Source organism: Pseudophryne corroboree, chromosome 4 (genome assembly GCF_028390025.1).
Source record: "Pseudophryne corroboree isolate aPseCor3 chromosome 4, aPseCor3.hap2, whole genome shotgun sequence".
NCBI classification, from domain to species: domain Eukaryota; kingdom Metazoa; phylum Chordata; class Amphibia; order Anura; family Myobatrachidae; genus Pseudophryne; species Pseudophryne corroboree.
In genome coordinates this window covers 364,435,812-364,724,169 of record NC_086447.1, presented here as the reverse complement: position 1 = coordinate 364,724,169, position 288,358 = coordinate 364,435,812, and the positions used below count along the sequence as shown (strand labels likewise).

At 45.4% G+C, this 288,358-nt stretch overlaps 1 protein-coding gene across 1 annotated transcript; it reads right to left on the bottom strand.

Moving 5' to 3' along the window:
- Positions 1-125,315: 125,315 nt before the first annotated feature.
- Positions 125,316-264,734, bottom strand: NMUR1 (neuromedin U receptor 1). Its single transcript, XM_063916550.1, has 4 exons — positions 264,635-264,734; positions 211,072-211,177; positions 206,562-207,497; positions 125,316-128,747 (listed from the first exon to the last, which is right to left on the bottom strand). Exons 3-4 carry the CDS (start codon positions 207,472-207,474, stop codon positions 128,350-128,352), a joined length of 1,311 nt encoding a protein of 436 aa, XP_063772620.1. The 5' UTR covers positions 207,475-207,497; positions 211,072-211,177; positions 264,635-264,734; the 3' UTR covers positions 125,316-128,349.
- Between the last annotated feature and the right edge of the window lie 23,624 nt (positions 264,735-288,358).

Sequence of the window (288,358 nt, the reverse complement as noted above, 5' to 3'; positions counted from 1 at the left end):
ATGTCACAAATCCCCAGGAGAGTCCAATTGGGGTAAGCCATTCTGCAATGATCTTCCTCAGTTGCCGTAAGAGGTTTTCAGCTGTGTGCGTATTCTGGAAAGCGGTGATACAAAGTGTAGCCTGCCTAGGAACGAGTTGGCGTTTGCGAGATGCTGCTACTGGTGCCGCCGCTGCTGTTCTTGCTGCGGGAGGCAATACATCTACCCAGTGGGCTGTCACAGTCATATAGTCCTGAGTCTGCCCTGCTCCACTTGTCCACATGTCCGTGGTTAAGTGGACATTGGGTACAACTGCATTTTTTAGGACACTGGTGAGTCTTTTTCTGAGGTCTGTGTACATTTTCGGTATCGCCTGCCTAGAGAAATGGAACCTAGATGGTATTTGGTACCGGGGACACAGTACCTCAATCAAGTCTCTAGTTGGCTCTGAATTAACGATGGATACCGGAACCACGTTTCTCACCGCCCAGGCTGCCAAGGCCTCAGTTATCCGCTTTGCAGCAGGATGACTGCTGTGATATTTCATCTTCCTCGCAAAGGACTGTTGGACAGTCAATTGCTTACTGGAAGTAGTACAAGTGGTCTTCCGACTTCCCCTCTGGGATGACGATCGACTCCCAGCAGCAACAACAGCAGCGCCAGCAGCAGTAGGCGTTACACTCAAGGATGCATCGGAGGAATCCCAGGCAGGAGAGGACTCGTCAGACTTGCCAGTGACATGGCCTGCAGGACTATTGGCTTTCCTGGGTAAGGAGGAAATTGACACTGAGGGAGTTGGTGGTGTGGTTTGCAGGAGCTTGGTTACAAGAGGAAGGGATTTAGTGGTCAGTGGACTGCTTCCGATGTCACCCAAAGTTTTTGAACTTGTCACTTACTTATGATGAATGCGCTGCAGGTGACGTATAAGGGAGGATGTTCCGAGGTGGTTAACATCCTTACCCTTACTTATTACAGCTTGACAAAGGCAACACACGGCTTGACACCTGTTGTCCGCATTTGTGTTTAAATAATTCCACACCGAAGAGCTGATTTTTTTTGTATTTTGACCAGGCATGTCAATGGCCATATTCCTCCCACGGACAACAGGTGTCTCCCCGGGTGCCTGACTTAAACAAACCACCTCACCATCAGAATCCTCCTTGTCAATTTCCTCCCCAGCGCCAGCAACACCCATATCCTCATCCTGGTGTACTTCAACAGTGACATTGTCAATTTGACTTTCAGGAACTGGACAGCGGGTGCTCCTTCCAGCACTTGCAGGGGGCGTGCAAATGGTGGAAGGTGCAATCTCTTCCCGTCCAGTGTCGGGAAGGTCAGGCATCGCAACCGACACAATTGGACTCTCCTTGGGGATTTGTGATTTTGAAGAACGCACAGTTCTTTGCTGTGCTTTTGCCAGCTTAAGTCTTTTCTTTTTTCTAGCGAGAGGATGAGTGCTTCCATCCTCATGTGAAGCTGAACCACTAGCCATGAACATAGGCCATGGCCTCAGCCGTTCCTTGCCACTCCGTGTCATAAATGGCATATTGGCAAGTTTACGCTTCTCCTCAGACGCTTTTAATTTTGATTTTTGAGGCATTTTACAGATCTTTTGTGTTTTGGATTTTACATGCTCTGTACTATGACATTGGGCATCGGCCTTGGCAGACGACGTTGATGGCATTTCATCATCTCGGCCATGACTAGTGGCAGCAGCTTCAGCACGAGGTGGAAGTGGATCTTGATCTTTCCCTATTTTTTTAACCTCCACATTTTTGTTCTCCATATTTTAATGCGCACAACTAAAAGCCACCACAGGTATACAATGTAGATGGATGGATAGTATACTTTATGGATGACGAGTGACGACACAGAGGTAGGTACAGCAGTGGCCTACCGTACTGCTATATACAGTATAATGGACCTGGTGGACACTGTCAGCAGACTGCTAAACTACTAGTATAAAAAAAAAGCCACCACAGGTATACAATGTAGATCGATGGATAGTATACTATTACTTTATGGATGACGAGTGACGACACAGAGGTAGGTACAGCAGTGGCCTACCGTACTGCTATATACAGTATAATGGACCTGGTGGACACTGTCAGCAGACTGCTAAAATACTAGTATAAAAAAAAAGCCACCACAGGTATACAATGTAGATGGATGGATAGTATACTTTATGGATGACGAGTGACGACACAGAGGTAGGTACAGCAGTGGCCTACCGTACTGCTATATACAGTATAATGGACCTGGTGGACACTGTCAGCAGACTGCTAAACTACTAGTATAAAAAAAAAGCCACCACAGGTATACAATGTAGATGGATGGATAGTATACTTTATGGATGACGAGTGACGACACAGAGGTAGGTACAGCAGTGGCCTACCGTACTGCTATATACAGTATAATGGACCTGGTGGACACTGTCAGCAGACTGCTAAACTACTAGTATAAAAAAAAGCCACCACAGGTATACAATGTAGATGGATGGATAGTATACTATTACTTTATGGATGACGAGTGACGACACAGAGGTAGGTACAGCAGTGGCCTACCGTACTGCTATATACAGTATAATGGACCTGGTGGACACTGTCAGCAGACTGCTAAACTACTAGTATAAAAAAAAAGCCACCACAGGTATACAATGTAGATGGATGGATAGTATACTATTACTTTATGGATGATGAGTGACGACACAGAGGTAGGTACAGCAGTGGCCTACCGTACTGCTATATACAGTATAATGGACCTGGTGGACACTGTCAGCAGACTGCTAAAATACTAGTATAAAAAAAAGCCACCACAGGTATACAATGTAGATGGATGGATAGTATACTTTATGGATGACGAGTGACGACACAGAGGTAGGTACAGCAGTGGCCTACCGTACTGCTATATACAGTATAATGGACCTGGTGGACACTGTCAGCAGACTGCTAAACTACTAGTATAAAAAAAAGCCACCACAGGTATACAATGTAGATGGATGGATAGTATACTTTATGGATGACGAGTGACGACACAGAGGTAGGTACAGCAGTGGCCTACCGTACTGCTATATACAGTATAATGGACCTGGTGGACACTGTCAGCAGACTGCTAAACTACTAGTATAAAAAAAAAAAGCCACCACAGGTATACAATGTAGATGGATGGATAGTATACTATTACTTTATGGATGACGAGTGACGACACAGAGGTAGGTACAGCAGTGGCCTACCGTACTGCTATATACAGTATAATGGACCTGGTGGACACTGTCAGCAGACTGCTAAACTACTAGTATAAAAAAAAGCCACCACAGGTATACAATGTAGATATTGGATTGTATACTTTATGGATGACGAGTGACGACACAGAGGTAGGTACAGCAGTGGCCTACCGTACTGCTATATACAGTATAATGGACCTGGTGGACACTGTCAGCAGACTGCTAAACTACTAGTATAAAAAAAAGCCACCACAGGTATACAATGTAGATGGATAGTATACTTTATGGATGACGAGTGACGACACAGAGGTAGGTACAGCAGTGGCCTACCGTACTGCTATATACAGTATAATGGACCTGGTGGACACTGTCAGCAGACTGCTAAACTACTAGTATAAAAAAAAAGCCACCACATGTATACAATGTAGATGGATGGATAGTATACTTTATGGATGACGAGTGACGACACAGAGGTAGGTACAGCAGTGGCCTACCGTACTGCTATATACAGTATAATGGACCTGGTGGACACTGTCAGCAGACTGCTAAACTACTAGTATAAAAAAAAAAGCCACCACAGGTATACAATGTAGATGGATGGATAGTATACTTTATGGATGACGAGTGACGACACAGAGGTAGGTACAGCAGTGGCCTACCGTACTGCTATATACAGTATAATGGACCTGGTGGACACTGTCAGCAGACTGCTAAACTACTAGTATAAAAAAAAAAGCCACCACAGGTTGACAATGTAGATGGATGGATAGTATACTTTATGGATGACGAGTGACGACACAGAGATAGGTACAGCAGTGGCCTACCGTACTGCTATAAACAGTATAATGGACCTGGTGGACACTGTCAGCAGACTGCTAAACTACTAGTATAAAAAAAAAGCCACCACAGGTATACAATGTAGATGGATGGATAGTATACTATTACTTTATGGATGACGAGTAACGACACAGAGGTAGGTACAGCAGTGGCCTACCGTACTGCTATATACAGTATAATGGACCTGGTGGACACTGTCAGCAGACTGCTAAACTACTAGTATAAAAAAAAAAGCCACCACAGGTATACAATGTAGATGGATGGATAGTATACTTTATGGATGACGAGTGACGACACAGAGGTAGGTACAGCAGTGGCCTACCGTACTGCTATATACAGTATAATGGACCTGGTGGACACTGTCAGCAAACTGCTAAACTACTAGTATAAAAAGAAAGCCACAGGAGTGTTTTTCAGGCAGACAAACGTATACTGGTGGTCACTGTCAGCAAAACTCTGCACTGTACTCCTGCTATAGCTGCTCCCCAGTCCCCACAATTAAGCAGTGTGAGCACTCAGCACAGATATATCATGCAGCACACTGAGCACAGATATGGTATGGAGCGTTTTTTTCAGGCAGAGAAGAGAACGGATAAAAAACTGGTGGTCACTATCAGCAAAACTCTGCACTGTACTCCTTCTAACAGCTGCTCCCCAATCCTCCCCACAATAGTAAAATAAACAAGCAAAGCAATCAGATCAACTGTAGTGTCTCGTATAAACGGAGAGGACGCCAGCCACGTCCTCTCCCTATCAATCTCAATGCACGTGTGAAAATGGCGGCGACGCGCGGCTGCTTATAGAATCCGAATCTCGCGAGAATCCGATAGCGGGATGATGACGTTCGGGCGCGCTCGGGTTAGCCGAGCAAGGCGGGAGGATCCGAGCCTGCTCAGACCCGTGTAAAAAAAGGTAAAGCTCGGGTGGGTTCGGTTTCTCGGAAACCGAACCCGCTCATCACTAATTAGTAGTGTACTGCAAAGGATAGCTTTCCCGATAAGAGCTGTCCTTTGCGATCAGCAATGGCCACTGGACTTCTGGGTTTATGACCATCTGCGCAGAAGGACACAGCAGCCATGGGGGTTGCTGGGAGGAATTACTTTGGATCCCTTTGACATTGCAATGCGGACATTAGGCCATAGGTTTTTGCTGGAGTTGCCCTCCGTTCCAAAGCCCCAGCGTCCATATGGAAATGCAGTAAAAACCCAGAAAACGGGGGTTTTACAGCATTTTTCCTTAAGTGCATCCCGCCCTCTGTCAGTGGATCTCAGTTTTCATTTTAGTGTATTTTTAGTCCTCAAATAAACTGTAGTCGACTAAGGGGTATATTGAATTGGCGTCTGATCCATTCCGACATACATTTGTCAGAATAGATCCGACAACCCCTATTCTATCCCATCTCAATTCGACTTTTTCAAGTAGAATTGAGATGAGGGACCCAGAGGAGGAGAGGGGGGGGAGCCACGGGGAGACCAGCGGGGACAGCCGCCGCAGACGGAGGAGATCAGCGCTACAGTAGCGCCGCAAAAGGATATCACACAGCCGCATGACCTCACTGCAATGTCCACCCGGCTCCAGCAAGTGTGACCTCACTTGCTGGAGCCGGGTGGACGCTGCTGTGAGCGGCGCGGCTGTGTGACATCCTGCCCAGCGCTGTGCTGTAGCGCTGATCTCCCCTGGCTGCCCGCGGCTGTCCCCCGTCTTCCTGCGGCTCTCCCCCCTCTCCTCCTCTGGGTCCACATCTCAGTCCGACATTTTTTTATGTCGGACTGAGATGGTCGAAAAGGGGGCCAAAACCTGTCAGTTTTGGCCCCGTTTTCGACACAAGCACGTGTATCTGCAGCTATTCCGCCGATCCACGTGCTTTTCGAATTTCTCAACTTGTCGAAAATATTGAAAAGGTCGGAACCCCTTCCGACCTAAAAAAAGTCGAAAACTGCCGTCTTTTCGACAGATGGCAGCTTTCGACGTCAATTGAATATATACTTTTACTCAAAATATTTGTTGACAACATATTAACACTGAAATAAATATATCTTTACAAAGAACTTAGGGGGACATTTACTAAGCAGTGATAAGAGCGGAGAAGTGAGCCAGTGGAGAAGTTGCCCATCACCCAATCAACAGCTCTGTATAATTTAATAGTATGCAAATTATAGATGTTACTTCAGTGCTGATTGGTTGCCATGGGTAACTTCTCAACTGGCTCACTTCTCCGCTCTTATCACTGCTTAGTAAATGTCCCCCTAAAGATCAAATAGGGTTGAGGTTACCAAAAGAAAACAAAAGGGCAGACTACAGTAGATGGGCCAAGTGGTTCTTATCTGCCATCAGATTCTGTTTCTATTTAAGACAGTGGGCCACATGTAATAGCATATGGTTGTTAGTCGTGTCTGAAGTCTTTGGCCTTAATGTCATTGGATGTAATAGGCAGTGATTATCACACGCAGCCGCTCTGAGAAAAAAGATGGAGACGGGCAACCTGCCAGTGTAGCCAGGCTGCACAGGCTGGGGTCATCCTCTTTTCGATGCGTTCACAATTAATTGTGAAATCATCGTGGGGCAGCACAACATGCTGGATGGCTTTGCCCTGTGCTGGGCGGCACCCAGCATGTGAGTAGATAGACACAGGTCATTCTGAGTTGATCGTACGCTGCCGATTTTCGCAGTGCAGCGATCAGGTTACTACTGCGCATGCGTATGCACCGCAATGCACACACGTGTTGTACGGGTACAAACAGCATCGTTGCTGTGCAAGGCTTCTAGCGGCGAATCCATTCACACGACCGATCGCAAGGAGATTGACAGGAAGAGGGCGTTTATGGGTGTCAACTGACCGTTTTCTGGGAGTGATAGGGAAAACGCAGGCGTGTCCAAGCATTTGCAGGGCGGGTGTCTGACGTCAATTCCGGGACCGGACAGGCTGAAGTGATCGCAAGGGCTGAGTAAGTTCAGACCTACTCAGAAACTGCAAAAAACGTTTTTGTCCCGCTCGGCTGCACAAGCGTTTGCACATTTGCAAAGCGAAAATACACTCCCCTAGAGGCGGCGACTATCTGATCGCTGCTCTGCAAAAAATAGCTAGCGAGCGATAAACTCAGAATGACCCCCACTGTACCATCAACCATACAGTACGGTTGGTGGTGCACTGTCTTCTGTTTAGAATAAGAAGTCCGACAAGTGCTGCCTCTCTCTCTCTTTGTATACTGAATCTTCTGTGGAATGCACTGCGGCCATTGCATCCCGTATTGTGAGTGCCAGGCTCTGGAATATATATGCTATATATCTGTATATATCTATCTACAGTATATATATATATATATATATATGCAATTATTTATATCTATTATAGGTAGATATATACATATATATATATATATATATATATATAAACATTTAATAAAGAACAGAACAACAGCCTCCCCCACACACACTCAGGCACACAGGTTGTATGCCATACTTTATACATGTATTTTTCCACACATACAGCCACAATGTATGCCGCACTGACACATATCTTCACGCACACACATGTAATATGCCACACTTATACGTGTATTTTTCCACACACTCACATACAGACACAGTACACACATCCAAACGTATCCTACACTGACACATTTTTACAAATAACCTTTATCCAACAACCCCCCACACTCACACACACACACCCACACCCACGCAGTTGTATGCTCACTTACACATGTATTTTTCCACACATACTGACATGCAGACGTACTTAGTACAAACACACCCAAATGTATGGCACACTGTTATATTTTTACGCATACAGTAACATCAGTCCCCAACACCACCCAATAATTTTTTACCTGGTGGGTGTAGAAGGCAGGGAGCAGGATGGCTGCTACCTTGGGTGAGAGAACTGCGTCAGAAGAGAGGAGGTCTGGGGGCAGGCGAGGAGGGGCCAGCCAGATAGGATCTCAGTTCAATGATGGCTTGGCCCAGGGGGAGGGGCCCCAACAATCCCGTACTGCAGCTGTATAGGTAATGATGCCTGCGCTGTGACCCTGACTAAACTGCTTCAGGCCTAAAACGCTGCATTTGAGGACACCCTAATTGAGTGTCAGAATTCAGAGTGTCTAGGAGCACATACTGCAATGCCTCCCGGCCGCAAGCTATGTACAAGCACAGCGCGGCTGCAGCCCAAGGAGAACAGGCTGCTGAACATATTGCATGATGCTCTCTTCCTATGAGGTCCTTGACCTCCCTGGCATTGGGGGTGCATATATTTCCTTCCTTGTGGGCGGGGCCTTTTTTCATTATAGCAGCCGTACTAGTAGCTCTGATTGGTGTGGGGGCTTTCTGTCATTTGTTGCCCCGCCCCCTCATCCAGTCATGGCTTTTGTGCATAACAGGCAGCCAAGGGGGTCGGGGCAACAGATGACAGGTGGCCGCACACACCTATCGGCCCACTGTGTATCTCCCCACATGTTAGTGATGGCCAATCCGGGCCTGTGACAGTGTATTCCTGACAAACACTGTACCATAAGCATAAGCCATATTTGGTCAAATGTTCCCACTAAATTCTTTCTTTCTTGTTTTAATTCCAAATTCCCTTAATGTAACCCTTAAATAGTGCATGTACTTAAACATGCAATTAAAAAACACTAGCCCTAAATAAAACACTAGCCCTAAATAAAGCTTTGAAATCAACTTATGTTTTATAAACAAACCACAAACACATTTTGGGGGAAACCACTTTGCTTAAACACATAAAAAATGACAAAAAAATTCCAACAAAATAATCAGTGGAAACAATTAAAAAAATGGGCAGAATTTTTTTTTTTATCCGGAGGAGGAAGGCCCTCAACCTCTTGCTGCCCCCCCCCCCCCCCCCCCCCCACTCTCCCCCTTTGCATACAGACACTATGCATTGGGAGGGTCACTGTGTGCTGGAGTGGAGGGAGCTGGCCGTTGAGGTTGTTGGCCCTTCACTCCCAACTCCCTCTGCAGGGCCACAATCACCTGGGTTTGTTTCCAGATGGCCTGCGTGTACTCCCACAATGCCTGCAATTGCTCCTGGACCACCTGTGACCACTACCATGTCATGTGGGTCAATTCATGCAGGTGAATATTTATCTCACTGGCTATGCAGGTGCCCCATGCCACCGCCGCTGTCCTGTTCTGCCACCGCATTAGCTACCTATTATAGTCCAGCTGGCTGGTCTGCCGAACCATGAAGGCCAGCTGGTGCAAATGGTGAAGAGTCATGGAGAGTTCCTCCATACTGGCAACACTGGCCTGTGTGGTGGGTTGTGGTGGTTGTGGCTGCTGTGGTGGTTGTGGCACATGTGGTGAAGTCTCCATGAGAGTGAGGATGATGGCGGTGTCATCCTCCTCCTCCTTTTCTCCTAATGAGAAACTGCTTCCCCAATCACCAGCCCTGGAAGTGGCAGGGCCAGAGGCACTGGTGATTGGGGAAGCAGCGGTGCTGACAGCACATGAGAAGGTCCTGCAAAGGAAAGAAAAAGATACAAATAAACACTTGTAATTGAGAATAAATACAACCTACACTAATTTGGAACACCTACCAATGCACGTGCTTAAAATTCCATGCTAGCTAACACAATAAAAACTACTTTACAAATACACAATGTTAACTCTTATCAGGGGCCCTTTTATTTTATTTTTAAACTACTTCATATATCAGTTTAATGTAGGCCGCAGGCACTTATATGGTTGTGACCAAATTAATTAATGTTATGGGTGCAGGCAGAGCTCAAAGTGAGCTGGAATGGGGCGGAACTGCGTTCCGTCAGTTCCATTTGGAGACAGAACCAGTCCCGCCTCCTCCGGCTCAACTAACCCGGAATGTGACGTCTCTCCCATAGTTCGGAGGAGCGGGCGGCCAGGCGGAGGGCAGCGGTCTGGAAGCAGGAGTGGGGCTGGTAAGTATTGTGGTTTTTGTGTGTGTGTGTGTGTGTGTGTGTGTGTGTGTGTGTGTGTGTGTGTGTGTGTGTGTGTAAGTGGCGCTACTAGAGGGGGCATATCCAGTGGTGGGATTCAGATGGTTCGCGCTGGTTCCGCAGAACCGATATTTAATGTTAGGTATGGTTCTGCAAACCGTTTGCTAATGAGCACCACCAGGGCTATATTTGCACCGGAACACCGTTCCGAATGGCGTTCCGGAACCAGTGGCGGAGCCATCTGTCAGCCTGAGCCAGCACAGACCGGCGACCGCAACAGGGCCGAGCATCTCTGTTTGTGTACCACTGCAGAGTTCCTCTGCGCCCGGTCCTGGCCTGCTGACTCCATCTCTCCCTAGTGTCCTGAGTCCTGACATGCGCAGTAAGCATGTCAAGACGCTGAGAGAGGGTGGGCCGGGTGCAGAGGAAGTCTGCAGTGCTACACAGAGATGCTCAGCACTGTTGCGGTCTGTGCTGGCGGGCGGGTGTGTGGGCAGCAGCTAAGGCTAAGCAGGGGTGACAGTGGGCTCCGCTAATGGTTCCAGAATGCCCGTTCCTATCAGGTGCCATTTTTGGGAGCAGAGCGGTCACTCACCCACCACCAGCATGCAGCTGCATCGAGGAGTCAAGTGCAGGCCCTGTCCTGGGGCAGGCCAACTGTCTGGGGGTATGTATGTATTCCCTCTTTTCATCTAGTTTTGTATACCTCTTTTATTGTTCTTATTTGAGTATTAAAAGCATGAATTATTAAACTACCTTTCGGTATATCTTTTGGTACACTTAAAATGGTCATTAGGACATAGAACCTGTTGTTAATTTATTTGATTCCCACCACTTGGCATATCTACTGGGGCATATCTACTGGGACATATCTACAGGGGGCTTACCTACTGGGGGCATATCTACTGGGGCATTTCTATAGGGGGCATATCTACTGGGGCATATCTACAGGGGGCATATCTACTGGGGCATAGCTATATGGGGAATATCTACTGGGGCATATCTACATGGGGCATATCTACTGGGGCATATCTACATGGTGCATATCTACTGGGTCATATTTACAAAGGGCATATCTACTGGGGCATATCTACAGGGGGCATATCTACAGGAGGCATATCTACAGGGGGCATATCTATGGTGGTATATCTACTGGGGCATATCTGCAAGTGGCATAAATACAGGGGGCATATCTTCTGGGGGCATATCTACAGGGGGCATATCTACTGGGGGCATAACTACTGACTGGGGGCATAACAGGAACAAGATAAAATTTGATAAAATACAGTGCGCCAATGCTGGCTGCCTTTGAGTTCAAAATGGATGGAAATGTGTTACCCAACACTTCAATTACCGAGATAGTGAAGAAATACCATTTGAATCCATGGGCGCTCAAAAAAAACAAATGAAATAAACGCTCATAGTGTATTATGCATAAACATATAAAACCAAGTACTGTGACAATCTTTTGGTGAGTCTTGTACCTAATATGCTGGTCTACTGTTTTTAAGAGTAGACAATCACGCTTTTTGTGGGGGCTGGATTTCCACCAGTATCCGATATCAGAACCTTAAGCTCCTCCTCCAGAAGTGATACCCAAAAAGAGAGAAATATAGCCTCCGATAGTGTAACACTTTTTAATCATGGCACAAAACATATAACAAATGACAAAAGCGGGGAATGGATGGTCTCTCACCCTTTGAAGTGGTCTACAAGTAACAGTAGACAAAACAGCAGGTTAAAAGATGGTGTGCTTGGGCGTCCCCAGACCAGCTGTCCAACTCCGCGGGTGATGTCCCAAACGTCTTCCCCACCGCAAGTAAGTCCTCCTGCCGACGTGTTTCGACACACACGGTGTCTTCATCAAGGCATAAGGAGGATATGCACTTCTAATCTATTTATACCCTACCCACTTAAACCATAAGACCAGCCTATTTCCAGACATGGAGCAACTGTCATCTAAAATTCCCATTCTAGCATTGTAAAACAATCCCATTTGAAATCCAGTCCTTATTTTTACATTTATCACATTTTCCCGCCTTCACAGAGAGCCTATCATCTCTGTACGCCGTTTGCCGTTGGCCGGAAGTTGTCATCACGGCCGCGACCGGAAATACATCATTGGTGACGTTGCGGCCGGAAATACGTCACCCGCATCTCCGATCTCCAACTACACCCGGATAAAGCGAGTCCAAAGCTTCACATGTACTCCCGGAAGTGCGGCGTCCTTACAGTCCACTTCCTCCTCCAGTGGATTAGCTGTTCCTATTCACCGGCGGCCATTTTAAAGTTTTTTTTGTCCATTGTAAATTCAGTGATAAATCATTTATCAGAAGTGAGACTCCTCAGGAGAAGGGGGGGGGGAAACGGAACCACATTAAGTTTAATGAGGACATGTAAAACATACTAAAGCATATTAAAACATCCCACAGTTAATTACAATCAAATAATAAATATTTAAACAGCCGGTAATTCCTAAAATCCAAAGATTCATAAAAATCACTTCAATTCGAAGTCTTTGTTAAGACCCTTTGGGGCAAGAGTACCACAGTTAAAAATCATACTCATTTCAGTTTCAGCTAGTATGGACCCCAAATCCTTTCCCCTAATATTGCCCTTGATGTGTTTCAAACCATAAAAATTCTTGATCTGAGTTATATTGCAATCATGGACATTTTTAACATGTAAAGAAAGGGCATGAGTCTCTATACGCTTTGCAATGTTCCTCAAATGCTCCCCTAATCTTACTTTTAGGGGTCGCTCGTCCGCCCAATATAAAATTTGCCACAAGTACACTCAATACAGTAGACCACATTTGAGGTATGACACGTAATCAATTCCTTTATCTTAATTTTCTTATTATTTATCTTGACCTCTGTCATTTTCATACCGAAAGTGTTTTTCACTTTCTTGCAGCTTATACATATTCCACACCTAAAAAAAACCAGTAGATGTGATTCTTGGGCCTTTAGGGGATGTGGGGCACAAACGCCGTACTAATTTTGATTTAAGGTTAGGGGCCCTCCTGAATATACACATCGGGTTTGTTGGTAACTCCTCCCCTATTACTGGATCTTTCCTTAACACTGGCCAATGTTTTCTAAAAATTCGTTGAACCTTGGTGTGTTGTGAGGAGAAATTGGTGATAAAGGCCCACTTAAACCTTTCATCTTGATTATCTTTCGTTTTACTCTCTGATTTTGTCCCTATCCGATTCTAAAGCGTCTTTAAAAGCCCATTCAGTTTTCTCTTTATTATATCCACATTCATTAAAACATTGAGCCATTTCTGTAGCTTGTTCCTGAAACACTTCTTTTTCAGAACAATTTTTCCTTAGTCTCCTAAATTGTCCTGATGGTATAGACTCTAGCCATCTTTCATGATGACAGCTATCCCTGGCAATAAAAGATCTAGAATCAGTAGGTTTAATAAAATTCTTTGTCTTCAAGGTGCCATTCTCCACATATATCGTTAGATCAAGAAAGTTCACACTTGTTTGACTTATATCAAAAGTTAAAACTATATTCCGGTCATTAGTGTTCAGAAATGAGCAGAAAAGATCAAGCTCTTCCTTCCCTCCCTTCCAAATAAAAAATATATCATCAATATATCTGCCCCAGGACACTAGGTTCGCCCCAAAGGGGTTATTATCCCAAATTGAGGTGTCCTCCCAATCCCCCATGAAAATATTGGCGTAACTTGGGGCGAACCTAGTGCCCATGGCGGTACCTCTCCTTTGGATATAAAAATCATCTTTAAAAACAAAATAATTATTTGATAAAATAAAATTGATCCCATCCACTATAAAATCCCTTAAATTGGAATCCATATCAGAATGTCTCAATCTCTTTGTCACTGATTCTACCCTTTGTTTATGTTCAATAATGGTGTACAGTGAACTAACGTCAGATGTCACTAAAAAGAAACCATCTTCCCATTCTGCCGCTGGCACCAAGTTCAATATATCTCCTGTATCCTTCAAATGGGACCTATTCGTTAAAACTAATGGCTGTAAATAAAAATCGATGAAAAGGGATAAATTAGCCATGAGTGAGTCCACTCCGGACACTATAGGGCGTCCGGGTGGATCAATAACACTCTTGTGCATTTTGGGTAAAATATATATAGTGGGTATAATGGGATTCTCTATTAGAAGAAATTTTGATTCCATTTCTGAGATAGTCCCCTTTTTTAAATAAGTTTCAACCAAAGTCCTTAATTGTAAACTCATTTTTTTTAGTAGGGTCCCCTCTGATTTTCTTGTATGTAACTCTGTCACATAACTGTCGGGAAACCTCCATTTCATACTTAATCTTGTCCATTAGGACTACTGCCCCGCCTTTATTGGCTGGCTTAATAATTAGGCTCCTGTCTTTTGACAGAGTGTCGAGGGCCCGTCGTTCCTTAAATGTTAGGTTGTATTTTATTTTCTCCGAATCTAGTTTTTCTAGATCCCCCAATACCAATGCACTAAAAGACTCTAAAAAAACACCCTTTAAGGTGTGAAGGGAAAAAGTTAGATTTGGGTCTAAATGGAAGGCTCTCAATGGTTTCATTCACTGAATTTTCATTTGACTTTAATTTAAAAAAAAAAAATTAAGGTTAGTTTCCTTATAAACTTTTGAATATCAATGAAAGTGTTAAATTGATCTATTCTTGTTGATGGGGAAAATTTCAGTCCCTTTTCCAAGAGAGTCCGTTTTTCCTTCATTAAAATGTGTGAACTTAAATTGAAAATCTTAACACTATGGTTGTCTCTTAAAGATTCCTGTGGGTCATTCGCATCAGGGCCAAGGGACTCTTTCTTTTTCCTATTCATCTTTTTCCGTTTATTTCTCACTTTAACCTGATTCTTATTTTTCCCACCCCTTTTCCCTCTGTGTGTTTGCTTCATCTCCATATGGGGGTCCTCCTCCCTCTGTCTAAAAAAGGGGATGGATTTGGTGAGGCCCCACCCTCTAAGGGAGAAAACCGATTGGGATGTATGAAATTGGGTAACCTACCATAACAACTGACTGGAGGCATATCTACTGGGGGCATATCTACTGAGGGAATATCTACTGGGGGCATATCTACTGGGGCATAACTACTGACTGGGGGCATATCTACTGGGACATAACAACTGGGGGCATAACTACTAGGGGCATATCTACCGGAGGCTTATCTACTGGGGGCATAACTGCAGGAGCATTACTACTTATTGGGGGCAATACTATATGGGGCATTACTACTGGGGACACTACTAATGAGGGCATTGCATAAGAGACACTTAATAAGAGGCATCACTCCTGGGGACATAAAGTGCTCTGTATAAGGGGCACCAATACTATGAGCTCTACATAAGGGGCACCACAACTGTGGGCACTACCACTACAGTGGGCATTGCATAAGGGGCACTATTACTGAGGGCACTGTATAAGGGTACTCCTGCTATGGGCATTATTATTTGGGGCATGGCCGGTTCTAGACCTTGTGGCACCCAGGGCAAACGTTTCCTGTGGCGCCCCCTCCCAGGTAAAATAGAGTTGGTGCGCAAGGGGCGTGGCTTCTTCATATGGAAGGGGCTTGGTCACAGTTATCCCCCTGTACTTGTGCCCCCCTGTAGCTGTGCCCCCAGTAGTTGTGCCCCCATTAAATTTGCCCCCAGTAGTTGTGCCCCCGTAGTTGTGCCCCCAGTAGCTGTGCCCCCAGCAGCTGTACCCCCTGTAGCTGTGCTCCTTGTAGCTGTGCCCCCAGTAGCTGTACCCCCTGTAGTATTTCCCCCTATAGTTGTGACCCCAGTAGCTGTGCCCCCAGTAGTTGTGACCCCTGTAGCTGTGCCCCCAGTAGTTGTGGCCCCAGTAGATTTGCCCCCAGCAGCTGTGCTCTCAGCAGCTGTGCCCCCTGTAGCTGTGCTCCCTAGCTGTGTCCCCAGTAGTTGTGCCCACAGTAGATTTGCCCCCTGTAGCAGTGCCTCCAGTAGCTGTGACCCCTGTAGTTGTGCCCCCTGTAGCTGTGCCCCAGTAGCTGTGCCCCCAGTTGATTTGCCCCTGTATCTGTGCCTCCTATAGCTGTGCCCCTAGTAGTTGTGACCCCAGTAGCTGTACCCCCAGTAGTTGTGACCCCTGTAGCTGTGCCCCCAGTAGTTGTGTCCCCAGTAGATTTGCCCCAGTAGCTGTGCCCCTTGTAGCAGCGCTCCAGTAGATTTGCTCCCTGTAGCAGTGCCCCCAGTAGTTGTGACCCCAGTAGCTGTGCCCCCAGTAGTTGTGACCCCTGTAGCTGTTCCCCAGTAGCTGTGCTCCCTGTAGCTGTGCCCCCAGTAGATTTTCCCCCAGTAGCTGTGCCCCCAGTAGTTGTGACCCCTGTAGCTGTTCCCCAGTAGTTGTGCTCCCTGTAGCTGTGCCCCCAGTAGATTTGCCCCCAGTGGCTGTGCCCCTTGTAGCTGTGCCCCCAGTTAATATGCCCCCAGTAGCTGTACCCCCTGTAGCAGTGCCCCAAGTAGATTTGCCCCTAGTAGCTGTGCCCCCTGTAGTAGTGTCCCCAGGAGCTGTGACCCCAGTAGCTGTAACCCCAGTAGTTGTGCCCCCTGTAGCTGTGCCCCCTCTAGATTTGCCCCCAGTAGTTCTGCCCCCTGTAGTAGTGCCCCCATTAGTACTGCCCCCAGCAGTTGTGCCCCCTGTAGCTGTGCCCCCAGTAATAGTGCCCCCAGTAGTTGTGACCCCAGTAGCTGTGCTCCCTGTAGCTGTGCCCCTAGTAGATTTGCCCCCAGTAGCTGTGCCCCTTGTAGCTGTGCCCCCAGTTGATATGCCCCCAGTAGTTGTGCCCCCTGTAGCAGTGCCCCAAGTAGATTTGCCCCTAGTAGCTGTGCCCCCCAGTAGATTTGCCCCCAGTTGATCTGCCCCCGGTAGCTGTGCCCCCAGTAGATTTGCCCCCAGTTGATCCACCCCCGGTAGCTGTGCCCCCTGTAACAGTGCCCCTTGTAGCTGTGCCCCCAGTAGTTGTGCCCCCAGTAGATTTGCCCCTAGTAGCTGTGCACCCTGTAGTAGTGCCCCCAGTAGCTGTGACCCCAGTAGTTGTGCCCCCTGTAGTAGTACCCCCAGTAGCTGTGCCTCCAGTAGTAGTGCCCCCAGCAGTTGTGCCCCCTGTAGCTGTGCCCCCTGTAGCTTTGACCCCAGTAGCTGTGCCCCCTGTAGCTGTGCCCTTAGTAGATTTGCCCCAGTAGTTCTGCCCCCTGTAGTTGTGACCCCAGTAGCTGTGACCCCAGTAGTTGTACCCCCTGTAGCTGTGCCCCTAGTATATTTGCCCCCAGTAGTTGTGCCCCTGTAGTAGCGCCCCCAGTAGTTGTGCCCCCTGTAGTAGTGCCCCCAGTAGTAGTGCCCCCAGCAGTTCTGCCCCTGTAGCTGTGCCCCCTGTAGCTTTGACCCCAGTAGCTGTACCCCCTGTAGCTGTGCCCCCTGTAGATTTGCCCCAGTAGTTGTGCCCCCTGTAGTTGTGACCCCAGTAGCTGTGACCCCAGTAGTTGTGCCCCCTGTAGCTGTGCCCCCAGTATATTTGCCCCCAGTAGTTGTGCCCTCTGTAGTTTTGCCCCTGTAGTAGTTCCCCCAGTAGTTGTGCCCCAAGCAGTTGTGACCCCTGTAGCTGTGCCCCAGTAGCGCCGCTTACAAACACACAAAAAACAAAACAAAAAAACACAATACTTACCAGCCCCGTTCCTGATTCCCGACCACTGCTGCGCTGCCCTCCGTCTCTCTGGCCGCCGGCTCCTCTCTATGGGAGAGAAATCATGACGTCTCTCCCATAGCAGCGCAGCACAGACAATAGAGGTCAATTATGACCTCTATTGTCTGTCACTGCAGCCGGGGAGTGGGGGTCAGTAGTGGCTCTTACCATGGCGGCGGCGCCCTCGGGACAGTGGCGCCCCATGCAAAAAGCATGCTTGCCTGTGGCAAGAGCCGCTACTGATTTGGGGTGCTACTACTGCGGGCTTTGTGCATAAAGGGCACTAATGTGTGTTATAACATGAATAAGGGACACTACTATGTGGTTTAATGAGAATAAGATTGTGCTACTGTGCGGCATAATTTCAGTTGGAGATACTATTGGGTGAACACGGCTTTCTTTTTGAGGCCACACCCCCTTTTTGCAACACGTACCTGTAGCGCGTGCAATCCCTTTATTGCACAGGCATGTGTGGGGGCGGAGGCATGAGTTCCACCACCTATCTAGGACCACTTTAAGCACTGGTTGCAGGCATTAATATAAGTGTAATGTGTGTGTGTGTGTGTGTGTGTGTGTGTGTGTGTGTGTGTGTGTGTGTGTGTGTGTGTGTGTGTGTGTGTGTGTGTGTGTGTGTGTGTGTGTGTGTGTGTTATTTGAAACCACTTTTCCCAGCCTCCTCTGTTTCTGTTTCTTTCTGCCGTCTCTTCGGTGGAGCTATACACTGGCACACAGCAGCTGTGGTGAAAAACAAACACATTTAGTCATGTGGCAAAAGTATTAGTATTAAAAAAAATATATATTTTTCATGATGCATTCTAAAGTAAACATGAATCCTTACATAATGTACAAATGGCCTTCCCAACACAAAAAGACTAATTGGTGTGTTTGAATCCACACATAGCACACATTACTAAATGACCCGTACATACTCTGCTCAGGATGGCAGTCATACAGTACTTTAAGAAACATAACATTTAAACTAATTACATACTGTACACAAATTCTTAACCAAATCAGGGATAGTTACTAAATGCAGAATATTTATGCGTACTTTATATGACAAAAAAAGTTTGTAATATTTAATTTAAACCCCAATTATTTGAAATATATAAATGTATCTGTAATGAGGCCAAAAAAATCATACTTGCCACTGATTTAGGTTTTTACAGCTAAAAGGGAAACAAATTTTCATTTACTCACCAGGACAAGGTGGGGATGCTGGTCGATCTGTGTCCATTACATGCAGTCCTGGGAGCACCACCCGGAGGAATTTTCTTTTTCAGCTCCTCCTCAAACTCTGTGTGGTGGACCGAAGCAGCTCGTCCTCCTACTGTCCTGCAACCCTCGCAGCACTTTTCAGCCATCTTCACCTTCAGGACTCGTTTGATGTCATCGTACCTCTTAACGTTACTGAGTTCCCTACAGCAGGAGCTGACGGTGTTTACTGCATCCAGGACCGTCTACCACATGGCCTTCTTCCGGGGCGCAGGTGTCCTGTATGCCTGGACACCCAGCAGGCATGAGAACACCTGCAGCATGGCATGGATCAGGATGCAGTTTTCTTAAAAAGGAAACCTTACATTGCGCCCTGACCTTGTCTTGCCAAGTGCAGATGCAGCAGCCTACTCATCACTGTCCTCCACACCACTCTCCAGTTGCTACTCCTTCTTACACTCTTTTGGCTCTTTGTCAGACACAAGCTACTGCTGGGATATGGCTTTCTCTTCCTCCTCCTCCATCAACCTCCTCCTCTCTCTGCCCAGGATGCCATGTCTGCTCCAACTCCCTGGTTCACCTCTCCAAACAATACATCAACCTCACTCTCTCCCTCTCTATCTCAAACCATCACCTCCTCCTCTCAAAAACGGCTACTACCTTTCAAAGGACAATGTGTTAAACTGGGGTTTATTTTGGGTGTGTGATGCTTCAATCCTGGGTTGCCAATTGGTGACTTTCTTTCACACTCTACAACTGTTATACTTAAAGTCACATTCCGCTTTGAAAAATCAGACACTTCCTGGTCTAAATCTCGTGAGAAGTCGGATACGATTTGCATTTGGAGCATCTGGATTTGCAACTTTTTTCCAGACATTTGGATTTGCAACTTTTTTCCAGACACTAAGCTCAGATCTCATTACATCCTGACCTATAGCTATTTATGTGGGTAATAAGGATATAATGTGCCAAATGTAATAGGGTGCAGGTTTGAAAAAGATCAGATATTGCTGTGATTTTACAGTGTGATTTAAATAATCACGAGCAAGGCCCTCTACCCTTGTGCTTTTCCTTCCCTAACTTATGCTATCACCTTCTCCCCACTGCTTACAACAGTACTAAACATTTAGGTTCTACCACCCTGCTGCTTATTTGAGTACTGTGACTGCTGATGCAGCAATGTATATAAACCTTGTCCATGTTCTACAATATTCTGTAGTTTCCACACTAGTCACTATTTCCATATTTTGCTCATACTGTTTCTGTTTCTATACCGCGTAAGGCGCTGCGGATGCCATAGCAATGTCGACAAATAAAATCAGCACTTTTTCAAACTCGGACCCTATTACATTTGGCTTGATGAGGAAAAGGCATTTGATTTGTATTTGTTTTCTACACAAATAGAGAAGCATTGAATTTAGAAGTTCCTTTATAGAAGGAAAACATTTTCTTATGTATAGTTACATAGATTGTGAAGATCCTCTTCACTCCACACACAGGGGAAGTTTTGCTTTAACACCAGGATTTAATATTAAAATCTTAGGATGATTAAGTTTGCATTATTAATTTTCAAACAGGATATAGACTGAGAGAACATCGTAATATTTTAATTTGTGACAATGATGGATAGCTTTCATGCATTCATTTAAAGCTTGTATGCAAAACAACACCTTTATTGGTTTATCAATGTGATTTACATTGACAAATATTCTACATTATATTCCATATAGTTATATTAACAAAATAATAGCTATGTCTGGTGGTTGTTACTTCAAAAAAGACTTCTGAGCTAAGATTGCTCTGCAAGTGTTTCCCAACGTATGTTCTGAGAGCACCTCTAGAGCAATGTGATCAGTATCCTGGTAGCTGAAATCCCAGTGGTCAGAATCCCAACGGATCCCGATGGTAAGTATCTATCTTCCAGATTTGGAGACCTTTAAAGTAGATGAAAGAAAGTACCATAGAAGTAGACTTTACACCCCCAAGTGGTTTCTCTGTATAACAAACACAGTAATATAATTTAAAGAAATTATTTATAGTTTTCTAAATAAACAATTGTGCCATTATATATTACATCTTGAGCATCTTCCTGTTTTATTGTTTTATGTTGCTATTTTGATCCAGTGCTGCCAAGGATCTAACTGGAGGCGCAGCCTTTTTTTTACAATAATCCGTCTAATATTTATTCAGATTGTATTAATTAGCGCATTGAGAGTATGTTGTTTTATATATAGGCTGTGTTTGAAAAATGACAGGAGCTGGTTGATTGCTGATTTATCTCTCTCTGCTTTAGCACTCTCTAAGGCTTAGTACATATCCCCTATAGATGATACCCTGCCAAGCAAGATATCTTCATTAAAAAGCCCCATTGGTATAAAAATACAGATGTGACTTTGAAAGAGAACCCTGGATATGCTCCTTTGAACTGTATATATAATTAGTATGCTCAGGCACCGTCTGTATGAGAGGATCATAGTTGTTACCTTGCTGTTTTTAATGTTTTTCTAATGCATATATATAGTATTCACTATTTTATGCACCAAGTGACATAATTGTACTTTTGCTATAGTATATTGCCGGATCCATACCCTTCGGGACTCAGGGTGATTAACGTACAGCGGCTATGTGCTTTCATCATTCTGCTGCCTGTGTATTCCTTTGTTTATTAGTTTCCCTGTTAACTTATCATAAATGCATTGCAGGCCCCTGGCGCTGGAATGTGATGCAAGCACCCCTGACTCGTGGGGAAGGGGAAAGGGGGCATAGCGGTAACACACACAGGAACACTGTTCTGTTATTAGTCAGCACATCTATTACAGATGTGCTGCTACATATGCACTTTATTATATGTTTGATATCCTATCAAAAAGCCCTGCGAAGGCTTCAAACATTGATGTAATGGTTTCGGCTTGCACCATTTGTCCGTGAAGTGCTGCCTCATTCTTGCCTCTGTGCAGGAATTAGAATATATATTTATATACAGATATATATTTATTTATATTTATGTATACTATAGATAAAGATAAATGTAAATCCATGCCACTCCAATAATACAGATATATTTACTGGGTGCCCTCAAGGGAGTCAAGTATACAACATGCAGTGTGCGGCACTCAGGTTTCAATAAGCACAATTGACAGCAATCATATTTCAGTCTGAGGTTATGATTTTTCAGCGGGAGGTGAGGGGGGTTGTGGGTGTTCAGAACTCTCTCCCCCCCTGCGTGCACCACTGGCTAAAGGGTAACAAACACTGAAGGTAAATTGATCAGCCTGCACACTCATGTGCACGCTCCCTACGTCAGCTACAACACCAGCTGTGCACATAGCGAAGTGAGTTATTATACTGACAGCTTAAGGAATAGCCTCCACAAGGACAGGTTGAGTAAAGGGGGTACACACAGAGCCGGCCATAGGCATAGGCAAACTAGGCAATTGCCTAGGGCATTTGATATGCCATGGGGCATCAGCAGCTTCTGCTGATTAAAATGATATGCGGCATGCCTATATTCTGTATGTAGCATTTCATATGCAGATACAGCCACAGTCTCACATAGTATATAGGCATGCTGCATATTAGTTTAATCAGCAGAAGCTGCTTGTGCATCCTAGCCACATAGCAATGCAAATAAGTGCATTTTCATTAAAAAAAAAAGGTGCCCGACGTTAGCATTGATGCAAGATTTGTGAGGACACCTCTGTATCCAAGCAGAGGCAGAGGTACAGTGTTAGTGGCAGTGTGAGTGCTGTGTGCATGTGAGTGGGTTGGTTGTGCAGTAGTGTTCGGAATATGTTTAAGGAGCATTATGTGTGTCATGTAAAAATGCATTAATAATGTGCAACATATGTGTAAAGGGCCACTATGTGTGTCATATGTGTATAAGGGCATTAATAATGTGCGGCATATGTGTAACAGGGTACTACTGTATGTGTGTCATTATGTGTATAGGGGCACTAATAATGTGCAGCAAATGTGTAGGGGGCACTATGTGTGTCATTGTGTGTATAAGGGCATTAATAATGTGCGCCATATGTGTAAGGGACATTATGTGTAAAAGGGCATTAATAAAGGTTGTCATAATGTGTAAGGCACATTATGTTTATAAGGACATTAATGTGTCTCATATGTGTAAGGGGCATTACTCTGTGGAATTTAAATGTGTAAATGCATTACTAATGTGTGGCATTATGTGTATAAGGTGCTCTACTATGTGGCGTTGCATATAGAAGGGGCACTACTGTGTCGTCTAATGTGAATAAAGAGCAATAAGGTGTGGTGTAATGTGAATAAGGAGCAATTCAGTGTGATGTAATGTGAATAAGGGGCTCTACTGTGAGGAGTAACGTTTATAAGGTAAAGTGATACTACTGTGGGATGTAATATGAATTATGGACACTATCGCAAGATAAAATGTGAATAAAGTTCCAGTACTGTGTGGCGTAATTGGAATTGGGGTTACTATTGTGTGGCCATGCCCCTTCCCAGCAAGAAGATGCCCCTTTTTGGGCTGTGCGTCAAATGTGCGAACTGTTCCTATTTAAAATATAGGGGGTACAAGGATTGCTATGGGTGAGGGGTGATGGTGCTGGGAAAGAGGTGCAAGGTCAGAGGCAGAACCAGCGGTGGTGCTAGGGGGCACCAGCCAAAATCTTGCCTAGGGCATCATATTGGTTACGGCCGGCTCTGGGTACACACTAGGCGATTTTAGCCTATAAAAGAAATAACAACTTACTGTAAATGTCATTATCATTTATTTTTAGGCTTTTATCGTCCATTGCATATGGGGGCAATATTGGTGACCAATGAATGATGCGCACTCCCACACGCCGTTCAGCGATCACCAATATTGAGCTGACCGTCAGTGTCGGGCTGAGCTGCATGTCCAGGAATGCCGGTGGTGATATTGAACAATAACATTTAGTGTGTAAGCACTATATTGTTGAACGCTATATTGTTCAGCGATATAGTCGTCTATCGCCAGCAATTCCCTGTTGCCTAGTGTATGCCCGCCTTTACACACAGGTGCTGGGCATTGCTGTATAATAGTGGATAGACCAAAAGGATTAAATGAAGCTGTGTATCCCTCATCACATGTAAATAGTTTATTAGCATTAAATTAAGCAGAAATATCCAGTATTGCACAGACATCAGATGTGACCACACCAGGCAGGGCTTTCCCTGGTGCGACCAGTCAGAAAGATCACTGTGCGGGTGCAGCGTTGATGGAAGAGAATCTTTCAGCAGCTGCCACTATCAGAGGGACCTCACGGTCCCTCCGCTTCCTGAATCCTTCCCCCCCTAATCACTGCTGATCGGTCAGCCTGACAGCACCCCCGACCACGCCAGGGGCGGATCTACACCTTTCTTTTAGGGAGGGCGGCTTAACAATTATTAATTTCCCCTCTCCCTATCTTGTCCTGACTCCTCCTATTTTCAGTCCTGACTCCTCCCCTTTCTAGTCCCATCTGGTATATGCCCTGCTCACAACAACACAATGTATTAGGAGAAGTGGCACCACTTGGGTTGGTGTCACTGGCTTCTACAACATTAGCCCATATGTGGGGTGGTAGTCATGTGACCGCCGGTCGGCTGACCGACAGTCACATGACCTCCTCCGTGAGCCCGACGGCTCACTATCCCGATGGTTGGCATGCCGACCAACAGGGACTATTTCCACTCGTGGGTGTCCACGACACCCATAGAGTGGGAACCGAGCCCGCAGCGTGGCGAGCGCAGCGAGCCCGCAATGGGCTTGCTGCACTCGCCCCTCCCCGCCGGGATCCCGGCGTCGGTATGCTGCCGGGATCCCGGCGTCGGTAAGGTGACCGGCGGTCAGGAGACCGCCGGTCACCCGTACTACACCCCATATTTGACATGCTATAAGTGATACGAGGGTCCCTGGGGATCTACAGTGAGGCTACTAAATCACAGCTATATGCTACAGAGACCAAGAGAGGGGTATAACAGCAGGGTAAGGAAGTTTTTTCTCTTTGGTATCTCACCCCTTGCAGTAGCTGTTCCGCCCCCCATGATATCCTAAGCCAATCAGGGATGCAGACACCGTGCCTGATTGCATGCATCACCAGGGTGCAGAAAGGGTTTATGTCCTTGGCTGTATTCCACCTGTAGTCCCATTCTTCTTCGAAAGCAGGGGAACAGGTATCTTAGGACGGGTCCCTCCTCTGACTGTCACTTATATGCCTAATCTTCTTGAGACCTATCGTCTGACAAGTCCAATGTATTAGTAGTATATAGAATAGTATATAGAATGACAGAACATGCAAATACGCAAATACCTAGCGTCCCTGGAATCCCAGGATATGTCGTCTTTGGAAAGTCACAGAGGTCAATGTCGGGCATGGTGCTACCACTGTTGTGGAACTACAAGTCCCAGCAAACATGCACAGGATGACATGCAGTTTATTACTGCATACATGTATATAGATATGCACATATACATGCATGTACAGTTTGTGCAAAGTGAAAGCAGGAAGGCAGCAACAGCAGGCACCTCCTCCCCCGGCCCCCTCCCCCAGCCAGCCAGCAGTCTCACCAGGTAGAGGGGCTCATAGATCTTCAGGGACTTCTCCATGGCGCTCTAATGATCAGCAGGTAGAAGGTGAAGCAGGATGGGTTCCAGGTGTGCCCGATCTCAAAGCAGCTGTGCGGGATGAACTTGCTGAGGGCCACCATGATGCTGCTCAGGCTGCTGGAGAGGGAGGGAGGAAAGAGGGTAGAGGTCTTCCCCGCTGCTGGGAGTGCGGCTCTGGGTTTCTCCCGTACAAAGCCTGTCTTAGGCTGACTGAACATGGGCCCTCATTCCGAGTTGTTCGCTCGCAAGCTGCTTTTAGCAGCTTTACACACGCTAAGCCGCCGCCTACTGGGAGTGAATCTTAGCTTCTTAAAATTGCGAACGAAAGATTCTCAAAATTGCGATTACACACCTCTAAGCAGTTTCTGAGTAGCTTCAAACTTACTCGGCATCTGCGATCAGTTCAGTGCTTGTCGTTCCTGGTTTGACGTCACAAACACACCCAGCGTTCGCCCAGAAACTCCTCCGTTTCTTCAGCCACTCCCGTGTTTTTCCCAGAAACTGTAGCGTTTTTTCGCACACACACATAAAACGTCCAGTTTCCGCCCAGAAACACCCACTTCCTGTCAATCACATTACGATCACCAGAACGAAGAAAAACCCGTGAGTAAAATTCCTAACTGCATAGCAAATTTACTTGGCGCAGTCGCACTGCGGACATTGCGCATGCGCATTCGCGACTAATCGCTCCGTTGCGAAAAAAAAATAACGAGCGAACAACTCGGAATGACCCCCATGGCCCGCATTTCCCCCCGACTTCTGATGCAATTGGGCGGTGCTGGGTGTTATGGTGGGCAGTCGCCATTATCGCCCCCCGCTAAATCCGCCACTGCCCGCAGCTGCAGATATTAGCAGCTCCTCGCCTTCTGTGTGGCCACCCAACCCTGCAAAGAGCAGCAGTTTCTGGGGGGGGGGGGGATTGCGATTAACTGAAATTAATGGTCCAATATGTAGGTCATCGATGTTTGTACTGATTTAAAATTTAAAAAAAATGTATATTATTTTAAATAAAATCATATTGGACATATTTCAAATACATGTCCTTAACCTAGCAATTTTTGAAAAAATATTAGCCAGTTAAGTGGTCAAAGAGGATATTTATGAAGGGGGCTTAAAAGCAGCCAGAGTAACTCTGCAGATTTTTGAACTTGCATTTGAAATATAGACTCACACACCAAAGAGGAGTAGCCACAGGAATACATTGTTACATATTGGCTAAATGCCTGGATTTTGTAGTTTGATAGCTAAACAGTTACTCTATTGCAACAATAAAACTATTTAACAGTTTCAGAAATTCAGTTAAAACAATCTCTCACCAGCCTATGTGACTAGTTTCTCCCTCCTTCCTGAGGACAGTGTTTCAGTGCCCCTATTAGGAAGATTGAAAGCACCTCTGTAATAAATCAGGATTATTCTACACTTCATATAGTTTATTGAAGATTTGTAATATGGCATCAATACAAATTTGTCTTGGTCTGGTACATTGTGTTTATTCTGATTCCAGCAATTGGATCGTCAGAAAAAAATAGGTATAAACTGTCTGAAGAAGCAGGCAGCAGTCCTATGAAATGCGTAACAAAGTTTTTGCAGTTTATCACATGCTGATCAGATGACCAAGACACGTTTGTATTGATGCCATAATACGAATCTTCAATAAATTGTTTATTTCGAAAAAGTGATACTGACTATTCAATTGCGGGAACCTGCGCCAGAAAGGACATTGTTTGCCTATGTATTCTGTTGGAGAATTTCTGGAATCTTTTCCTCCTTCAAGGCAACAAAAAACACCAATTGTTTGGACCTCATTCCCCAAGTAGTATAAAATATGAACTGCAGAAATTGATGAAAATAGATTTATTAATGTAGAATCCAGTAATGTGTACGATTATTAATGTAAGTTGTGTTTCTCATTCTGATCTTGGTATTTTAAACCTTGACTTAGTATACAGTATTTTCTTTTTATAATAGAGGTTTGTTAGGAAATTGAATATAAAAAGTAAATTTATCTAGTTCTGCAAAACAGTATACTTTTATTGTTTACTATAAAGGGTAATGAATTGTTTAATATGAAATTACCTGTTCTACTTGGGAAAAGATCTGGAAGGAGATCCTGTTGAAGTGTTCATATAAAAGATAAAATTATCATCCTTTTTGGTGTCCTTGAAGTATATCAGTGGTTAGCACACATTGGGGGGAATTCAATTGTTATTGTCTCTCAATCTCCCATCTAAAGGGAGATAAACATACATGTATAGAAGGAAGATAGGGAAACTTGTCTTTCTGTAGTGGGTAGAAACATTGGTAAGAGAAGAGAGAAAACAAAAGAAATTATATCCTCCACACCCATCGCATTCCAGCATTTTGAACCTGTGAGTATCCTCTATACCTCTAAGACAGGGGTCTTAGACCTTTTTTTTACCAAGGGCCATTTGAATATTTATAAAATCCTTGGGGGCCATACAAAAATTATCAACTTAAAAATTAGCCTGCTCCCCAGTACTTATGCCCCCAGTAGTTAGTCCCCCAGTAGTTATGCCCCTTAGTGTGGGCGCCAAAAATGGGTGTGGCCAATTAAAAGGGCCATTGCAGTGCCAGATACACATATGCTACCACAGTGCCAGATACACAAATGCCCCACATTGCGAGATACATAAATGCCCCACAGTGCCAGATACACATTGCCCCACAGTGCCAGATACACAAATGCCCCACAGTGCCAAATACACATTGCCCCACAGTGCCAGATATGCAAATGCCCCACAGTGCCAGATACACATTGCCCCACACATGCCCACCCACCCCACTGTGCTGCTCACCGCTGCTGCTGTGTGTCAGGGGAGGAGAGAACAGCTTGTGCCTCTCCAGCCCCTTAGTGCTCAGTCCGGCGGCGTGTGCCATCTGTCAGGGACCAGGCAGGGAGGAGCGCGTAGCTATGTTGGGTGGTGGCAGTGTGTAGGACGTCAAACCAGCCGCCGATTCGTGAGCCAATCAGAGCTCATGGACCGGCAGCGGCGGCTCCTGATTGGCTTCTGGTCTGTTAGCTCTAATTGGCTCATGAACCGGCGGCTGGTTTGAGAGCCTACCTGCCGATGCCGCCGGACATAGCTGCACTCTCCTCCCTGCCCTGACAGCTGAGACACGCCGCCGCTGGACTGAGGGGCGGCGTGTCTCAATGACACACAGCAGTGGGCCAGAAGAAACAGCTTTGCGGGAATTATACAGCCCGTGGGCCAGAGGTTCCCCACCCCTGCTCTAAGAGATAGATATGTACAAGTGGCGACATGAACAGGGTACTAAAGGGAACATTTACTAAGCAGTGATAAGAGCGGAGAAGTGAGCCAGTGGAGAAATTTACCCATCAACCAATCAGCAGCTCTGTATCATTTTATATTATGCAAATTATAAATGTTACTTCAGTGCTGATTGGTTGCATGGGTAACTTCTCCACTGGCTCACTTCTCCGCTCTTATCACTGCTTAGTAAATGTACCCCTAAGAGTCCAAAGCAAATTGTAGCCATATCTAGGACAAATTGTTTCAGTGGAATTAACGAGTTAGACAAGGGGAGATCCTTTGTAGAGGAAGCTCCATTATGAATGCCACTTCACCTATTGCCATGCCTTATTATTTTGGGGAACCATGGCTTCCTAGTTACTCAGGAGATATGCATGCTGCATGCATGGATGAGTGAATTTGCTGAATTCAAGACAAAAATACAAGCCTTGTTCTGGCTTTATCTGCTCAGCAAACAACATAAGGTTGAGATACTAATTGGGCGACTGAAGAGGTCTGCCCTCCATGAAGCAAACTCTTGGCCCTATAGTAAGAAAAGAACTGAGGAGGACATGTTTGAAAAGTTAGGTAATTTCTTTGATTCCAGAATGTTGTCAGAGGCTAAAGATGCATTACTATGGGGTCATTCCGACCCGTTTGCACACAGCGGTTCTTCGCTGTGGTGCAAACGGGTTGGAAATGTGCATGCGCGGCACCAGCAGTGCGCACGCGCGTCGTTGCCCAGCGACAGCTGTCGCCGGGCAATGACCAAAAGAAAGTGATTGCTAGAGCGATCACAAGAAGATTGACAGCGGGGAGGCGTTCCGGGGCAGATACTCACCATTTTCCAGGCATGGAGATCCGAACGTAGGCATGTCCAGGCGTTTGGAGGGCGGTTGTCTGACATCAATTCCGGGACCTTCATAGCTGGATCCATCACACAGGGTAAGTAACTGCAGGGCTGGTCTTGTTCTGCACAAAACTTTTTTAGCATAGCAGGGCTGCACAAGCGATCGCAGCCCTGCTATGCTAAAATGCACTCCCCCATAGGCGGCGTCTAGTTGATCGCATGAGCAGCAAAAAGTTGCTAAGTGCGATCAACTCGGAATGACCCCCTATGTTTGGAAGCTGCAGTCTAGTGAAACTTTACATGAATTTGCTCTTGGCTCACAGAAGCATTGCAAGCAATTGAAATCTGCAAAGTGGGGGAAATACCACAGGGAGATGATGCAATGGTTAGACAGTATATTTAAGGAGGTTGTGGGGACCATATGAAACTCAGTTTATTATTATTATTATTATTATTACTACTATTATTATTATTATTATCCTTTATTTATATGGTGCCACAAGGGTTCCACAGCACCCAATTACAGATTACATAAACAAGTAATCAAAGCAGGAAAACAGCAACTTACAGTTGAAGACAATATAGGGAAAGTACAGGGTAAATAAACATAGCTACATCAGCAGATGACACTGGAATAAGTATCAGGTGGCAGAAGACTGCTGGATTTGGTGCAGTTGAAGATTATTAAAGTAAGAAAAGGGATAAGCACATGAGGGAAGAGGGCCCTACTCGCGAGAGTTTATATTCTAAAGGGGAGGGGTAGACAGACAGGGGTGACACAGACGGGGTACATAGAGAGCGTGGAACAGAGGGTTAGGATGAGATCTGGCTGGGTTTGGGGAAGAAGTGGGTCTTGAGAGCCCGTTTGAAGTTTTGTAGAGAGGTGGAGAGTCTGAGGAGGACAGGTAGGGAATTCCAGAGAAATTGAGCAGCACGTGAAAAATCTTGGAGGTAGGAGTGGGAGGAAGTAATCAGTAGGCAGGAGAGTCGGTGTGCATTAGCAGAGCGAAGAGGACGGGTGGGAGTGTAAAGGGAGATAAGGTCAGAGATGTAAATGGGAGAGGAGTGGGTGAGGGCTTTTTAAGGGAGTGTGAGAAGCTTGAAATGGATTCTGAAAGGGAAGGGGAGCCATTGAAGGTCTTGTAAGAGAGAAGAGGTGGACATAGTGTGTTTGGTGAAGAAAATGAGCCAGGCAGCAGCATTGACGATAGATTGTAGTGGAGAGCGGTATTTGTCAGGAATACCAGTCAGGAGGAGATTACAGTAGTCCAGTCTGGAGATGACCAGTGAGTGAATAAGGGTCTTAGTAGCATCCTGGGTCTGATCCTGGAAATATTTTTTAGATGAAAATGGCAGGTTTGTGAGAGGTAATGAATGTGTGGTTTGAAGGAGAGGGAGGAGTCAAGGATTACTCCAAGACAGGGAGGAGTCAAGGATTACTCCAAGACAGCGCACTGGTGGTCTAAAGGAGATAGTCGTGCCATCAATAGATAATGAGATTGTGGGAGGTGAGGTTATGCGGGAGGGAGGGAAGATTATCAGCTCGGTCTTAGACATGTTAAGTTTAAGAAAGTGCTGAGACATCCAAACAGAGATAGCAGAGAGACAGTTGGAGATAAGAGTGAGGAAAGCAGGGGGGAGGTCCAGAGAGGAAAGATAGATTTGTGTGTCATCAGCATAGAGATGATATTGGAAATCAAAAGAACTAATGAGCTTACCTAGTGAGAACATATAGAGAGAGAATAGAAGAGGACCAAGGACAGAACCTTACAGTTAGTGAAAGTGAGTGGGAGGTGGAGTCATGAGAGAAGACAGAGAATGAACAGTCAGAGAGGTAGGAAGACAGCCAAGAGAGGGCAGTATCACGCAGACCAATGGAGTGAAGGATTTGCAGTAGGAGAGGGTGGTCCACAGTGTCAAAATCAGCAGAGAGATCAAGAAGAATAAGTAGAGAGTAGTGGCCCTTAGATTTAGCAGCATGGAGGTCATTGCAGACTTTTGTAAGGGCAGTTTCAGAGGAGTAAAGAGGAGGGAAGCCATACTGGAATGGGTCAAGCAGTGAGTGTGAGGAAAGAAAGGAAGTAAGGCAGTTGTAGACAATAAACTCAAGGAACCTGGAGGCAAAAGGGAGAAGAGAGATGGGTTATTAGTTGGAGAGAGTGTTTGTATCAAGGGTAGGTTTTTTAAGAATAGGAGAGATGAGTGCATTCTTGAAGGCAGAGGGGACAGTGCCTGATTAAAGTTTAGAATGATAAGACTCCAAATCCACCTAACAGCTTCATAGTGGAGACTGCAATCAGAATTTTGGGAACCAATTCCAGTCAAGTGCAAGTAACCACAACTCTGTAACTGGTAACCCAACATATACAATCAACTACACCAGTGGATCCATTTGTTGCATTGACAGAACAAGTGTTGACCTTGCTCAAGGGATGAAGGATATGTGTGAGGAGCTAAAGAATTTAATTGATAGACCCAGAATGGAAGAGGGGGAATGGTGACCTGAAAAGAGGCTCTGATATGACAGCAGATGGAAAACATCTCAGGGGTTTCCGACGATGAGCTACTGACAAGTTTGGTGAACAGGGCCTGCCGATATGTAGGCGTTGCCGGAAAAGCGGTCATGTCTACTGCAATTGTCTTTAAACTCAGAAGCCCTGAGGTCAAGAACCAGCGCTTAGGAAGCCCAAGCTTGCTGCAGTCTCCTTAGAGGGGGGAAGCTCCTGCCTCTCTGCCAGTCTACAGCCTGTCACTACTGTTACTGTGTCCAGGTGCACTTCCCCTGAACGGTACTGCAACACCTTATCCCTGGCCACAGCAAGCTTGGTATCAGTCCTAAGTTGACTCATGCTGACTCCCTTTTTATAGCTACTGGTTTAGGCTGACTCCTACAGCAGGTACCCAGCGATAAACCAGCAACTAACCAGCTCCTGACATTTTTCAAACAGCCTTTAACATGGCAGTTAGGAGCTGATTGGTTGGTACTTTATCACTCTGTGCAACAACTCCACTTCTAAAAAACTCACACCTTAGTAAATATACCCCTTAGAGCAGGCATGTCCAAACTGCGGCCCTCCAGCTGTTGTGAAACTACATATCCCAGCATGCCCTAACACCGTTTTGCTGTCAGTGAATGCTAAAGCTGTGTCGGGGCATGCTGGGATGTGTAGTTTCTCAACAACTGGAGGGCCGCAGTTTGGACATGCCTGCTTTAGAGATAGAATTACTAAAGCTTCTAAAAATAAAAAATTGAGGTGTTGCCCATAGAAATCGTTCAGATTTTAGCTATCATCTCTCTATTCCATACTAGAAAATAATAGAATCAGAATGATTGCTATGGGCGACTTACTATATCTGTTTTACAGGCTTCAGTAAATCTACCCCCTATGTCATATGGTTCTGGACTACTGAATATTTGTGGAATTAGAATATGGCTGAGGAACCATGCTTCTGTTACTTTGCCCCCAGGCATTGACACAGTTTATCATAGGACTTACCTTTACCTGTTCTATTGCGGGTACGTGATTACTGTACAGTATGTTTAATTTTTTTTTTATTTTTACAAGTATTATTAATGTTGTTATGTTATATATTTTTGTAACTCACATTGTGCAACAGATTTATGTATGAAATATGTTATAGAAATAAAGACTGATTGATTGATTGATTGATTGATTGATTGATTTTGATGGGACTGAATGAAACTTTAGCATTATTGTCTATGATTTTGAGCATACCCAGGTAACAAACTATTGTTCTCTTAGGTAGGCTTTGTGAATCATACTGGATTATGAAGACTTTGCCTTATACAGTAAATGAATAGAGAGACCTGCAGTAGCAGAATAGGAGACTGTAACAGAGAATGCATCTTTCAGAAGTTTTAGCAGCTTTGCTGAAAACTTGTGATACTGCTCAGTCAGATCTGAAGAATTGCTAGATCCCCCCATTTTTAAGGAAAATTTTTTCATTTGTACAGTATCATATCATATTGTTCATACTTGTTTCTTCCATTGGTCATGCTTCTGTTGGACACAGTTTAGAACGCTTATTTTGCTGAATCAGCCTGTCTGCTTCTGTTGCTTTGATTGCCATCATCCAGAGTTGCTCGATGTTTGTGATATAGCAGTCTTCCTTCACTTGCCCTGGTTTCTTGCAGTATAAACAGATGTTGCATTCTGCTTTTGCCTTCATAATTTCTGCCGTTTTATGAGCTGTTTCTGCATTCTCCGTCTCTTTTCCTGTTGTAATTTCTTTCCAGCAAATGCATTTATCAATTAATTATCATCTGACAGATTCAGCTCTAGCTAAAATATCAGTAAAATAAAGCTGTACATGATTCGGAAACACTGCTCAGCATATTTCTTGGTCTTCTCTTAAAGTGATCGAGGAGATCCTGGATAAAAGGTCAGCGGTGCAGGAGTCAATGTCTGTCTATAGCACCCACAGGCATCGGAGAGTATCATTCCTGGCTTACATGGGAAGATACTACAGGAAGTAATGATTGCCAAGACTTGTTGATGCACCTGGACAAGGGATAACTCTTTGAACCTGCAAAGGGGACAAAATAGGAGGTAGTCCAACCACACTAACCTACTGTAGCTAAACAACAATGAGAACTTGAACTTCAAAGATGTCAAATCGTCACCAAGTATTAAATCTTGTCAGAGCTACCTAATGTAAATATCCACTCTACAATATGCAGTGACAGAAATTTGCAGCAATGCAAAATCACAATATAAGATCATTTCAGTATTCTGATACAGTTTTTCCATATAATACAGTAATCAATGACAATAATGGAATAAAATGATAGGGAACAAAACTTACTTTGATGGTTAGAACCAATCTTTTGCCAGTCAGAGAGCAGGGTAATTCTAACACTCTGATTGGCAAGTGTCCAGTACTATCCAAAAGTTAAATTGATGGTAACCATGAAATATGTATAACAACTCCTTGGCACTTTTTGTTCAGCTCAGCAGCAGAGAGTGAAATAGTCTGTATTACAAAAGGGTCTGTTTCATATTTGCTGTTTCTGTGGGTGAGGTATGGGGTCAGGGAGTGATGGTAAGTGAAGGGTATGTTTGTGGGTTAGATATGTTGAAGACTACAGTCTTCCTGTTTTTGAGGGAGGCTTCATGCCCTATCCCATTGTTTACTGTGGTTATTATTATTATTAACCTTTATTTATATGGTGCCACAAGGGATCCACAGTGCCAGGTGTTAAAGTGTGCGTGTGTGTGTGTGTGTGTGTGTGTGTGTGTGTGTGTGTGTGTGTGTGTGTGTGTGTGTGTGTGTGTTTGTGTGTGTGTGTGTGTGTGTTTGGGGGAGGGGGATAGGGTCGAACTGAGTTCCATCACATGTAATCGTAGATGGAACTAATTCCACCTCCTCCACGGCCCTGCACAATAATTCCAACAGAAAAGCGAGCCCCACCCCCCCATGTCAACAGATGACGCAAGCGGCGCTAGTTTCACTGAAGAGATGGAGGCATCTCCCCCTTCCTCAGGACCTGGTGGCCCCATGGTACTTTCACCCCTCCAGGTACTCACACACGATGTGTCTAACGGACAGAGTTAATCTCCTCAGGTCCAAGGGGCTTCCTTTTCTGGCACAGCATATGTGATGTCATGCCATCACCCACGCTGAAGTGAAGAAGAGCCACGAAAAGGAGCAGGCTCTATGTATGCTGAAGACAAGATGAAAGGTAGCTGGAGGGACCCAGAGAGTCAGGAAAGTTGCTGGATGGACACATGGCATGGAACTGCTGGAGGGACACAGACAGTGAGCTGCTGGAGTGACAGAGATGTATATAAAGGGGACTATTGTGGGCATTATGTGAATAAGGGGCACTACTGTGGGCATTATGTATAAGTGGCACTACTCCTGTCAGTCACTATGTGATCGCACCTTGCTGGACTTGTAATCACATTGCGGCTCTGATGCATCCGTTAATCGTCCAATTTGACATTTTGTCTGGGATTCCTGGGTGAGTGGGGACACCCTAATAAAGGGGTACCCCCATCAAGGGCACCCAAGGCCAGAACTGATGCCCAAGTCTATCATCAGCATCCCTTAGCGGTGGATGCTAAGTTGATTGCTTTTAAGTGTAAAAAAATAAAAATAAATTACAGGTGGAAATACAGGTCCCAGCAAGCCTCCCTAACTCGCTTGTACTTGTAGATCCACAAGTTCCAGCATGCAGAGCAATAAACGGGCCCGCTGGTACCTGTAAAATAAATATTAAAATAAAAACAGTATACACACACACACACACACACACACACACACACACACACACACACACACCGTGAAAGAAAAGTTTATTAAAACATACATGCACACTCACATACATACACTCACACATACTTACCTATATCCCCTGTAGCCATTTAAGTCCACCTGTCCAATAGAATCTACTGTAACCTGTAAAAAAAAGAAATAAAATACTCACCAGGGGTTAGAAAAACAGATCTCACTGATCTGTGCATGCTTCTGTCAAACTTGCCAGCCAGAAGTGATTTGTTTTGTTTGCATTTTTTTGGCAATGTTTTATGTGCGAGTTTACCACTCGCATCCTATTAACATTGACCAAGTTTTATGTGTGCAATGAATAAACATCTGGATGCAAGTTTTGCCATTCCGAATTACAGGATTGCAGGAAACATGCGAGTTTGTAAAACTCAGACCCTATTACATCTCGCCAATGGTCTGAATTCATGAATGTCCACACAATACAGAATATCGGGACCTTTTGTTCAACATCTTTTGGAAAGTTTAAACAAACTGATTATCAAGGCTGAGCATTTCCAAATGTTTTTGGACTATTGTATCATTGTCTGCCCAAAAACTGAATGACTGCACACTACAGTATATTAGCCAGATTATTGATGAATCAGCCCGATAATTGTACAGGATAATGGCCCTCATTCCGAGTTGATCGCAGCAGTTCATCGCATCGCAAACGGCAAAAAAACGTGAACTGCGCATGCGCGAAAGCAGAAATGCGCGTGCGCAAAAGGAATGATACGACGCTGGTGCAAAAGTACAACTGAAAATCAGCTCGTACAACATCACCGAAAACAGGGAGTGACGGAGGCGTGACAGAGGCTCGGCTTCGCTACCTAACGAAATGGGCGTGAAAGTGGGCGGCAAGTGTGGGAGTAGGGAACTGGCAGTGGTCGTATTTTGTGCAGAAATGCGTAGCCGATGGTAAAAATAACACAACAAATGTTTGCTATGTCGTCGCAGCCGAGGAGTAAGTCTGCAGCTACTCAGCACTTGCGAAGTACTGTTACAAGTGTGTCTGGCCTAATTAGCAATTAATTGGCCAATGCATTCACCTGTTCACAAATTACTTGCCAAACACTGCAGTTACAAAAGACTCCAAATAGCAATTGTATGCCCACATTAAAAAATTAGATTTACCAGGTATAAATCTGACACACTCACAAATAATACACTGTATTTTATTTATTGTGTAAAATACTTTGATGTTAGCTGCATGTTTAAATTATGTGCTATCAAATTTAATCAAGTGTGAATAAACCAACTTATAAAATACATCAGCTAAATCTTCTCGACATAGACATATTCCTTTGTACATACCAAATAACATAAGCAACATAATGCAGGCTACACTTAATGTTACTTAATATCTAATACTATACCATGTTACCCCTAGTAACCCAAGTTCCTTTTTTTTTTTATGTTTGGCTTGTGCATCTGTTTACATTAAAAATGACATAATCTTATCCTAAATGTCATAAACTATGTGACTTTGTGCAGCTGATTGTTCATGCAAAATGTGGTGAGTACACAGATTGTAACAATTACTTTTCAATAAGTGTGTGTGTGTGTGTGTGTGTGTGTGTGTGTGAATGTTTTTTTTTTTTTTTTATCCTTTCGCGGGTGCGAATGTCCGCTAAGGCGAACTGTCCCCACTGTCCTTCACAGTAATGCACACATCAATAAAGTTTATTACAGATGACACCATAAATTTACAACCAATCACATGCCACCACACATTATAAATATAAGCCCATATATGGAAAACGCCATTGGCACCATGCGCGCAGCTGCATTTACCCAACGTGAGCTGCGCTTGTTGGTTGCGGTAATGGACCGACGCGTAGGCCCTTTATCCCCAATAGGGTAAAGTGCGAGGCCTACGCGGAGGTCCGCCGCATACTCCGCACACGCACCTGGACCAGACGGACAATTATCCAACTGGAAAAGCGCTGGAGCGACCTCCGCCGTCGCACGCCGGACTTGTTGGCGGAACTCCGCCAACAAATCCGCAATAGACGTAGGCGCAGTAAGTTTCACATTACATTAAATAACACTGAGATTATTAGCAGAAACTTTTAATGTAAAGACTGCATATTTTCACTAAGTTATATAGTGTGAAAATTAGCAGACTGTCAATATACTATTGTAGAACAAACATGACACAGTGGGGTAAATTTACGAAGATGGGAGTTCTATTTAAGATGGGATGTTGCCTACAGCAACCAATCAGATTCCAGGTATTATCTTCTAGAACAGGGGTGGAGAACCTCTGGCCCGCGGGCCGTATAAGGCCCGCGAAGCCGTTTGGTCCAGCCCACCTGCTCCTCTCAGTGAGTCACACTGCCGCACAGTCCGGCGGCAGCGTGTCTCAGCTGTCACCACACGGAGGAGAGCGCGGCTATTGTCGGGCGGCGGCGGCGTGTAGGACTTGAAACCAGCCGCCGGTACGTGAGCCAATCAGAGCTCACGGACCGGCAGCCAATCAGGAGCCACGGCTGCCGGTCCGCGAACTCTGATTGGCTCTCGAACCGGCGGCTGGTTTCAAGTCTTACACGCCGCCGCCCAACATAGCCGCGCTCTCCTCCATGTACCAGCCGAAAGGAGCGGTAAGCAGGACGGGGGGGATGGGGGGGGGGGCCATCTGTATACCTGGCACTGTGGGGGTCATCTGTATACCTGGCACTGTGGGGGCATCTGTATACCTGGCACTGTGGGGACATCTGTATACCTGGCACTGTGGGGACATCTGTATACCTGGCACTGTGGGGACATCTGTATACCTGGCACTGTGAGGGGCATTTGTATACCTGGCACTGTGGGGGCATCTGTATACCTGGTACTGTGAGGACATCTGTATACCTGGCGCTGTGAGGGGCATTTGTATACCTGGCACTGTGGGGGCATCTGTATACCTGGCACTTTGAGGGGTATTTGTATACCTGGCACTGTGGGGACATCTGTATACCTGGCACTGAGGGGCATTTGTATACCTGGCACTGTGGGGGCATCTGTATACCTGGCACTGTGGAGACATCTGTATACCTGGCACTGTGGGGGCATCTGTATACCTGGCACTGTGAGGGGCATCTGTATACCTGGCACTGTGGGGACATCTGTATACCTGGCACTGTGAGGGGCATTTGTATACCTGGCACTGTGGGGGCATCTGTATACCTGGCACTGTGGGGGCATCTGTATACCTGGCACTCTGAGGGGCATTTGTATACCTGGCACTGTGAAGGGCATTTGTATGCGTGGTACTGTGGGGGCATTTGTATGCCTGGCACTGTGGGGGCATTTGTATACCTGGCACTGTGGGGGCATCTGTATACCTGGCACTGTGAGGGGCATTTGTATACCTGGCACTGTGGGGGCAATTGTGGATCTGGCACTGCACTATTGGGGGCATATGTGTATCACGTCCCATTTTAACTGGCCACACCCATTTTTTGGCACGCACTGGGGCAGACTTGTATGGCCCCCGAAGGATTTTATAAATATCCAAATGGCCCTTGGTAGAAAAAAGGTTCTCCACCCCTGTTCTAGAAGGTGCTAGATAAATGAGAAGTAAAAGCTGATTGGTTGCTATGGGCAACATCCCATCTTAAATAGAACTGCCATCTTAGTAAATTTACCCCAGTGTGTGTGGTTATGGCAAGCAGTACTCACTGTGTAGCAAAGTGCTTATGAAAAAGTGAATGTTGTTGTACTGAGTTGCTACACAGGCTGTCGACAGAACCCAATAACTTGCTCTGTAGTTGAAAATTTCTAAGGTGGGAGTTTTTTTGAACTGGTGATGTTGCCTTTAGCAACCAATCACATTCTATCTATTATCTTCTAGAAGCAGCTTGATAAATGTTAAGTAGAATCAGATTGTTTGCTATGGGCAACATCACCAGTTCTTAAAAAAAAAAAAAGCCTTAGTAAATTTACCCGTGTCTTTAACATGGGACAGAACAGTGTAATTGTAAAATGCTGTTGGTAAAATTTTTAAATCCACAAACTAAATATTACGTGTGTCATTCTAGGGCAAGCACAATGGCAAGCTGCGGATCGAAGCCCTGACCAATCCCCTTCTCAGCCCCCCTCCCCTTCTGTGGCCCCAAGCCCCTCTCCGCCCCCCTCCCCCTCTCTTTCCTAATCCCCTTCTCAGCCCCCCTCCCCTTCTGTGGCCCCAAGCCCCTCTCCGGGTGAGGGTGCTGCGCATGTGCCAGATGAGAGTAAGATTTTACACATTTTACATGTATTTGTTACCTACTTTAACTTCAAATTCCAATACATGCAGTGTTGTACTGTGGCCAATCTTTGGCCTAGGAAAAATGTTTGTGTTCTTCATCACGGTATGGATGTTGCATTTACATTTGTGTGAGTATCATTAGATGTACAGTGTCTATGTCTGCAATGTTTAGGGTGTCCACTCTAGGTCGACACTCATTAGGTCGACAGGGTTGCCAGGGTTTATATGTGCTAGGTTGTCAGTGAAACAGACTTGAGTGGAGTTTAGTATGTTGTTGGTCTTTTACACTTGTGCCTGGGTATTCTGAATATTAGCACATTCAACTCGCATGCTTCACATTGTTAGCCAGGCTAAGGACACAGTGTTTTGTGTTGTGAAAGTTACACTCAAAAAATTATTAATTTTTAATAAAATAACCTGTTTCACCTTATGTAGTAAGGCAGGCTTTCAGGGAGTGTGGGCATGCTAGGATATGTTGTCCTTCTGAAGATGTTGATATGCAGTGTGATAATGCAGGGCCAACAACAAAAAAGAAAAGTCTGCTTCACTCCAGATGTGAATGAATCCCAGCATGGTGTACATTTACTAAGATGGGAGTTCTATTGAAGATGGGATGTTGCCCATAGCAACCCAGCAGATTATACTTTATTTTGCACCTTCTAGAAGATAATAAGTGGAATCTGATTGGTTGCTATGGCCAACATCCCATCTTAAATAGAACTCCCATCTTAGTAAATGTATGCCATGGTGTGGCACACTTTTACAATGAAAAATATGACATTAAAAAACATTGCTGAACATGCTTGTGTGTTGGTGTGCTACTGTTTTAACATTCAAACATACATGATGTAGTCACTTAGGCATTAAAGTGTGCTTTGTGCCTTGCTTGTATAATAGGTAATGTGAGTAAGTTAGTAATGTTTTCTTTGACTCTTCTTTTCAGATGCTGCAGTTGGAGATCCCACCAGTTTGCCTGCACTTTTACAACGCCTAAAAGGCAATTTTAGGGCAGTAATTGCCAATAAAGAGGCAATTGAGACATTTTTTTAAGTTTATAATTTTTATTTTGTTCACATTTTAATTTCTGAAAAACAAAACAAAAAAAACAAATAAATACAAAAATTGTTGAAGTTAAGCGGGTGTTGTGTTTATTTATGCTATAAAGGAACAGCACATTGGCGTGCAGAAATTGGTGACCTAAAACAGTTCACACATCTTACTTAAGAATAATTTCATAAAAATACACCAACAATAATAAAATAAAAAAAAACCGTTAGGAGGTTATGGATTATAAATACATGTAAACACATTTATTCACACACTACACATCTACACAATACTTCAAACATTTGCATTAGACCAGGCACATTTCCCATATCTATATTTGTAATTTTTCCTGTTCAATGCTTATAGCCAATTATGCCTACAAAGTGTTCTTCTGGTATTCTTTGAAGACTTAATTGGTCAGGACCATTGTCATTCATTACACTAATTGGATTCGTAATTGAGGAAGGCTTGTGGAGCCTTTTTTAACTTAAAATTTGAAAAAAAAAACAATGATGTGCGTTTTTTCGCAAAAGCTTGTGCAAATTTAAGAGGAATGTGTAAATATACGATGAGTTAGGATTTTAACTATGAGGTTTGTGCTTATGCGATGGGTTCGCATTAATGCGTTGTCATTTGGCATACGCCTACTTTGTGTACTACTGCGTACGAAATAGCAAAAAAACGTTGGGGGCGGATATTCGCTATTGTACAACGTAATCGCAATTTTGCGAATATGTTGTGCGAACGAAAAAAATAGCGAACAACTCGGAATGACCACCAATGTACCTAGCTTTAGGGACAGATTTAAAAATGAGTGATATTCTTGTTACAGATGATTAAGGGTGGTCCAGCCAGGGCTATATTAACAGCACAGTAGCCCATAGGCAAACCAATGCACAGGGGTACCTACCCACTCATTCACAGGAATAAATTAAAACGCTTCTGTACAGAGAATGCTGTCTGGATGCTCTGATTGGGTGTAATTCCCAATTATAGCTGCTAGGCAGGATTTGTTACCTGCTTCCCAAGAAGCTTGAAGATGCCCTCTAGCCTAATCCTTCCCAGTTGAAGGCCACTAGAATTGTGGGCCCCTGGGCATGTGCCCATTGTGCCTATACATTTAAATGGCCCTGGCCCAGCCAATCAGATCCTAACTGCATGTGTTTGATAAATGACAAAAGCTGATTTGCCCTGAATTGCACCATTGATCATTTGTAACAAGTGATAACAGGAACATCACTCATTGTTAAATCTGCCACTTACTCTGAAATTTGTTCAGCCAGATGTAAAGTCCTTGTTAGTAAGCATATTTTCTTTTACATATTTTCTTTTGTAACCATAAAATGCTACCATAGGCAAAAATACTATTATTGGCTGCTTTATAATATTGCAAACTGTCAACATAAACAATTTATCTTTAAACTACCACAGTATATGATCTAATGGTGACTATTTATCTGGTCGAAAAATGTAAAAAAAAGATGTCACAAATTATTTTTTATGCAGCTGAATGATTGACATTAATAAAATATAACAGGATATCTGCTTGTGTTTTTGTCAGTTGAGGAAATGTAATTTTTATTTTTAATATACTTTCTGCATACTGTTATCTTTGTTGAGACATTTTGGAATAAAACTGTATGTTCCAACAAAGGTATTGGTTTATTAAAACAAGACATGGAGTACTGCAATATGACATGTTTTATTAAAAAAAAAAAAAATGTAACTTACATTATAGTCTGCTTACTGTAAATGCCTAGCTGCTTGTACTGTACCAGACCTGATCTACCCACTAGCCCTGCAAACCTACTACAAACCTTGGAATTTGTCGGACATTGCCATAATATAATTATATATAGTAATATTGTAAAAATATATTTGATCAAATGTTCAAAATATTGATAGGGGCTTATATTTGCATTTTCATGTCAGTAAAGAAACCCCCCATCATGACACATAGAACCTGTAGACAAATGCTTCCTCTGCCTCCTGGAGTTATGTCCTATGGTGATATTTGTGCTCTAGTACTACTATTATTATTATTATTATTATTATTATTATTATTATTATTATTATTATTATCATCCTTTATTTATATGGCGCCACAAGGGTTTCGCAGCGCCCAATTACAGAGTACATATGCACATAATCAAGACAGGAAAACAGTGACTTACAGTTGAAGACAACATAGGACAAGTACAGGGTAACTAGACATAACTACATCAGTAGACGACACTGAAATACGTATCAAGGTGGCCGAAAACTGCAGGGTTTGGGCAGTTTAGGATTATTAAAGTAAGAAAAAGATAAGCACATGAGGGAAGAGGGCCCTACCCGTGAGAGCTTACATTCTAAATGGGAGGGGTAGACAGACAGGGGTTACACAGACGGGGTACATAGAGAGCGTGGAACAGAGGGTTAGGGTGAGATTTGGCTGAGTTTGGTGAAGAAGTGTGTCTTGAGAGCCCGTTTGAAGTTTTGTAGAGAGGTGGAGAGTCTGAGGGGGAAAGGTAGGGAATTCCAGAGAAATGGAGCAGCACGTGAAAAATCTTGGAGGTAGGAGTGGGAGGAAGTAATTAGTAGACAGGAGAGTTGGCGTGCATTAGCAGAGCGAAGAGGACAGGTGGCGAATAAAGGGAGATAAGGTCAGAGATGTAAGTGGGAGGAGTGCGCAAGTGCTTTGTAAGTGAGTGTGAAAAGTTTGAATTGGATTCTGAAAGGGAAGGGAAGCCAGTGAAGGACTTGTAGGAGAAGGGAGGTGGACGTAGTGCATTTGGTGAGGAAGATGAGCCGGGCTGCAGCATTGAGGATAGATTGGAGTGGAGAGAGGTAATTGTCAGGAAGGACAGTTAGGAGGAGATTACAGTAATCAAGTCTGGTAATAATAAGTGAGTGGCAAGGGCCACTCCAAAGCAGCAATATCCGAGGCATTAGCAGGGATAGGATATTTCTCAAAGCTGGAAGGGGCTGAGGACCCCACAAAGTCCATTTTGTTATCAAAAGCGCTGAAGGGTTGGGCAAGGGAGCAAGCATCACCGGGTGACACTCGGAGGCCCATCGACCGTTCCCTGCTAAAAGCTTTTTATAGGGGTGGTCGAGCCACTGCGGCCACTGGCCTTGCGGGCGTCTTTGCTCGTACAAGCTTGCTAGCGCCACCGCGCACATGGAATCATCTTCTTGCCTTTCTACTGTTACCCAGCGCCCGCGGCCCATCTGATCTGTCTTTGACCTGTGTATTTTGCAGAGCACCCTATCTTTTCACACCGCAACATTACCTGAAAGGAGGCCAGAATCTTTTGAACTCTTGGCGCCCGCCACTAGCTCCCCTACTCTGAACGCCCCAAAGAATGCGAGGGAGAAAGCAAACTGGAAGAGCCCTGTTTTGTACTATTACTACTACTACTACTACTGTTACTACTATTATTACCACCACTACCACTACTACTACTACTACTACTACTACTATTGCTGCTACTACTTCTACTGCTATTACTACTACTACTACTACTACTACTGCTACTACTACTACTACTACTGCTGCTGCTGCTGCTGCTGCTACTACTACTACTACTACTAATGCTGCTGCTGCTATTACTACTAATACTACTGCTGCTGCTGCTACTACTATTACTACTAATGCTGCTGCTGCTGCTATTACTACTACTACTACCACTACTACTGCTGCTGCTACTACTACTACTACTACTACTGCTACTACTCCTACTACTGCTGCTGCTGCTCCAACTATTACTACTACTACCACTAGTACTATGGCTGCTGCTACTACTATCACTACTACTACTACTATTATTACTACTACTACTACTACTACTGCTGTTACTACTATTACTACTACTGCTGCTGCTACCACTACTATTACTACTACTACTGCTGCTGCTGCTGCTGCTACTACTACTACTACTACTACTACTACCACCACTACGGCTGCTGCTACTACTATTACTACTAATGCTGCTGCTGCTATTACTACTACCACTACCACTACTACTACTACTGCTGCTGCTGCTGCTGCTGCTACTACTACTACTACTACTACTACTACTGCTGCTGCTACAACTATTATTACTACTACTACTACTACTACTACTACTACTACTACCACTAGTACTATGACTGCTGCTACTACTATTACTACTACTACTACTACTACTACTACTACTACTACTACTACTGCCACTACTACTACTACTGCTGCTGCTACTACTACTACTACTACTACTACTACTACTGCTGCTGATACCACTACTATTACTACCACTGCTGCTGCTGCTGCTGCTACTACTACTACTACTACTACTACTACTACTACTACGGCTGCTGCTACTACTACTATTACTACTACTACTACTATTATTATTATTACTACTACTACTGCTGCTGCTGCTGCTAATACTACAACTACTAGTATATAGTGAATGGTGTATTATGTTATATGTTAGTAAGTAAAACATGTTCCTGGTGCCTTGTTCACCTGAGAGAGGGCATTTTATTCAACAAACTAGCCTCTTTACAATCTGGGGTTTCTTCATCTGCAACTGGAGAGCTTTAATGAAAGCTGGCTTTGGAACAAATATATAGCAGTTTGAAAGCTCAACTTGAAGTTAAGTCATACTTGCCTACTCTCCCGGAATGGCCGGGAGGCTCCCGAAAATCGGGTGACCCTCCCGGCCCCCCGGAAGAGCAGGCAAGTCTCCTGATTCGCGGGGTCCCCCTGCCCGTCCGCCCACTTAGTGTGTAAAGTGGGCGGTCCGGGCAGTTGATGACGCGATTCTTGCTGAATCGCGTCATCATAGCCACGCCCCCTGCAGTGTAATGCCGGTGATCGCGGCATTACAGTGCGGGGGCGTGGCTTAAAGGCAGTGTCATCGTGACTCCGCCCCCGCACCGCCTCCGGTCCACCCCTTCATCCACGCCACAGCCTCCCCTGCCCGCCCTCTGAGACGACCTGGCTGCTCTCTCCCGCAGAGAGCAGCCAGAATGTAGGTAAGTAAAAGTGCAGTTGACCCAAGAGCTTGCCTCCAGGCTGGCATCCTCTTTAGAAAAAGACACTACAGGAGCACACAGCCAATCAGGAGGGTGCCACGTCGTGGCGCTCCCTGATTGGCTGAAGGAACCCTCTTAGACAGGAGTCTGGGGGGGGGGGGGGTCCTGGCAGTCGGGGAAAGGGGTCCCATGTGAAAACATGGGGCCCCTTTCAGTGTGTGGTCGGGTTTGCGTTTTTTTTTTTTTTTACAAGTAGAACAGAAGAGGACCGATCTACACTGGATTATGTGAGTATAATTTTTTCCACAGGTACCCCATGGATTCTACATGAAGAAGAGGACCGACCCTCGTGTGAACATAGGTAAGTATGTATGTTTGGAGGTGTGCTTGTATGTAATAAACTTATACTTTCAAGGGGTGTGTCTCCTGTTTTTATTGGGGTATTTTTTTAGTAGTAGTACTACAGGTGCCAGCGGGCCCGGTTTTTCACCGCATGCTGGTACTTGTGGTTCTCCAAGTACCAGCTTGCGGGGGAGGCTTGCTGGGACTTGTAGTACTGCTACTAAAAACAATATTCACATTTTTTCAAAAAGGCTATCAGCCCCCCATCCGCCGCCCTTGGATGGGGGGACAGCCTCGGGCTTCACCCCTGGCCCTTGGGTGGCTGGAGGGGGGGGACCCCTTGATTGAAGGAGTCCGCACTCCTCCAGGGTACCCCGGCCAGGGGTGACTAGTTGGGGTTTTAATGGCACGGCCGCAGGGACCGATATCAAAGTGTCCCCCGGCTGTGGCATTATCTCCCCAGCTAGTGGAGCCTGGTGCTGGTTTCAGAAATACGGGGGACCCCTACGCTTTTTGTCCCCCGTATTTTTGGAACCAGGACCAGGCGCAGAGCCCAGTGCTGGTTGATTAAATATGGGCGGAACCCCTGTCATTTTCCCCCCCATATTTTTTCAACCAGGATCGGCTCAAAGAGCCCGAGGCTGGTTATGATTAGGTGGGGGGACCCCATGCAATTTTTTCCAGGATTTTAAAGACTTTAATGAACTTTTGAAGGTACACAGTGAAGCCCTGCACGAATCTCATAGATCCGGCCGGGTTTCCTTGTGTTTTGTCAGGCAGTGTTTTACTCATCACTCCCGTAAAACACTGCCTGATATTACGAATCACATCGACATCGGAAAAAACGATTGTGCAAAACTCGGCAGCTTAGTGAATGACCGTATCAGGATTCAAAAAGTTGCAGTAAAATGCACCCGATACCATTCGAGTTCAAACACCCTTCAAAACGGACAAAACACGAATATTAGTAAATAAACCCCCTTGTTGGACCAGTTCCAATTGTGGGGGACAATCGTGCACTGTCATGACTTTGTTCTAACTGCAAGGACAAGCTGGAGATAAATCCCATTCTGATCATGAAGGAGGAGCCCATACACCTAACAAGGGTTCATCATGCAGCATGTACATGCATGACACCATCTCTTGCTGATATCACTTTGCATACCAAAAGCTTACTTTTGTATACAACATGAGGTACCTGTCAAATTATTTTGTAGAGCCAGTCCAAATTTTTCTTTGGTTAGTACACTGGTTGCAATTCTTTGAGGGCTAGTTTAATGCTCCTCATTCCTAAACCTTTGAAATATGTGTTTGAAGCTCAAAAAAAAAAAAATTCTGTTTGCCGTACATGAGCTGAAATTCTGATTCAAATTTGTTTGCCTCATACTAGGTGTCAAAGTCAGAAAAATATCCCCATGCACGTTGCCATATTTGCACCGCACACTGGTCCGTGCTGCGCATGCGTACGCTCTCCCGTGAAGGCGCATACCCGCAATAGCGGGCACTCGCAGGCGCGGTATGCGTATTTACGGTAGAGTTTATGTAGTCGTAGCGTGCGACTCATTCGTTACATATTTTCACAATTAATGTAGTTTATAGATCATGGTCCCTTTGATAGTTTCTGAAAGTTTGGTTAATATAGAAGGTCCCTGTTTAAAGTAATCCCTCTTTGTATTGTACGAAGGGTCTAACAGGAATCATACAGCAGTGTTTGGTACCCATCGGAAGAGTATTTAATTAGCAATATTCCGGTGTTGGTTTGGAGCGTATTAATCGCTCGTGCGAATAGTTATGGACATAAGAAGTTTATGTCCATTTCTACTATTTACTCATACTCAGGTATGCGGCGGGAAACCTAGTTCCCCACCCACCTGAGCTGTTTGAAATCGTCACAGCCCACCTGTATGAATCAACCTATGACCTTTTGTTGTGATACAGGGTCGAATTCCTTCATCCAATGGACAATGGGATTGTAGGGACTATGAGATTGCATTGTGTGTGGGGCATAAATAGGCAGGCCGACCACATCCAGCTCTCACTCTTCAACGGTTCTCATTGCTGAAAATCGGGTGCTGGATGTCCAGGCGCATGCGATCGTTTACCCTTGTGCGTAAGTTTCTCTCCGTAATCATTGTCTTTCAGTGAGCCAATCTCTCTCATCTCTCTCCGTCTCTCTCTCTCTCTCTCTTTCCCTTCTCTTTCTCTCGTATCTCCCCTAGACTAGTATTGTATTGTATTAGATAGTATTGTATTTTGGTTAGGAAGTCTTTGTTATATTGTAGTGTATCATTTGTACTGTTATCCCCTTTTTACAAGTATACTAGATATAATACAGTTAATAGGCTTTGGACCCTAAACCAGTATCTGTGTATTTCCTATAGTGTTAAGTGTTCACTTGAGCGTCGGTGACGCTCAAGCAGCTTTGTAGTTAGTCAGGTTACACAAGGTTGCACTTACACCCTGTATTCACATTAAGGTATTCCGTGTATTTCATTGGTATAAGGTTTAGACATAAAGGTATAGCGTTGTGAGCGTCTGCGCCGCTGGTGATCTCCTCGTGGTCTCGAGCGTCCGCTACGCCATAGCGAATCATTACTCTAGTCATAGCCAATAACGTGTCCTGTGATCGCTGGGCCGTGAGCGAACGTGACGCTTGAGCGTCTCGCCTATGGCTGAGCGATCGTTACGCAACTAGCGTACCATTACGGTACTTCTTAAGTAAACAGCGTACAGTGTTCTTAGACTTCATAAAAGGTTGTTTATACGACAAGGGAATTTAGCATTGTCAATTGGGGGCTCGTCCTATCCTTCTCATATCTGCACTAGGTAGATCAGCAGACATTATCCCCCCAGCAAAGGGTGGGAGGTTGTCTCGCAGTGCTGACGGGATAAGCGTCTGCTTCGCTTAGATAAAGAGTGCTGAAGGAATCCGGGAACCGGAAGTAAGAACAAAACGCTTGTGTCTTTTAAAACTGTTTTATTTCTCTTCTGTCTTGCGTATACACGCACGCATACATTTATCTGCATTTCTTTTTCAAATTTCGTATATCACTATTCCTGTTTGCCAAGTTTTATAGTTGATAGAAAGTGCAAAAAGAGATTTGCTGTTATTTCATAGTAGAGGTAATAGTTAAAGTATAGACCAACACACGGCTTGTCTGGGAGATAAGACAGTCAGTGTGGTGTGCGGTAGATGATCAGGGATCACCTACATTGATAAAGGTAGAAATTGTGTTACGGTGGATCTTTGTTTTGCGTACACGTGTCCCTAACAAAAGACTTGCGTACGCAAACCAAACGGCAGACGCACGCAGCGTACATTACGCAACGTAGCGTCTGGTTACGCAACGTAGCTCAAGTCACGAAAAGTTGAATTAGCGCAAAGCGATAATTAGCGCAAAGGCGATAAGTAACGCACAGCGGTAAATAACGCGACGCGGTAAATAACGCAAATCTATTTTTGGAAAATCTGAAATTTAGTTTAACAGATCCTGCTCCTAATTGGTAACACAGTTGGACTGAAGACAATTTCTGCGCAGAAATAGATATAGAAACAAAGTGTACATGTGTTGAGTGAGTGTGTTTTTATTACATAAGTTTATATAACTTAAGAGGTTGAACCAAAAGGAAAGTCGGGTACTCGTCAAGGGACACACGTGTAAGTGACATATACGGTGGCTAGGGAGGCATCCTTGGTTAAATAATATTTGAGCATTAGAGTATAGCGGACCATAAGGTAACAGACCAGGAGGTCATAAGGTAACAGACCAGGAGGTCATAAGGTAACAGACCAGGAGGTCATTAACAGACGGTAACAGACCAGGAGGTCATAAGGTAACAGGTAAAATAGACAAAGAGGTCCGCTATAAAAGTCCAGTGGCACAACGCCTGGGGTGTTGGTGCAGAACCCATATAGGCCATAAGCTCTTGCTGAAGGAATCGCGGCCGGAAACATCGATTCCATTGATCTTTCAGTACATGACAAGTAGTGCTTATGTACTGAACGATTGGACCGCACGTAATTGTGTGCAGTAGTTAGTAATCTGACCTGATACCATTAGAGTAAAGTGGTCACAAACGCTATCTGTACATTCTGACGTGATTTGTGTAATTTTTTATTTTTGGAAGGGAAGTTCGCTGGTCACTCAGGAACTATCTAACAACCCCAACTTTACTGGAAAGAGTAAGTGTCCTTCGGGTAACCCTCATATGTTCCAGTAAACAGAAGGTTCACAGGGGCCCTGGGTTGGGTACAGCAGCTCTGGTTACAGTTATTGCAGTACTGGCCAACGTGGGCGAGAAGTAAGTGGGGTACTTGGTAAACCGCCACCGCCGGCCTGCCCAGGACATCTTGGTTTGTTTGTAAGGGTTCGCTGAAAACCTTGAGATAAAGATCCAAGGAGGAATAAGCAACACCTGCAGAATTATGGGGGCCAGTTGTTCAGGTAGGGGGCGATCAACCTCGGTTCGGGTTGATTCAGAGAACCGACCCGTTGGGTCGGCAAGGTACATCATGTGTGAAAAATACGGAAGTCACACAGAATCTTTATGTGATGAATGGGAGAGAATGACTGTACAAGACAGGGACAAATTCCCAAGAATAGGTAGCTTCAGTCCAGACGTGTTACAAAATTTAAGGAGGAGGATATGTCTCATTGAACCAACAAAGAGACGAAGTAAACATTATGATTATGTGCAGTTAGGGCAACAGGAAGGTGAATTACAAAGAGATTCAATTGACTTTTCTGAATCTTATCTTGAGAGGAGAGACATGGCATCGGGGAGGATTATGGTTGCGGAGAAAAGCACAAGGTTGAACAATAAAAACGCTCTTAGCAACTGTAGTATAGATTATAAGAATAAGTGTAATAACTGTAACAATGATTATTGTAATACTGTTGAATGTACAACTATTAACCTATGCAAGTTGCACCCCATGTCAAACTTCCCTCAGGAATACAAACAAGAAAGTGAGCCCAGAACGATGTCAGCACCTCTTCCAGCAACCATCACAAAAGCCATCCAGGTGGACGCGACCAAATTGGTAAAGACAATAATCGAACCCCCTAACGGAGGGTCAGGTGAGGTCGTGTCCACAGGTACGTACAATGTTTTATATCACGCACAAACAGATGTACCCCAAAATATAAGACCAACACAAGATGATGTAACTGAGCTCGATCTGGCCAGGGTGATCTCAGTCCCCAATGGGAAGACTGACGATCAGGGAATCATTCCCGTCAAGGACAGTGCAATGCGCTGTCTCTGGTCCCGGACCGAATTGAGATCAATTGTGTCTGAATTTCCTGATCCTAGGAAAAATCTAGTCAAATGTCAAAAGTTTATTAAAGAACTAGGAAACGCCACAGAACCCACCAACAAAGAATGGCGGACAGTGCTGAGGGCATGTTTGCCCTCCAGTGTTGACCCTGAAAAATTCATTGCTGATTGTAAATTAAACACGGAGGTACCTTGTATGGAAGAACACAATCAGGAATGTATTAGGCAGATTAACCGACAGTTAGGAATATATTTCCCAGCTGCTGTCAAGTGGAATGACATTCTCTCCATAAGGCAAAACGAAAGGGAAAATGTTTCTAATTATTTCAATCGAGCACTGCAAATAATGGCTAGAAACACTGGGATCGCAGACATCAAGACAAATGCACAACATAAAGGAATAGCGGTTAAGGTATTAATGAATGGTTTAAAAGATGAATTAAAAACAAGGGTACAGACCACCAACCCAAACTGGAGAGATATCTCGGTGACCGCACTAAGAGAGGCCGTCATTAATCATGATCAGAATATCACCAGATACAGAGAGTCACAAAGAGATGAGTTAATGGCAGCAAATATACAGGCCCAAAACACAAGACCACCCCAACAAAAGCCCCACACCCCTGTGAGAAATCCAGATATGGAAGTCTGTTACAATTGTCATAAAAAGGGACACTTTGCAAGAGATTGTAGATCAAGAGAAAGACAACACCATAATCATAAAACCCAAGGAATCAGGGAAGTACAGGGGAAACGATTGATGATGATGAGCATCCGAGCGTTTGAGGAGGCATCAAATCAACCAAAACCTCAGGTCATTGACACGTGGAGGAAGCCCAGGATTTGTTATCATTGTAGGAGAGAAGGGCATTATGCTAGCAACTGTAATAACCCACATAAAGTTAGACCCCCTAGACCAAGAAATGAGCAAAATTACAATACACACCATTATAATCAGGGATCACATAGGCAGGAAAGGTGATTATTAGGAATGGAGGCAAGCCTGAGGTAACGGTTAATGAAGTGGGAGGTCATTCACTGAAGACACAGGAATGACCAGGTGAAAAGTTGTAAATGTATTTGTGAAAAATGTTTTTTTTTTTTTTCTTTTCTCTCTCTCTCTATCCCCATCTCTGACTAGTATTGGTAAGAATTCACACATTGCATATCCACTTGGTCCTTGCAGAAGTCTACCAAACCCCAGCATGACCTCCGCCACAATGTATTTCTGGCCAGATACAGACAGTGGAGTAATGCAGGTGCTGGTGGGGAGGGACTGCTCAAGGAGACCATTAGACACATAGATATGACAGCCTAATAAGTCTGACAATGTTTTTTCTAATGCTAACAATGTTTTCTTAATGTTGACAATGTTTAAAAATGTTTTGTTTCTCTTTTCTCATTGGTGGTTATTGTCGAGTTATGTAATGTATATATGCACATGAATTGTTCTCTACCTCTTTTGTTTTTTTTTTGTTATCTCTCTCTTCCCACTCATGTTTCCATGGTTTAAAGATGGTATGTCACCCCTCAGTTGGACCAATGGTAATGCCAGATTTTTTTCTCCTTACAGAAAGATCGCCGGTTAGTAAGGAATATTGCATCACCAGAATGTTCGTTTGGAAGACTGAGAGACAGCACCTTTGAGAGGACAGCAGAACAAGAAGAACAACAAGACGAGAGAACTTATTATCGTAACAAGTTCTCTCCCCCTCAAACTGTTTTCTTATACCCCCTTTACAAATTTCTTCTTTTCTCCTCCTGTAAGATGGACTTGCCCCAAGAGACTGTGATATGGATTTTCCCGTTAACCAGGATGTTGACCAGAGCAGTCTGTTTCGGTGAGAGTACCAGTGAGGTCGAGAAAGGATCCAGAAAGGTCCTGATGACTGAGACGGAGGTGTAAATTTCCAATAGCAACCCAATCACCAAGCAAAGGCGAGTACCGGGCACGATCTAACAACCATGTTATTTGTAAACAATTGTGAAGGATTGTTAGTTCAAAAAGAAAATTGTATCTGTAGGCTCTGTGATAATCTGGTTGAAGATGGATGCATAGGGAAATGCCAATCTAGTTTTGATGTCCATGTGGACCGGCATCCATTGAGTGACTGTCACTCCTTAGTGGGTAGCGTGTTAAACCAAACAGATTGTTGGGTATGCTCTCAGGTACCTCAGGGTCATAGCAAATCAGGGCTAGTACCATTTCCTTTAACGTTAGGGGAGGTACTTGAGCTAAGTGGTGGGAGACCGGTGGACCGGAGGTTTAATATCTCCAGCCCTCCTAGTTTGAAGCTCCACCAATACCATGTGGATAGGTCCCTCTTATGTTTCAATATCTCCAATCCCAGAAAACCGGGAAATTGGGAAGTGTCATGGAGCAACCTTACCATGACCTTTTCACACAGAGCAGATAGAATGCCTACAGATACAGAGCTTGTACGCCACATAGCCAGTAGAGGAAAATCTTTCCGGTATCGATATACCTTAGGAAATAGGATTACTAGAGTTGGAGAGGTATCACCAGGATACTGTGCACATATCGTACAAACTGATACGTGCATTAGGCAGATGGAAGAATTAGGGTCAGGAGATTTCACCTGGAAGGTTTGTAACATGGTCATGTCCTTCTCCGTCCCATATGTTCTCCCCGATGACGCATATTTCATATGCGGGAGAAAGGCGTACAAGTGGCTTGCCCCAAACTCTGAAGGATTGTGTTATATTGGAAAGGTATTGCCTGAAGTGATGACTGTTACACATGACAAAATGAAGGACATACACCGTGGTGCCCAAGCTCCTTATACTCACACTCATTACGAGCACCGAGTTAAAAGACAACTGTCAGAAAGGTTAGAGCATCCGGCCTCTGATCTTATCCATGAATCCACCGGGATTCAGGTTCTGGTAGCGTTAGATTTCACTCGCACCGCTCGAGGAGTGATGAATTATAGATACATTTCCGCACTCGCCAATTTGTTAGATAATATCACTGAAATGTATGATGACACGTTTAGATACACTGGAAGAGAACTTCAAGCTTACAAAACAGAACTAGTTCAGCATAGGATGGTTCTTAATTATCTTACAGCAGTAACAGGCGGATATTGTGTTACATTGGCAACACAGTACGGCATAAAGTGTTGCACTTATATCACGAATAGCACCGAGGATCCGGTAGAGGTCATAGACCAAAAGATGGATGATATTCTGCAATTAAAGTGGGAATTTCGTCGGAAACACAATCTCACCCTTGCTGCTGTAGGAAATGAGCTGACTGGTTGGGTGTCATGGTTGAACCCGCGAAATTGGTTCTCCGGTTTGGGAGACTGGGCTCAAGGAGTCATAATGGATGTTGGAAAGTTTCTACTATGTATCTTGGGTGTCGTTATATCGATTGGATTGATATTTAGATGCGGGCAGGCTTTAATGAGGTGCAAACAAAGTACAAAAGTGATGAGCGTGAGGAGTGAGGAAACTGTAATTAACCTGGATTTGATTTATGACCCAATGATAGAAACCAGAATGTGATGAAAATGCGATTATACGGTCCGTTTCTTTCACCTGTTTTTCTGCTTTTCTCCAAGATACAAAGACCCCCTTGGACGAGGAAGTTGACGAGACGCTATACAGACAACAGACAAGCACCAAAGATGAAGTTTTGACCACTTGAGAAATGGACACTTGATGAACTTTGCCATGGATCCCCAGTTTCCCTAGTACATTTAAACTCACGCTAGCCCAACATTTTTTTGTAAATCCGATGGCTCTGACAAAGCTATTTGCTCATGCCCAAGGAGCAATACAGCGCAAAGAAGACGACTCTCAACAGATACCGAACACAACTTCGACGACAGATGTACATTTCCCTGACATAGAATATCATTGCATTTTCCATAAGTGTTCTTTATCTTCATCTCTACAACCCTCAGGTAATGACACACATAGACGATAGGGAATACAGGCACAGATATCAGCAACCACATACCTCCCCCATTCATGTATCATCAACTAAAATGTGCTCCCCATTTTGTTCAAAATCCGAAAAGAGCTCGGTAAAGTTTGACAGCCCATCCACAGACCTGTACCACAGGATAAGAAGGAATTCAAATGTATACTTCGCAATACCTCGAAGCTTGATTTACAACACGTACGGCACGATGATACATGACCCTCCAAACATGGACTCATACACACATGCTTCTGCTATCACACTAGGTCATACCCTCTTCACACCTACTCCTCTCTCCTCCCTCACCCAACCATGGAAATGAATTAACCCCTGACATATATTTTTCTCCTTTTGAAATGTTTTAGAAGGTGGCAGTTATTATTGACTGCCAAAGGGTGGACTGTCAAAGTCAGAAAAATATCCCCATGCACGTTGCCATATTTGCACCGCACACTGGTCCGTGCTGCGCATGCGTACGCTCTCCCGTGAAGGCGCATACCCGCAATAGCGGGCACTCGCAGGCGCGGTATGCGTATTTACGGTAGAGTTTATGTAGTCGTAGCGTGCGACTCATTCGTTACATATTTTCACAATTAATGTAGTTTATAGATCATGGTCCCTTTGATAGTTTCTGAAAGTTTGGTTAATATAGAAGGTCCCTGTTTAAAGTAATCCCTCTTTGTATTGTACGAAGGGTCTAACAGGAATCATACAGCAGTGTTTGGTACCCATCGGAAGAGTATTTAATTAGCAATATTCCGGTGTTGGTTTGGAGCGTATTAATCGCTCGTGCGAATAGTTATGGACATAAGAAGTTTATGTCCATTTCTACTATTTACTCATACTCAGGTATGCGGCGGGAAACCTAGTTCCCCACCCACCTGAGCTGTTTGAAATCGTCACAGCCCACCTGTATGAATCAACCTATGACCTTTTGTTGTGATACAGGGTCGAATTCCTTCATCCAATGGACAATGGGATTGTAGGGACTATGAGATTGCATTGTGTGTGGGGCATAAATAGGCAGGCCGACCACATCCAGCTCTCACTCTTCAACGGTTCTCATTGCTGAAAATCGGGTGCTGGATGTCCAGGCGCATGCGATCGTTTACCCTTGTGCGTAAGTTTCTCTCCGTAATCATTGTCTTTCAGTGAGCCAATCTCTCTCATCTCTCTCCGTCTCTCTCTCTCTCTCTCTCTTTCCCTTCTCTTTCTCTCGTATCTCCCCTAGACTAGTATTGTATTGTATTAGATAGTATTGTATTTTGGTTAGGAAGTCTTTGTTATATTGTAGTGTATCATTTGTACTGTTATCCCCTTTTTACAAGTATACTAGATATAATACAGTTAATAGGCTTTGGACCCTAAACCAGTATCTGTGTATTTCCTATAGTGTTAAGTGTTCACTTGAGCGTCGGTGACGCTCAAGCAGCTTTGTAGTTAGTCAGGTTACACAAGGTTGCACTTACACCCTGTATTCACATTAAGGTATTCCGTGTATTTCATTGGTATAAGGTTTAGACATAAAGGTATAGCGTTGTGAGCGTCTGCGCCGCTGGTGATCTCCTCGTGGTCTCGAGCGTCCGCTACGCCATAGCGAATCATTACTCTAGTCATAGCCAATAACGTGTCCTGTGATCGCTGGGCCGTGAGCGAACGTGACGCTTGAGCGTCTCGCCTACGACTGAGCGATCGTTACGCAACTAGCGTACCATTACGGTACTTCTTAAGTAAACAGCGTACAGTGTTCTTAGACTTCATAAAAGGTTGTTTATACGACAAGGGAATTTAGCATTGTCATAGGGGAACTATGTCTAAAACATACATGGATATATTAATACTATGACACATTGTTTAAAAAAAAAAAAAAAAAACTGACCGGATTCATTTGGTTAAAATGAGTGTGCTTAAAAGTAAAAACAATGTGGGTCTTTTTGTTTGTTTTGGTGGATAAAACGGATTCGGCTTTGTTTGCAAAATATTAGCGACTAGGTATTTGCCATCTCAGTACTGCACAAGCTATAAAATACTGAAATTATTCTGATTCAACTAATTTGCGAGGTTAAGTTTTAAAGCTACCATTTTTGTTATGTGTATATTTTTCATAGTTACATAGTGAGGTTGAAAAAAGGCAAAATGCCCATCAGGTTAAACCTGTTTTGAGAGAATACTTTACAATGTGTCCTGCTGTAATCCCCCGTCCCATCTAATGCTTTCAGCACTGATATTTGGCAACTTTATTGATTGATTGATTGATTGATTGATTGATTGATTTAAGAGCTATATTCATCAATATGCATAATTAGCCTACATTCATGTGCCATATTTACATGTGATGAATATGTGAATGAGTAAATGTACATATTTAAAGCTATATGCACATCCATTTAGTCCAGAAGGCAAGTGCTTAAATCCTACTTGTATAGGGAGTTCAAAAACCTACATTTTACTGTGCATTCCATTGTCATGTATAGTGCATCCGGAAAGTATTCACAGCGCTTCACTTTTTCCACATTTAGTTATTTTACCGTCTTATTTCAAAATGGAATAAATTAATTTTTTCCCTTTAAAATTCTACACACAATACCGCATAATGACATTGTGAAAAAGTTTTTTTGCAATTTTTGCAAATTTATTAAAAATAAAAACTAAGAAATCACATGTACATAAGTATTCACAGTCCTTGCTCAATACTTTGTTGATGCACCTTTGGCAGCAATTACAGCCTCAAGTCTTTTTGAATATGATGCCACAAGCTTGGCACACCTATCTTTGGGCAGTTTCACCCATTCCTCTTTGCAGCACCTCTCAAGCTCCATCAGGTTGGATGGGAAGCATCGGTCAGTTAGATTGAAGTCTGGGCTCTGGCTGGGCCACTCAAAGGCATTTACAGAGTTTTCCTGAAGCCACTCCTTTGATATCTTGGCTGTGTGCTTAGTCTTGTTGTCCTGTTGAAAGATGAATTGTCGCCCCAATCTGAGGTCAAGAGCGCTCTGGAGCAGGTTTTCATCCAGGATGTCTCTGTACATTGCTGCATTCATCTTTGGCTCTATCCTGACTAGTCTCTCAGTTCCAGCCACTTAAAAACATCCCCACAGCATGGTGCTGCCACCACCATGCTTCACTGTAGGGATGGCATTGGCTTGGTGATGATCGGTGTCTGGTTTCCTCCAAACATGACGCCTGGCATTCACGCTAAAGAGTTCAATCTTTGTCTCATTAGACCAAGAATTTTGTTTCTCATGGCCCTGAGAGTCCTTCAGGCGCATTTTGGCAAACTCTAGGCAGGCTGCTGTGTGCTTTTTACTAAGGAGTAGCTTCCATCTGGCCACTCTACCATACAGGCCTGATTGGTGGATTGCTGCAGAGATGGTTGTCCTTCTGGATGGTTCTCCTCTCTCTACAGAGGAATGCTGTAGCTCTGACAGAGTGACCACCGTGTTCTTGGTCACCTCCCTGACTAGGGCCTTTCTCCCCCAATGGCTCAGTTAAGACGGCCGGTCAGCTCTAAGAAGAGTCCTGGTGGTTCCGAACTTCTTCCATTCACGGGTGATGGAGGCCACTGTGCTCATTGGGGCCTTCAAAATGGCAGATATTTTTCTGTACCCTTCCCCATATTTGTGCCTCGAGACAATACTGTCTTGGAGCTCTATAGACAATTCCTTTGACTTCATGCTTGGTTTGTGCTCAGGCATGCACTGTCAAGTGTGGGACCTTATACAGACACGTGTGTTCCTTTCCAAATGATGTCCAGTCCACTGAATTTACCACAGGTGGACTCCAATTAAGCTGTAGGAGCATCTCAAGGATGATCAGTGGAAACCTGAGCTCAATTTTGAGCATCATGGCAAAGGCTGTGAATACTTACGTACATGTGATTTCTTGGTATTTTATTTTTAAGAAAATAGCAAAAATCTAAATAAAAACTTTTTTCATGTTGTCATTATGGGGTATTGTGTGTAGACTTTTGAGGGGAAAAATTTGTTTATTCTATTTGGAATAAGGCTGTAACATAACAAAATGTGTAAAAAGTGAAGCGCTGTGAATACTTTCCGGATGCACTGTATAAAGCCATATATACAAATTATATCAAACATGCATGGTTAGCAATAGGCCATGTCTGACAATTCTCTATATGACTATGGGGAGATGTATCAAACCTACTAAAGCAGGGGTGGGGAACCCTTTTTCTGCCAAGGGCCACTTGGATTTTTTTTTAACATCATTTGCGGCCCAGTTTTTACACCCCTTCCCTCCCCCCCCCCCCACCCCCCACCCCAAAGCGTGTGCTGCGCTCCTGGGAAATTAGGTGTGGCCTCACACATAATGCCCACATTAATAGCTGCTTACACATACAGGTATCCCTTATCCAAAATTCTAAATCACACATTTTTGGTTCCCCTACTGAGATAATGACACACGTATATATATGTGTATATATATATATATATATATGTATATATATAAAATATATTATATACTTTTGAAAAACTGCCAGGAGTAGCGAAATGCATAAGGCTAACATAGACATCACTTGGGATCATACTCAGCACTTTTCCGGACCAACCTCCTACAATTGGACGCCTACCTTTTTTTGGATTATAAATTACCAGTTCCCTGGATTGTATTGAATATTGTCACAGCTATTGTGAGGACTCCGGACTAATTATTCCAGCGCAAGTAGCCCTCCAGTGACTCAGGCACATGCATCCTCGGCTATGTATACTAAACCGGGACTTTATACCTTGGCGGACAAGAAGGTACTAAACTAGGAACGGATACCTGCATATGTGCTGTTCAAATACCCTTCATGTGAGGTCTTATTTTATTTTAAATATGTCATGTGAGAATTTTATGTGAGTTGATTTTTACCCAGTTAAAATTGTTATCATTTGGTTATTAATATTGTGCATAGGATGATTCATCAATAAGCGCTGCTACTTTTCTATTGTATATATCTAATATTCTATATATACACATAATAGATAATATATATGTCATTATCTTAGTAGGGGACCAAAAAATTTGGGATTTTCAATTTTAGATAAGGATACTCAACCTGTACTGCCCCAGTAATGCCCACAGTAGTGCCAGATACACATAATTCCCCAGTACAGTGCCAGTTACACATAATGTCCAATAGGCAGTACGGATGGTGTAATGGTTAGCATTACTGCTTCACAGCACTGAGGTCATGGGTTCGATTCCCACCATGGTCCAAATTGTGCAGAGTTTATATTCTCCCCGTACTTGCAAGGGTTTCCTCCGGGTACTCCGGTTTCCTCCCACATTCCAAAAATATACTGATAGGTTAATTGGCTCCTAACAAAATTAACCCTAGTGTGATTGTGTATGTGGTAGGGAATATAGGCCCTCATTCCGAGTTGATCGGTCGCAAGGCGAATTTAGCAGAGTTACACACGCTAAGCCGCCGCCTACTGGGAGTGAATCTTAGCTTCTTAAAATTGCGACCGATGTAATAGCAATATTGCGATTACTAACTACTTAGCAGTTTCAGAGTAGCTCCAGACTTACTCTGCCTGTGCGATCAGTTCAGTGCTTGTCGTTCCTGGTTGACGTCACAAACACACCCAGCGTTCGCCCAGGCACTCCCACCGTTTCTCCGGCCACTCCTGCGTTTTTTCCGGAAACGGTAGCGTTTTCAGCCACACGCCCCTGAAACGCCGTGTTTCCGCCCAGTAACACCCATTTCCTGTCAATCACATTACGATCGCCGGAGCGAAGAAAAAGCCGTGAGTAAAAATACTTTCTTCATAGTAAAGTTACTTGGCGCAGTCGCAGTGCGAACATTGCGCATGCGTACTAAGCGTATTTTCACTGCGATGCGATGAAAAATACCGAGCGAACAACTCGGAATGAGGGCCATAGATTGTAAGCTCCACTGGGGCAGGGACTGATGTGAATGGTCAAATATTCTCTGTAAAGCGCTGCGGAATATGTGTGCACTATATAAATAACTGGTAATAAATAAATAAATAAATAAAATAAATGTCCCCAATACAGTGCCAGTTACATATAATACCCCAGTATAGTGCCACTTACAAATAATACCCCCAGCAGGGCACTCACAACCACTGCAGGAGAGGTCCCATCCAGACTCATGCACTTCACCGATCCAGGTCCACACTATCCCACCACCACCTCCTCTGATCAACAGCAGCCTCCAGTGAACAGGTGTGCAAGAAACCAGGCACAGGTGTCTCAAAACAGCAGGAGCTCGGTAGACACGCGGGGGACACAATCATACAGACAACGCACCGAGCACCACATAACGCACACAATCCACATTCTCTTATTCCTAATCCTACTCCCGCCCACGGTTGCCTTGGCCAGGGTAACCCATGCCCCCCTCCATCGGATGCCGTCTTCCTCCTAGTCCCACCTGCTGCCATCCTGCTAACCCACGTCCCGCTCCGTCTGTAAGGAGAAATGACATTGCATGCCTTATACGGCCCGCAGTCTGGACGTTCCCCACCCCTGTTCTAGATAAATTACCAAATTTAATTGGTTACTATTAGTGATGTGCACCGGACATTTTTCGGGTTTTGTGTTTTGGTTTTGGATTCGGTTCCGCGGCCGTGTTTTGGATTCGGACGCGTTTTGGCAAAACCTCACCGAAAATTTTTTGTCGGATTCGGGTGTGTTTTGGATTCGGGCGTTTTTTTCAAAAAACCCTAAAAAACAGCTTAAATCATAGAATTTGGGGGTCATTTTGATCCCATAGTATTATTAACCTCAATTACCATAATTTCCATTCATTTCCAGTCTATTCTGAACACCTCACACCTCACAATATTATTTTTAGTCCTACAATTTGCACCGAGGTCGCTGGATGGCTAAGCTAAGCGACCCAAGTCGCAGTGGCCCATCTAGGAGTGGCACTGCAGTGTCAGGCAGGATGACACTTCAACAAAATTGTCCCCAAACAGCACATGATGCAAAGAAAAAAAGAGGCGCACCAAGGTCGCTGTGTGACTAAGCTAAGCGACACAAGTGGCCGACACAAACACCTGGCCCATCTAGGAGTGGCACTGCAGTATCAGGCAGGATGGCACTTCAACAAAATTGTCCCCAAACAGCACATGATGCAAAGAAAAAAAGAGGCGCACCAAGGTCGCTGTGTGACAGAGCTAAGCGACACAAGTGGCCGACACAAACACCTGGCCCATCTAGGAGTGGCACTGCAGTGTCAGGCAGGATGGCACTTCAAAAAAATTGTCCGCAAACAGCACATGATGCAAAGAAAAATGAAAGAAAAAAGAGGTGCAAGATGGAATTGTCCTTCGGCCCTCCCACCCACCCTTATGTTGTATAAACAGGACATGCACACTTTAACGAACCCATCATTTCAGCGACAGGGTCTGCCACACGACCGTGACTGAAATGACTGGTTGGTTTGGGCCTCCACCAAAAAAGAAGCAATCAATCTCTCCTTGTACAAACTGGCTCTACAGAGGCAAGATGTCCACCTCATCATCATCCTCCGATTCCTCACCCCTTTCACTGTGTACATCCCCCTCCTCACAGATTATTAATTCGTCCCCACTGGAATCCACCATCTCAGGTCCGCGTGTACTTTCTGGAGGCAACTGCTGCTGGTGAATGTCTCCACGGAGGAATTGATTATAATTCATTTTGATGAACATCATCTTCTCCACATTTTCTGGAAGTAACCTCGTACGCCGATTGCTGACAAGGTAAGCGGCTGCACTATACACTCTTTCGGAGTACACACTGGAGGGAGGGCAACTTAGGTAGAATAAAGCCAGTTTGTGCAAGGGCCTCCAAATTGCCTCTTTTTCCTGCCAGTATACGTACGGACTGTCTGACGTGCCTACTTGGATGCGGTCACTCATATTATCCTCCACCATTCTTTCAATGGTGAGAGAATCATATGCAGTGACAGTAGACGACATGTCAGTAATCGTTGGCAGGTCCTTCAGTCCGGACCAGATGTCAGCACTCGCTCCAGACTGCCCTGCATCACCGCCAGCGGGTGGGCTCGGAATTCTTAGCCTTTTCCTCGCACCCCCAGTTGCGGGAGAATGTGAAGGAGGAGCTGTTGACGGGTCACGTTCCGCTTGACTTGACAATTTTCTCACCAGCAGGTCTTTGAACCTCTGCAGACTTGTGTCTGCCGGAAAGAGAGATACAACAGAGGTTTTAAATCTAGGATCGAGCACGGTGGCCAAAATGTAGTGCTCTGATTTCAACAGATTGACCACCCGTGAATCCTGGTTAAGCGAATTAAGGGCTCCATCCACAATTCCCACATGCCTAGCGGAATCGCTCTGTTTTAGCTCCTCCTTCAATGTCTCCAGCTTCTTCTGCAAAAGCCTGATGAGGGGAATGACCTGACTCAGGCTGGCAGTGTTTGAACTGACTTCACGTGTGGCAAGTTCAAAGGGTTGCAGAACCTTGCACAACGTTGAAATCATTCTCCACTGTGCTTGAGTCAGGTGCATTCCCCCTCCTTTGCCTATATCGTGGGCAGATGTATAGGCTTGAATGGCCTTTTGCTGCTCCTCCATCCTCTGAAGCATATAGAGGGTTGAATTCCACCTCGTTACCACCTCTTGCTTCAGATGATGGCAGGGCAGGTTCAGGAATGTTTGGTGGTGCTCCAGTCTTCTGTACGCGGTGCCTGAATGCCGAAAGTGGCCCGCAATTCTTCGGGCCACCGACAGCATCTCTTGCACGCCCCTGTCGTTTTTTAAATAATTCTGCACCACCAAATTCAATGTATGTGCAAAACATGGGACGTGCTGGAATTTGCCCAGATGTAATGCACGCACAATATTGCTGGCGTTGTCCGATGTCACAAATCCCCAGGAGAGTCCAATTGGGGTAAGCCATTCTGTGATGATCTTCCTCAGTTCCCGTAAGAGGTTAACAGCTGTGTGCCTCTTATGGAAAGCGGTGATACAAAGCGTAGCCTGCCTAGGAACGAGTTGGCGTTTGCGAGATGCTGCTACTGGTGCCGCCGCTGCTGTTCTTGCTGCGGGAGGCAATACATCTACCCAGTGGGCTGTCACAGTCATATAGTCCTGAGTCTGCCCTGCTCCACTTGTCCACATGTCCGTGGTTAAGTGGACATTGGGTACAACTGCATTTTTTAGGACACTGGTGACTCTTTTTCTGAGGTCTGTATACATTTTCGGTATCGCCTGCCTAGAGAAATGGAACCTAGATGGTATTTGGTACCGGGGACACAGTACCTCAATCAAGTCTATAGTTGCCTCTGAATTAACGATGGATACCGGAACCACGTTTCTCACCGTCCAGGCTGCCAAGGCCTGAGTTATCTGCTTTGCAGCAGGATGACTGCTGTGATATTTCATCTTCCTCGCAAAGGACTGTTGGACAGTCAATTGCTTACTCGAAGTAGTACAAGTGGTCTTCCGACTTCCCCTCTGGGATAACGATCGACTCCCAACAGCAACAACAGCAGCAGTAGGCGTTACACTCAAGGATGCATCAGAGGAATCCCAGGCAGGAGAGGACTCGTCAGATTTGACAGTGACATGGCCTGCAGGACTATTGGCTTTCCTGGGTTGGAGGAAATTGACACTGAGGGAGTTGGTGGTGTGGTTTGCAGGAGCTTGGTTACAAGAGGAAGGGATTTAGTGGTCAGTGGACTGCTTCTGCTGTCACCCAAAGTTTTTGAACTTGTCACTGACTTATGATGAATGCGCTGCAGGTGACGTATAAGGGAGGATGTTCCGAGGTGGTTAACGTCCTTACCCCTACTTATTACAGCTTGACAAAGGCAACACACGGCTTGACACTTGTTGTCCGCATTTGTGTTGAAATAATTCCACACCGAAGAGGTGATTTTTTTTTGTATTTTGACCAGGCATGTCAATGGCTATATTCGTCCCACGGACAACAGGTGTCTCCCCGGGTGCCTGACTTAAACAAACCACCTCACCATCAGAATCCTCCTTGTCAATTTCCTCCCCAGCGCCAGCAACACCCATATCCTCATCCTGGTGTACTTCAACAGTGACATCTTCAATTTGACTATCAGGAACTGGACTGCGGGTGCTCCTTCCAGCACTTGCAGGGGGCGTGCAAATGGTGGAAGGGGCAAGCTCTTCCCGTCCAGTGTTGGGAAGTCTCAGGCATCGCAACCGACACAATTGGACTCTCCTTGGGTATTTGTGATTTAGAAGAACGCACAGTTCTTTGCTGTGCTTTTGCCAGCTTAAGTCTTTTCATTTTTCTAGCGAGAGGATGAGTGCTTCCATCCTCATGTGAAGCTGAACCACTAGCCATGAACATAGGCCAGGGCCTTAGCCGTTCCTTGCCACTCCGTGTCGTAAATGACATATTGGCAAGTTTACGCTTCTCCTCGGACGATTTTAATTTTGATTTTTGGGTCATTTTACTGAACTTTTGTTTTTTGGATTTTACATGCTCTTTACTATGACATTGGGCATCTGCCTTGGCAGACGACGTTGATGGCATTTCATCGTCTCGGCCATGACTAGTGGCAGCAGCTTCAGCACGAGGTGGAAGTGGATCTTGATCTTTCCCTATTTTAACCTCCACATTTTTGTTCTCCATTTTTTAATGTGTGGAATTATATGCCAGTATCAATAGCAATGGCCTACTACTATATTTACTGCGCACAACTGAAATGCACTACAGGTATGGATGGATAGTATACTTGACGACACAGAGGTAGGTACAGCAGTAGCCTTCTGTACTGCTATATATAGTATACTGGTGGTCACTGTGTCAGCAAACTGCAAAACTAAAATGCACCACAGGTATAGAATGTAGATGGATAGTATACTTAATGAATGACGACACAGAGGTAGGTACAGCAGAGGCCTACCGTACTGCTATATATAGTATACTGGTGGTCACTGTGTCAGCAAACTGCAAAACTAAAATGCACCACAGGTATAGAATGTAGATGGATAGTATACTTAATGAATGACGACACAGAGGTAGGTACAGCAGTGGCCTTCCGTACTGCTATATATAGTATACTGGTGGTCACTGTGTCAGCAAACTGCAAAACTAAAATGCACCACAGGTATAGAATGTAGATGGATAGTATACTTAATGAATGACGACACAGAGGTAGGTACAGCAGTGGCCTACCATACTGCTATATATAGTATACTGGTGGTCACTGTGTCAGCAAACTGGAAAACTAAAATGCACCACAGGTATAGAATGTAGATGGATAGTATACTTAATGGATGACGACACAGAGGTAGGTACAGCAGTGGCCTACCGTACTGCTATATATAGTATACTGGTGGTCACTGTGTCAGCAAACTGCAAAACTAAAATGCACCACAGGTATAGAATGTAGATGGATAGTATACTTAATGAATGACGACATAGAGGTAGGTACAGCAGTGGCCTTCCGTACTGCTATATATAGTATACTGGTGGTCACTGTGTCAGCAAACTGCAAAACTAAAATGCACCACAGGTATAGAATGTAGATGGATAGTATACTTAATGAATGACGACACAGAGGTAGGTACAGCAGTGGCCTACCGTACTGCTATATATAGTATACTGGTGGTCACTGTGTCAGCAAACTGCAAAACTAAAATGCACCACAGGTATAGAATGTAGATGGATAGTATACTTAATGAATGACGACACAGAGGTAGGTACAGCAGTGGCCTACCGTACTGCTATATATAGTATACTGGTGGTCACTGTGTCAGCAAACTACAAAACTAAAATGCACCACAGGTATAGAATGTAGATGGATGGTATACTTAATGGATGACGACACAGAGGTAGGTACAGCAGTGGCCTACCGTACTGCTATATATAGTATACTGGTGGTCACTGTGTCAGCAAACTGCAAAACTAAAATGCACCACAGGTATAGAATGTAGATGGATAGTATACTTAATGAATGACGACACAGAGGTAGGTACAGCAGTGGCCTTCCGTACTGCTATATATAGTATACTGGTGGTCACTGTGTCAGCAAACTGCAAAACTAAAATGCACCACAGGTATAGAATGTAGATGGGTAGTATACTTAATGAATGACGACACAGAGGTAGGTACAGCAGTGGCCTACCGTACTGCTATATATAGTACACTGGTGGTCACTGTGTCAGCAAACTGCAAAACTAAAATGCACCACAGGTATAGAATGTAGATGGATAGTATACTTAATGAAGACGACACAGAGGTAGGTACAGCAGTGGCCTACCGTACTGCTATATATAGTATACTGGTGGTCACTGTGTCAGCAAACTACAAAACTAAAATGCACCACAGGTATAGAATGTAGATGGATAGTATACTTAATGGATGACGACACAGATAGGTACAGCAGTGGCCTACCGTACTGCTATATATAGTATACTGGTGGTCACTGTGTCAGCAAACTGGAAAACTAAAATGCACCACAGGTATAGAATGTAGATGGATAGTATACTTAATGGATGATGACACAGAGGTAGGTACAGCAGTGGCCTACCGTACTGCTATATATAGTATACTGGTGGTCACTGTGTCCGCAAACTGCAAAACTAAAATGCACCACAGGTATAGAATGTAGATGGATAGTATACTTAATGAATGACGACACAGAGGTAGGTACAGCAGTGGCCTTCCGTACTGCTATATATAGTATACTGGTGGTCACTGTGTCAGCAAACTGCAAAACTAAAATGCACCACAGGTATAGAATGTAGATGGATAGTATACTTAATGAATGACGACCCAGAGGTAGGTACAGCAGTGGCCTTCCGTACTGCTATATATAGTATACTGGTGGTCACTGTGTCAGCAAACTGCAAAATTAAAATGCACCACAGGTATAGAATGTAGATGGATAGTATACTTAATGAATGACGACACAGAGGTAGGTACAGCAGTGGCCTTCCGTACCGTACTGCTATATATAGTATACTGGTGGTCACTGGTCAGCAAAACTCTGCACTGTACTCCTCCTATATAATATTAATTATACTGGTGGTCCCCAGTCCCCACAATAAAGCAGCACACTGAGCACAGATATGCAGTGTTTTTCAGGCAGACAACGTATACTGGTGGTCACTGTCAGCAAAACTCTGCACTGTACTCCTGCTATATAATACAGCTGCTCCCCAGTCCCCACAATTAAGCAGTGTGAGCACAGATATATTATGCAGCACACTGAGCACAGATATGGTATGGAGCGTTTTTTTTTCAGGCAGAGAACGGATAAAACTGGTGGTCACTTATCAGCAAAACTCTGCACTGTACTCCTCCTAACAGCTGCTCCCCAGTCCTCCCCATAATTAAGCAATAAAGCAATCAAGTTCAACAATAAACGGAGAGGACGCCAGCCACGTCCTCTCCCTATCATCTCCAATGCACGAGTGAAAATGGCGGCGACGCGCGACTGCTTATATAGAATCCGAATCTCGCGAGAATCCGACAGCGGGATGATGATGTTCGGGCGCGCTCGGGTTAGCCGAGCAAGGCGGGAAGGTTCGTACCTGCCTCGGACCCGTGTAAAATGGGTGAAGTTCGGAGGGGTTCGGTTTCCGAGAAACCGAACCCGCTCATCTCTAGTTACTATAGGCAACTTTTGCACTAGTTCTCTTTAGAAGATTTTATACATCTCCTCTCAGGACTGAGAGCTTACAATTCTTCATCTAAGCTAAAGAAAGAAAAATGCTGATGCATACTCTAAGCATTAGCAACACTGATAGTAAAAATAATTTTGATAAACCCTCACAATTAACATGGATTATTCGTAAAGTTCTTAGCACACATTTGCGCAAATATGTGGGCCCATGTACTGTGACCAAGTGACTTCATTACATGGGTCCCTAACATTTCTAATACTAACACATTGTATAATTTTATCTAGGTCTTACCTTCAAATAGAGCCCATATAAATGTGTGGTCAGCAATGTATGAACCTGTGGTAATTAAAACACCTGAGGGTAAATCGGAGGGATGCCAATGCCAGTGTGAAGGACTCTCACCTTCAAGTGTACAATATATACTCAAACATAGAGGAAAAGGGTATGTGTGTGTGTGTGTGTGTGTGTGTGTGTGTGTGTGTGTGGGGGGGGGGTGTTGCAGGATTGCACACCCTATTTCAAAGCATATTAAGAGATGCTAAGGCTTCTAGTACTATGCTGGCAGAACAGAAATAATGATGTACACTTTAAGCTCTAAGAACACTGGGGCTGATGTATTAACCTAGAGAAGGCATAAGGAAGTGATAAACCAGTGATAAGTACAAGGTGATAAACACACCAGCCAAAAGGCTCCTAACTGTTAATTTACATATTGGAGGTGATTGGTTGGTTAATAAATCTGCCCCACTGATACTAAAAATAATTTTGAGCAACCCTCACAAATAACACGGAGTATAAGTGAAGTTCTTAGCACACATTTGCGCAAATATGTGGGCCCAAGTACCACAACCAGGTGCCTTCATTACATGGGTCCCTAACATTTCTAATACTATCTTCAAATACAGCCCATATAAATGTGTGGTCAGCAATGTAGTAGCACCTCTTAATATGCTTAGAAATAGGGTGTGCAATCCAGTCGTCGTTCCCCCCCGCAACCAATTCTTCATCTCAACATCCACAGAAAGGAAATGACGCCTTTCCATATTATGACACCTTGCAGAAAGGCTGGGCCATGTTGGATCAGCATTATTTCCCAACCTTCGTTCAACATTCAAGCATTCCAAACTGACAATTTTTGGCTTGTAGGGGGGGCTGCCTTTATCATTATGTATGGCTTTTATTTCATTTTCCATTGTTTTATTGTTTAAGTCTGCAAAAAATGACACTCTCCTTTACAATTTATTATTGGAGAGTGGCATGGGGTAAGTTGTGCTTCTCAGATGCAGGTAGCGGGCAGGCAGTGGTTTTTTACACCTATCTTGGGACTGCTGAATGGATGCTGCATTTAGTTTTTCCACAACTTCGGACGCAGTTTCCTAAGATAGCTTATTTAATGGCATTTCATTTTGTGAGGCTATGCCATCAGAATCCATACACACAGATTGATTTCCACAACTGACAAATATTTGACACTTGTCACTTCTTTTTTGTTCTAAATATAGCTTTTGTATATAGTATATATTTTTGAGCTTGATCATGAACAGTAAATATTTATCCTCACCAATCCTCCGAGGATGATTATCACATTGCAGTAATACTGTGTTATCATGGTCATACTCAAACTGCTGCAGTAATTTTGTCCTGACCCTGAGTTTCCAATTCATAAGTGCTTTGTTTTCACCACTGTAAGGACCTGACTCGAGATATTTGAAAATCTGAACCATTTTGAAAGTCAATTTAATTAAATCAGTGTATGAGTCTCTCAGACATGTTTGTCCTACAATTATTTGTAGACACCATTTAGATTCTACACTGCAAAGTTTGCTGCTCATTTTATGGTTTGCTGATAATGTTTTAGGTTAACATTTGTCATATGAATTTCAGCATTTTTTTTTGTCATCTACAATTTACAGTATGTTCACTTTTCACATTTAAAATGTTAAAACTTTTGAAAAGAACTATTACATATTTTCAGTTTAATCTTAAGTGGCTACTTTACACAGTGTTTTAATATTTTTGTTCATATATACACTAAACATTACTGTGTTTGAAGTTGAACACTCTCATTCAAAGTTCACCATTCACAAAAAATAGTAAAATATATTATAGTAAGCTCAAACATATTTGAGCATTTTTGACCATGTGCAAACCATCTGAATCATATTCAAACAGAATCACCCATGGCCAAGGCAGCCATTATATAGTCCATGAATACTGTACTAACATTTTGAGAATTTTTGCCACATTTTTGAAAGTTGATTCATCAAACCATTTTTACAAAATGCAAGTATCTCTAGACCTGAGATACAGTATTGTCCTCAAAGTACGCAAAGGTGCAATAACAAAACAAAACAAAGATTTATGTACAAATTTGACATTGTCCAAGATGGCGCCAAGGATGGCTGCCTTGGTACTGCACAGCCAAATAATCCCCCTTTTTTTGCTTTTATATATATGAATGCCGCCCGTCGGTGCTATAACCAAGCACAGCAGAAAAGACCTTATGATATACTCAGCTCTTACCCCCGGGCCGAACGCGATGGGACTCCTGGCTAGCTCAGTGGCTCTCGCTGCCCTCTCAGCCCTGTGCATGGACAATAGAAGCAGGACGGCGGCCCGGTACAGCTGCCCCCATAGTGGAAATGCATCTGTAGGAGTGCCTGTGCCCTCGGCGGTAGAAGCAGTAGTGATGCCCCCGGTGGTGGAAACAGTGACCCCCGGCCTGGCAGTGCCCCTGCTGCGACCTCTGGAAGTGGCGGATCGACCAGCGGCATATCTGCGGGAAGCGAGACCCTCTAGAGACCCCTAGAGAACCTGCAGCGGCCCTTGGAGGGGAGCCCATGCGGTGAAAGATGTGATGACTCCCAGTCCGGTGGCTCCCCAGCCACATCCTCCAGAGGCAGGGGAACCAGCGGCCGCAGTTACTCAGCTACAGGAAGCTCCAGCGGCAGCCCCCTTGGGATGGTCAGCAAGCCAGGTGAGGAGGCATCAGTCCCGGGGGAATGCGGTAATGGGCCCCAGACCTGTGATAGCATTGCTCTTGGCCCTCCTGGCTCACCCCCCCACGCTGGCTCTCCCCCCAGCTGCTGCTCCCTGCACAGCCCTTAGCCACGACCCATTGTGAACAAGATGGATGAGCTATCCATACTCATGAGCGATGCTAGATCGGGCATCGCTGGGTCGTCTATCCTAGGCTTCACTGAGACGTGTCTGGATGACCAAATTGCTGACTCATCAGTGTCCCTGCCAAGCTTTAGCCTATTCAGGGTGGATCGTGACAAGAAGCTCACCAGCAAATCCAAAGGTGGAGGTATCTGCTTCTACATAAATGAAGGGTGGTGCACCAACGTCACTACCCTATTCAAATCATGCAGCCCGCAACTGGAGACGTTTATCATCAACTGTAAGCCATTCTACTTGCCCCGGGAATTTGACGCAATAGTCTTGGTAGGAGTGTATATTCCCCCCCAAGCAAGAGCAGATGAAGCCCTACACCAGCTGGCCATCAGGATAACAGATGCAGAACTCAAATATCCAGACTCACCGCTTATAGTGCTGGGTGACTTCAACAACACAAACCTGAGCCAGGAGCAACCGAAATTCAAGCAACAAGTCAAATGCCGACACTAGGGAAGGGCGCACCCTGGACCACTGTTACACCACCATCAAGGCTGCCTACCGGTCTATCCCCCGTGCAGCCCTGGGCCTTTCCGAACACTGCCTTGTTCACCTCCCTCCAACCTACACCCAGTAGCTGAGACTGGCGAAGCCTGTGGTCAGGTCCATAAAAAGCTGGACAAGGGAAGCAGAGCTAGAGCGCCAGGCCTGTTTCGACTGCACAGATTGGAGGGTCTTTGAAACTTCTACTACTGACCTAGACGAACTGGCTGACGTAGTGACATCCTACATCAGCTTTTGCGAGGACATGTGTGTGCCAACTAAAACATCTCGCACATATAACAACAACAAGCTGTGGTTTAGCGCCCAGCTCAGGAAGCTCCGTCGGGCGATAGAAGAGGCCCACTGGAGCGGAGACAGGGATCTGTACAAACTGACCAGAAACTCCCTGACACGTGAAATTAAGCCGGCAAAAAGGCAGTTAGCAAATAAACTGACAAACAACCTCTCAACCATCGACCACGCGTCAGTGTGGAGAAGCATGCAGGCCGTGACTAGCTACAAGAAACCCCTAAATCCCACTGTCATACAGTAAAATCTGGTAGATGAGCTGAACATCTTCTATTGTAGATTCGAGAAGGAAGCCCCCAGTCTCAGACCTACCCCTGATCTGGGCACAGTACCCCCCTGTGCGGCCCTGCGGGTAAACACAGATGTAGAAGTAATATTCAAAAAAGACAAACCCAGGAAAGCCTCAGGTCCAGACGGTGTGTTGCCATCTGCCCTGAAGACCTGCACTGTCCAGCTTGCCCCCATCTTTACCAGGATATTTCCAAGAACTCTACCGTAAAAGTAGAGATGAGCGGGTTCGGTTTCTCTGAATCCGAACCCGCCCGAACTTCATGTTTTTTTACACGGGTCCGAGCGACTCGGATCTTCCCGCCTTGCTCGGTTAACCCGAGCGCGCCCGAACGTCATCATCACGCTGTCGGATTCTCGCGAGGCTCGGATTCTATCGCGAGACTCGGATTCTATATAAGGAGCCGCGCGTCGCGGCCATTTTCACACGTGCATTGAGATTGATAGGGAGAGGACGTGGCTGGCGTCCTCTCCGTTTAGAAATTAAAATAGATAGGAGAGTGAGAGTGAGACACTTCATTTACTTACTGGAGCTTAGGAGGAGTTATACTAGTGACTGATGACCAGTGACCTGACCACCAGTGCAGTTTTATAATTTATTATTATTTAATAATCCGTTCTGTTCTTGTTCTCTGCCTGAAAAAAACGATACACAGTGACTCAGTCACACTCACATACCATATCTGTGCTCAGCCCAGTGTGCTGCATCATCTATGTATAATATCTGACTGTGCTCACACAGCTTAATTGTGGGGGAGACTGGGGAGCAGTTATAGGTTATAGCAGGAGCCAGGAGTACATATTAAACAGTGCACACTTTTGCTGCCAGAGTGCCACTGCCAGTGTGACTGACCACTGACCACTGTGACCAGTGACCTGACCACACTGACCACCAGTATAGTATATTGTGATTGAATGTCTGCCTGAAAAAGTACACTCGTCGTGTGACTTGTGTGGTGTTTTTTTTATTCTATAAAAATTAAAAAACTCATTCTGCTGACAGACAGTGTCCAGCAGGTCCGTCATTATATAATATATACCTGTCCGGCTGCAGTAGTGATATATATATATTTTTTATATCATTATTTATCATCCAGTCTATACTAGCAGCAGACACAGTACGGTAGTTCACGGCTGTAGCTACCTCTGTGTCGGCACTCGGCAGTCCATCCATAATTGTATACCACCTACCCGTGGTTTTTTTTTTCTTTCTTCTTTATACATACTACATCTCATTATCATCCAGTCTATATTAGCAGCAGACACAGTACAGTACGGTAGTCCACGGCTGTAGCTACCTCTGTGTCGGCACTCGGCAGTCCATCCATAATTGTATACCACCTACCCGTGGTTTTTTTTTTCTTTCTTCTTTATACATACTACATCTCATTATCATCCAGTCTATATTAGCAGCAAACACAGTACAGTACGGTAGTCCACGGCTGTAGCTACCTCTGTGTCGGCACTCGGCAGTCCATCCATAATTGTATACCACCTACCCGTGTTTTTTTTTTTCTTTCTTCTTTATACATACTACATCTCATTATCATCCAGTCTATATTAGCAGCAGACACAGTACAGTACGGTAGTCCACGGCTGTAGCTACCTCTGTGTCGGCACTCGGCAGTCCATCCATAATTGTATACCACCTACCCGTGGTTTTTTTTTTCTTTCTTCTTTATACATACTACATCTCATTATCAACCAGTCTATATTAGCAGCAGACACAGTACAGTACGGTAGTCCATGGCTGTAGCTACCTCTGTGTCGGCACTCGGCAGTCCATCCATAATTGTATACCACCTACCCGTGGTTTTTTTTTCTTTCTTCTTTATACATACTACATCTCATTATCATCCAGTCTATATTAGCATCAGACACAGTACAGTACGGTAGTCCGCGGCTGTAGCTACCTCTGTGTCGGCACTCGGCAGTCCATCCATAATTGTATACCACCTACCCGTAGTAGTTTTTTTCTTTCTTCTTTATACATACTACATCTCATTATCATCCAGTCTATATTAGCAGCAGACACAGTACAGTACGGTAGTCCGCGGCTGTAGCTACCTCTGTGTCGGCACTCGGCAGTCCATCCATAATTGTATACCACCTACCCGTGGTTTTTTTTTTCTTTCTTCTTTATACATACTACATCTCATTATCAACCAGTCTATATTAGCAGCAGACACAGTACAGTACGGTAGTCCACGGCTGTAGCTACCTCTGTGTCGGCACTCGGCAGTCCATCCATAATTGTATACCACCTACCCGTGGTTTTTTTTTTCTTTCTTCTTTATACATACTACATCTCATTATCAACCAGTCTATATTAGCAGCAGACACAGTACGGTAGTTCACGGCTGTAGCTACCTCTGTGTCGGCACTCGGCAGTCCATCCATAATTGTATACCACCTACCCGTGGTTTTTTTTTTCTTTCTTCTTTATACATACTACATCTCATTATCAACCAGTCTATATTAGCAGCAGACACAGTACAGTACGGTAGTCCACGGCTGTAGCTACCTCTGTGTCGGCACTCGGCAGTCCATCCATAATTGTATACCACCTACCCGTGTTTTTTTTTTCTTTCTTCTTTATACATACTACATCTCATTATCATCCAGTCTATATTAGCAGCAGACACAGTACAGTACGGTAGTCCACGGCTGTAGCTACCTCTGTGTCGGCACTCGGCAGTCCATCCATAATTGTATACCACCTACCCGTGTTTTTTTTTTCTTTCTTCTTTATACATACTACATCTCATTATCAACCAGTCTATATTAGCAGCAGACACAGTACAGTACGGTAGTCCACGGCTGTAGCTACCTCTGTATCGGCACTCGGCAGTCCATCCATAATTGTATACCACCTACCCGTTGTTGTTTTTTTCTTTCTTCTTTATACATACTACATCTCATTATCATCCAGTCTATATTAGCAGCAGACACAGTACAGTATGGTAGTCCACGGCTGTAGCTACCTCTGTGTCGGCACTCGGCAGTCCATCCATAATTGTATACCACCTACCCGTGGTTTTTTTTTTCTTTCTTCTTTATACATACTACATCTCATTATCATCCAGTCTATATTAGCAGCAGACACAGTACAGTACGGTAGTCCACGGCTGTAGCTACCTCTGTGTCGGCACTCGGCAGTCCATCCATAATTGTATACCACCTACCCGTGGTTTTTTTTTCTTTCTTCTTTATACATACTACATCTCATTATCAACCAGTCTATATTAGCAGCAGACACAGTACAGTACGGTAGTCCGCGGCTGTAGCTACCTCTGTGTCGGCACTCGGCAGTCCATCCATAATTGTATACCACCTACCCGTGTTTTTTTTTTCTTTCTTCTTTATACATACTACATCTCATTATCAACCAGTCTATATTAGCAGCAGACACAGTACGGTAGTTCACGGCTGTAGCTACCTCTGTGTCGGCACTCGGCAGTCCATCCATAATTGTATACCACCTACCCGTGGTTTTTTTTTCTTTCTTCTTTATACATACTACATCTCATTATCATCCAGTCTATATTAGCAGCAGACACAGTACAGTACGGTAGTCCACGGCTGTAGCTACCTCTGTGTCGGCACTCGGCAGTCCATCCATAATTGTATACCACCTACCCGTGGTTTTTTTTTCTTTCTTCTTTATACATACTACATCTCATTATCATCCAGTCTATATTAGCAGCAGACACAGTACAGTACGGTAGTCCACGGTTGTAGCTACCTCTGTGTCGGCACTCGGCAGTCCATCCATAATTGTATACCACCTACCCGTGTTTTTTTTTTTCTTTCTTCTTTATACATACTACATCTCATTATCAACCAGTCTATATTAGCAGCAGACACAGTACAGTACGGTAGTCCACGGCTGTAGCTACCGCTGTGTCGGCACTCGGCAGTCCATCCATAATTGTATACCACCTACCCGTGGTTTTTTTTTCTTTCTTCTTTATACATACTACATCTCATTATCATCCAGTCTATATTAGCAGCAGACACAGTACAGTACGGTAGTCCACGGCTGTAGCTACCTCTGTGTCGGCACTCGGCAGTCCATCCATAATTGTATACCACCTACCCGTGGTTTTTTTTTCTTTCTTCTTTATACATACTACATCTCATTATCATCCAGTCTATATTAGCAGCAGACACAGTACAGTACGGTAGTCCACGGCTGTAGCTACCTCTGTGTCGGCACTCGGCAGTCCATCCATAATTGTATACCACCTACCCGTGGTTTTTTTTTTCTTTCTTCTTTATACATACTACATCTCATTATCAACCAGTCTATATTAGCAGCAGACACAGTACAGTACGGTAGTCCACGGCTGTAGCTACCTCTGTGTCGGCACTCGGCAGTCCATCCATAATTGTATACCACCTAGTCCTACCCGTGGTTTTTTTTTCCTTTCTTCTTTATACATACTACATCTCATTATCATCCAGTCTATATTAGCAGCAGACACAGTACAGTACGGTAGTCCACGGCTGTAGCTACCTCTGTGTCGGCACTCGGCAGTCCATCCATAATTGTATACCACCTACCCGTGGGTTTTTTTTTCTTTCTTCTTTATACATACTACATCTCATTATCAACCAGTCTATATTAGCAGCAGACACAGTACAGTACGGTAGTCCACGGCTGTAGCTACCTCTGTGTCGGCACTCGGCAGTCCATCCATAATTGTATACCACCTACCCGTGGTTTTTTTTTTCTTTCTTCTTTATACATACTACATCTCATTATCAACCAGTCTATATTAGCAGCAGACACAGTACAGTACGGTAGTCCACGGCTGTAGCTACCTCTGTGTCGGCACTCGGCAGTCCATCCATAATTGTATACCACCTACCCGTGGTTTTTTTTTCTTTCTTCTTTATACATACTACATCTCATTATCATCCAGTCTATATTAGCAGCAGACACAGTACAGTACGGTAGTCCACGGCTGTAGCTACCTCTGTGTCGGCACTCGGCAGTCCATCCATAATTGTATACCACCTACCCGTGGTTTTTTTTTCTTTCTTCTTTATACATACTACATCTCATTATCATCCAGTCTATATTAGCAGCAGACACAGTACAGTACGGTAGTCCACGGCTGTAGCTACCTCTCTGTCGGCACTCGGCAGTCCATCCATAATTGTATACCACCTACCCGTGGTTTTTTTTTTCTTTCTTCTTTATACATACTACATCTCATTATCATCCAGTCTATATTAGCAGCAGACACAGTACAGTACGGTAGTCCACGGCTGTAGCTACCTCTGTGTCGGCACTCGGCAGTTCATCCATAATTGTATACCACCTACCCGTGGTTTTTTTTTCTTTCTTCTTTATACATACTACATCTCATTATCATCCAGTCTATATTAGCAGCAGACACAGTACAGTACGGTAGTCCACGGCTGTAGCTACCTCTGTGTCGGCACTCGGCAGTCCATCCATAATTGTATACCACCTACCCGTGGTTTTTTTTTTCTTTCTTCTTTATACATACTACATCTCATTATCAACCAGTCTATATTAGCAGCAGACACAGTACAGTACGGTAGTCCACGGCTGTAGCTACCTCTGTGTCGGCACTCGGTAGTCCATCCATAATTGTATACCACCTACCCGTGGGTTTTTTTTTCTTTCTTCTTTATACATACTACATCTCATTATCATCCAGTCTATATTAGCAGCAGACACAGTACAGTACGGTAGTCCACGGCTGTAGCTACCTCTGTGTCGGCACTCGGCAGTCCATCCATAATTGTATACCACCTACCAGTAGTTTTTTTTTCTTTCTTCTTTATACATACTACATCTCATTATCATCCAGTCTATATGAGCAGCAGACACAGTACAGTACGGTAGTCCGCGGCTGTAGCTACCTCTGTGTCGGCACTCGGCAGTCCATCCATAATTGTATACCACCTACCCGTGGTTTTTTTTTCTTTCTTCTTTATACATACTACATCTCATTATCAACCAGTCTATATTAGCAGCAGGCACAGTACAGTACGGTAGTCCACGGCTGTAGCTACCTCTGTGTCGGCACTCGGCAGTCCATCCATAATTGTATACCACATACCCGTGGTTTTTTTTTTCTTTCTTCTTTATACATACTACATCTCATTATCAACCAGTCTATATTAGCAGCAGACACAGTACGGTAGTTCACGGCTGTAGCTACCTCTGTGTCGGCACTCGGCAGTCCATCCATAATTGTATACCACCTACCCGTGGTTTTTTTTCTTCTTTCTTCTTTATACATACTACATCTCATTATCATCCAGTCTATATTAGCAGCAGACACAGTACAGTACGGTAGTCCACGGCTGTAGCTACCTCTGTGTCGGCACTCGGCAGTCCATCCATAATTGTATACCACCTACCCGTGGTTTTTTTTTCTTTCTTCTTTATACATACTACATCTCATTATCATCCAGTCTATATTAGCAGCAGACACAGTACAGTACGGTAGTCCACGGCTGTAGCTACCTCTGTGTCGGCACTCGGCAGTCCATCCATAATTGTATACCACCTACCCGTGTTTTTTTTTTCCTTTCTTCTTTATACATACTACATCTCATTATCAACCAGTCTATATTAGCAGCAGACACAGTACAGTACGGTAGTCCACGGCTGTAGCTACCTCTGTGTCGGCACTCGGCAGTCCATCCATAATTGTATACCACCTACCCGTGGTTTTTTTTTCTTTCTTCTTTATACATACTACATCTCATTATCATCCAGTCTATATTAGCAGCAGACACAGTACAGTACGGTAGTCCACGGCTGTAGCTACCTCTGTGTCGGCACTCGGCAGTCCATCCATAATTGTATACCACCTACCCGTGGTTTTTTTTTTCTTTCTTCTTTATACATACTACATCTCATTATCATCCAGTCTATATTAGCAGCAGACACAGTACAGTACGGTAGTCCACGGCTGTAGCTACCTCTGTGTCGGCACTCGGCAGTCCATCCATAATTGTATACCACCTACCCGTGGTTTTTTTTTTCTTTCTTCTTTATACATACTACATCTCATTATCAACCAGTCTATATTAGCAGCAGACACAGTACAGTACGGTAGTCCACGGCTGTAGCTACCTCTGTGTCGGCACTCGGCAGTCCATCCATAATTGTATACCACCTACCCGTGGTTTTTTTTTTCTTTCTTCTTTATACATACTACATCTCATTATCAACCAGTCTATATTACCAGCAGACACAGTACGGTAGTTCACGGCTGTAGCTACCTCTGTGTCGGCACTCGGCAGTCCATCCATAATTGTATACCACCTACCCGTGTTTTTTTTTTCTTTCTTCTTTATACATACTACATCTCATTATCATCCAGTCTATATTAGCAGCAGACACAGTACAGTACGGTAGTCCATGGCTGTAGCTACCTCTGTGTCGGCACTCGGCAGTCCATCCATAATTGTATACCACCTACCCGTGGTTTTTTTTTTCTTTCTTCTTTATACATACTACATCTCATTATCATCCAGTCTATATTAGCAGCAGACACAGTACAGTACGGTAGTCCACGGCTGTAGCTACCTCTGTGTCGGCACTCGGCAGTCCATCCATAATTGTATACCACCTACCCGTGGTTTTTTTTTTCTTTCTTCTTTATACATACTACATCTCATTATCAACCAGTCTATATTAGCAGCAGACACAGTACAGTACGTTAGTCCACGGCTGTAGCTACCTCTGTGTCGGCACTCGGCAGTCCATCCATAATTGTATACCACCTACCCGTGGTTTTTTTTTCTTTCTTCTTTATACATACTACATCTCATTATCATCCAGTCTATATTAGCAGCAGACACAGTACAGTACGGTAGTCCACGGCTGTAGCTACCTCTGTGTCGGCACTCGGCAGTCCATCCATAATTGTATACCACCTACCCGTGGTTTTTTTTTTCTTTCTTCTTTATACATACTACATCTCATTATCATCCAGTCTATATTAGCAGCAGACACAGTACAGTACGGTAGTCCACGGCTGTAGCTACCTCTGTGTCGGCACTCGGCAGTCCATCCATAATTGTATACCACCTACCCGTGGTTTTTTTTTTCTTTCTTCTTTATACATACTACATCTCATTATCAACCAGTCTATATTAGCAGCAGACACAGTACAGTACGGTAGTCCATGGCTGTAGCTACCTCTGTGTCGGCACTCGGCAGTCCATCCATAATTGTATACCACCTAGTCCTACCCGTGGTTTTTTTTTCTTTCTTCTTTATACATACTACATCTCATTATCATCCAGTCTATATTAGCAGCAGACACAGTACAGTACGGTAGTCCACGGCTGTAGCTACCTCTGTGTCGGCACTCGGCAGTCCATCCATAATTGTATACCACCTTCCCGTGTTTTTTTTTTTCTTTCTTCTTTATACATACTACATCTCATTATCAACCAGTCTATATTAGCAGCAGACACAGTACAGTACGGTAGTCCACGGCTGTAGCTACCTCTGTGTCGGCACTCGGCAGTCCATCCATAATTGTATACCACCTACCCGTGGTTTTTTTTTCTTTCTTCTTTATACATACTACATCTCATTATCAACCAGTCTATATTAGCAGCAGACACAGTACGGTAGTTCACGGCTGTAGCTACCTCTGTGTCGGCACTCGGCAGTCCATCCATAATTGTATACCACCTACCCGTGTTTTTTTTTTTCTTTCTTCTTTATACATACTACATCTCATTATCATCCAGTCTATATTAGCAGCAGACACAGTACAGTACGGTAGTCCACGGCTGTAGCTACCTCTGTGTCGGCACTCGGCAGTCCATCCATAATTGTATACCACCTACCCGTGTTTTTTTTTTCTTTCTTCTTTATACATACTACATCTCATTATCATCCAGTCTATATTAGCAGCAGACACAGTACAGTACGGTAGTCCACGGCTGTAGCTACCTCTGTGTCGGCACTCGGCAGTCCATCCATAATTGTATACCACCTACCCGTGGTTTTTTTTTTCTTTCTTCTTTATACATACTACATCTCATTATCAACCAGTCTATATTAGCAGCAGACACAGTACAGTACGGTAATCCACGGCTGTAGCTACCTCTGTGTCGGCACTCGGCAGTCCATCCATAATTGTATACCACCTACCCGTGGTTTTTCTTTTCTTTCTTCTTTATACATACTACATCTCATTATCATCCAGTCTATATTAGCAGCAGACACAGTACAGTACAGTAGTCCACGGCTGTAGCTACCTCTGTGTCGGCACTCGGCAGTCCATCCATAATTGTATACCACCTACCCGTGGTTTTTTTTTCTTTCTTCTTTATACATACTACATCTCATTATCATCCAGTCTATATTAGCAGCAGACACAGTACAGTACGGTAGTCCGCGGCTGTAGCTACCTCTGTGTCGGCACTCGGCAGTCCATCCATAATTGTATACCACCTACCCGTGGTTTTTTCTTTTCTTTCTTCTTGATACATACTACATCTCATTATCAACCAGTCTATATTAGCAGCAGACACAGTACAGTACGGTAGTCCACGGCTGTAGCTACCTCTGTGTCGGCACTCGGCAGTCCATCCATAATTGTATACCACCTACCCGTGGTTTTTTTTTCTTTCTTCTTTATACATACTACATCTCATTATCATCCAGTCTATATTAGCAGCAGACACAGTACAGTACGGTAGTCCACGGCTGTAGCTACCTCTGTGTCGGCACTCGGCAGACCATCCATAATTGTATACCACCTACCCGTGGTTTTTTTTTTCTTTCTTCTTTATACATACTACATCTCATTATCAACCAGTCTATATTAGCAGCAGACACAGTACAGTACGGTAGTCCACGGCTGTAGCTACCTCTGTGTCGGCACTCGGCAGTCCATCCATAATTGTATACTAGTATCCATCCATCTCCATTGTTTACCTGAGGTGCCTTTTAGTTGTGCCTATTAAAATATGGAGAACAAAAATGTTGAGGTTCCAAAATTAGGGAAAGATCAAGATCCACTTCCACCTCGTGCTGAAGCTGCTGCCACTAGTCATGGCTGAGACGATGAAATGCCAGCAACGTCGTCTGCCAAGGCCGATGCCCAATGTCATAGTACAGAGCATGTCAAATCCAGAACACCAAATATCAGTAAAAAAAGGACTCCAAAACCTAAAATAAAATTGTCGGAGGAGAAGCGTAAACTTGCCAATATGCCATTTACCACACGGAGTGGCAAGGAACGGCTGAGGCCCTGGCCTATGTTCATGGCTAGTGGTTCAGCTTCACATGAGGATGGAAGCACTCAGCCTCCTGCTAGAAAACTGAAAAGACTCAAGCTGGCAAAAGCACCGCAAAGAACTGTGCGTTCTTCGAAATTCCAAATCCACAAGGAGAGTCCAATTGTGTCGGTTGCAAAACCTGACCTTCCCAACACTGGACGTGAAGAGCATGCGCCTTCCACCATTTGCACGCCCCCTGCAAGTGCTGGAAGGAGCACCCGCAGTCCAGTTCCTGATAGTCAGATTGAAGATGTCAGTGTTGAAGTACACCAGGATGAGGAGGATATGGGTGTTGCTGGCGCTGGGGAGGAAATTGACCAGGAGGATTCTGATGGTGAGGTGGTTTGTTTAAGTCAGGCACCCGGGGAGACACCTGTTGTCCGTGGGAGGAATATGGCCACTGACATGCCTGGTGAAAATACCAAAAAAATCAGCTCTTCGGTGTGGAAGTATTTCAACAGAAATGCGGACAACAGGTGTCAAGCCGTGTGTTGCCTTTGTCAAGCTGTAATAAGTAGGGGTAAGGACGTTAACCACCTCGGAACATCCTCCCTTATACGTCACCTGCAGCGCATTCATAATAAGTCAGTGACAAGTTCAAAAACTTTGGGCGACAGCGGAAGCAGTCCACTGACCAGTAAATCCCTTCCTCTTGTAACCAAGCTCACGCAAACCACCCCACCAACTCCCTCAGTGTCAATTTCCTCCTTCCCCAGGAATGCCAATAGTCCTGCAGGCCATGTCACAGGCAATTCTGACGAGTCCTCTCCTGCCTGGGATTCCTCCGATGCATCCTTGCGTGTAACGCCTACTGCTGCTGGCGCTGCTGTTGTTGCTGCTGGGAGTCGATGGTCATCCCAGAGGGGAAGTCGTAAGCCCACTTGTACTACTTCCAGTAAGCAATTGACTGTTCAACAGTCCTTTGCGAGGAAGATGAAATATCACAGCAGTCATCCTGCTGCAAAGCGGATAACTGAGGCCTTGACAACTATGTTGGTGTTAGACGTGCGTCCGGTATCCGCCGTTAGTTCACAGGGAACTAGACAATTTATTGAGGCAGTGTGCCCCCGTTACCAAATACCATCTAGGTTCCACTTCTCTAGGCAGGCGATACCGAGAATGTACACGGACGTCAGAAAAAGACTCACCAGTGTCCTAAAAAATGCAGTTGTACCCAATGTCCACTTAACCACGGACATGTGGACAAGTGGAGCAGGGCAGGGTCAGGACTATATGACTGTGACAGCCCACTGGGTAGATGTATGGACTCCCGCCGCAAGAACAGCAGCGGCGGCACCAGTAGCAGCATCTTGCAAACGCCAACTCTTTCCTAGGCAGGCTACGCTTTGTATCACCGGTTTCCAGAATACGCACACAGCTGAAAACCTCTTACGGCAACTGAGGAAGATCATCGCGGAATGGCTTACCCCAATTGGACTCTCCTGTGGATTTGTGGCATCGGACAACGCCAGCAATATTGTGTGTGCATTAAATATGGGCAAATTCCAGCACGTCCCATGTTTTGCACATACCTTGAATTTGGTGGTGCAGAATTTTTTAAAAAAACGACAGGGGCGTGCAAGAGATGCTGTCGGTGGCCAGAAGAATTGCGGGACACTTTCGGCGTACAGGCACCACGTACAGAAGACTGGAGCACCACCAAAAACTACTGAACCTGCCCTGCCATCATCTGAAGCAAGAAGTGGTAACGAGGTGGAATTCAACCCTCTATATGCTTCAGAGGTTGGAGGAGCAGCAAAAGGCCATTCAAGCCTATACAATTGAGCACGATATAGGAGGTGGAATGCACCTGTCTCAAGCGCAGTGGAGAATGATTTCAACGTTGTGCAAGGTTCTGATGCCCTTTGAACTTGCCACACGTGAAGTCAGTTCAGACACTGCCAGCCTGAGTCAGGTCATTCCCCTCATCAGGCTTTTGCAGAAGAAGCTGGAGACATTGAAGGAGGAGCTAACACGGAGCGATTCCGCTAGGCATGTGGGACTTGTGGATGGAGCCCTTAATTCGCTTAACAAGGATTCACGGGTGGTCAATCTGTTGAAATCAGAGCACTACATTTTGGCCACCGTGCTCGATCCAAGATTTAAAGCCTACCTTGGATCTCTCTTTCCGGCAGACACAAGTCTGCTGGGGTTGAAAGACCTGCTGGTGAGAAAATTGTCAAGTCAAGCGGAACGTGACCTGTCAACATCTCCTCCTTCACATTCTCCCGCAACTGGGGGTGCGAGGAAAAGGCTCAGAATTCCGAGCCCACCCGCTGGCGGTGATGCAGGGCAGTCTGGAGCGACTGCTGATGCTGACATCTGGTCCGGACTGAAGGACCTGACAACGATTACGGACATGTCGTCTACTGTCACTGCATATGATTCTCTCAACATTGAAAGAATGGTGGAGGATTATATGAGTGACCGCATCCAAGTAGGCACGTCACACAGTCCGTACTTATACTGGCAGGAAAAAGAGGCAATTTGGAGGCCCTTGCACAAACTGGCTTTATTCTACCTAAGTTGCCCTCCCACAAGTGTGTACTCCGAAAGAGTGTTTAGTGCCGCCGCTCACCTTGTCAGCAATCGGCGTACGAGGTTACATCCAGAAAATGTGGAGAAGATGATGTTCATTAAAATGAATTATAATCAATTCCTCCGCGGAGACATTGACCAGCAGCAATTGCCTCCACAAAGTACACAGGGAGCTGAGATGGTGGATTCCAGTGGGGACGAATTGATAATCTGTGAGGAGGGGGATGTACACGGTGATATATCGGAGGATGATGATGAGGTGGACATCTTGCCTCTGTAGAGCCAGTTTGTGCAAGGAGAGATTAATTGCTTCTTTTTTGGTGGGGGTCCAAACCAACCCGTCATATCAGTCACAGTCGGGTGGCAGACCCTGTCACTGAAATGATGGGTTGGTTAAAGTGTGCATGTCCTGTTTATACAACATAAGGGTGGGTGGGAGGGCCCAAGGACAATTCCATCTTGCACCTCTTTTTTCTTTAATTTTTCTTTGCGTCATGTGCTGTTTGGGGAGGGTTTTTTGGAAGGGACATCCTGCGTGACACTGCAGTGACACTCCTAGATGGGCCCGGTGTTTGTGTCGGCCACTAGGGTCGCTTATCTTACTCACACAGCTACCTCATTGCGCCTCTTTTTTTCTTTGCGTCATGTGCTGTTTGGGGAGGGTTTTTTGGAAGGGACATCCTGCGTGACACTGCAGTGACACTCCTAGATGGGCCCGGTGTTTGTGTCGGCCACTAGGGTCGCTTATCTTACTCACACAGCTACCTCATTGCGCCTCTTTTTTTCTTTGCGTCATGTGCTGTTTGGGGAGGGTTTTTTGGAAGGGACATCCTGCGTGACACTGCAGTGCCACTCCTAGATGGGCCAGGTGTTTGTGTCGGCCACTAGGGTCGCTTAGCTTAGTCATCCAGCGACCTCGGTGCAAATTTTAGGACTAAAAATAATATTGTGAGGTGTGAGGTATTCAGAATAGACTGAAAATGAGTGGAAATGATGGTTTTTGAGGTTAATAATACTTTGGAATCAAAATGACCCCCAAATTCTATGATTTAAGCTGTTTTTTAGGTTTTTTGGAAAAAAACACCCGAATCCAAAACACACCCGAATCCGACAAAAAAAATTCGGTTAGGTTTTGCCAAAACGCGGTCGAACCCAAAACACGGCCGCGGAACCGAACCCAAAACCAAAACACAAAACCCGAAAAATTTCCGGCGCTCATCTCTACGTAAAAGATCTGAATGACTACAGGCCAATTGCACTTACATCTGTGGTCATGAAAGCATTCGAGCAGCTGGTGCTGAACCACCTGAGAGAAGTGACTAACTTTCAAATGGACCCCCTGCAGTTCACCTACCGTGCTAATATGAGCGTCGAGGATGCAGTCAAGTTGGGGCTACACTACATCCTACCACACCTTGACCGTCCAGGCACCTATGCGAGGGTCCTATTTGTGGACTTCAGCTCAGCATTCAACACAATCTTCCCATGTATCCTGCAGCTGAAACTTCTCTCCTTGGGGGTTCCTGCATCAACATGCTCCTGGATCGTAGATTTCCTGACAGCACGGAAACAAGTGGTGAAAGCAGGGAAGCTCTCGTCTAACGTGCGCTTGATCAGCACAGGGGCCCCCCAAGGATGTGTCCTTTCCCCCCTGCTCTTCTTTTTATACACCAATGACTGTACCTCGGCCGAGCAATCGGTAAAAATCATAAAATTTGCGGGCACCACCATCATTGGTCTAATTGAGGATGGGGATGAGTCTGCATACAGACATGAGGTTGACCGGCTAACTCAGTGGTGCGGCAGGAATAACCTCAACCTCAAAACGGTTGAGATGGTAGTGGACTTCACAAGGAAACCTGCTGCCATGACCCCACTCGTGATTGCCGTCCGCGTGGTGTCGTGGGTCGACTCCTTTAAATTCCTAGGGTCAAAAATATCCTGTGACCTTAAATGGGGACCAAACATAGGCACCATCATCAGGAAGGCACAACAGCGAATGTTCTTTCTAAGGCAACTCAAGAAATTCAATATCCCGCAGAATCTGCCGCACATCTTCTACACAGCCATTGTAGAGTCTGTCCTATGCTCATCGATCACAGTCTGGTATGAAGCTGCCAAAAAGTGTGAAAGATGAAGGCTACAGAGGGTGAGGAGGACAGCATAAAAGATTGTCGAGACTGATCTCCCCACTGTTCAAGATCTATACCTGTCCAGAGTCAAGAAGCGTGCAGGGAAATTTGTGGCAGACAAGCAACACTCAGGCCATGACCTGTTTGAAATGCTCCCATTAGGCAGGCGTAACAAGTCCATTCCCGCCAGGAAGGCTCGAACCACTAAAAGCTTCTTCCCACTAGCTGTCCATCTACTAAACAATGTCTTTATGTCTGGTGCTATGTACTGAGATACAATTCTACACAGTATTCCCATAGTTAAGCAAGTTATGTATGTATGTTTGTATACATGTACAGTATGTCACGTATCACGTTTGTATCTCCCCTTCTGTTGTTATTTGGCGTTGCATTGTACCGCAAACAATTCCTAGTATACGCGAGTATACCTGGCCAATAAAGCTGATTCTGATTTAATAAAGGAGAAAATAGAGATTCACGTGTTTCAGTTTAATCTGACACTGAGCTCAAAATAACATGGCTTAAGCAAATGTTTCAAAATGGTTTTTTTTTTCATAATTGTCTCTCCATGATGTCACTAACTGTCAATACAATAAACTTTCATACGAGGGCTTACCAATACAATAAGAACTTCAGTTTGAGTAGCTGGACATTGTATCACTAAATGAACTTTTCCAATCCACTTCTTTATATTACATGGCCTGATATTCCAGGGGCGTCAATTACTAGGCAAACTTAGGGTGTACCTGGACCAATTAACAAATTCATTTTCTGCCCAGAACTATTCTTGAATACTATATAGCATATAATACATACTTTATTTTGTTGCTGCCTCAAAGATTTGGGTAAGCATATTGCCTAGTCCAGGGGCATATCTAGAGAGGAGGAGCCCTGTGTGCAGGCTCCGTCTGGGCCTCCTCCTCTCTAGCCGGGAGCACCGTAGAGCTCTGGGGGACTTAAGTGCTGTCCCAGAGCCTAGAGCGCATGCGCAGATCTATGATAAATGGCGCAGTGGCCATTTTCCCAGTGATATTTCTACTGCGTATGCACGAAACACTGGGAAAATGGCCCAGTGCTTCTTTCCTGCTGCTCTGCTCGACTCTGGAGGGTGAATATTAAAAATAATGTGTGTATGGTGTGGGCCCCCGGGGGCCCGTGTGCACTGCATACACTGCAGCCATTATAAATACTGTATGCCAGTGGCCTACTCTGTTGGCTACTTCCACCTTCCTAATGACTTGATCTCAGTTGCACAGCGTTGAGTCATTGGGTTGGGTCAATATGCTGGCGCATGGGATGCTGACAGTCAAAATCCCGACAGGGAAAAGGTAAGTATACTTACCTTCCCCCAATGCCCATCTAACCTTCCCATAGCCTAAACTTATGTTCTCCCCTTCCCCCGCAGCCTAACCCTTCCCATTGGTGCCTAAAACTAACCCCCACTCCCTGCGGCCTAAACCTAACCCCCCCTGCAACCTTACCTTAAGCCTTGCCCTGCAGCCTTGACCTAACAACCCCCCCCCCCCCTACCCCCCTCTCGTCCGTGTGGCTTACCGGTCCAGCTTCCTGACAAAACTCAATCAGGATTCCAGCAGTCAGGATTCTGGTGCTGGGATTGTCTCCCTAGTTGGGATGCTGGCGCCGGCATTCTGAGCTTTGTCAGGATTGTGGTGTCGGTACAGTATTTCAACTGCTGGGATCCCAAATGCTAAAATCCTAACTTGATCCCCTCCAAAATACGTTTGTGCACTCCTTGAAATTTACACTGCAAAATAGTTCTCAAATTACTATTTCCATAAGATTATTTCTAAGTAAAACAACTATAACATACATTTCTTCTAAGGGATCTCTTTTGGTCCCATTATGATGGTTACTCTTAAAGGTCCTAAAAATTTGGTCATAATCATCACACCTCATTGGTATAAGCCAACATTTAGCAGTCATTTTCTTTTCAGCACTCGGAAATGTAGAAGTCAGGCGGGGAAGAGAGCTTCATAGAGTCGGAGCCACAAAGTTGGTCATGTAGGGCTTTGAAAGTCAGCAAGCCAGTCTTGAAAATGATTCGCCATCTTACAGGTAGCCAGTGAAGGGAGTAAAGAATGGGTGTTATATGGCTGGAAAGGGGCTGGTTGGTTAATAGTCTGGCAGCTGCATTTTGTACCATCTGCATTAGATAGTTTTGCTATAAATATTTTACCAAATTTTTCATTTTCATTTAGTTTTTAAAGTGTTTTTATTGTTTTCTTAAATGTTGAGTAATGATGTTCAAATATATGCTCTAGCATTGGGGGTCATTCCGAGTTGTTCGCTCGGTATTTTTTGCTCGCAACGGAGCGATTAGTCGCTAATGCGCATGCGCAATGTCCGCATTGCGACTGCATCAAGTAAATTTGCTATGCAGTTAGGTATTTTACTCACGGCATTACGAGGGTTTTTCTTCGTTCTGGTGATCGTAATGTGATTGACAGGAAGTGGGTGTTTCTGGGCGGAAACAGGCCGTTTTATGGGTGTGTGCGAAAAAACGCTACCGTTTCTGGGAAAAACGCGGGAGTGGATGGAAAAATGGAGGAGTGTCTGGGCGAACGCTGGGTGTGTTTGTGACGTCAAACCAGGAACGACAAGCACTGAACTGATCGCAGATGCCGAGTAAGTCTGGAGCTACTCAGAAACTGCTAAGAGGTGTCTATTCGCTATTTTGCTAATCTTTCGTTCGCAATTTTGATAAGCTAAGATTCACTCCCAGTAGGCGGCGGCTTAGCGTGTGCAAAGCTGCTAAAAGCAGCTTGCGAGCGAACAACTCGGAATGACCCCCATAGTGTATCATAACTAGTTCTTACAACTTTTATTGTTGTTGCGTTTAGTTGTTTTAGTGGCCAGATTTATGGAAATGGGTCCTTCTACTCTATAGAAAATGTTTTTGGGCCAATAATGAAAATAGACTTTGGTAAACTGTGTATTACGTTTAATTATGAAATGCATAGAGTTAATGGACTGCTATGCTGGAAACACAAGTTGTGATACATAAATAAGCTTATTTTTTATATATTATATTTAAATTTGTCACTCTACTAAGAACAAGCTGTTGTTCTGTTCCATAGCAGGATGAGGGGAAGCTGACTGGGATTAGTGACATAAAATCTGCATTGTTTAGCATATCACATCACCCTCCACTTTACATTCAATTTAGTTTTATCACAATGGGCAGAAAAACAAAACATACTGATTTTATATGGATGTGCGGTGAGGTAGATGGCTGAGGAGGCACTGGCTAGTACCAGAGACAGATTTACACACAAAATATGAGCCAAAGGGTGCATGTGGACATTATACACAGGTGCAGTGTCGGACTGGGGTATGAAGGCCCACCGGGGGAATGCAGTGATAGGGGCTCATACTTATGGGTGTGGCAGGATTGCACACCCTATTTCAAAGCATATTAAGAGGTGCTAAGGCTTCTAGTACTATGCTGGAAGAAGAGATATAATGATGTACACTTTAAGCCCTAAGAACACTGGGGCTGATGTATTAACCTGGAGAAGGCATAAGGAAGTGATAAACCAGTGATAAGTGCAAGGTGATAAACGCACCAGCCAGTCAGCTCCTAACTATTAATTTTCATATTGGAGTTGATTGGTTGGTTTGCTTATCACCTTGCACATATCACTGGTTTATTACTTCCTTATGCCTTCTCCAGGTTAATACATCTGCCCCACTGATAGTAAAAATAATTTTGATAAACCCTCACAATTACCATGGCGTATAAGTGAAAATTACCATGGCGTATAAGTGAAGTTAGCACACATTTGTGCAAATATGTGGGCCCATGTACCACAACCAGGTGCCTTCATTACATGGGTCCCTAACATTTCTAATACTATCACATTATATAAATGTATCTAGGTCTTACCTTCAAATAGAGCCCATATAAATGTGTGGTCAGCAATGTACAGTAGTAGCACCTCTTAATATGCTTAGAAATAGGGTGTGCAATCCAGTCGTCATGTGTCTCCCCCCCCCCCTCCCCCCCAATTCTTCATCTCAACATCCACAGAAAGGAATCATACACACAGATTGATTTCCACAACTGACAAATATTTGACACTTGTCACTTTTGTTTTGTTCTAAATATAGCTTTTGTATATAGTATATATTTTTGAGCTTGATCATGAACAGTAAATATTTATACTCATCAATCCTCCTAGGATGATTATCACATTGCAGTAATACTGTGTTATCATGGTCGTACTCAAACTGCTGCAGTAATTTTGTCCTGACCCTGAGTTTCCAATTCATAAGTGCTTTGTTTTCACCACTGTAAGGACCTGACTCGAGATATCTGAAAATCTGAACCATTTCGAAAGTCAATTTAATTAAATCAGTGTATGAGTCTCTCAGACATGTTTGCCCTACAATTATTTGTAGACACCATTTAGATTCTACACTGCAAAGTTTGCTGCTCATTTTATGGTTTGCTGATAATGTTTGAGGTTTACATTTGTCATATGAATTTCAGCATTTTCATTTGTCATCTACAATTTACAGTATGTTCACTTATCACATTAAAACTTTTGAAAAGAACTATTACATATTTTCAGTTTAATCTTAAGTGGTTACTTTACACAGTGTTTTAATATTTTTGTACATATATACAGTAAACATTACTGTGTTTGAAGTTGAACACTGTCATTCAAAGTTCACCATTCACAAAAAATAGTAAAATATATTATAGTAAGCTCAAACATATTTGAGCATTTTTGACCATGTGCAAACCATCTGAATCATATTCAAACAGAATCACCCATGGCCAAGGCAGCCATTACATAGTCCTTGAATACTGTACTAACATTTTGAGAATTTTTGCCACATTTCGGAAAGTTGATTCATCAAACCATTTTTACAAAATGCAAGTATCTCTAGACCTGAGATACAGTATTGTACGCAAAGGTGCAATAACAAAACAAAACAAAGATTTATGTACAAATTTGACATTGTCCAAGATGGCGCCAAGGACAGCTGCCTCGGTACTGTACAGCCAAATAATAAACTTTTTTGTTTTTATATAAATGTATGCCCCCTGTCTGTGCTATAACCAAGCACAGCAGAAAAGACCTTATGATATACTCAGCTCTTACCCCTGGGCCGAACGCGATGGGACTCCTAGCCAGCTCAGCGGCTCTTGCTGCCCTCTCAGACCTGTGCGTGGACAATAGAAGCAGGATGGCGGCCCGGTACAGCTGCCCCCGGAGTGGAAGCGATTCAGTGGAGTGCGTGCGCCAGTGGCGTGCGGTGAGGTCAGTGGCTGGTGAGGCACTGCAGCCATAATCTCTGTGGAGTCCCAACGATGTCATCATCTGCCGCTGTGACAATGCCCACTACTGCTGCCACTAATGGGCGCTAACCCTGCCAATGGCCTACAAGAATTGCTGCCATCAACTGCCTGACCCCCAGCCGCTAACCTGCATCTCAGTCTGATGCTGCCAGTGCCTGCAGCCTTCCTGTTCATCAAACTTGTTATGAGCAGGCGGCTAATATATTGTCAATTTTTATAAATTTATGGGAGACAGAGATGTGGAATATGGGGAGAAGGGAGAGAGAAGAGAAATATGGGGAGATGGGAGAGAAAGTTGAAATATGGAGACAGGAGGAATAGGGATAGACGAGAGAGTAGGAATAGGGTTACCCTACCATCAGCTGTGGTAACTATTCATGCTGCTGATTTTGTGCTCATCAATAGACTGCCTATCACCCCCCAGGGACTATACTAGGAAGAGGTACACTGAAATGTATTCTGTATTATTGGAACAGGGGCATAAACTGTTACATATTGCTTCATGTACTTTTTAAACATATGTGATTTTAGTGCTAATTGCAAGCTGATTGTCACTTTACTATTTCTGTGACATACATGGGATATTTGCCATATTAAAGTGTTTTAATATATTAACCATGCCATCTCTTTTATATTATTATATCATTATATGCTATTCTTTAATTCTATTGAGCGCTCTTTCATCATGTATTTTTTTGTACAGGGGAGAGAGAGAGAGAGAGACAGAGACAGAGACAGAGACTAACATATGGAGGGAGAGAGGCATGGAGAGACAGACACAGGGAGAGAGAGACAGAAACAGGGAGAAACAGACATGAAGAGAGTAATATGGGGAGGGAGAGGTAGACTGGTATGGGAAGGGACTCAGAGACTGGTTTGGGAAGGGACTCAGAGTGAGGGACACAGAGAGAGAGAGAGAGAGAGAGAGAGAGAGAGAGAGAGAGAGAGAGAGAAAGAGAGAGAGAAACACACACACAGCTAGACATATGGAGAGAGAGAAAAACAGGCATGGGGGGAGAAGACAGTGACTACTTACCCGATTAGCTGGCCAGCCAGCCAGCCTCCCTCCAGCATGCGAGTCACAAAACTGCTGCAGAATCACTTCCTCACCCGACCTCTGAACTCTCAAAGGCCAATGGGAACTGCCTGAGAGGAGCTGGCCAGGTGAGGAAGTGACTCTGCAGCTCCCCCTACGTACAGCGAGCCCAGCCTCCACATAAGTATAATCAGCCAGTGCTGCAGCTGCACATTACAGATAGAGCCTGCCCTGCTGCCCTGAAGTCCCCTGTCTACAGGATAACATCAGTAAACATGGGGGGGTCACAATCAGCAGCCACTGGTGTGAGCTCGGGTGGGGGGGGGCATTGTTCGCGGCAGTCAGTACAGGAAGGGGGGTGGCTTGGTATCCTGCCAGTACTATCCACCCCTGCCACCGAGCACAGCTTTGCTCTTCCCACTGCCCAATCATTCAGTGACAGGGGCATGCTCTCATATCTGAAAGCACGCCCCTTGTCAAAGTGGCACTTCTAGAGGTGCCGCTTGCAGGGCTTTTTGTAATGGTCTTTTACTGCCCAATGCCTGGCCCCGCCTCCCACTTCCGGCCCTTTCACATAGCCAGCGGGAGGCACCAAGAGCGGTGCCTCCGATTCACACGTAAAACTGTTTTTTTTACATAAAAAAGATGTTTAAAATAATATAAAGGCTAAGTACATACTTATGACACATCATATGTGTCATAAGTGTCTTCTTTCTATTATTTTTATCATTTATGACAGGGGAGGCACTGCCTCCCCTGACTGCACGTCCCTGGTCTGCCTGGGGCACATGCCCCATTACATACTTTCCTACCCTCACTCATTCTGCAGGAGACTCCCTGAAAGAGGAGAAATCTCCCTCACTCCCTGAATAGACCAGCAATCTCCATGATTGCACCTTAACCCCATTATGCAGCTGTTACATTATTGGGGGGGGGGGGGGGGGGGGGATAAATCAGAGATACATACATTCATATGGGCTCCCCAGTGCTATTTACCTGCATTGGTTATACGGCACTATGATCCCTGTGACTACATGCATTTTAAATAAGGTTTCTCATGGTCACTTACAGTATATGGAAGCTCTTGTAAAGCACGATACACAAACAAATCCTGCAAAATATCAGTGTGTTTTCTTGAACAAGTAGATCTTACTAACTTTGGGGCTCGTTTACATTTGGAGGTAAGTCATGTTTATGACACGCCTCTCCGATGTAGCAATACACACCCGCGCTGATAGGTGTTACTTTCACATCTCTCTGAAATGCTTTTTCAAAAGTAGGCAAGTATGCCCCATTACCTCCGCCTAGTTGCGGCCCTGGTTCAGCGCTGTGGTGGCTACCAGTCACTAATAGACTGGGACTTAGTTATACATCTTTATTAGGTATGTGGCTATGAAATGTGATACATGTATGCCTGTTTGGGGGTGTGGGTATGAGTTGTCAGGTGCTTATGGTTAAGATTTGGTGTTTGTCACAAATTATTAAACACAGTTTGCACATTGCACAATTTGTCAGCTTCTTCCAGTAGAAAGAATCTGCTGTATATATGAGATGCACAGTGAAAGCTGAGTGGTATTTATGTAAACACACAGCACAGATTTATAAATGCGATCCATCTCTGAAATTGGATGTTTTCAGAGTGAGTTTATTACTAAATCTCCATAATTAACTGTATGTGACTTTAATGTCTCCTCTGTCAGTAAATGCTGTTGATCGAATACACATTGCAGCTATTTGTCATCACAACAATAGGACATAATAATAAGCTGATAACATATGTTCATTACTGTTAAGTTGGAAAAGTCTATGAGGTAGGAACACAGAGAAAAATTCAGCATTTATTATTATTGTTATGATTAATATTTTATTAAAATAGAAATGTCTCTTTTAGTTCTTAAACACTATCATGAAGGGGGGGGAGCAAGTACTATTCTTGCACATAGGATCACTAATTCTGTAAAACACCTCTGTATGGCCTGTACAATGGCGCCACAAAATAGGGGGTGCACCTTGTGGCTAACCAACTCCCAAGCACTTAGAAGTTTATGGTTGCTGATTCTCAGACACAGTGGCAAAGCTAGTGGGCAGGTCCCATGTCCAATCTCATGCGCCAGACATATTGGGGGCAGTATAGACAGTGTTGGACCCTATACCAATCACAGATGGGCTCCAGCTAACAAAGATCTTCTTCTCAGTATTGAGAAGTATGACTATTTATTTACATGCACTTTATCTTTATCACTTATCCTGTTATACTTGGCCAACCCATTGCTGAAGAAGAGGTCTAAGGGGGAAACTCAATTGTTTTCTCGCAGCCGTTGCTAGATGGCAGCCAACAGCAGCAATTTAATTGTTCTGCCATTCGGAGCACTCTGCAGACTCGGAGGACATATTTTTTCTTGCAGCCTCCTGAGGTTTGGAAAAAAAAAATGTGTGCGAACTCAGCACTTGGGCATCCAAACAGTAGTTTGGCCGCCCAAAGCAGTTAAAAATGACTAAAGCCGGTCTGTTTGGGCGTGATATGCTTATGCGTCCAAACAAAAATTAAATACTGACAATTGTTTGGGCATCTACAAAGTCCCGTTTAGATGGGAAAACTAGCGTGGATGACAGATCTGACACCCAGGAGGAACTCAGAAGTTGTTAATTTCGCAGTATCATGGCATATGTTCCAGTTTGAAGAGATCGTATTATGTAGTGTTGAAATTAAAGCATTAGGGGTCCATTTATCATACAATATTTGCGGCTATGTCCCTCAAAACACCCATTTTCAGGGGGCTAGCAGCAAATATTATGTATCGCTGCAATGTAAGGCGGAGGGACTGCTGCGATCCCTCCATTGCCGCCCACAGCTACATCCCCCACAGGTCTCAAAGCATTCCCAATATTGGCTCCCGTAGCTACCGTAATTTTTTCATTGTGATAGCCTGTTCTACAGTTTACGGGATGTAGTTGCAGCAGAGTACCCCAGGAACCCTCTGCCGAAAATGACCGCAGTGCATGGAGGTCACCCTGACAGCACATGTGCAGCAGCCCCGCACCACACTCAGCACATCGCTGGGACAGACTCCTTTCGGAGCCCCTGTCCCTGCCTTTGCTGGGTGATACATACTCTCTATATAATTGCATTTTGCAATGTGACACTAATATCGCGCCAGGTTGTACCTCTAATGTGATCATTGATAATTGGGCCCCTTAATCATTTATATGTCTGTGATATTGTTGAATACAAGGAGGAAAAGGAATAAATAATGTTGGGTGTATGCAGTGTCGGACTGGGGCATGAAGGGCCCACTGGGAAATGCAGTGGTAGGGGCCCATGTTTAGGGGTGTGGTCAGTCATCAGAGGGGGTGTGGCCAGCTGTTACATTGGATTGCCTAACCATTAATGAGTAAATGGGCTGAGCCCCTTGACAAATATATAAATACTTCTAGTGTGTGCATGATAATGTACCAGATAAATATTGGCAATGCACTGTAGAGAATACATTATAGTCCTGTGCAGTATAAGGTAACATATGTATAATGTATAATTCATGTGCCGAGTCTGGAACCTGATCACTAGAGGAGGAGGAGGGCCCCCAGGCAGTGGGGCCCACCGGTGGTTTCCCCTGTACCCCTGAGGGCCAGTCCGACCCTGGGTATATGTATAGGGTAAATAACTGGTGGTATGTATGAACTGGTTTTGCCCACCTCTACACCCTCCTGAGCCACCTCTGTCACTTCCTCAATTACTTAATTCCTCCTCAACAATCTCTGTCTTTCCATAGTTCCTCTAATACAAAACACACATGCTACATTACCACACACTCAACGCAAATATTAATATAACATACAGGTCTTAAGGTAAAACGGTATACAGAAATAATAACAAGACAACTAAAAGCATCTCAGAAAAATAATATTTAACTATTATCTTCTCTGGCCCCAATCAAAATAATGAGGTAGTGGCAAGGTTTTATAGATTTTTTAAGATTACAATCACACATGTTTGAGAGTCTATTATACATACAGTCATGACTTACTGAATTATATAGATACAGTAGCACTCTCAGCTGGTCTACGGGGATTACAATCACACATGTTTGAGAGTCTATTATACACACAGTCATGACTTACTGAATTATATAGATACAGTAGCACTCTCAGCTGGTCTACAGGGACCGGAGCCTGAAGTGAATTGGAAGGGCTCCAGCTATGCTGTGTGACAGGGTCAAACTCACAAGATTCAGCCATCTGCAGCATGCAGAATCAGCTTTTACTGGTTGGTCCCTTCTTACCAGGGCCGGATTAAGGTCTGTGGGGGCCTCGGGGCAACAAACTTGTGGGGCCCCGGCCCCCAAGAATAAAATTACACACATACATACAAAATCCCAAAACCCGGCACTCGTGGAAGCCTCCTGTTTGCTTTAACGGGTGCCCTTCGATGTGAGCCACTACGTGCTGACAACATATAAGGATCCTCTGCGGCGGCACTCCGTCTAATAATAAAAGGACTCAAGACATAGCTTCATCCGGCTATGTCTTGAGTCCTTTTATTATGAGACGGTGTGTATGTGTGTATATATATATATATATATATATATATATAGTATGTTTTTGCTTCAGTCCAGCACTCCACTGGATGTGTGATATGCTCCGGTGCCCTCCAAGAATAAATGCAGAATACTTTTTCCAATCCCTCTGAGGGAAAAGAACAGCGGCACAGAGGCTTGGTTTAAAAATTGTATTAGAGTACAAACAATGGGGTATATTTACTAATATTCGTGTTTTTGACGTTTTTAAGGGTGTTTGAACTCGAATGGTATCGGGTGCATTTTACTGCAACTTTTTGAATCCTGATACGGTCATTTACTAATATGCCGTAAACTAATACTAATTTGCAACATTCGTCTTTTCCAATGTTGATGTGATTCGTAATGTCAGGCAGTGTTTTACGGGAGTGATGAGTAAAACACTGCCTGACAAAACACAAGGAATTCCGGACGGATCTGTGAGATCCGTGCAGGGCTTCATTGTGCACCTTTAAAAAAAAAATGAAAGTGTTAAAATTCAAAAAAAAAAATTGCGTGGGGTCCCCCCTCCTAAGCAAAACCAGCCTCGGGCTCTTTGAGCCAGTCCTGGTTGCAAAAATATGGGGGGAAAATTGACAGGGGTTCCCCCATATTTGAACAACCAGCACCGGGCTGTGCGCCTGGTCCTGGTGCCAAAAATACGGGGGACAAAAAGCGTAGGGGTCCCCCGTATTTTTTGAACCAGCATCGGGCTCCACTAGTCAGAGAGATAATGCCACAGCCGGGGGACACTTTTATATAGGTCCCTGCGGCCCTGGCATTAAATCACTAACTAGTCACCCCTGGCCGGGGTACCCTGAAGGAGTGGGGACCTCTTAAATCAAGGGGTCCCCCCCCTCCAGCCACCCAAGGGCCAGGGGTGAAGCCCGAGGCTGTCCCCCCCATCCAAGGGCTGCGGATGGGGGGCTGATAGCCATGTGTAAACAAAAGAATATTGTTTTTTGTAGCAGTACTACAAGTCCCAGCAAGCCTCCCCCGCAAGCTGGTGCTTGGAGAACCACAAGTACCAGCATGCGTGGGGGAAACGGGCCCGCTGGTACCTGTAGTACTACTACAAAAAAATACCCAAATAAAAACAGAACTCACACACCTTGAAAGTAAAACTTTATTACATACATGCACACCTACATTCATACATACTTACCTATGTTCACACGAGGGTCGGTCCACTTCTCCAAGTAGAATCCATGGGGTACCTGTGAATAAAATTATACTCACAAAAATCCAGTGGGAACTTTGCGGTCAGCGGTTGACCGCGAGTAACCTCACCGCTGACCGCAAAGTTCCCACCATTGGATACAATGTAGCGCCTATGCACTACATTGTATCTCTGCCGTGCGCAGCCTGACTGACAGCTCAGGAGCACACAGCCAATCGGAGAGTGCCACGATGTGGCGCTCCCCGATTGGCTGAAGGGACCCTCTGTGACAGGAGTCACGGGGGGTCTCGGCAGTCGGGGAAAGGGGTCCCATGTGTAAACATGGGACCCCTTTCAGTGCGTGGTTCGGGTTTTTCGGTTTGTTTTTTTTGCCAAGTACGTGGATTACAACCTCAGAAGAGGACCGATCTACACTGGATTTTTGTGAGTATAATTTTATTCACAGGTACCCTATGAGTTCTACTTGGAGAAGTGGATCGACCCTCGTGTGAACATACAGTTGTGTCCTGATATATCGTTGCTGCGTACCGCATAGCGGGCGCCATGCAACTCGCGCCAGCTCCTTGCGCTATAGCTCCCGTTATAAGTTGCGTTGTAAATGTGATGTCACGTTATAATTGTAACATTCATTCTACTTTCTGTCCACCAGATGTCGCTTTTCCTAAATTCTACAGCGCATGCCTCAAATAGCCAATGGACCCTTTATAGCGCCGCCTGCTGATTGGCTGACATTTATTGTGACAATGACGAACCATTAATCACTTCCCTTTATATGGGAATTATTTCGGACTAGCTTTGTGTTTCAGTCACTACCAGATGGTCTCCAGCCACACTGCCGCCAAAATTGCAGGATCACATTAGCGTAAGCAGCTACCTTTTTTTTTTTTTTAAAGCACCAAGATACAACACATGACATATAAACCCGGAGGGCCCACCTCTACCATGGTCGGCTGTGGCCTAACTAGAACAGCGGCCGCCTGCAATGCTTGAAGACCCGGGTTAGATACAGAGTTTGGCACCCATTTATTATTTTATTTTATTTTTTTTATTCTTTTTAATACAATAAAGTTATTTAGTGTTTTAAGTTTCTACTTCTCGTTATATAAAAAAAGCAACACTGCCCCCCCGAGACCCATCTAAACCTAGACGCCGCCACCATCCCCCCTAGTCACCCCGCCGCCTGTCTAAATGTAGACACGTAGCTATACACCCCAGTTAAGAGCGGTCTGCCGCCGGTATTCTATTTTTCACCGTGGCACTAGAAGTAACACAATGCCCTTGCACTGCTCCCCGCTCTGGTAGCACTGGAACCCCCTTCGTGTCCCCTCCCATGTCTGTCAGCAGTGCACCCTCGGGCGCCCTCCTTCACACCTGCAACACTGCCCCCCCGAGACCCATCTAAACCTAGACGCCGCCACCATCCCCCCCTAGTCACCCCGCCGCCTGTCTAAATGTAGACGCGTAGCTATACACCCCAGTTAAGAGCGGTCTGCCGCCGGTATTCTATTTTTCACCGTGGCACTAGTTTTTCGATTTGTTTTTTTGCCAAGTACGTGGATTACAAGCTCAGAAGAGGACCGATCTACACTGGATTTTTGTGAGTATAATTTTATTTTCAGGTACCCCATGGATTCTACTTGGAGAAGTAGACCGACCCTCGTGTGAACATAGGTAAGTATGTGTGAATGTAGGTGTGCATGTATGTAATAAAGTTTTACTTTCAAGGTGTGTGAGTTCTGTTTTTATTTGGGTATTTTTTTTGTAGTAGTACTACAGGTACCAGCGGGCCCGTTTCCCCCGCATGCTGGTACTTGTGGTTCTCCAAGTACCAGCTTGCTGGGGAGGCTTGCTGGGACTTGTAGTACTGCTACAAAAAACAATATTCTTTTTTTTACACATGGCTATCAGCCCCCCATCCGCAGCCCCAGGATGGGGGGACAGCCTCGGGCTTCAACCCTGGCCCTTGGGTGGCTGGAGGGGGGGACCCCTTGATTTAAGAGGTCCCCACTCCTTCAGGGTACCCCGGCCAGGGGTGACTAGTTAGTGATTTAATGCCAGGGCCGCAGGGACCTATATAAAAGTGTCCCCCGGCTGTGGGATTATCTCTCTGACTAGTGGAGCCCGGTGCTGGTTCAAAAAATACGGGGGACCCATACGCTTTTTGTCCCCCGTATTTTTGGCACCAGGACCAGGCGCAGAGCCCGGTGCTGGTTCAAATATGGGGGAACCCCTGTCAATTTTTTCCCCATATTTTTTCAACCAGGACCGGCTCAAAGAGCCCGAGGCTGGTTTGGCTTAGGAGGGGGGACCCCACGCAATTTTATTTTCACGTTTTTACAGTAAACAGACCGGATCTCACTGATCCGTGCATGATTATCCAAACTCGCCTGGAAAAAGCAGGTCTATTTTTTTGCTGCTTTTTTTAACGAATTGCAAAAAAATACACCCGCACTTGAGCACTCAGAGACTAACACCCAAATACGAATGAATAGTGAATACCCGTGTTGTATGAAATAACAGCCGTGTTTGACCGATGGTCTATTCATTCGTATTTCTGGATTTTGCCGTTCAAACCATTACGAATGGCCCAAACACTGCCGAGATTTGTGCTTAGTGAATTCCCGTGTTGGGACTTAGAAAAAAAAACCACAATTCGGGCAAACTCGGATTATTAGTAAATATTGGCCAATGTATCCAACATTTCGGGGCTATATAATTCAGCATTTCAATGCTATAGCCCTTTTATCAAGACCTTGATAAATGGGTATTGCTAAAAGGGTCTTGATAAAAGGGTTACTACTCTGAAACTTTGAACTACACTGCTGGTGTCAATTTATTCTATTCCTAAATTGGGTCCTGGAGTGGCATTACCATTGTATAATACAATTTATAATAGGATTTTAATTACCTACTGGTAAATCCTTTTCTCGTAGTCCGTAGAGGATGCTGGGGTCCACATTAGTACCATGTGGTATAGACGGAACCACTGGCACTTTAAGAGTTTGAGAGTGTTGGCTGGCTCCTCCCTCTATGTCCCTCCTACCAGACTCAGTCTAGAAACTGCGCCATAGGAGACGGACATCTTCGAGAGAAGGAAATACACAGATAATAGTGAGATTCACACCAGCTCACACAACAAGGCAAACCAAGCTAACTAGCTTGAAACTCAGCAACAGCTGAAACATTACTAAACCAAGTAACAAGTAACAAGGCAGTACATAACTAAGAACAAAGCTGTACTGAATCAGATAACCACTGCAGGATAACGAAGCGCTGGGCGGGCGCCCAGTATCCTCTATGGATTACGAGAAAAGGATTTACCGGTAGGTAATTAAAATCCTATTTTCTCTTACGTCCTTGAGGATGCTGGGGTCCACATTAGTACCATGGGCAAGGGCGTAGCTACCATAGGTGCAGGGGATGCGGCTGCTATGGGGCACCTAGTTGCTGAGCCCTGGCGCTGGCAGTTTTTACTTTGCAAGTGTGCTGCTGCACTGCAGCCACACCCGCTCATCCGGACAGCTCCGACTCCCCTGAATACTATCTAATACTGGGAGGAAGCGTGGCTGATTATGCAGGGACATTTCTGGACCGCGGCCATGCCTCCTCCCAGCGTCTGTGAGAAGACAGGAGATGGAGCCAGGACAGCCAGGAGAGTGGATGTGGTGAGTGCTGCTGATAGGCCACTGGAGAAGCGCATGTTTAAATAGTCAGGGAAGGGGGGTTTGAGTATCATGCGCATGTTTAAATAGTCGGGGAAGGGGGGTGTGAGTATCTTTGAATAATCCCCAGGGTGCATGGGACATGGAATTCTGCTATGGGGCCCCAAATGGCATAGCTACGCCCCTGACCATGGGGATGTACCAAAGCTCCCAGAACGGGAGGGAGAGCGCGGAGGTTCCTGCAGAACTGATTGACCAAACTTTAGGTCCTCAGAGGCCAAAGTATCGAACTTGTAGAACTTATCAAACGTGTTCGACCCTGACCAAGTAGCCGCTCGGCAAAGCTGTAAAGCCGAGACACCCCGGGCAGCCGCCCAGGAAGAACCCACTTTACGAGTAGAGTGGGCCTTAACAGGTTTTGGACACAGCAATCCTGCTGTAGAATATGCATGCTGGATAGTTAACCTGATCCAGCGAGAGATCGTCTGCTTAGAAGCAGGACACCCAAGTTTCTTGGGATCATACAGGACAAACAGTCCGATTTTCTGTGACGAGCAGTCCTCTTCACATAGATTTTCAGAGCCTTTACAACATCCAAGGATGAATTTGATGAAATTGAGGAGTCAGTAGCAACTGGCACCACAATAGGTTGGTTGATGTGAAATGCCGACACAACCTTCAGAAGAAACTGCTGACGTGTCCGGAGCTCAGCCCTATCTTCATGGAAGATCAAGTAGGGGCTCTTACAAGACAAAGCCCCCAACTCCGACACACGTCTAGCAGAAGCTAAGGCCAACAAAGTGACAGCCTTCCACATGAGAAACTTAACCTTGACCTCCGGTAGAGGTTCGAACCAATCCGATTGGAGGAACTGTCGAAGTCGAAAATATTACACACACACTTCATGTGCAAACACCACACAGAGTGGCCTCTGTGCGTGTGCGTGTGCATTTTCGGCGTGCGTACGCATACATGCATGCTACGTGCATTGGTTCACAAGCCTTGCGCATTGGTGCGTGGTATGAGTATATAGGGCAGCATACGCATACGCACAGAAAAGCTACAAAGACATATTTAATACTCAATTCATATAGTGCACAATTTACACATTGGGGGTCATTCCGACCAGATCGCTCGCTGCAGTTTGTCGCAGCGCAGCGATCGGGTCGGAACTGTGCATGCGCCAGCGCCGCATTGCACCGGCGCATGGCAGCTTTTGTTACCTAGCAATCGCCTCTGAGACAGAGGCGGTCGCTAGGCGGGAGGGGGCTGAACGGCGGCGTTAAGCCGCCGTTTAGGGGGAGCGGTCCGGCCAAAGCAGGTGTGGCCGGACCGTTGGGGGGGGGCGGGCCGCAGCGGCTGCGTGACATCTCACTGGCATCTGGCCGGGAGTTACTCCTCAAATACAAAGGCATTGCCACTGTGCGATGCGTTTGTATTTGTGTCAGGGAACATGATCGTAGCTGTGCTAAATTTAGCACAGCTACGATCAGAGGCGGATTGTCCATAGGGTTCACAGGGAAGATTCCCGGTGGGCCGACGCATCCGTGGGGCCTGTTTTGTTTGAGGACATGTGGTCCTTTTTATAGACATAAAGGGGTATATTTACTAAAATTCGTATTTTCCCGTTTGAGGTCATAGTTCAATCACGAATGACATCGAAAGTGTAAATATGCAACTTTTTGAATTTAGTACGACTAATTTACTAAGCTGCCGTATTCTGCATTTTCGGTTTTACCGATGTCGATGTCATTCGTTTTTTTAGGCAGTGTTTTACGTGAGTGACTTGTAAAACACTGCCGACTTTAATACAATGAATCTCGGCCGGATCTGAGAGATCCGTGCTGGGCTTCATTGTGCACCTTTATTAAAAAAAAAAACAGTGTTAAAATCTAAAAAAAAATTGCGTGGGGTCCCCCCTCCTAAGCAAAACCAGCCTCGGGCTCTTTGAGCCGATCCTGGTTGCAAAAATATGGGGGAAAAATGATAGAGGTTCCCCCATATTTAAACAACCAGCACCGGGCTCTACGCCTGGTCCTGGTTCCAAAAATACGGGGGACAAAAAGCGTAGGGGTCCCCCCGTATTTCTGAAACCAGCACCGGGCTCCACTAGCCATATACATAATGCCACAGCCGGGGGACACTTTTATATAGCTCCCGGCGGCCCTGGCATTACATAACCAACTAGTCACCCCTGGCCAGGGTACCCTGGAGGAGTGGGGACCCCGTCAATCAAGGGGTCCCCCCCCTCCAGCCACCCAAGGACCATGGGTGAAGCCCGAGGCTGTCCCCCCCATCCAAGGGCTGCGGATGGGAGGCTGATAGCCGTTGTGAAAAAAAATGAATATTGTTTTCAGTAGCAGTACTACAAGTCCCAGCAAACCTCCCCCGCAAGCTGGTACTTGGAGAACCACAAGTACCAGCATGCGGAGGAAAACCGGGCCCGCTGGTACCTGTAGTACTACTACAAAAAAAATACCCCAATAAAAACATAAGACACACACCTTGAAAGTATAACTTTAATGCATACATACACACCTCCATATACACATACTTACCTTATGTTCACACGAGGGTCGGTCCTCTTCTCCATGTAGAATCCATGGTGTACCTGTGGAAAAAATTATACTCACATACTCCAGTGTAGAAGCCTCTTCTTCTTGTAATCCATTTGTAATCCACGTACTTGTCAAAATAAAAAAAACGGACACCCGACCTCGCACTGAAAGGGGCCCCATGTTTTCACATGGGACCCCTTTCCCCGAATGCCAGAAACCCCCTCTGACTTATGTCTAAGAGGGTTCCATCAGCCAATCAGGGAACGCCACGTTGTGGCATCCTCCTGATCGGCTGTGTGCTCCTGTACTGTATGACAGGCGGCACATGGCAGTGTTACAATGTAGCGCCTATGCGCTCCATTATAACCAATGGTGGGAACTTTGTGGTCAGCGGTGAGGTTACTTTCAGTCAACCGCTGACCACAAAGTTCCCACCATTGGTTATAATGGAGCGCATAGGCGCTACATTGTAACACTGCCGTGTGCCGCCTGTCATACAGTACAGGAGCACACAGCCAATCAGGAGGGTGCCACAGTGTGGCGCTCCCTGATTGGCTGATGGAACCCTCTTAGACATAAGTCAGAGGGGGTTTCTGGCATTCGGGGAAAGGGGTCCCATGTGAAAACATGGGGCCCCTTTCAGTGCGAGGTCGGGTGTCCGTTTTTTTATTTTGACAAGTACGTGGATTACAAATGGATTACAAGAAGAAGAGGCTTCTACACTGGAGTATGTGAGTATAATTTTTTCCACAGGTACACCATGGATTCTACATGGAGAAGAGGACCGACCCTCGTGTGAACATAAGGTAAGTATGTGTATATGGAGGTGTGTATGTATGCATTAAAGTTATACTTTCAAGGTGTGTGTCTTATGTTTTTATTGGGGTATTTTTTTAGTAGTAGTACTACAGGTACCAGCGGGCCCGGTTTTCCTCCGCATGCTGGTACTTGTGGTTCTCCAAGTACCAGCTTGCGGGGGAGGCTTGCTGGGACTTGTAGTACTGCTACTAAAAACAATATTAATTTTTTTACACAACGGCTATCAGCCTCCCATCCGCAGCCCTTGGATGGGGGGGACAGCCTCGGGCTTCACCCCTGGTCCTTGGGTGGCTGGAGGGGGGGGACCCCTTGATTGAAGGGGTCCCCACTCCTCCAGGGTACCCCGGCCAGGGGTGACTAGTTGGTTATGTAATGCCAGGGCCGCCGGGAGCTATATAAAAGTGTCCCCCGGCTGTGGCATTATGTATCTGACTAGTGGAGCCCGGTGCTGGTTTCAGAAATACGGGGGACCCCTACGCTTTTTGTCCCCCGTATTTTTGGAACCAGGACCAGGCGCAGAGCCCGGTGCTGGTTGTTTAAATATGGGGGAACCTCTTTAATTTTTCCCCCCATATTTTTGCAACCAGGATCGGCTCAAAGAGCCCGAGGCTGGTTTTGCTTAGGAGGGGGGACCCCACGCAATTTTTTTTCAAAAAATTAACACTTTCCCATCCCCTTCCCACTGATAAACATGCACGGATCTCATGGATCCCTGCATGCCTATCCAAACACGGGATAAAAAAGCAGGTCTGTTTTTTTTTAGCACTTTTTTACGAATTGTATTTCTGCACGGCAGTGTTTGGCTATTGTCGGCAGTGTTTGTGATTTGCACTTTTTAGTAAATTCCCGATTTCTACCAAATTGCAGGCGTATTTGACCGATGGTGTATTGATTCGTGATTTTTTCCAAGGACTTCCAAAATATTACGAATGCCCTCATCACTGCCGAGATTTTTGCTTAGTAAATTACCGAAATGACACTTTGAAGAAAAAACGGCATCTCGGTCAAAATCGGGACCTTAGTAAATAAATATACCCCAATGAATAAGATGCAAAATAATTTGCATATATGAAAATTACTTTGCCACTTAGCCTGTGATTGCAGATGAACTAGTGTATGCTCTGTCTGCCTGCTTGGCTGACAAACTGTATAAGATTGAGTGAATAGTGATTGAGATACGGTTGGTGTAATAAGCAAGAAAATATATCTTTCTAAAGAATTATATAGTTTCCTAAATTCTGAAGGTGTATCATAAAATGTGCTCATAATATTTAATTTTATTTATTTTTAACTTCCCCCTTGATGCTGGACATGCCCACTATCTGGAAAGTCTTGGGGGGAGGGTGCTGCTGCCATGGCCCATGGCTAGACCTTACACCTCTGGTGCTGCCCATGTGGGGCCACTAGTACAAATTTTTCCAGGGCCGCTTTTTGTTTCCAATCCACCCCTGGCTACGATCAACTCGGAATGACCCCCATAGTCTCCACACACATTGCCAGCAAGTTACATTTACTCAAAGGGCAGAACAATATAGATATCCAGCTTTACAGGATGTGAGGGGACAGAACCAGGTTAGGGCTTAGTGTTTGGTATCCAGATGTGCAGTATTTTGTGATCTATGTCCCGGTTGTTATGTGCCGTTAATCGCATGTTTCTGTGTATATATATATATATATGTGCAGAATTGTAATATTCATAAATACTGTAGATACTGTACTCTTGATATGCGGCGGGAACCCGGTGATAGAGATCTGCAAGCACACCTGGACCAAGTATCACCCATTCATTCAAACCAACCTATGACCCCTCATGTACTGTAAATAACCTGCCCCTTGACCTATGGAAGAAGAGCTTACATTTCCTTTGTATTGTATTTTGGACCCATTGTATAAAAGAGAGGCTCCCTGACCAGGCATCAGTCTATTCTCATCTTGCTAAGACTGACTGAGACCTGGATCCAGGAGCGCTGGCGAACAAACGTATGTACTATTGGTTGTAGCTCTTCTCTGTAATATTGTTGTATTTTCTACTTGTATCTTTTTGAGTAAATATTGTTGATGCGTTGGACCACAACGTCGCATTCCATTTTTGTTTGGGGAATAAGGTGTATTCAGCCACACGTGTCGCTGCATTGTGCGCACAGTGTGTCGGCGCGTATAAAAAACGTGCATACACATCTTAGGGGTTATTGTTTACGTAAGCGGCCGCAGTGGTCTGAACCACAGTGTGATTAGGTATTGCATTTCTTTGTAAGTTAATCGACCTTAACAGAACTGTAACACCAGGTTAAGATCCCAGGTGGCACAAGGGGAGGCTGGATGTGCAGAACCCCTTTCAAGAAAGTCTGAACCTCAGGGAGGGCAGCCAATTGTTTCTAGAAGAAAATGGATAGGGACGAAATCTGGACCTTTACGGATTCCAACCTCAGGCCCATATCCACACCTGCTTGCAGGAAGAGGAGAAACCGTCCCAGTTGAAACTCCACCGTAAGAAACTTCTTGGACTCATACCAAGATACATACTTTTTCCAAATGCGATGGTAATGTTTAGACGTTACTCCTTTCCTAGCCTGTGTCAGGATAGGAATAACTTTGTTTGGAATGCCCCTCCGAGCTAAGATCTGGCGTTCAACCTCCATGCCGTCAAACATAGCCACGGTAAGTCTTGATAAGCGAACGGCCCCTGCTGCAGCTGGTCCTCCCAAAGAGGAAGAGGCCTCGGCTCTTCCAGCAGTAGATCCAGAAGATCCACGTACCAAGCCCTTCTTGGCCAGTCTGGAGCAATGAGGATTGTTCTCCTTATGAGTTTTAGAACTCTTGGTATGAGTGGAAGTGTAGGAAAACACGTACACCGACTGGAACACCCACGGAGTCACTAGAGCGTCCACCGCCACGGCTTGCAGGTCCCATGACCTGGAACAATACCTCTGAAGCTTCTTGTTGAGATGAGAGGCCATCATGTCTATTTGAGGTAGACCCCAAAGATCTGGTACCTCCGTGAATACCTCCGGATGGAGTCCCCACTCTCCTGGACGGAGATCGTGTCTGCTGAGGAAGTCCACTTCCCAGTTGTCTACTCCCGGAATGAAGATTGCTGACAGCACCAACGCGTGCTTTTCTGCCCAGAGAATGATTCTTGTTACCTCTGACATTGCAGCTCTGCTCTTCATTCTGCCCTGTCAGTTTATATAGGCCACTGTCGTTACATTGTCTGACTACACTTGAATGGCTCGATCTCGCAGAAGAAGGACCGATTGGAGAAGACCGTTGTAAACGGCTCTTAGTTCCAGAATGTTTATTGGAAGGCTGAATTCCAGGCTTGACCACCTTCTTTGGAAGGTTTCCCACTGAGTGACTGCGCCCCAGCCCCGGAGACTTGCATCCGTTGTTTGAAGGATCCAGTCCTGAATCCCAAACCTGCGGCCCTCCAGAAGTTGAGGTAGTTGCAGCCACCAGAGGAGTGAAATCCTGGCTATTGGCGACAGACGTATTCTCTGGTGCATGTGTAGATGAGATCCCGACCACTTGTCCAGGAGATCCAGTTGGAAGGACCGAGCATGAAACCTTCCATACTGTAGAGCCTCGTAAGAGGCCACCATCTTCCCCAGAAGGCGAATGCACTGATGAACCGATACCCGGGCTGGCTTCAGGACGTCCCGGACCATTGTTTGAATCACCAATGCTTTCTCCTCTGGCAGAAACACCCTCTGCACTTCCATGGTGAGGATAATTCCCAGAAAAGACAACCTCCTTGTCGGCTCCAAATTGTGAGAACAATGGACTGCAACAATGTCTCCCTTAACGATGCCTTTATCAGCAGATCGTCCAGATATGGGATTATGTTCACCCCGTTTCTGCGGAGGAAAACCATCATCTGTGCCATCACCTTGGTGACCACCCTCGGTGCTGTGGAGAGGCCGAATGGCAGTGCCTGAAATTGATAGTGACTGTCTAACAGTGCAAATCTGAGATAAGCCTGGTGCGGCAGTCAAATCGGAATGTGGGGGTACGCATCCTTGATATCCAGGGATACCAGAAACTCTCCCTCCTCCAGACCTGAAATCACTGCTCTGCGAGACTCCATTTTGAATTTGAACACCCTTAGGTAAGGGTTCAACGATTTCAAGTTCAAAATTGGTCTGACCGAACCATTCCGGTTTTGGTACCACGAAAAGGTTTGAATAATAACCCTTGTTTTGCATATGAGGTAGAACTGGGACAATGACCTGTGACATTTCCAATTTTAGGATGGCTTCCTGTAGGATAGAAGGAAAACTAACCTCACTTGAAAAGTGGGTTACCACACGCTTGATTAGAGTGGGCTCTCTAAGCAGCTGTAAAACTTTGAATAGTCCAATGTAGGATAGCCCTGTCTGTCGGCAAAGCTGGCAAGCCTGATTTGAAGAATCGGTGAGGCGTGAGTTCTTGAAACTCTAGTCTGTACCCCTGGGACACAATGGGGGTCATTCCGAGTTGTTCGCTCGTTGCCGATTTTCGCAACTGAGCGATTAAGGCGAAAATGCGCATGCACATGGTACGCAATGCGCATGCGCTAAGTATTTTAGCTCAAAACTTAGTAGATTTACTCACGTCCGACCGAAGAATTTCCATCGTTAAAGTGATCGGAGTGTGATTGACAGGAAGTGGGTGTTTCTGGGCGGAAACTGCCCATTTTCTGGGAGTGTGCGGAAAAATGCAGGCGTGCCAGGATAAAATGCGGGAGTGTCTGGAGAAATGGGGGAGTGGCTGGCCGAACGCAGTGGGCTGAGCTGATCGCAGTGTAGGAGTAAGTCTCGAGCTACTCAGAAACTGCTAAGAATTTTCTATTCGCAATTCTGCTAATATTTCGTTTGCAATTCTGCTAAGCTAAGATACACTCCCAGAGGGCGGCGGCCTAGCGTGTGCACTGCTGCTAAAATCTGCTAGAGAGCGAACAACTCGGAAAGACCCCCAATATCCTGTACCCAAGGATCCAGGTTGGACGACACCCTGACGTGTCTGAAATGCCTGAGTCTCGCACCCACCAGCTTGTCCTCCAGGCTTTGCGGTCCACATTCATGCTGAGGATTTTGAGGAATCAGAAGCAGGTCTCTGGTCCTGGGATCCTGCGAGTGCAGGCTTTTTGGATTTTGCATGACCACCTCTAAAGGAAGTGGTAGGAGGCTTGGGCTTTTTTGCCTTAGCGGTCCGAAAGGACTGTGGCACGGCTAAAGAAAATGGTTTGTTCATAGAAGGTGTAGCCGAGGGAAGGAAATGTGACTTACCCGCAGTTGACGTGGAAATCCACGCATCCAACGCTTCCCCAAATACAGCCTGACCTGTGTAGGGTAGGTTCTCCACACTTCTCCTGGATTCCGCGTCTGCAGACCATTGGCGTAGCCAAAGACCCCTGCGGGCTGAGACCGACATGGAAGATATCCGTGCAGTCAGCGTACCCAGGTCCTTCATGGATTCCACCATGAACCCCGCAGAATCCTGTATGTTACGTAAAAACAATTTAATGTCACTTCTATCCATTGTATCCAAATCCTCTAGTAATGTGCCTGACCACTTTACTATGGCTTTAGAAATCCATGCACAGGCAATAGTGGGCCTTAACGTTAAGCGCAACGGAATTTGCTGCACTATATAAGAAACTGTTAATAAATAAAATAAATAATTAACGCCACTCCTGAAGCAGTGTAAATGGATTCGAGCGTAGTGTCAATCTTACGATCAGCTGGTTCTTTTAACGCGGTAGATCCAGGGACAGGTAAAACCACCTTTTTAGACAGTCTGGAGACAGATGCGTCAACAATAGGTGGGTTTTCCCATTTTTTCCTATCCTCCTCAGGCAAGGGAAAAGCAAGCAGAACCCTTTTTGGGATCTGGAATTTTTTCTCTGGGTTTTCCCAGGATTTTTCAAATATAGCGTTTAATTCTTTAGATGCAGGGAAGGTTAGCGAGGTTTTCTTATTGTCAGTGAAGTAAGCATACTCAACCTGCTCAGGTGTTGTGTCAGTAATATTTAACACATCTCTAATGGCCTCAATCATGAGCTGCACGCCCTTAGCAAGGGATACCGCCCCCCTCAGCATATCCCCATCACCGTCTGCAGTATCAGAATCGGTATTCGTGTCATCTTGCATAATTTGGGCAAGTGCACGTTACTGTGGGAACATGCTAGGAGATTTTGCGGGAATAGGAACAGAGCCTGAGCAAACTGCCATAGACTTTTTCAACACCTGAGTTTCAGTCTTAGTATTAGCTACCCTAAGAGAGATCCGAGAGTTCATTCCTTTGATAGAAGTTAACCACTCAGGCTCAACAATAGGGATCTGAGACAAAGCATTACAATCCTGTGTACATGGAATGGATCCCTCCTGAGAGGAAACATCTTCTGCGGCATATGATACACAGTTCCTAGACATGGCTATGGGAGATATTAAACAAACACACACACACACGGAAATGTCAGACACTGTTTCCCCCCAAGTATGCCACAGAGAGACACAGAAATTGGAGCCAAACCACACACAGCGCTTTCTGAGGTAGAACCAATAAAACTACCAGCGCTATCTGTGTAACTTAATAGACTAAACAGACTTTACACAGCCACACACCCCCCCCCCTCCCCTTCTACAACCCCCTGGTACCGCACAGGATAGCTGAAATTGCTTGGAGGGACAGTTCTCCCTGTCAGCATCTGTTGTACAGGAACTACAGGCAGGAAAATGGTGCTGAACGCTGCTGGGTTCGCTCTGAGGAGAAGCTACGCCCTCGAACATGGCGCTGCTTCCCGCTCTTCATTTTATTATACTGGCCTGAGGATGTTTGCTGGCAGTGATCTGAGGACCCTGACAGGCTTGCTGGCCAGTGTAGGGTATAGGCGCTGGCTCAGGGCGCCCCTCAGCACGCCGCACTATGTACCGTTGAGCCTACCCTGTTGCCACCATCTTCACACCAGCTCCCCGCTTGCCAGGGGGGCCAGTGACTCACTCGCCACCAAAGTCTTCTGCCTTTGTAAGGGGGTGGCGGCATGCTGCGGGAGTGAGTGGTCGCCTGGAGCGGCTAACGATCAGCACCCTCAGGAGCTCAGTGTCCTGTCAGCGGAGATAGTGGCTCAGACCCCTCAGGGCAGAAACTACTCCCCCCCTTAGTCCCATGAAGCAGGGAGGCTGTTGCCAGCAGTATCCCTGTGGCTAAACTAACTCTTAGAAAAAAATAAAACTAAAGAAGCTCTAGGAGCTCCCCTAGCTGTGACCAGCTCCTCCGGGCACATTTTCTAAACTGAGACTGGTAGGAGGAGCATAGAGGGAGGAGCCAGCCCACACGCTCAAACTCTTAAAGTGCCAGTGGCTCCTAGTGGACCCATCTATACCCCATGGTACTAATGTGGACCCCAGCATCCTCTAGGACGATATATATATACATACATATATATATATATATATATACACATATATACATGCATACTTTCACTGCTGCTCACCTCTGCAGCTCTTCACACTGCCAGGGTCCCCAGCACCAATGATCTGCTCCAAAACAGGCAAGGGGGGTAGAGACATGAGGTGACACGGGAGACCCTGACCAATCCAACCGCTGAGTTCCGCTGGATGCCTTGGCAGCAGCCGGCCACGCTCATACCTTCTGGTTGCTAGGGCCGCGCTCTAGCAGTCAGTGTCTCGCGAGATTTTACGTCATAATCCTGCGAGACTCTGACTGCAGTAAAGCTCCTCAGCGGCCGCTGCCAGGGAATAGCTGCGCCGCCGAAGAGGGAAAAACCGGAGACAGCTAAATACTGTACTCCGGTTTTATTTTAGTAGCAGTGAGGAGTCTGAGAGACAATGTGTGGGGGGCCCTAATGTGTGGGAGCCCCGGGACGACCGCCCTTGTCGCCCATGCTATAATCCGGCCCTGCTTCTTGCAGTCCAGCAGCAGCAGTGGGATGCACTGTTTCTTGCTGCAGCACAGGCTGAGCGGTACAAGACAGGAGTCATTCTGTCCCCTTATTGCAGGTGTTAGCAGGGCTCCTGGGACAGAGCCATTTAACTCTGCTGCAGAGCTTTATTGGAAGAACAGCAGCAGGGCTGCCATCATAAATTGTGGGGCCTAAGGCTGATAAAATAGGCAGGGCTGAGGTGGCAGAGCTGTGGATAATGTAGGAATAGCTACAGCAGGGGTGGGGCATCAACAGATGTGTAGACTAGAGATGAGCGGGTTCAGTTCGTCGAGATCCGAAACCCCCTCCCCGAACTTCACCTATTTTACACGGTTCCGAGGCAGCCTAGGATCTTCCCACCTTGCTCGGTTAACCCGAACGCAGCCGAACGTCATCATCCCGCTGTCGGATTCTCGCGAGATTCGTATTCTATATAAAGAGCCGCGCGTCGCCGCCATTTTCACTCGTGCATTGGAGATTAAACGGAGAGGACGTGGCTATGTTCTCTGCCTGAAAAGCTCCGTAATCTGTGCTCAGTGTGCTGCAAATATCTGTGCTCAGTGTGCTGCAAATATCTGTGCTCAGTGTGCTGCAAATATCTACGTTCTCTGCCTGAAAAGCTCCATATCTGTGCTCAGTGTCTTGTAAATATCTGTGCTCAGTGTGCTGCATTTTGGTGACCAACAGTATATAGTAGTACAGTACAGTAGGCCATTGCTGTATCTTGCAGCTCTGTGTCACTGCAAGTATCCATTCCATATCTGTGCTGCATTTTTGTGAGCGGTATATATAGTAGTACAGTGCAGCATTTTGGTGACCAACAGTATATAGTTGTACAGTACAGTAGGCCATTGCTGTGTCTTGCAGCTCTGTGTGACTGCGAGTATCCATTCCATATCCGTGCTGCATTATATATAGTAGTACAGTGCAGCATTTTGGTGACCAACAGTATATAGTTGTACAGTACAGTAGGCCATTGCTGTATCTTGAAGCTCCATATCTGTGCTGCATTGTTGTGAGCAGTATATAGTAGTACAGTGCAGCATTGTGGTGACCAGTATACTACAGTACAATAGTCCAGTGCGGTTCTCGCTGCTCAGTGCTCAGTAAAATCAGTGCTCAGTATAATCAGTGATTGATCAGTATAATCAGTTCTCAGTATAATCAGTGCGCTGTTAGACGTGCACCCGTTTTCCGCCATTAGTGCATTGGGATTAAGACAATTGATGAAGTTATTGTGTCCCCGGTACAAAATCCCATCTAGATTCCACTTCACTAGGCAGGCGATAGCGAGATTTTACCAATTAATATCAGTGATTTCTAATTAATTATTAATTACAGTGATATTGCCAAATGATTCCAGTGATTTTGTCATTTTCTTCCAGTGATTTGGACCAATAATACCATTGATTATAACGAATAATTCCTGTGATTTTGTCATTTTCTTCCAGTGATTTGGACCAATAATACCATTGATTGGAACGAATAATTCCTGTGATTTTGTCATTTTCTTCCAGTGATTTGGACCAATAATACCATTGATTAGAACGAATAATTCCTGTGATTTTGTCATTTTCTTCCAGTGATTTGGACCAATAATACCATTGATTAGAACGTATAATTCCTGTGATATTGAGGTGTTTGTGTCGCTTAGCTTAGCCGTCCAGCGACCACAGTGCACCTCTTTTTCTCTTTTCTTTGCATCATGTGCTGTTTGGGGCCAATTTTTTTAAGTGCCATCCTGTCTGACACTGCAGTGCCACTCCTAGATGGGCCAGGTGTTTGTGCCACCCTCTTGGGTCGCTTAGCTTAGTCATCCAGCGACCTCAGTGCAAATTTAAGGACTAAAAATAGTAGTGTGAGGTGTTCAGAATAGACTGGAAATGAGTGGAAATTATGGTTATTGAGGTTAATAATACTATAGGATCAAAATTGCCCCCAAATTCTATGATTTAAGCTGTTTTTGATGGTTTAAAAAAAAAAAAAAAACACCTGAATCCGACAAAAAATTTTAAGGGAGGATTTGCCAAAACACGGTCGCAGAACCGAATCCAAAACCAAAACACAAAACCCGAAAAAGTTCCCGTGCACATCTCTAGTGTAGACCAGTTTAAAATAAATAAATAAAAGTTATCATAGTAGTAAGCCGTGCCTTGCACCCCTGAGTGTAGCATTAGTGTGTGGGCAGCAACCGCTGCCCCTGTGCAGAGTGATGCTCATCACTACGCTGCCTATGGCTGAGGTGCCAAGCTAAGAGGCGCCAGGGAAGAGCAGGAAGATGACGGAGCCTGCGATCAGGGCACTAGGGCAGCGGCAAAGAGCAGCTTCAAGTTTCTCTGCAGCAGCCGCAGCATGATTGTTTTGTCTCCTCCATGGTGGCAGACATTTTATTGAGGACATTTCTATACAATTATTATACCCTCAGCCACAGCTGCAGTGGAGGGCCCCCTCTCTTTACGAGCCCGAGACTCCAGTCCCGGTAGTCCCCCACCTGATGTTGGCCACACTTGGATCTCGCTGTGAACCACACCGGTGCTGCTGTACATGGAGGTGCCCCATAAGGGCTTGGAGGCTCTGGGAGTTATGGCCTTGCTGTAAACTATATGTGAAAACGCAATCCAAATTCATCCAGTAGTTTTTGTGTGATGCCGGAAGGAACAGACAAACATCTCAATAGTTGATAAACACTCCCTAGAAGTGTATTTCTTAAAAAAATGGCTATGTACAGACACAACCCTTACAGTTTTATTATTATGTATAGATTATTATTTCTTTAAATCCAAAACTGCTATTTTCAAAAGTGCCGCGTAGTAATATTACCCCTAAGGGCCAAATGTAATGCGGTATTCTGAAAGTCTTGAGATTTTGGCAAGTTAGCAGATACATTTAAAGCCGCAATGTTCAGTAAGGCAAAGCCAAATGATGCACGCAAAACAAGCCTATTCTGTGTATATTACTATTGCCTTTTCAAAAGGAGCCCTCAAAGCCTCCGAGAATCAGCAGCTTTGAAAAACATATCTTTAGTAAATATACCCCTTAGATCTTGAAGAGAAGAGGCTGAAAGAGTGCTGCACAAAAAACTAGATGGTGTAACAAAGTATAACAATATGTAGAAACAAAGTTCGTAGTGTTTGACCTTTATTCACACGATATCCTCTTTTGGGAAATCTTAGCTTTTCTTTATCAACACAAATTAAATAATCACACATAAATATATATATATATATATATATATATATATATAAAATCTGCACACAGGACTTTACATACATGTTAACATTATATACATACATTATACACAAATACATACATTATAAAGATACTTGTATTACACTCTGTAGTATGGCAGGATATTGCAGTGTTATTCTTCCATCATGATGAATCGCTGTATAATATACACAGAATCAAATGCGGTTGGCTAGAAATCTACTTTTTTTTGTCACCATGCTTTGATAAAAGTGTCTCTGATAATTATGAGAGAGCATACACTAGTTGTGAAATATGTCCTGTACTACATCACTCGTTTGACACTGTTGCTCAGATCTATTTGGCAATATCTCCACATGTCATGCACAAAGACCTGGAAATCCATCTTTCCTTTGTCCAATGAACTGAGTACCGTCTTGCAGTTGCAGAAGAGAAAACAGAGCCTTGTTTACAATCATAGATGCCAATTAGTGGTTTTAAAAAGCTACTTTTTAGTGCACAATGAATACAATTTCCATTTATGTACATAAAATGAGAAAGTAATCGCAGACAGAAAAGGATTAACATACAGACATGTTGTGTGTGTCTTACATCTGCTCCTTAGAGGGCAGGGATGTCTGTAATTGCCATTGCAGCTTAGAGAGCTGTCAGCATTGGGATATCACTAGAATTTTAGGCTTATGTTGTATGAGCATTGAGGATCACTTTAGTGTAGATTATTGTGAGCTATTTAATTTTCATGCTTCCTTTCTTACATCCTAGGTAAACGTGGTGTAGAAAACATGCCGACTTTAGGCATTGTAGCAATACAGAAATAGAAATACAGTATAAGAAGTCCTTGATACCAGTAGGGACAATAAACTAAAAGCATTGGGCCTTAATCAGAGTCAGACAGAAAATAGGATTTTAATACAGTACCTACCGGTAAATCCTTTTCTCCTAGTCCGTAGAGGATGCTGGGGACTCCACAAGGACCATGGGGTATAGACGGATCCGCAGGAGACATGGGCACACTAAAAATACTTTTACTGGGTGTGAACTGGCTCCTCCCTCTATGCCCCTTCCCCAGACCTCAGTTATAGGAACTGTGCCCAGGAGAGATGGACATTTCGAGGAAAGGATTTTTGTTAACTAAGGCCGAGAAAACTACCAGCCCACACCACAAACACACCGTACAACTGGAGCAACAGCAAACCAGATAACAGTATGAACCAACAACAGCAACAAGCTGAATACACTGATACACAAACCTTGTGTAACCAAAAGTAACCAGAATCAAAACAACTGCAAAGAACAGTCCGCACTGGGATGGGCGCCCAGCATCCTCTACGGACTCTGAGAAAAGGATTTACCGGTAGGACCATGGGCTCTATACCAAAGCTCCAGACCGGGCGGGAGAGTGCGGACGACTCTGCAGCACCGATTGAGCAAACATAAGGTCCTCATCAGCCAGGGTATCAAACTTGTAGAATCTAGCAAAAGTGTTTGAACCCGACCATGTAGCTGCTCGACAAAGTTGAAGCGCCGAGACCCCTCGGGCAGCCGCCCAAGATGAGCCCACCTTCCTGGTAGAATGGGCCTTTACTGACTTCGGCAACGGAAGCTAAGCCGAAGAATGAGCGTGCTGAATTGTATTACAAATCCAGTGTGCAATAGTCTGCTAAGAAAAAGGATTTCCAATCTTGTTGGAAGCATACAGAACAAACAGAGCCTCTGTTTTTCTAGTAAGAGCCGTTCTGGCGACATACATTTTCAAAGCTCTTACAACATCAAGAGATTTTGGGACTGCCACAGCATCCGTAGCCACAGGTACCACAATAGGTTGATTTATGTGAAACGAACACACCACCTTCGGCAGAAATTGTTGACGAGTCCGCAATTCCGCTCTATCCACATGAAAAATCAAATATGGGCTCTTGTGAGACAAAGCCGCCAACTCGGACACTCGTCTGGCAGACGCCAAAGCCAAAAGCATGACCACTTTCCAAGTGAGAAACTTCAAATCAACCTTACACAAAGGTTCAAACCAGTGAGACATAAGAAACTGCAACACCACTTCAAGATCCTACGGTGCCACGGGTGGCACAAATGGAGGATGGATATGCAGCACTCCCTTCACGAAAGTCTGAACCTCAGGAAGGATGGCCAATTCCTTTTGAAAAAAGATAGATAAAGCCGAAACCTGCACTTTGATGGAACCCAATTTCAGGCCTGCGTCCACGCCTGCCTGTAAAAAATTGAGGAAACGACCCAAGTGAAACTCCTCTGCAGGCGCTGCTTTGGTTTCACACCACGACACATACCTTCTCCAAATACGGTGATAATGTTTCGCCGTGACCTCCTTCCCAGCCTTAAGGAGAGTGGGGATGACCTCCCCAGGAATACCCTTCTGGGCTAGGATCTGACGTTCAACTTTCACGCCGTCAAACGCAGCCGCGGTAAGTCCAGGAACACGCATGGCCCAGGCAGTAACAGGTCCTCTCTTAGAGGAAGCGCCCAGGGATCTTCCACTAGTAATTCCTGAAGATCCGGATACCAGGCCCTCCGAGGCCAATCTGGAGCGATGAGTATAGCCTGAACCCTTGTTCGTCTTATGATCCTCAACACCTTGGGGATGAGAGGAAGCGGAGGGAACACATACACCGACCGAAACACCCACAGAGTTACCAGGGCGTCCACCGCACAGGCTTGGGGATCCCTCAACCTGGAACAATAATTCTGAAGCTTCTTGTTGAGACAAGACGCCATCATGTCTATCAGAGGAATGCCCCAACGCCTTATCACTTCTGCAAATACCTCTTGATGAATAGCCCACTCTCCTGGATGGAGATCGTGTCTGCTGAGGAAGTCTGCTTCCCAGTTGTCCACGCCCGGGAGGAAGACTGCTGACAGAGCGCTCACGTGCTGTTCCACCCAGCTGAGAATTCTTGTGGCTTCCGCCATTGCCGCCCTGCTCCTTGTTCCGCCTTGGCGGTTTACGTATGCCACCGCTGTTATGTTGTCCGACTGGATCAGGACAGGAAGACCCTGAAGAAGGTTCCTCGCTTGCAGGAGGCCGTTGTAAACGGCTCTTAACTCAAGAACGTTTATGTGGAGACAAGACTCCTGGCTTGACCATTTTCCCTGGAAACTTCTTCCTTGCGTGACTGCCCCCAGCCTCGGAGACTTGCATCTGTGGTCAGCAGAACCCAGTCCTGGATTCCGAATCGGCATCCCTCTAGAAGGTGAGAGCCTTGCAGCCACCACAGGAGAGAGATCCTGGCCCTGGAAGATAGACTTATTTTCCGGTGCATGTGCAGGTGAGACCCGGACCATTTGTTCAGCAAATCCCACTGAAACACCCGAGCATGAAACCTGCCAAACGGAATGGCTTAGAAAGCCGCAACCATCTTCCCCAGCACTCGAGTGCATTGATGAATCGACACTCTTGCCGGTCTCAGAAGTTCCTTGACCATGGTCTGGATTTCCAGAGCTTTGTCCGCCAGAAAAAACACTCTCTGTAGTTCCGTGTCTAGGATCATGCCCAAGAAGGGCAGCCGATTTGTCGGGATCAACTGAGACTTTGGTAAATTTAGAATCCAACCGTGATGTCGCAGAACCGACAGGGAAAGCTCCACATTTCTTAGCAACTTTTCCTTTGATCTCGCCTTTATCAGGAGATCGTCCAAGTACGGGATAATTGTGAACCCTTGCTTGCGAAGGAGCACCATCATTTCCGCCATAACCTTGGTGAAAACCCTCGGGGCCGTGGAAAGTCCGGTACCGCAAATCTCAGGAAGGCCTGATGAGGAGGATAGATCGGGATGTGTAAGTAGGCATCCTTTATGTTGACTGACGCCATAAAATCCCCCCCTTCTACGCTGGAGATAACAGCTTGAAGAGATTCCATCTTGAACTTGAAAGTTTTCAAGTATGGATTGAGGGATTTTAGGTTCAGAATCGGTCTGACCGAGCCGCCCAGCTTTGGCACAACAAAGAGGCTTGAATAGAACCCTTCCCTCCGTTGGGACGGGGGAACCGGCACCACGACCCTCTGTTGACACAGCTTTTGAATCGCAGCATTTACTACTGCTCTTTTTGAAAGAGAAACTGGAAGGGGCGACTTGAAAAAGCGGCGGGGGGGGGGGCATCTCCTGAAACTCCAGTTTGTACCCTTGGGACACTACGTCTAAAACCTAAGGATCCAGGTCCGATTGAAACCAGGCCTGACTGAAGACTCGGAGACGGCCCCCCACCGGCACGGACTCCCGCAGGGGAGCCCCAGCGCCATGCGGTGGACTTGGTAGAGGCGGGAGAGGACTTTTGGTCCTGGGCGCCTGACACTGCAGGCGATCTCTTTCCCCTTCCTCTACCCTTTGAAGCGAGGAAGGACGAACCCCTACCTCTTTTGTATTTATTAGGCCGAAAGGACTGCATCTGCTGATGGGGCACCTTTTTCTGTTGTGTGGGAACATAAGGAAGAAAAGATGACTTACCCGCAGTAGTGGTAGACACCAGGTCAGCAAGGCCGTCACCAAACAAGACACTACCTTTAAAGGGGAGAGCTTCCATATTTTTCTTGGAGTCGGCATCAGCATTCCATTGATGAGTCCACAGAGCCCTCCTGGTCGAGACCGCCATAGCATTAGCTCTTGATCCCAAGAGGCCAACATCCCTCGCCGCATCCTTTAGGTAATCAGCAGCGTCCTTGATATAACCAAGAGTCAAAAGAATGTTATCCTTATCAAGGGTATCCATATCAAAAGCCAAATTGTCAGCCCATTTAGCAATAGCACTGCTCACCAATACCGACGCCACAGCAGGTCTGAGCAATGCACCAGTATTAATGAAAATGGCCTTCAATGTCGTCACCAGCTTGCGATCCACCGGATCCTTGAGCGCAGCCATGTCAGGAGATGGCAGCGCCACCTTCTTGGACAATCAGGATAGAGCCTTGTCGACATTGGGAGACGACTCCCATTTCTCCCTGTCATCAGAGGGAAAAGGATACGCCATAAATATTCTCTTGGGAATCTGCCACCTCTTATCCGGCGACTCCCAAGCCTTTTCACAAAGAGTGTTCATTTCATGAGAGGGGGGATACTTCACCTCAGGTTTTTCCCCTTTAAATAAGCAAATCCTCGTGTCTGGAACAGCAGGGTCCTCAGAGATATGTAAAACATCTTTAATGGCCACAATCATGTACTGAATACTCCTAACTACCCTTGGGTGTAAAGTAGCTTAATTGAAATCGACATCGGAATCAGAGTCCGTGTCGGCATCTGTATCTGCCATCTGGGTAAATGAATGTTTCTGTGACCCCGAGGGGGTCTGTACCTGAGACAAAGCGTCCTCCATGGATTTCTTCCATGTTTGTGCCTTAGAATCCGATTTATCCAGCCTCTTAGACAATAAAGCCACATTTGCATTCAGTATACTCAGCATATTCACCCAATCAGCAGTCGGCTGTGCCGACAGAGTAATTCCCAAATCCTTTTCTGCGCCCCCAGTAACTTCCTCCGGGGAGGAACACTCAGCCTCAGACATGTCGACACGTAGTACCGACACACCCACACTCTCAAACAAGGGGACAGACCCACAGGGAAGCCAACAGGGAGAAACACAGAGGGAATATGCCAGCTCACACCCCAGTGCCCATATACTACCAGCAATAATATATGTGGATAGCGCTGTATTTAACAACTAAAAAGCACCAAATTGTATGTGCCCCCCCCCCCCCCCACCCCCGTTTTGCTCCCTTGTTACTTGAAGGAGCTTGGAGGACCGGGCCAGCATCTCTGCAGCGGCTGTGAAGAGAGAGAAAATGGTGCTGGTGAGCTGTGCGGCTAAGCCCCGCCTCTTCCCGGCGCGCTGTAGTCCCGCTAAAATTTGAAATATTTATACTGGCGGGGGTATGGTATATACTCTTTGCCAGTCAGAACTGACCCCAGTAACTGCTGCCCAGGGCGCTCCCCCCCAGCGCCCTGCACCCTGCAAGTGCCGTTGGTGATGTGTGTGTGGGAGCATGGAGCGCAGCGTGACCGCTGCGCTGTACCTCCGTTACTGAAGTCTTCTGCCGTCTGATGCCTTCTGATCTTCTAATACTCACCCGGCTTCTTTCTTCTGGCTTCTTTGAGGGGGGTGACGACGCAGCTCTGGGAACAAGCAGCTAGGCGAACCAAGTGATCGAACCCTCTGGAGCTAATGGTGTCCAGTAGCCTAAGAAGCAGAGCCCTTGAACTAAGCAGAAGTAGGTCTGACTTCTCTCCCCTCAGTCCCACGATGCAGGGAGCCTGTAGCCAGCAGGTCTCCCTGAAAATAAAAAAGCCTAACATAAGTCTTTTCCAAAGAAACTCAGGAGAGCTCCCCTAGTGTGTGTCCAGTCACTACTGGGCACAAAGTCTAACTGAGGTCTGGGGGAGGGGCATAAAGGGAGGAGCCGGTTCACACCCAGTAAAAGTCTTTTTAGTGTGCCCATGTCTCCTGCGGATCTGTCTTTACCCCATGGTCCTTTTGGAGTCCCCAGCATCCTCTAGGACGTAAGAGAAAAGCAATTTGCATCTTTTTAGGTCTAAAATTGCATTGTTTTTTATTTTATCAAAATGTCACAATTCACAGCTTTTTTTCAGTTGTGACATGACTTGCGATGGTGCACATCTAGGTGGCCGAGACCAGCGCTGGAATGGGAGCGCAGGCGTGGGTAGTGGGGCTGCAGTTGCAGCTAAAGTACGTTAGGGCAAACCTGTTCTGCTTTCAGCGGGACAGTCCAGCTTTTTGGCTGCAGTTCTCCACAGTGTGAAGGAGGAGGAGGCTGGGTGAGCATTCATCACCACAGAGCAGTGGGTAATAGATGCCACATGCAAGCGTATGGCTTCTAAAAAGTTTACGGTGAGCCCGGGGAAAGACCAGCAGCTCAGGGAGTGCTTGGCATGCCCACAGAGTGCTGTAAATGGGGCAGTGAAGTAAAGCCACACATCTTCATGTCCCACCTTCATACTCCCAGTGGTTGGGAGGTATGCTAAGGACAGGGTGGGAAGGTGTAGTCATATAAAATGGCTTCTGAGAAGTCTCAAGTGCAACTTCTTGGAGGGGTCTGAGTTGTGGGTGCTCTAACCCTAGTTTAAGTGTACCGTTTAAAATTTTGATTACGTATGATTGAAAAACAGGGTAAGATGTAATAAAGCTGGACATGTGGGCACAATTTCAAAAAGCCATTTTCTGAGTTTAGTTATAACATATATATATATATATATATATATATATATATATATATATTTCCCCTATAAATATCCTGGCCTCATCAGCATGCTGTGCCACCCACCTGCCAAGTGCCGCCCCTAGGCATGTGCCTCACATGCCTAGTGGGAAATCCACCACTTCCAAGCTCCTTAATGCAATACATTGTAGAGTTTGGATCCAGTAAGGGACGCCATCTGTAGATGGCAGTGCATTATAGTTTCCTATGGGCTTCTTTTCATGTTCTACTCTGAGAATGATCCAATTAGATCCCTCCCAGTGTCCCCTGCAGTGCCTGTGTCATTCTGTGCATGCACAGGACTCCCGGATAAAAAAAACTTGGAAGTCCTTCTATCCCAAAGGAAAGCTGTCCACTGCGATTTTAATTGCATTTCTAGTTTCATACCAGTGTTATTAACGCTGGCATCTACACAATAAGTGGTGGGATGTATTGCATCCGCCAAGCGATGCATAGTACATCCTGTCCACACAGTGAAAACACTCATTTATGCAAAATCCTTAAACTTGAAAGTCACTTTGTACTAAAGCACAATTGTTTTGATCAAATAATGCATACATTCAGTAAGGGAAGGGGAAGCCTGCACATACATTTTTAAATGCTGTCACTAAATAAAATGTCCCATTTGTGTCTGCTACTCTTTGCATTATACATGTTCCAATCCACTTGGGTACTTATTATCTGCACTATCCACTTGAATACTTATTAACTGCAATGCGTTCCATTGTGTACTAGCAATTTCAGAATTAACAGTGAAACCCCACCCAGGGGTGTTTTAAGAGAGGAGGAGGTTTGTGCGCTGCCACCTCCGTCCGGGCCTCCTCCTCTCTGCCAGGTGCTGGCAGCAGAGCAGCGCTGTAGAGAGTCTGAGTACTAGAGTGCTTACATCCTAATACGCATATGCAGATCTCCTGGAGAATGGCATGGTGACTATTTTCCCAGTGATTTCTGCAGCGCTGTTGCCATCGGCGTGGGACTCTGGAGGGATAAGTATTAAAAAAAATGGGTGCAGTGTGTGTCCCCCTGGACTCAGGGACCTGTGTGCACCGCTCACACTGCACCCATTATAAATATGCCAATGCCCACGCTGCCGTTGTGATCCAGCTGCATCAAGCAAGTGGAGGGAGCCATAGACAATGGAAGGGAACTGTAGCCTGAGACTTGCATATGTGACTGACTCTGAATAGGCAGCAAAGACGCAAATATGTTTACGTACACATTTTGCAATTCCGTATAATTCCACATAGGGCCCATAGTGAATATAGGGCCTAATTCAGAGTGAGATGCAACTGCGATGCGGTTGCATACTGAAGCACCTGTGCAGTGTGTGCATGCACAGTAGCTGCACTTTGCGTGCGCACACATTGAGATGCGACGGCATCTCACTTATGCGAGCGCCTCTGCCTGATTGACAGGTAGAGGAGTTTGCAGGGCAGGCGGGGGCGTCAATGTAGTGTTTTGGAGGCGTCGATGCAGCGTTGGGGGGGGGGGGCACGGTCCGGACAGAGGAGGCATGTCCGGACCGGTTACGGAGCGGCCTTGCCCTGTGCTGTGCTAACCCCCGCATGCTAGTGGAATGAGTTGCAGTTTTGCGAATTTTCACAAAACTACAACTCATGCTGAATTAGGCCCTTAGAGCGTAGATTACACTTTGAGAGTCCTATTAGTTGAAATGAGATAAAAGCATTGTTTTAGTTAATGATAACTCTGACAACCTACAGTATGTATACGGTGCAAACAAAGGAAATTGTAATTTATTCTACATATCCCGAATAATCAGCAGTGGCCTCTCTTAAATTATTGGCTGCACAGATTACTAACCACTCTGGCTTCTGTTTCTGGAATGTACAATATGATCCAGACTTTTCTAATTCTACTGACATTTTACAATGAGAAGACGTGCACAGATGAGACCTTCCAGAGAAAGCAGTTTGGAAGAATTGTTAATAAATCTAACCTCTCACACTCTTCCATTGCTGTATATAACAGCACCAATCCCATATAAGTGTCTTGTGATCCTAAGAGGACAATATGGGTTGGTGTGGACAGCTCTGTTGTCAGAGAAAAAACATTTAATCTGTATAGGTGCTTTTGGAAAAGTGTAGCTACTATTGACTCATTCATCACTGGGGTATTGAAAGGAAAAGAGTCAAAAAAAATGTTATTCTGCAGATCCCATTGAATTAGAGAATGTTGTGTAAGCACAGTTTGTCTATATCAGCGTATAGTCTGTATCTTAATCCAAGGGCCATTGCAATAATACACCCTGGCTATAGAAAAGAAAGGTGATCAAGAAAAAGATGATTCATTTTTGGCCACATTATCACACTCTACATAGACCTCAAATTCATCCACATCGGAGAAAGGATGTCCATTTCCCGGTACATGCTCACACATCGTGCTTCGTGTAGTAACCCGTGTGACACTTGGTGAAGACCTTCGAGAACCTAGCCTTTTTTTCCTCCCATGACACATGACCTCCTTGAACATCTCACGAAAACGTGTAGACAGTAGGTTATACAGGATTGGATTAACTACCGAACTGAGGTAAAATAAGACACCAGAGATAATATGGACAAAACCAAATATCTCGTGCAACTCTTCTGTCCAGTTGTTAATGAAACTCCACAGCAGACGTTCAGTATGGAAGGGAGCCCAGCAAAGACCAAACACCACCACAAGGATAACTGTAGGAACAAAAAAAAGATAATATATGAAACTAGTAGTGGTTTCATATTATTAATTACAGTCACACCTTATGAAAAAATAAAATAAAATAAGAACACAACACTCTGAATCTCTATTTTAATACGTTTTACACAACAGCGCTTGCTGTTCTTAATGCAGTCTACTAGTAGATAATGATGAAGGGGTTATTATTTTGTTGCTACAAAGCTCAGCGTAATTATTTCTTCTTTTCTTCATTCTATAAGATTGAACATTTTGTAAAACAAAAACTTCTGGAAGACAAAGAATAACATTATTTTAGTCTGATTTAGTCTCTTTAAGGATGCCAAAAGTATGAGCAGGCTGCACACATAAAAATACATTTTGTCTGCAAAAATATCCTGCTCCTCCAAGTGAAAAGATAAATATTATTTCCACTTGTTCTCTCTGCAGAATAGTGTTCCAATAACTAAAATTTCTAGTCATTGTTTATTTCATAAACTACTTAATACCTGCCGGCCAGTGAGGAAAAAGCTTTATGTTCCCCAGGTATGTGCCCATACATTACTGGGTGGCTGTCCTGTTGGGGTGTACAAACAAATCCCATAGCAAAAAGCACACTTCCTAATAAGGACATGATCAGACAAAAACACCTACAGTAAAAAGGGGAGATCTGCCATAAGCTGTCATCCTGAGACAGCGCAGAGCTCCATCCAGCTGCATTCAGACATCACCTGGACATGCTGCAGGGTCACATAATCCCTGGAACTTCCAATCAATCAGGTACAGTGACAGCGCACTGCTTTGTGTGTGATGATCTATCAGAAATAGATGATCCCACTGTTAGCTAACAGATATCAGTGTCTCTGAAGAGGTATAATGTATGGAGCAAAATACAGCACATCATTTTAGGAATTCCACTTTCATTCCATAATCCATTAGGTTATTCAGTAGTAGAAGGACAATATAGCACTATAAAGTGAAGATAAATATGGTAGAAAAATAAATGTTTAATGTCAGTATAGTAGCAGATTCAATTAGCTGCAAGGTTCACAATGAACCTCAGTGTTAATACTATGAGCAAAAAACAAGCAATAGCACTATATATTTACAGCTACATGTTGAGCAAGGTCCCAACATAACATCACAGGGTTCCATTCCATACGCTATACAGCTCTTGGGGGGCATTCAATTGTGCGCGATGTACTAACAGGGTGACATATATGGGTTTGAGGGAAAACATGTGATGCTGATGGACGGTATTTAATTCACTCCTGCAATATATGCCTTATAGTAAATGTAGTTCATTGATTTTGAAGTACTCCACTCTATTCATTATGATAAATTTAGCAGCAGTGATATTTAGTTGCCACGAGTTATCATTATCTTCATACTAAACTATCATTTCTGAAAAGCTGCTCTTTATATGGAGACAGCTTTTGAAAGTGTCAAATAATTCTCCTGCTTCTCCCCTTCTCCCTACCCGAATCTTCCCCCTTTGCGTCCTCTCCCCTTCCCCTCATCCTGTCATCCATACTAAGGGAGTGATTCAGACCTGATCGCTCAGCTGCTAACTTTGCTGTCCTGCGTGCAGATAGTCGCCGCCCCCAGGGGGAGTGTAAATTTGTTGTGCAAATGTTGCATCCCATGTGTACGCCGAGCTGCAAGAATCCACCGTGTGCCGTCTCTGCACAGCCCAGGACTTACTCCTGCAGTGTGATGAGAACAGGCTGATCGGGCCTGGAGCTAACGTCACACACCCTCCCTGAAAATGCTTGGGCATGCCTGCGTTTTTCCGGACACTTCCAGTAAATGGTCAGTTACCACAAACGGCCTCCTCCTGTCAATCACCTTGCAAACTCCCATGCGATTGCATTTTTCACACCATCCTGTCTCTGACTGGTGATGCCCTTTGTAGTTGTCTGGTGCACGTGCGCATTGCGGTGCATATGCATGCGCAGTTAGGACCTTATCGCCCGCTGTGCGAAAACGCACAACAGCGATCAGGAATGAATCAGGCCCTATGTCCTCTCTCACCCCTCTCTGCATACTCTAACCCATGCTGTACACTCTCCACCTTCCTTCCTGCATCCTCTGATCTGAGGTGCCCCCCCCACCCTGCATCCTGCCACCTGTGCTATGTCCTCTCCCCTCCTCCCCTTCCCTGTTTCCTCTGATCCATGCTGTGTAACTTCCCCCATCCACCCTGCGCATCCTTTTTGCCTCTCTTCCCGCATCCCCGAATCTTAGGTGTCTAGCAGGGATCAGTATATCCCGGCTGTCGGGATCCCAGCGGTCAGGAGACCGACGCCGGTATCCCGATAACCGAAATACCTGCTGCGAGCGTTGCCTTGCGGGCTTGCTGCGTTCGCCACCCTTCGGGCCTGGTGGCGATCGGTATTATTCTCCCTTGGGTGGTGGCATGGACCACCACCTGAGTGGATATTTTGGCCGATGGTAGGGATTCCGACCGCCGGTATTTCACCGGGTGTCGGGATTCCAGTGTCGGTCTCCTGACAGCCAGGATCTCAACAACTGGTAAATTGACTGCCTCCCGTTTAGACCCCCTCCCATCCTGCTACCTGTGCTATTTCCTCTCTCCCACCACTTCCCTGCATCCTCTGATCCCTGCTGTGTCCTCCCCCTCACATCCTTTCACTTCTCCTCTCCCTACGCACATTGGCGCCGTGGAGCCTGGATGGAACCTAGGGGGTTATTCAGATCTGATCGTAACAGCAAATTTGTTAGCTAATGGGCAAAACCATGTGCACTGCAGGGAGGGGGGACGGGGACATATATAACATGTGCAGAGAGAGTTAGATTTGGGTGGGTAATTTTGTTTCCTTGCAGGGTAAATACTGGCTACTTTATTTTTACACTGCAATTTACACTGTAGATTTCAGTTTGAACACACCCCACCTAACTCTCTCTGCACATGTTATATCTGCCCCCCCCCCCCTGCAGTGCACATGATTTTGCCCATTAGCTAACAAATTTGCTGCTTTGATCAGATCTGAATTAGGCCCCTAAACTGGAGGAGTACTGAAGTGAGCAGGTGGGCCGGAGGACACAGGGCTGCAGGGTAGGAGTGAGGTAGCCTGAGCTGAGATCCGCCAGTGATAGTTGGGAGACAGCACAGAGGGATTTGAATAGATTCCACTGCTGTACAGGCTGCCATGACGGCAGCCTGAGGTGCTGTACGCCATGCTCTTTTGGAACTTGATGAATTACATAATTTCTGTGGAAATTATTAGGGGAAGAAATGTAATCAGAATGTGATATCTCCTGTGTTACATGAATGATGAATGGCTCTGTACCTTTATTTCTACAAAAGTAGGTGAAAATGTTAATTCTGTAGAAATTTTTGAAGAAATTAAAGGATGATGAATAGACCCATAAAAATTAATATATAACGAGCTGTTATTTGTATAGGCCGTGCTCTTTTATTAAGGTTTGTTCTGGTAATTTCTCTTGATACATCACAAAAGAGGAATGAAACATGAGATCATTTCTTGGGATATATAGTAGTATAGACAGTCATTAACTCCTGAGCCATGAGCTGCTGATGTATGATGCACAAATGGCAGGTAAGAGACAGAGGGTCTATTCATAAAGTAAAGGCCCGCTTTGCGGAAAACAGGGCTTTTATCTGCTTTTTGCTATTCACGGAGCAGGTTAACGTGGAGAAGTTGCTGACTTCCCTAGTGGCGCCACTGATCCGCGGCTGAATTGCATCACAATACTTTTGTATGGTGAGTGCAATTCATGAAGGAACGGAAAGCTCAACCTGTGGTGCTGTAACTGCAGGGAAGCTTAATGCTTCCTTGTTCTCTGTCCGGCACCCAGCACTGGCTCTACCCCCCTGATCTCAGAGCAGCCTCTCGGGAGGTCAGCCAGTGGCACATGAGCAGAGGGACCCGCTGATTGACTCCGTGCACCGCAGAGGAGACTGCCTGGAGAAGACCTCATCACTGAACCCCAGGATACCAGATCGCATCTATATGAGTTCACCATACACTTCCCGAGATGGGCATAGTGTGAAGCTGCTGGACGTGGCTGTATAGGGCTCACAAGTCCCGTTGAGACCAGTCGCCGAACACCGGGAACATCAGACCGCTCGACCTGTCTCTGTGACGCTCAGCTCACTCTGTCAATCCCCACAGTAATCATTTTCAACCGCCGCCACCCACCTGTTACCGTTCACACCCACCTCACTCCCAGTGATCCGGGCATTGCTACGGGGCCAGCACATGAGGCATGGTAAGTCCCTCACTCGCACTGGCTCCCGCAGCTTGCACACTGCGAACAATTAAATACACAGCAGCCTGCAGCAGATCAGCCAATAGATATACACATATACATCTAGGGATACTAACACATATACATCTAGGGGTACTACATGCCACCTTACTAGAATGATGTGTGACCCCACTCATTTTACCATAGGAGTCAGATAACTGCAATGAACACTAAACGCTAACAATATCTTAACCAACAATTTTACATGCATTAGTACCATAGATTCTACTATATTATGACCTAACTATGGGTAGGATATCATTGTTACCGTATAGTAACTTGGAGTTTTAGGGTTGGTATCTTAGAGGTAGTCTCCCTCTAGTACTCCTGGACGATCGCCTCAGGGGTGAAGAAAGTAAGTTAATTGGAGTAGGGCATTATAGTGTTCTCTCACCTCCCCTGTCCTGGATATAGACTGCTCACCTGGACGGCCCAGGTAAGCAGAGGTGTATCTAGGGGACCGGGCGCCCCTGGCAAAGTAAGGGACTGCTCCCCCATGTTTGAAAATAGGGAAGGTGCATAGGCAAAAAAGGTGCATGATCTTGTGGGAACGGGGCATGACCACACAATAGTACTCCCAATTCAAATTACATTACACAGTAGTACCCCTTATACACATTATGTCACACCATAGTGTCCCTTACACATCATACCCACACAGTAATCCTTGTCACACTGTGGAGAAATTAGCAGTGCCTAGCCAAGGAGGGGCGCTGCTCAGCAATGTTTCCTGCAGTCAGGGGGTATAATCAAATATTAATGGCAATGAAAAGGTATCTCTGCGCACTACCTAGTAGTAGTGATGTAATGATATATAAAGAATAGCATTCTAGTAGTTTATTTTGAGTCTCTTCACTGTGGTGCATTGTTGTGCTGAACACCGGTGCCAGCTCTTGGCTGCTGTGCAAACCACCAGCCCAGGCACTGCCACTACTAAGTGATTCCACCCCCTGACCAAGGGTGGCAACACCAGGCAGCGCCCCCTCTTCAGCCAGTGCACTTGGTGAGTGCCACCCTGGCCAATGGGTAGATAACCTCCTGTCCCCAGCACATAGCCGTAGTCCCCACCCCCTCCCAGCACATAGAAGTACTCCCCATCCTGCTCCCAGCACATAGCCGTAGTCCACACTCCCTCCCAGTACATAGGCGTAGTCCCCACCCCCTCCCAGGACATAGCCATAGTCTCCATCCCCCTCCCAACACATAGCCGTAGTCTCCATCCCCCTTCCAGGACATAGCCATAAGCTCCCCCAGCACATAGCCATAGTCCCCATCCCAGCACACAGGCACAGTCCCTATCCCACTCCCATCAAATAGAAGTAGTCCCCATCACGCTCCCAGCACATAGACATAGTCTCCATCCCGCTCCCAGCACATAGACGTAGTCTCCATCCCGCTCCCAGCACATAGACGTAGTCCACCTCCTCCTCCCAGCACACAGCCGTAATCTCCTTTCCCCTCCTAGCACATAGCCGTAGCCCCCATCTTCCTCCAAGCACATAGCCATGGTCTCCCCCCTCCCAACACATAGCCATAGCCCCCATGGCTCCTTGCATATAGTCCTCTCCCCTCCCAGCACAGGGTCTCCCCCCTCCCTGTGTATAGTCTTCTCCCCTCCCAGCACAGAGTCTCCCCTCTCCCTGCATATAGTCTTCTCCCCTCCCAATACATAGTCTCCCCTCTCCCTGCATATAAGCCTCTCCCCTCCCAGCACATAGTCTTCCCCTACCATGCATATAGTCCTCTCCCCTCCCAGTACATAGTCTCACCTCTCCCTGCATATAAGCCTCTCCCCTCCCAGCACATAGTCTCCCCCTACCATGCATATAGTCCTCTCCCCTCCCAGTACATAGTCTCACCTCTCCCTGCATATAAGCCTCTCCCCTCCCAGCACATAGTCTCCCCCCTCCATGCATATAGTCCTTTCCCCTCCCTGCTCATAGTCCTCCCCCCTCAAAGCACATATCAATTAATATGTTGCAGTACCTAATGTGATGAGCTGGGCATCGCCTGGGCTGGAGGATTGCACAGTAGGCAGGAACACCACACTTTGGCACCACACCACACTTCGTGAAGAAAGTGAAAGTAAACTACAGCTCCCAGCAACCCTTGCTGCCAGGAGCTCCTGACAGCAAGGGCTGCTGGGAACTGTAGTTTACTTTGATGTTCTTCACTAGTGCATTGCGGTGCTAACACCGGCGCCTGTTTCTGCCTACTGTGAGATCCTCCAGCCCAGGCGATGCCACTACTAAGTGATTCCACTCATTGGTCGAGGGTGGCACTTTCGGGCGGCGCCCCCTCCTCGACTGGCGCCCCTGGCGAGTGCCATCCTGGCCAATGGGTAGATACACCCCTGCAGGTAAGCAGTCTATATCCAGGACAGGGGAGGTGAGAGAACACGATAATGCCGTGGAGGGGGGGAAGTCCGGAGCGGCACCCGCCTGTCAGTGTCTGCGCACGCCTATGGAGTAGGGTAAGAGATTTCATTTACGGAAGTCTTTGTAATTTCTTTCTGCTTGCGGAACCTGGCCTGGGGAGCTTTGCCTCATCCCAGTCTGTTCTGTACTACAATGCTCTGGCCAGTGCATACTCAGCATGAGGTCCATACAATTGGCAGGGATTTCTTCCTGTGGGTTTTCAGCACTACAATTTGGGGTGTGACACATCTTTAGCTGGTCTCTGTGAACTAGACTTCTGCGGTTCCCATCCTCTCGATCAATGCGATATAGTGCTATACTTTCTCTGGGTATGTCTACAACCACATATGGAATGGTTTCCCATTGGTGGTCTAATTTACTTGTACGTTGGTTCTTCTTCTTCCAGATGTGACAACCAATGGCCAATGGTTCAGCGTGGGCGTTGACATTGTACCCCTGTTCCTGCCGCTCTTGAGTTATTTCCATCTGTCGACTAACCAGAGCAAGGGCGATCTGTAAGCGGTGTTGGTGTTCAATCACTCATTGATTCTGGGGATTAGAATCTTGCGACCTTTCTAAAGATACATTTAGTCGGACAGCTGCCGGCAGCTTGCCCTGTAATCCAAACATTAGAAAGTACGGGGTATATCCAGTGGTTTGGTGGATGGTATTATTGTAGATATACATCAGTTCGGCCAGCAGAGTGGGCAACTCTGACGCTGTGGTAATGGGATCACCCTTAACATGTTAATTATAGTGTGACTGATCCTCTCACATGTTCCATTTCCTTGGGGGTGATAGGCAGTTGTCCGGTCTGTTTTGCAGCCATATAAAGTGCACAGATCTTTAAACAGGTAAGATTCGAAGGTTGGCCCTTGGTCAGTCAGAATTCTGTCTGGATAGCCATATGGGTGTACGAAGGACTTCCAGAAAATCTGTGCTGTGGCTTTCGCAGCTATATTGCGAATGAGCAGGACCACTGCCACTTTAGTGTAATGATCTACTATGTTGATCGCATATTGCTATCCCGATTGTCTGTACAACCCAATGTCAAGAAGCTTTCGATCAACTGAAAGAACTACTCACAGATGCACCGTAATTGGCATACCCGGATTACAAAGAAGTATTCCATCTTCATACAGAGGCAAGTAAACACGGGTTGGGGGCAGTCCTTGCTCAAGTTCAAGACGGGAAAGAGCGCGTCATAGCATATGCCAGTAGGAGTCTATGAAAGATGGCGCGTAATGATGCAAATTATAGCGCATTTAAATTGGAGCTCCTGGCACCTGTCTGAGCTGTCACAGAAAAGATTAAGAACTATCTTATTGCTACCCCATTCATTGCGTTTACTGATTGCAATCCACTTGCACATCTACCTAACGCTCAACTGGGAGCATTGGAGCAGCGGTGGGCGTCCAGACTTGCTAACTTTTAGAATGTTATCCAGTATCGGAGTGGAAAAATTAATGGCAATGTTGATGCCCTTTCAAGACTACCCTCACCGGAGTGGCAGGAAGAGGGAGAGGAAGAAAGGGAAGAGATTGAGCTACCTGACTTCCAGAGCTTCAAAAAGCCAGTGACACAGAATGTAATTGCATTCGACGATACAGCGGTAGACTCATCTGAAGTTGGGGAAGCCATTGAATTAGCGAATCAGTGGCAAGAAGATAGCCCAGTGCTACAACAATTGAAGGTTCTACTGCAAAAAGACATTCATCTAGTCAAACAAGAATGGCAGGCAGTCGCACCAGAACTTTTAAAATTGTGGAGACAGCAGGACCGGTTGACTATGCGACATGATCTCCTAGTACAGAACAGCGTTGATCCTAAAACACATTTTCAAATTACACAAATTGTTGTACCTAGTTTGAAATCCAGTTTTGTATTACGTACATACCATAACTGTTCCAAGCACTTTCTATACCAAAAAACCGAAGCTAATATAAGAGATTCTACTGGATAGATATGCATCAGGATATCGAAAAATGGTGCAAGGAGTGCGCTGCTTGCATATGAGACGACGCACCCCAGCTTCCCAAAGTGCTCCCTTGCATCCTATAATTACTAGATGTCCATTAGAGATAGTGGCTATCGATCACATTAAATTAGAAACAAGCCGTATTCCCATAATGGAAGCTCTCTGCAATGTCCACACTGCTGTGTCAGGCAATAACTGCTTTCAACTGTGGCACTTGGTACTGACTTGTCGTTAAACACAGTATACAATAAGCAGCTTAGTGGGTCTTTGTCCCTGTTATAAGCACTCTCTCTCTCTCTCTCTCTCTCTCTCTCTCTCTATCACTGGAAGGGCTTGTGATGTGTAGTTTGTGAAACAGGGCTACTGACCTGTCCAAAAAGGTTGCTGTGCTCAATGGTTACATTTACTCTACAATATCCGCTGCAGGTCCCTGTGATATGGAGGCCTGAATCCTTTTATGCTTTCTATGTAAACTGCAGCATATGATAGCGAACTGTCTATTTCTGCACAGAGGTGCCTCCTGCTATTTGACGGCTGTTATCAGTGCTGGTAACATAGAAGCTGGCTAATTTTATGTATAAAACTGTGTTCTTTCACATACCAGGGTATTTCAGGAGAGAGTCTGTGACAGTCAACAGGATGATTCAAGAATTGCTGGGACTCCTACAATTTGAAGTGTGAGAATGTACAGTCTGCAATGGGGCTCCCCGATCTCACTAGAAATGGCTATTTTGCCTCAGGGCTGACATAAGCTGCTCACATAGAAAGGTATTGCAGCAACACACCCTGTCACCACTCACTGATGCAATTTAGCACAGATTAATAGAGAGACTGGCCAAATAGAGTGTGGGGTGTCACAACAGCATTCATAGGATAAGCAGCATATGAAGGAGATATAAATTCCCAGTGAAACAGAACTGTGATACTTAATTGCTAACACTTGAACTTACTATAAATTATCAGGTTATTTTGACCCACTAAGGAGTGGTAACAGATTCTAAAGGCCCATATTCATGGGCAGATTGGGCCAAAGATGTGAGCTGAGCAAACCGCTTAGCACACATCTCCCCCCCCCCCCCCCCCCGTCAGCACAGCGTGATGTGTGCTGAGCGTGAGGGGGGGAACAGGTGGGCTGCTCATTTCAACCAGCGGGTGAAATGAGCAACCTGCTAGATTGAACCTGCATGCAGGCCAATCCAGCACCAGCGATAGCGACACGCGGGGCCGCGCATCGCTATCGCTGTGGGGGGTACACACAGACAGATCATGCTTAAAATCTAAGTAATCTAGTCAGATTGCTTAGATTATTGCTCCGTGAGTACCCCCTTTTAGAAAGGAACTCAACTAGCACTTACCACAGATTGAATGTATTGAAACCTCCAGGCACTTTATCCCTGACTTTATTGAAACAAAATAACTTCTTTAATCAGATGCAACCCAGCAGGAAGTTTAATGTGCAAGACAGGTTGCACTCAAAGTCTCGGCTACTGTAGAAAAACACTTCTTTACAGCTAATTTATTCCAAGCAACGTTTTCTAAATTTGTGATAACCTGCATTCTCATATTACTACTTGCTAAACTAGCAAGTAATCCATCAGTGCACCAACGAGAGTAATTCAGCTGAACTTTTATGGGGCCCCAAGATTAAACTCATTTATATGTGATTACATTGTGTTTTATAGGATATTGATGAAACTAACATTTCATAATATTTTGCATTGAACTCCTCATAAAGTATAAGTAATTAGTTTTGATGCAGAATTGCATTGCATTAATTTTAAGGAAAGTACAACTGTTTAAGTGTATCATTATAACAAGTGAATATATTGTGTAATACCACTTAATTAAAAGTTACTACAGGTACTGTACATCAGTCCATTCTACAGAGTTCCAGTTGAATATATAGAAATGCGATAGTATTGGGTAAACATTATTGTCAAAACTTGTAACATGTATATTCTGCACTGAAAACTGTTGTGATTAGATATAAAAGTTTGATGTACCTTTTAGGAGTTTTTCTCAGCATAATTTAAGAGTAAACATAAGACAATAAACTATACCATCACTTCAGTGCTACCGTGGAAATAGTTTCTGAGTGAGAGTAGACCTATTTATCTCTCTGTGGAACCATAGTGAAACATGTGTCAGATGGGTGACCTCCTTCACTCAGATCATCTATTCACCAAGTTCTGGTAAAAAGTATAACAAAGGTCATGTCTCTATTTACCTGAAACCATACACAATACTTTATGAGTGTTACATTTTGCGTCACAAACAGGCAGTTCCTTCAACGTTTAGCAAATACAATTACATTTACACTTCTGCAAAGATTAGAAGTGAATATAGATAGTACCAATTTAGTCAGTTATGAAATATAGAAACCTCACACATTTGCTCGTTAATAATCTAACCCAATATCTATGCACTAGGGACCCCGAACTAGTGAGAACTAAGTATATATAGTAATACCAGTTAATTTTCCCATACTCTTCCTTAGACTTATATGTCAGGAACAATGGATTTCTAAGAAAACAATATACTATATGAAAGTGGTTGTACCTTTAGACAATTAAGGGTTAATAAGCAAACACAGTTACAATTAGTAAACATAGAACAGAACATTAGTAATAGCGTTAGCTATAAGTTCCGCACTTTGGGTACAATTATAATCCTGCTTAAAGTCACCAGGAACGCTAGCAGGCGGTGTCAGTCTATAGCCAATAGTCCCAGGTGAGCTAACACCTGCAATGCCCCTGGAAGTGTCTCTGCTGTGGCCGGGTAATATGCAGGTTAGTGCGGATGTAAGCAACAGGCTTTATTAACGTGGAGATTATCCCTTGCAATTGGGACCTTTATAGAAGATCTCAACGGACCGTGCAAGGAATGGAGTTCCAATTAACAAATCTGAGCATTGCTGCCTGACCTCGGCAGTAAGAAAAGGGCACAAGTCACTGAGTGTTTACCTCTGAGTGCAGTTCCCTTCAGTGGCTGTTTTAGCCCCACTGGGGAGAAAGTCTATTCAACAGGTAAGATTTAAACAGTCTTAACAGAGGTCGTTCACTGACTAATGTCTATATGAGTTGACCATACACTGCCTAAGGCAGAACACTGCAATCAGGCAGACACTGCAATTACACACTTTTCTAAGTGTGCAGAGATGTAACTCAAGTTTATAATGGAGTGGCAAAGCTGCTGGTAAGCTGTGGTGTGTCACTTTAAGAGGCGGAGCTACTAGCAATGGTTCCGCCCTCTGATGCCAAACACTGCCTAGTCCTTGCGGAGGGGAGGCTTTACCTCACCATATCCCGGCATATGGCACCACCCCCTGTCCACCTACTGGGTGGACACGGCCACCGCCTCCATCTGTCACAGCTCAGTGGGGCACTCGAATACTGAAGGGACGATGGAGACGGGCAACGTGTGAAACTGAGGGACCCGACTGTATAGGGCTCACCAAGTCCCACTGAGACCGATCGCCGGACACCGGAAGGTCACTGGAGATGGGTGCAGTTTGAATCTGCTGGACATGGCTGTATAGGGCTCACTGAGTCCCGCTGAGACCAATCGCTGGACACCGGGAACATCAGACTGCTCGACCTGTCTCTCTGACGTTCTGCTCACTCTGCCCACCCCCACAGTAGCCATTCTCAACCGCCGCCACCTGCCTGTTACCGTTGTCACCCCCCTTGCTCCCAGTGATCCGGGCACTGCTCCAGAGTCAGCACGCATGGCATGGTAAGTCCCTCACTCGCGCTGGCTACCGCTGCTTGCACACTTCCACCAATTAAATACACAGCAGCCTGCAGCAGCTCAGCCAATACACATATACATCTAGGGGTACTAACACATATACAGCTACGGGTACTATATATTGTAGATGTTTGTTCAAAATGCAATACAGATGTTGTAAATAACTTAAACCCAACGCACTTCGTCCTGGAGGACTTCTTCAGGGGTGTAGACTCTAGGTGGCAAAATGAAACAACTAAGTATTTATACGTCGCCCAAGACTAGTTTGGTAGGAATCCTGTACCTCAAAATATCGGAATTCATAATGGTGGAAAAAGGCAGAGTGGGTGCGTGGCAGTACTGCTGCTGAGTTTTATTTATTTCTAATTTATTTAAATCTCTTTGATATATGATATCTCTTTTCCTCTTTAAGTCTACAAAATAAAATTGAGGAGTCAATGACTGGCTAACTATTTGTTGGTTATAGCTATATTACATCAGGTTACTATAATTCTTTTTTAGCTGAATAGTAACAAGATTTTCATTTGTCTTATGTTTTACTTTTTGATATTTTGAACAATGTGGACAGTTATGTAGATATATTGCCTCAGTCTTAATAAAATATTTTGCAACACATATCAACAAATGAATAAAGCTTTAACGTGGCCTGTGTTATTTTATTGTCCTTTATCTATAAACTCTAGAGATCTTAGCATAAATTCATTTTATGCAATATAATCCAGCCCTTAGACATTATCAAATGAAACACGTCAGAGATACATTGACATGCATTTATAAAATCCTCCTAACATACTTTAGTAATGAGCTGTAAATTTAATGTAATATAACATGGAGGCTACAGTGGATTTTATTTGAAAACAACTTGAGAAACAAGGACATTGAATGCACAGTGCTCAGAGAATTCGTATTCTTGTATATGGGTCTATCAGTTGGCATAATGCACCGATGACTACACCTCAAACAGCTCCCTATTCTATGGCCATACAGTAGATCAGACAGAACAGGAAGGCCACCGCTGATATATTGATGCTTCCATTAGTAAGTCAGTTCTGTCCTGAAATTACTTGCTGTAACCCAGGAATCATTCATTAAGAAATGGATTTTCCATGTAGACACATTAGAAATCTAAGTGCACGTGCCATATGTCAGACTGGTCTAAGAGCATAATACTGTATAGGCTATTGTATTGTGTCTCATTATATGTAGCGCTGACCTAGCTCAGAACTCTTAACATTATTATGCTCAGGTTTCCTAACACTCATTCTACTCAGTGCTTACAGTTATCCATCCATTAGTATCGAATGTAAACTCACCCTTAATTTCCGTGGTTAACCCGTCTATTCAACCGTAGCTTAGCATACACCCTTCCAATGTTTAGCACATTGTTTTATGCACTATTAGTTACTGTAGCAACGTAATAGCTATTGCCCTTCTACACTGGGGAGAATGTAATATGATGTGAGAATCAGAAAGTGACAGATTTTGGAAGATTTCTCCTGTTTTTTTTTAAAGTAGCAATCATTTACATGGCAAAACCAGGTTGATTTTAATGGCTAGCTAAGTTTCTGCTCACCCTGTCACTCTATGACACATATTCGTGGCTTCACGCTGACAGTGAGTCCCGGCCTGCAATGTGTGGCAGTGTTTGAGGGGACAGTTGGTGTAGCTCCCCTATTTCAAATTTAGTCTATCACTATTTCGCCACCTTTCTGGTACCGTCTGAACTGATCGCAACAGCACTTTTTCAGAACTTTTCGTGTATGTTCAGTTGAAAATAATCACTCAGCTATGCGAATATCGGCATTACATGCACCTCAGAATCAGGCCTTATGCCTTAGTACAGTGATTCCCACATTACATGGTCCTAACGGTCCAAGTTTTAAGTATATCTATCCATGGCAAAGCACAGATGGCTAAATCAAATTGATTGAGGTACTAATAAAGTCACCTGTGGCTAAGCATGGATATACTTAAAACATGGAGAATAAGGGTGCCTTGAGAAACGTGTTCGGAAACCTCTGCCTTAGTAGTTAGTTACTTGTTAAATTAATATGTCCAACCTAATGCTGCAATAGTAGGTGGGTGGAAGCTGTATGTTAATGCATATGTAATTTCAGCAGCTTCTATGGTTAGTTCTAAGGCTTGCGCCACACATAGGGCTCAATTCAGACCTGATTGCTGCTGTGCGTTTTTGCACAGATGTGTAGCTGCACACTGCATGGATCTGCTCAATTAAGGTGCTGGTTATTTTTTTACGGGGTACATGTAGCTTCATATAGTAAGAAATCTTAGATTTTATGTGGGATCAAGTGACTCAGTTGTTGGGGTGTTTGGCTTGGATGCAACAGGTTGTGGGTTTGAGTCCTGGGTGTGGCAGTACAGGGTGATTCAAAAGTCGCAGTACACCCTTTTGTTTCAAAAACTGTGCAGGAAATGGGAAACCTGAATACTCCAGTAAGGTATGGGTGAGGTAGGCTATCTATTAGTCCGTCTTGAATCTAAGCCAGATTTCCCATTTCCCGCACAGTTTTTGAAACAAAAGGGTGTACTGCGACTTTGACAAGGGTGTACTACAACTTTTGAATCACCGTATATATTGAAATGTGTTATTTAATGAGGGGTATTGTGGCTGAATGGCGGCAAGCTCTCTATTTTCTTGCAGTGTTCTATAAATGTGTGCTTTATATATATATATATATATATATATATAGAGAGAGAGAGAGAGAGTAAATGCTTTCCTGTACTGAGCGCCTGGGGGTGGTCTTCTGTATGCCGGCGGTCGGGCTCCCGGCGCTTAGTATACCGGCGCCGGGAGCCCGACAGCCGGCATACCGACACTTATTTTCCCTTGTGGGGGTCCACGACCCCCATAGAGGGAGAATAAAATAGTGTGGCGCGCGTAGCGAGCGCAGCGAGCCTGCAAGGGGCTCATTTGCGCTCGCCACACTGTCGGTAAGCTGGTCGCCACACTGTCGGTATGCTGGTCGCCGGGAGCCCGACCGCCGGCCAGCCGTAGTGAATTCAGCGCCTGGCTCTATCTTAATACAAGGAAGACAAGCGGCACTCACAGGACTTCAGAAAAATGGTCTTTCTATTAGGTCATCACAATAAACAAGTTTTACAGCATGGGATGCACAACATGCTGTAAAACTTTATTTATTATGATGCACTAATACAAAGACCATTTTTGTGAAGTCCGTTGAGTGCCACCTGTCTTCCTTGCAGCAAGATAGAGCCAGGCGCTCAGTACAGGAAAGCATCTGCTCTATACTACCTTCCACCGGCAGCTGCAATATAAAGTGAGTGCCGAATATTATACATTTATATATATATATATATATATATATAGGAATACCAAATAGGGGTTCTAGCGACCAGCGGTGTGATATTAGCAATCTCAATTACCACATAATAAGTGTGTATATTAGAATAAAATTATTTTATTTTACAATACTATAAAATACTATAAAAAGAACACAATTATGAAATTAAAAACTATATATACCTGTATATGAAATGCTCTATAAAAAGTCGGTACACAATATATTATATATAATTCTCATCTAAAGTGCAGATTTTAAAGTGCAAAAAAAAATCTCGGGAGAGAAAGTATATAGTATATAGTTTAAGTATCTTAACTGATTTAGCAGGAGGTCTCTAGGGAAAATTCCAACGCGTTTCATCTCTCAGACTTCTTCATGGGGTCCCCATGAAGAAGTCTGAGAGACGAAACGCAAATAACATATTTTTATTCTAATATACACACTTATTATGTGCTAATTGAGATTGCTAATATCACACCGCTGATCGCTAGAACCCCTATTCGGTATTCTTATTTTAAACTGTTGCAGCAATACACCATTGCTGTTTTTTTAGGGGACAGCTGACGCCCAGATAATTAGTAGTGTGATTTTTCTGTAGATTGGGATTAGTAGCCTCATAAGTGGCGCGCCATTTCTTTGCAATTTTATATATATATATATAGCAAAGTCCATGTCCACCTGAGCTGTTGGGGGTACAGAAAAACACTGGTAGCCAGCACACCAATTAATATGCAATTAATAAGCTTTTAATTCCATTTATAGCAGCAATGCTTAGACATAGTGTGCAAAAAGGTTGCAAAAATGCAGTGCGAAATCCGGGTATAGAATATTCACCCATGAGACACATGACGCGGCGTGCATCACCGAAAGTGATGCATGCACACGTGACCACATGGTTGGCGGAAGTTCACGCATTGCCAACCAATCATGCTGAGCAGGCACAGACGGGGACAGTTAATACCAACCGCCCCACTGTGTCAATCACCGCAGGTGGCGCAATGCATAATACAATAGACTAACATACATAATAAATGTATATATAGGACAAGTTAAAAAACATTGGCTATGCACTTGATAAGTAATGGTTATCCATATTGGTGTAACAAGACATTTCATAACATATAGGAATACCATAATATGCTAAATATAAAGTAGTTGTAAATTGTAATATTAAACAACCTGCAGATCATTGTAAAGATAAAGATAAGCTGGAAACCTTATCGCAGCGAAAGATTCCATTGCAACAATTACCACAGTAAGAAATTCTCCTGTACAGCCAACCCCCACATGAAAAGAGACAGTTATAAAAATTAAGAAAAAGTAAACTCCTCATTGAGGCCAGATGGTGCACACGTGCACACGCCACGTCATGTGTCTCAGTGCCCTAGATGTTTTTTTCTGTATCACGGATGCCGGGCCGCGTCACTTCCAGTGATGCGGTGGGCGGACCGGTGAGGGGATACACATGCTGCTAATTCGGCGCTGGTATATGTGGGCAATGACGCGGTTAAATGTGGTCACATGGTATAGAGGTGTGTGCCGTGAAAGTCCTTATATGGTCATCTAATTGAGTACATTGTTTGAATGTTTAATTGTTTTGGTTTTTTGATTGGCTTGTATTCCATCTAGTGCAGGTATTTATAGGCTCTGCTGACAGTCTTGTGACCTTTTTGAACAATATGTCTAAGCATTGCTGCTATAAATGGAATTAAAAGCGTATTAATTGTATATTAGTTGGTGTGCTGGCTACCCGTGCTCTTCAGGTGGACATGGACTTTTCTATAGTAATTTCCTAACCGGCACCCACAATAACTTTACGACATGTGCGGCTCATACAAGTTTATATATATATATATATATATATATATATATATATATATATATATATATATACACACCAGGTGATTCATCGTGCCCTACGGGCGCTCTTCACCCCGTCGAAAGGGGCTACGCCCCGTTAACCCCTGCACGGTTTTCTGCCGTTTATACTCACAATTGCCACAGGTAGCAGAGCCGCTTATACACACAATGGCCAGAGGTAGCAGAGCCGCTTATACACACAATGGCCACAGGTAGCAACGCCGCTTATACACACAATACCCATAGGTAGCAGAGCCGCTTATACACACAATACCCACAGGTAGCAGAGCTTCTTATACACACAATGGTCACAGGTAACAGAGCCGCTTATACACACAATGGCCACAGGTAGCAGAGCTTCTTATACACACAATGGCCACAGGTAGCAGCGCCACTTATACACACAATGGCCACAGGTAGCAGTGCAGCTTATACACACAATGGCCACAGGTAGCAGAGCCGCTTATACACACAATACCCACAGGTAGCAGAGCCACTTATACACAATATGGCCACAGGTAGCAGCGCCACTTATACATACAATGGCCACTGGTAGCAGCACCACTTATACACACAATGCCCACTGGTAGCAGTGGCACTTATACACACAATGGCCACAGGTAGCAGAGTGGCTTCTACACACAATGGCCACAGGTAGTGGCTGCATTTATTCACACAGTGGCCACAGGTGACAGTGTGACTTGTATACACGATGCCCACAGGTAGCGGCATCACTTATACACAATGCCCACAGGTAGCAGTGTCACTTATACACATAAGGGCACAGTATTAGTGTTTCTTATTAACCCAATGTCTATTGGTAGCACCTAGACTCACAGAAGTTTAGTGTGTGTGTGGGGGGGCTTGGAAATGAGGTGAGTGCAGTGAGGTAGAGGTGCCTCTACGTGCCACTGAGCACCCCTTATTCAGGGAGTCACTAGTAGCAGCTGCGGATGGTGTCGAAGGAGCTACGTGTGGTGGAGGGGTGGGTGCAGAGGGGGGCTGTGGATGGGGATCCAGAAGTGCTGCGGCTGGGGGAGGGGCGGGTGTGGGGGAGCGCAGATGGGGGAGGGGGTGCAGAGGTGCTGTGGGTGGGGGAGGGACAGGTGCTGTGGATGGGGGAGGGGTAGGGGTGGGGATGGAAGTCTGTAGATGCTGCTATTGGGGGGGTGGGTGTGGGGTGGGTGTGGATGGAGGGGTTTGGAGATGCTGTGCGTGGGGGAGGGGCGGGTGCTGGGGGGTGTGGTTGGGTGAGGGTTTCTAGAGGTGCTGAGGGTGGGGGAGGTGTGGGTGCAGGGTGCCGTGGATGGGGTATGTAGATGCAGCGGGTGGGAGGGAGCTGTGGATGGGGGAGGGGGTCCGGTGGTGCTGTGGGTGGGGGAGGGGTGGGTGGTAGAGGGGTGGTTGCAGAGGGGGTGCTGCGGATGGGGGAGGGTGTCAAGAGGTGCTGTGGGTGGGGGAGGGGCAGGTGTGGGAGGTCCACGGATGGGAGAGGGTGTCTGTAGATGCTGCCGGTGGGGGATGAGTCAGATGGGGGAGTGGGCCGGAGGTGCTGTGATTGAGTGTGTGCGGGTGCAGGGTTGCGGCGGGTGGGGTAGGGGGTCCGGATGCGCTGCAGCCAAGGGAGGGGCGAGTGCGGGGTTATCGCACATGGGGGAGGTGGTGCGTGGGCATTATATGTGGGTCAGGATCGTGGGTCGGGGAGGGGTGGGTGTGGTGGTGTGGGTGCTGGGGTACCGCGGTTGGTGGGGCGGTGCCGTTGGTGGGGGAGGGTGCGGTGGTGGTGCGGGTGGGGGAGGGTGCAGGAGGGTCGGGTGCTAGGGTGCCGCGGTTGGGGGGGGGGGGGGGCGGTGCAGGGGTGCAGCTGGCGAGGGAGGGGTGGGGGAGGGGGTGCTGTGGGTGGGGGAGGGGCTGGTGCGGGGGTGCTGCGGGTGCACGGGGCAGGACGGAATTAGAGGCTGCTACACTACAGTGAGCTGATGGGATGGTGGTCACTGTGTAAGACAAACAATGATTCTGCAACTCTAATACTGCTGAGTATACAGGTATATGCATTTCTCCTCATTGCACTGACAGCTCTCCTATCTTGTAACCCCATCACCTGAGGTCACCCATTCCAGCACTCACTGAACTACTCCCAGTCCCAGCAGCACTTACACTCTGATCTCTCCCTGCTGCTGCTGCACGGAGTCTCCTGTGTGTCACAAATCACCCATGGGCGGCCTGCAGCAGTTCTCCTATACAGGCTCCAACCCAGGCAGCAGACGTCACTACTTGCAGCACACAGCATTCAGAATACCAAGCCGGCGTGTATACAGGAGGAGGAGGGCTGTTACTGCTGTCGGGTGAGGGTGATAATGCTGCACTGTGTGAAGGGGGAGAGGGTAATCTATCTCCGGGACTGCTGGTGCCCTCTCTGTCCCAGCGCACAGAGCATGCACCCTGCTCGCCCCGTCTTTGTCTTACACCACTGAGCGAGAGTTATCCTGCTAGGCGAGGGCAGTGGCAAACTCAGGATTTGCATGGGGGGGTTTCCAGAACTGGGCGGAGCCAATCACGGGGGTGGGGACTGAGGTGACCCAGTATATGCTGGGTCCGTAAAACTAGTGTGTCTGTGTGTGTGTGTGTGTGTGTGTATATATATATATATATATATATCTACATATATATATATATATATATATATATCTACACACACATACTGTATATATATATATATATATATATACATACACACACACATACATATACACGGGTGGTCTTCAGTATGCCGGCGGTCGGGCTCCCGGCGACCAGCATACCGGCGCCGGGAGCCTGACCGCCGGCATACCGACACTTATTCTCCCTCGTGGGGGTTCACGACCCCCCTGGAGGGAGAATAGAATAGTGTGGCGCGCGTAGCGTGGCGAGCGCAGTGAGCCCGCAAGGGGCTCATTTGCGCTCGCCACACTGTTGGTAAGCCGGCAGCCGGCCTCCCGGCGCCGGTATGCTGGTTGCCGGGAGGCCGGCCGCCGGGAGTTCGTAGTGAACCCATATACACATATACATAGCATATTAAACATACATACTTATATATATATATACACACACATACAGTACACATATATATACACATGTATATATATATATATCATGTGTGTCTGTGTGTGTTTATATGTATGTATGTATGTATATACATGTGTATATATGTAGGCACATGGATATATATGTACTATAATTAAAATAAAGTAAACTTTTATTGCACTTGCAAGTGCCACCAGGAAGACAGCAGGCTGCAGAGGATGCTAGACAGTCATTGATAATACTCATGCAGCTAAAAAAAAAAAAAAATATATTATTATTATTTTTTTTTTAGTGGAGGGGGGTTTCTGGGTACTCGGAAACCCCTCCTGGGTGCGCCACTGGAGGGGGAACGAGCTGGAGGCTAAGACGCACATCCCAGACAGTGAGTGATACTGATAGGGGAGGGGGAGAGAGATGGAGCTTGAGACGCACATCCCGGACAGAGAACCAGTGCAGATATGTTTCTTTGTAAGCACTAGCATTACCTGAGGAAGGGTCCCGCTGTGGGCCGAAATGCTGCATCGTTAAGCATGCTTGTGCTTTGATCTATCCTTACTGCATCATTGGTATCCGTGGATGTATTTACCCAGGATCTGTATGTATGCAGGCTGTTGATTCATCTTGGACATTAAAAATAAGAATTTACTTACCGATAATTCTATTTCTCATAGTCCGTAGTGGATGCTGGGACTCCGTCAGGACCATGGGGAATAGCGGGCTCCGCAGGAGACAGGGCACATCTAAAAAAGCTTTTAGGTCACATGGTGCGTACTGGCTCCTCCCCCTATGACCCTCCTCCAAGCCTCAGTTAGGTACTGTGCCCGGACGAGCGTACACAATAAGGAAGGATCTTGAATCCCGGGTAAGACTCATACCAGCCACACCAATCACACCGTACAACTTGTGATCTGAACCCAGTTAACAGTATGATAACACAAACGAAGTAGCCTCTGAACAGATGGCTCACAACAACAGTAATAACCCGATTTTTGTAACAATAACTATGTACAAGCATTGCAGACAATCCGCACTTGGGATGGGCGCCCAGCATCCACTACGGACTATGAGAAATAGAATTATCGGTAAGTAAATTCTTATTTTCTCTAACGTCCTAGTGGATGCTGGGACTCCGTCAGGACCATGGGGATTATACCAAAGCTCCCAAACGGGCGGGAGAGTGCGGATGACTCTGCAGCACCGAATGAGAGAACTCCAGGTCCTCTTTAGCCAGAGTATCAAATTTGTAAAATTTTACAAACGTGTTCTCCCCTGACCACGTAGCTGCTCGGCAAAGTTGTAATGCCGAGACTCCTCGGGCAGCCGCCCAGGATGAGCCCACTTTCCTTGTGGAATGGGCCTTTACAGATTTAGGCTGTGGCAGGCCTGCCACAGAATGTGCAAGTTGGATTGTACTACATATCCAACGTGCAATCGTCTGTTTAGACGCAGGAGCACCCAACTTGTTGGGTGCATACAATGTAAACAACGAGTCAGATTTTCTGACTCCAGCTGTCCTTGAAATATATATTTTTAATGCTCTGACAACGTCCAGTAACTTGGAGTCCTCCAAGTCGCTAGTAGCCGCAGGCACCACAATAGGCTGGTTCAAGTGAAATGCCGAAACCACCTTAGGGAGAAATTGAGGACGTGTCCTCAATTCTGCCCTGTCCGAATGGAATATCAGATATGGGCTTTTGTATGACAAAGCTGCCAACTCCGAAACTCTCCTGGCTGAAGCCAGGGCCAACAGCATGGTTACCTTCCATGTAAGGTATTTTAAATCTACCGATTTTAAAGGCTCAAACCAATGAGATTTGAGAAAATTTAGAACCACGTTCAAATCCCACGGTGCCACTGGAGGCACTATTGGGGGTTGTATATGTAGTACACCTTTGACAAAAGTTTGTACTTCAGGCACTGACGCCAATTCCTTCTGGAAGAAAATTGATAAGGCCGAAATTTGAACTTTAATGGACCCCAATTTGAGGCCCATAGACAATCCTGCTTGCAGGAAATGTAAGAATCGACCCAATTGAAATTCTTCCGTTGGAGCCTTCTTGGCCTCACACCACGCAACATATTTTCTCCAAATGCGGTGATAATGTTGTGCGGTCACTTCTTTCCTGGCTTTAATTAAAGTAGGAATAACTTCCTCTGGAATGCCCTTTTCTTTTAGAATCCGGCGTTCAACCGCCATGTCGTCAAACGCAGACGCGGTAAGTCTTGGAACATACAAGGTCCCTGCTGAAGCAGATCCCTTCTTAGAGGTAGAGGCCATGGATCCTCCGTGAGCATCTCTTGAAGTTCCGGATACCAAGTTCTTCTTGGCCAGTCCGGAGCCACCAGTATTGTTCTTACTCCTCTTTTCCGTATAATTCTCAGTACCTTTGGTATGAGAGGCAGAGGAGGGAACACATACACTGACTGGTACACCCACGGTGTTACCAGAGCGTCCACAGCTATTGCCTGAGGGTCTCTTGACCTGGCGCAATATCTGTCCAATTTTTTGTTGAGGCGAGACGCCATCATGTCCACCTTTGGTCTTTCCCAACGGTTCACAATCATGTGGAAGACTTCTGGATGAAGTCCCCACTCTCCCGGGTGAAGGTCGTGTCTGCTGAGGAAGTCTGCTTCCCAGTTGTCCACTCCCGGGATGAACACTGCTGACAGTGCTATGACATGATTCTCCGCCCAGCGCAGAATCCTTGCAGCTTCTGTCATTGCTCTTCTGCTTCTCGTGCCGCCTTGTCGGTTTACGTGGGCGACTGCCGTGATGTTGTCCGACTGGATCAACACCGGCTGACCCTGAAGCAGCGATTTTGCCAGGCTTAGAGCATTGTAGATCGCTCTTAGCTCCAGTATATTTATGTGAAGGGACGTCTCCAGGTTTGACCACACGCCCTGGAAGTTTCTTCCCTGTGTGACTGCTCCCCAGCCTCGTAGGCTGGCATCCGTAGTCACCAGGACCCAGTCCTGTATGCCGAATCTGCGGCCCTCTAACAGATGGGCACTCTGCAACCACCACAGGAGAGACAACCTTGTTCTTGGTGACAGTGTTATCCGCTGATGCATGTGCAGATGCGATCCGGACCATTTGTCCAGCAGATCCCACTGAAATGTCCGTGCATGGAATCTGCCGAATGGAATCGCTTCGTAAGAAGCCACCATCTTTCCCAGGACTCTTGTGCATTGATGTACTGACACAGTTCCTGGTTTTAGGAGGTTCCTGACAAGTTCGGATAACTCCCTTGCTTTTTCCTCCGGGAGAAACACCTTTTTCTGAACCGTGTCCAGAATCATTCCCAGGAACAGCAGACGAGTTGTCGGGGTCAATTGAGATTTTGGAAGATTCAGAATCCACCCGTGTTGCTGAAGCACTACCTGGGTTAGTGCTACACCGACTTCCAGCTGTTCTCTGGACTTTGCCCTTATCAGGAGATCGTCCAAGTAAGGGATAATTAATACGCCTTTTCTTCGTAGAAGAACCATCATTTCGGTCATTACCTTGGTAAAGACCCGAGGGGCCGTGGACAAACCAAACGGCAGCGTTTGAAACTGATAATGACAGTCTTGTATCACGAACCTGAGATACCCTTGGTGTGAGGGGTAAATTGGGACATGCAGATAAGCATCTTTTATGTCCAGGGACACCATGAAGTCCCCTTCTTCCAGATTCGCTATCACTGCTCTGAGTGACTCCATCTTGAACTTGAATTTCTGTATGTACAGGTTCAAGGATTTCAGGTTTAGAATAGGTCTTACCGAACCGTCCGGCTTCGGTACCACAAATAGTGTGGAATAATACCCCTTTCCCTGTTGTAGGAGGGGTACCTTGACTATCACCTGCTGAGAATACAGCTTGTGAATGGCTTCCAAAACCGACGTCCTTTCTGAGGGAGACGTTGGTAAAGCAGACTTTAGGAACCGGCGAGGGGGAGACCTTTCGAACTCCAACATGTAACCCTGAGATATTATCTGCAGGATTCACGGGTCCACTTGTGAGCGAGCCCACTGATTGCTGAAAATCTTGAGTCGACCCCCCACCGCTCCTGAGTCCGCTTGTAAAGCCCCAGCGTCATGCTGATGGCTTTGTAGAACCCGGGGCGGGCTTCTGGTCCTGGGCAGGGGCTGCTTGCTGCCCTCTCTTACCCTTTCCTCTGCCTCGCGGCAGATAAGACTGTCCTTTTGGTCGCTTGTTTTTATAGGAGCGAAAGGACTGCGGCTGAAAAGACGGTGTCTTTTTCTGTTGGGAGGGGGTCTGAGGTAAAAAAGTGGATTTGCCGGCAGTTGCCGTGGCCACCAGGTCCGAAAGACCGACCCCAAATAATTCCTCTCCTTTATATGGCAATACTTCCATATGCCTTTTGGAATCCGCATCACCTGACCACTGTCGCGTCCATAAACTTCTTCTGGCAGATATGGACATCGCGCTTACTCTTGATGCTAGAGTACAAATATCCCTCTGAGCATCTCGCATATAAAGAAAAGCATCCTTTAATTGCTCTAGAGTCAATAAAATACTGTCCCTATCCAGGGTATCAATATTTTCAGTCAGAGAATCCACCCACACTACCCCAGCACTGCACATCCAGGCTGAGGCTACTGCCGGTCGCAGTATAACACCAGTATGTGTGTATATACTCTTCAGTGTAGTTTCCAGCCTCCTATCTGCTGGATCCTTGAGGGCGGCCGTATCAGGAGACGGCAACGCCACTTGCTTTGATAAACGTGTGAGCGCCTTATCCACCCTAGGGGGTGTTTCCCAGCGCGCCCTAACCTCTGGTGGGAAAGGGTATAATGCCAATAACTTCTTGGAAATTAGCAGTTTTCTATCGGGGTTAACCCACGCTTCATCACACACGTCATTCAATTCCTCTGATTCTGGAAAAAATACAGGTAGTTTTTTCACCCCCCACATAATACCCCTTTTTGAGGTACCAGCAGTATCAGAGATCTGCAAAGCCTCCTTCATTGCCGTGATCATATAACGTGTGGCCCTATTGGAAAATACGTTTGTTTCTTCACCGTCGACACTAGATTCATCTGTGTCGGTACCCGTGTCGACTGACTGAGGTAAAGGACGTTTTACAGCCCCTGACGGTGTCTGAGACGCCTGAACCGGTACTAACTGGTTAGCCGGGCGTCTTATTTCGTCAACTGACTTTTGTAATGTGCTGACATTATCACGTAATTCCATAACTAAAGCCATCCATTCCGGTGTCGACTCCCTAGGGGGTGACATTACCATCATCGGCAATTGCTCTGCCTCCACACCAACATCGTCCTCATACATGTCGACACACACGTACCGACACACAGCAGCCACACAGGGAATGCTCTAATCGAAGACAGGACCCCCTAGCCCTTTGGGGAGACAGAGGGAGAGTTTGCCAGCACACACCAAAAGCGCTATAAATGTATATAAACAACCCTAGAAGGTGTTGTTTACTATATATGCGCTCTTAATATATAAATATCGCCAATTTATGCCCCCCTTCTCTTTGTTACCCTGTTTCTGTAGTGCAGTGCAGGGGAGAGACCTGGGAGCCTTCCTCACCAGCGGAGCTGAGCAGGAAAATGGCGCTGAGTGCTGAGGAGAATAAGCTCCGCCCCTTTTTCGGCGGGCTTTTCCCCGGTTTTTAAGAAACTGGCCTGGGTTAAAATACATACATATAGCCTTAATGGCTATATGTGATGTATTTATTTTGCCACTAAAGGTAATTATATTGCTGCCCAGGGCGCCCCCAGCAGCGCCCTGCACCCTCCGTGACTGAGTCAGTGAGCCGTGTGACAACAATGGCGCACAGCTGCCGTGCTGTGCGCTACCTTCAAGAAGACTGAGGAGTCTTCTGCCGCCTGCTTTCCGGACCTCCGTTCTGCCGTCTCTTCAGCGTCTGTAAGGGGGATCGGCGGCGCGGCTCCGGGACGAACCGCAGGCTGACCTGTGTTCCGACTCCCTCTGGAGCTAAGTGTCCAGTAGCCTAAGACTCCAATCCATCCTGCACGCAGGTGAGTTGGAAATCTCTCCCCTAAGTCCCTCGATGCAGTGATCCTGTTGCCAGCAGGAATCACTGAGATTGAAACCTAAAAAAAAAAAAAAACTTTTCTAAACAGCTCTTTAGGAGAGCCACCTAGATTGCACCCTCTCGGACGGGCACAAAAACCTAACTGAGGCTTGGAGGAGGGTCATAGGGGGAGGAGCCAGTACGCACCATGTGACCTAAAAGCTTTTTTAGATGTGCCCTGTCTCCTGCGGAGCCCGCTATTCCCCATGGTCCTGACGGAGTCCCAGCATCCACTAGGACGTTAGAGAAAATTCATTGATATTCAGTCCTGGAGTGCCGTGTCTGTCCTGAACATTAACCTGTTCCGACTCTACCATGTGCATTACTTTGGTCAAGGGCACACAGGCGGTTGGACATTACTAGGAGTGCCGGATTATCTGGACATTGTATATATATATATATATATATAGGAAGGGGCATAATAACATGGGCTTTCCCTGGGACAATTTTGTCATGCTTCATCCCAGAGAGGCATGGGCCTTATTATGTCCTTGTTAGAAAAATTGGGGAGGGGGGGGTGCCAATTCACTTTGTGGCGCAGGGCACCATAAAGTTTAGTTGTGGCTTTGGTGATAAAATCAACCCAATCTGCACTGCGATAATTGATTGCATCACATGGATGTATCAATTATTGCATGCAGGGACAACCTCTGTCCCCGTGATGCCACTCCGCAGAATTACTGGGGTACCTTTCGTAAAAAATACCCTGAGTATATGCTGCACACCACCGCCACCATCACCGCTACCACCACCGCCAGGTTGACCCCCCCTTGCAACTACCCCCCTGCTCTGTGACCCCCCCACCGCTAATCATACTCACCTACCCAGGAATCGGAGATCGGCGCTCCTGGAGGGCTGTCGGTCATCAAGGCTCCTTGCTGCTCTGACCTCCCATGCTGAAAAGTGAGCTGCCACTTTGCAGCATCACTTTACTGCACCGGGTTCACAGGAGCGGCAGGGAGCTGTGATGACCAGCAGCCAGCACCGGAGCACCGTTCTCTGGGTAGGCGAGTATGAATTTCTTTTTTTTTTTACAGTGATCAGCTTGTGTGTCCAGAAGCTGTGCAAGAATAAAGGATCCACAGTGAGTGGAAGAGTACTGTGCAAGAGTACAGGATTCACAGTGAGCCCTCAGTTAACGCTGTCTCAGAACAGCGTTTATATCACAGGGCTCACATATTTGTTTTAGTAAATTTGGTCAGATCATATTTCCCATTATAAGTATGGTTACTAAAAAAAAGTGAATTAACGGGTTTGAAACAGTTACAAAAGCCCTTTAATACATTCAAGTGAAACTAAAATAATGTGATAAACACCCCTCTTCACATTATTTAAGTAATAAAAAGGGTAATAAATCTGGCCGTTAATCTCACAGCTGAGCAGTAAAATAAACTGGTGTCTATAGAGTGGCACACACGGCTAATATTGCAAGTGAGCTGTTTCAGTGAAATTCCAGTCACACAATCTACGAACTCTCCCATTCCATGTAAATTCATTCTGCACACTGGCCCTCATTCCGAGTTGATCGCTCGCAAGGCGATTTTAGCAGAGTTACACACGCTAAGCCGCCGCCTACTGGGAGTGAATCTTAGCTTCTTAAAATTGCGACCGATGTATTCGCAATATTGCGATTACAAACTACTTAGCAGTTTCAGAGTAGCTTCAGACTTACTCGGCATCTGCGATCAGTTCAGTGCTTGTCGTTCCTGGTTTGACGTCATAAACACACCCAGCGTTCGCCCAGACACTCCTCCGTTTCTCCGGCCACTCCTGCGTTTTTTCCGGAAACGGTAGCGTTTTTAACCACACGCCCCTGAAACGCCGTGTTTCCGCCCAGTAACACCCATTTCCTGTCAATCACATTACGATCGCCGGAGCGAAGAAAAAGCCGTGAGTAAAAATACTATCTTCATTGTTAAATTACTTGGCGCAGTCGCAGTGCGAATATTGCGCATGCGTACTAAGCGGAATTTTACTGCGATGCGATGAAATATACCGAGCGAACGACTCGGAATGAGGGCCACTGGGGGTAATTCTGAGTTGATCGCAGCAGGATCTTTGTTAGCAGTTGGGCAAAACCATGTGCACTGCAGGGGAGGCAGAAATAACATGTGCAGAGAGAGTTAGATTTGGGTGGGTTATATTGTTTCTGTGCAGGGTAAATACTGGCTGCTTTATTTTTACTCTGGAATTTAGATTGCAGATTGAACACACCCCACCCAAATCTAACTCTCTCTGCACATGTTATATCTGCCCCCCCTGTAGTGCACATGGTTTTGCCCAACTGCTAAAAAAATTCCTGCTGCGATCAACTTGGAATTACCCCCACTATTTGTAATTGACATGTCCTGGAATGAATATAGCATGGGGTAGACATTATGCTAAGTGGTTGACTCGAAGTAGGACTAGAGACACTTAAGAAAAAACATGCCAAGGTGTATGGCCAAGCACGATACAAGACAAATATTTTACAGCACAAATTTTAACATTTTTGTCATCTCATATTTTACCATCAGCTGCTGATACCTAATAGACCTTCTCAAATGAGGTCCTCCAGACACACTAAGTCAGTGATGGCTAACCTTGACACTCCAGCTGTTGTTGAACTACACATCCCAGCATGCCCTGCATCAGTTTTAGCAAGGCCAAATAGCAAAACTGTAGCAGGGCATGCTGGGATGTCTAGTTCAACAACAGCTGGAGTGTCAAGGTTAACCATCACTGCACTAAGTCATACCTCCCATCTTTTGCAAATCACAAAGAAGGACCTTGTCGTGCGCACGCACCTAAAATGGGGTGTGACCTATGTGAAAGGGGGCGTGACCTCGTGGCAGAGCCACGATTGCGAGTCATGCCCCCTTTACCGTCACTGAGGGGGCATGACCAGCGCTCTGTGAGCTGCTGGCATGCCCCCTCTCCCTCTGTCACCTGTGAATAGACGCTGTGCGTATGCAGGTGGGACAGCGGGACATAGAATAGACATCTGTGAATACATGCTGCGCGCACTGTGGCCCGTGGGTGGGACAGCGGGACAGTCCAAAAAAAATGGGACTGTCCAGGGAAAATTGGGACAGTTGGGAGGTATGCTAACTGTCCAGGACTTAAGGATTTCCATGCTTGAGCTCATGTAACTTAATCAGTACCTCAATCATTTTGATTTAACCATCTTTGCTCAAGCATCGGTAACCTTAAAACCTGGACCGTTAAGGTGTCTTGAGCACCAAGTTTGAGACACACTTACCTAGATACGCTAATAGCTTATAACACAATTAGTAAGGTGCCTGCTACATACAGATGGAGACGTCTTTATCTTGGCCTTTAATAGGATTAAATGAGCCAGGGCAGTCAGACTTAATCCCCTGCTGTAATGATTTATGGGATCATTCCAAGTTGATCGTAGCTGTGCTAAATTTAGCACAGCTACGATCATCTTCCCTGACATGCAGGGGGACAGTCCGGGCCCCCCTCCCCCCCGCACAAGTACAAAAGCATCACACAGCGGCTATGCTTTTGTACTTGAAGAGTAACTCTCGGTCAGCACAGCTCCTGCGGATGGCCGGGAGTTACTCGTCGCTGCCCCGGGTCGCAGCGGCTGCGTGTGACGGCACGCAGCCGCTGCGGCCCACCCCCCACACAGTCCGGCCACGCCTGCGTTCGCCAGACCGCACCCAAAAACAGCAGCTAAACGCCGCCGTGCTGCCCCTCCCACCCAGCGAATGCCTCGGCCTGTCAATCAGGCAGAGGCAATCACTAGGTAACGACGGCCTTCGGCCATCTGGCTGTGCTGCGAACAACTGCGATCGGGTCGGAATTACCCCGACAATCCCCTGACGTATTGTTCCCTCTGAAATGTATTGCAGCTGAGAACAATAGATGAAGAGCTTATGCTAATAAACCATGGTGTGCCTAGGTGCAGCAGAGAAGCCAAGATAAACGTGGCTCCATCTGAATGAAATCTGCCGTGGGCAAGTTAAAGCGTACTGCATTTAAAATGAGATACTGAGTGTAAGATGAAAGTCCTGAAAAACACGGGTGTGGTATGGAAGGTAGATAGTTAGTAGGTCAACAGTGTCTAGGTTGACCACTATTGGTCGACAGTAACTAGGTCAACAGGGATGCTAGGTCGACAGGGTCTCTAGGTCGACAGGTCAAAAGGTTGACATGAGTTTTAAACAGTTTATTTTTTGTTTCGCTTTCCTCGTAGAGTGACCGGGAACCCCAATTAGTGAACTGTGTCCCCTCGCATGCCACGCTTCACTCACCATGCTTCGGGCAAGGTGCCTCGCTCTGCTACCGGCACAGGTTACAGTTCCCAATTGTAGTCCACGTGGATCGTCAAGTATGAAAAGGTTCAAAAAAAGAAACTGTGAAAAACTCATGTTGACCTTTTGTCCTGTCAACCTAGAACATGTCGACCTCAGAGCCGGATTAAGTCCATGGGGGGCCCGGGGTACTTGAGACAGTGGGGCCCCTATTCAAGAGAGGAAGAGGAGGACGGGGGGGTGTCACGTACTATCCAACGATCGACCTGCGCTCCCGTCCCCGCCAACTGCACAGACAGCTGAGCGACGGCTCAGCTCTCCAATCATGTATGAATGAAGCAGCCTGCCGCTCAGCCATTGGGGCAGCCTACTTCACTCATACGTTATTGGACAGCTGAGCCGTCGCTCAGCTGTCCTGTCTGTACGGCCGCTGCTGCAGTGCGGACGGGAGCAAAGCACCACAGATCGGATCGTAAGAGAGATCCGATCTGAGGTGTGGCAGCAGGGGCAAACGCAGGATTTTCTTGGGGGGGGGGGGGGTTCCGTACATGCATGCATGTATGTTTTATATATATATATATATATATATACACACACGAACACATAAAGGTATGTTTTATGCACTGTTTGGTTTTGTTTACTTCATAGCATACAGCCTTGAAAACAGCGCCCTGCGTGGTGCTGAAATGTCGGCAAGCTATGCCCTTTATGATTGAAATTTGATTTGCAAGTACAATCTACTCTTTTTCACAGTCTTTTGAGTGCCGCCTGGTTTTTACACATTGGGAGTGGGCCGTTGTTAACCCCTCTCTAGAGGACCACAGTTTCCTATACTTTGCATAAGGAAGGCACCAGGGCAAGTTACTCTATTTGAAAGGAGTGCCAACCATGAGAGAGAGAGAGAGAGAGAGAGAGAGAGAGATAAATAATACATACACATATACACACTTCTGTACATATACTCAGCATGCATACATACATGCACGCATAGCATCCTTACAACAGCATATATACATTAATACACAGATCCAACATACATACTGCAGACACACACTCAGGGCATGCATACATACACACACAGCACACATGTACACACAAACAGAGCATACATACATACATACATACATACATGCATGCATACACCAAGAGCATACTTGCCTACTCTCCCGGAATGGCCAGGAGGCTCCCGAAAATTGGGTGACCCTCCCGGCCCCCCGCAAGAGCAGGCAAGTCTCCCGATTTGACGGGGTCCCCCCTGCCCGTCCGCCCACTTTGTGTGTAAAGTGGGCGGTCCGGGCAGACGATGACGCGATTCTTGCTGAATCGCGTCATCATAGCCACGCCCCCTGCATTGTAATGCCGGTGATCGCGTCATTACAGAGCGGGGGCGTGGCTTAAAGGAGACATCACCATAACCACGCCCTGTCCCGCCCTTGCTCCACCCCCGTACCGCCTCCGGCCCACCCCCTCCATTCGTCAGAGTGCTCCCGGCCCGCCTGTTGAGCCGACCTGGCTGCTCTCTCCCGCAGAGAGCAGCCAGAATGTCGGTAAGTATGACCAAGAGAGCATAAATACACGCAGCATGCACACATACAGCATATACACACGTAGCATTTACACACACACACACACACACACACACACACACTATACACATATAGTATCCATACACACAGCATATACACATATAGTATACATACACACAACATATACACACACCATATATACATACAAACATAGTGGATACATACACAGCATATACAGACACATAGGATACCTACATACATCATATACATACATAGGATACATATACTGTGCACAACATATGCAGACACAGACACATAGGATACATACACACAGCATGTACAGACACATAGGATACATACACACAGCATATACAGACACATAGGATACATACACACAGCATATACAGACACATAGGATACATACACACAGCATATACAGACACATAGGATACATACACACAGCATATACAGACACATAGGATACATACACACAGCATATACAGACACATAGGATACATACACACAGCATATACAGACACATAGGATACATATACAGAGCATATACAGACACATAGGATACATACACATAAGATATATACACATACATAGGATACACACATACAGCATATAAACACATCGCATACTCCTCTCCCTCCCCCTCAAACACCAGGACAGTGGGTGCCTCACCTGTCCAGCATAACTAATCCCACCTTGCACTTGCACATGAAATACACAGCTGCCGTGCACTGCACAGATTTACTGCCTCACCCAGCCAGCCAGACTGGTCACATGGGAGAACTTCCTGGGAGGAGCTGCTGCTTCCTCTGCAGCTAGCTCCCCCTACACTCAGCCAGCCTGCCTCCGAGTCCGTCCCCATTCAGTCAGTGAAGGCACAGTCTCTCTGCGGTTCTAGAATAAGAAAAAAAAAATCGTCAGCTGCTACGATGGATCAGCATGCAGGGGGGGTTTCTAGGTACTCGGAAACCCCCCCTGCGTGCGTGTATGAGCAGGGGGCCCTTTTGGAAAGGGGGGCCCGGGGGTACGTATCCCCGGGACCCCCCCCTTAATCCGGCTCTGGTCGACCTAGAGACCCTGTCGACCTAGAAACCCTGTCGACCTAGTTACTGTCGACCAATAGTGGTAGACCTAGATAGTGTCAACCTAGTTACTATCGACCTAGAGTCCGGATCCCGTAAAACACATAGCATGAATTAAATATAACTCTACGTGACATTTGTTTAAGCATGATTACAGGAAGCTGCCCTATACAGCATAAATTTTTTTTTTAATGTAGTGCCATTATAAGAACGAACTGTTCCTTTTACACTGGCCTTTTACAATTACAGGCCTTTGGGGGTAATTCAAACTGCATCACTGCAGTACCAGCGATTGCAGTCTTAATTACTAAATTACTATGCGCAGTGCGCACGCGCGGCGAGTGAAGTTCGCATGTGCAACCAGTGAGATGCGAAAGCATCTCACTGCTGCGACTGCCTCTGCCTGATTGACATGCAGAGGTGGTTGCAGGGTGGGAGGGGGCATGGTGGGGCGCGGTCCGGACAACGGTGGCGTGTCTGTACCGTTGGGGGGTGGGCCACAGCGGCTGCGTGACGTCACACACAGCTTCTGCGACCCGGGACGCAGCGGTTAGCCCTCAGCCAGCATGCAGGAGCTGCAATGGGAGCTACTTGATAGGTACAAAAGCGGGGGGTAGTGCTTGACATGCGGGGCGGACTAGCCCTGTGCTGGGCGTCACCCCGCATGTCAGATAAACTGATCGTAGATGTGCTGAATTTAGCACATCTACAATCAGGTCTGAATTACCCCCTTGTACTTACAGCAATGCCAGCAATATGTAACATGCCGATAATACATGAGTACTGATTTGAATAGTCCGTTATACTGAATAACCTGGCATAATCATTGCTTGTGGTTGTGATTAATTCTAAATACTACTTATTATCTTGTAATCCATTAAAAAAATATATGTTAATAAATTAAGCACAAAAGGCCAGCACAGCACAATGAATAAATTGCCAATCTTTTATATATTTATTATTCTTCAGTCTTCCATTTACTAGAAAGTACATGAAGTATTTTCCTGGATCTCCCATCAGTAATGCAAGTGCCCATATATTAATACCTTCACCCTGTGTATGTTTCAGATATTACTAAAAGGAATTGGAGTAGTCTACTCATTTGCCAAATGCTACTACAGTATACAGTACAACCCATGTTTTATAACTGCTATCATGCTGTTCACACCATTATCACCCTACATTACGCAATGCTGGTGCCTAATTATCAATACTATAATTAATGTCCATCACTCATGTCATAAAACTACTGATAATAAACATTATCACATAAACCCCTTAACGACCAAGGGCTGTCCAGTTAAACTCATTCAGTGACAACCAATTATACTTAACATCTAAAATAAAAACTCAGAGACTTGAATTTGGCAGAAAAACTTGACGGCTATTTATTTATAAGTAGTAAACTAATAAATCTAATAAAGTAGGGTAAAGAAATGAAGAGTATGATGGCCAGAAAGAACGTCAGTAACAGTCCCCACCAAAAGCTCTATACAAACACCAGCCAAGTCACAACACTAAAACACTAAACAAAGGTATCCACTGAACCTCCACTTGACTACCCACCCGTCCGGGTGGTGAGGCTGCCCCTGTTAAGGTGATCCAGCAGATATTATAACAGTCATCGAAGGTGAGCACACCCAAAACAATTAGCAAACTCAACCAACAGGTAGTAATCCGTTCTTTCCCGCCAACAAGCGAGGTTCTGACAACAGAAACCACGTCCCGCCACCGTACCTCTAAACCAAACTGGCAACCACCGAAGACAGATCCTCAACAAAGACTGACAAGCCTTCCTCAGTAAAATGCACCCCAACCCTCCTAAACAGGTAAAAATATCTAAACCTGATCCTAGAATGCCTAACCACACACCCACCATTGGCTATCACCACCTTGGACACAGCAGAATTCAGCTTCTTTCTAGCCTCATCTAAAACCCTGCAATCTACCACTCCATACCAAAACAAACTAGGTACAATCACAGACCAAATCACTGTACAGGACGGCCAAGCCCTCAGTATGTCATGGATGATGTCAAAGCTCAGCTGCAAAGTAGACACCTTCCCCAAATCATTACCTCCAAGATGAATTACCAAAATCCTAGGTAACCCAAAAAGCCACACAAAGCAGCTTTGGCTTCAAATCCTGCCACAACATACCCCGCACACCAATCTAACGGACACCTGCGTGCCCGACCAAAGACGGAGCCCCGTCTGAAAGCATCAATTCAGCTGCCCAATACACAAAAGAGTGTCCGACCACCCAGACCTCCAAAACATCAGTTACCACACCTATAATTGAGGGGAAAATAGAACAAAAGTTAAAATCTGGGGTACAAATATAGGTCAAAGCCTAGGCAACGGAAAGGCATGCAATAACTTTAAAAGAGCATCTGCCAAAAAGAAAAATAGTGTAGATGGAAATTTCCCTAAAAGCAAGCTTCAGGCCAATCGAAGCGACAAAAAAGAAACAGGAGAAGAGCCATGATAAAATAAAAAAAAGGGGGGGAAGAGAATGGGGAAAAAAAGGTGAACTCGACTGGAGGTGAAACATAAAACCTGCTGAGGAACTTATAATTGAAAAGCCATTTAGCCAAATTAAAATTGAGTAGACCAGATTCAGTCCATCAGTACTGGTAAAAAAATTGTTAAAGAACTCCAGACCCCCCACTGCCAACAGTGGCGAGTAGCTAATCCCAGAGTAGGGAGGACAGGGGGAGACTAACAAGACGTGAACACCACAGAAGAAAACAGGCAAAAACAAGCAAGAAACATTAACCAGCACAACTGCCGTGGGAGTGGGCGAATGTAACGCTTAAAACTGTCCGACCGCCATCGGCCCAAAGCCTTAATTTCATCCACAGAGCGGCCCACAGAGGTGGTAGCCCCGATCCTAAACGAGTGAGTGCCAAAGTCCCCAGGAGAAAACTGCAAACCAGCCAAACAGCGACAGAGCATCCAAACAAACTGATATTTGGTCAGCAGCGAACCATCCGCATGTAGAAGCCATGACCCCCCGGAGGATGGCCGTACTTCTACATACATGTTGGCCAAAGCCACCGGACATATCTAGTCATCCCTCGAGGGCACCATCATGACCCAACGACCTTGACCCGATTAGTCCGCACGCAGCATGGTCGCATTAGTCCGTTTGGACAAAGCCACCAATTCCGACACCCAAAACGCTCCATGGTATGCCATGGAAAACACCAATCGTCATAAAAGTGCCTCAAAACTGGACACTGCCACATCTGCAACCGCTCCCAAGATGGAAGATAGCAGGGAGCTATCAATGGGACGCCTTTAATCAGGAGGAACAGGCGCCAGCCGCACTCAACCCTGCATGGCCTTAGTTAAAAGGAAACCCTTGCTGTAGTTCGGAATACCTCGCAATTTGGAGAAAAAGGAAATCCCCGCAAGGTAATGAGAAACCATTGCTCTCGACTGATCCTCCACAAAGAGTTTCCAAACAAACGACAGCAAAAGCGAACAACCGGTCTCATCTCGAGACCCTTGGTCACGGTAAAACTCTTCCCACTCCGTCCAGGCCCGTTGGTACATCTGTAAAGTGGATGGGGCAAGCAAATTTGCAGCCAAACCTTCTAATCCGGCATGATAATCTGCCAAACAGAAGAGGGGCAGGGCAAACCAACCGGATCAGACTCCGGAGCCAACCTACGAAACCGATCCCATTGACCCCTAGATAAGGCGTCGGCGATCGCGTTATCAACACCGGGAACGTGCCGAGCCTGAAACAACACATTGTGCTGCATGCAAAGCAGCACTACTCGCGCAAGTACCCGCAGCACTGGCAAAGCTTTAGCTCACTGATTATTAATGGCATGCACCACACCCAGGTTGTCGCACCTGAAAATTATGCTATCGCTAATCTGCTCGCCCCACACTTCCAAAGCCACTAATATAGGGAACAACTCGAGCAGCAAGAGGTCTCCTCCACTGCCAACTTGCAGGCCAAGAGGCAAAACACCAGGAACCGTTCAGGTAACATCCGAAACCTGAAGATCCCACGGCATCGGTGAAAAGCTTCAGCTCGCATTTGTCGACGGACGGGGCCAACCAAATTCTAACACCATTAAAATCCGCTAAATATGAAAACCAAACAGACAGGTCTCTCCGTGACTCAGAAGAAAGGCAGACAAAATGATGCGGCTTGGCAACCCCGGCCGTGGCAAACTCGAGCTTGCGGCAAAATACCCTCCCCATGGGGATAACGTGACAGGCAAAGTTCAACAGGCCCAACAGAGATTGGGCCTGCCGAAGGGTCACCTTCCTCCTACCGGAGCACAGCGCAATTGCATCGCAAAGCTTCGCCACCTTGTCTCGTGGCAGATGACAAGCCCCTGCCACAGTATTGATTTCGATACCCAAAAACTACAGGCACATATGCTGCCCTTCGGTCTTGTCCTCCGCCACCGGTACCCCCGAAATGCCAGAAGAGAGCGCGCAAGAAAAACAACAGTCAGCTGCAATGCATAGAACCCGCGGCGACCACACAAAAAAATTCATCGAGATAGTGGACTATGGGGGTGATTCCGAGTTGTTTGCTCGCTAGCTGCTTTTAGCAGCATTGCACACACTAAGCCGCCGCCCTCTGGGAGTGTATCTTAGCTTAGCAGAATTGCGAACGAAAGATTAGCAGAATTGCGAATAGAAATTTCTTAGCAGTTTCTGAGTAGCTCGAGACTTACTCACAAATAGCGATCAGTTCAGTCAGTTTCGTTCCTGGTTTGACGTCACACACACGCCTAGCGTTCGGCCAGCCACTCACTCGTTTCTCCAGACACTCCGGCGTTTTTCCCTGACACGCCTGCGTTTTTCCGCACACTACCAGAAAACGGCCAGTTTCCGCCCAGAAACACCAACTTCCTGTCAATCACACTCCGATCACTTTAACGATGAAAAATCTTCGTTAGGACGTGAGTAAATCTACTAAGTTTTGAGCTAAAATACTAACCGCATGCGTACTGCGTACCATGCACATGCGCATTTTTGCCTTAATCGCTCCGTTGCAAAAATCGGCAACGAGCGAACAACTCGGAATGACCCCCTATACCCCGACCCCCGTAGGAAAACTCTACACATCAGTGCAGAAAAGTGCTGAAACGCTCAAAAAATGCGCAGGAAATGGAGCATTTATCCACAAAATAATCCCGGCCCACTCGGAACCCAAGGTACCGAAATGAATCCGGGTGTAAAGGGAGCAAGCGGAAAGCAGACTCCACATCTATCTTAGCCATGAGTTCTCCGGGGCCATGCGCCCGCACCAAGCAAAGCGCCTCATCAAATGACTGATACCCCACTGAGCAATGCTCGGGAGGTATCGCATCATTAACAGAAGACCCCAACGGTTAAGACAGATGCTGAATCAGCCGAAACTTGCTAGGAGCTTTCTTGGGAACAACCCCCACAGGGGAGATGATCAAGTTCTCCAAAGGAGCTCATGAAAAGGGGCCCGCCATCCTCCCTAGCCTAACCTACCGCTCAACTTTTTCCTGAAGAACCTCAGGAAAAATTTGAGCCAACTGCAAATTTTTGGGGCAACTAACAACTATCTCCCTTTCAACTGGCAGGTGAAAATGAAAACCCGAAAACAAGAAATCGGCATCAACCCGGTTTGGATATCACTCCAACCATTCGTCCATGGCTGCCAGACGGATAGGGGTGGGGGCCCTATTTAGGGACAATGCTGCCAGCCTGCTTAGGCGTTGCGCTACTACCGGACTTGGACTAGTAACAGAAACTGCACTGGACTCACCATCCGACCCAGTGGGATCACCCTACGTCGACCCAGTCACTGACAAAAGGAGTGCATCCTCATCGGCGTCCCTGCTTGCAACAGAGGAGAAAGACACAGAAGCACCGCTCGCAGAAAACAAGGGGTTAGACAAAGCAGCAGGACCCGCAACAACCAGAGCAGCCTTGGGTGCCCCGGAATCAATCATCGCCCCAGCCACACCGATGTCCCGGCAACCCCTAAGTAACGGAGCCACAGCCTTGCCCGAAGCACCAGGCTGAGGGTTCGAGCTACTGGAGCCGGCCGAAGCAGAAGGACCACCCTGAGCCATGGATGCTGCTAACAGCGACAGAGCAGAGGCCATCGCTGCCATGGCCGACGCCAATACCAAGGGGTCAACATCAGGGACCAACAGAACCATCGCGGCCACCGGCGCAACCCTCTCAGTTGGCAGCCACATCAGTCCTGCAGCTCCCACTCCTGCTTCGCCTACCTACTGGCCCAGCAGCAGCCCGCCAACTAGGGTGACACCTTCAGCAGTCCTGCGACCAACACCCCCCCCTCACTACTAAGGAGGAGGGCCCAGGCTCCCCATCCCCAGCAGCCCGGCCTGAGTCTGTAGCAGGACCTTTCCCTGTTAAATACTGCCTGCGCCCCCCATGGGAGCCCCCCGCAGCAACCACGCAGGCCCCTCGGCCCTTGCTCCCACTGCTGGAGGCAGAGCGCAGCTATCTGCAACAATGGCAGCAGCGCCTGCTCCCCAGTTACTTACTGTAGTGTGGCCCAGCTGGCCGGGAGTAGCACCCGGCTGGTGAGGTGCAGGGAGCCTCCCGCTAGCAGCCGTCTGGCTGCACGGTCCTGCAGCCACCGGAGAGGACTGAGCGTGAGCAGGCCATGGACCCGCCGCGTCAGCCCCATGCCAACCGCCCCCAACTCTGTGTATTGTCCGGTCGGGGAGGGGTGCTGTCCGCAGCAGCGATGGAGAAGCAGCGGCGGTAAGACACTGAGGAGCGCGTCCCCATCGTCGCCCGCTGCCGCCATCAGAGGGAGTGTCACTCAACGGGCCCACAGCTGTGACAGCCACAGGCATCGAAGCGCTGGCCTCCTCAGTGAGGTAAAGAGCCAGTAAATCAACTGCTACCCATCTAGAGACAGCCAGACAGTTAGCTAGCCAATAGACGTTTATTGGCTACGGAGGCTGGGGGACAGGCTGATGATGCAAAATGTCATCCCGTAAAAAATCATGCTAAAATCCAAGACACAAATAATTCATCAGAAGTATGGCCAGCATAAGACACAGACAATAGTTTCACAAATCAAAATTAGAATTTGTTCACATAGCTAATTTAAACCACCAATGCTACCAAGCCAGGACCCAGAACTACAGTGAGCATAAACAGCAATATGTCTTGGATAGGAATTTTTGCATAAGTAGATTTTTTTTAAATATTTTATTATAACAGTACAGTTTGCCGACAGTTTGCTTAGCTTTAACCATGCTAGCATATGTTTTCTGTGGGGGGCGTTAAAGGTTTGGTACAAAGAGCACTGGCATAACTACCATGGGTGCAAGGGGCACAGTTGCTATGGGGGTCTGCATTGTCTACAGGTCCTGGCTTCCCCCTGCACCCAGCTTCCTTCATGCAGCTAAAGGGAACTACCTCCAGGCCATGCTTTCCCCGACACCCAGCTTGCTTTACTCCGCAGATCACAGCTACGGGGGACCATCTCCGGGCCCTGCCTCCTCTGGCACCCATCTCCCTTTATACTGCAGATCACAGCTATGAGAGGACTCTCTCCTGGCCCTTCATCCTCCATCACCCAGCACCCTTCATGCTGCGGAATACAACTATAGGCAGGGCGAGATTAACAATGGGGCTGGTCTAGCTGCAGCTCCATGTCCCCCATCCAAATAGACTTTTTGGATCTGCTGTGCAGCTGTAGACAGGAAAAATAATTTGTTATTACAGTCTGCCTCCCAGCAGCCCTTCATAATCAAGGCCCCGCTCACTTAACAACACCGCCCTTCCATCGGTCACACTGTGACTCACACATGGCAGCTGTGGTGCAGTGGAAGGCTTCCCTAGCCTTCCCTGCACTGCATAGTATCTCTAGCCTGCTCCTCTTTCATGCTGCATGATGTCACGCTGCACCCCGCTGGCAAGACAGTGCAGTCCTTTGTGACTGTGTCTACCCCCAGCACTCATTGGCACCTATTACCTTATGTTTCTGGCTATAGTCCCTGCAACACAGACCCTTCACTGTTCCTAGGCAAGGTTACACCATCTGGGCTGACCAGATCAGTTAGGCTGAGGTTTTCTACTTCTCTAGACTAGTGGTTCCTGCACTCAGGGGCACATTTATTAAGCTTGGTGAAGTGATAAAGCCTGTGAGACTAATTCACTACCAAGAGACTAATTCACTATGGATCGCTACTGAGGCTAAGATAGCGATTTTCACAAATCTGCTATTTCTAAAAATCGCATGTGAAGAGCCACTCAGAAAGGATGAACAACCACCATTGCTTAGCTAATATAGTATATATAATAAAAATAAAAAAAAGTTCATCCAGTTTGCAACATTATAGAAAGTTCTGGTGGAGTGTTGTGGATGGAGGTGTCTCTCTAGTCGCATTGGGGGTTCCATCAAAGTTTTGCTATGGGGCCCATAAGTTCTAGTTACGGCTCTGGCAAAGGGAGTCCTCAGGAGAGATCACTCTCTGAAATCTGGTAAGATGTGTCCATTTGCAGACCTATAGATAAAGATGGGCTCTTCCTGCATTTATATTCTGGCTCTACATACAAATTAGCCCTTATGGGCCTGATTCTGATTCTGACTTTAATGGGAATTATCTGTAGTTGTCCCTACATTGTGTGAATTTAAATGAGTATTTAAGCATCTTTACTTAAATACATCTTGTTGTAAGCATCTTTGTGTCCTCTCTGTATGCTTGGATGGCTTTCATCATCATCATCATCCTAATTGCAGACTTGCACCAGCCTACAGTATACTTGATACAAAGATATTTACTCTTCCATTCAACACTGCATAGACAGCATTTGTGTTGATATACACTCTCTGAATTGTGTTTACTTGAAAACCCCTGTTACAGCCTAGTTCAGCCTTTTTGGTAGCAAGTAGAAATGCTCTTACAATGCTGATCTGTAATTGTGTGTTCAATGCTGAAGTTTCCCTTCACTCACATTAACCAGTATTGATATATCACCTGCATACAGTATACAGTAGCTGCTGGATAATGATTGCTGCATCATATAACTCCTTCAAATCCCTACCTCCCAGTCTGACCGTTGCAGGACCGTTTGAAGCAGTTTATTGGCTAACGTTCCTACATACACACTATACTGTAGGCCCGATAATTGGATAGCGTGTACCCAGCTTAATACAACAGAACAACGTGTTTTTATATTAATAAACACTTTTGATGAAAACAATATACGTTACATAGATCAGTTTAATAGACATAGGAAATGGGAGATGTGCATCCTATTACAAATATAATAGCTTTCAAAATATTACAATATTGTTATAGTGGAATATTTTTACTCCACGCTGCAGTGTATTAATCATTTCCCCTACTAACAGAGCTTTTATTTAATTGTTAACTGGTACACAGTGACTGTTCTAAATTACCACAAAAACAACAAATATCGGCATTCTTTTCATAATATAATCTAAGAATTGATGCTACAGTCAAAGCACTTAACTACTAGGTCTTTTCATCGCCATAAAAGGCAATGCTCTTACTTTTGCACCACAATACATTATTTGACATCTAATAGTTTCCTATAATGCCTTATAAAATTTATGCATTTTTTTTTCTACATACTAATACATTAGTGAGACACCAATCATTCTGTGTTGAAAAGATAAACACCATTCAGCAGGATACTGAGCAGAAGGGCTTCCCAGCTAGTATGAGGCTTTTTTTAAAAGAAGCATTTAACCCTTCTGGGGACAGGCTTTTCCTATGCTGTGCCCCATTACTCTAATCATGCACACAATATGGATTCTGCTTCAGTCGCTATCACTAAGTGGCTATACAGTAGAGATGAGCGGGTTCGGTTCCTCGGAATCCGAACCCGCCCGAACTTCATGTTTTTTTTCACGGGTCCGAGCGACTCGGATCTTCCCGCCTTGCTCGGTTAACCCGAGCGCGCCCGAACGTCATCATGACGCTGTCGGATTCTCGCGAGGCTCGGATTCTATCGCGAGACTCGGATTCTATATAAGGAGCCGCGCGTCGCCGCCATTTTCACACGTGCATTGAGATTGATAGGGAGAGGACGTGGCTGGCGTCCTCTCCATTTAGATTAGAAGAGAGAGAGTGAGATTGATTTGAGACAGAGACACTTGATTTACTGGAGCTTAGGAGTACTGTAGAGAGTGCAGAGTTTAGTAGTGACTGACCACAGTGACCACCAGACAGTGCAGTTTTATTTAATATAATCCGTTCTCTGCCTGAAAAAAACGATACACAGTGACTCAGTCACATACCATATCTGTGTGCACTGCTCAGCCCAGTGTGCTGCATCATCTATGTATATATCTGACTGTGCTCACACAGCTTATAATTGTGGGGGAGACTGGGGAGCAGTGCCAGTTATAGGTTATAGCAGGAGCCAGGAGTACATATTATTAAAATTAAACAGTGCACACTTTTGCTGCAGGAGTGCCACTGCCAGTGTGACTGACCAGTGACCTGACCACACTGACCAACAGTATAGTTAGTAGTATACTATATTGTGATTGCCTGAAAAAGTTAAACACTCGTCGTGTGACTTGTGTGGTGTTTTTTTTTTATTCTATAAAAAACTCATTCTGCTGACAGACAGTGTCCAGCAGGTCCGTCATTATATAATATATACCTGTCCGGCTGCAGTAGTGATATATATATATTTTTTATATCATTATTTATCATCCAGTCGCAGCAGACACAGTACGGTAGTTCACGGCTGTAGCTACCTCTGTGTCGGCACTCGGCAGTCCATCCATAATTGTATACCACCTACCCGTGGTTTTTTTTTCTTTCTTCTTTATACATACATACTACATCTCTTTATCAACCAGTCTATATTAGCAGCAGACACAGTACAGTACGGTAGTCCACGGCTGTAGCTACCTCTGTGTCGGCACTCGGCAGTCCGTCCATAATTGTATACCACCTACCCGTGGTTTTTTTTTCTTTCTTCTTTATACATACATACTACATCTCTTTATCAACCAGTCTATATTAGCAGCAGACACAGTACAGTAGTCCACGGCTGTAGCTACCTCTGTGTCGGCACTCGGCAGTCCATCCATAATTGTATACCACCTACCCGTGGTTTTTTTTTCTTTCTTCTTTATACATACATACTACATCTCTTTATCAACCAGTCTATATTAGCAGCAGACACAGTACAGTACGGTAGTCCACGGCTGTAGCTACCTCTGTGTCGGCACTCGGCAGTCCATCCATAATTGTATACCACCTACCCGTGGTTTTTTTTTCTTTCTTCTTTATACATACTACATCTCATTATCATCCAGTCTATATTAGCAGCAGACACAGTACAGTACGGTAGTCCACGGCTGTAGCTACCTCTGTGTCGGCACTCGGCAGTCCGTCCATAATTGTATACCACCTACCCGTGGTTTTTTTTTTCTTTCTTCTTTATACATACTACATCTCATTATCAACCAGTCTATATTAGCAGCAGACACAGTACGGTAGTCCACGGCTGTAGCTACCTCTGTGTCGGCACTCGGCAGTCCATCCATAATTGTATACCACCTACCCGTGGTTTTTTTTTCTTTCTTCTTTATACATACATACTATACTACATCTCATTATCATCCAGTCTATATTAGCAGCAGACACAGTACAGTACAATAGTCCACGGCTGTAGCTACCTCTGTGTCGGCACTCGGCAGTCCATCCATAATTGTATACTAGTATCCATCCATCTCCATTGTTTACCTGAGGTGCCTTTTAGTTGTGCCTATTAAAATATGGAGAACAAAAATGTTGAGGTTCCAAAATTAGGGAAAGATCAAGATCCACTTCCACCTCGTGCTGAAGCTGCTGCCACTAGTCATGGCCGAGACGATGAAATGCCAGCAACGTCGTCTGCCAAGGCCGATGCCCAATGTCATAGTACAGAGCATGTCAAATCCAAAACACCAAATATCAGTAAAAAAAAGGACTCCAAAACCTAAAATAAAATTGTCGGAGGAGAAGCGTAAACTTGCCAATATGCCATTTACCACACGGAGTGGCAAGGAACGGCTGAGGCCCTGGCCTATGTTCATGGCTAGTGGTTCAGCTTCACATGAGGATGGAAGCACTCAGCCTCTCGCTAGAAAACTGAAAAGACTCAAGCTGGCAAAAGCACCGCAAAGAACTGTGCGTTCTTCGAAATCCCAAATCCACAAGGAGAGTCCAATTGTGTCGGTTGCGATGCCTGACCTTCCCAACACTGGACGTGAAGAGCATGCGCCTTCCACCATTTGCACGCCCCCTGCAAGTGCTGGAAGGAGCACCCGCAGTCCAGTTCCTGATAGTCAGATTGAAGATGTCAGTGTTGAAGTACACAAGGATGAGGAGGATATGGGTGTTGCTGGCGCTGGGGAGGAAATTGACCAGGAGGATTCTGATGGTGAGGTGGTTTGTTTAAGTCAGGCTCCCGGGGAGACACCTGTTGTCCGTGGGAGGAATATGGCCGTTGACATGCCTGGTGAAAATACCAAAAAAATCAGCTCTTCGGTGTGGAAGTATTTCACCAGAAATGCGGACAACATTTGTCAAGCCGTGTGTTGCCTTTGTCAAGCTGTAATAAGTAGGGGTAAGGACGTTAACCACCTCGGAACATCCTCCCTTATACGTCACCTGCAGCGCATTCATAATAAGTCAGTGACAAGTTCAAAAACTTTGGGCGACAGCGGAAGCAGTCCACTGACCAGTAAATCCCTTCCTCTTGTAACCAAGCTCACGCAAACCACCCCACCAACTCCCTCAGTGTCAATTTCCTCCTTCCCCAGGAATGCCAATAGTCCTGCAGGCCATGTCACTGGCAATTCTGACGAGTCCTCTCCTGCCTGGGATTCCTCCGATGCATCCTTGCGTGTAACGCCTACTGCTGCTGGCGCTGCTGTTGTTGCTGCTGGGAGTCGATGGTCATCCCAGAGGGGAAGTCGTAAGCCCACTTGTACTACTTCCAGTAAGCAATTGACTGTCCAACAGTCCTTTGCGAGGAAGATGAAATATCACAGCAGTCATCCTGCTGCAAAGCGGATAACTGAGGCCTTGACAACTATGTTGGTGTTAGACGTGCATCCGGTATCCGCCGTTAGTTCACAGGGAACTAGACAATTTATTGAGGCAGTGTGCCCCCGTTACCAAATACCATCTAGGTTCCACTTCTGTAGGCAGGCGATACCGAGAATGTACACGGACGTCAGAAAAAGACTCACCAGTGTCCTAAAAAATGCAGTTGTACCCAATGTCCACTTAACCACGGACATGTGGACAAGTGGAGCAGGGCAGGGTCAGGACTATATGACTGTGACAGCCCACTGGGTAGATGTATGGACTCCCGCCGCAAGAACAGCAGCGGCGGCACCAGTAGCAGCATCTCGCAAACGCCAACTCTTTCCTAGGCAGGCTACGCTTTGTATCACCGCTTTCCAGAATACGCACACAGCTAAAAACCTCTTACGGCAACTGAGGAAGATCATCGCAGAATGGCTTACCCCAATTGGACTCTCCTGTGGATTTGTGGCATCGGACAACGCCAGCAATATTGTGTGTGCATTAAATATGGGCAAATTCCAGCACGTCCCATGTTTTGCACATACCTTGAATTTGGTGGTGCAGAATTTTTTAAAAAACGACAGGGGCGTGCAAGAGATGCTGTCGGTGGCCAGAAGAATTGCGGGACACTTTCGGCATACAGGCACCACGTACAGAAGACTGGAGCACCACCAAAAACTACTGAACCTGCCCTGCCATCATCTGAAGCAAGAAGTGGTAACGAGGTGGAATTCAACCCTCTATATGCTTCAGAGGTTGGAGGAGCAGCAAAAGGCCATTCAAGCCTATACAATTGAGCACGATATAGGAGGTGGAATGCACCTGTCTCAAGTGCAGTGGAGAATGATTTCAACGTTGTGCAAGGTTCTGATGCCCTTTGAACTTGCCACACGTGAAGTCAGTTCAGACACTGCCAGCCTGAGTCAGGTCATTCCCCTCATCAGGCTTTTGCAGAAGAAGCTGGAGACATTGAAGGAGGAGCTAACACGGAGCGATTCCGCTAGGCATGTGGGACTTGTGGATGGAGCCCTTAATTCGCTTAACAAGGATTCACGGGTGGTCAATCTGTTGAAATCAGAGCACTACATTTTGGCCACCGTGCTCGATCCTAGATTTAAAACCTACCTTGGATCTCTCTTTCCGGCAGACACAAGTCTGCTGGGGTTGAAAGACCTGCTGGTGAGAAAATTGTCAAGTCAAGCGGAACTCGACCTGTCAACATCTCCTCCTTCACATTCTCCCGCAACTGGGGGTGCGAGGAAAAGGCTCAGAATTCCGAGCCCACCCGCTGGCGGTGATGCAGGGCAGTCTGGAGCGACTGCTGATGCTGACATCTGGTCCGGACTGAAGGACCTGACAACGATTACGGACATGTCGTCTACTGTCACTGCATATGATTCTCTCAACATTGAAAGAATGGTGGAGGATTATATGAGTGACCGCATCCAAGTAGGCACGTCACACAGTCCGTACTTATACTGGCAGGAAAAAGAGGCAATTTGGAGGCCCTTGCACAAACTGGCTTTATTCTACCTAAGTTGCCCTCCCACAAGTGTGTACTCCGAAAGAGTGTTTAGTGCCGCCGCTCACCTTGTCAGCAATCGGCGTACGAGGTTACATCCAGAAAATGTGGAGAAGATGATGTTCATTAAAATGAATTATAATCAATTCCTCCGCGGAGACATTGACCAGCAGCAATTGCCTCCACAAAGTACACAGGGAGCTGAGATGGTGGATTCCAGTGGGGACGAATTGATAATCTGTGAGGAGGGGGATGTACACGGTGATATATCGGAGGATGATGATGAGGTGGACATCTTGCCTCTGTAGAGCCAGTTTGTGCAAGGAGAGATTAATTGCTTCTTTTTTGGGGGGGGTCCAAACCAACCCGTCATATCAGTCACAGTCGTGTGGCAGACCCTGTCACTGAAATGATGGGTTGGTTAAAGTGTGCATGTCCTGTTTATACAACATAAGGGTGGGTGGGAGGGCCCAAGGACAATTCCATCTTGCACCTCTTTTTTCTTTTATTTTTCTTTGCGTCATGTGCTGTTTGGGGAGGGTTTTTTGGAAGGGCCATCCTGCGTGACACTGCAGTGCCACTCCTAGATGGGCCCGGTGTTTGTGTCGGCCACTAGGGTCGCTTATCTTACTCACACAGTCAGCTACCTTATTGCGCCTCTTTTTTTCTTTGCGTCATGTGCTGTTTGGGGAGGGTTTTATGGAAGGGCCATCCTGCGTGACACTGCAGTGCCACTCCTAGATGGGCCCGGTGTTTGTGTCGGCCACTAGGGTCGCTTATCTTACTCACACAGTCAGCTACCTCATTGCGCCTCTTTTTTTCTTTGCGTCATGTGCTGTTTGGGGAGGGTTTTTTGGAAGGGACATCCTGCGTGACACTGCAGTGCCACTCCTAGATGGGCCCGGTGTTTGTGTCGGCCACTAGGGTCGCTTATCTTACTCACACAGCTACCTCATTGCGCCTCTTTTTTTCTTTGCGTCATGTGCTGTTTGGGGAGGGTTTTTTGGAAGGGACATCCTGCGTGACACTGCAGTGCCACTCCTAGATGGGCCCGGTGTTTGTGTCGGCCACTAGGGTCGCTTATCTTACTCACACAGCGACCTCGGTGCAAATTTTAGGACTAAAAATAATATTGTGAGGTGTGAGGTATTCAGAATAGACTGAAAATGAGTGTAAATTATGGTTTTTGAGGTTAATAATACTTTGGGATCAAAATGACCCCCAAATTCTATGATTTAAGCTGTTTTTTAGGGTTTTTTGAAAAAAACACCCGAATCCAAAACACACCCGAATCCGACAAAAAAAATTCGGTGAGGTTTTGCCAAAACGCGGTCGAACCCAAAACACGGCCGCGGAACCGAACCCAAAACCAAAACACAAAACCCGAAAAATTTCCGGCGCTCATCTCTACTATACAGTACCACAAATGTAATGGACTAAAGTAGCAAAATGGTAGAAAGTTCTAGCCAGTACCATATTGTATACTCAGTGGTTAGAACTTTGGTAGATGTGCATAGTTAACTTATAATCAATCTTATTTTCTACCATAGTTGCCTACCCTTCCTCATTCTGCAGGAGACTCCCTGAAATAGCAGCAATCTCCCTGACTCCCTGAATAGACCAGCAAGGTTCCTGATTGCACCTTATCCCCGTTATTCAGCTGTTACATTCTTGGGGGGGAAATAAATCAGAGATATATACATTCCAATGGGGTCACCAGTGCCATTTCCCTGCATTGGTTATATGGCACAATGATCCCTATGGCTATATGCATTTTAAATAAAATAATAAAACACAATACACAAACAAATTCTGCAAAATATATTTTTGTCTTTTCTTCAATAAGTAGATCTTGCTAACTTTTAGACTTATTTACATTTGGCTGTAAGTCATGTTTATGACACGCCTCTCAGATGTAACAGTACATGTCCACGCTGATAGGTGTTACTTTCACATCTCCCTGAAATGCTTTTTCAAAAGTAGGCAAGTATGTGTTCTACTGATGCTGATGTTATTGTTACTATCATCCTTTCATTATAGGGCAAACATATATCTCTTCCTTCAATTCCAGACTTGTGGAGTGTTAGTAGTTCTCTCATTGGCTGCACTGATCTCAGTGTCATCAGCCTAAAGCAGAATCGAAGTAAACACACCACAGATACCCTGGTACTATCTGCATTTCCATTGGGTGGTGTGTGTAAGGGTCTCTCACCCCGTATTCAATGCGGTAGCACATGCGGGGCAGCAGAACCCTGAAATACGCCGCAAGGCCTTGCCTGTCTCATCTACTTTGATTAAAATTATTGCTTTATACACCTGTGTCTTGGGCAGAGGCCCAGAGGAGAATATACAATGCCTGTACCTTTTTAACCATGCTGTCTATTATGTGTGTTTAGAGTGTCCATACTGTATTTCACCTTTTAGTGATAGGAGTTTTGATACTCCATTTTATATTGATTTATATTAAAAGTTAAGTTTTATCTGTGTCCGATCAAATATGGGAACATTATGATTACACTTTAGAGTGCTCCACCTTAGGAGAGTATGTTACCTCTCTGGGTATTTTTTGTACAAACATATATGAAGCCAGAGTTTCCCAAATTCGGCCATTACAGTCCAGGTTTTAAGGGGTATCCGGATGATAGGTCGACCTTAATTAGGTCAACAGTCAATAAGTCAACCACTAATGGTCGACATGGACGGCATTAGGTCAACATGGACAAAAGGTTGACATGGTCATTAGGTCGCCATGTAAAAGATAGACAGTGCTTATAGTTGACAGGTACAAAAGGTGGACAGGTGTAAATGATCGGCACACATGGTCGACACAGCTTTTTTGTTTTGTGTTTTTCAACTTTTTCATACTTTACCATCCACGTGGACTATAATTGGGAACCACGAGCCATGTGAGGGGATGCGGCACACAAATTGGGGTTCCATGTGCTGTGACATTGAAAATGACAGCAAAAAATTATCTTTTGACCATGTTGGCCTTTCTTATGCCGACCTATTCATCATACACATTTATTGGCAAGCTGCTCGAACAGATTGTGATGTCACTCAGGTGCTAAAAGGGAGGGGTAATTCTGACTAAGAAAAAGCATTTTGCTACCCCTAATGCACATTGAGTAAAAAATAACAGTACATAATATCAGATAATACAGAGATCTTGGTTGCATACATCTGTAGATATCATGCTAAGCCCCTAGGCCAAACAGCAAGGTGTCTCTTTCACTGGGGAGCCGTAATACTAGGTATGGGTTCAGGTGTTTGTGCCGCACACTTGTGTCGCCTAGCTTAGTCATACCGCTACCTCATTGCACTTCTTATACTTCTTTGCATGATGTGCTGTTTGGGGCCCAGTTTTTTTAAGTGCCATCCTGTATGCAACTGCAGTGCCACTCCTAGATGGGCCAGGTGTTTGTGCCGCACACTTGTGTCGCTTAGCTTAGTCATCCAGCTGCCTCACTGCACCTCTTTTTCTTCTTTGCATGATGTGCTGTTTGGGGACTAGTTTTTAAATCTGTCATCCTGTCTGCCACTGCAGTGCCACTCCTAGATGGGCCAGGTGTTTGTGTCGGCCACTAGTGTCGCTTAGCTTCGTCATACAACCACCTCAGTGCAACCTTTTGGCCTAAAAACAATATTGTGAGGTGTGAGGTGTTCAGAATAGACTGGAAATGAGTGGAAATGAATGGTATTGAGGTTGATAATACTGTAGGATCAAAATTACCCCCAAATTCTGTGATTTTAGCTGTTTTTATGTTGTTGTTTTTTCAAAAATCATCCAGATCCAAAACCAAAACACGAATGGGTGGTTTTTGCAAAACCAATCCAGATCCAAAATACGAGGATGGAACCAGAACCAAAACCAAAACACAGAACACGAAAAGTGCCCGCCGCACATCTCTACTCTGCTCTGTCACCTGTGCCCAGCCCTCACAACAGCGACCAGCATATGAAACCAGCCTCTCCAGTGCCCTCTCTGTGCTCTGTCACCTGTGCCAAGCTCTGTTTCCAGCTCTCCAAACAGTGACCAACATGTGAAACCAGCCTCTCCAGCAACCTATCTGTGCTCTGTCACATGTGCCCAGCGCTAGTGCCAAATGTAGTCTCTGTGCCCAGCTCTCCAAACAGCAACCAGCATGTACACACCAGCGTCTCCTCTGGCCCCTGGGCAATGACATCAGCTACTAGTGCCCAGAAGGGACGAATCAGTGGCTTCTGGAAATTCCCGGGTCGAAAATCCCGGGTACAGTAAGAGCTGTTTCCACTGCAGCTCACCCGGGACAAACCCGCTAAAAACCCTGCGTGTGACCAGGGTAGAAATCCCAGGTCTCTTTACCTGGGATTTTTTGCTTGTAGCCATTTCCACTGACAAAAATCCCAGGTAGGTGCGCGATCATGTGACCCGTGATTTTCATGTCAGTGGAAAAGGGGTATAAGTACACAGCTTTATGGAGCAAGATGGTATCATTAGCATATTATTTATTTATTTATTAACAGTTTTCTTATATAGCGCAGCAAATTCCGTTGCGCTTTAAAATTGGACACAATGAGAAGACAAAACTGGGTAATAACAAACAGTCATAGAGGTAGGAGGGCCCTGCTCGCAAGCTTACAATCTATGGGGAAATAGGCATTGATACACAAGGAATAGACATTGATACACAAGCATACAGTATGTGCTTGGATGTTCTTGTTGCTAGGCAGATTTCTTAAATGATGAGCATTTCTTATATAACTATATGTATGGAATTAATGTGGGTGAAATCATAAAAATTTGTTTTTTTATTATTAAATGTTAAAAATATTGTTAGTGAAAGAACCACAGAATTTCACAGTTTTGAAATAGGCCCAGATTGTAAACCCACGGGGGATATGATATTATCCACTATTATTTTTGTTTACCAGTTTCAGTTACTTGTTTTTCTCTGCCTTGACACATAATATAAATCATATGCATAATTCTGAGCAAACCCTTAACAGTAAAAAATATTATATATGGAAGCCCCAATATGTAATTTATAGTGAGTGGGGAACTCTAAAGGTGCATACTAGAGATGAGCGGGTTCGGTTTCTCTGAATCCGAACCCGCCAGAACTTCATGTTTTTTTTCACGGGTCCGAGCGACTCGGATCTTCCCGCCTTGCTCGGTTAACCCGAGCGCGCCCGAACGTCATCATGACGCTGTCGGATTCTCGCGAGGCTCGGATTCTATCGCGAGACTCGGATTCTATATAAGGAGCCGCGCGTCGCCGCCATTTTCACACGTGCATTGAGATTGATAGGGAGAGGACGTGGCTGGCGTCCTCTCCATTTAGATTATAAGAGACTGAGAGAGATTTACTGGAGCTGACTAGGAGGAGTACTGTTACTGTAGAAGTGTAGAGACTGAGTGGAGAGAGTTTACTAGTGAGGACAGTGCAGTTTACTTTATAATCCGTTCTCTGCCTGAAAAAAGCGATACACAGCACACAGTGACTCAGTCACACATACCATATCTGTGTGCACTGCTCAGGCTCAGGCCAGTGTGCTGCATCATCTATTATCTATATATAATATTATATATATCTGTCTGACTGCTCAGCTCACACAGCTTATAATTGTGGGGGAGACTGGGGAGCACTACTGCAGTGCCAGTTATAGGTTATAGCAGGAGCCAGGAGTACATAATATATTATATAGTGAGTGACCACCAGACACACAGTGCAGTTTATTTAATATATCCGTTCTCTGCCTGAAAAAAGCGATACACACAGTGACTCAGTCAGTCACATACCATATCTGTGTGCACTGCTCAGGCTCAGGCCAGTGTGCTGCATCATCTATTATCTATATATAATATTATATATATCTGTCTGACTGCTCAGCTCACACAGCTTATAATTGTGGGGGAGACTGGGGAGCACTACTGCAGTGCCAGTTATAGGTTATAGCAGGAGCCAGGAGTACATAATATATTATATAGTGAGTGACCACCAGACACACAGTGCAGTTTATTTAATATATCCGTTCTCTGCCTGAAAAAAGCGATACACACAGTGACTCAGTCAGTCACATACCATATCTGTGTGCACTGCTCAGGCTCAGGCCAGTGTGCTGCATCATCTATTATCTATATATAATATTATATATATCTGTCTGACTGCTCAGCTCACACAGCTTATAATTGTGGGGGAGACTGGGGAGCACTACTGCAGTGCCAGTTATAGGTTATAGCAGGAGCCAGGAGTACATAATATATTATATAGTGAGTGACCACCAGACACACAGTGCAGTTTATTTAATATATCCGTTCTCTGCCTGAAAAAAGCGATACACACAGTGACTCAGTCAGTCACATACCATATCTGTGTGCACTGCTCAGGCTCAGGCCAGTGTGCTGCATCATCTATATATATTATATATCTGTCTGACTGCTCAGCTCACACAGCTTATAATTGTGGGGGAGACTGGGGAGCACTACTGCAGTGCCAGTTATAGGTTATAGCAGGAGCCAGGAGTACATATTATATTAAAATTAAACAGTGCACACTTTTGCTGCAGGAGTGCCACTGCCAGTGTGACTGACCAGTGACCTGACCACACTGACCACCAGTATAGTTAGTAGTATACTTATATTGTGATTGCCTGAAAAAGTTAAACACTCGTCGTGTGACTTCACTTGTGTGTTTTTTTTTTTTTTATTCTATAAAAATAAAACTCATTCTGCTGACAGACAGTGTCCAGCAGGTCCGTCATTATATAATATATAATATATACCTGTCCGGCTGCAGTAGTGATATATATATATTTTTTATATCATTTATCATCCAGTCGCAGCAGACACAGTATGGTAGTTCACGGCTGTGGCTACCTCTGTGTCTCTGCACTCGGCAGGCAGTCCGTCCATAATTGTAATACCACCTAACCGTGGATTTTTTTCATTCTTCTTTATACATACATAGTTACATAGACATCTTCTCTTTATCAACCAGTCTATATTAGCTGCAGACACAGTACAGTACGGTAGTTCACGGCTGTGGCTACCTCTGTGTCTGCACTCGGCAGGCAGTCCGTCCATAATTGTATACCACCTAACCGTGGTTTTTTTTCATTCTTCTTTATACATACATAGTTACATAGACATCTTCTCTTTATCAACCAGTCTATATTAGCTGCAGACACAGTACAGTACGGTAGTTCACGGCTGTGGCTACCTCTGTGTCTGCACTCGGCAGGCAGTCCGTCCATAATTGTATACCACCTAACCGTGGATTTTTTTCAGTCTTCTTTATACATACATAGTTACATAGACATCTTCTCTTTATCAACCAGTCTATATTAGCTGCAGACACAGTACAGTACGGTAGTTCACGGCTGTGGCTACCTCTGTGTCTGCAGTCGGCAGGCAGTCCATAATTGTATACTAGTATCCATCTCCATTGTTTACCTGAGGTGCCTTTTAGTTGTGCCTATTAAAATATGGAGAACAAAAATGTTGAGGTTCCAAAATTAGGGAAAGATCAAGATCCACTTCCACCTCGTGCTGAAGCTGCTGCCACTAGTCATGGCCGAGACGATGAAATGCCAGCAACGTCGTCTGCCAAGGCCGATGCCCAATGTCATAGTACAGAGCATGTCAAATCCAAAACACCAAATATCAGAAAAAAAAGGACTCCAAAACCTAAAATAAAATTGTCGGAGGAGAAGCGTAAACTTGCCAATATGCCATTTACCACACGGAGTGGCAAGGAACGGCTGAGGCCCTGGCCTATGTTCATGGCTAGTGGTTCAGCTTCACATGAGGATGGAAGCACTCAGCCTCTCGCTAGAAAAATGAAAAGACTCAAGCTGGCAAAAGCAGCACAGCAAAGAACTGTGCATTCTTCGAAATCCCAAATCCACAAGGAGAGTCCAATTGTGTCGGTTGCGATGCCTGACCTTCCCAACACTGGACGTGAAGAGCATGCGCCTTCCACCATTTGCACGCCCCCTGCAAGTGCTGGAAGGAGCACCCGCAGTCCAGTTCCTGATAGTCAGATTGAAGATGTCAGTGTTGAAGTACACCAGGATGAGGAGGATATGGGTGTTGCTGGCGCTGGGGAGGAAATTGACCAGGAGGATTCTGATAGTGAGGTGGTTTGTTTAAGTCAGGCACCCGGGGAGACACCTGTTGTCCGTGGGAGGAATATGGCCGTTGACATGCCAGGTGAAAATACCAAAAAAATCAGCTCTTCGGTGTGGAGGTATTTCACCAGAAATGCGGACAACAGGTGTCAAGCCGTGTGTTCCCTTTGTCAAGCTGTAATAAGTAGGGGTAAGGACGTTAACCACCTCGGAACATCCTCCCTTATACGTCACCTGCAGCGCATTCATAATAAGTCAGTGACAAGTTCAAAAACTTTGGGTGACAGCGGAAGCAGTCCACTGACCAGTAAATCCCTTCCTCTTGTAACCAAGCTCACGCAAACCACCCCACCAACTCCCTCAGTGTCAATTTCCTCCTTCCCCAGGAATGCCAATAGTCCTGCAGGCCATGTCACTGGCAATTCTGACGAGTCCTCTCCTGCCTGGGATTCCTCCGATGCATCCTTGCGTGTAACGCCTACTGCTGCTGGCGCTGCTGTTGTTGCCGCTGGGAGTCGATGGTCATCCCAGAGGGGAAGTCGTAAGCCCACTTGTACTACTTCCAGTAAGCAATTGACTGTTCAACAGTCCTTTGCGAGGAAGATGAAATATCACAGCAGTCATCCTACTGCAAAGCGGATAACTGAGGCCTTGACAACTATGTTGGTGTTAGACGTGCGTCCGGTATCCGCCGTTAGTTCACAGGGAACTAGACAATTTATTGAGGCAGTGTGCCCCCGTTACCAAATACCATCTAGGTTCCACTTCTCTAGGCAGGCGATACCGAGAATATACACGGACGTCAGAAAAAGACTCACCAGTGTCCTAAAAAATGCAGTTGTACCCAATGTCCACTTAACCACGGACATGTGGACAAGTGGAGCAGGGCAGGGTCAGGACTATATGACTGTGACAGCCCACTGGGTAGATGTATGGACTCCCGCCGCAAGAACAGCAGCGGCGGCACCAGTAGCAGCATCTCGCAAACGCCAACTCATCCTAGGCAGGCTACGCTTTGTATCACCGCTTTCCAGAATACGCACACAGCTGAAAACCTCTTACGGCAACTGAGGAAGATCATCGCGGAATGGCTTACCCCAATTGGACTCTCCTGTGGATTTGTGGCATCGGACAACGCCAGCAATATTGTGTGTGCATTAAATATGGGCAAATTCCAGCACGTCCCATGTTTTGCACATACCTTGAATTTGGTGGTGCAGAATTTTTTAAAAAACGACAGGGGCGTGCAAGAGATGCTGTCGGTGGCCAGAAGAATTGCGGGACACTTTCGGCGTACAGGCACCACGTACAGAAGACTGGAGCACCACCAAAAACTACTGAACCTGCCCTGCCATCATCTGAAGCAAGAAGTGGTAACGAGGTGGAATTCAACCCTCTATATGCTTCAGAGGTTGGAGGAGCAGCAAAAGGCCATTCAAGCCTATACAATTGAGCACGATATAGGAGGTGGAATGCACCTGTCTCAAGTGCAGTGGAGAATGATTTCAACGTTGTGCAAGGTTCTGATGCCCTTTGAACTTGCCACACGTGAAGTCAGTTCAGACACTGCCAGCCTGAGTCAGGTCATTCCCCTCATCAGGCTTTTGCAGAAGAAGCTGGAGGCATTGAAGAAGGAGCTAAAAGGGAGCGATTCCGCTAGGCATGTGGGACTTGTGGATGCAGCCCTTAATTCGCTTAACAAGGATTCACGGGTGGTCAATCTGTTGAAATCAGAGCACTACATTTTGGCCACCGTGCTCGATCCTAGATTTAAAGCCTACCTTGGATCTCTCTTTCCGGCAGACACAAGTCTGCTGGGGTTGAAAGACCTGCTGGTGACAAAATTGTCAAGTCAAGCGGAACGCGACCTGTCAACATCTCCTCCTTCACATTCTCCCGCAACTGGGGGTGCGAGGAAAAGGCTCAGAATTCCGAGCCCACCCGCTGGCGGTGATGCAGGGCAGTCTGGAGCGACTGCTGATGCTGACATCTGGTCCGGACTGAAGGACCTGACAACGATTACGGACATGTCGTCTACTGTCACTGCATATGATTCTCTCAACATTGATAGAATGGTGGAGGATTATATGAGTGACCGCATCCAAGTAGGCACGTCACACAGTCCGTACTTATACTGGCAGGAAAAAGAGGCAATTTGGAGGCCCTTGCACAAACTGGCTTTATTCTACCTAAGTTGCCCTCCCACAAGTGTGTACTCCGAAAGAGTGTTTAGTGCCGCCGCTCACCTTGTCAGCAATCGGCGTACGAGGTTACATCCAGAAAATGTGGAGAAGATGATGTTCATTAAAATGAATTATAATCAATTCCTCCGCGGAGACATTGACCAGCAGCAATTGCCTCCACAAAGTACACAGGGAGCTGAGATGGTGGATTCCAGTGGGGACGAATTGATAATCTGTGAGGAGGGGGATGTACACGGTGATATATCGGAGGGTGAAGATGAGGTGGACATCTTGCCTCTGTAGAGCCAGTTTGTGCAAGGAGAGATTAATTGCTTCTTTTTTGGGGGGGGTCCAAACCAACCCGTCATATCAGTCACAGTCGTGTGGCAGACCCTGTCACTGAAATGATGGGTTGGTTAAAGTGTGCATGTCCTGTTTTGTTTATACAACATAAGGGTGGGTGGGAGGGCCCAAGGACAATTCCATCTTGCACCTCTTTTTTCTTTTCTTTTTCTTTGCATCATGTGCTGATTGGGGAGGGTTTTTTGGAAGGGACATCCTGCGTGACACTGCAGTGCCACTCCTAGATGGGCCCGGTGTTTGTGTCGGCCACTAGGGTCGCTAATCTTACTCACACAGTCAGCTACCTCATTGCGCCTCTTTTTTTCTTTGCGTCATGTGCTGTTTGGGGAGGGTTTTTTGGAAGGGACATCCTGCGTGACACTGCAGTGCCACTCCTAGATGGGCCCGGTGTTTGTGTCGGCCACTAGGGTCGCTAATCTTACTCACACAGCTACCTCATTGCGCCTCTTTTTTTCTTTGCGTCATGTGCTGTTTGGGGAGGGTTTTTTGGAAGGGACATCCTGCGTGACACTGCAGTGCCACTCCTAGATGGGCCCGGTGTTTGTGTCGGCCACTAGGGTCGCTAATCTTACTCACACAGCTACCTCATTGCGCCTCTTTTTTTCTTTGCGTCATGTGCTGTTTGGGGAGGGTTTTTTGGAAGGGCCATCCTGCGTGACACTGCAGTGCCACTCCTAGATGGGCCCGGTGTTTGTGTCGGCCACTAGGGTCGCTAATCTTACTCACACAGCTACCTCATTGCGCCTCTTTTTTTCTTTGCGTCATGTGCTGTTTGGGGAGGGTTTTTTGGAAGGGACATCCTGCGTGACACTGCAGTGCCACTCCTAGATGGGCCCGGTGTTTGTGTCGGCCACTAGGGTCGCTTATCTTACTCACACAGCGACCTCGGTGCAAATTTTAGGACTAAAAATAATATTGTGAGGTGTGAGGTATTCAGAATAGACTGAAAATGAGTGTAAATTATGGTTTTTGAGGTTAATAATACTTTGGGATCAAAATGACCCCCAAATTCTATGATTTAAGCTGTTTTTTAGTGTTTTTTGAAAAAAACACCCGAATCCAAAACACACCCGAATCCGACAAAAAAAATTCGGTGAGGTTTTGCCAAAACGCGTTCGAACCCAAAACACGGCCGCGGAACCGAACCCAAAACCAAAACACAAAACCCGAAAAATTTCAGGCGCTCATCTCTAGTGCATACACACTCAGCGTTCTTGAGCAGCGTATGTGCACAGCGATGATGTGAACATCTCTGGCAGGAAAATAGCTCAGTGCATACACACTGAGCGATTTTCCCTGTGTCCAGCGATGTTCATGAGGGGGTGAAGCACTATCCACAGTAGGAGACTGTGGAAAGGGCTTCACTCGGCTGTTCAAACAGCCCGACGGATAGCATCGAACAGCAATGATGCGGAAGCGTGCATCAGCGCTCATCTCCTGCCCATACACACTGGCCGAGTTTAAGCTCAAAGTTGCTCAAAATGCCAGAAGTGAGCTACTCTGATCTCAAAAACGCCCAGTGTGTATGGGCCTTAAATGTGAACAAATACAAAACTGAATTGAACAAATACAAAACTGAATTGAAGAAAGCGGAAAATACATAATCCATAAAAAAATATCTACTACCTACTGTACCAAATCACGATAACAACATATTAAATAAATCAAAGACCAGTGGAACAGGCGGCAGGGTGGTTTGGGTGTCTTGTGGGAGGGGTCTTCTGTGGGCCCAGGTCAGTTGCTGAGCAACATTGCTGAGGGAACAAATGTCCCTCTTTGCAGTATGTGATGCTCGCTTTCCCTTGTGGTACTATATAAATAAAGGATAATAATAATAATAATAATCCTTCATATAAAACCTAATTGTATTACCAGACAATCGTGAAAGATTACTCATGTAATACAATTAGAAATCAGTTCAAGATATAAACCAACTAATACTTGCCATTTATATTCTACAAATGCAAATAACCTTGAACAATTCCTAACTGACCCAATAACAGTATATGCCTGAAAATAAATCACAAAAACAAAACAAGTAGCTTCTAAGTAAATAATGGAGAATAAAGTAACGACAATGAAATTATGAAAATAATAAAAAGAAGGGAAAGCTTACTGGTCCTCTACATGATCGCTTGATATCTTTAAGGAGTCAGGTCCAAGGGCGGAATGTACTAAGCATCGCGCCTCTTTTAGCACACAATATATACCTGTTGGGTAAGTACACAGGAATGCGGTTATAAACACAAAGGACAGCTCTCCCAATAAGAGTTGTCCTTTGCGATCACTGAACTTCTGAGTTTTGGAACCCTTTCAGGGAAAAATGCCACAAGAAGTCCGTAGGCTTCAATAGAGTAACGCCTGCAAAAGCTGACTTTACCCACCATATCCAAGCCCAGGAATGCATCGCATTCCGGACTTGGGCCTCATTCCAAGTTGATCGCTAGCTAGCAGTTTTTAGCAGCCGTGCAAACGCATTGTCGCCGCCCACCGGGGAGTGTATTTTCGCTTTGCAGAAGTGCGAACGCCTGTGCAGCAGAGCGCCTGCAAAAACATTTTGTGCAAAACAAGACCAGCCCTGGACTTACTCTCCGTGTGATTCGTTGATTCTAACATTGGAGGGTTGGCTTTTGATGTCACACACCCACCCAGCGGTCGCTCAGCCACGCCTGCGTTTTCCCTGGCACGCCTGCGTTTTTTTAAGCACTCCCTGAAAATGGTCAGTTGACACCCAGAAACGCCCCCTTCCTGTCAATCTTCTTGCGGCCGCCAGTGCGAATGAAAACGTTGCTAGAACCTGTGCAAAACCACAAAGGACTTTGTACATGTACGTCGCGCGTGCGCATTGCGGTGCCTATGCATGCACAGAAATGCAGATTTTTAGCCTGATCGCTGCGAACAACGGCAGCTAGCGATCAACTCGGAATGACCCCCCTGGTACATATGGGAAATGTGGACAAACGCTGAAAAAACTAAAATTTTCAGGTTTTGGGCTGTATATTCCCTTTGATACATCCCGCCCCTAGTGTATACAGTATAAATAAAGTTAATATGTACAAGAAATAATCAGCAAATATAATAGTCTATTGAGGCACTCCAAGTCCAAAAAAATTAAACAGTAAATGCTCTGAGGGGCAGATTCAATTAGTTGCGATGTTTGCTAGTCTGGACCTATTTATTTAGGTTCTGCATTCCCACACGATAAACCCCTGGGAGCTGCAAGGAAAAATCTGTGGCACATGCACCCCTCTGGGGTTTAATGCGCAGAGAAAGCTATAGATTCCAGCACCTAACACAGAATCAATGGGTTACTGGACGTTACCCACTGTTTTATCGCTCAGGGAAAATACAGAATGATTGAATAGCTCTGGGCATAAAACCTGGAGTTTTCCCCGCAGCTAAATACAGCGGGTAATTGAACATGCTCTTAAGAATGGCACTACACAGGATTGTAGTTTATATAATCCTCAGTCCCTGCAGGTTAGTGTCTTGTTTAGGGCCCTCATTCCGAGTTGTTCGCTCGGTATTTTTCATCGCATCGCAGTGAAAATCCGCTTAGTACGCATGCGCAATGTTCGCACTGCGACTGCGCCAAGTAACTTTACTATGATGAAAGTATTTTTACTCACGGCTTTTTCTTCGCTCCGGCGATCGTAATGTGATTGACAGGAAATGGGTGTTACTGGGCGGAAACACGGCGTTTCAGGGGCGTGTGGCTGAAAACGCTACCGTTTCCGGAAAAAACGCAGGAGTGGCCGGAGAAACGGTGGGAGTGCCTGGGCGAACGCTGGGTGTGTTTGTGACGTCAACCAGGAACGACAAGCACTGAAATGATCGCACAGGCAGAGTAAGTCTGGAGCTACTCTGAAACTGCTAACTCGTTTGTAATCGCAATATTGCGCGTACGTCGGTCGCAATTTTAAGAAGCTAAGATTCACTCCCAGTAGGCGGCGGCTTAGCGTGTGTAACTCTGCTACATTCGCCTTGCGAGCGAACAACTCGGAATGAGGGCCAATATTTTGTGCAGTCCTGCTTCCTTTCTCATAGCTTAGGTATATTCATTTATTGTTTGGTAATACAAGTTGATTTAATATTAATGTAGATTATAGTATTTGAATAACACTGTAAACTATTCATATATAACCAACTGTGATATTAGACTGAATTCACGGTGCATATTGCCCACAAGAGTGCTCTCTGACATGTGACGCTATGTATGCGCTGTACATTCAAAAATATTCCAGTTCCTTTTTTCTGATTTTGTAAAATGCCAAAATCATCAGTGAGGGTTCCATACTATAGAAGGTATTATGAGATTTAACCACTTAACTGGCATGGTCAGATCTCATGCGACTGCGCCGTCCCACCCTGTCCCCCCATTTTTGATAAGGAGATCCATTCTGCAGATTATTATTATCCTTTATTTATATGGCGCCACAGGGGTTCCGCAGCGCCCAATTACAGAGTACATAAATAATCAAACATAAATAATCAAACAGGAAAACAGCAACTTACAGTTGATGACAGTATAGGACAAGTACAGGGTAAATAAACAGTTACATCAGCAGATGACACTAGAATAAGTATCAGGTGGCAGAAGACTGCTGGATGTGGTACAGTTGATTATTAAAGTAAGACAAAGGATAAGCACATGAGGGAAGAGGGCCCTGCTCGTGAGAGCTTACAATCTAAAGGGGAGGGGTAGACAGACAGGGGTGACACAGATGGGGTACATAGAGAATGTGGAACAGAGGGATAGGATGAGATTTGGCTGGGTTTGGTGAAGAAGTGGGTCTTAAGAGCCCGTTTGAAGTTTTGTAGAGAGGTGGAGAGTCTGAAAGGGAGATGTAGGGAATTCCAGAGAAGTGGAGCAGCACGTGAAAAATCTTGGAGGTAGGAGTGAGAGGAAGTAATCCGTAGGCAGGAGAGTCGTCGTGCATTAGCAGAGCGAAGAGGACGGGTGGGAGTGTAAAGGGGGATAAGATCAGAGCTGTAGATGGGAGAGGAGTAGGTGAGGGCTTTGTAAGCAAGTGTGAGAAGCTTGAAATGGATTCTGAAAGGGAAGGGGAGCCAGTGAAGGTCTAGTAAGAGAGGAGAGGTAGACGTAGTTTGTTTGGTGAGGAAAATGAGCCGGGCAGCAGCATTGAGGATAGATTGGAGTGGAGAGAGGCGTTTGTCAGGAATTCCAGTCAGGAGGAGATTACAGTAGTCCAGTCTGGAGATGACCAGTGAGTGGATAAGGGTCTTAGTAGTATCCTGGGTCAGAAAGGGTCTGATCCTGGAAATATTTTTTAGATGAAAACAGCAGGTTTGTGAGAGGTGCTGAATGTGTGGTTTGAAGGAGAGGGAGGAGTCAAGGATTACTCCAAGACAGCGCACTTGGGGGCTAGAGGAGATAGTAGTGCCATCAGATGTGCATAATATAATGTTTAAATATTTTAAAAAATATTTTTTGTCCACACAGCCGCTGCCCGCCCCTCAGCCGTCCACGCTGCTCCGTCCCGACAGCCGCTCCCTCCGCTCCTCACCCGTCCACGCCGCTCCATCCACACGCCGCCCCGTCTCTGCTCGTTTCCCCATTGACCTGTCCCCCGTCTCATCTCCCCAGTTCTGACATTGTCAATCCAACTTTTTGTCGGAACCGGGACCAAACCCTGACGGTTTTGGCCGCGGAACACGTGGATCCACGGTTAATCCAACAATCCACATGGTTTCCAAAAAGTCGGAAATTCCCGACTTGTCGGAAAAAATGGCCCGGCAATGAATAGGTCGGAACCCCTTCCGACCTAAATTGTCAGAAGCTGCCGTCTTTCCGACAAGACAGACGCTTCCGACACTTAATGAATATACCCCTATAAGTCACTAAACTGTTGGCAATCTCACTAATGACCTATAATAGACTGTGTTGGTGAAAAAATAAAACAGCTGAATTCAAATCTGCAGCCCAATGTCTGTTATAATAAATCAGTCACAGCTCACAATGCAATGTAGTTGCACAAGTTCAGTGAATCATTCCGTCAGGCTCTCTAATATGAACATTGAAGAGAGCAGTCATTTCAAGAGCACAATCACTGAGCTGAAGTGAGGATTATTCTTTCTTGAACGATAAAACAATCTCAGACAATATCCTTAGAGATGGAAACAGGTATTCTTCTTAATCAGGCATATCTAATGGAAAATAAGGTACAGCAATGTTCGTTGAATGAACACAGCAAGAAGCCACTTGTTGATGACAAGAGTACAAAATAAAATTGGCTACGCTCAGCTATGATCTTCAAATATCTTAAATTCTATAATTTATTGAAACTTTTCTTTACATATTAATGTTACAAACTTACAATATGTCTCTTCATACTAGACTATCTTTATGGTTGGTGGTGATTACAGTTTGTTTCCTAAGAAAAGAGACAATCCTTATTATTTGTGTATATAATTTGTTTCATTTATATGGCAAAAACACTGTACAGTAAATAGTATTTTATAAGGTGGCAGTATTTTTGATATGTGATGTTAGCGATAGAGTCTGATATTGAATATTTGAAAATGTTATAATTTCATTCCCCCAACTGTCTTCACTTAGGCAGGATGGGTGTACTATGATATCCCGGCAGTCGGGATCCCGGCTACCAGCATACCAGCGCCGGGATCCCTAACGCCAGAATGCCGGTAGCGGGGCAAGTGCGAATGAGCCCCTTGTGGGCTCACTGTGCTCGCCATGCTGCGGGCACAGTGACGGGCTACGCTATTTATTCTCCCTCCAGGGGTGTCGTGGACACCCCAAGAGGGAGAATAGTTGTCGGTATCCTGGCTCTTAGGATCCAGGCGCCGGTATGCTAGACTTTTCGTGTTTTGGTTCTGGTTCCAGCATCGTGTTTTGAATCTGGATTAGTTTTGCCAAAACCACCCTTTCGTGTTTTGGTTTTGGTTTTTATTTTGGATCTGGATGATTTATGAAAAAAACATAAAAACAGCTAAAATCACAGAATTTGGGGGTAATTTTGATCCTACGGTATTATTAACCTCAATAACATTCATTTACACTCATTTCCAGTCTAACACCTCACACCTCACAATATTGTTTTTAGGCCAAAAGGTTGCACCGAGGTGGCTGTATGACTAAGCTAAGCGACACAAGTGTGCGGCACAAACACCTGGCCCATCTAGGAGTGGCACTGCAGTGCCAGACAGGATGGCACTTAAAAAAAAATAGTCCCCAATCAGCATATCATGCAAAGAAGTAAAAGAGGTGCAATGAGGTAGCTGTATGACTAAGCTAAGCGACACAAGTGTGCAGCACAAACACCTGGCCCATCTAGGAGTAGCACTGCAGTGGCAGACAGGATGGCACTTAAAAAAAAAATAGTCCCCAAACAGCATATCATGCAAAGAAGTAAAAGAGGTGCAATGAGGTAGCTGTATGGCTAAGCTAAGCAACACAAGTGTGCGGCACAAACACCTGGCCCATCTAGGGTTGGCACTGCAGTCCCACTCCACTAATGGCGGATACCGGATGCACGTTTAACACCAACATAGCTGTTAAGGCCTCAGTTATCCGCTTTGCAACAGGATGACTGGTATCATATTTCATCTTCCTCGCAAAGGACTGTTGGACAGTCATTTACTTAGGTCAGGCATGTCCAAACTGTGGCCCTCCAGCTGTTGAGAAACTACACATCCCAGCATGCCCTGACACAGTTTTAGCATTCTCTGACAGCAAAACTGTGTCAGGGCATGCTGGAGGGCCGCAGTTTGGACATGCCTGACTTAGGTGAAGTAGTACAAGTGGTTTTCCGACTTCCCCTCTGGTATGACGGTCGACTCCCAGCAGCAACAACAGCAGTGGCAGCAGCAGCAGCAGTAGGAGGTAGTGGTTCTTGATCTTTCCCTATTTTATCCTCCAAATTTTTGTTCTCCATCATTTTTCTGGAGTTATATAATAAAATGCAGCAAAGGAGGGCGTATCTCTATACCACACGGGGCAAACCCTACAAAAATTATTTGGATTAAATATTAATAACCCCTTATTTGGAGAAAATAATATACAGCACAGGACAGCACCACTGAATTAATATGGCAGCACCACTGGAATGGATTTATACGGCAGTACCATTGGACATATATGGCAGTATCACTGGATTTATACGGCAGTACCACTGGGCATATACGGAAGTATCACTGGACATATACAGCAGTATCACTGGGCTTATACGGCAGTACCACTGGACACATTCGGCAGTATCACTGGGCTTATACGGAAGTATCACTGGACTGGATTTATATGCCAGGACCACTGGATTTATACGGCAGTACCACTGGATATATACGGCAGTATTGCTGGACTTATACGGCAGTATTTATGGACTGGATTTATACACCAGTACCACTTGATTTATACGGCAGTACCACCGGACATATACGGCAGTATCACTGGAATTATATGGTAGTACCACTGGACATATACGGCAGTATCACTGGATTTATACGGCAGTACCACTTGACATATACGGCAGTGTCACTGGACCTATACGGCAGTATCACTGGACTGGATTATTATTATTATTATTATTATTATTATTATTATTATTATTACATTTTATTTATAAGGCGCCACATGTGTTTCGCAGCACCGTACAAAGGACAGTACAGGGAGACAAAACATAGTATTACAGTAAATAAATAACAGAAATAGAGTACAGGTAACATAGAGCACCACACATTCTCAAGACATAATACAGCTAAGATGTAAGTATTGAGGGAGTGATCATTGTACTACTAGAGGCTGGTGGCCATAGATGGAGATGAGCCTTTACTAGCAGGGTAAAGATGGTTTTTGAGTAGGGGAGAGCTGCGAGTGAAATGTGTCGAGACGAGGGCTTAGATAACAAGAGGAAAGAGGGCCCTGCTCTGAAGAGCTGACAATCTAGTGGGGAGGGGTGACAGACAGATGACAAGAGGTGCAGGCAAGCGGGAGTTAGCCTGATGGCAGTATGCAAGCAAAGCTGAGATGTTCACGGCATGAGGCAGGGGGGTGGAGGCGCGGCTTCAGGACTGGGTCATGCATCAGGAGGGTATGCTTTGATGAATAGGTGGGTTTTTAGTGCCTGTTAATACGGGATTTATACGGCAGTACCACTGGATTTATACGGCAGTACCAATGGACATATACGGCAGTATCACTGGATTTATATGGCAGTACCACTGGACATATACGCAGTATCACTGGACTGGATTTATACGACAGTACCACTGGATTTAGACAGCCGTACCACTGGACATATACGGCAGTATCACTGGAATTATATGGCAGTACCCCTGGACATATAAGGCAGTATCAATGGATTCAGACGGCAGTACCACTGGACTGGATTTATACGCCAGTACCACTTGATTTATACGCCAGTATCACTGGACTTATATGGCAGTATCACTGGACATGTACATTGAGTCCTATTGGAGATAGAGCACTATATAAATAAAATAATAATAATAATAATAATAATTATTATTATTATTATTATTATTACTAGGTGATTCATCGCGCCCTACGGGCGCTCTTCACACCATCGTAAGGGGCTACGGCCCCCTAATCTCTACAGAAAATTGACGGTGTAGAATAGTAGTTGTATATTTTGTATTGTTGGAATGGGAATTTTGTTCGTGGGTAAATGTAGTATGCCAAAAGGGAATGTGATGATGAATGGGGTGCAGGGTCTTGTGAGTGGGTGAACAGAGGTTATTGAGGCTTATGGTGAGGGGCACAGGATGTATGTGATAGTTTGTATAGGGTTTTCATGTGGAGTCTGGAGCCTGTTGTGAGCGGTAATTGGTGTGGGCTGTGGATGATGAGGCTGGATTGTGGATGGGTGCCGTTGGGTGTGTATGCTTGGGGCTAGCAGTGATGGATGGCGTAGGGAACAGGAGACTTAGGATTTGGTGGAGTAGTGGGTGTGGGGTCCAAGGGGATGGTGGAGGGTGTTGTAAGGTGTCATGGGTGGTTGAGTGACACATGGCCACTGTGGGTGGATATTGGGGGTGAGGTGTGTGTAGGGGAGGGGGTAAGTGGATGTGGAAGGCTGTGTAAGTGTGTGGGGTGTTGGCGGGGTGGTGTATTAGTGTTAGATGGGTGGTAGGTATGGTGTAGATTTGTGGGGGGGGTTTTCTAGTGCGGTGCGATGAGGGTTGGCCAGCTGGCTGTGTTGTTGTGTGTGGGGAAGAGTGTGGTGCAGGTGTGTAGCGATGCAGTAGTTGTGTTATGATGAAGGGATTGACAGCTTTTGGGGGTGGATGGTGTTTATGATGGTGCGTGTGGAGGATGTTTGGTTGTAAAAGTGGCCTGTGGCTGGGTTCTTGGTTTGCAGGTGTGTAAAATGTGGTCTGAACATGGTTCCTACTGGTGGAGGGTTGACTGAGGGGCCTTTGGAAATGGGGTAGGGGAATGGAAGTGGTGTGTGTTGACTGCAAAATGTGTGGTGGAAGGTAGGTTGACAGAGGGTGAAGCGTATGGCAGAGGTGGTAGGTGCTGGTAGGTGGGGGATGGGCAGGGCCATCGGTTGTATGTATTATTGTTTGCTTGGTGTTGTGATGGATTGGGTAGGGTGGTGAAGGTGTTGTGGATGGTGGAGTGCAGTTTGGTAGGGGTAGGGGGATTGTGCTAGGTGAGGGAAAGATGGTGTGGGTGGTGGATGTCCGGCTGTAGCCAGGGGTGTGGATGTTGTCCAGTGTGTGTATATGTTGTGCCCTAGGGGTGAGTGGTCATGGCTGGTTGAGGTTTACCTGTGTTGTGTGTTATTTTTGGGGAGGGTATTGTGAGGTGTGCTGTGGTGGTGTTTTTGGGTGATTGGTGTGTGGAGGTGGTGACAGTTTTGTTGAAAATGGAGTGGTGGAGGGGTGGTGTATTTGTGAAAGGTGTTTGCTAGGTATGGGGCAACTGTGTTTGGGTGGTGGGCTTGTGAGGTGGTGTTGGAGAGGCAGGTGCATTGTTGTTGCCGGTGTGGTTTAGTGAGGTGGAGTTGTGTTAACGTGTGGCTGTGGGACTGCAATGTAGGTTGTGACAGCTTGTGGGGAGAGATGGTGGTGAAGGTTGTGCGTGTGGTGTCCGTGTGGTTATAGAAGGGGAAATGTGGATGGGGTTGTTATTGTAGAGGTGCAGTGTAAAATGGCCTATGTACCTGTTGTCAGTGGTGGTGGGTGTCCTGTGTGGAGGATGAGAATGTTTGAGACTGAATGGAGGTAGTGTGTGTGTGTGTGTGTGTGTGTGTGTGTGTGTGTGTGTGTGTGTGTGTGTGTGTGTGTGTGTGTGTAAGGTTTGGTGTACGGTGGGGTTTAGATGGGGGTGTTGGGTATGGTCGAGGGGGTGCATAGGTGCTGTAGTTGGGTAAAGTTAGGTGGATTAGGGCTACGGACATAGTTATGCGAGCTGTTTAGTGATGTGTTGTGATAGGGTTTGTTGAGGTTGGCAAAAGTGTTGTTGTTTTGGTAGTGGTGGTAGGGAGGGTTAAGTGGATTGTTTGGAGTGGGGATGTAATTGTGTGGGCAGTGGTTATTGGGAAGCGTTGCAGAAGGTGGATGGATAATGTATAGTTGGTGTGGGCTTGGGGGGAGGGATGGGTAAGCAGGCAGGAGGTGTTAAAGTTGTAGGAGATGTGGCTATGTGGGCAGGGGGATGGGTGACTGTGTGTGAAGGTGGCATTGGGGTGTGGTTTAACATGGGTTATGTGGGTGGATGATGGGCGTTTGGGTTGTATGTATTATTGTTTGGTTGTTGATGTGATGGATTGGGTCGGGTGGTGAAGGTGGTGTGGATGGTGGAGTGGTGTTTGGCAGGGGTAGGGTGAGGGCAAGATGGTGTGGGTCGTGGATGTCCAGGTGTGGTCAGGGTTGTGGATGGTGTCCGGTGTCTGTATATGTTGTGTCCTAGGGGTGAGTGATCATGGGTGGGTGAGGTTTACATGTGCTCTGTGTTATTTTGGGGTAGGGTATTGTGAGGTTTGGTGTGGGCAGTGGTGGTGTTTTTGTGTGAGTGGGGTGTGGCGATTGGTACAGTTGTGTTGTGGAAAATGGGTTGGTGGAGGGGTGGTGTACTTGTGAAAGGTGTGTGTTAGGTATGGGGGTAGTGTGTTTGGGTGGTGGGCTTGCGAGGTGCTGTGGGTGTTGGAGAGACAGAGGCATTGTTGTTGCGGGTGTGGTTTAGTGAGGTGGAGTTGTGTTAACGTGTGGCTGTGGGAGTGCGATGTAGGTTGTGACAGCTTGTGGGGAGGGATGGTGGTGAAGGTTGTGTTTGGGGTGTGTTTGTGGTTATAGAAGGGGACATGTGGATAGGTTTGCTATTGTAGAGGTGTAGTGTAAAATGGCCTATGTAGGTGTGTAGTCAATGGTGGCGTTTGTCCTGTGTGGAGGCTGTGAATGTTTGAAACTGAAGGGAGTGTGTGTGTGTGTGTGTGTGTGTGTGTGTGTGTGTGTGTGTGTGTGTGTGAGTGTGTGTGTGTGTGTGTGTGTGTGTGTGTGTGTGTGTGTGTGTGTGTGTGTGTGTGTGTGTGTGTGTGTGTGTGTGTGTGTTTTGGAGTATGGTGGGGTTTAAATGGAGTTTTTGTGTATGGTAGAGGGGGTGCATAGGTGCTGTACTTGTGTAAATGTAGGTGGATTAGGGGTAGGGGCATAGTAGGTATGAGTTGTGTTTTGTGGTGTCTTGTGATCGGGATTGTGCAGGGTGAGGGAAGTTGTGTGGTTTTTGGAGTGGTGGTAGGAAGGGTTAAGTGGATTATTAGAAGTGGGGCTGTAATTATGTGGGTAGTGCATGTGGTTGCTTGTAGGGTAGACGGGTAGTGTTGTGGGGTAACTGTTGTTGTGATGGTTTGACCTAATGCGTGTTTAGGCTCAGAGTGTGTACATGGTGGGTGTTGTATTTATTGCATGCTGCATTGTGGAGGGGGGTAAAGGAACAGTGTTTGGTAGTTGTTTTTTTTGGAAGGGGTACATAGATTGTGCAGGGTGTAGAGAAAATGGTGTGGTTGATGGGTGACCAGAGTGTAGCTGGACGGTGGATGTGGTCTGGCCAGTGTATGAGTTGGCTTAAAGGTGAGGGGTGGGTGAGGTGTTAGGAGATGTAGTAGTTGGTGGAGTTGTACGTGTGGGCTGTAGTGTGAGTTTGTTGGAACGTGGCATGGCTGTGGGTTTTCTGCATAGGGTGCTTTGTGTAGGGTATTGTGGTGTGTGGATGGGAGGTTGGGGGGGGGGAGCTGCAATTGGCATGTTGGTGCTTGTAGGTGAGACGGGTACTGTTGTGGGCCAATTGTTGTTGTGATGGTTTGACAGAATTCATAGGCTGTGTAGAGAGGGAGGTGGGTGTGTGATAGGGGTAGGGTGGTGTTGGGCTGGATTGTGGCGGGTGTGGAAGGGAATGTGGGTGGAGGAGTGTTATTTTGGAGGGATACGTGGTTGTGTGTGTGGGTTAATAAAAAGTGGTGTGTACTGATGTATGGTGGTTGTGTAATAGCGTGGGGGTGGGTAGCTGCCTTTATATGTATTGGTCTAGGGGTGAGGGATGGGGGTGGTGACAGGACGTGCAGTGTGTGATGGAGTTGTGGTTGTGGGTGTTAGGGGGATGGAGTTGGAGGTGTGCATGGGTGGAGTGTGTCGACATGTGATGGATGGGTGGATGGTGGTGGGTTTTATAGGGGTTCGTGTGTGTGCATAGAAGGGGGGGGGCAGTTGTTGAATTTAGAGTGTTTTTTTGGTTGTGGGGGGGAGAGCTGGATGTGTGGTGTATTTGTGGTGGGTGGTTGGCAGGTATGGGGTTACAGTGGGTGTGGGATGGGCTTAGGGTGTGTGGGGTGTGTAGGAGAGGTGTTTGGGTGGGTGTGAGTGTTGGTGTAAGGTGTGTGTGTGTGTGTGTGTGTGTGTGTGCTTTGTGTATGTTATCGTGGTGTGAGGGTAATGGCGGCAGGTGTGAAAGTTGGTGGGTGGTGGTGTTGTAGAGATGGGGAAGGTGTTTTGTCTGTAGTTGGAGGGGGGTGTAGGGTGCGTGCGTGTTGTTAGGAGTGTGCAGGCAGAGAGTGTGTGTGTGTGTGTGTGTGTGTGTGTGTAAGGTAGGAGGAGGCCATGGTATATGTGGCTCTATGAGGCAGCACTTCCCCCCCCACCCTTGTCATGAGTGCCCTGTGAGTGGAGTTTTGGGCAAAAGGGAGGCATGCACATGTATGCACATCGGGGGATGGGTGATAGGGGCGGCCGGGCATCTATTACTGTTTTGTTGGCTGGGTGGGGGTGCAGGTGTGTGGTGCTGGGAGGGGAGTGAATTGTTGTATGTGGAGCTGGAGGCAGGAGTGGGGAGAGACGTGTCGCCGGTACAGAGAGAGGTGCGGCGTAAGCTTGCATAACTACATCCAAGTCAAGTATAACTCACTTTGACACAGACTCCGTTGTGCTGACGGCGTCCCTTGGTAGTGTGGACCGGGGGCGGGTGGATGAGAGAGGTGGTGCGGTGGTTGTGTGGAGGTCGGGAGCAGTCTGTGCGTCCATGGTGCGCACAGCGTGTTCCCGTTAGAGTGTGTAGGCGGCGCGGCTGCAACGCGAGAGATGGATTGTGCGGAGGGTGGCTTAGCGGCGGTGCGGGCTGCGGCTGTCTGGCCGTGCGTGGTGTGGACGGTGTGTCCCGTTGGTGGTGGTGGGTTTGTGTGGCTGACGGGAGGGGGTGGTGTTGCCTGCGGCTGTCTGGGCGGCCGTGGTGCGGACAGCGGGGCCGTGCAGCGTGTCTGGATGTGGGAGGTGTTGCTGGGGTTGTGCGGGTGGGCTCGGTGCTGTGGGCTTAGGTTTCCCAGTGTGTGTGCTGGTCCGTTATGCGGACGTGGGGTCCGGGGTTGGCAGGGGCGTCAGTGACTGCAATTTGGAGCTGGTGCAGGGGTTTTGTGGAGGGTGAGTGTGGGGGAATCAAGGGAGGGCTCCATGGTGTGGTGGGTCCGTTCCCTGGTGGCTTCTGTGTGGGGATGGTGGGTGGATTTAATGGCTGCTGCTCCCGTTCTGCTAAGTGGTGTGCTGGGACTGTCAGGAGCTGCTAACTCCACCCAGCGTTAGAAAGCCAGCCACAGAGTCACAGGGCTAATATATAGGAGATTATTATTATTATCATCATCATCATCACTGGACATATACGGTAGTACCACTGGACATATACGACAGCACAGGGACACCACCACTGGACTGATGCAGGACAACACAGCACCACTGCAATGGACTGGACTTATACAGTAGCACTGGACATATGGCAGCAGAGGACACAACCACTGTGACTGGACTGATGCAGCACAAGACACTACCACTTTACTGATGCAGCACAACACAGCACCACTGAACTGGACTTATATACAGTGGCGGATCTTGCCACGGGCAAGCAGGACTTTTGCCCGGGGTGCCGCCTTCCGGAGGGCGCCGGCGCCATCCGGAGGGCGCCGCACCATGGCAAGATCCTCCACTGTCAGTGTGCGCCCCAGCAGTGTCCCCCCGCTGTGCCCCCCCTCCCGCTGTGAGAAGGGAACCAGACGCTACGCGTCTGGTTTCCCTTCGTGGCGCTGGTCCTCCCCCGCTCTGAAGGGAATCAGACGCTAAGCGTCTAGTTTCCCTTCATGGAGAGGACCTTTGGTGTGCGGTGCGCGATGACGTCATCGCGCACCGCACAGCATTGTGGCATAGACGCTAGGGGTCATAATTGACCTCTAGTGCCCATGCTGTGCTATGGGAGAGACGTCATGACTGACGTCTCTCCCATTGATCCGAGGAGAAGAGCGGCGCCGGTCTGCAGGGCCTGGAAACAGGAGCGGGGTACAGTAAGTATACTTTTTTTTTTTTTCAGCGGCGCTACAAATGGGGGTCGTGACTGACCACGCCCCCATGTTAAGCCACGCCCCTAACTTTTGCCCGGGGCGCCGCAAGGGCAAGAACCGGCCCTGCTTATATAGCAGCACTGGACATATGGCAGCAGAGGACACCACCACTGTAACTGGACTGATGTAGCACAAGATACTACCACTGTACTGATGCAGGACAACACAGCACCACTGCACTGGACTTATACAGCTACACTGGACATATGGCAGCAGAGGACACCACCACTGTGACTGGACTGATGCAACATAAGACACTACACTGGACTGAGCAGCACAAGACAGCACCGGAATCGCCACCCCACTTTCCCTCCCGCACAGACACTGAGGACGGAGACAAGTCCTCTCGCTACACTCTCCAATGCCGGAGGGAAAATGTCGGCGACACGCGGCTCCTTATATGGAATCTAAAACCCGTGAGAATTCGACAGCGGGATGATGATGTTTTGCCTTGTTCTGGTTTCTGAGTCAGGCGGGAAAACCCGAGCCGGGCTCGGATCTGGGCTCGGGTAGTGAAGTTCGGTAGGGTTCGGTTCTCTGGGAACCAAACCGGCTAATTTCTAACAGAAATAGTATGTAAATGTGTTTCCGTTTTGAGTTATGTTTATTTTATGAAACAGTTTTGCATTTGTATTTCTGTATGTAAATGATAATATGTGATCCTTTTTATTTTTGTCATATTAAGCTCCATTTAAAAGCCTTCTGCCTTTGCCTTCTTAGCAATTCACTGGCTGGTAAAGCTTTTTTTTTTAATTACACTACACTTAAGGCAGATAAATGTTGTTGTTTTTTACAATGACTGATTAAATTTGTTGAAAATGTATTATGAGAGACATTAGGGAACAACTAAAGACTTCCTTGAGTATCAGCTTTAAAACTGCAGCAAATATTATTGGTGGGAAAACTAGGCAGTTAATAGTGAGTTTTAGAAATAATTTAGATATTATTTTGGGGGATGTTAGAAATTTTCAGACAGACCAGGATGTTTGGTTTTGACTAGCCCTTTCATATGGAAACACGTGCTCGATAGGACAGTGCTCATAGGCGCATGCGGGGGGTTCTGAGTACCTAGAAGCCACCCCTGCCACAGGGTTGGCTGAGCAGTACATGGGACCGCAGGAGGGGACAGTCAAAAGGTCGACATGACAAAGATCAATACAAGTTTTTTCTTTTTTTTCCAACTTTTTCATAATTTACCATTCATGTGGACTACGATTGGGAATAGTAACCTGTGGCGAGCACAGTGAGCTACCTTGCCTGAAGCGTGGCAAGCGAAGCTGATTGTGGTCCTAGATGATGAAACATACAAAATTACACCTAAAAAACGTAAAAGTCTTGTGTTGACCTTTTTTGTGTTGACAATTACCTTGTCAACCTTTTGACCCTGTCGACCTACTGCATGTCAACCATATGGTGTTGACCTATTGATTGTCGACCAATTTATTTTCCATCTTTTGATCCACACCTATATTTTCCTTAAGTATAAAAAAGGCAAGATATATAAAAAATCTCTTATCTATGCTATAGAGAACAGGTTCTCAAACTCGGTCCTCAGGACCCCACATGGTTCATGTTTTGCAGGTCACCTGTAGATTTTTAAAATGTGACAGTTGGTGATACACAGTGCACCATGTGGGGTCCTGAGGACCGAGTTTGAGAACCACTGCTTTAGAGAATAAATCTCACTGATGAAGCTTAGCGATACTCAGCTGGCTCAGCAATACTGGCCAAGTGTGGAAATGGTTAACTTACCCACATGCAAGGTCAATCTCAGGGAGAACAAATTTTGAGGTAGTATATGTACCTCCACAATGCTTGTTAAATAGATATGGTGTGGTGAATCTGATAACCAGCAGGGGAGTGCTAACACTGGGGGTAACCCCTTTGTGTATAGAGCAAAGCCCTGTCAGCAGTGAAAACACCCATTTTTGTGAGCCATAGGGTTTTTTGCTTTGATATATATTCCCTTAGAATCCATTATGGGCCAGATCATTAAACAACCTTGCAAAACAAGAGAAGGAGGTTGGGGTGGGTTTAGAAGGTAGAAAGTTGCTGGGTGAGATGGTCAGAGGACAGTATCAAATTGTTCTAGATGTATATTCCTAGCCTGGGTCTGAGGCTATATAATTTTCGCGGACACTGGCCATAAGATATGTTGGGCATCAACATGCTATACCCTAAATATGTATTTTGTGACTTTAGAGTGTTGATTTACAATAAAAATACAATCTCTTACTTGATAAATCATATCAGATCCTATTTATATCCAAAATAAAATATTAAGATATAGAAGGAACAAATTTCAAGCAAACGGTGATAAAAGGAAAGAGTTGACTGCCTTTCACAAATTTAAGTAACATTGTTTTACAGAATGTCAACCCTAAAATAAAATTATTTTTTCTACTACATATTTAATTTCCCATGTCAGAAAGAGTTGATTCCTGGTCTAAAACACTGTCTATATGTATTGACTGTATAGTTTGTCCCTACAATACAGTATATCAAGAATACTCAAATCATGTCTTTAATCACAGATGACTTTTGGTGGACACAGAAACCAAACAATAAGCCGTATGCACTATGCATTATTGCACATATCTCTATTCCTGCAATAACAAACAACAATATTGAATATATCTGCAATGTTCTTGTATATGTTCTGGTGAGTTGACCACAGCATAATACCCATGATTCCATCATTCATAACCCATTAAAACAGGCTCATGTAAGCCTGTATTCACTTTTACTGCTGTTTCTGAGCACGGAAAGGCACTAGCTGCCAATAAACCACTGCACAGTGCTTTGGGCGATATAACCAATTTTTACAAATAATAATAGATTCATAGATATAACTTAAATTGTATCAGAAGGGATGTACATACTTTTTCTGTTCACTATCATAAAGATTAATAAGTCTATATTAAATCATCCGAGGGTTTTAAAAAAAATTCTACAAAAAAAAAACACATTTGATTTATACAGTTGTGGTCTTAGTACAAAAAATATCTACTGTAGGAAGCTGACCATTATGTTTATTTACATCACCAAGTAGTAAGAAAGTGATATGACTTACACAGCATCTTAGTCACCTGTTTCCTTCGACTTTTCTCTTGTTGAAGTCTAACATTTTGGTAACTGTCTCCATCTCCCCCAGATTTAGCCTCTAAAACTTGCAACATCTTCTCCCTTTTAAGTTGAAGACCAATCAGAAGATACAGAACACTGATGGTGCCCATTGGTAAGAAGAAGAAGATTATTGTGGTAATCTGAATAATAACATTGTAAATCCATCTTGGTCGCACTAAGTTACATGTTTCAGAGCCGGGTACTATGCCAAGACCAGACACATTCAGTTGGTAGATTCCAAACAGGCTGGTGTTGGGAATAGAGCACAGAACAGATAAAACCCACACAGATATGATAACTCTCTTTGCATGATTCCTAGTTACTACATACTTGGCCCGAAGAGGATGAACCACAGCAATGTATCTCTCCACACTAAGTGCAGTTACATTCAAGATGGAAGCAAAGCAAACTGTCTCAAATAGTAGAGTTTTGAAGGTGCATACACCCTTCCCAAAAACAAATGGATAGTTACTCCAGATCTCATGCAGCTCGAGAGGCATTCCCATTACGAGAACCATTAAATCAGAAATTGCAAGGCTAAATAGGTAGTAATTTGTAGGAGTTCTCATGATCTTGTGTTTAATAATCACAATGCAAGTTAAAGTATTCCCCACAGCACCAACTGCAAAGATAAGAAGGTATATCACACAAATGGTGGTGAAGTTGTTGGACCGACGTGGACCCAGGTACTTGAACAGGATTTCCTCCACTGTCAAATTACATTCCATAGGGTTTACATCACAGAATCCAAGGCTGCTGTTTATCACACTTTGATTGTAGATATCAATTTGATCAAGGCTGCGGGGAACATCCTTGTGATGTGGTGGAAGTTCCAAGCTTGAGTAGTTGCTGATGGTCATTTCTCACTCTATAATGTATCAACCTATGGGAAGAAAGATCTATGTTTCAATGACAGAAATGGGGCATTTTGACATATTTTTTTTTATATTGAGCATTTTTGGACAGATAATATGAAATTAAATAGGGAGCATGCCCTTACTCATCAAAAAGTGTTCAGACAGCCACCATAGCAAAATGACCTCAATTTCTCAGTTCTGTGTTACCCCAAGGCATGTACTCAAAGTGGGACTTACCATGGTCCTGTGAGTGCGTTAACCCTTAGCTCTGGGCAATCAACCTGGAACCTATGGGTTAACGTGCATTAGCCATGGCTTTACTGCGGGAAGAAATGGGTTTAAAATTGGAAAGCTTTTGGCGTTAAAGCTCATAGCTTTCCTCCAATGGTAAGTCCCTCTGCTGATTGAATATGCCCCTTACAGTGCAGCTGTGAATGCTGCCCTCTCCTGCACTTCCCATCATTCTCTTCCCTCTCCGGGCCTTTTCTATAATAGTGTATCAGGCTCCCATCAAAATTCAAAGTAATAGAGTCCCCTTTCTTCTCAAGACACCCCTGACTCCATTCCTCATCTTCCCTCCCCCATGACTGTCTCACCCTTGGTGTGTCTTTGCTTCCCTTCTGTGTGTTCATCTCTGTCATTCCCTTTTGTTTGGTTTCTTTGTCTCTAATGTGTCTCTGTGTCCCCATATAAGTGAGTGTCCCCCGTACCCCACCTTTATGTGTATGACTCCCATTGTCTGCCCTTCCCATATCTGCTACGCCTGCTTCTTCTCTCATCTGCTTCCCACCTCCCTCCTCACCTTCTACTTCTACACCATCCTGTCCTCAATAAGCACATTTTTATAATTTTAGTCATTTTTCTCAATAGGAATGATTTAGGAATGCCATGAAAGAATTGCTGAGGGCTATACTTTGGGAGCCATTACATAGCACTAGTTTTTGACAAGATTTTTTTCATTCATTAGCAAATATATATTTTATCATCACTAAATGCGGCAGAGTGCAGGTGTTACAAAGTGCAAATTACCAGAGCAAACTCAGCTCTAGACCCATGGTTATCTCAGTTTCCCCCCATATTTCATGGGCTTGCAGTGCAAGATGGTGGCATTCTCCAGAGGAGCAGATGTTTGCACAGGTTAGTGAAATGTTGGACTTAGTGAGGGTGTTCTTTGCAAAGTACAGTTTCCTTCTATCGACATAGTGTATATTATTTTATTGGAGATAACACATTTTATCATCCTTCTTACTTACAACCTTTTGTTCCAAATTTACTTATTTATTACCAGTTATTTATAAACCCCACACATATTCTGCAGCACTTTGCAGAGAATATTTGGACATTCACATCACTCCCTGCCCCAGCTTACAATCTATATTCCCTACCACATGTACAGTACACGCATACATATTCACATAAGGGTTCATTTTGTTGGGATCCAGTTAACCTACCAGTATATTTTTGGACTGTGGAAGGAAACCAGAGTTCCTGGAAGAAAACCCAGGCAAGTACGGGGAGAATATACAAACTCCACACAGTTAGGACCATGGTGGGGAACGAACCCATGACCTCAGTGCTGTGAGGCAGTAATGCTTGCTAACCATTGCACCATCCGTACTGCCTACTTACTTTTCTATTATAAGTTTTCCCCAGGAACTCCAATCCACCCAAGTATAAAAAAAAACAATTTAAAGATATTAACACCAAACCTTCAGTACCTGGTGCCTCACTGTGCTGGTGTAGTAATCAGGTGACTCTAATCTAATTCGCACTCAGCGCAGGGTGTCAACTGCAGCTAACGGGACATTTATGGCACAATCACCATTTAGCTCCAAGGAGAAATGAACTGGCAGCAACTTGCACTATTATTTGTTATAGTGCTGATCTTACATTTATTCTAAAGAAATCTAACAGCCGGACAGAATAAGATTTCAATTATGCACCAGACAGAGTTTGCGGTCTTCTGATCTTGTTCTTTTAACTACTAATCAGGGCCATAATACACTTCATCTGAGAAATGCATTTGTAAACCATAGTTGCAGACTTTCCTCAGAGGGGGCAATCAGGTCAGCAGGTATGTGGAGGGGGTGGTGCAGCAGAGTGGAGAATGGGAGGTCATGGGGCTACGTTTGTGTCATCATGGCCCTGCCCACATTGTGCAATTCAAGGCTGGACCGTCCCCTCATACCAATGCAAATTCAAAGCACTTTGAATGCACAAATATTGCTCCCTTTACTTTAATGGTAGATCATAGGCCCTCATTCCAAGTTGATCGCTCGCTAGCTGCTTTTAGCAGCAGTGCAAACGCTAGGCCGCCGCCCTCTGGGAGTGTATCTTAGCTTAGCAGAAGTGCGAACGAAAGATTAGCAGAATTGCTTGAAAATCTTTTCCTGCAGTTTCTGAGTAGCTCCAGACCTACTCCTAGATTGCGATCACCTCAGTCCGTTTAGTTCCTGCTTTGACGTCACAAACACGCCCTGCGTCCGGCCAGCCACTCCCCCGTTTCCTCAGCCACTCCTGCGTTTTAGCCTGACACGCCTGCGTTTCTTAGCACAATCCCTGAAAACGGTCAGTTACCACCCAGAAACGCCCACTTCCTGTCAATCACACACCGATCAGCAGAGCGACTGAAAAGCGTTGCTCGACCTTGTGTAAAATTGCTTAGTTTTGTGTGAAATTGCCCGTACGCATGCACAGAACAGCCGATTTTTAGCCTGATCACTATGCTGCGAAAAAAGGCAGCGAGCGATCAACTCGGAATGACCCCCATTGCCTGTAAAAAGCACCTATTTCTCTAATTTGGTCATGTTGATAGTGCTGTTCAATATAGCAATTATTGGCTTGTATACCCCTGCAATGTATTTTTGAAAATGTTTGGCTGTGAAATAAATTATAATATACTTTTTACATTTTATGTGGGTGGGTGGAATTGTCTGCATTGCATTCTAATAAATACCTGCTCATAGGAGATAAAGATTGGCTATTCAACAGTCTGATCCGGAGGGGGGAAAAAATTGGAAGTAAACTTTTTGAAACAAATAGGTAAGTAGGGCAATAAATACTATGCAGGGAAGAAATTCTAGTGTGAATTAAATGCACAAATATACTGTATAAGGTGGGCTCAGGACAATACTGTACAATATACCTTTTTACCATTTTATGTGGGTGGAATTGTCTGCATTTCATTCTAATAAATACCTGCTCATAGGAGATAAAGATTGGCTATTCAACAGTCTGATCCGGAGGGGGGGGAAAATTGGAAGTAAACTTTTTGAAACAAATAGGTAAGTAGGGCAATAAATACCATGCAGGGAAGAAATTCTAGTGTGAATTAAATGCACAAATATACTGTATAAGGTGGGTTCAGGACAATACTGTACAATATACCTTTAAGTTGGGTGACTTGGAGGTAGTACATGTATACTCGAACAGTTGGAGGAATTAAAGTATTAATTTAAGGCATGAAAATAGAGCATTCTTTTTTAAAAATAGCCCTCTATGCATAGTAATGTGGAATGAAAAGACATGGCATGAAAATGATTGATGACAACCTGGCATCCTATATATGACAAAGATTATATTCCTTCTGACCGCACTCACTTCTGCTCAGGTCTTATAGTACAGCTGATCTCTGGAGCCAGTAATCGATGGAGGTGGTGCAGAGACCTGCAGTCGGCTGTGAACTTGGGACCTGATATGTTGAGCTCTGCAACAAAACAAAACATACTGTTATATACGTTAAGACGAGAGGCAATCACAAGACCGCCTGTTGGGATCCTGGCGGCCACAATGCCAACACCGGAATCCCGTCAGGCGGTGAAATTCCGCGCGCGGAATACCGGCGCCACAGGCTTTTCTCTCTCTATGGGTTTCTAAGACACCCATAGAGGGAGAATATAACTGTGCCCGCAGTGTGGCGAGCGCAGCAAGCCAGCAAGGATCTTTCTTACACTCGCCCCGCTGCCAGCATACTGGTGGATGGGATTCCGCTGTCAGGATTATGACAGCCGGGATCCCGGCCGCCGGTAACACATATGTATTCCATTAAGACCTATAGTATGTGTGGACAGGGTTGGACTGCCCCACAGAAGTACAGGGGAAACCCCCGGTGGGCCCCACTGTCTGAAAGGTCTACCCCCTCCTCTAGGGATCAGGTTCCAGACTGCGCTTGAGTTTTGCATTATACATACAGTATGTTACACTGTACTGTGAATTACTGTTATTAATCTGGTACATTACCATGCACTAGTAGTGACTAAGATATATATGTACAAACTATATGGACAGAAGTATTTGGGCACACCTGTAAATTATTGAATTCAGGTATTTCAATCAGACCGGTTGCCACAGGTGTATAAAATCAAGCACCTAGCCATACAGTCTCCATTTGCAAACATTTGTGACACAAAATGGGTCATTCTGAAGAGCTCAGTGACTTCAAGTGTGGTACTACGATATGATGCGATATGATGCCACCTTGATTGGGCACAAATACCCACAGAATTGCTCCAAAATCTTGTGGATAGCCTTCCAAGAAGAGTGGAAGCTGTTACAGCTGCAAAAGGGGGCCAACTCCATATTAAAGTATATGTATTTGAATACAATGTCATTATAGTCCCTGTTGATGTAATGGTCAGGCGTCCAACCACTTTTGTCCATATAGTGCACATATACATTGTGGCTGGCATATATTATACGCACACATAGGTTTTTTTTGTTTTGTTTTTTACAAAGAGGCCCAAACCATGCACTCTCTTTATGGTTACTCAAGCATCTGTGGAGGCTGGCCACGCCCCCTCTGGAGGCTGGCCACACCTCTAAGTATGAGCCCATATGACCTATCACTGCATTCCCCTGATGGGCCCTTCATGCCCCAGTTCGACACTGCTTGTGGATTTTATTCATATGTCATTATTATACTGTATATGGGTTTATAAAATCTGCCTCTATGACTCGCTCCCTTGCATGCGTTAATGATCATTTAAATTAGTGGTTCTCAACCTCGGTCCTCAAGTACCCCCAACAGTTCATGTTTTCCAGGTCTCCTCACAGGATTGCAAGTGAAATAATTTGCTCCACCTGTGGGTCTTTTATAATGTGTCAGTGAGTAATGAATATAACTGTTCAGCTGCTAGGTGAACTGGAAAACATGAACTGTTGGGGGTACTTGAGGACCGAGGTTGAGAACCACTGATTTAAATAATGTGTGACATTTTGACATTATAGAATCATTCATGTACATATACAGCTGGTAAACAACAGCATTATATATGAACTGCTTTTTAAAACAGGCTTTCTATTTCTTTTGTGTCTAAGCATAGTATTTTACTGATTGGTGGCATCATTACTATTACATTCCTGTAACCTGATATGGCAACTATCATTTATTTCTTGTTTTTCTTGATTACCGATTAATGCCTGCCCTGAATTAGTGGCATATGTTTTTCTACTGTTATTTGGTGTTTTTCTAAAATATATATTTTTTTTTTGTTAGGCAGAAAACAATCTGTAGATCAGTTTCTCTGTGGATTATGCTGTACCCTGTGAAATTTCATACTATATCACTAATGGAAGAATTTTATTTGAAATGTGTATTTGCATTACCAAACACTTTATATTTGGCAAACATATACAAAACAATTGACTAACCTGCAGTTATGTGGTCTAATGCAATCTTTGGGATGCAGTCACAATGCCGGAAGCCGGACAGCGGACATTTTACCGGCCGTCGGAATACCGACACTTGCCTGTAATTCGCACTCGGTTGGTGAGTCCATGTCACCAACCGAGTGGGAATAGAAACTGTGGCGGGCAAACCTCGCCACCGGGTCCAATGCGTGGCAAGCTCAGCGAGCCCCCGAAGGGACTCGCTGCCTCACTGCCAGTATTCCGGAAGATGGGATGCTGCTGTCGGGATGCAGACAGCCGGCATCCCGTCAGCCGATATTACCTACCGAATCCCAATCTTCCATGCACTATTGGTTCACCAAATTTACTCCTCACCTACCTGCTTGTGGACACTCATAGACTGAGACAACATTGTTACAGTATGTTATTTATGATGTTCTCCTATGTCAGGAGGATACTTAGTAACTGTTAATACTGAATGATATATCTGTGTCACAAACTCTCATATTTGTCCCTAGGGCTAAAATGATAGCAACCAAGCTATTTTGAGCCTTCGAAAAGGTTAAGATTTGCTCTTCCAATTCATAGCAACTTCAAATATAGTTTTTCTCTATGTGTTATAGAGATGAGCGCCTGAAATTTTTCGGGTTTTGTGTTTTGGTTTTGGGTTCGGTTCCGCGGCCGTGTTTTGGGTTCGAACGCGTTTTGGCAAAACCTCACCGAATTATTTTTGTCGGATTCGGGTGTGTTTTGGATTCGGGTGTTTTTTTCCAAAAACACTAAAAAACAGCTTAAATCATAGAATTTGGGGGTCATTTTGATCCCAAAGTATTATTAACCTCAAAAACCATAATTTACACTCATTTTCAGTCTATTCTGAATACCTCACACCTCACAATATTATTTTTAGTCCTAAAATTTGCACCGAGGTCGCTGTGTGAGTAAGATAAGCGACCCTAGTGGCCGACACAAACACCGGGCCCATCTAGGAGTGGCACTGCAGTGTCACGCAGGATGTCCCTTCCAAAAAACCCTCCCCAAACAGCACATGACGCAAAGAAAAAAAGAGGCGCAATGAGGTAGCTGTGTGAGTAAGATTAGCGACCCTAGTGGCCGACACAAACACCGGGCCCATCTAGGAGTGGCACTGCAGTGTCACGCAGGATGGCCCTTCCAAAAAACCCTCCCCAAACAGCACATGACGCAAAGAAAAAAAGAGGCGCAATGAGGTAGCTGTGTGAGTAAGATTAGCGACCCTAGTGGCCGACACAAACACCGGGCCCATCTAGGAGTGGCACTGCAGTGTCACGCAGGATGGCCCTTCCAAAAAACCCTCCCCAAACAGCACATGACGCAAAGAAAAAAAGAGGCGCAATGAGGTAGCTGACTGTGTGAGTAAGATTAGCGACCCTAGTGGCCGACACAAACACCGGGCCCATCTAGGAGTGGCACTGCAGTGTCACGCAGGATGTCCCTTCCAAAAAACCCTCCCCAAACAGCACATGACGCAAAGAAAAAAAGAGGCGCAATGAGGTAGCTGTGTGAGTAAGATTAGCGACCCTAGTGGCCGACACAAACACCGGGCACATCTAGGAGTGGCACTGCAGTGTCACGCAGGATGTCCCTTCCAAAAAACCCTCCCCAAACAGCACATGACGCAAAGAAAAAAAGAGGCGCAATGAGGTAGCTGTGTGAGTAAGATTAGCGACCCTAGTGGCCGACACAAACACCGGGCCCATCTAGGAGTGGCACTGCAGTGTCACGCAGGATGTCCCTTCCAAAAAACCCTCCCCAATCAGCACATGATGCAAAGAAAAAGAAAAGAAAAAAGAGGTGCAAGATGGAATTATCCTTGGGCCCTCCCACCCACCCTTATGTTGTATAAACAAAACAGGACATGCACACTTTAACCAACCCATCATTTCAGTGACAGGGTCTGCCACACGACTGTGACTGATATGACGGGTTGGTTTGGACCCCCCCCAAAAAAGAAGCAATTAATCTCTCCTTGCACAAACTGGCTCTACAGAGGCAAGATGTCCACCTCATCTTCACCCTCCAATATATCACCGTGTACATCCCCCTCCTCACAGATTATCAATTCGTCCCCACTGGAATCCACCATCTCAGCTCCCTGTGTACTTTGTGGAGGCAATTGCTGCTGGTCAATGTCTCCGCGGAGGAATTGATTATAATTCATTTTAATGAACATCATCTTCTCCACATTTTCTGGATGTAACCTCGTACGCCGATTGCTGACAAGGTGAGCGGCGGCACTAAACACTCTTTCGGAGTACACACTTGTGGGAGGGCAACTTAGGTAGAATAAAGCCAGTTTGTGCAAGGGCCTCCAAATTGCCTCTTTTTCCTGCCAGTATAAGTACGGACTGTGTGACGTGCCTACTTGGATGCGGTCACTCATATAATCCTCCACCATTCTATCAATGTTGAGAGAATCATATGCAGTGACAGTAGACGACATGTCCGTAATCGTTGTCAGGTCCTTCAGTCCGGACCAGATGTCAGCATCAGCAGTCGCTCCAGACTGCCCTGCATCACCGCCAGCGGGTGGGCTCGGAATTCTGAGCCTTTTCCTCGCACCCCCAGTTGCGGGAGAATGTGAAGGAGGAGATGTTGACAGGTCGCGTTCCGCTTGACTTGACAATTTTGTCACCAGCAGGTCTTTCAACCCCAGCAGACCTGTGTCTGCCGGAAAGAGAGATCCAAGGTAGGCTTTAAATCTAGGATCGAGCATGGTGGCCAAAATGTAGTACTCTGATTTCAACAGATTGACCACCCGTGAATCCTTGTTAAGCGAATTAAGGGCTGCATCCACAAGTCCCACATGCCTAGCGGAATCGCTCCCTTTTAGCTCCTTCTTCAATGCCTCCAGCTTCTTCTGCAAAAGCCTGATGAGGGGAATGACCTGACTCAGGCTGGCAGTGTCTGAACTGACTTCACGTGTGGCAAGTTCAAAGGGCATCAGAACCTTGCACAACGTTGAAATCATTCTCCACTGCACTTGAGACAGGTGCATTCCATCTCCTATATCGTGCTCAATTGTATAGGCTTGAATGGCCTTTTGCTGCTCCTCCAACCTCTGAAGCATATAGAGGGTTGAATTCCACCTCGTTACCACTTCTTGCTTCAGATGATGGCAGGGCAGGTTCAGTAGTTTTTGGTGGTGCTCCAGTCTTCTGTACGTGGTGCCTGTACGCCGAAAGTGTCCCGCAATTTTTCTGGCCACCGACAGCATCTCTTGCACGCCCCTGTCGTTTTTTAAAAAATTCTGCACCACCAAATTCAAGGTATGTGCAAAACATGGGACGTGCTGGAATTTGCCCATATTTAATGCACACACAATATTGCTGGCGTTGTCCGATGCCACAAATCCACAGGAGAGTCCAATTGGGGTAAGCCATTCCGCGATGATCTTCCTCGGTTGCCGTAAGAGGTTTTCAGCTGTGTGCGTATTCTGGAAAGCGGTGATACAAAGCGTAGCCTGCCTAGGAAAGAGTTGGCGTTTGCGAGATGCTGCTACTGGTGCCGCCGCTGCTGTTCTTGCGGCGGGAGTCCATACATCTACCCAGTGGGCTGTCACAGTCATATAGTCCTGACCCTGCCCTGCTCCACTTGTCCACATGTCCGTGGTTAAGTGGACATTGGGTACAACTGCATTTTTTAGGAGACTGGTGAGTCTTTTTCTGACGTCCGTGTACATTCTCGGTATCGCCTGCCTAGAGAAGTGGAACCTAGATGGTATTTGGTAACGGGGGCACACTGCCTCAATAAATTGTCTAGTTCCCTGTGAACTAACGGCGGATACCGGACGCACGTCTAACACCAACATAGTTGTCAAGGACTCAGTTATCCGCTTTGCAGTAGGATGACTGCTGTGATATTTCATCTTCCTCGCAAAGGACTGTTGAACAGTCAATTGCTTACTGGAAGTAGTACAAGTGGGCTTACGACTTCCCCTCTGGGATGACCATCGACTCCCAGCGGCAACAACAGCAGCGCCAGCAGCAGTAGGCGTTACACGCAAGGATGCATCGGAGGAATCCCAGGCAGGAGAGGACTCGTCAGACTTGCCAGTGACATGGCCTGCAGGACTATTGGCATTCCTGGGGAAGGAGGAAATTGACACTGAGGGAGTTGGTGGGGTGGTTTGCGTGAGCTTGGTTACAAGAGGAAGGGATTTACTGGTCAGTGGACTGCTTCCGCTGTCACCCAAAGTTTTTGAACTTGTCACTGACTTATTATGAATGCGCTGCAGGTGACGTATAAGGGAGGATGTTCCGAGGTGGTTAACGTCCTTACCCCTACTTATTACAGCTTGACAAAGGGAACACACGGCTTGACACCTGTTGTCCGCATTTCTGGTGAAATACCTCCACACCGAAGAGCTGATTTTTTTGGTATTTTCACCTGGCATGTCAACGGCCATATTCCTCCCACGGACAACAGGTGTCTCCCCGGGTGCCTGACTTAAACAAACCACCTCACCATCAGAATCCTCCTGGTCAATTTCCTCCCCAGCGCCAGCAACACCCATATCCTCCTCATCCTGGTGTACTTCAACACTGACATCTTCAATCTGACTATCAGGAACTGGACTGCGGGTGCTCCTTCCAGCACTTGCAGGGGGCGTGCAAATGGTGGAAGGCGCATGCTCTTCACGTCCAGTGTTGGGAAGGTCAGGCATCGCAACCGACACAATTGGACTCTCCTTGTGGATTTGGGATTTCAAAGAACGCACAGTTCTTTGCGGTGCTTTTGCCAGCTTGAGTCTTTTCAGTTTTCTAGCGAGAGGCTGAGTGCTTCCATCCTCATGTGAAGCTGAACCACTAGCCATGAACATAGGCCAGGGCCTCAGCCGTTCCTTGCCACTCCGTGTGGTAAATGGCATATTGGCAAGTTTACGCTTCTCCTCCGACAATTTTATTTTAGGTTTTGGAGTCCTTTTTTTACTGATATTTGGTGTTTTGGTTTTGACATGCTCTGTACTATGCCATTGGGCATCGGCCTTGGCAGACGACGTTGCTGGCATTTCATCGTCTCGGCCATGACTAGTGGCAGCAGCTTCAGCACGAGGTGGAAGTGGATCTTGATCTTTCCCTAATTTTGGAACCTCAACATTTTTGTTCTCCATATTTTAATAGGCACAACTAAAAGGCACCTCAGGTAAACAATGGAGATGGATGGATTGGATACTAGTATACAATTATGGACGGGCTGCCGAGTGCCGACACAGAGGTAGCCACAGCCGTGAACTACCGCACTGTACTGTGTCTGCTGCTAATATATAGACTGGTTGATAAAGAGATAGTATACTCGTAACTAGTATGTATGTATAAAGAAAGAAAAAAAAACCACGGTTAGGTCACTGGTATATACAATTATGGACGGGCTGCCGAGTGCCGACACAGAGGTAGCCACAGCCGTGAACTACCGCACTGTACTGTGTCTGCTGCTAATATATAGACTGGTTGATAAAGAGATAGTATACTCGTAACTAGTATGTATGTATAAAGAAAGAAAAAAAAAACACGGTTAGGTCACTGGTATATACAATTATGGACGGGCTGCCGAGTGCCGACACAGAGGTAGCCACAGCCGTGAACTACCGCACTGTACTGTGTCTGCTGCTAATATATAGACTGGTTGATAAAGAGATAGTATACTCGTAACTAGTATGTATGTATAAAGAAAGAAAAAAAAACCACGGTTAGGTGGTATATACAATTATGGACGGGCTGCCGAGTGCCGACACAGAGGTAGCCACAGCCGTGAACTACCGCACTGTACTGTGTCTGCTGCTAATATATAGACTGGTTGATAAAGAGATAGTATACTCGTAACTAGTATGTATGTATAAAGAAAGAAAAAAAAACCACGGTTAGGTCACTGGTATATACAATTATGGACGGGCTGCCGAGTGCCGACACAGAGGTAGCCACAGCCGTGAACTACCGCACTGTACTGTGTCTGCTGCTAATATATAGACTGGTTGATAAAGAGATAGTATACTCGTAACTAGTATGTATGTATAAAGAAAGAAAAAAAAACCACGGTTAGGTCACTGGTATATACAATTATGGACGGGCTGCCGAGTGCCGACACAGAGGTAGCCACAGCCGTGAACTACCGCACTGTACTGTGTCTGCTGCTAATATATAGACTGGTTGATAAAGAGATAGTATACTCGTAACTAGTATGTATGCATAAAGAAAGAAAAAAAAACCACGGTTAGGTCACTGGTATATACAATTATGGACGGGCTGCCGAGTGCCGACACAGAGGTAGCCACAGCCGTGAACTACCGCACTGTACTGTGTCTGCTGCTAATATAGACTGGTTGATAAAGAGATAGTATACTACTAATATTATATACTGGTGGTCAGGTCACTGGTCACTAGTCACACTGGCAGTGGCACTCCTGCAGCAAAAGTGTGCACTGTTTAATTTTAATATAATATTATGTACTCCTGGCTCCTGCTATAACCTATAACTGGCACTGCAGTAGTGCTCCCCAGTCTCCCCCACAATTATAAGCTGTGTGAGCTGAGCAGTCAGACAGATATATAATATATATAGATGATGCAGCACACTGGCCTGAGCCTGAGCAGTGCACACAGATATGGTATGTATGTGACTGAGTCACTGTGTGCTGTGTATCGCTTTTTTCAGGCAGAGAACGGATTATAAATAAAAGTGGTGGTCACTGGTCACTATCAGCAAAACTCTGCACTGTACACTACTGAGTACTCCTAATGCTCCCCAAAATTAGTAAATCAAGTGTCTAAACGGAGAGGACGCCAGCCACGTCCTCTCCCTATCAATCTCAATGCACGTGTGAAAATGGCGGCGACGCGCGGCTCCTTATATAGAATCCGAGTCTCGCGATAGAATCCGAGCCTCGCGAGAATCCGACAGCGTCATGATGACGTTCGGGCGCGCTCGGGTTAACCGAGCAAGGCGGGAAGATCCGAGTCGCTCGGACTCGTGAAAAAAAACATGAAGTTCTGGCGGGTTCGGATTCAGAGAAACCGAACCCGCTCATCTCTAATACTGCCATAGGGTTAATTCCATAAATACTGATTCTATTGACCCTTGTGTCCTCTTGGGGTTAGCATTGACTCTCGCTCACAATGCATTTGATAGTTGAGCTGGATCTATTTAGCTAATAGGAAGGAATCATAAGCAAAGGGTTGCACATGAATTGCTTGTTTTTTTAGTCGCTTTTCAATAAAGTTTTTCCCAATCAAGTTGATTACTTTGCAGGGAAAGTCTTTCTAAACTACTTTGTTCATTTTATGACAATTTTTGCTTTGAAGACAGTCACTGAAATACACGTATTTGGCTGATGACATTTTGCTACAAGGGTACATACTGTTCTCTGAACTTAATTTGGGGTTTTATCAGAGAGTGTAGAAATGATTCTATGGACATTTATTTTTTATTATTATGGAAAGCAAGACATCGATTTTTATCTAATGCTATCACTACAAAAACTAAAAGATTTCTATTCTGCTGACCAACATGTCAATATCTGGCATGTTGACACAGCCTCTCTCAATATTCAGTACTATTATTTTTATTTTTCAATCCAAGCATTTATTTTACATTTATTAGAGTTAATTTCTACACAATACACAAACACAGAATGTAATTATTCTTTATAAATAAAGATACAGAATACATATAGTGGTATATTATTTACTCAAGTGTGGGTATGTAGAAGTGGACATGTTGCAACCAATCAGATTCTAGCTATTATCTTCTTGTTAGGTGCTAGATAAATGATAAATAGAATCTGATTGGTTGCTATGGGCAACATCTCCACTTTTATAAACCTGCACTTTAGTAAATATACCCCATAGACTTCATATCCAGTAATATGAATAACTCTCACATTACATCTATTACAATGATTCCTCTTCATATCTTTGTAATTTACCCTTTAAGTCACCTTCTCGCATGTGATGATTTGTAGCAAATGAAAAATATGGTGGAAAAACATGATTTACACTTATGGAATGGAACCACATAAATCCCTGGTCAGCAACTATTGTTCCTTGAAATAAGTATTGTAACAGCATAATCATTACGTGAGCATCAGTCTGTTCTGTACATTTATGACCTGTTCGCACAGGCTTATTTTTCTCATACTGTGGCCACTATTATACTATTGAAGTTCTCATGGAATGTACACACAGCATTTTATTGAAAGTATAGAATCACAGATCTATAGCTCCGCACTGCAATATGCACCGACCATTCACATATGCAAAATACAAATTAATGAACCCTTTAGTTACTTTCCCTATATGCCTGTTACACACTGAGGGGCTCATTTATCAACGAGTGATAAAACTCGTTGTGAATGATAAAACTTGTTGCTTATAATAAATTGTGATTCCATCCAATCAGCTTCCAACTCTCATTTTTCAAAACCATTACAGTTAGCTGAACACATGACAGTTAGGTGTTGATTGGCTGAAGTGCAATTTATTGTATGCAACGAGTTTATCGTGCACAACTGGTTTTATCACTCATTGATAAATGGGCCCCTAAGTGAGGGTTTAGAAAGCAATGTTCTCAGGTTTGGGGTTTACCCTACCCTTAATTTAACACAATCATTTTGTTGCCGCGCCATTTAACTAATCTTTAGCAACTGTCTAGTATTATTTGTGTATATAAGGCGATAATATTATCAGATTAGAAACTCTTGCTTTTTCAACCCTAAAGATAATGGTTTAATTTACATTTGGATAAATAAATACTGATATACTATAGTGTTTCTGGGTTTACATATCTCAAATTTCCCTCTCTCTACAATGTACACAGTCTACTAACTTTTCCTTAATGTACACTGTTATCGCCCTATTTCCTGTCCTGAAATAAAAGCTGGTATCTCTCCTGTCTGCAATGTACACAACAATTTCTCTGATCAGTTGTACACTGTATTTTTACTCATTTATGTAAAGCAGAAAGTTAGATGACTAGCTCAGTAAGCAAACATATATTTTCATCTGTTGTTTACACGGGAGGCAATCAGTTTGTCGGCTGTTGGGATCCCGGCTGTCAGGATACCGACACTGGAATCCCGACACCGACGGTCGGAATCCCCACTTGAATGGTGGTCCAAGCCACCACCCAAGGGGAAATATAACTTCGGTCACCACCGGGCCCGAAGCGTGGCGAGTGCAGCAAGGGGACATGCTGCGCTCGCTGACGGTATTCCAGCTGTTGGGATCCTTGTGTCGGTCCCCTGACCGCTGGGATCCTGACAGCTGACATATCATACTGAATCCGTTTTCACAGCTATTCACAAACCCATTGGATCTTATTCAACGTGAGCCAAAAATGCGACTTGCATTACGAATGTGACCGACTCTGAATGGGTCGCAGAAATGCAACTTTACTTGCTTACGCATTTTACGACTGTTTAAAGCTTTGAATGAGGCCCTTTATGAGCATAACTCCTCTATTTACTATTAGGAAATGTATGTTAAATTCAACAACACCCAATCTATCCAAAGCACTGCCAGATGCACCTGTTTCAATTTTTCCCAGCGGACCGCATCCCCTTTAGGCATCCAAAATTTGTGACGGTCTAAAGAAATCTGTACAGTGCATTAGGCCTTATAAGTACATAGTTACATATTTGCAATACACAATTGCAGGATCCATACTAATCTCTTAGGGGCCGATTTATGATTGGCCGCATTTTTGGTCCAATAAACATAATTTCTTATCACGGCAATGTATTGAAAAAACAGATACAAAGTAACCACTTTACTTTGGGTTTCAATCCTGGCAGAGTACAGTAAAGTGCACATGCACGGCTATTACCAGATAGGAATCTGAAGTTTCCCTCTCCATATAAAAAGTTCAAAGTTGTAGCCTGTGTACTAGAATGGCTGATGTCATTAAGATGGCATTAGCTATTGGGAGCATACACCAAAAAGCTAAGCTTTTAGACCTTAATGAATTTGACAGTAACATAGGCCAAATGTATTAAGCCTTAAAAAGTGATAAAGTGGAGAGTGATAAAGTACCAACCAACCAACCAACCAACTCCTGTTATCTTTCAAACACACCTGTGACATGGCAGTTAGGAATCTGATTGGCTGGTAATTTATCACTCTCTATCCCTTTCCACGTTATGACTTTTTAAGGCTTAAAACATTTGGGTTGTAGTTCCCACAGATTTCTGTATCTAGAGGGAGTTTAAAGATATTAGCTATGGTACCCCATTCATATAGTAGGGAGATACTTAAAATGCATAAATCTCCAGAAAACAGTAGTTTCCTGAGGGTTTTCTTAATAATTTATTTGATAAATAGGCCCCTTAATAAATTGTTATCACTATCTTGTCCCAACATACAATGTGCATAGTAGTTTCTCTTTATTAATAACCACATCTTCATTTTTTTTAACTAGTGCAAATTTACTTACTGTATATAGACTATGGGCAGATTTAACAACCAATGATATTTTGTTGTCACTTATTACATACTGTATGATAAATTGTGCTCCAGCCAAACAGCTCCTAACTGCCATGTGTTTGAAAAATGACAGTTGGGAGGCGGAGATGGTTGGCAGGAGCACCATTTATCATTCACAACAAGTGATAACAAGAATATCACTTGTTGCTATCTGTTGCACAACTATCGGCTATTAATGGGTTCAATGCATTCTAAACATCTTTCAAATGTGATATTACCATTTCTTATGTGCTGACGTGCATTGCCAGTACACTAGATTGTATTGGTAAAAGTGCAATGCATCAAAAGTGTATGGACAAATACAGTTATCTTATCAGTAAAACAAAGATACCACGTTTTACCTGTAACTATGTATAGACAGGATAGGTATTATTTATCAATGTGATAAAAATTTGTTATGTGCTAACCCATTGTAATCTCCTATATATTAGCCCTGTGACTCTGTGGCTGGCTTTCTAACGCTGGGTGGAGTTAGCAGCTCCTGACAGTCCCAGCACACCACTTAGCAGAACGGGAGCAGCAGCCATTAAATCCACCCATCATCCCCACACAGAAGCCACCAGGGAACGGACCCACCACACCATGGAGCCCTCCCTTGATTCCCCCACACTCACCCTCCACAAAACCCCTGCACCAGCTCCAAATTGCAGTCACTGACGTCCCTGCCAACCCCGGACCCCACGTCCGCATAACGGACCAGCACACACACTGGGAAACCTAAGCCCACAGCACCGAGCCCACCCGCACAACCCCAGCAACACCTCCCACATCCAGACACGCTGCACGGCCCCGCTGTCCGCACCACGGCCGCCCAGACAGCCGCAGGCAACACCACCCCCTCCCGTCAGCCACACAAACCCACCACCACCAACGGGACACACCGTCCACACCACGCACGGCCAGACAGCCGCAGCCCGCACCGCCGCTAAGCCACCCTCCGCACAATCCATCTCTCGCGTTGCAGCCGCGCCGCCTACACACTCTAACGGGAACACGCCGTGCGCACCATGGACGCACAGACTGCTCCCGACCTCCACACAACCACCGCACCACCTCTCTCATCCACCCGCCCCCGGTCCACACTACCAAGGGACGCCGTCAGCACAACGGAGTCTGTGTCAAAGTGAGTTATACTTGACTTGGATGTAGTTATGCAAGCTTACGCCGCACCTCTCTCTGTACCGGCGACACGTCTCTCCCCACTCCTGCCTCCAGCTCCACATACAACAATTCACTCCCCTCCCAGCACCACACACCTGCACCCCCACCCAGCCAACAAAACAGTAATAGATGCCCGGCCGCCCCTATCACCCATCCCCCGATGTGCATACATGTGCATGCCTCCCTTTTGCCCAAAACTCCACTCACAGGGCACTCATGACAAGGGTGGGGGGGGAAGTGCTGCCTCATAGAGCCACATATACCATGGCCTCCTCCTACCTTACACACACACACACACACACACACACACACACACACTCTCTGCCTGCACACTCCTAACAACACGCACGCACCCTACACCCCCCTCCAACTACAGACAAAACACCTTCCCCATCTCTACAACACCACCACCCACCAACTTTCACACCTGCCGCCATTACCCTCACACCACGATAACATACACAAAGCACACACACACACACCTTACACCAACACTCACACCCACCCAAACACCTCTCCTACACACCCCACACACCCTAAGCCCATCCCACACCCACTGTAACCCCATACCTGCCAACCACCCACCACAAATACACCACACATCCAGCTCTCCCCCCCACAACCAAAAAAACACTCTAAATTCAACAACTGCCCCCCCCCCTTCTATGCACACACACGAACCCCTATAAAACCCACCACCATCCACCCATCCATCACATGTCGACACACTCCACCCATGCACACCTCCAACTCCATCCCCCTAACACCCACAACCACAACTCCATCACACACTGCACGTCCTGTCACCACCCCCATCCCTCACCCCTAGACCAATACATATAAAGGCAGCTACCCACCCCCACGCTATTACACAACCACCATACATCAGTACACACCACTTTTTATTAACCCACACACACAACTACGTACCCCTCCAAAATAACACTCCTCCACCCACATTCCCTTCCACACCCGCCACAATCCAGCCCAACACCACCCTACCCCTATCACACACCCACCTCCCTCTCTACACAGCCCATGAATTCTGTCAAACCATCACAACAACAATTGGCCCACAACAGTACCCGTCTCACCTACAAGCACCAACATGCCAATTGCAGCTCCCCCCCCCCCCAACCTCCCATCCACACACCACAATACCCTACACAAAGCACCCTATGCAGAAAACCCACAGCCATGCCACGTTCCAACAAACTCACACTACAGCCCACACGTACAACTCCACCAACTACTACATCTCCTAACACCTCACCCACCCCTCACCTTTAAGCCAACTCATACACTGGCCAGACCACATCCACCGTCCAGCTACACTCTGGTCACCCATCAACCACACCATTTTCTCTACACCCTGCACAATCTATGTACCCCTTCCAAAAAAAAACAACTACCAAACACTGTTCCTTCACCCCCCTCCACAATGCAGCATGCAATAAATACAACACCCACCATGTACACACTCTGAGCCTAAACACGCATTAGGTCAAACCATCACAACAACAGTTACCCCACAACACTACCCGTCTACCCTACAAGCAACCACATGCACTACCCACATAATTACAGCCCCACTTCTAATAATCCACTTAACCCTTCCTACCACCACTCCAAAAACCACACAACTTCCCTCACCCTGCACAATCCCGATCACAAGACACCACAAAACACAACTCATACCTACTATGCCCCTACCCCTAATCCACCTACATTTACACAAGTACAGCACCTATGCACCCCCTCTACCATACACAAAAACTCCATTTAAACCCCACCATACTCCAAAACACACACACACACACACACACACACACACACACACACACACTCCCTTCAGTTTCAAACATTCACAGCCTCCACACAGGACAAACGCCACCATTGACTACACACCTACATAGGCCATTTTACACTACACCTCTACAATAGCAAACCTATCCACATGTCCCCTTCTATAACCACAAACACACCCCAAACACAACCTTCACCACCATCCCTCCCCACAAGCTGTCACAACCTACATCGCACTCCCACAGCCACACGTTAACACAACTCCACCTCACTAAACCACACCCGCAACAACAATGCCTCTGTCTCTCCAACACCCACAGCACCTCGCAAGCCCACCACCCAAACACACTACCCCCATACCTAACACACACCTTTCACAAGTACACCACCCCTCCACCAACCCATTTTCCACAACACAACTGTACCAATCGCCACAGCCCACTCACACAAAAACACCACCACTGCCCACACCAAACCTCACAATACCCTACCCCAAAATATCACAGAGCACATGTAAACCTCACCCACCCATGATCACTCACCCCTAGGACACAACATATACAGACACCGGACACCATCCACAACCCTGACCACACCTGGACATCCACGACCCACACCATCTTGCCCTCACCCTACCCCTGCCAAACACCACTCCACCATCCACACCACCTTCACCACCCGACCCAATCCATCACATCAACAACCAAACAATAATACATACAACCCAAACGCCCATCATCCACCCACATAACCCATGTTAAACCACACCCCAATGCCACCTTCACACACAGTCACCCATCCCCCTGCCCACACAGCCACATCTCCTACAACTTTAACACCTCCTGCCTGCTTACCCATCCCTCCCCCCAAGCCCACACCAACTATACATTATCCATCCACCTTCTGCAACGCTTCCCAATAACCACTACCCACACAATTACATCCCCACTCCAAACAACCCACTTAACCCTCCCTACCACCACTACCAAAACAACAACACTTTTGCCAACCTCAACAAACCCTATCACAACACATCACTAAACAGCTCGCATAACTATGTCCGTAGCCCTAATCCACCTAACTTTACCCAACTACAGCACCTATGCACCCCCTCGACCATACCCAACACCCCCATCTAAACCCCACCGTACACCAAACCTTACACACACACACACACACACACACACACACACACACACACACACACACACACACACACTACCTCCATTCAGTCTCAAACATTCTCATCCTCCACACAGGACACCCACCACCACTGACAACAGGTACATAGGCCATTTTACACTGCACCTCTACAATAACAACCCCATCCACATTTCCCCTTCTATAACCACACGGACACCACACGCACAACCTTCACCACCATCTCTCCCCACAAGCTGTCACAACCTACATTGCAGTCCCACAGCCACACGTTAACACAACTCCACCTCACTAAACCACACCGGCAACAACAATGCACCTGCCTCTCCAACACCACCTCACAAGCCCACCACCCAAACACAGTTGCCCCATACCTAGCAAACACCTTTCACAAATACACCACCCCTCCACCACTCCATTTTCAACAAAACTGTCACCACCTCCACACACCAATCACCCAAAAACACCACCACAGCACACCTCACAATACCCTCCCCAAAAATAACACACAACACAGGTAAACCTCAACCAGCCATGACCACTCACCCCTAGGGCACAACATATACACACACTGGACAACATCCACACCCCTGGCTACAGCCGGACATCCACCACCCACACCATCTTTCCCTCACCTAGCACAATCCCCCTACCCCTACCAAACTGCACTCCACCATCCACAACACCTTCACCACCCTACCCAATCCATCACAACACCAAGCAAACAATAATACATACAACCGATGGCCCTGCCCATCCCCCACCTACCAGCACCTACCACCTCTGCCATACGCTTCACCCTCTGTCAACCTACCTTCCACCACACATTTTGCAGTCAACACACACCACTTCCATTCCCCTACCCCATTTCCAAAGGCCCCTCAGTCAACCCTCCACCAGTAGGAACCATGTTCAGACCACATTTTACACACCTGCAAACCAAGAACCCAGCCACAGGCCACTTTTACAACCAAACATCCTCCACACGCACCATCATAAACACCATCCACCCCCAAAAGCTGTCAATCCCTTCATCATAACACAACTACTGCATCGCTACACACCTGCACCACACTCTTCCCCACACACAACAACACAGCCAGCTGGCCAACCCTCATCGCACCGCACTAGAAAACCCCCCCCACAAATCTACACCATACCTACCACCCATCTAACACTAATACACCACCCCGCCAACACCCCACACACTTACACAGCCTTCCACATCCACTTACCCCCTCCCCTACACACACCTCACCCCCAATATCCACCCACAGTGGCCATGTGTCACTCAACCACCCATGACACCTTACAACACCCTCCACCATCCCCTTGGACCCCACACCCACTACTCCACCAAATCCTAAGTCTCCTGTTCCCTACGCCATCCATCACTGCTAGCCCCAAGCATACACACCCAACGGCACCCATCCACAATCCAGCCTCATCATCCACAGCCCACACCAATTACCGCTCACAACAGGCTCCAGACTCCACATGAAAACCCTATACAAACTATCACATACATCCTGTGCCCCTCACCATAAGCCTCAATAACCTCTGTTCACCCACTCACAAGACCCTGCACCCCATTCATCATCACATTCCCTTTTGGCATACTACATTTACCCACGAACAAAATTCCCATTCCAACAATACAAAATATACAACTACTATTCTACACCGTCAATTTTCAGTAGAGATTAGGGGGCCGTAGCCCCTTACGACGGTGTGAAGAGCGCCCGTAGGGCGCGATGAATCACCTAGTCAATCAATAATTAGTTTTAATACAGAGCATGTTGAATTAATGTAACTTGTATTTAGGAGCGATATGTATAGCTGTTGTTCTTCTTAGAAGTACGAGAAATGATTTGAATGGTGCCTTGTAAGTGATTGCCCCTTTAAAAAAAAAAAACAGTTTTGCCGGCATCCCGCATGGCTGCCGAACTGGGGCATCATTACATCTGGCCCTTACTGTTAGAGATGTGCAGGCCTGGTTTTCAGAACACTGAACCTGCACAAATTTCCTAATTCCGAGTGATACTGAGCCCTGGCTCGGGTTTCCTGACAGACTTCCTGCAACATTGGTTACAGATGACATCCCAGCAACATCAGTTCCAGCTGATTTCCTATTAATATCAGCTCCTGACATTATTCCTGCACTGTCAGTGCTAGCCAATATTCTAGCACCACCAGCTCCTGTGTCTCATCCTCCAGTCATTCAAGTACAAGATCTGGTTTACAGTCTGTCCATTGCATTCCCAGCCAAGTTACCACAAATTCTACCTAGTGCCAATACTGAGTGAACAAGACAGAAGGCTGCGAACTGCACGTAGGGTACACAGAAGTCCACACCTCCTTGCGGGGATCCATGACGAAAATACCACTGTCTTTGAGTCTGCACCCCTGTTCTGGGTTCTGTCAACCACTCAGTATTGGTTTTAGTATCCGCAGTCTATGAGCAAGAACTATAATAAGCCAGCTACCTTCACTTTGCATACTTCAGAATGCGCACCAGTCAAAAACCCAACCTCAAATTCACAAAACCCCTCTTCTCTGACACCGCAGTGATTTGGGTACCATTTCACACAGGACTGCCTGAGAGCAGAGTGTACTGGCCGCAGTGCCGCACAAAGCACCTAATACAGGGTGGCATTAACCTTACTGGTGCACACTGGTACTCTAACTGGCCACACTGCAGCAAAGAGCTCCTCCTCCTAATACAGGGCAGTCTTAACCCTTTATTGGTGCTTACTGGTGCTATAACTGCCTGCAAATGTTTATGGTGTGTACCAATTCCCAAAGGTGCCAGTATGCCACCATTACTATAAGCATAGTGAGTAAAAAAACAAAACAAAAAAACCCTGTGTGTTGTTAAGGTTCAGGCAATGTGTTGTAAATAATGTTCACTAGGTACCAGTGTGCCACTATTACTATAAGCATGCGGTGAATCACAGCAGTGTGTAAAAAAAAAGAAAAATATGGATATACAGTAGATCAGTCGATAAATAACTTGTGTGTTTTGTTTATGTATCGCCTAGGGTTGTAAATAATAAAGTTCATTAGGTGCCAGTGTGCCACCATTACTACAAGCACGACAGTGTGTTAAAAAGGAAAGAAAAACAAATAGTAAAAACTTGAGTGTGTTGATCAGACATTGTGTTGTAAAATAATAATGTTCCCGGTGCCAGTGTGCCACGATTGCTATAAGCACAGTGAGTAACAGCAGTGTGTAAAAAAAAAAGAAGAAAAACTTTTTGTGTTTTCAGGGCCAGGTAGTTGCAATATGTTTAACAAGTGCTCAGTATCTGTTGTGCCACCGTGTTAATAATATCTAAGCGCTGTAAGTCGCAGTATAAATGTTGTTGTCATATGTTAGAAACAGGAAAAAACTTTGTTTTTGTTTTTACAATTTGTGTGTTCAGAGCCAGGCATAGGCACTGTGTTACAATAATGCTCAGTAGGTGTTGTGCCGTTAATAATATACATGCTGTGAGTCATTATGGACCATAGAAGAGCAGGAGCAGCAACCTAGTACTAGTGCTGTGGCTGCCGCCAATCATGATGATACTAGTACTTCAACATCTACTGTACTAAGGGCCTAATTCAGACCTGGTCGCTGGGCTGCATTTTTTGCTGCCATGCGATCAGATAGTCACCGCCTACAGGGGGAGGGAAAAGCACTATGCAAGTGTGCGTTCGCTTCTTTTGCAGAGCTGCACAAAAATTAATTTGTGCAGTCTCTGCACAGCCCAGGACTTACTCTTCGTGTACGATGGAATCCTGCTGATCGGGGCCGGAGCTGATGTCAGACACCCTCCCTTCAAATGCTTGGTCCCACCTGCGTTTTTCCGGACACTCCTGAAAAACGGTCAGTTGCCACCCACACAATGCCTCTTCCTGTCAATCTCCTTGCGAACGCCCGTGCATTTGGAATTTTCGCACCATTCCATTGCTAGGCACCGATGCCTGTTGCGGTTGTGCAATGTGCCGGCGCAGTGCGGCTCTGACGCATGTGCAGTTCAGATCTGAACGCACGCTGTGTGAAAACGCACAGCAGCGATCAGATCTGAATAACCCCCTAAAAGCGATGCTCAAGGCATAGAGGGTTTAAGAAAAGGTACCTGAAATCAAAACAATATTTCACCATGTTAAAGAAAAAACATCACCTCTAATACAGGGAAAGTTTACTGCTGAAAACATAAAATTGCCAACATGTCATAAACCGCATGCAGTAGCAAGGAAAGGCCTTGACCTTTTATTTGTAACTGGTGGTTATACAACTGCTGTCAGTCAGGTATCTTCTGTAACCTCACATGAGGATGCAACACCTTCTCACTAAAGTCTAGAAGAGGTGTCAAATTTAAAACAGGGTGTCCACGAGTGCTATGTGTGAGTCTGACATTGCTGATACTGTACTCACATAGAAGCCTCCTTCCACCATTTTTGCACACTCTGCAAATGTGGAAATGAGCAGTACAAGTAAAGATGGTGCCTGGACATAAGACCATAAATGCCACCTCTTGGGTGTAGAATTATTTTTACCCAAATCCTGACAACATTTGTGAAGGCATCTGTTCCATTTGTAAGTCCAAAGTTAGTAAAGGTAAAGACTAAGGGGGTCATTCCGAGTTGATCGCTCGCTAGCTACTTTTTTCAGCCGTGCAAACGCATTGTCGCCGCCATTTTCGCTTTGCAGAAGTGCAAACGCTTGGGCAGCAAAGCGCCTACAAAATCATTTGGTGCAAAACTAGACCAGCCCTGCAGATACTCTTCATGTGCGCTGATTCTAACGACGGAGGGACGGCTTTTGACGTCACACACCCGTCCCAGCGTTCGCCCAGCCACGCCTGTGTTTTTCCCGACACGCCTGCGTTTTTCTAAGCACTCCCTGAAAACGGTCGGTTGACACTCAGAAACGCCCACTTCATGTCAATCTTCCTGCGTTCGGCCGTGCAACTGGAAGCTTAGCTAGAACCTGTACAAAACCACAAAGTCCTTTGTACCCATACGTCACGCGTGCGCATTGCGGTTCATACACATGCGCAGATTTGCATTTTTTTTCACTGATCGCTGCGCTGCGAACAACAGCAGCTAGCGATCAACTCGGAATGACCCCCTAAACCATCTAGGCACATTCTACCTGTTAGGTCATTTGCAGTGAGTTTACAAAATTTATTTTACTAAATTTGAATAATTTGTAAAATAATAACAAGTAGCCCAGTATCAGCTAGCATTAGTATGGATCAGCACATGCAATCTCCTCTACTAACACGCTTATCACCAACCTCCTCCTTAATGATGGGGGTGGTCCGTTCAAAAAATAGTTTTGTGGGGGCCCAAACAAACCAAGCACTTCAGCTACAAGAGTGGTAGTCCCTGTTGCTGAAGTGCTTGGTTTGATAAACTGTGCACATCTTTTTTAATATCCAACATAAGTGTGGGTGGGAGAAGCCAAAAACAAATCCATTTTGCACTGCTTTTCTATTCATTGTGATCAGTTTGGGGGCAGAGAAAAACATTTTTATTGGTTTGGTTATTACTCTAAAAAGTTTACTAATTTGAAACACATTTTAACCAAAATAATGTGGCATCTCACACAATTTTAATCAATCCATCATTCTTGTATTGTTTTATGGCCTTTTCTCTTCTCAATTGCTACAAAACAGGCTACAGTTCTCACTCATGTGTGTTGGCATCCAAAATAATACCAAAGGGTCTGCAGATCAGTAAGAAAGTTTGTTTCCTGACAGTTACGGATTCCTTTAATAAACGCTGGGAGGCAATATTGTCTAACTGCTCATTAGAATTAATGTCCTTAATTATTGAGGAAAGACGTAAAGAATTATTAACCCTGGATGTGGAAATTAACGAATCCAAGGTTACGTTACAACCCTTCAATAACTTACCAGAGTATAAGGAACGGGAAGAAATCATTAGTAATAGAATAGAGAGAGCAGAACGGGTTATCATGGAACGAAAAATTAAGAAGTTTCGGAGGGATAAATTAATGGTAGAGAAAGGTGGAGAGGCCATTTTAACTCCAGCTGAAAATTACAATTTTTCCAGTAGAAAAGATGGGGGAGCACAGGATAAAGATAGATCAGAAACTTGGAACACTGTACGCAGGCATCCACGTTGGAATAACATTGACTCCAAGAATAAACCAGTAAGGGAATCAAGGAGTCGAGATTATTCCAGGGATGTTATACAACATAATAGAGATTGGGATCACCGTAGACGATGGGAACATGAAGGGAGGGACAATTACTCAAAGTATAGACCAAGAACCCCGATTAGGACCTCGAATAGATATACTGAATTAGGTAGAGAGGAACTATATACACCTTTTTTAGAAAGAGGTGGGAGGAATCTGAGGTGGAGATAGGACACAGGAAAAGAGGAAAAAGAGGGGGTACGAAATGTAAACAAAGAAGAAAGAGGAAATTGGGTAAAAAACGGAAACAGATGGATCCAAAACCCAATAGTGAGAAAAAGGGCACTAGAATTTTTAATTTAAGTACACATGTTTTATTAGAGGAAGAAAGGTCCCTGTTGGAGAAAGGACTAAAATTCTGTCCCTCCACAAGGATTAATCAATTTGATATCTTTGTAGACGTACAGAGATTCCTCAGGAAACTCACCTTGAAAAAAATTTTTAGTTTGAAGGCAGGGGAACAAACAGTTCAAGACCAATTGGACACCACCCCCTTTAGACCTAAATCTACTTTCTTCCCATCACACCTAAAAGGGTGTTTTATAGAATCTTTTGGTTCCCTGGTCCTGGAGGACCTACAAAAACTAGAGACAGGGAACATTAAAAACAACCTTACCTCTAAGGAGAAGAAAGCATTGAGAAATTTAACTGCCAAGGAGGACTTGATAATCAAGCCAGCAGATAAGGGGGGAGGGATTGTTTTATTTGACAAACCCGATTATGAAAATATAGTGCATTCACTTTTAGAAGATAAGGATACTTACAGAAAGGCCAGAGGAGATCCTACCAAGAAGATGACCTTATGTTTTAAAGGTATTGTGGAGTCGTACAAGAAGAAAGGTATACTTACAGACAAGGAGTCTGATTTTATATGTGTAGAGGATCCAAAGATTCCCACGATGTACATCCTCCCTAAGGTACACAAAAACCCTGAGAAGCCTCCAGGGAGGCCGATCGTCTCGGGGGTAGAATCATTGTCTGCTAATTTATCCCAGTTCATTGATTTTCATCTGCAGCCCCTGGTCATTAAAAATCGGTCACATTTGAGGGACACATTAGAAACCCTCCAATTTTTAGATACTATTATGTGGAAAGAGGAATATGTCATTGTGACAGCGGACGTTAGTTCGCTGTACACTATAATTGAACATAGTCAAGGCATTGAGGCTGCAAAACGAGCACTGACACTTTCAACCTTAGATCCTGGACTACAAGAGTTTTTAATAGAAGGCATTGAGTTTATTTTATATAATAATTATTTCACTTTTAAAGGGGATTTTTTTATTCAAAAACGGGGTACCGCCATGGGCACCAGGTTCGCCCCTAGTTACGCAAATATTTTTATGGGTGCATGGGAAGAGGAGAAAGTATGGAACAACAACCCATTTGGGGCGAACCTGGTGACATGGCGGAGATACATAGATGACATCATTTTTATATGGGGTGGTAACATAGAAGAGTTGGATAATTTTTGTACATATTTAAATAACAATGACTCGAATATCGTATTAACTTTTGAAAAAAGTAATTCTCTGGTAAATTTTTTAGATTTAACCATTTATATTGAACAAGGAGTCATAAAGACAAAAAATTATGTTAAACCAGCGGATTCTAGCACATATATTGATATAGAAAGTCGCCACCACAAAAGGTGGCTGGATACGATACCCATTAGTCAATTTAAGAGATTAAGAAGAAATTGCACAGACAAAGATGTATTTTTATCCCAAGCGAATGAAATGTCTCTTAATTTTAAGGACAGTGGATATAGAGATCAGGACATTTTAGAATCCCTTGAAAAAGTGGAAGTTACGGATAGGGAGGGTCTTTTGAAAAAAGCAGAAAGAGGACGTAATGATAAAAATAATGATGCTTTTAAGTGGTCTTTCATCACCAATTATAGTTCCCAACATCAGCAGGTAAAAAGGGTTATAAGAAAACACTGGAAGATACCTAAAAAAGATCCGATTATAGGGAAGGAACTACCTGAGAACCCAAACTGCATTTTTAAAAGAGCGCCTAATCTGAAGACTAAATTAGTAAAAAGTTTGTGCCCACCCTCCCCCAAACAGGGTAATATTTTAACCAAAGGTTTTTTTAGATGTGGAAGTTGTGTAGGATGCAGACAAATACCCAACACATTTGGCAAAAAAATGGTCGAGGTTGATATTAACAAGAAGAAGTTCAAGATCAATCAATTTTTAACGTGTCATTCTTTCAATGTCGTATATGCCATTGAGTGTACATGTGGCAAATTTTATATAGGTAGGACGGGTAGGGCTTTTAAAGTAAGACTGGGGGAACATTTAGGAAACATTAGGAAAGGTATAGACACACATGCACTTTCGAAACATTTTAACGAAATTCATGACAGTGATATTAGACATATTAAGAATTTTTATGTATTAAAAAAAGTCCTTCCTGATGCCCGAGGGGGAGATATTGCGGTCAAATTAGCTAAAAACGAGATGACCCTAATATATAATTACAACACTCTAACCCCTACCGGCATCAATAAAGATTTTGAATTGAAATGGTTTTTATAAGAACATTGTATTAACTTATGAATTATGACTTTGTAATATTAGTATCTAATTATATTTATTTTTTATTTACATATGGTGCCGGATTTTATCCTTGGGGGAAGAATGAGTGACTATTGCCCTTTCAAATAAGTACCCTAACAACAGAGGACGTTTTTATTATGTGGTGAGCGGCTGAATGTAAAGAAAATCCCGGAACTAATGGTGGAACGCAAAATCCGCCGGGACCGGAAGTGACGTAGACGCAGAATCTGCCGTGACCGGAAGTGACGGAAACGGGAGTACGTCACTACCAGAAAGAGCAGTAGGATGCATGTGCGGGTCACCCGGCGGATGTAACGTCACTCAAAAAAACGGGAACTTGAAAAACAGATCTTGGGAGACCAGAACATTTGCCGCCAAGGAGGGAAACACTAATGTCTGGAAAGGATAAGGGGATGGGATGTTTAATAGTGTTAAGTATAGGATGCTTAGAGGATAGGTGAATCCATGTCTGGAAATAGGTGTTTGCTCATGGGAGATGATGTCATCAGTATGGGGGTATAAATAGGATATCCTCTGGAATAGGAACAACACATGCCTTGAAAAAGATACTTCAAAGTATTGAAACGCGTTGGCTGGTGACCAAGTGGGAGTCTGGATAGGACCCATAGGAGGACTTGCGAGGGGCCGGGGACGCCTGGTATATTTTTCTATCTGCCTTGTGATTTCTATCTTATGGTGAGAGTCCAGCCATCCCATTTGGCTTTTTTTATATTTATTAAAGCAGTATTACACTATATTTGTTCCTATTCTGTTTTTATATGAGAATCTTGTCTATGGAGTGATGTGTGGATGAAATATTGGGGACCATTTGAGGAAAATCCATATCCTCCCTCTTGTACCACGTACATTGCCTTGTGATACCTATATTATGGTGAGAGTCCAACTATTCCATTTGGTTTCATATATCCGTGAAAGCAGTATTACACTATATCTGCCCTTATCCCCTTTTTATGAGAATCCTTCATATGGAGTGATGGACGGATGAATTACTGAGGACCACTCAAGGATAACCCATATCCTCTCTCTCATATCACGCATATTGTCTATTATTTAGACACTACCATCTGGTACGGATTATACCTCATTTATAGATCATTTTGGTTTAAAAGTTGACAGTACTACACTATTGTGCACTTTATTTCTTTCTGAGGGCAAGAACTGGTGTTGAATAAGAATACTCAGAAATATCCTCAGAGACTTTAATCAAGCGCCTGAAGAGAACCTGGTGATATTTTGTGTTTTGATGTTAAATCTAGACCAGGCATGTCAAACTTGTGGCTCTCCAGCTGTTGTGAAACTACAAGTCACAGCATGCTTTACCAGCTGATTAGTGAAAGATATGCTGGTAAAGCATGCTTTTAGTTTCACAACTGCTGGAGGCCCACGAGTTTGACATGACTGATCTAGACAGTCAATCGATTATTCTTGTATTCTTTTATGGCCTTTTCTCAATTGCTGCAAAACAGGCTACAGCTCTTAATCTAGACCTCACACATGTTAATTTTAATTGACCAATCAATCGATCATTCTTGTATTCTTTTATGGTCTTTTCTCTTCTCAGTTGCAGCAAAACTGGCTACAGCTCTCGATCTAGGCCTTACACATGTTCATTTTTAATTAGTCAAGTGTTCATTCTTGAATTCTTTTATGGCCTTGTCTCTTCTCAGTTGCTGCAAAACTTCTACAAATCTCAATCTAGGACTCACATGATAATTTTATTTAATCATTAAATTGATTATTCTTATATTCTTTTAAGGCCTTTTCTCAGTTGCTACAAAATAGATGTTGATTTACAGGAGTCCACATCTCAAAAAAAATTTTAATAATCTATTTTATAAATATATCATTCTTTTACCTACCTTCCACTATATACTGTACTCCCCCTCCATTTCCCTGTACTGCCATCGGGTCTCTGAGCTAGTTCTTGATTAAGGAAAAGATTCTTGGTTACTTTCTATGGGGCCATAAAGATTATAAAACTGCCATCTTCCTGTCTGTCACTGCTGTGTGCCAATGTTTCATAGCTGTTGTGACCGGATGCGCCTCAACACCTGTGCCAAGCGATCACAGACTTGTTTGACCTCATGGGATGTGGGCTAATAGGGAATTCCCTCTTATCATCAGTAACTGCCAGTTACTGACTCTACCAGAGGCTGGTATTAAGCTGCCACTACCAAGTTTTACTATCGGGACCTGGAATTGCTGATTTTCCCTCAGGCTCCCACTATTTGCACCTGAAGCTGTGTATGAGTAGAGAACCTGCAGCCACACTTCCTGATAAGTGTTGGCTGCTTCCCACTGGTCCCTCACCATGGAACCTGCTTGGTACCTGACAGAGGGAGGAGCTTGGAGATGCTGGACTCAACCCAACACAGCTGGAGAATGAAATTGTGATTGGTGCAATTCTGCTGGTTGCAGGAATTAAGATGCTTGTTGCTCAAATAGTTTAAAAAAAGACTCTTCCCCTTTGCAAGTGGGTGAGGGGCAGCATACCGATGTTCATAGCAGTACAACACTTCTTAATGTTACATAAGGTATATATAAAACCAGGCTTGCAGGCCTCCTTTTATTTTAATCCAAAACACAATACCACAGGGAGTCCCTATAGAAGAAGGGGAGTGGTCACTCCTCTGTGCCTAAGGCCAGGTTAGAAACTGCCCAGGTTCCAGCATGTTTGGAGTGGGGTGATGTTCCCTCAAAAATAAACTTCCACTCAGACCTGCAGCAAGGGCCGGTGCTAGGGTGTTCGGCGCCCCCCTGCAAACTATAAATTTGCGCCCTACAAATAACTTTGGCGCACGCCGGGAAAAGGGGTGTGGTCTCACAAGTAAGGGGCATGGCCACACAATAGTACCCCCATTAAAAATTACGCCACACAGTAGCACAATCGTATTCTTCTTATATGTAATGCCCCACCCGTAGTAGCAGCGTCCTTATACATAATGCACCCCCAGTAGTAGACACATCCTTATACGTAATGCCCCCCAGTAGTAGACGCGTCCTTATACGTAATGCCCCCCCAGTAGTAGACACGTCCTTATACGTAGTGCACCCCCAGTAGTAGAAGCGTCCTTATACGTAATGACCCCCAAGTAGTAGTAGCGTCCTTATACGTAATGCCCCCCAAGTAGTAGTAGCATCCTTATACGTAATGCCCCCCAAGTAATAGTGGCGTCCTTATACGTAATGCCCCCCCAGTAGTAGAAGCATCCTTATACGTAATTCCCCCCTTGTAGTAGCATCCTCATACGTAATGCCCCCCCAGTAGTAGTAGCGTTATACATACTGCCCCCCCAGTAATAGTAGCGTCCTTATACATAATTCCCCCAAGTAGTAGTAGCTTCCTCTACATGCAGCTGACACCTTTCAGACAGTAGGGAGGTGCAGCTGCTGCAGAACCTACTCCTCCTGGTCACATGACAACCAGATGAGGTGCGAGGCACTGACCTTCTGGCTGATGCTGTGGCTCCATATGAGGGACGGCTAGTCAGGACTGACTGAAAGGGAGGTCGGATCAGCCGGCAGTTGGGGAAGCCAGTGCACAACTTCTTATTGCCTCCCCAGCCAGTGAAGATACCACCCACTGCCTCCTCCCCGTGCTCCTGCCTGCAACTCCTCGGGCAGCTTGTGGTCCTGGCATGGGGAGCGGATCCTTTCACCAGTCACCATGCGGGGACGCAAGCTACGCAGGAGGGGGAGGCTCCGGACACACTGCAGCGCCTTGCTCCATCTCACAAGATCCGAACTGGGAGGGGGCGCGGAGAGCAGCTGCTGACGTCACATTTAGGCGCGTGTTAACCGACGGGACGGGACGGGGGGGTGATCGCCCCTATCACCCTTATCACCCCCTGCTGGATCCGCTACTGCGGGGAAGGGATGCAGAGCAGGGAGAGCGCCTCTCTGTCCCAGCGCCTCCCTGCACTGCATCCCTTCACTGAACGGGTAGCGCCGGGCCTGACTGCAGCACTAGGACATCTAGGCACCCAATCCCCAGACATGCAACTCTGTAGCCTGGAACTAGATCCCTTCCGCCGGAACTACTTGCACCTTGTTCCTCGGTGCAATGTACTATGGGTTAACTACTGAATCTCTGCAGCCGCCGTAGAGGATCCAGAGCTGCAGCACATCAAACAACATTAAAATATACATTTTTAAACCTCCATCACTTGGAGCCGATACAGTAATACTTTTTGAACATGGCGCCTAGCGGCAAGATTAAATTTTGCCTTAAGCCGGTACATTTAAAGATGATGCCGCAGCACAAGGATTAACCCATTCAGTGCTGCTGCCATCAGCTAAGTGGGGGGCGACGGGGGCAGCTGGCTCAAGACTGGGACCTGGCCACAGATGTGCTATATTCTTTTAAACTGCAGTGTGTTTGTGCTCTGTTGCTTAGTAACCATCCAGCTGTCTTTGGGCAATACGGATGAAAACAATATTGTGAGTTGTATGGTGGTCAAAATTGACTGTAAATGACTGTAAATTAATGTTATTGAGGCTAATAATAGCGTAGGAACAAAAACGGGCCAAAATGACATGATGTTAGCCATTTTTAGCATTTTCTTTTTAAATACAGATCCAAAACAAAAACAGTAGAATGGTTTTGAAAAGCAGAACCAAAACATGAAAATTAATCCAAATCCAAAACCAAAACGCGGGTGTCAGCTCACATCTCAACTTACTGTATTATAAATGGATGGCAATGATGCTATCCATATATAGCATACATCTACAAAGAAGGACCATTAATTGTGGGCTGCGTAACACAGACAGGGAAATAATCGCTATATAGATGACTACACAGGCAGACATAGCCAGGGAATCGTGTAATACAAGAGGAAACCATAGTGCAATAAACACTATAGCAATAATCACATACAGTCTGAAAGGATATTTAATACCAAAACAGTACAACAGATATTTAAGTGGTGGTAGTTTCCAATTACATAGGAAAGAAAGACTAGACGATTGCATAGCTTAGTGTATAAATATCATAAACAAGACAGGTGCTGTATGTCATGTCACGTTATTAAAAATTTAAGTTATACAGTACATAGTGCTTTGTGCACTATAAATGTGTTAACCAAAACTGAAGTTCAGTTGAGGAGCAAGTATGACATTAAAGCACTGCACACAGGGCTGGCTCTACCATTAGGCAGCTGCCTAGAGCCACCTGCCACACACAAAAAAAACAAATGGAGGCTACAGTATCTCTCTCAGTCATACCTCCCAACATCTATTTGAGGAGGGACAAAATGCTCATTTCCTGGACTTCTTTTTTAATTTGCAATTGCCATCACCTGTGCTGAAACACCTTATCAATTGGATGTGGATCATCAAATCGACAGTGTCTAGGTCGACAATGTTTAGGTCGAGTACTATAGGTCGACAGTCACTAGGTCGACAGGGTTTGAAGGTCGACAGGGTTTCTAGGTCGACATGTGCTAGGTCGACATGTCAAAAGGTCGACATGATGTTTTATTTGTTTTTTGGTGTCGTTTTCTGTGTACGGTGACCAGGAAGCTGAATTAGTGCACCGTGTCCCCTCGCATGGCTCATCATGCTTCAGGCAAGGTGCCTCACCCCACTACCGCTTTGCTCGGCACTGATTACCGTTCCAATCGTAGTCCACGTGGATCGTTAAGTATGAAAAAGTTTAAAAAAAATAAAAAAAATGTGAAAAACTCATGTCGACCTGTCGACCTAGCACATGTCGACCTAGAAACCCTATCGACCTAGTGACTGTCGACCTATAGTGGTCGATCTAAACATTGTCGACCTAGACAGTGTCGATCTTCAGACCGGATCCCTTATCAATTAACTAGTTCAACACAGGTGATGGCAATAATACATTAAGAGAGAAGTCCAGGAACAGAGCATTTTGTCCCTCCTGGGATGGGTCATGTTGGGAGGTATGCTTTCAGTCTCGGCTGGGACCAGGGCCGAAGCTAACAAGGTGTAAAGCCTCTGGAACTCTCCCAGCACCTGGCACTGCACTCTCACCTGTCAGTGCGGCAGAGCCTGCAGCAGTGGTGGCTGCCCGTTCTGTCTCCTCCAGATGCCAATGTGTCACTGGTGACACTCATATAAGAAGCTCTGCCCCCTAGGCAACACAAGGAGTTGCAGGCCTGCTGCTGATGAATGGATCCTGGCAAGGTGTATCTGTTAAGGGGGGCATGTGTGTGTTAATTAGTGCTGACAGGGTGTGTGTGTCTGTATGTGTACGGGCGCGGTTAATGAGTGGTGACAGGGTTAGTGTGCATGTGTAGGGAGGGTTAAGGAATGCCGGCAGGATAAGTGTATATGTGTGGGGGGGATGTATTGGTTAATGAGCAGTGTGTGTTCGTGTGTGCTTTTAGAGTGCGTTAATGAGTGCTGGCAGGGTGTGTGTGTGTGTGTGTGTGTGTGTGTGTGTGTGTGTGTGTGTGTGTGTGTGTGTGTGTGTGTGTGTGTGTGTTTGTGTGTAAGTGTGTGTTTGTATTAATGAGTGCTGTGTTTGAGTGTCATATTAGTTGTGGAATTTCTATATAGCATACTTGCCTACCTGACCCTCTCCATGAGGGAGAAATGCTCTGTTCCTGGACTTTCCTGGTAATGTATGATTGCCATCACCTGTGTTGAAACACCTTTCTTATCAATTAACTAGCTCACCACAGGTGATGGCAATCATACATTACCAGGAAAGTCCAGGAACAGAGCATTTTCTCCCTCATGGAGAGGGTCAGGTAGGCAAGTATGCTATATAGTATATTATGAATTCGGGACGCTGCTGTGTGGCATATATCATAAATTAGGGGCACTGATGCGTGGCATATTATGAATAGGAAGGAGCAGGGTCTGTGGGTGGAATGTTGCCTATTACCCCTTTCACACTGCACAAATAACCCGGTATCGACCTGGCATATTGCCGGGTCGACACGGGTCAGCATACGGTGTGAAAGGGGCATAGCCGAAATCCAGGGTCGCCTGACCTCCTGGGAAAAAAGCAGTGTTTACTACAGCAGGGAGAGGCGGCGCGGAGATGATCTCATCTCCCAGCACTGCCTCCGCCCCCCGCTGCTATGGCAACCCGCCCGGCATATTGCCGGGTCAGGGAAGCCTGAAGCAGCTGCCAATGCCGGATCCCATCCGGGAAGGACCCATTTCCAATTACATTGGTGGGATCCGGCATTGGCAGTGTGAAAGGGGTATAAGGTGCCAAGAAACCTTGCACCGGCCCTGACTGCACAGACATGCAGCCTATATCCTGCGTGCTCCCAGGCACATAATGAACCTGAAGGTTTTTTTCTGATGGCACTCAACAAGAAGTAACACTGATTTTTTCTTTTCTTTTTTTTGGAGGGGGTGAAATATAATGTTTAATTCTTCTTACAATTAGTTTCAGACACAGGTAGAAATCAGTGAAATAATTTCAGACATTAATAAAATAGACGTCGGAAGACTTGTCTAGAGCATGGAAGCTACTAAAAATCTTAAATCAATATGTAACTTTATGTGGGTGCCAGCACCTTTTCCTGAGTCCTGGCCCTTTTTTCCTGAGTTGTGACACTCCTTTTTCCTAGGTACAGGCCCCTATTTGTTGTGTCCAGGCACCTTTTTCCTGAGTCCTGGACCCATTTTCCTTAGTCCTGGCCCCTTTTTCCTGAATACTGGTAACTTTTTCCTGAGTCCTGGTCCCTTTTTCCTGAGATGTGACACCTTTATCCTGAGTCCTGGCCCCTTTTTCCTGTGTCCTGTCACCCCTTTTTCCTGCGTCCATGCACTTTTTTTCCTGAGTCCTGGCCCCTCTTTCCTGAATACTGGTAACTTTTTCCTGAGTCCTGGCAACTTTTTCCAGAATACTGGTAACTTTTTCCTGAGTCCTGGCAACTTTTTCCTGAGTACTGGCACGTGGCACCTCTTTCCTGAGTCCTGGACCCTTTTTCCTGAATACTGGTAACTTTTTCCTGAGTCCTGGCAACTTTTTCCTGAATAATGGCACTTTTTTCCTGAGACGTGGCACCTTTATCCTGAATACTGGCATCTTTTCCGAGAGACGTGACACCTTTATCCTGAATACTGGCAACTTTTTCCTGAGTCCTGGTCCCTTTTTCCTGAGATGTGACACCTTTATCCTGAGTCCTGGCCCCTTTTTCCTGTGTCCTGTCACCCCTTTTTCCTGCGTCCATGCACTTTTTTTCCTGTGTCCTGGCCCCTATTGCCTGTGTCCCGGCACCTTTTTCCTGAGTACTGACACCTTTATTCTGAGTCATGGCACCTTTATCCTGAGTCCTGGCACCTTTTTCCTGAGACGTGGCACCTTTATTCTGAATACTGGCATCTTTTTCCTGAGACGTGACACATTTATCCTAAATACTGGCCCCTTTTTCCCGAGTACTGGCCCCTTTTTCCTGTGTCCTGGTACCTTTTTCCTGAGTACTAACACCTTTATTCTGAGTCATGGCACCTTTATCCCGAGTACTGGCCCCTTTTTCCTGTGTCCTGGTACCTTTTTCCTGAGTACTGACACCTTTATTCTGAGTCATGGCACCTTTATCCTGAGTCCTGGCACCTTTTTCCTGAGACGTGGCACCTTTATTCTGAATACTGGCATCTTTTTCCTGAGACGTGACACCTTTATCCTAAATACTGGCCCCTTTTTCCCGAGTACTGGCCCCTTTTTCCTGTGTCCTGGTACCTTTTTCCTGAGTACTGGCACCTTTTTCCTGAGTATTGGCCCCTTTTTTCCTAATACTGAAACCTTTGTCCTGAGTCCTAGCACCTTTTTAATGAATAATGGCATCTTTTTCCTGAGTCCTGGCACCTTTTATCTGAATAATGGCACCTTTTTCCTGAGATGTGGCACCTTTATCCTGAATACTGGCACCTTTTTCCTGAGACGTGACACCTTTATCCTGAACACTGGCCCCTTTTTCCTGAGTATTGGCCCCTTTTTTCCCAATACTGGAACCTTTGTCCTGAGTCCTAGAACCTTTTTCCTGAATACTGGCCCCTTTTTCCTTAGTCCTGGCAACTTTCTCCTGAATACTGGTAACTTTTTCCTGAGTCCTGGCCCCTTTTTCCTGAGTACTGGCCCCTTTTTTCTGTGTCCAGGCACCTTTTTCCTGAGTACTGGCACCTCTCTTTCCTGAGTCCTGGCCCCTTTCTTTCCTGAATACTGGCACCTTTTTCCTGAGACGTGACATCTTCATCCTGAATACTGGCCCCCTTTTCCTGAGTCCTGGACCCTTTTTCCTGAATCCTGGACCCTTTTTCTTGAATTCTAGCCCCTTTTTCCTGAATCCTGGCCCCTTTTTCCTTACTCCTGGCACCTTTTTCCTGAGTCCTGGTACCTTTTTCCTTAATTCAGGCCCCTTTTTCCTGAGTCCTGGCCCCTTTTTCCTGAATACTGGTAACTTTTTCCTGAGTCCTGGCACCTTTTTCCTGGATACTAGTAACTTTATCCTGAGTTCTGTCGCCTTTTTCCTGAATCCTGTCGCCTTTTTCCTGAGTCCTGTCACCTTTTTTACTGAGTCCTGGCACCTTTTTCCTGAGTACTAGCATCTTTATTTTCACATGCAAAAAAGCAGTGCACAGAACCATTAGGTATAACATACTTTTAGTAAGGAGGACAGAAAGTTTTTATAGGCAGAAGACTGAACTTAAATTATAGGGTAGAGTGTACATTCTGCTGTGCTGCAGAGTGCATCAAATTAAGTTGTGAAGGCTTTTATTTCCATATGTTGCAGCTCAGAGAACATTCGGAGCTGCTTATTCCAGAGGAGAGATATCTGAATTTTGTGCATTACAGAGAGAAGGCGGCTCGGTTCGATAGTGAGAAGAAATGTGATTACTGTACATTAAAACCAAAATCCTCAAACTTTTAATATTATTTACCCCTTTTATGATGGCAAATGTTTGTCAAGTGCCTGCTACTGTAATGACAATTTATTCCAAGTACCACACAACGTGTGTAAATTTATTCCAATAACCCCTGAAGGTGCATAATGTTTGGCAGCTAACACTTTAATGTCTTCAAATTAAAAAAAAAAAAATACCATTACTATTACTCATTTGATATATTCATTACTTAATGCATTAAACTCTTAGTTTGTTTAAATTAGCTTGTGGAGGTACTCCTTTAATATGTATGATGTGAGTACCCTTGTGAGTACATGTTTTACAGGCTGAGAATGCCTGCACTACAGAAGGACATTACATGGAGGAAGCAGTTACATGCTATAGAGAAAGAATAGGTTGTTGTGCATACTACTGAACAAAGAGAACATAGAATTATATACTAGGTAGATCATAAGGGGTTCTATTCAGTAAAAATCCCGATATTGTCTCCGATATTAATCAGGCAATATCAACACATTAATTTATTTATGTTTTACTTTTTTTTCCCTCCAGCTATTCAGCATTAAACTTCAAACGAACTGCGGTTGCAGTAACGCTGTTCCTGAAAAGTTCTAGAAGGCTTTATTTTCAGAAATCCGAAAACTAATCTCTCTATTTCTGGATCTGCGCTTGCTCAGTCATGCACTTACTTAACAATGCGAATAGTCTCCTATTTGTATTGTTAAGTCTGCAGTCTGACGAATGGCAGTTGTATGCCCAGCTCTGACCTCCCAAAGCTTCTAAATTAATTAAAATGTGTGTATAGGCTTTATATTAGTCTGTATACATTTATATGAATGTGGTTTGTATATACATTTTATATATAAACCATATAAATATAAATTAATATAGACTAATATAAAGTCTATGTAAACATTTTAATCAGTTTAGAAGCTTTCAGGAGGCTAGAGCTGGGCTTACACTTGCCGCTCGTTTCAAGATCCTGCAGGGACTGATGGGAAAATATCCCTCTGTCCCTGCAGTTCTCATAAGACTTATGGATTTTCTTTATATAACGCCATTCTGAAATGCCGTTATATAAAGAAAAAATGTATCGCACTTTGATGCTTGCTGAATAGCATAAAATGTTAAACTCCAACTGGTCGATCTTCAACGATATGGGTATGACTGGAGAAGACAATAGCATTATCTTCTCCAGTAACCCTTTGCTGAATTACATCTTTCCACATTTTTAACCAGAAAATAAACGTCCTAAATAGAGCCCATGGTGCAGGGGCATTTCTAGAGAGGAGGAGTCCTGTGTGCAGGCTCCAGCTAGGCCCCCTCCTCTCTAGCCGGAAGCGTAGTGTAGACTCTGGGCACTAGGGTCTCTTGGGGACCCTAACGCTGTCCCAGAGTCTACAGCGTATGCGCAGATCTCCAGGAAAATGGCGCTGTGGCCATTTTCCCAGTGATTTTCCTACTGTGCATGCGCGAATCACCAGGAAAATGGCCTGTGACTTTGGCAGCACTGCTGCTGCGGGACTCCGGAGGGTGAGTATTTCAATTAATGGGTGCAGGGTGACACTGCACCTGTTATAAATACGCCAGTGCCATGGCGTTAGAAGGAACATTAGTGCAGGTAGAGGCTTGCCAAGTCTCCTGGAAGTCTTGTGAGTTCTCTGCATTTGATGCCCATTTCACAGTTTCAAGATTTTCTCCCCATTTTCATTAGGGGGAAATAGGGGCTCACGTTACTATAATGACCTGTGGTTTTGCCTAATGCCATAGTATGGCACTTTTGTGTCCTTGGCCTGTTCCCATCCCCAGTATATGTGACGTGTTGGGCAGTTTTACAGGAAGCAGTGTGACTTTCCAGGCACAAACAAGCCAATAACAGGTGCTGTCGGGGCTCTGTTATTGGGTCACAACCCCTAGTTACGGCTCTGGCTTTGATGCTGTCAAGACACTGTCATGCCTAGTAGTGATGAGCGGGTTCGGTTTCTCGGAAACCGAACCCCCCCGAACTTCAGCCTTTTTACACGGGTCCGAGGAAGGTTCGAACCTTCCCGCCTTGCTCGGCTAACCCGAGCGCGCCCGAACGTCATCATCCCGCTGTCGGATTCTCGCGAGGCTCGGATTCTATCGCGAGACTCGGATTCTATATAAGGAGCCGCGCGTCGCCGCCATTTTCACACGTGCATTGAGATTGATAGGGAGAGGACGTGGCTGGCGTCCTCTCCGTTTATAGAGAAGAGAGTAGAGAGTTAGAGACACTATTTGGTATTTACTAATTTTGGGGAGCATATTAGGACTGGAGTACTACTACTTGCTGATAGTGTGACCATTGACCACCAGTTTAATTAATCCGTTCTCTGCCTGAAAAAAAACGATACACAGTGTGACACAGTCACATACCATATCTGTGCTCAGCCTCAGTGTGCTGCATCATCATATGTAATACAGTATATCTGACTGTGCTGAGTGCTCACTGCTCACACAGCTTAATTGTGGGGGAGACTGGGGAGCAGTTAGAGCAGGAGTACATAAATAATATATTTTAAGTACAGTGCACACTTTTGCTGCCAGAGTGTGCCACACTGCCAGTGTGACTGACCAGTGACCACACTGACCACCAGTATATTGTGATTGTCTGCTTAGGACGGAGTACTACTTGCTGATAGTGTGACCAGTGACCAGTGACCACCACCAGTTTAATTAATCCGTTCTCTGCCTGAAAAAAAAACGATACACAGTGTGACACAGTCACATACCATATCTGTGCTCAGCCCAGTGTGCTGCATCATATGTAATACTGTATATCATTATCTGACTGTGCTGAGTGCTCACTGCTCACACAGCTTAATTGTGGGGGAGACTGGGGAGCAGTTATAGCAGGAGTACATATTTTAAGTACAGTGCACACTTTTGCTGCCAGAGTGCCACTGCCAGTGTGACTGACCAGTGACCACTGACCACCAGTATATTGTGATTGTCTGCTGACCACCAGTATATTGTGATTGTCTGCCTGAAAAAGTTAAACACTCGTCGTGTGGTGTTTTTATAAACGCATTCTGCAGACAGTGTCCAGCAGGTCCGTCATTACATAATATATATACCTGTCCGGCTGCAGTACTAGTGTGATATATATATATATATATATATATTTTAATTTTATCTCATTATCATCCAGTCTATATTAGCAGCAGACACAGTACGGTAGTCCACGGCTGTAGCTACCTCTGTGTCGGCAGTCGCTGGTCCATCCATAATTGTATACCACCTACCCGTGGTTTTTTTTTCTATCTTCTTGATACTAGTAGCTTACTTTAGGAGTCTGCAGTGCTGACAGACAGTGTCCAGCAGGTCCGTCATTACATAATATATATATACCTGTCCGGCTGCAGTACTAGTGTGATATATATATATATATTATTTTTATCTCATTATCATCCAGTCTATATTAGCAGCAGACACAGTACGGTAGTCCACGGCTGTAGCTACCTCTGTGTCGGCAGTCGCTGGTCCATCCATAATTGTATACCACCTACCCGTGGTTTTTTTTTCTATCTTCTTGATACTAGTAGCTTACTTTAGGAGTCTGCAGTGCTGACAGACAGTGTCCAGCAGGTCCGTCATTACATAATATATATACCTGTCCGGCTGCAGTACTAGTGTGATATATATATATATATATATTTTAATTTTATCTCATTATCATCCAGTCTATATTAGCAGCAGACACAGTACGGTAGTCCACGGCTGTAGCTACCTCTGTGTCGGCAGTCGCTGGTCCATCCATAATTGTATACCACCTACCCGTGGTTTTTTTTTCTATCTTCTTGATACTAGTAGCTTACTTTAGGAGTCTGCAGTGCTGACAGACAGTGTCCAGCAGGTCCGTCATTACATAATATATATATACCTGTCCGGCTGCAGTACTAGTGTGATATATATATATATTTTATTTTTATCTCATTATCATCCAGTCTATATTAGCAGCAGACACAGTACGGTAGTCCACGGCTGTAGCTACCTCTGTGTCGGCAGTCGCTCGTCCATCCATAATTGTATACCACCTACCCGTGGTTTTTTTTTCTATCTTCTTGATACTAGTAGCTTACTTTAGGAGTCTGCAGTGCTGACAGACAGTGTCCAGCAGGTCCGTCATTCCATAATATATATATACCTGTCCGGCTGCAGTACTAGTGTGATATATATATATATTTTATTTTTATCTCATTATCATCCAGTCTATATTAGCAGCAGACACAGTACGGTAGTCCACGGCTGTAGCTACCTCTGTGTCGGCAGTCGCTGGTCCATCCATAATTGTATACCACCTACCCGTGGTTTTTTTTTCTATCTTCTTGATACTAGTAGCTTACTTTAGGAGTCTGCAGTGCTGACAGACAGTGTCCAGCAGGTCCGTCATTACATAATATATATATACCTGTCCGGCTGCAGTACTAGTGTGATATATATATATATTTTATTTTTATCTCATTATCATCCAGTCTATATTAGCAGCAGACACAGTACGGTAGTCCACGGCTGTAGCTACCTCTGTGTCGGCAGTCGCTCGTCCATCCATAAGTATACTAGTATCCATCCATCTCCATTGTTTACCTGAGGTGCCTTTTAGTTGTGCCTATTAAAATATGGAGAACAAAAATGTTGAGGTTCCAAAAATAGGGAAAGATCAAGATCGACTTCCACCTCGTGCTGAAGCTGCTGCCACTAGTCATGGCCGAGACGATGAAATGCCAGCAACGTCGTCTGCCAAGGCCGATGCCCAATGTCATAGTACAGAGCATGTAAAATCCAAAACACCAAATATCAGTAAAAAAAGGACTCAAAAATCTAAAATAAAATTGTCAGAGGAGAAGCGTAAACTTGCCAATATGCCATTTACCACACGGAGTGGCAAGGAACGGCAGAGGCCCTGGCCTATGTTCATGGCTAGTGGTTCAGCTTCACATGAGGATGGAAGCACTCAGCCTCTCGCTAGAAAAAAGAAAAGACTCAAGCTGGCAAAAGCACAGCAAAGAACTGTGCGTTCTTCGAAATCCCAAATCCACAAGGAGAGTCCAATTGTGTCGGTTGCGATGCCTGACCTTCCCAACACTGGACGTGAAGAGCATGTGCCTTCCACCATTTGCACGCCCCCTGCAAGTGCTGGAAGGAGCACCCGCAGTCCAGTTCCTGATAGTCAGATTGAAGATGTCAGTGTTGAAGTACACCAGGATGAGGAGGATATGGGTGTTGCTGGCGCTGGGGAGGAAATTGACAAGGAGGATTCTGATGGTGAGGTGGTTTGTTTAAGTCAGGCACCCGGGGAGACACCTGTTGTCCGTGGGAGGAATAGGGCCATTGACATGCCTGGTGAAAATACCAAAAAAATCAGCTCTTCGGTGTGGAAGTATTTCAACAGAAATGCGGACAACATTTGTCAAGCCGTGTGTTGCCTTTGTTAAGCTGTAATAAGTAGGGGTAAGGACGTTAACCACCTCGGAATATCCTCCCTTATACGTCACCTGCAGCGCATTCATAATAAGTCAGTGACAAGTTCAAAAACTTTGGGCGACAGCGGAAGCAGTCCACTGACCAGTAAATCCCTTCCTCTTGTAACCAAGCTCACGCAAACCACCCCACCAACTCCCTCAGTGTCAATTTCCTCCTTCCCCAGGAATGCCAATAGTCCTGCAGGCCATGTCACTGGCAATTCTGACGAGTCCTCTCCTGCCTGGGATTCATCCAATGCATCCTTGCGTGTAACGCCTACTGCTGCTGGCGCTGCTGTTGTTGCTGCTGGGAGTCGATGGTCATCCCAGAGGGGAAGTCGTAAGACCACTTTTACTACTTCCACCAAGCAATTGACTGTCCAACAGTCCTTTGCGAGGAAGATGAAATATCACAGCAGTCATCCTGCTGCAAAGCGGATAACTGAGGCCTTGGCATCCTGGGTGGTGAGAAACGTGGTTCCGGTATCCATCATTACTGCAGAGCCAACTAGAGACTTGTTGGAGGTACTGTGTCCCCGGTACCAAATACCATCTAGGTTCCATTTCTCTAGGCAGGCGATACCGAAAATGTACACAGACCTCAGAAAAAGAGTCACCAGTGTCCTAAAAAATGCAGCTGTACCCAATGTCCACTTAACCACGGACATGTGGACAAGTGGAGCAGGGCAGGGTCAGGACTATATGACTGTGACAGCCCACTGGGTAGATGTATGGACTCCCGCCGCAAGAACAGCAGCGGCGGCACCAGTAGCAGCATCTCGCAAACGCCAACTCTTTCCTAGGCAGGCTACGCTTTGTATCACCGGTTTCCAGAATACGCACACAGCTGAAAACCTCTTACGGCAACTGAGGAAGATCATCGCGGAATGGCTTACCCCAATTGGACTCTCCTGTGGATTTGTGGCATCGGACAACGCCAGCAATATTGTGTGTGCATTAAATATGGGCAAATTCCATCACGTCCCATGTTTTGCACATACCTTGAATTTGGTGGTGCAGAATTATTTAAAAAACGAGAGGGGCGTGCAAGAGATGCTGTCGGTGGCCAGAAGAATTGCGGGACACTTTCGGCGTACAGGCACCACGTACAGAAGACTGGAGCACCACCAAAAATGCCTGAACCTGCCCTGCCATCATCTGAAGCAAGAAGTGGTAACGAGGTGGAATTCAACCCTATATATGCTTCAGAGGTTGGAGGAGCAGCAAAAGGCCATTCAAGCCTATACAATTGAGCACGATATAGGAGGTGGAATGCACCTGTCTCAAGCGCAGTGGAGAATGATTTCAACGTTGTGCAAGGTTCTGCTGCCCTTTGAACTTGCCACACGTGAAGTCAGTTCAGACACTGCCAGCCTGAGTCAGGTCATTCCCCTCATCAGGCTTTTGCAGAAGAAGCTGTAGACATTGAAGGAGGAGCTAACACAGAGCGATTCCGCTAGGCATGTGGGACTTGTGGATGGAGCCCTTAATTCGCTTAACAAGGATTCACGGGTGGTCAATCTGTTGAAATCAGAGCACTACATTTTGGCCACCGTGCTCGATCCTAGATTTAAAACCTACCTTGGATCTCTCTTTCCGGCAGACACAAGTCTGCTGGGGTTCAAAGACCTGCTGGTGAGAAAATTGTCAAGTCAAGCGGAACGCGACCTGTCAACATCTCCTCCTTCACATTCTCCCGCAACTGGGGGTGCAAGGAAAAGGCTCAGAATTCCGAGCCCACCCGCTGGCGGTGATGCAGGGCAGTCTGGAGCGACTGCTGATGCTGACATCTGGTCCGGACTGAAGGACCTGCCAACGATTACGGACATGTCGTCTACTGGCACTGCATATGATTCTCTCCCCATTGAAAGAATGGTGGAGGATTATATGAGTGACCGCATCCAAGTAGGCACGTCAGACAGTCCGTACTTATACTGGCAGGAAAAAGAGGCAATTTGGAGGCCCTTGCACAAACTGGCTTTATTCTACCTAAGTTGCCCTCCCACAAGTGTGTACTCCGAAAGAGTGTTTAGTGCCGCCGCTCACCTTGTCAGCAATCGGCGTACGAGGTTACTTCCAGAAAATGTGGAGAAGATGATGTTCATTAAAATGAATTATAATCAATTCCTCCGTGGAGACACTGACCAGCAGCAATTGCCTCCACAAAGTACACAGGGAGCTGAGATGGTGGATTCCAGTGGGGACGAATTGATAATCTGTGAGGAGGGGGATGTACACGGTGATATATCGGAGGATGATGATGAGGTGGACATCTTGCCTCTGTAGAGCCAGTTTGTGCAAGGAGAGATTAATTGCTTCTTTTTTGGTGGGGGTCCAAACCAACCCGTCATTTCAGTCACAGTCGTGTGGCAGACCCTGTCACTGAAATGATGGGTTGGTTAAAGTGTGCATGTCCTGTTTATACAACATAAGGGTGGGTGGGAGGGCCCAAGTACAATTCCATCTTGCACCTCTTTTTTCTTTAATTTTTCTTTGCACCATGTGCTGTTTGGAGAGTGTTTTTTGGAAGGGCCATCCTGCGTGACACTGCAGTGCCACTCCTAGATGGGCCAGGTGTTTGTGTCGGCCACTAGGGTCGCTTATCTTACTCACACAGCTACCTCATTGCGCCTCTTTTTTTCTTTGCGTCATGTGCTGTTTGGGGAGTGTTTTTTGGAAGGGCCATCCTGCGTGACACTGCAGTGCCACTCCTAGATGGGCCAGGTGTTTGTGTCGGCCACTAGGGTCGCTTAGCTTACTCACACATCTACCTCATTGCGCCTCTTTTTTTCTTTGCGTCATGTGCTGTTTGGGGAGTGTTTTTTGGAAGGGCCATCCTGCGTGACACTGCAGTGCCACTCCTAGATGGGCCAGGTGTTTGTGTCGGCCACTAGGGTCGCTTATCTTACTCACACAGCTACCTCATTGCGCCTCTTTTTTTCTTTGCGTCATGTGCTGTTTGGGGAGTGTTTTTTGGAAGGGCCATCCTGCGTGACACTGCAGTGCCACTCCTAGATGGGCCAGGTGTTTGTGTCGGCCACTAGGGTCGCTTAGCTTACTCACACAGCTACCTCATTGCGCCTCTTTTTTTCTTTGCGTCATGTGCTGTTTGGGGAGTGTTTTTTGGAAGGGCCATCCTGCGTGACACTGCAGTGCCACTCCTAGATGGGCCAGGTGTTTGTGTCGGCCACTAGGGTCGCTTAGCTTACTCACACAGCTACCTCATTGCCCCTCTTTTTTTCTTTGCGTCATGTGCTGTTTGGGGAGTGTTTTTTGGAAGGGCCATCCTGCCTGACACTGCAGTGCCACTCCTAGATGGGCCAGGTGTTTGTGTCGGCCACTAGGGTCGCTTAGCTTACTCACACAGCTACCTCATTGCCCCTCTTTTTTTCTTTGCGTCATGTGCTGTTTGGGGAGTGTTTTTTGGAAGGGCCATCCTGCGTGACACTGCAGTGTCACTCCTAGATGGGCCAGGTGTTTGTGTCGGCCACTTGGGTCGCTTTGCTTAGTCATCCAGCGACCTCGGTGCAAATTTTAGGACTAAAAATAATATTGTGAGGTGTGAGGTGTTCAGAATAGACTGAAAATGAGTGGAAATTATGGTTTTTGAGGTTAATAATACTTTGGGATCAAAATGACCCCCAAATTCTATGATTTAAGCTGTTTTTTAGGGTTTTTTGAAAAAAACACCCGAATCCAAAACACACCCGAATCCGACAAAAAAAATTCGGTGAGGTTTTGCCAAAACGCGGTCGAACCCAAAACACGGCCGCGGAACCGAACCCAAAACCAAAACACAAAACCCGAAAAATTTCAAGTGCACATCTCTAATGCCTAGTAGAAAACTCCCTAATCTCCCCCATCATTTAGGAGATTTTTTTTTTTTAATTGATAATGCAACAACACAGTATGCACCTATGAAAAAGAACAGGATGTGCGCTCCCCATCCTACCCCTGGTACCATCCGCCCAAACTTCTCAGGGCTGGAACCAGACAGCAGTTCCCTTGGCAGGGCAACATCCTCAGTGCAGGGCAGCAGCAGGGAGGGGTCAGTTACCACTGTGGGGGTATGGAGTGGTAAATCAGTGAGTAGCGGTAATTCCCTGTGTGCCCCCCACAAGCCGTCAGTGTCCATCTCACTGCCCACCCAGCCAGTCCACAGTAATCCCCACTCATTCAGCCCAGTGTTCCACCCTCCAAATCCCTATCTCGCTGCCCCTTCCCATCATGTCCAGTGCCCCTCACAAATTCTCTCCTATCCTGCCAGGTCAGTTTATCACCCCCGTTCTTTCCCCCAACCAGTCCACTGCACCTCAGCAAGAACCCCCCCCCCCCCCCCAGCCAGTCAATTATGTGTCTCCCCCTCATTCAGCCCTGTGTACCCCCTTCTCCAGCCTAGTGTTCCCCCCTCCACCCTTCCCATCCAGCCCAGTGCCCCATATATATCACCCACTGCCTCTCCCATTCACCCTCTACCTGGCGTCTCCCATTATCTCTCCCAATCACCTTCTCTCTGTCACTTACTGCATTTCCTGTCACCTTCTCCCTGTCATCCTCTGCCTCTCCCTTGCATCATCCACTGCCTCTCCATGTCTTCATATCTCTCCCCGTCACCCACTGCCTCACCCTCTGCCTCTCTCCTTTGTCACTATATCCCCAACACCCTCCGGTCACCCTCTCCCCGTCACTATCTGCCTCCCCATGTAACCCTTTCCTGTCACCCACTGGCTTGTGGATACATCATTCCCTTTGAGGCCAAGCCCCTTTCTGTGAGGCCACACCCACTTTCTCAGGACCGTTCAACGTGTGCAATCCCCTCCCTCCTGCCATGGTGTCCCCCTGTCATTTTGTTCTGGATTCTCCCCTGGACAGCTCTCTGCAGTGACTGGTGAATAGCGATCGAATCAATAATAAGTGCTATCTACTACATTTGATATATTCCCAGCACTTTCTCCACAATGCATCAAGGAACTAAGAGGTCTATTTACTAAGCCTTGGATGGAGATAAAGTCGCTGGAGATAAAGTACCAGCCAATCAGCTCCTAACTGTCATTTTTCAAACATAGCCTGTGGCATAGCAGTTAGGAGCCGACTGGCTGGTACTTTATTTCCAGCTACTTTATCTCCATTCAAGGCTTAGTAAATAGACCCCTAAGTAAGCTATTGGGGAATGCTATCAGACACCTAGGGTCCGCATTGTATCACACTAAAAAATCTGGGGGTATATTTACTAAAGTGCAGGTTTATAGTAATGGAAATGTTGCCAATAGCTACTTATGATTCTACTCAATCATCCTTTTAGACGATTACAGATATAATCCACTTCTATAAATCCACACTTTAGTAAATATACCCCTTTGTGTCTATATTGTGATGCCACCACAGCTATTAGAGGGAATGTAATAGGGTGTGAGAATCAGAAAGTTAGATATTTTGTGAGAGTTCTGTTTTTTTAAATTGGCAATCATTTACATGGCAAAATCAACCTGTAAATGAGTCTCACTTCCTGATTCTCACACCCTATTACATTCCCCCATTGTGTCTGTATTATCACCATCAGAAATCTGGGGTCTGCTTTATATGTTATATAGCCACCAAATAATTTAGGTTCTGAATGGCATAGCCACCAGGGATCTGATATCTTCAATGTACAGTGATCTCCAGAAGAGGGTTGGCATTGTACAGTATTGGCTAGAATGCTCTACTGTATAGAGGTCACTAGAGTGATCTCTGAATTTTATATCTGTCACTTGAATGCGCTCTGTATTTGATATGGAACACAAGAATAGCATTGCATTTTATATTGGTGTTCTATATCTGTGTTTCTGAATATGTCTTTAAAATAATGTTTCTTTTCTGCCCTTTGGCTTAATAAAATCATTCTTCATCAGACAAACAAGTTCCACAAGGTTTTGCAATTTTGAGGTAACATCTTAGATATCTAAGAATATATTGTGGACATTGGATATAGGAGTGAGTTGTGTCACTTTGAGGTAGCTGTTGGCATAGGAAAATTACAGTATGTACAGAGAGACAGAACATTGCAAACAGAGAGAAATCAGCCTATCCTGGAGAGAGGTATGCTATGGGGGTATGCGTTTGGCATCTCGGCAGTGGGGCAGGAGGTTGGAGTCACACAGAGGGCAGGATGATGGAGATACACAGTGGGTAGGAGGCTGGAGTGACGTGGCAAGAGGCAGGGGTAAGAGGCTGGAGTGATGGAGGGCTGGTGAGACACAGGACAGGAGGCTGGAGTGACACAGGGGGCAGGAGGCTGGAGTGGCACAAGGGGTAGGAGGCTGGAGTGACACAGTGGGTAGGAGGTTGGAGTGACACAAGGCGCAGGAGATACACAGAGGGTATGAGGCTGGAGTGACGTGGCAAGAGGCTGGAGTGATGGGGGGCTGAAGAGACACAGGGCAGGAGGCTAGAGTGACACAGGAGGTAGGAGGCTGGTTGAACCATTGTTGTATCATGATGACATTTGTTATATTCCTACACAAACAGACATCTTCTAGACCATGAATAGTAAATACCAACTGCCTTGAGAGGATGAATTTCTTCAGAGGTTCCCTGTTTCAGGGAAACTACCAAGGGGGGCACCAAAAGGAACTTTTCACCCTGATTTCAACTTGGTCTAGAACTGGCCCTGTTACAGCCTTAGGCAGCAATAAGGGACAGGTATAGTGGTGGTACAAGTTTTGCTACAATATAGGCTTCCCCATGCAAACATTTGTAACTCCCACTCCCCTGGATAGTCTGTGTTTCCATCTGATTTGCAAGTATTTGTGCACTTATGCTGGGTATACACTGGGGATCATTCCGACCCGTTCATACGCAGCGGTTCTTCGCAGCGGTTCTTTTTGTCGTTGCGGGCAATAACCGGAAGAAAAAAGAAAGTGATCGCTGGCGCGATCGCAAAAACATTGACAGCGGAGAGGCGTTCCGGGGCGTCTACTCACCGTTTTCCGGGCGTGGAGATCCGAACGCAGGCGTGTCCAGGCGTTTGGAGGGCGGATGTCTGACGTCAATCCTGGGACCTTCGTTGCTGGATCCGTCGCACAGGGTAAGTAGTGTCTGACCCTGGTCTTGTTTTGCAGGAAACTTTTTTAGCATAGCGGGGCTGCACAAGCGATCACAGCCCTGCTATGCTAAAATACACTCCCCCATAGGCGGCGTCAAGTTGATCACACGAGCAGCAAAAAGTTGCTACGTGTGATCAACTCAGAATGACCATCTATCAGATAGTGTGTTCCAATTCGATAAATGCTCCGATCCGAAGGGCACCTGTACACACTGAGCAATTTCTTGCTCAGTGTGTTCTTTCTTGTGATCTTAATGGGATTGGGAATGCAGTACATGCTACGGATGTGTTCACATTCATTAATTTTGCGAATGAGTCGTGGGTGCAAATTTGCCATGAATGCAATAATACACACCCGTTCATAGGACATAGGACAGCTGTCCTATGGATCGAGGGTGCATGTGCAGTGTTCACGAATGTTCGCGGGCACGCTATTTGTGGCAAATGACCAGCGATTTCCGCAAATAGCATTAAAGCTGAGCTGAGCACATCTGCATATCATTCTCCCGATCTGAGTGTTCCAAGAGCACTTGAAGCCATTTATTAGCTTCAAAGCTCTAACGCTCCTGCATACACACTACTCCCGCAGCTGTAAGGGGGGAACTGAGGATCAGTGCCAGCTTGAGGGACAGTGTGGAGGCCACCGGAACACTCTACTGATCAAGACTGGCAGTGTTGGTGCCAACTGCAGTGCCAGCTGCACCGCCACTTCAAACTTCTCTGCCCTGGCCTTGACATGCTAGGTCATGATGTCTGCCTTCCTGCCCACTCGGAGCCCTGAAGTGGAATCTGCACTGATGTTGCTGCTGCTGGACTGCAGGTGCTGTCCATGTCTGAGGGCAGCAAGGGACTCTTATCTTCTTGTGACGTAAGTCTTCTGTGAGATGGCTTGGGCAATAAATGTGTGTGGGTTTTTTCCCACTGAGGGCAACGTGTTCAATTTTTTTCCACTAGGGGACAATGTGTTTTTGTTTGCTTTTTCCTGAGTAGGACAATGTGTGTGTTTTTTCTGTGGGGGTCAATGTGTGTACTAATTGTTAAAAAAAAAACTTTTAGGGCTCTATTTTTTATCATTTGCGACTAGCCCCTGAGAATAAACATTCCGTACCACTGCAATTCGCAGCAATCTTTATGTACCAGGTGTACCATTGGTGAGACACCTGGACAGTGGTTCTGATAGACGCCAATCCCAAAGATCACTGAGAAGTAATGTGATCGCAATGCGCCATGCTCTATTTCGCCTCTTGGCAACTGGTATGAACTTACTCCACTGATCCAATTACTGAGCCGATCAGACGATTATCAGCTGATTGGTCCAATAATTGGATAGTGCTTTCCTGGCTTAAGCTCACAATTCATACTATTATGTCTGCGTACTTAATTAATATTGCCTGTGTGCAGAGGCGGACTGGTCATAGGGCGCACATGGAAGATTCCCGGTGGGCCGACGCACCGGAGGGGCCTGTTTTGTTTGAGGACATGTGGTCCTTTTTATAGACATAATGAATAAGATGCAAAATAATTTGCATATATGAAAATGACTTTGCCACTTAGCCTGTGATTGCAGATGATCTAGTACAGGGGTGGCCAAACAGTCGATCGCGATCCGCCGCCCATCCACCCGAAGCCGCGCCTCTCCTGCCTGCCGCCCTGCCCCTCAGTCTGGTCTCCGGCCGTGACGGCGGAGTGTATAGCTCAAATCAGGCGCCGGTTCGTTAGCCAATCAGAGCTCGCGGACCGACGCCTGATTTGAGATATACACGCTGCCGTCACCGCGGAGATCAGACTGAGAGGCAGGGTGGCATATCTGGCACTGTGGGCACATGTCACTGTGGGCACATGGCACTGTGGGGGCATATCTGTATCTGGCACTGTGGGGGCATGTCACGATCCGGGTATCTGGACGCCATTTCTTACCTATCAGATGCCTCCTAAGGCTGGCTCAGCGCTCCAGGACCGGATCCCATCTGTTATCCTGATGTGCACATTCCCGCATCCTCTCCTGTCTCTCTGGACGCAGTCACAGTAACGCCTTATACATCTGGCATGGCGTCTCCCGCGGCCTCCGCCGCCGTCCCTGAGCTTCTGCATTCAGAGTGGCGATTACGTCAGCCGTGGCCTCCGCTGTGTCCGCGTGGTCGGATGTGCATCTGTCAGCCTGGCGTCTCCTGTCTCCGGTGGCCGGCGCCGCCATTACTGTTTTCCAGACCACATGGATTACAATCCAAACTTCCCTCCAAGTGTCTGCATGGGCGCAGCCATCTTGGATTCTGTCAGCTGATCATTCCTACCAATCCGTTGTCAGTATTATTAATTTGCATAATTGCCTAGCCAACGCCTTCCTTGCTGCAGGTATAAATAGGTTGTGCCTGAGCAAGGAAGGCGTCAGTGCTTTGGTTGTCAAACCTAGTTCCAGTTTGTCTCTCTTCTGTGAATGTCTTCCAGGTTCCAGCTCCTGTCTCCAGACTTCTGCTATAGAGACCCGCACCAGCATTCCATCTGCGGTGTAGCCTGACTCTCCGATCCATACTGGACTCACCTGTTTCCAGCTACAACATCACCTGCTTCCAGCTCAGCTTCCAGCAGTGTACAGCTTCTCTTAAAGGGCCGGTGTCCTTTCTGCAGTTTACCACTCTCCACCGGTATTATTATTTCTCCGCTCTCAAATTCTACATTTCATCTACATTGCATCGCTCTCAAGCTTTATTTATTATTTAACTGGTTCCAGCCAGTATCCACTCCGTGCCAACACCTGTCTGGTTCTAACCAGTACCCACAGCAGCATTTTATCTACAGCAGTCCAGCTTTCCCTGGAACACCAGCTGGTACGACCCTGGGCTTTCCTCATTGCTACAGTTGAGCCTGGTAAGGACTTTCCAACTTGCAGATAATAAGAACTGTCTCATACCACCAGAGCTCTGTGGCCCCTGCCACCCTGTAGTACCCAGGAACTGTATTATTATTTCTCTGCTGATTTTTATGTTACCTTTTACTGCTACTGTGATGCATGGAGTTTGTCATAAATAAATATCATTGACTTTTACTCAAGTTGTCGTGGTCACGCCTTCGGGCGGTTTCTCTTCATGTTACTTACATGTCCAGGGTCTGATACAACCTCCCAGGTTCCGGTACATCTCAGCCCCTACAACTGAGGCTGCCTTCCGTCAGCTCAGGCCCTCAGTTGTGACAGGGCATATCTGGCAATGTGGGGTCATATCTGTATCTGGCACTGTGGGGTCATACCTGGCACTGTGGGGGCATATCTGGCACTGTGGGCACATGGCACTGTGGGAGCATATCTGTATCTGGCACTGTGGGGGCATATGTGTTTGAGTTTTTTACCTGTGGGGACAGATCCGGCCCTAACCAATATGATGCCCTAGGCAAGATTTTGGCTGGTGCCCCCTAGCACCGCCGCTAGTTCTGCAGGAGATGCCTGGCATGAGTCAGCTGGCAGCTCTGCTAACGTCGGGCGCCTTTTGTTTATGAAAATGCATCATATTATTTGCATACTATGTGGCTAGGATGCACAAGCAGCTTCTGCTGATTAAAATGATATGCAGCATGCCTATATACTGTGTGCGACTGCGGCTGTATCTGCATACATTACAGTGATTTCCAGGAATACACTGTAACATAGCATTTCGTATGCAGTAACACACAGAATATAGGCATGCCGCATATCATTTTAATCAGCAGAAGCTGCTGGTGCCCCTAAGCATACCAAATACCCTAGGCATTTGCCTAGTTTGCCTATACCTAAGGCCGGCTCTGTGTGGGGGCCAATGTGTTATTTCGTGCGAGACAGTCATTACACTCTCTGCAGCAAGGCTACGTCCCTTTTTATGTTATACCATGCCCACTTTTTGTTATGCCACGCGCTATTATTCCACCTAAGTAGATCACAAAAGCTTTTCAGCTTTCAAAGTAGATCGCTGACTCCAAAAGTCTGGCCACCCCTGATCTAGTGTATGCTCTGTTTGTCTGCTTGGCTGACATATAAGATTGAGTGACTAGTGATTGGGATACGGTTGGTGTAATAAGCAAGAAAATATATCTTTCTAAAGAATGATATCGTTTCCTAAATTCTGAGGGTGTATCATATAATGTGCTCATAATATTTAATTTTATTTCCTTTTAACTTCCCCCTTGATGCTGGACATCCCCACTATCTGGAAAGTCTTGGGGGGAGGGTGCTGCTGCCATGGCCCATGGCTAGACCTTACACCTCTGGTGCTGCCCAAGTGGGGCAACTAGTACAAATTTTTCCAGGGCCACTTTTTGTTCCCAATCCGCCCCTGCCTGTGTGTCACATTCAACAACCAGTTCAGGAATGATGTGTGTGTTATTTTAAGTATCTGTATGTTTTAAAATAATAACTTAATGTATGTGTGCCCATCTGTGTATATGTGTCCCATAATGCACACACCTGGTTGTAGACACAAATTTTCAAACAAATGTGCCTTATTAATATTTAATAAATAATTAACCATCCATGTGATTTGGTGTTAGTTACTTTGAATAAAACAATTTCTCACTTTATTTTTAAATGTTAAATCCTAGGAAACAAGTGTTTGATTCCATCTCTTTTCTTAATTTAGGTGTTTCAGGTCAGTATACTCAGAGACAAAATCTAAACCATTTACTGAGTTCAAGGAGCAAAAATTGGAGCAGTCTTAGAAAATCCATGACAGAAAAGCTAAGAGAAAAATGGTATATATTACTGACGGAATAAAAACAGGTTGCTTGTAACAGAACTGTGTGGGAAAATACACTATAATTTCCTGTCTCTGGTGTGGCATACACTGTTGAATGGGATGTAGATAACTGTACACATGATACCTGCAATAGCATATTAATTGACCATGCTGGGATGAGACACATTAAAGACTGTCTCCTGTGATAGACTGTAGCGAACGTCTTCTTAGTGATCATCGGTAAAAAACAGCAAAATAGCAATATGATGATCAGCAACAAAATTTAGGTTTATATTTATATGGAAAAAAAATATATCTATATATATATCTATATATATATAGATATATATATATATAAACATTTTATTTTGTAGTTGTCTGATCTAATTGTAATCTCTCTGCTATAACAGTTACTATTACGCTGAACAGAACCAGATAATGCAAAGTTACAAGGAGATACAAATCATGACAGTTCTGCAGTAGACTTCCATCCAGTGCTCTCTTGACCCAGTAGCCTCTTATGAAATATCCTTTTACTTAAATCCAATTCAGAATTCTAATGCCAAAAACAGCTCTGTAATATTAATATTTTCAAGACTGCATCCACTCAAACAAAATCAAATGAATAAAACATCAGCTGGCTAACAGCGATTTAAAACACTTTGCTAACTGATGTATAAAATGTGTATATAATAAATCTATGTTATGTATACCATCAAAACAACTTTTGCTTTTTTGTACAAATTATTTCACATTTAGTTTATGTAGGTAAAGCTATCAATACAATTGTGACTTAACAACTTGCAGCCATATACATAACCTACGATATCATATAACATATGAAGTGACTTCAATAGTGTTAAACAGTAAAACGAATTGGCTCATGCAGATCTAGCAATTAAACCAAATAAAAAAGTGAATAATTGCAGCATCAAACATGCTGAGCAGTAGAATAATTCAGATTGACAAGTTTATCACACTCACCTAGTCAGTATGTATGAAGAAATCTTCCAGTTTTTTTTTACATGCTCCAAGCTGTTTAACAGCCCCGTACCAAGGTACAGTATACACCACTGGCTGAGCGTCTTCACATCCTAACAGACCTGAATGAGCTTTGCTCAACCCTTAAACCATTTATTAAAGCTCCACCAGAGGGCGGTGCTGTGCATAAGGGACAGCCCAGCTGAGCCGTGCATATACAGTAGGAGCTGTTCTCTCACTTCGCAATACAGAAATGCACAATCACTTCTCTCTGACAAGGGATCTACTGTAGGCAGCGTTTTTACACTTACATTTGTTGCAGATGACTTGTGGGGTTCTTATATGTTTTTGTATTTAAGTCTAGCATAGATTTGACCTTAAGGCTGTCCTTATTCTTTTCTTGTCTACATGATTAGCGCTTTCAGAACAAGCGAACTCTGGGATGATTTACAATATGAAAACGAATATACGTATCATATTGAACTTAAAAGAGTGATAAATATGTAATTGAACCTGTAGCACTAACAGGTTGACGTAACATTTGAAAATACAAAATTGCACGTATTTTTATTCTAGCTTATAAATGCAAGCACCTAGACAGATCCTAGGTTGTGTGATGTGTTGCCCAGAGGCGGAACTACCGCCAGTGCAACCAGTGCGTTGCACTGGGGCCCGCCACTGTCCAGGGGCCCAAAGCATGTAATGAGTCAAACTGACTCATTACATGCCGCTGTGTGCTGCGGGCAACCGCTGCCCGCAGCACACAGCCGCCCGGAGAGGAGAAGAGCGCAGCGGACACGGGGGGAGGAGGAGGAGGAGGAGGGAGGTGGAGGAGGGAGCCGCAGCAGCGCTTTGTTACTGGTGGAGGCACTGCTGCTGCTGTCCCTCTGCTTCACTATAGGCTGTCTTCCACCGCTGTGAAGCGCATCCCAGCATTCACAGCGGCATAGAACAGCCTATGGTGAAGGAGAGGGACAGCAACAGCAGCGCCTCCACCAATAACACTGCGCTGCTGCGGCTCCCTCCTCCACCTCCCTCCTCCTCCTCCTCTCCTACCCGTCTCTGGAGAAGCTGCACCGAGGAGCCTGAGCCAGCGAAGAGAGTAAGTATAATTCTTTCTTTCTTTCTTTCTTTCTTCCTTAATGTGCAAAAAGGGCATGCTGTCTGCCGTTATGTGTAAAAAGTGCATGCGGTCTGCCGCTGTGTAACAAGGGCACGCTGTCTGCCGTTATATGTAAAAAGGGGGACGCTGTCTGCCTTAATGTGTAAAAAGGGGACGCTGTCTGCCGTAATGTGTAAAAGGGGACGCTGTCTGCCGTAATGTGTAAAAAGGGGACGCTGTCTGCCGTAATGTGTAAAAAGGGGAATCTGTCCGCCGTAAGGTGTAAAAGGGTCTCTACCTGGTGTAGTGGTACTACTGTGCGGCGTAATTTGAATAATGGAGACTACTGTGCACCGTTTTATGAATTGGTATTATTTTGTGGCCACACCCCTTCCCTGCAAAGCCACGCTCCTATGTATTTTTGCACGCGCCTACGGCGCGCACTGCCCCTGTTTGCATGCAGGGGTGGGGGCTCTGATGCCGTTTCTTGCACACAGTGCTAAAATGTCTAGTTACAGCACTGTTGCTAGGTATCCATTTCTCTGGCCCTGAGCAGGTCCCCCTCACCAGATACTCTCCAGGGGTGAGGGGGTGGACTAGGATGGGATGAGGGGGGGGCAAAGCATTTTGTCGCACCTGGGCCCACCGCTCGCTAGTTCCGCCACTAGTGTTGCCTAAAGGCTCACTGGCAGTTGGTGTCTCGTTCCAGATATATATCTTTAGGGCTCTATCTCAGTTGAAGGACTGAAAAACCCCTTCCTGATCTGCCCATTTCAGAGATAGCACATTGCATATGTTTGTGGGAAATAGAGTGCAGATGTGTCCTCATACTGGCATACACCATACGGTACATTTATCGGGACCGAGTTTCTACAAGAGGTGTCGTGTCTTTAATTTTTGCATGTTGAGGGTTATTCAGAGATGGTCACAGATTTTGCTATCCAGGGCTGTTTCTAGATAATTTGGCTCCCAGTGCAAACAGTAACAAATGCGCATCCCCCATAGACATAAAAAAGGTGCACGTGCTCCCCTCAAGGGGGTGTGGTCTCACTAAAATCGGCGTGGCCTCGCAGGAAAAGACTACCTCACACCACAGTCTTTGACCCTGCAACAACAGACCTCAGCCACCACAAAAAAAAAAATTCCACCATATTAAGCCCCACACAGTAATGCCCCTTGCACCATATAATGCCACACACTGCAATGCCAGTGATACATAATGCCCTTCAGTAAAGCTTCTAATTACTTTTAAATTACCTGCTCATTGCCAGGGGTTTCATGTGCTGGGTGTCATGCTCGTTGCCAGTGGTTTCATGCGCTGGGTGTCACGCTCGTTGCCAGAGGTTTCATCCGCTTGGTGTCATGTTCGTTGCTAGTGGTTTCATGTGCTGGGTGTCATGCTTGTTGCCAGGGGTTTCATGCTCTGGGATCCATGCTCGTTGCCAAGGGTAATGTTTATTGTCAATGTTCCATTGTCGTTTAAGAGTTTTTTAAAGAAATGTTACTGAGGTGATATGAAAGTACAGTACCTCTGTTTAAAATAGTTTACACTCACCATCCTACCCTTATAATTACCAGGAAGCGGTAATACTGTAAGCAAGGGTCCCTCACTGTTGCTGCAATGAAAGGTAAATTCACAATACAGACAATAGAAGAGAGGAAGAACTAAACACTGGCATATCTTCTGCCATAAGCACTGCACCACAGATTGTCAGGGGTCAATTCTGCTACCCCCCCTCCCTCTTCCATAACGCTTCGCTCGGGGGGGGGGGGGGGAGCGGAGTTTCACAGAATGACGCTGTTGTGTCTTGACGTCACAACGAATCCGTGTCATTCCGCCAAACCCTCCCCCTACCCTGAGCTGAGTGTTGTAAAAGAGGGAGGAGGGGGAGCTGAAAGCAGCAAAGTGCCGCGGCGAGTGCTCCGTGCGAAATGGCACTGTTGCTATCGCAGCAACATCTGTGACCATACTACTCATATGCTGGGGGCCGCCCCACAATGTGATCGCAATTCAATAGTGATTGCATTGAATAGATGTTGACACCTGCCTGTGCAGCCCCTATTGTAGGAATGCAGGCGTCATCAGCTGGCCCCGAAAACAGCCATAACATGCCTGCGTTTCCATCCCTCCTCCTCCCCAATGATGCGTTGCCACCCCCAGATGCCCGTCGCCTAGCACTAGATATGCCAGGCTGCAACTTTAACTGCACAGGAATTTGTTTTAAAGACATGCACGTTGCATACCAAGGAAGCACACCATAACTTGGCCTGACTGAGGGCTTAATTCAGCATGGAACAATCCTTCCCAATGATGTAGACACGATGAATATGCCTAGTTAAATAGCTACTACGGCATCTATTATATAGATGGGACTACCTACTGATAAATTACTGTAATCAGGTATCATTATTATTTAACTTAACAGCTACAGGCATGATAATCTTGGCTATGCGTAATATAACTAAAGGCAAAAGATTGTTCAATCAATTAAGTACCTAAAATAGCTCATAAGGGGCAAAAATAATATAGGGCAGGATGTAAAAAAGTCCGATTTCTTCGGCCGTACGGGATGCCGGCCGAACTTGGACTTTTTTATAAAGGGGCATCATGTACAAGGTTAAACCTGCATGGCTGCCAAACTCGTACTTCATTACCTCGTGGCCAATTTAATGTCTCCTATAACCCTCCTAATGATGCTAAAAATATCACACCTTGCCTACAAGCATATACATATACTGTATATTAGTACAACAATTCATAGAGCCACAACCTTATGGATCAGACGGCTGAGCTGAACAAACACGAATATATTACAAAGGTTATATGTCAGTCCATAAATAGAGCAGATTATATATTGTCCCCCAACAATTTAAAATTGAATTCTATATAAGTACTCCATTGCAGTGACTCTTTTACTCCAGTCCCCTTAGTCTAATTCTGTCACACAGTGGTGAGCACTGACTCCGCAGGCCATACCCCACCCACTGCATTGACATATAAGAAGTTTGAAGCAGTATTGTCCATTGCCAAAAAAGTTTAAAAAAAATGAAAACAGTAAAAAAAAAATGTTGTTTGTACAATCTTTGTGCACTGTACCCCAGTGCACTTTGTGTTCACTTCACTTACTGTACATATAAAAGCAGTCTATATGCTCTGTTCCTGGACTTCCTTGCCAGTGGCAGTTGTAGAGCAGTCCATTATTCAAATAGGGAAGCCACATCAACTGCCCCCCCCCCCCTAAACACTGTCAAACATTGCTGGGTGTGGTTCCCCATTTGAATAATGGACTGCTCTGCAACTGCAAATGGCAAGGCAGTCCAGCCTTATGGTTCAGGAGATTTTGTGATAAATCAGTGGTAATTCCCCCCTCACAGAGGAGAGTTAAGATTTCCCACCCAGCTGGGGCTATAAAGAATGCATGGTGCCAACGATACAAAGTCACGGAGGGGGGAGTACACAATGCTCTGTTCCTTGACTACCTTGCTATTGGCAGTTGCAGAGCAGGCCATTATTCAAATAGGGGAGCCACATCAACTGCTACCTCTAAACACTGTTAAACATTGCTGGGTGGACTGCTCTGCAACTATCTTCCCAACCTTTACAGCACTGAGCAGGGCAGCATCAGAGGCAGGATGGGGCAGAGAAGGAAGCAGATTATTCTCCTCAGCACCAGCCTTTTGACAGCATCAATCTGGGGAAGGCGAGCCCGGAGTTGCGGCCTGACAAAGATTGGCAGCGGTGGGCGGAGCATGTCCTGTTGTAAGTATAATTGCTGATCTTCTGTGATAACTAACCAGTTATCTTTAGGTATTTTCCGTTATATGTATAGTTTTCTGTTTAATATGTAAAAAAAAATTAAAAGCAGTATTAAATTTGCTTAAATACCAGTGCTTTTCATCTCTTTGTGATTATGGGCCTAATTCAGCAAGGATCGCAAATCAGCAAAATTAGCAAAAAAAGCGTAAAAACGCAAATTCTGCAACTTAAATAGCAAAAACTGAGAAAAAAAAAACCCAATTTCTGAGACTTCGCAAAAACTGCATATGCACTACAAAAAGTAGGCGTGTAGGGTGCGTACTAAAGGGCTGGACTCGCAAAAACTACGATCAGGGGCGTGTTGTGGGGCGTGTTGTGGGCGTTTGCTGATGGTCGGTGGGCGGTGCATTCGCAATTTTTACAACAGATCGCACATTTCTGATGTGCAGTTTCTGAGTGACTACAGGTCTACCTTAAGAATTGCACAAGCTGACCTCAGTTGTAGACTGCATGTATACTGCAGTCATTGCTTCATTACACCCAGCTGTAGAAAGCTCACACACCTCAGTCCACAAATCACTTCATTCAGCTGTATTGGAACTTATAGGCCCTACACACTTGGCGATATTCTGAAAGATATGAACGATCTCGTTCATAAATGAACGAGAACTCGTTCATATCTTTCAGTGTGGAGACTTAAGCGATGAACGATGCGCGTCCCCGCGCTCGTTCATCGCTGGTCTCCCGTCGGCTGTGCATGCAGGCCAATATGGACGATCTCGTCCATATTTGCCTGCACTTCAATGCAGCCGGGTGACGGGGGGAGTGAAGAAACTTCACTCCCCCCGTCACTGCCCCCCCGCCGCCGGGTCGCTCGTCGGCCGTATCGGCCGTCGGGCACCTCGGCGGCACATCGCCAAGTGAGTAGGGCCCCTAAGAAACATGTAAGGTATTGTTTAACTCTGTAACACATGTTGATTGTGAAAATATGTTACTAACCGATTTGTGTTTACACTTACTAACAATCGAGGTTTGACAACCACACTATTTGATAGAAGCAAATGTAAAATAACCTTTACAAGCATTTTGCTTAGTAGTATCTGCTGAATGACATTTAGCTTCCTAACATTTTTGTGTTTTTTTTAAACAACCAACATTTTTTTGTTAAACAAAACATACCCACACACATTTTTTTTTATTTTTTTTTATTTTTTTATTTGTGCGCTACACACATAAACATATGTTGAAGAACAGCAACACCATCTTTTTATTTTCAAGTTTTGCAAATTCTGCTCCATTTGTATACTTATTAAAACAAATATTTACACATAATTCCTTAAGGTGTGTAAATACAGGTCGAGTATCCCTTATCCAAAATTAAAAATCCCACATTTTTGGGTCCCCTACCGAGATAGTGACATATATATATTATATATTATGTGTATATATAGATATATTATATAGATATATAATATAATATATATGTATATGTGTCATTATCTTAGTAGGGGAACAAAACATTTGTGATTTGGAATTTTGGATAAGGGATACTCAACATGTAAAAGCAAAGAAATAATAATATGTAACATTTGACCATTTCACAATAAAAAAAAACACTATTTTTTTTTAAATAAAAATTTTAGTTGTTTTCGAATTACAATATTTTGACTCCAAAAAAAGTGTGTTTGTTAAAACATATACCAATAATTGCTGTTGTGTAGGGTTTAGAGGCTAGAATTCACACTCTCTAGTTGAATATATTTGAACACAGTTATGGGCATTTAGTCAATGTTTGAAGAAAAACACTATGGTGGCTTTAAGATAATAATTGCTAAATTACCACAAGATCATTTGACCAATTAAGTGATGATTGTATTGATTTACAATTGTTGAGTAGTTTCCTTAATTTGGGTGCAGGAAAGTAAGTTGTGCAATTTTTAAGGGAAAAACACTGTTGTTAGCAAAAAATGCAACATCAGAAACATGTATGCAAAAATTGTGTACATTTGTAATATGTACGCAAAAATTGTGATTATTAGGATGGTTTTCGCAATATTTGCACATTTCACAAGGCCACCTTCTTGTGTTAAATTAAATTAGTGTTGCAGTTTTTCCGTTTGGGCGTGCTTTCGCAATTTTGCTTTTGCTCGCAATTTTTGCTAATTTGTAATTTTTGCAATCCTTACTGAATTTGCCCCTATATTTGAAATTCCATAGCGAAGCACAGGTATTCATCTAGTATATATTTGTATAATTTGATTAAACTATTCTGTGCACTCTACCCCAGTGCGCTCTGTATCACAGTACACTTTGTTCAGATCAGTTTAGAGAAGAGCAGGAGCAGCAACCAAGTATTATCACTGCAGCTGTTGCAACCAGTCATGATGACGATACTAGTCCTTCAACATCATCTAAAGTAGATGGTCTAGGTCAGGGCATCTGAAACGACAAAAACAATATTTTACAGGGGTAAAGACGAAAATAAAAACACCTTTATTAAAGGGAAATATTAGTGCAGAAAAACATAAAATTGGCAACATGCCATTCACCACACACATTGGCAAGGAGAGGCTCAGTCATTGGCCTTTATTTATGAGTGCTTGTTCTGAAACTGTTAGTGAGGCATCTTCTTCTGTCTCTCATGATGGTGAAAGACCTTTTAACTAAAAGTCTAGAAATGGTGCAAAAAAAATTAAAACCACAAAGGCAGTAGAACAAACCGTGTTCAGAAAGAGAAATTTTACAAATCCCTGAGGAGAGTCTAAGTGTATGCTATGTGTGAGCTTGACCTTTATGATACTGTACTCACAGAGAAGCCACCTTCCAACATTTCAGCTTCCTCAGCAAAATGTGGGGATGAGCAGCAGAATTAAAGCTGATTAGATAGAAATTGAGGATGCCACTGTTGAAGTGCAAGAGGATGAGGGGAATATTTGTTTAGCTGATGCCGCTACTAATGAGTCTGTTGAGGATGAGAATTTTTTTTTTGTAAGTCAGGCACCAGTGGAAGCAGTTCTTGCCCATGATAAGAAAAAGACCATTGTCATGCCTGCTCATAGGACCCAAAAGTCCACCTCTTATGTGTGGAATTATTTTTACCCAAATCCTGACAACAGTTATTGAGCCATCGGTAGCATCTGTAAAACCATAGTAAGTAGAGGTTGAGATGTTAACCATCTGTTACATCATTTGCAACGAGCGCATGAAATGTTTTTGTTAACATCAGAAACTTCTGCTACCAAAATACCAACATTAACTCCAACATGCACTCCAGCATCAGCTAGAACACAGCACCTGCAATCTCCACTGTAGACACCTTCATCCACAGTATCCTCAGTAATGATCGGAGGTAGCCCTGCATAAAATTTGATAAGGCTAGGTGACTCCTCCCCTATCCAGGATTCCTCAGAAGAATCCGTCAGTGCTAAGCCTGCTGCTGCTGCTGCTGGGGGTGGTACTTCATCCCAGACGGGGACCAAGAAGACTAGTATTTTCAAAAAACAATTGACTGTTAAACAGTAGGCAGTTTGTTCGCAGAAGGACTGGAAAGCGGTACAATTTGTTATTGTATGTAGATGACATTTCATTTCAGTATTATATTATGTACACATTGGGTAATGTGATTTAAGCACTTATAACTATCACTGCCATGCCACATCTCTAGACTTTTGCTATTCTTAGCATAAACCATATGCTACAGTATTCCTTTGGCGTTTACCTAGCGTATATGCTGTTTTTTAATGTGTATATCTAACATACATGCATTGTTCTGGTGTAAACCAAGTGCATACAGTATGTGGCTGTTGCAGAGATGAACAATTACTGTAGGTTATAATAATTAGTTGCAGAATAAAGAAGAATCTGCACAGGAGTTGTGATCAAATATTAGATATGTTTAGCAATGATACACCTCAAGTCACGGTATTGTTGGTCCATAACATGATAGGAGTGAGGGAGGTGCTCCCTAGAATAGTGGTACTCAGGGGCACATGTATTAACCTGGAGAAGGCATAAGGAAGTGATAAACCAGTGATATGTGCAAGGTGATAAATGAACCAGCCAATCAGCTCCTAACTGTTAATTTACATATTGGAGCTGATTGGCTGATGCGTTTATCACCATGCACATATCACTGGTTTATCACTTCCTTATGTCATCTCCAGGTTAATACATCTGCCCCTCAGTACCTGAATAGGAGGAAAGTTAAAGTTCTCTTTAATACACTTAGCAGCAAAACAGATAAAAATTAACTTTATTCGTATAATTAAAAATTGGGATATTGTTATTGTTATATCCAGGGGTGTAGCGAGGGTGGCTCCGGTGGAGCGTGAGCTCCAGGCACCAAAAAAGTTAGAGGGCATGCTGCCCTACCCTTCCCGTGGGCCACTGGCAGCCATAGAGCAGGAGGAGGAGAAGCAGAGCGGGCACACACTGAGTCGGACTCTGAGACTAGGTAGGGAACAGCGCAGGCCAGAAGGGACAGCAGAAGACACTGTCAGCTCTGCTACCCTCTATTTATATGTCTCACTGTCTGCTTGTAGCTGTGCAGCAGGGTTACTTCTGTCCTGCAGCACCACTCTCTGCCCCCGCTGCTACAGCACCTCTCTCTTTCCTGGAAGCTGCTGCACATGTCTCTACTTCAGATGCTGCAGCTGCTCTCTTTGCCCTAGCTGCTGTAGCACCTCTTTCTGTCTCGACTTCTGCAGAACCTCTCTCTGCCCTGGCTGCTGCAGCACTTCTCTCTAATGTTATGTGAATTGGTACTATTTAGTGGTCATGCACCTGCCCAATGAAGCCATTATTTATTTATTTATTTATTTATTTATTTATTTATTTATTTGTTATTACCAGTTGTTTATATAGCGCACATATAGGGTTGTCATTCAGACAGTACAGGTACGCTACCTCACTCCAGATAGCCCCCACCTATGGGCACCCAGGCCAACAGTGACCACCCTGCCAACTTTCCAAGTCACAGCCCCTCTTTGGACAGATCACAGCAGGACTCTATTTACATGGAGAGGGACAAGTGTGATTTATTTGGGCCTGCCAGCCACTTTACCAGAAAGCCTTTAGGGATAGGGTTGTGTGAACCCCCTGTTCCCCTTTACCACTTTAATTGCAAGGAAAACACGGACAGTGCCATTTATCCCTTGCCTGCTTGAACTGCAGCATTACGTGTGTGCCAGAACTGTGTTATTTGCTCTGTGTCCCACTGTATGCTGACATCGGTTTAACTAACTGCACCCTCTATTGGAAGGTTACCGCCAGTACAGTGCACTCATCCATATGTTACACAGCGCCCCCTATTGGCAGCATACACTGTGCTAGAAGTACCTGCTCCACAGCGCCCTCTATTGGAAACTTGTGCTATACCTTACAAGTAGCTTCGCCACAGCATCACCTATTGGATTACAAATACTGTGCATAGTGCAAACTCAATATACAGCACCCCCTGTAGGACATTGATATAGCTGGAACATTTTGTCATCAGCATAAACTGAACATATCCAATCTAGCGCCATCTGGCAGACACTTTAGTGATTACGGAGTTGATAGAAAAGCAAGCCCACTCTTATGTTGTACCTTTGGGTAAATGCCTAATTTTATGGCAGCAGTATTCCTGACTAATGCAGGTGATTGCCAAAGTTCTTGTGTTCCAATTGCAACATTATACATTTATACCTGATGTTACATGTTGCTTCAACATACAGGTCATGTTGATATGTAATTGTACTTGGCTGGTAATACCCAAATATAATTTGCAGTGGCGACTAGTGAAACCGACAATAAATTGTTGTCACTATGATTCTGTGTTCTATCTATATGTGTGGGGCTTTCTTGGGGTGTCCATCCTTCTGCCACAGGCTTCCATATTGGAGAGGGCTCTAGAGTTGTCGAGTTCACACATCAGATGGAAGATACAGGTAAGACACTACACCAGCCTAAGCAATTTGGGACTCATCACATCAATCTGATCTCAGGTCAATAGTATTTATCATATCATATCGGAATCGAGGTAGTGACCTCATCCATCTAAATTCCTTTCTATGGAGGATATGCTTGAATTTCTTTACGGATAAGGGTCCATATATTTTCGCTCATCTTTAATATGATTTTGCCTACAACAGGTACATTGGTACTGGCAAATATTCATGCTCTTTAAACATTAATGCCAGCTCTGGTTTTTTCTTAAGTATATATCAATAAAAGTTAATTTTTTATAATTTCATCATTTCAATCCTGACAAGTGTGCCCAGGAAAAGGCCTATAGTTTTCCTTTTTTGGTCCTTTGTTCTCTTCAAAGGCCCATATTTGCTGTTTCAAAGACACTACACCATCACAGGGGCTGATATTACATATATTTATTTATTTATTTATTACCAGTTATTTATATAGCGCACACATATTCCGCAGCGCTTTACAGAGAATATTTGCCCATTCACATCAGTCCCTGCCCCAGTGGAGCTTACAATCTATATTCCCTATCACATGTATACACAGACACATTATACACATATACATATATATTAATTTATTAAGTTTCTTATATAGCTCAGCAAATTTAGTTGCACTTATAATGTGAAAGGGCCCCATAGATATCATTCTCCCAGGCCTCAAGATTTCTGTGATTGCCCTGACTATCGCTAGATCTCCTCTGCAGCCAGGGACAGAGCTGTCCCTGCTGTAGTCATGGGGCAACGACACCTGCGGCTGTCAAAATCGATAGCTGCATGTGTCAGAATGGTCCGTGCCCCTGACCGTTCATACTGTATATTGCCCCACACATTGGCACAATGTCATGCAGCACAGCACCATATTCAATTCATACATGGGACAGAAGAGGTGTCAGCGCACATAACCTGACACTGCTTCTTCCCCATACTGACACTTCTTATATCTACCCCAAAGTACCAAACAACCAGCTCCTGTCATTTTTTAAACACAGCCTGTAATATGGCAGTTAGGAGCTGATTGGTTGGTACATTATCTCTCTCCATGTTATCTCTCTCCAAGATTTAGTACATAGACCCCATAGACCCCTATGTTATATATTGTAAGAACCAGATCAATAGCTGTTAAAAACTATTTGTCTCGACATAATTAATTCCAATTTATACTGGTAAATAATTAATCAAGATTCCTGTTCTAGAAAGTGACTTTTCTCTTTAGTGCAAAGTTAAATGAGGGAATTGAGCCTTTGTTGCAGCTCACATGCACAAGCAGGCGCATTTGTTTCTTATAGGTGGCTTTCTTTGTGCATTTTACATTGAAATGTCCTTACTGTACTTTGGTTGCATCTACATACCACCTACAACCTCCGTCCCAGTACTCTTGTCATAGGGAGTCAGAAGTGACAGGAAACAGACATGCATTGTGAAACACACATGTGCACCAAAAAAAAGAAAGGCAAATTACAGGCAGAAAAAAGCTGCAATTTGCATTTACACCCAAATCTGAATGAGGTCCTCAGTGTTTAAACAGTATGATTTCTCTTATGTATTATAAAGGGTGGTCTTCAGTTTGGCGGCTGTCGGGATCCCAGCGCACAGTATACCGGCGCCGGAATCCCGACAGCCGGCATACTGACATTTTATCTCCCTTTTGGGGTCCACGTCCCCACCGTGCCCGCAAGGGGCTTATTTGCGCTTGCCACGCTGTCGGTATGCCGGCGGTATGCCGGCGGTCAGGATTCCGGAGCCGGTATGCTGGTCGCCGGGAGCCCAGCCGCTGGCATACAATACTACGGCCATTATAAATCCACTACAGTAATTCTATATCCAACATAAACAAATCACTAAAACAAAATTAATAATAATGTCTTTGCCATGATAGCCTTTGACTCAGCATTACATATTGGTCACTGACATGGTATGTTGGGTACAAATATTGGAAATCCTGTGTTGGCCCATTGGCAATAATGAGTTTTTGACGTTTCACCAACCATGTGCTCTTGACATTCTGCTACTCAAGTGCAATCCTATTTTATGCCAATCTGGGTATCCAGATTACAGGTCGATAGTTAAAAAGTCGACAGTCAATATGTTGACAACAAATTTTCAACAAGCATATGGTCAAAAGGTCGACAGGTTCCAATGGTCAACATGACAATGGTCGACACAGCATATGGTTGACATGACTTTTGCTCTTTTCACTATTTACATATTGTACTTTACCATCCAATCGGACTATGATTGGGAATAGTAGATTGTGCCGAGCGCTGTGGTAGCAGAGCGAGGCACCTTGCACAAAGCATGGATGGCAAAGTGAGCAATGCGAGGGGACGCGGCACACTAACTGGGGTTCCACATGCTGCAATGTAAAAGTTGACACCAAAAAAACATGAAAAACTCATGTCAACCTATCCATGTGTTGACCTTTTCCATGTCGACCTTTTGACCATGTCAACCTTGTGCATGTCAACCATTTGCTGTCGACCTAGACACTGTTGACCTTTTGACTGTCGATCTATTATACCATAACTGCCAATCTGCTACCTGTCTGTCAACTTCAGTTTCTGGTACATGCAGACCCAGATTAACAATGTGACAGATGGGACTTCAGCCCCAGGACTCCACATATATACAGGGGCATAGGGAGGGCCGTTCTGGTGAAGCGTAGGCTCCAGGCACCAAAAACTTCAGAGGGCACTGCTGCCGAGACCCATACTGATGTCGCAGCTGCCCTCATAGCCTGGCCTGGCCATCGCTGAGCTCTTCCCAGTCACAGCCCAAGCTAGGCGTGCACCTACAGTTGGTGACGCAGCGGCGTGACATAATAGGTCACGTTACCACACGTCATCACCATCTGCGCTGAGGGAGGCTGCGGTGGAAGGTGATGGGGCTGAGAAAAGTGATGGGGCTGGGGGCTGAAGAAGATGATGGGCCTGAGGAAGGTAACATAGTAACATAGTTAATGAGGTTTAAAAAAGACAAGTTGTCAGTCGAGTTCAACCTGTAATAAAGTCCTACACTATTCTGTTTGTATCCATTACTCAAGTGCTTCTTTTTTTTAGTCTAGTTGACAACTAGAAAGCATGATTCTAATACAACCATACTAAAATTAGAGATGAGCGGGTTCGGTTTCTCGGAAACCGAACCCCCCCGAACTTCACCCTTTTTACACGAGTCCGAGGCAGGTTCGAACCTTCCCGCCTTGCTCGGCTAACCCGAGCGCGCCCGAACGTCATCATCCCGCTGTCGGATTCTCGCGAGATTCGGATTCTATATAAGCAGCCGCGCGTCGCCGCCATTTTCACTCGTGCATTGGAGATGATAGGGAGAGGACGTGGCTGGCGTCCTCTCCGTTTATTGTTGAAGTTGAATGGTTTATTGCTTAATTGTGGGGAGGACTGGGGAGCAGCTGTTAGGAGGAGTACAGTGCAGAGTTTTGCTGATAAGTGACCACCAGTTTTTATCCGTTCTCTGCCTGAAAAAAACGCTCCATACCATATCTGTGCTCAGTGTCCTGCATAATATATCTGTGCTGAGTGCTCACACTGCTTAATTGTGGGGACTGGGGAGCAGCTATAGCAGGAGTACAGTGCAGAGTTTTGCTGACAGTGACCACCAGTATACGTTGTCTGCCTGAAAAACACTCCATATCTGTGCTCAGTGTGCTGCTTTATTGTGGGGACTGGGGACCACCAGTATAATTAATATTATATAGGAGGAGTACAGTGCAGAGTGCACTGCTGTACCTACCTCTGTGTCGTCATCCATTAAGTATACTATCCATCTACATTCTATACCTGTGGTGCATTTTAGTTTTGCAGTTTGCTGACACAGTGACCACCAGTATACTATATATAGCAGTACGGTAGGCCACTGCTGTACCTACCTCTGTGTCGTCATCCATTAAGTATACTATCCATCTACATTCTATACCTGTGGTGCATTTTAGTTTTGCAGTTTGCTGACACAGTGTCCACCAGTATACTATATATAGCAGTACGGTAGGCCACTGCTGTACCTACCTCTGTGTCGTCATCCATTAAGTATACTATCCATCTACATTCTATACCTGTGGTGCATTTTAGTTTTGCAGTTTGCTGACACAGTGACCACCAGTATACTATATATAGCAGTACGGTAGGCCACTGCTGTACCTACTTCTGTGTCGTGATCCATTAAGTATACTATCCATCTACATTCTATACCTGTGGTGCATTTTAGTTTTGCAGGTTGCTGACACAGTGTCCACCAGTATACTATATATAGCAGTACGGTAGGCCACTGCTGTACCTACCTCTGTGTCGTCATCCATTAAGTATACTATCCATCTACATTCTATACCTGTGGTGCATTTTAGTTTTGCAGTTTGCTGACACAGTGACCACCAGTATACTATATATAGCAGTACGGTAGGCCACTGCTGTACCTACCTCTGTGTCATCATCCATTAAGTATACTATCCATCTACATTCTATACCTGTGGTGCATTTTAGTTTTGCAGTTTGCTGACACAGTGACCACCAGTATACTATATATAGCAGTACGGTAGGCCACTGCTGTACCTACCTCTGTGTCGTCATCCATTAAGTATACTATCCATCTACATTCTATACCTGTGGTGCATTTTAGTTTTGCAGGTTGCTGACACAGTGTCCACCAGTATACTATATATAGCAGTACTGTAGGCCACTGCTGTACGTACCTCTGTGTCGTCATCCATTAAGTATACTATCCATCTACATTCTATACCTGTGGTGCATTTTAGTTTTGCAGTTTGCTGACACAGTGACCACCAGTATACTATATGTATCAGTACGGTAGGCCACTGCTGTACCTACCTCTGTGTCATCATCCATTAAGTATACTATCCATCTACATTCTATACCTGTGGTGCATTTTAGTTTTGCAGTTTGCTGACACAGTGACCACCAGTATACTATATATAGCAGTACGGTAGGCCACTGCTGTACCTACCTCTGTGTCGTCATCCATTAAGTATACTATCCATCTACATTCTATACCTGTGGTGCATTTTAGTTTTGCAGGTTGCTGACACAGTGTCCACCAGTATACTATATATAGCAGTACGGTAGGCCACTGCTGTACGTACCTCTGTGTCGTCATCCATTAAGTATACTATCCATCTACATTCTATACCTGTGGTGCATTTTAGTTTTGCAGTTTGCTGACACAGTGACCACCAGTATACTATATATAGCAGTACGGTAGGCCACTGCTGTACCTACCTCTGTGTCGTCATCCATTAAGTATACTATCCATCTACATTCTATACCTGTGGTGCATTTTAGTTTTGCAGTTTGCTGACACAGTGACCACCAGTATACTATATATAGCAGTACGGTAGGCCACTGCTGTACCTACCTCTGTGTCGTCATCCATTAAGTATGCTATCCATCTACATTCTATACCTGTGGTGCATTTTAGTTTTGCAGTTTGCTGACACAGTGACCACCAGTATACTATATATAGCAGTACGGTAGGCCACTGCTGTACCTACCTCTGTGTCGTCATCCATTAAGTATACTATCCATCTACATTCTATACCTGTGGTGCATTTTAGTTTTGCAGTTTGCTGACCCAGTGACCACCAGTATACTAAATATAGCAGTACGGTAGGCCACTGCTGTACCTACCTCTGTGTCGTCATCCATTAAGTATACTATCCATCTACATTCTATACCTGTGGTGCATTTTAGTTTTGCAGTTTGCTGACCCAGTGACCACCAGTATACTATATATAGCAGTACGGTAGGCCACTGCTGTACCTACCTCTGTGTCGTCATCCATTAAGTATACTATCCATCTACATTCTATACCTGTGGTGCATTTTAGTTTTGCAGTTTGCTGACACAGTGACCACCAGTATACTATATATAGCAGTACGGTAGGCCACTGCTGTACCTACCTCTGTGTCGTCATCCATTAAGTATACTATCCATCTACATTCTATACCTGTGGTGCATTTTAGTTTTGCAGTTTGCTGACACAGTGACCACCAGTATACTATATATATCAGTACGGTAGGCCACTGCTGTACCTACCTCTGTGTCGTCATCCATTAAGTATACTATCCATCTACATTCTATACCTGTGGTGCATTTTAGTTTTGCAGTTTGCTGACAGTGTCCACCAGTATACTATATATAGCAGTACGGTAGGCCACTGCTGTACCTACCTCTGTGTCGTCATCCATTAAGTATACTATCCATCTACATTCTATACCTGTGGTGCATTTTAGTTTTGCAGGTTGCTGACACAGTGTCCACCAGTATACTATATATAGCAGTACGGTAGGCCACTGCTGTACCTACCTCTGCATCGTCATCCATTAGGTATACTATCCATCTACATTCTATACCTGTGGTGCATTTTAGTTTTGCAGTTTGCTGACACAGTGACCACCAGTATACTATATATAGCAGTACGGTAGGCCACTGCTGTACCTACCTCTGTGTCGTCATCCATTAAGTATACTATCCATCTACATTCTATACCTGTGGTGCATTTTAGTTTTGCAGTTTGCTGACACAGTGACCACCAGTATACTATATATAGCAGTACGGTAGGCCACTGCTGTACCTACCTCTATGTCGTCATCCATTAAGTATACTATCCATCTACATTCTATACCTGTGGTGCATTTTAGTTTTGCAGTTTGCTGACACAGTGACCACCAGTATACTATATATAGCAGTACGGTAGGCCACTGCTGTATCTACCTCTGTGTCGTCATCCATTAAGTATACTATCCATCTACATTCTATACCTGTGGTGCATTTTAGTTTTGCAGTTTGCTGACACAGTGACCACCAGTATACTTTATATAGCAGTACGGTAGGCCACTGCTGTACCTACCTCTGTGTCGTCATCCATTAAGTATACTATCCATCTACATTCTATACCTGTGGTGCATTTTAGTTTTGCAGTTTGCTGACACAGTGACCACCAGTATACTATATATATCAGTACGGTAGGCCACTGCTGTACCTACCTCTGTGTCGTCATCCATTAAGTATACTATCCATCTACATTCTATACCTGTGGTGCATTTTAGTTTTGCAGGTTGCTGACAGTGTCCACCAGTATACTATATATAGCAGTACGGTAGGCCACTGCTGTACCTACCTCTGCATCGTCATCCATTAGGTATACTATCCATCTACATTCTATACCTGTGGTGCATTTTAGTTTTGCAGTTTGCTGACACAGTGACCACCAGTATACTATATATAGCAGTACGGTAGGCCACTGCTGTACCTACCTCTATGTCGTCATCCATTAAGTATACTATCCATCTACATTCTATACCTGTGGTGCATTTTAGTTTTGCAGTTTGCTGACACAGTGACCACCAGTATACTATATATAGCAGTACGGTAGGCCACTGCTGTACCTACCTCTGTGTCGTCATCCATTAAGTATACTATCCATCTACATTCTATACCTGTGGTGCATTTTAGTTTTGCAGTTTGCTGACACAGTGACCACCAGTATACTTTATATAGCAGTACGGTAGGCCACTGCTGTACCTACCTCTGTGTCGTCATCCATTAAGTATACTATCCATCTACATTCTATACCTGTGGTGCATTTTAGTTTTGCAGTTTGCTGACAGTGTCCACCAGTATACTATATATAGCAGTACGGTAGGCCACTGCTGTACCTACCTCTGTGTCGTCATCCATTAAGTATACTATCCATCTACTTTCTATACCTGTGGTGCATTTTAGTTTTGCAGTTTGCTGACACAGTGACCACCAGTATACTATATATAGCAGTACGGTAGGCCACTGCTGTACCTACCTCTGTGTCGTCATCCATTAAGTATACTATCCATCTACATTCTATACCTGTGGTGCATTTTAGTTTTGCAGTTTGCTGACAGTGTCCACCAGTATAGTATATATAGCAGTACGGTAGGCCACTGCTGTACCTACCTCTGTGTCGTCATCCATTAAGTATACTAACCATCTACTTTATATAACTGTGGTGCATTTTAGTTTTGCAGTTTGCTGACACAGTGACCACCAGTATACTATATATAATATATATAGCAGTACGGTAGGCCACTGCTGTACCTACCTCTGTGTCGTCATCCATTAAGTATACTATCCATCTACATTCTATACCTGTGGTGCATTTTAGTTTTGCAGTTTGCTGACACAGTGACCACCAGTATACTATATATAGCAGTACGGTAGGCCACTGATGTACCTACCTCTGTGTCGTCATCCATTAAGTATACTATCCATCTACATTCTATACCTGTGGTGCATTTTAGTTTTGCAGTTTGCTGACACAGTGACCACCAGTATACTATATATATCAGTACGGTAGGCCACTGCTGTACCTACCTCTGTGTTGTCATCCATTAAGTATACTATCCATCTACATTCTATACCTGTGGTTCATTTTAGTTTTGCAGTTTGCTGACAGTGTCCACCAGTATACTATATATAGCAGTACGGTAGGCCACTGCTGTACCTACCTCTGTGTCGTCATCCATTAAGTATACTATCCATGTACATTCTATACCTGTGGTGCACTTTAGTTTTGCAGTTTGCTGACACAGTGACCACCAGTATACTATATATAGCAGTACAGTAGGCCACTGCTGTACCTACCTCTGTGTCGTCATCCATTAAGTATACTATCCATCTACATTCTATACCTGTGGTGCATTTTAGTTTTGCAGTTTACTGACACAGTGACCACCAGTATACTATATATAGCAGTACGGTAGGCCACTGCTGTACCAACCTCTGTGTCGTCATCCATTAAGTATACTATCCATCTACATTCTATACCTGTGGTGCATTTTAGTTTTGCAGTTTGCTGACACAGTGACCACCAGTATACTTTATATAGCAGTACGGTAGGCCACTGCTGTACCTACCTCTGTGTCGTCATCCATTAAGTATACTATCCATCTACATTCTATACCTGTGGTGCATTTTAGTTTTGCAGTTTGCTGACAGTGTCCACCAGTATACTATATATAGCAGTACGGTAGGCCACTGCTGTACCTACCTCTGTGTCGTCATCCATTAAGTATACTATCCATCTACATTCTATACCTGTGGTGCATTTTAGTTTTGCAGTTTGCTGACACAGTGACCACCAGTATACTATATATAGCAGTACGGTAGGCCACTGCTGTACCTACCTCTGTGTCGTCATCCATTAAATATACTATCCGTCTACATTCTATACCTGTGGTGCATTTTAGTTTTGCAGTTTGCTGACACAGTGACCACCAGTATACTATATATAGCAGTACGGTAGGCCACTGCTGTACCTACCTCTGTGTCGTCATCCATTAAGTATACTATCCATCTACATTCTATACCTGTGGTGCATTTTAGTTTTGCAGTTTGCTGACACAGTGTCCACCAGTATACTATATAAAGCAGTACGGTAGGCCACTGCTGTACCTACCTCTGTGTCGTCATCCATTAAGTATACTATCCATCTACATTCTATACCTGTGGTGCATTTTAGTTTTGCAGTTTGCTGACACAGTGACCACCAGTATACTATATATAGCAGTACGGTAGGCCACTGCTGTACCTACCTCTGTGTCATCATTCATTAAGTATACTATCCATCTACATTCTATACCTGTGGTGCATTTTAGTTTTGCAGTTTGCTGACAGTGTCCACCAGTATACTATATATAGCAGTATGGTAGGCCACTGCTGTACCTACCTCTGTGTCGTCATCCATTAAGTATACTATCCATCTACATTCTATACCTGTGGTGCATTTTATTTTTGCAGTTTGCTGACACAGTGACCACCAGTATACTATATATAGCAGTACGGTAGGCCACTGCTGTACCTACCTCTGTGTCGTCAAGTATACTATCCATCCATACCTGTGGTGCATTTCAGTTGTGCGCAGTAATTATAGTAGTAGGCCATTGCTATTGATACTGGCATATAATTCCACACATCAAAAAATGGAGAACAAAAATGATGAGGTTAAAATAGGGAAAGATCAAGATCCACTTCCACCTCGTGCTGAAGCTGCTGCCACTAGTCATGGCTGAGACGATGAAATGCCATCAACGTCATCTGCCAAGGTCGATGCCCAATGTCATAGTAGAGAGCATGTAAAATCCAAAACACAAAAGTTCAGTAAAATGACCCAAAAATCAAAATTAAAAGCGTCTGAGGAGAAGCGTAAACTTGCCAATATGCCATTTACGACACGGAGTGGCAAGGAACGGCTGAGGCCCTGGCCTATGTTCATGGCTAGTGGTTCAGCTTCACATGAGGATGGAAGCACTCATCCTCTCGTTAGAAAAAAGAAAAGACTTAAGCTGGCAAAAGCACAGCAAAGAACTGTGCGTTCTTCTAAATCACAAATCCCCAAGGAGAGTCCAATTGTGTTGGTTGCGATGCCTGACCTTCCCAACACTGGACGGGAAGAGCTTGCACCTTCCACCATTTGCACGCCCCCTGCAAGTGCTGGAAGGAGCACCCGCAGTCCAGTTCCTGATAGTCAAATTGAAGATGTCACTGTTGAAGTACACCAGGATGAGGATATGGGTGTTGCTGGCGCTAGGGAGGAAATTAACAAGGAGGATTCTGATGGTGAGGTGGTTTGTTTAAGTCAGGCACCCGGGGAGACACCTGTTGTCCGTGGGAGGAATATGGCCATTGACATGCCTGGTCAAAATACAAAAAAAATCAGCTCTTCGGTGTGGAATTATTTCAACACAAATGCGAACAACAGGTGTCAAGCCGTGTGTTGCCTTTGTCAAGCTGTAATAAGTAGGGGTAAGGACGTTAACCACCTCGGAACATCCTCCCTTATACATCACCTGCAGCGCATTCATCATAAGTCAGTGACAAGTTCAAAAACTTTGGGTGACAGCGGAAGCAGTCCACTGACCACTAAATCCCTTCCTCTTGTAACCAAGCTCCTGAAAACCACACCACCAACTCCCTCAGTGTCAATTTCCTCCTTACCCAGGAAAGCCAATAGTCCTGCAGGCCATGTCACTGTCAAGTCTGACGAGTCCTCTCCTGCCTGGGATTCCTCCGATGCATCCTTGAGTGTAAAGCCTACTGCTGCTGGAGCTGCTGTTGTTGCTGCTGAGAGTCAATCGTAATCCAAGAGGGGAAGTCGGAAGACCACTTGTACTACTTCCAGTAAGCAATTGATTGTCCAACAGTCCTTTGCGAGGAAGATGAAATATCACAGCAGTCATCCTGCTGCAAAGCAGATAACTCAGGCCTTGGCAGCCTGGGCGGTGAGAAACGTGGTTCCGGTATCCATCGTTAATTCAGAGGCAACTATAGACTTGATTGAGGTACTGTGTCCCCGGTACCAAATACCATCTAGGTTTTATTTCTCTAGGCAGGCGATACCAAAAATGTACACAGACCTCAGAAAAAGACTCACCAGTGTCCTAAAAAATGCAGTTGTACCCAATGTCCACTTAACCACGGACATGTGGACAAGTGGAGCAGGGCAGACTCAGGACTATATGACTGTGAGAGCCCACTGGGTAGATGTATTGCCTCCCGCAGCAAGAACAGCAGCGGCGGCACCAGTAGCAGCATCTCGCAAACGCCAAGTCGTTCCTAGGCAGGCTACGCTTTGTATCACCGCTTTCCATAAGAGGCACAAAGCTGACAACCTCTTACGGGAACTGAGGAAGATCATCGCAGAATGGCTTACCCCAATTGGACTCTCCTGGGGATTTGTGACATCGGACAACGCCAGCAATATTGTGTGTGCATTACATCTGGGCAAATTCCAGCACGTCCCATGTTTTGCACATACATTGAATTTGGTGGTGCAGAATTATTTAAAAAACGACAGGGGAGTGCAAGAGATGCTGTCGGTGGCCCGAAGAATTGCGGGCCACTTTCGGCATTCAGGCACCGCGTACAGAAGACTGGAGCACCACCAAACATTCCTGAACCTGCCCTGCCATCATCTGAAGCAAGAGGTGGTAACGAGGTGGAATTCAACCCTCTATATGCTTCAGAGGATGGAGGAGCAGCAAAAGGCCATTCAAGCCTATACATCTGCCCACGATATAGGCAAAGGAGGGGGAATGCATCTGACTCAAGCGCAGTGGAGAATGATTTCAACGTTGTGCAAGGTTCTGCAACCCTTTGAACTTGCCACACGTGAAGTCAGTTCAGACACTGCCAGCCTGAGTCAGGTCATTCCCCTCATCAGGCTTTTGCAGAAGAAGCTGGAGACATTGAAGGAGGAGCTAAAACAGAGCGATTCCGCTAGGCATGTGGGACTTGTGGATGGAGCCCTTAATTCGCTTAACCAGGATTCACGGGTGGTCAATCTGTTGAAATCATTGCACTACATTTTGGCCACCGTGCTCGATCCTAGATTTAAAACCTACGTTGTATCTCTCTTTCCGGCAGACACAAGTCTGCAGAGGTTCAAAGACCTGCTGGTGAGAAAATTGTCAAGTCAAGCGGAATGTGACCCGTCAACATCTCCTCCTTCACATTCTCCCGCAACTGGGGGTGCGAGGAAAAGGCTAAGAATTCCTAGCCCACCCGCTGGCGGTGATGCAGGGCAGTCTGGAGCGAGTGCTGACATCTGGTCCGGACTGAAGGACCTGCCAATGATTACTGAGATGTCGTCTACTGTCACTGCATATGATTCTCTCACCATGGAAAGAATGGTGGAGGATTATATGAGTGACCGCATCCAAGTAGGCATGTCAGACAGTCCGTACGTATACTGGCAGGAAAAAGAGGCAATTTGGAGGCCCTTGCACAAACTGGCTTTATTCTACCTAAGTTGCCCTCCCTCCAGTGTGTACTCCGAAGAAGTGTTTAGTGCAGCCGCTCACCTTGTCAGCAATCGGCGTACGAGGTTACTTCCAGAGAATGTGGAGAAGATGA

What these genes read in the sequence shown, in the direction of transcription:
- NMUR1 (XM_063916550.1), bottom strand. Translation starts at nt 207,474, where the DNA reads ATGACCATCAGCAACTACTCAAGCTTGGAACTTCCACCACATCACAAG. An exon ending in ACAGGTGACTAAGATGCTGT is followed by an intron (nt 128,748 to 206,561) that starts GTAAGTCATATC and finishes TTGTTCCTACAG; the next exon opens with TTATCCTTGTGGTGGTGTTT.